General features: G+C 29.9%; 4 protein-coding genes across 4 annotated transcripts; all 4 read left to right on the plus strand.

Annotated features, from left to right (window-relative positions):
* Nucleotides 1–107,638: 107,638 nt before the first annotated feature.
* LOC123302991 (facilitated trehalose transporter Tret1-like) lies at nt 107,639–111,074 on the plus strand. Its single transcript, XM_044886086.1, has 3 exons — nt 107,639–107,702; nt 107,921–108,684; nt 111,057–111,074. The coding sequence occupies exons 1-3, from the start codon at nt 107,639–107,641 to the stop codon at nt 111,072–111,074; spliced, it is 846 nt and encodes a 281-aa protein (XP_044742021.1).
* Nucleotides 111,075–111,747: 673 nt separating this feature from the next.
* Nucleotides 111,748–117,939, plus strand: LOC123302992 (facilitated trehalose transporter Tret1-like). Its single transcript, XM_044886087.1, has 3 exons — nt 111,748–111,884; nt 113,486–114,291; nt 117,925–117,939. Exons 1-3 carry the CDS (start codon nt 111,758–111,760, stop codon nt 117,937–117,939), a joined length of 948 nt encoding a protein of 315 aa, XP_044742022.1. The 5' UTR covers nt 111,748–111,757.
* Nucleotides 117,940–118,147: 208 nt separating this feature from the next.
* On the plus strand, nt 118,148–120,430 carry LOC123302993 (facilitated trehalose transporter Tret1-like). The gene is made up of 2 exons (XM_044886088.1): nt 118,148–118,250; nt 119,103–120,430. Exons 1-2 carry the CDS (start codon nt 118,148–118,150, stop codon nt 120,428–120,430), a joined length of 1,431 nt encoding a protein of 476 aa, XP_044742023.1.
* Nucleotides 120,431–123,759: 3,329 nt separating this feature from the next.
* LOC123302995 (facilitated trehalose transporter Tret1-like) lies at nt 123,760–227,584 on the plus strand. The gene is made up of 4 exons (XM_044886089.1): nt 123,760–123,880; nt 124,437–125,336; nt 226,386–226,450; nt 227,438–227,584. The coding sequence occupies exons 1-4, from the start codon at nt 123,760–123,762 to the stop codon at nt 227,582–227,584; spliced, it is 1,233 nt and encodes a 410-aa protein (XP_044742024.1).
* Nucleotides 227,585–288,358: the final 60,774 nt, after the last annotated feature.

Genomic DNA, 288,358 nt, shown 5'->3' on the forward strand with positions numbered 1-288,358 from the left:
ACGTTATGTAAGTAATGAAAGATAAACAAATAAACACATACATAATATGCGTAACAAATAAATTTAAAATATCAATAATAGGTACCTGTATATACATTCTATATAATATTTCTAAGCTAATTTGTGCCTTTATGGGTAAATAATGTTGTTTACGAAAAAATATTTCAAACAAAAGTTGTAAATTTTTTTAAAAGGAATATTTTTTATATTTAAACTTTTGTGCTATCTCTAACGGTTCACAAGATGTTTTACGGTTTACATGACCTTGAACTATGCTGTTAATTTATGAACTCGATCTTCCTACATCTACAGACAGACAAACGGACGGATAACCAAAAATGGATTAATGAGGTGATTTTAAGAAAACCTACAGAAAAATTTTAATATGGCATTAATATTTTTAAGAGTTACAAACTTGGGATTATACTTAGCATACCTTGATATATTTCATATATACATGGTATAAAATGGAAAAAAGAGATCTGAAAAGTTTATGTTCATGCCAACAGGCATATCCTTTACAATAACTCACCTTTCAATCTTCAGGCTTATTTTAGAGAAGCTGTAGAAATGTCTAAAGTCTTTGAGTTATGGAAAAAATTTGGAAACCTTCGAAAGGACTATAGTATATGTTGTTAAGCATCGATAGCGCAGTTGGTGAAGCTGAATATGTAGGACACTAAAATTAATAGTAATCCTTATGTCCCTATTTCAATGCGACTCGAAGAAATCTCTTTTTTTTTTATTAAATAAACCTATTAACCTATATTTGAAATTTGTTAGAAAAGTATTACTTTCATACAAACAACTCATACGTTTGTGTCAACTTCATCACTCAAGCCCGTACGGTCAGTGCTGGATTTACACTAGGGGCAGTCGGGGCTAGTGCCCAGGGCGGCAAATTTTCTAGGGCGGCAAAATTTTGAAAGTGAGAAAACATTTTCTATACAATATATAATTAACTAATTCTTTTAAATAAAGATTTTATCTTTCAAGAAATATAATTTATGCATTATGTATCAAATTAAAATTTTGTATATTATAATATATTAAATTTAAGTGAAGCAGGGCGGCAGAAATTTAAATCCGGCCCTGCGTACGGTAGTTGTATCACATTCATGGCACCATTCGCCATATTTTATCTCGCGATGAGGTTGAGACCTCAATATTACCTCATATCGGTTTGTATTAAAAAGTCTATATTTTCGGGGAGATATGACTAAAAAGACCGGTCTTCTGTTGGTCAACAATACTTTACTAGTTCATATCGGTCTCTACACGATATTATAAATAATATTTAATATTGAGTATTGCAATATTGCAAAGTACGATGTACAGTTTATGTTTGGTTTAGATTATAATCCGTGTATTTAAATAGATGTTTTCACCTAGAAGAATTTGTCCGATTGGAAAAGAATTCAATGTAGTTGAAATCCCATATCCGATAAACTTCGACGATTTTAAACTTTTTATATCAATATTACTCTAATCATTTAGTCTAAAAAAAATGTTTGCCTGAAAGTTTTCCGGGAGTTTTGAAAATGAATAATTTTATAGATTTTGAGGTGCTCTTTTCGAATTTCTTCTTTGATACCTCGTATCCTTGCGCCACCATTTTGGAAAATTTATTTAACGTTAAATACTCGAATCAAAATATATAATTTTTCACTTAATCTTTTCAATTTGCGGCGTTCGTACGCCGAAATTATTGATTTTACGAAAAAATTGTCAAGATATAAACTGTCGGAAATTTTCTATTTTTCTCGTAAAATGACTAGAAAAGTAGATATTCAAAAGTAAAAAAAAAACTGCTTCTCGATGCCATTTTTCTAATATAGCAGCGCGAGAAGAAAAAATAAAAGGTAGCAAAGTAGAAATTCGAAAAACACACCTAAAAATCTATAAAACCATCCATTTTCAAAAGTCCCGGATAACTATCCCGGAAAAACTACCAGATGACTAATACTATATGATGAAAACCCTTTTTGTAGTGATTTGATTAAGATGTTTTTAAAAGAATATTACGATATGATTATTTTTGAGAACTAACATAATTATGAAAATTTAATCAAGAGCATATTTTTACAGGGGTGTATGAATATATACAATTAAATCCGAATTCTGCAACACTCAGACATATTAACGCTTCAATAAAATATTGATATGAATGTTTAAAACATAGTCTAATTAGTTTCTAATTAATTCGCCTGGCAGTCCACTCGTTATCAGGATAACTTAAAATGGAAAAGAGTGAAAAGTGACACATTATGATATTTTTCAGAAAGACTGATTTATGGGAAAAAAAAAACATTTTAATACCACTTTAAATTATAAACGTGGAAAAGTATGGAAATAGCAAAAGTTTTATATTGAAGTTCTAAGCTTAGCATAATTAAGTACGGAAATACCTTGAAAGCGATCTTGACTTTCAAGGTTTTAAAATAATTTTTTTTTCGAAACCGGTATTTTTATTTAGGAGAGAATATAGATAAAATTGTATCTTTTTTATTACAACTTTGTTGTAATTTAATGATTTTTAACACTCAATATGACTATCCTTTTTATACCATGTATATAAGAAATATATCAAGCTTTATTGAGTTTAGTCCCGAGTTTGTAACGCTTAAAAATGTTGATGCTACAAAATTTTGGTGTTCAGTTAGGTGTTCATAAAATCACCTAATTAGTCCATTTCCGGTAATCTGTACGTCTTTTAAAAATGAAAAGAAATATCGAGCTGAAATGTTTATAGCATGCTCATGACGTAAAAAGTGAGGTCGAGTTCGTTAACGAGCAACATTGGTCAATTGGGCCTTGGATCCGTAGGACCCATCTTGTAAACCGTTAGAGATAGAACAAAAGTTTACATGTTACAAAGTTAAATGTAAAAACGTTTCAAAATAAACAACTTTTTTTCGTTTGAAACATTTTTTCGTAAACATCACTGTTTATCCGTGAGGGCCCAAATTAGTTTTGATCATTATATAGCATGTATTATTTGGGAATGTCAGATAATAACATTCGTGATATTTATACACGATTGTGGCTATGTAAGAATGACTACCTTTCTATACTTACATGACGTTAAAAAAAAGGATTACGTAATCAACTGTCTATAGATGGTATTGTCTCAGTAAATTGTATGTTTTCAACAACATAACTCATTTAAGGGTTAGTAATAAAATATATTTTGATAGGTAATTTTTTATAATTTGTGTTTTATTGTATTCATTGAAAATTTAAAATTTAAAAACTAGATTTTGAATTATTAATACATAATAAGACATTTATAAATACTTTTTTTATTGAGAGCTAATTTAATTTCAAGGAAGCATTGCATAAATTTTTTAAAAGTTTTTTTCATAATTTTAAACATAATGTTCATATGTGTTATATACAGTGTGCCCCCGGATAGAGGTAACTATACTTGTAAATTCTCTTATTTTGCATTTTAAGAATGAAAGTCATTCTTTATAAATAATTTTTCTTATTCTGAAAAGTATGTAGGAATATTTAAAACTTTTAAATAATGTACAGGGTATAAGTTGAGAAAATGTTACTAAGAAAAGTTGCTCGAAATTGACAATTATGACTCAAGATTCAAATTCATGACTGAACTTCAAGAACATCTTTCCAACTTTGACAATTCCATTGTTAGTGATATTTATTCGAAAAAATAAATTTTCTTTTTAATTTTCTAACCTAGTCCACAAAAAAAATACACCCTCGAATAGTACATGTTAATTGTTATTTTCTTTGTTACGTTTTTTTGAAATTGAACTTTTGTTCAAATAAAAAATGATACTATAATTAAAGTACACGGATCTTCTTGATATTTTGTATTGAGTCATAATTGTATAAAAAGGATAGTTTACCAAAAAGAAAAATAGTGATTTCAATTTTTTTGGCTACCCCCTGCATTATTTAGAAGTTTTAAATATACTTTGCCTACATACTTTTCAGATAAAGGAAAATTTTTTTTCTTTTTCTTAAAATAAAAATAAGAAAATTTACAAGTATAGTTACCTCTATCAGAGAACACACTGTGTGTTCATTAGTTTTATGTTTTCTAAATCTGTTGTACCGCTTAGGAAAAAATACGATAAACAAAATAATTTGAACGAAAAAATATCATTCAAAAACATCATAAAATAAATTTTTTAAATAATAAGTTTATCAGGCATATAATACTCAAAACATTATTAGGCAAACATGTTAGTTTTTAATTATGATCTCCTGAAACTCTAGACATATAATTACCTACTATTTTTAATACATTTTCTATTTTTCATTTTTTTCACCACTTTTCTACGAATTTTGTTGTTTGTTATTTTTATCCACGGGTTACGGTAACTAGGGAAGCGGAATCCCGCACGGTTCGAGCTAGTCTATAAAAATAGACAAACATAAGAAAATAAAATAAATGTACAATAATTTGTAAATGAAATTTAGTAAAACATGAATAAATCGAACGGTAAATAAATTTGAAAGTAATACTGGTTAACCATTTACCACATACTTAAAGGTGTTAAGGTTATACTATACATCTGATAGATTTTATCGAAAATTTATAACCTAATATTGTTAGTGATCACCCATAATTACATACACTAATTGAATATAATTTGATTCATGAATACCGCCCCCATTAATATTATTATACGAGTATTGTGCTAGTATTATGATTATAATGTAAATAATACGGTCCTGATATATTTTAGTTATAGTTGAATATAATAGTTGTATGAATAGTGAGTGTGTGTGTTCGTCGGTATTCGGTACACGACGACTAATGGTAGCCTGAACGCGTTCTCGATTACAACTGGTGTGACTCGATCCGTAAACCGTCAGGGACATTGCCTGAAATCCTGAAAGCATAGATCCATCTCCGTACGGTATAAATGTTCATATATATATATATATATATATTCGTATGCATCTATCACGTCAGACTAGTATTGTAAGTAGTATTTGTTAGAAGTATATACGGGGATAGATGGATGTACATAACCTATACACCATACCAAAAACATGTAGTACCTACATTTCGAACTCTGCAAAATGTCTCAAAAATTTACTTACGGGAACTGTTAGCTTAGAAAAACAAATAAAATAGATAGATGTTTGTTTTTTTGTATTATCGAATGAGTTTAAAATACATCCCCAAAACTCGAATTATTTTTGAAGTTATAATACAAGTTTATAAGAACAAAAAAAAAAAAAAACATTTTTATAAGAGATGAAATCCGGTAACTATCCTGTATCCGGCCTGTTATCACTACCTGGCCGGATACCGGATAGAAGTTCAGTATCCGGCCGAGTTCCGGATACTAAAATTAAAAACATTCTCAGTAGTTTACAAAAATTTATTTTAATAATCAATTTCAATAAATTGTGGTGAATTAATACCTTTTCCCCATATTTTAGTAAGAAACGGCTTCGCAGTAACACCACTGTCAGGTGCAGAAAGATAAATTCTAACGAATCGGGACAATTGCGGAAAGTGATTCAAATTATCTGACCACCAAATGTATGGGTCGTGATTGCAATCGATTCGATATGTCTTTAAGAAAAAGTCAATCTCGTTAACAATTGGATTTTGTTTTTCTTGATCGTGACAATCACTACTATTATCCTTTGCCATTTCATTGAAATAGTCCCAAAAAGTGTCTTGAGCTTCACGTGTGAGCAGGTGATGATCTATTACTGTCAGAAGAAGATTTGTCTTTAGAGTTTTTTATATACTCTATCATCAGAGTATATAAAATATGCTCACGTTAGAAATGTAAACTTTTTATTATTAGACCACGTGCTGGTATTGGATTTTAACGCTAAGATGTTAGCGCCACCAGTAAAAAAAATATAAACCATTCTTGTTACAATCAGCTGATTATTTTAATGATTAAAGAGGCAGGAGATATCTGCTTTATTATACTTTTAATGTTCTGTGCTATATTTGCTCCCCGAGTCTTTTATAATTACGATAGTTTTTCTACTTTCTTATATAAACTTTGTAGTTGTGTTGTTATCTAAATTTTTTAATACTTTAGGACCTTATTTTATAATTTTTTATGTTTAATTAACTTTTAAATTTGTATCCTTTTCTACTTTTAATTTTATAGTTGTGTTTTCAAATGCATTTTTTTTTTAAATAAAAACAAAATTGTTACAATAACCTTTATCATATGCATATGACAGGAGTGAATAGTTTCAAGATTGTAAACAAACATTCCCGTTAAATTTATGTATCTATCGGCGTTCAGACTATAGTTCTTCTTTCTATCACTAGATAGAGTCTTTCTTAGTATTAAAATTCAATTGGTAATGAAAAAAGTGATAAATGCCAGGATGGTCGTACTAATGTATAAGAGTGTTTACACAATAAAAAACGTAAGCCGTAAATGTAAGAAATAAGACATACGCATGCGCAATCTTCATAAAAATACAGTTGTACTGCCCTCTAGTGATAAAACAAAAAATGAAGATTTACGAAGCATAAAAAGTGGAATGTGTTGTAATTTTTATTTAGAATTGGTTCAAATTTTGTTTCAAAAAAGTTTGTTGATAAAAAAAAACGATTTCACAAACACTACTATTATTCAGGTAATGTAATTATATCTAAATATATTTATTTATTTGAAAAATTCATAATCTAACCTCTGATGTTAGTGTTAAACTTAAGCCGTATGCCGGAACGTAACGAATTACGTTTTTATTGTGTGAACTGTCTAAGGCGAGTTATTTTTGAGATGGTCTGTAAAATGGATAAACCAAGCATACTATTACAGAGATCGTATAATACAACAAGGCATTTACTCCGACTATGTTCCTACTATCATCTAAACATTGCAAAGCAACCCATCTACTTCATATAATATTATATTATGCATGTATAAGTATTATACACACACACACACACATAATATATATACATATACATTTATAAATATACATGGTGTTTTATTTAAAAAGTTACATTTAATCCTAGGGGAAGAATTTTTAACATAATGTATTTGTATAGTGGAATAAATTATGTCACATATACAATACAAAAAAGTCATGTGGATTATTACGAATAGTAACTTTATGGAGGTGCAGTGCAAAAATGGAGTGAGTGTATTGGTGGAAATAGGTGGTGGGGATGTTTTTGAGAATTTAAGAATAAATTATAGTTACAAATGCAAATGAATATAGACATAGATTTAAAAATTGTAGGATGACCAAAATTTCAAGATAATACATACATCATAAATTTCGTTACATACTAGAAATAAACAATGTTTTAAATTCGAAGTAAATAACACATATATGTACATCGTGATAGGTTAAGTTAAATTGGCTAAGTGTGTCCCCGAAGGACAAACTTAGACTATAGAGCCCATTGTGATACCACAATATCACAATAATTCGGCTATTTTTTTATTTAGATGCTAGGGTTCTTTTTTACTTAATCTCCCTCAAATACTTGAGTGCTAAAATACCCCAATTCAAAGTTTGTGAATATTAACTATTTTAATTTTCGGGAAAATTAAAGAAAGATGAATTATTGCTTTAAATTATTACTCTAAAAAACTATAATAAAAATTGAGAAAGATGAATCCCACTATTGCTATAAATATTTTTCTCTAAAAAACTATAGTATGTAGGGTAAATTTTCAGTTTTTCTCCTAAAATATGGTCATTATTGGAGATTGCGATAGCAATATATTTCTGATCTTCTCAAAAATGTATAAGAAATGAATCTGAAAAATTTCCATTTGACAGAAATCAGTTTTAAATTTATTAAGTGCGTGTTTCATAAGAAAATTACGTGTTTTTGAAAACACCACAAAAATGTAATTAATTCAATCAATGAATTTTTCAACCATTAAAGATAAAAAAATCTACTGTGTTTCAAAAATTTTCGTAGGTGAAAAATGCTTATAGTACAAATGTTAAATTTAATTCTAATACTTTTTAATTCAATTTTTTGTTATGAAACTCTATCCTCAAATTTATTTGTAGATAAATATAGTTTTCTTCTTTTCCCTTATAAAATACACAAAACAGCAAAAATGGTAAAACTATATTAATATATAATATTAACATAATTCATAAATATTTATAATACACTTACTGCTTCTTAATAAATAGGCATATTATATATTTGTCTAGTAATTCCTAATTTCCATATTGTAATTTACAAATATTTTGTAAAAATTACAAGGAAAATTAACGTACTTTAGTTTTTTTTTTGGCTTGAATTTTTGGTTTCTGAATACCATAAGAATGCTCAAAAGATATAGATTGGTAAAGCCACCATTTTATAGCCTTAGCCTCCCTTACGTGCACTTATCCCCTTTCCATAACACTGGAAATAATGGTAGGGATTGTTTTACACAAGTAAAATATATGTACGATTTTATATTTTTTTAAATGTATAATAGTCGTAATTCATTGTGTATATCAGAAAAGATGGCCATGCATTGTTTTACATTTACTATTTTTACAGAAATCTGTAGTTTATGGTAGTCTCAGATTAAATTTAATTTTTTTATTTTTAATACTTATATCTTTATAAATTATAGCTAATGTGTTTTTCTGTTGTATGAGATATAATATTGTTAAGTTTCATTGAAATACATTCATTAGGTTTTACGTGAAAGCGTAACCAACAAACAAACAAACATCCTTATTTTCAAATTTATAATATATAGGGATACGGGCTTGATACTCGCCCGGTTCACTAGGCTTAAAAGTAAATGCCACCGCTTTATAGACTCCACTTCTCTTGATTTCACTTATCCCCCGCCCATACCACTCGAATTGTTTTATACAGCTAGGGATTGTTTTACACAACTCAATTATATGCACAGTTTTCAATTTTTTTTAAAGTTTAAAATAGTCCAAATTCATTGAGTATACCAGAAGATATGAGGATTAAATATGTAAGAAAAGATAGCCATGAATTTTTTGACATTTATTTAAAATTTTTACAGAAATTTTTAATTTATGGATCAAAATGATGATCACAGATGGAGCATTAAAATGTCAGATTAAATTAATTAATCAATTTTTTTTTGAAATATTTTTTTATAAACTATAGCTCATGTGTTATTCTGGTGTATGAGCTATATTGTTGTACAGTTTCATTAAAATCCATCCGGTAGTTTTTGCGTGAAAGCGTAACAAACAAACAAACAACATCCTTACTTTCAAATTTATAATTTATAGGGATATATAAGTATACATTTTTTTAAAAGGCTTTCACAATTAGAACCTACATCCAAACCATTTCAGAATTTTATTTCCAACCATCCCGCAAAAATCCTTTTGACCCGCGTATAGGAAACGCGATAGGAAATGCCACATGATGTGGTACGGTGTAATCTAAATTGTAAATATATTCTTTTAAGGTCTTTTTATAAACGTGTTTTACTGTAATCGAAATTTATTAGCAGAAGCAAAATGAGCCATATAGTTATTTATGGCTTAAGGAAGTTTTAAATGCAAACAAACTGTATACATTGTAAATAGTAAAATCAAATAAGTAACAGTAAAGCCAATGTAAGAATAAAAAAAAAAGTTTTAACAAAAAGTATCTAAAAACCGAATGTTGCATTTATTGAATATTCCACAAAATAATTCATTTATGCATTATATATAAGTGACAAGCATACTGTAAAATGTCATATTTTACGATTTGGCTAGTAATTTTGAATTTTTCATATTTTAAAAATTACTCTAGATATCAAAAAACTTTATTCTTACTTTTCATCTCATATTGTCATGTTATAACATAATTCACTATCAAAATTGAAAATATATATTTTTTTTAAAATTTATGTCCACTACTGTGGTCATACATCCTTGATTAGTCGGCCACAGCGGGGTTTTTTGCTTTCAACAATTTATTAAGGTTTCAACTTTAATTTAAAAAGTTTTTTTTGGTTTCCACCTAGCAGTTTTGAAAAAATCTATGAAAACATATCACCCGTCTACCATTTTCCCATAAGATCAATGTTAAAAATGCCTACTTTTAAGTTCATTTATTTATTTTACGCCCTCCTAAAATTTTCTGAATTGATTTAGACTAAGAACTTCATATAAGCCATTTATCCAAAATAGCCCTGGTGCTGGAACATCTTGTACTTAATCTTCATAATTTTATGAAATTTGTAAAATATTACACTTAAACTTAATTATTTGACTAAGATCAACTTTTGTTAAGCCACAGCAGACCTAGTTAACTCGTCCTAGGAACAGTGTGTTAACTTATTTTCAAACAACTGTTACTGATGTTTTTTCTTGCTAGGCAGAGTCAACTTTTACTAAAATTCGACTTTTCCTGTAACATATATGTGAATATAAATATAAATACGAGACAATTTTTAATGTCATGAACGTACGACCATCAGTACAGTAGAGTCTCGATAGTCGGAACACTCGATAATCGAAAACGTCGAACAATATGAACACTTTTCGCCCATCCGAACTTTCTGCACCACTCTCTACAATCACTCAAAAATTATATTGTTTGTTTGTATATACATCTAATATTATTCATTGTTAGTATTCTAACACAACAGCACGTGTTTAATGCTGTTTTTGTGTTTCTGCTAGGATTACTATCTGCTCGGGTCTCGCTCGGCAGCGAAGGGCTTGGAAGTTTTTGCTGAGCGACCGGGCTTTTGAAAATTTTACCGAGCCATGCCGCGTTCAGAGTCGAAAAAGCAAAAATTAGCATTATGATTGCTGAATCGCCACCACGTAATTCATTTATAATCCCTGTTCTATTTCCTACGAATTAAATAAGTAGACAGAAATACTTAAATATTTATAATATTGGTTAGGATATATGGAGGGTAAAAAATTTAGACTAGGCTTAGTATACCGTGCTTACAATTCATGTATACAGGGTATAAAAATGAATATATTCGTTGCGTGCGTAATCATGGTAGAGACAATAAAATCGATGCCAGCGCTTCCAGTGAAAAGTTTTGGCGATAGAGGATGCTGTTATGACTAATTTGCAATTCTTTACATATTAATGTTATATAGAATGTTCAATTAAAATTATTGAAAAACACTAATTAATTAAACTTAATGCATTAAAAATTGTGAAAATAAGAAATCAAATTACACAAATATTATTTTTCAAACGTAAATTATCATAATTATTTATTTAAATTTGCGAGACAATAATATTAAATTTTCAATGTAGGTCATAAATGCAAGCCAATCTACAATTAAAGTAGTGTATCGTTACCATAGAAACGCCTCCCATAAAACCCAAGCACGGTGCGAATTGAGTTAGTTGAGCTATTTCAATTTTACTAGGTTAGAGAAGTGTCTTTAGTTTTTATTAAATTAAAATGGAAAACGCATAAAATGGGAAAAAATTATAAAATATTATCAAAGACAAACGTAAAGAAATAATAATCATCAAAATAATAAATGTAAAATATTTTTAATTGGTGTGAAAAAAAAAGAGTTAGATGTTCTAAAGAACTGTATAAATGATTCAATTTAAAAGTTTTCATCCAAAGAGAGAGTTGATTTAAGATTTGGTTTACAAATAATTAATGAAGATGTCTCGCACATTTTGAATAGAATATTCTTCTCTCTTCAATTAATTATTAATGATTTGTTGATGGGTTGATATGGGTGTTTGGGTTATGCGCAATCAGGCAGAAATACAATTAAATCAAATAAAAATAGATCAAGTCAGATACTCAAATTTACTTTCATATAACTATTTCAATGTTTATATAACACACAGTTCCGTAACTGTTTGGTAAATAACACAGGGCGCAACCGTTCGGAAAAAATGTGGGTTCCTTTTTATACCTTGTATATATGAAATATATCGTAGAAGGTATATTAAGTTCAGTCCCAAGTTTGTATCGCTTAAAAATATTGATGCTACGAACAAAATTTTGGTATAGGTGTTCATAAAATCACCTAATTAGTCCATTTCCGGTTGTCCGCCTGTGTAAACGATAACTCAATAACGAAAAGAAATATCAAGCTGAATTTTTTATAGCGTGCTTAGGACGTAAAAAGTGAGGTCGAGTTCGTAATTGAGTAACATAGATCAATTGGGTCTAAGATCCGTAGGACCCATTTTGTAAACCATTAGGGATAGAACAAAAGTGTAAAAAATATTCCATATAAAAAATAACCAGCTTTTTTTGTTCGAAACATTTTTTTAAACATCACTGTTTTCCCACAAGGGCGCAAAATAGGTCCACATAGTATATATTGTATGGCAATATCAGCTATCAACGTGACGTTAAAAAACAAACGATTGCGTCATCAGCACTGTCTATACATGGTTATTCCACAATTAACTCAGTCAATTGGTTGTTTTCAATTGTTTTTACGTAAAAACGTTCGAAAGACGTCCATTCAAAACGATCGATTTAGAAAGGTAAAAATCTGGTTCAAGTTTTTTCAGCTGTCAAATGTTAATTTTTTGAACCAAGCAAAGCTATTTTTTGATTTATTTTATGTGAAATTTATTGTTTGGAAAAAACTTTCGAAAAAAGCAATTTTTAGCTAAAAAATTAAATTTTTGAGCTAATCCTATCTTTGATCATTTGTTAATAAAATCCTGAATAGTGATTGCTGCTTTTCTTACTCTAAAGTCTACATTTTAATTATTGGAAAATCAATTTTCCCTTGTAATGATACAATAAAGCATATAATATACCGGGTGTTCAAAAAGTTAGGGACCCTCTCCTCGGAAATTTAGAAAATAATGACTGATAATAAAAACAACAAAGACAAAAATTACTAATACATATCTAATGGTGACCTTCAATTTGACCTCGTCGATTTTTTCAATGGTATTTCCAAAAGATTTAATCATAAAATGAATTCTCTATAAAAGTATTAGAATAAAACTGAAGAACAACACGTTTTGCTCCAGAATACAGTTTCGATACGAACACTGACGTGAAGACGTCTCATTGTAAAATGTATTTAGTTCTTTTTGTACTTCAATTTAAAGTTGTGAAAACGGTGCACCAATTTTATTTAAATACTTTTATGGAGTATCCATTTTATCATTAAATTTTTCCATTAAAAAAATCGTCTTGACGTTGAAATAAGCATTAAATCAATTAACTCATTTGAGGACAAATCCAAGTTATTCAAACGCTTTTTTATTGCGTTTTTTGCGTAACTTGCCAATTTAACTCCAGTTAAAGAAGGTAAAACCCCGAGCATAAATACGCCATTTATTACGCATCTCATCTAACATAGATATGAAAGTTAAAAAAATGAAACTAAAAATATTTTATATTCACGACAGCAAACATTTGAAGGATATACGAACATAATTTTCTAGACTTTTCACTTAAGAATGCACATTAGATGATGTAGGAAAAACATTTTGTTAAACTGATAGATAGGAAAGATATTTACTATATGAGGTGATTCATTCGTTATTTATTTATAAATGATGCATTGTTTATATACATAAATGAATCTGATTTATAATTTCGAATATCATTTATTGAAAAGTTGAAAATGTTTTAAAATAACAACTTGGAATATCGTTTATGTCAAATTTTTTACAGAAAACTTATTCTAAAATTGTGAAAGGTTTTCCTGTGCTCTCTTATCATTCTTAAAAGGCTAAAGTTTTCAAGACTCATTTTTATACCATGTTTGTATGAAATATACATAGTATATTAAGTTTAGTCCCAAGTATGTAACGCATAAAAATGTTGATGCTACGAAAAAAATTTTGGTATATGTGTTCATAGAATCATCTAGTTAGTCCATTTTCGGTTGTCCGCCCGCCCGTCTGCTGTAAACACGAAAACGAAATCTGAAATTTTTACAGCGCACTCGGGACTTAAAAAGTGAGGTCGAGTTCGTAAATGAGCAGCATAGGTCAGTTGGGTCATGGACCCATCTTGTAAACTGTTAAAGATAGAACAAAAGATTAAATGTAAAAAATGCTCCTTATAAAAAAATAAACAACTTTTGTTTCAAACATATTTTTATAAACATCACTGTTTACTCACGAAGGCACACATTAGATGTATTTATAGTATGTATTAATATGGGATTATCAGTTTTGAATGTGTGACATGTATAGGTATATGTGTAATGTGACAGAGTAATCAACTCTGTCTATACATGGTATTTCAACAATTAATTCAGTCAATTGTTGGTTTTCACTCGTTTTCTTTGTATTTATTTGCTAATTTAGATATTTTGTAATATTTAAAAATTGTGTTTCGCAATTCTCAATGAAAAAGTTCCTTTAATATATAATTTCAGAAGTAATTCATACACTTCCGTTAACTCAAGAACAAAGAAATGCAGTTTTGATTTTTCATTCGTCCCTGTATCCTAGCAGGATCTTAAAAATAATAATCGTAGTCTAGACTTAATCTTAAATGGTTTCATAAGGTATATTTCATAAAGATTTACTTTAAAATCGTGTACCACAATATGTACATCTGGCTACACTATCTACTTGTATTTTATAATATGTCAAGTACGCTAAGTGTATTTATTATAAATCTCTAAAGAATGTCTTGAAACCCCTTTAAAAAAATAATATCCTATTTTTGTCTCTCCTTGACAATTTTATTATTCAATTCTAAGTAGATATATTTTATTTTATTTTAATTGAAATATAGTCAAAACCATTTATAATGGCATTAAAGGAAACATAGAACTATGATCGTTATATTTAACTAGCTGATTCCCGCCTGCTTCGCTGGGCACACTAACCATTTGGATATGACTCTATACTTCTTTTATTAACGAAATGTTTAATTTCGATTTGATATTTATTGTAAAATTTTCAAACTTAAATAGCAAAATATAATGCCAGTCAGTGAATACACAGATTGCCACATCACCCATGAGGTACTGTGTATTGGGATGCGTTCCCGTTATGAATTCTGGCGGGATTCCCAGTAGACCTTCTTCCATAAGCTAGTGGATATCAGACAATATTAATCGACCACTTTTAAATCCGCCTCTTTTGGATTCAGCCGAAAATTTGTCATCATTTCTACCTCAAACAGTACCCAGAAAAACTATTTATATTTCTTTATCCAAACTAAAAAATTATTTAATTTTTAAGAGTAATCTTTCTTTTTTTTTTTAAAAATAATATAAAATATATATAATTAAAAGTAATATAAATGTATACCAAACCTATAGAATAATATTAAGATGGCAAAAAGGTCAATTTTCGGGTAAAAATTTTCTTATTTAAAAATTAGCTTCAAAGCATAAGCTTGCCATAGTTTTTTTTTAGAAAATACTTCGAATTGATGGTCATTATAATCTTATATATATATAAGATTTATATATATTTGACTACCTACCTGACTACCTACCTGAAAATTTTCAGCCTTATTGTATACTTTTGAAGATAATGGAAACGGAAAAGTTTTGCCCTAAGCTACACCCTTAAAACCATCTTCAAACTTTTATCATACATTTAATATTACTTTTAAATTACAGCTCTTTCCCTTTTATGAGTAATCATGTTGAGAGTTAGAATAACGGACGAACGGACGGACAGGTAAACGAAAATGGATTAATTCGGTGATTTTATGATCACCAGTGCCAAAAATTTGTTTGTAGCATCAATATTTCTTAGCCTTACATGTTTGAAACTAAACGTAATAAGATATAATAACGCTAACTGAAATTCAACATTGTCTACATAAGGTATTTCAACAACTAACTCACCCGATTATTATACCATGTATGTTATATATGAAATATACATAGTATTATAAGTTTAGTCCCAAGTTTGCAACGCCTAAAAATATTGATGCTACAAAAAAAAAAAATTGGTATAGGTGTTCATAAAATCACCTAATTAATCCATTTCCGGTTGTCCGTCCGTCCGTCCGTCCGTCCGTCCGTCTGTGGTCACGATTACTCAAAAACGAAAAGAGATATCAAGCTGAAATTTTTACAGCGTGCTTAGGACGTAAAAAGTGAGGTCAAGTTCGTAAATGAGCAACATGGGTCAATTGGGTCATGGGTCCGTAGTACCCATCTTGTAAACCGTTAGAGATAGAATAAAAGTTTAAATGTAAAAAATGTTCCTTACAAAAAAATTAACAACTTTTGTTTGAAACATTTTTTTGTAAACATCACTGTTTACCCACGAGGGCGTTAATTAGGTACAAATTTTATAGTATGTATTAATATAGGAATATCAAAGTGAATATCTTTTGTTATTTACATGACGTCAAAAAACAAACGATTGCGCATCAACACTTGCGCATTATATGAGAATATCAGTTAAATATGTCAGATATGTATGTATGTGAAATGTTATCATGAGAAATGAGTTATGTATGTGAAATGAGTTATCAACACTGCCTATACATGGTATTTCAACAATTAACTCAGTCAATTGTTTGTTTTCTCTTGTTTATATTTGTATTTAGTCACAGCCTTGTCGGTTTGTCGTTATAACCATTTTTGACTGTAGATATATATTTTTATATAGATTTAATTTAAATTTACAAAACTATTTACATTTTTCTATACATAGACTGTAATATTTTTCTATTATATTCGAAGTTCTTCAATTAAATATTCATTCTGAATCCTTTTTAGCTCAATTTAAATACGACAATATTCCGTTGTTGATAATTATTTTATTTATTCATTCTATTTTTCTAAATACTTTCAGGAGCGGCAAAATATGCGGGTGGGCAGGACTGTAGCTAGAGTCAAATTTGAGGTAGGGCAGTTAAGGTTACAGGTAAGGCGGAAGTTAAAATTTAATCCACACCATGTACTAGAGGTCAGTGATGTATGTTCAATAGCTATTCGTAGACAAATAATTTCTATGACAGAACATGAGCATGGATCCAAGAACTATTAAATCCTCAATGATGATGAACAAGCGAACAAGATGGTTGAACTTCCAGATTTTTAGATTCCAGAACTTACTCCAAGCTTTAGTTATAAACTTAGAATTTAAGAACTGAAAGTTACTTTCGAGCGGCATAATTAGTGGAATTTATTTAAGTAATTTTCAAATAAATTTTAAAAAAAGTATATATATATATATATATATATATATATATATATATATATATATATATATATATACATATATTGCAAAATGTGCTGCACAAAACAGTACAAAATTAACAACTGCAAAAATAAAATTAAAAAAAAAAATTCCTTCAAAATTGGTTTTTGATGTCACTTTTTTTCAAACATGTTAATTTATATTTTGTTTTCAGTAAACTAATCTAATCAACTGACAATATATTCTTGGAATTTTGAAAGAACCTTATGTTAGTGCTTTCCACTTATTAAAGCGAAGTATCGATTTCAAGTTATGGATGCTTTCCAAAAGTAAAGGATGATCCAAATTATGTTGCCCTACGTAAATTTAAAACCACATTTTTCTTTTAAAATATTAAAATTAAAAATAATAACTGTATATCACGTGACCTAAAACGTGGGTAAGCAATGCTTTGATGTTATAGCGGTATGAGTCATAGACCATCAGTTCGTTCAGTGTAGACAGCTGGGTATGATATATACATAGATAATAAGTATTTATATTTATTATAATCAGACGTCTAGGAATATATCTGTCAAAATTATTTGTGTTATTTCGCATATTACGTCATCAAATTGGATGCCCGCGTTTTTGCCAGTTTCAAATTTTATATAAGTTTTTGGCAATAAATGTGTATTTTTTCGAAATAAATTTTTGGTGAATTTTTATTAGCAGAATCAACATTTTGAAGTACTTTTTCAAAAATAGTGGAATATTCTATTGTAATCCAAAACAAGTAAAATTTAGTCAGTTGTTTAAAAAAATTGAAAATTTGTTCCCTTGTGAAATCAAGCCTTTTATCTTAGATTGCCCTAGCGCTCGAACATCCTTAAACGATTCATAACGTAAATGGAATGTTTCAAACTAACCTTTGGGGCTTGGAACAAGCGAAAGTATTCACATCCTTTTAAGTTACAGATTTATAAACATAGGAAACTGAAATTGGATCACCCTTTTACAATCGTCCACTCGAACTACCCAATTATTCAAATTATTTCTAAAAACAGTAAAAAAAGTATCAAATTCTCATAAACAATAGTAGCTAAAATGTATACTTTTATAGATAGATATAATAAATATATTGAAGACACAATAAATAAAATTGAACCCAATTGTTTATAACCCAATAGGAATTGGATATGATGAACATTCGCTTGTTTTGTGGTGACTGGTGAGTGTGCAACGTCCTAATGCCTGCTGATATTATAAACAATAATTTGTGGTATGAAAACAAAGTAGGTGGTTGGTGGGATTGGGATGATATTGGATAGATGACATTTGTCTTTCATGTATATGGTATGTCGTATGTACCCTCAATAGAATGTAAAATGAAAAGTTACCACATATGGCAGGTAGGTGAGAAACATATAGTATTGATGTCAGACCCCTAAGGTAGACTACTATCTCCCTACCTACATATAATACTACTCATATACCTATGCATTATACATACATCTTCATAAGTTTATGTTAGACGTCGAATCATTCACTGAGTGTCACATAGTACATGAGCAAATGAGCATTTAACAAATTTTACTACAAACAGCGCAATAGTCTGCTTAATTTAAGTCAGGTATGGGCAAATGGGACTTACAGAAGTCCCTCGGACTTCTGTAACTAAAATACATGTAAGACAGTGACAAGCTAACTAGTGACCACCAAAAATATGTGTAAGACAGAAAGACAACATTTTTTTTCTATCGCATTACTATTAGAGAAACTGAAATAGGCAGAAGAGTCGTATACCCCTCTCGCTTCTTCATCTATGAGGAATACGGACTTGTGTAAAGGGACAAACAATAAAGTTTATGGCACACAATAAAGCTATGACAATGGTGATTTCTACTTAATCAATAAAAAATAATCAAAATAACTCACCCATGCCTGATTTAAGTCTATATTTAAAAAAAAGTTTAAAAACAAGTCTAAAAACAAATATATTTTAGGTCTGACATGGTGATGAGCACCAAGACCAATTATTGTCTTCATCTTACACACTTAGGGTTGAAGTTTTCTCTGTATCTTACACATTGGTTTTTTCACGGCATGAATGTTTTTTTCTGTGATGCAAAGCGAAGGCCAATGGACTCTCTGGAGATCAAGGATCGGAGAGCTCTGTCAAGTACAGCGATTACTTATACAATCTATAACGCAGTCTTGAAGTGCCCATAGTGCGTGAAGAAATTACGCGGTTCAGTGAAAGTTACTTGACTCGCCTTGAAAGGTACCCAAATGTTGAAGTAATCAGTCTCTTAGACAAAAGTGAAAGAGTAAATAGACTAAATAAACAAAATGTTCAATTTTTAAGATTTAGATTTACGTAAATAGTTTTAATTATAGTTTACATACTATAAACTCGATTAGGTTGCTATCAGTGGGTAGCTACCTTTCATGATATCTATTCATCAGACCTATTTATAGTTTCATTAGGAACTGATAATAGAATTTTAGGATACCAAAAAAAAAATTTTTTTTTAACGACTTAAGTGGAACAGTATTTTGTAAACACAAATGACATAAATATGAGTCACATTTGTACCTCCGGTAAGTATATTTAAAGTTAATGTTGACTGGAATCGAAAATGCATTTTAAGATGTGCATTTACTGTGGATTCTCACTGTCATTTGCCTTTTTTTTTGATGTAACACTATCATATAGAGGTTGATATATTACCACTTACATCGACTGACTTTATACCCCCATTTTAGTTGATATGTGGTACGAATGGGTTGTGAATTCAATTCCATTTTGTACGACATAGAAAATATATGTAGTCTATCTAATAACGATCACATTTAGTATGTCGTTTGATTTTCTAATTTTTACTCAATGTAAAAAAAATTTTGTGTGAAAAAGTGATTTTTTTTTTTTTTTTTTTGGGTCACTAGTAAATGGTCGACTAAAATAGCTCTTGTTATGGAAATACTTTTAACCCATTTAGTTTACTAGTTTAATACATTTATTATACCATGCATAAGTGTAATGTGTATCAGGGTATACTAAGTTTAGTCCCAAGTATGTAACTCTTAAAAATGTTGATGCTATCAACAAAATTTTGCTATAGGTGTTCATAGAATGACTTCGTTAGTCTATTTTCGGTTGTCCGTCTGTCATCACGACAAAACGAAAAGAGATATCAAGTTAAAATTGGCGTGCTCAGAACGTAAAAAGTGAGGTCGAGTTCGTAAACGAGCAACATTTGGTCTTGGGTAGTATCCATCTTGCATACCGTTAGAGATAGAACAAAAGTTTAAGCATGAAAAATGTTTCTTATAAAAAAATAAACAACTTTTTATTGCAATCTTTTTTTCGTAAACATCACTGTTTAGCCGTGAGGGCGCAAATTAATCGCAAATTGTGTAGTTTTTATTATATGCGAATATCACTATGTATCTATGACATGTATGCATGTGTAATGTGATAGAGTAGTCAACACTGTCTATACATGGTATTTCAACAATTAACTCAATCAATTGTTTGGTTTCACTTGTTTAAGCAGTAAGTTATAGATGTAAAATATCCAACAATGTCATACTTTATCATGCGTTACACCATTTTTATGTAGAAAGCAAAAAGAGGTGGAACATTCAAATTTCGTATTTAAAATCGTGGTCCATTTTGGCGATTGTAACTAATACATTCGATTTATACATTCGAGGATAACTGAGCGCACCGCGCATATCTGCGGATCTAAGTGTGGCAATGGGTTCATTTAAATGAAATGAAGATGTTTCAGTGACGAATATGTTTTGGCATAACGCCGTTTGATGTTTTGTTAACATTTACAATAAATTAATAAACTTACTAGTTTTTTTGGTAAATTTTGGCATTTTGGCATTGGTAAATCCTTTCACTTCTAGGTTTCGGACCCGATATTGAGAAATTGTGTTTTTTTTTAATTTTTATTATGGTTGTAGCTTGAACCAGTAGCAACAGAAAAATTAATTTGTATCATAGTGAACACATGCGTACAATGTTTACATATAAACAGTGGCTTAGTCAATTTGCTGGCTAAGATTCTTATACAATTCTTGCATCTGACATATATAAAGGAGCAAATATTGTATACAGTGTGTCCCATGACTCGATGGTCATAGCTGAATAGCGTACTCTTTGAACAACTTTATGTCAAAATTGCCTTTACTTTTGTCCATAAGGCACTTTCGACATAACTTTTATTCGACATTAGAAACTTTTATTCCACCGATTTATTCTTAATGGACATAAGCCTTTTGTGAAATAAATGAAGAGTCACCCAAGAATATTCTCAAGTTTATTAAAGCTGTGGGGCTTCTGGAGCACCTTTGGAGAGAAGGAGTTACAACAGAGAAAAATGTTCTCAGTGCAAAAGATCTTCTAAAGCTTATACCAAAATTAAATATATTTATATATAGGTAATACTAGAGTGTACCCACCCGCTTCGCTGGGTTTAAAAGTAAAGATTGATAAAAATTTTTTTCGCTTTTCCCCTTTCTATCACACTCGAAATATTGGTAAGCATTGTTTTACACAGGTGAAATATATATATGGTTTTCAATTTTTTTAAATGTATAATAGTAATTATTCATTAAGAATATCGGAAAGATGGCCGTGAAATATTTTATATGGACTATTTTCACAGAATCTGTAATTTATGGTAATGTCATATGACTTCTTTTGCAGAAATCTGTAATTAATGTCAAATTAAATTAATTTTTAAAATTTTTATTATTATATATGTACAAATTATATCTCATGTGTTATTCTGATGTATTAGCTATATTGCTGTACAGTTTCATTAAAAACCATTCTTACTTTAGCATTAATATTATATAGAGATACCTAATTGCTTATGTTCATTGCATGTTATGTGTTGTGCGAGGTACATAAATTACCCAAACATTAATCATTCTTTTGAGCCAGTGCCAAAAGCCCAAAATCTCTTTCAGAGACGACCTCAGCAGGTTTACTTAAAAATTTGTCTTACAATTAGCTTTTATTTATTTAAAAAAATTTGTATTAAATGTATTTTCTATATAGAAAATTGTAAATTCTAAACACACACACACAGATACTTACAAGCTGAGCCCCAATTTTTAATATTTTATAAATTTTCTTAACACTTGAGTACAGTATTTTATTACCTGAAGTTTTAGGAAGCAAAAACAAACGTAATGCAATGACTATTATGAAAGGAAATACTTTTCGTTAAAGGATAAAGATGACCACCACCCTTGTACAAGTGAAACTCAAAACAACAGATGGCGTCTATTATTGCATTTTTATGATAAAAAATTCATAGATAGTATAACTATAGTCGCATCATTTTAGCATTTCAAATAGAATTTTTTGTACCTCGACATATCGGGCCAATTTTTTTTAACGTTCAAAAGGTCCATACATCAAAATTTACATCAAACTTTCTGTCGCTAGAAAGTTTGTCCATTGCTCTGGGACAAATAGGCCAATTATAAGAAGCCATTTCTGAGGTGATTTTTCAAAATTTTAAAAGTTTGAAAATATTAAACAAAATGGGCCAGAAACGAATACTCGAGGGTTTTCGGGTTCACTTATGACCATTCCGAAGTCAGAATTTCGATATCCTCCCCCTTCCTAGGGTAATTCGCCCGGCTGGTCCCAAATAGCAATATTCTGTAAATATTTGGACAAAATGGACCAAAAAAGTATACTCGGAGGTTTTTGATGTCACTGATCACGATTCGAAGTAAGAATTCCAATTAACTTTTCTCCTTCGACCCCTGACTTAATTGATAGTTTCTGATTAAATATAATATTTAAATCTAAAATGAATAACTTGATTTTACAAATCAACTTATCTTACTATTAAGTATTTAATTATATTTTCAATCTAAGAAATGTGATCATCATCTGTATCGAATGTTAAAATCGAAAATGCTGGCAATATTTGATAAGTCAAAGTCCGTAGTGGAAACACAGTTTGTCTCAGTCACGTCATCAACAGACTCCTCAGGAATGTTTTGATTGCATATGCCACGTTCGCATCCATTACAATTTTTTCACGCCAGTGCATAATGTAAATTACACCAGGTAAGTAGAAGCAAGAACGTGGAGGGACAATTCGGATTTTAACTTTGGCTTTGGTCTAACATTTTGTCGAATATTTACAGGATGTTGCTGTTTTGAACCAGCGGGGGCGCATTATCTCAGAATGGCGTATATCGAAATTCTGACTTCAAAATCGTGATCAGCTACCTCCAAAACCTCCGAGTATACCTTTTTGACGTATTTTGTCGAATATTTACAGAATGTTGTTGTTTTGGACCATCGCACAGCGAATTACCCCCGGAAGAAGGAGAATATCAAAATTCATAATCGTGAATCGTGATCAACAACTCCTAAAGCCTTCGAGTATACTTTTCTGACCCATTTTGTTGAATATTTTCTAAATGATAAAAAATCACTTCGGAAATGGATAATTGGCCTATTTGGCCCATAACAATGGCCAAACATTCCAGCGGCACCAAGTTAGATGTAAATTTTGATCTATGTACCTTCCAAAACATTTGCAAAAATTGGCCCAATAAAAATTGTAAGCAAGTGTAAAATAAAAAATTATTTATTTTACACTTTTTTTGTCTAAAATGATTCGTCTAGTACCCAAGTATTGTATATCAAGACTTTCGAAGATAAATATATATATTTGATGGCAATAAAGAGCACACTTCCATTGACATTATTGAAGCGGTATATTTTCCTATTGGCAATTTAAGTTATTTTAGGTAGTATGGGTCGTCAACAGACCACCTTTTTTTCAAAATTTTCAATTCCGTTCAAAATTTAATACACACATTGCCATAATTTATCATAATAATTAAACTGATTTTATAACAATTAATAATACATAAAATTCTATTACAAAAAAAATAAATTGTATTTTGACCATTCATTTAATTAGTTATTGTAGTTATAATTATACTCTAGAAATCTTCTGTATCATAATGATAATAATAGCTTTGGGGCAACGTTACAACGGTTTAAAGCGCCGAGGAATGTCTAATTAAAAGTCGATTGTCTAATTTATATAAACAATTTTTTGTGATATATTAATTATATATTAATTAAACTTGCCAACCAATGTCAACGACATCTGTTAATGATTTTTATCTATCAAGTAACGTAAAAAAATGACACCCATAATCTATTTTATAACATTTTATTACGAGCAAAGCTTGCTTCTACAACTAATTTTTTATAATTTATATCACGGCAGTTTGAAAATTGCTGAAAAAGTAATTCAATGTTTTTAGCTAACTAATTTAAGAAAAAAATATATATAGGTATAATATATAAACATATTTATATACACATAAATTTTTTGTGGTACTTTTTTAATGTTCGTATAAAAAGGGATGATAGCAGAAGGTGGTTAAAAGAATAGCTTCCTCGGTTTCGTGCGTTCGAAAAACATGAAAATGTAATATATTTTATATGACAGTTTCTAATGTTAAATCAGAGCCCATACGGTGCCTGCAAGAAAGTAAACGTATTTGGGACATTATGCTTTCTTTTTTTTTTTTAAAAAAAAACCTATTCTCTTCATATGACGTCTGCAATAAATACACACATTCCAAACTTCTTTCGTCTACCCAACCCCCTCATAAAATTAAATTTCTTTATGACAATTTTTATTTGATGAGTGTGAATTTAAAATTATGTTGTATATGCGTTGTTATACGAGTACTTCCAATATAATTTAAAGAATGTTTTTTTAAAGTAGTTCGGCTGTTTGAGTAAGTTCTTTTTTTGTTGCGATAAATAGTAGTTCAAAGTCTCTTGATTACAATAAACACAGTTTTGGAGCCTTTCGCGTGGCAAAACTATGAGGGTTTTAATATTATAATTTTTAACACAGTAGCTGATGGAAAAACTCACAATAATAATAACTTTTCATAATGAAAACTTTTTCATTTATCAAAAATTTATCAAAGATTCTATTTATGCAAAAAAAAAAAACATTACCTTACGACGCTTTCCAAAAAGAAAACATTAAAAAAAACTTTGGTTTCTGACCTTTAGACGTCACAAACTAATCAAATTGACGTATAAATTTTATGTTTTACCATATTTTTAAAGCTTTATTAACATTTACGTGATACAAATATTTTATTCATAATTTTATTCAGAACATTAATTTTAATATGAGTCTAAATGGCCGAGCTGTCTAAGGCGTTAGTCCTTAACAGTTCGAGTACTTAGACTTTGGTTGCGGGTTCGAATTCAGGCAGCGGCATTGCGGAATCGATCACAGTGTCGTCGCTTGGATAAGAACGAAGTAACCGATTCCACTCACATCATAAATTTAATTGTAAATGTGAATGTAATTTAATAAATAAAGATTAATTAATAATGATGTGGGTGGCCTCTGTGATAAAGCGTATGTCAGAAAAACGGAGGTTAAACTCCAATATTATTATATATATTTTATGCATAACTTCAATGGATATAAATTACTTGCTAACTTGACTAGTAATGTAACGGCCGAACTACTTTAAAACTTTCATTTTCCTTGAATTGTTCATAAGTAATAAGTCATTATTAATTCAGTGCAAACTAGTGGTTAGTTTCTTTCCAGTTTCTCAATCATGTATTAGACGATCGTTAACCAACAGAAAATAAATTAAATTGGAAGTTTTAAAAGTGGGTTAACGAGAAAAATCTATACACATTTTTCAGTTAAAAACCCATAAGAATTTTATTCTTTCAAAACATAAATCTATTAATAACTATATGCCTCGCTACTTCCAACAGCATTTTATTGAATTTTCACTTTGTTTGTTTTTCAAAAAATTCAAACTGTACCCATATAGTGACATGTTTATGTATGTCTCCTTTTGTGTATACAATAATCAATTGAGCTATAATTTTAGCGTTCACCGCATCGTTAGCTATCCATAAAAACAAAATAAAACTCAAACGAAATAAATTTTTCATTACTTTATGTTGTGACTCCTTTGTTTTAAGCCGGAAATGTTTTCTTTCTACGACAGGAATTTTAAAAATGTACTCCTTAATATAATTCTATCTAATAAAATTACACAAAATTTATTTGAAAATCACTATCTTCATTCTGCGGCCAAGTGTCAGTTGTAACGCACGGTAATTTAAACTTTGTAAGGGATCACTCATAAATTACGAAAGCATTTGGGGAAGGGGGGAGGTATTGATTTAAAAATATATTCATGAACTTATGTGAAAAAATTGAGTGTTTAATTGTGCTTTAAAATTTATTCTCAAAGTTTAGTAACTGAACTATTCGAATCCCAAAGTCAATAATGATAGTCTAAATTGACTATGTTAATATTTATATTTTTAACCGAGTGAGTTGTATGTTTAAACTAGAGTGATACCCACCCGCTTCGCTGGGTTTATAAGTAAAGATTGAAAAAGATTGGTCTCGCGTATGCCCCTTCTATAACACTCGAAATAATGGTAAGGATTGTTTGACACAGGTAAAATATATGTATGGTTTTCTATTTTTTTAAATCTATAATAGTCGTAATTATTCATTGAGTATATCAGAAAACATGGCCGTGAAATATTTTATATTGACTATTTTTACAAAAATCTGCAATTTATGGTAATGTCAAATGACTACTTTTACAGAAATCTGTAATTTATGTTATTGTCAAATTAAATTAATTTTTAAATTAATTTTTTTTTATTAATATATCTTTATAAATTATATCTCATGTGTTATTCCGAAGTATGAGCTATATTGCTGTACAGTTTCATTAAAAACCATTCGCTAGTTTTAGCTTGAAAGCGTTTCAAACAAACAAACATGCTTACTTTCGTATTTATAACATATAGAGATTGAATAAAATATTGTTGAAGATAGAAATATAAAAACTTTATATTTTCGTATAAAAAAAAATTCGACCAAACACTTACAGAAAATGTATTTCCTTAATAAAAAAAAATATGTAATTTTATGTATTCCATCATAAACCAATTCAAGAAACAAATTTTCCCCACTTTTTCTGGGTTAGCAAATTTTTTTAACTTTTTTTTTTTAAATAATATAAATGTATACGAATTTTAAACGTTGTTCTTTTACCATGTATATGAAATATAATAAGGTATACTAAGTTTAGTCCCAAGTTTGTAACGATTGAAAATATTGATGCTATGAACCAAATTTTGGTATAGGTGTTCATAAAATTACCTAATTAGTCCATTTCCGGTTGTCTGTTTGTCTGCCGTCTGTCCGTCTGTCATCACGATTACCAAGAGATACCAAGCTGAAATTTTATAGCGTGCTTAAGACGTAAAAAGTGAGGTCGAGTTCGTAAATGAGTAACATAGGTCAATTGGGTCATGAGTACGGACCCATTTTGTAAACCGTTAGTGATAGCTCAAAAGTTTAAATGTAAAAAATGTTCCTTTCAAAAAAATAAATATTTGTTTGAAACATTTTTTCGTAAATAGCACTGTTAACCCGTGAGAGCGCAAATTATGCGCAAATTGTATAGTATGTATTGTATGGGAATATCAGTTATATATGTGTGACATGGTATGTGTAATGTGACGGAGTTATCAACACTGTCTTTACATGGTATTTCAACAATTAACTCAGTCAATTGCCTGTTTTCACTTGTTTTTTACTTTGTTTTTTGTTTATTCGTTACAAAAATCATCATTCATAAGCAACAACAATTTTTTTTTTCTGATCATCCCCCACCATCGAAATGTATTGATTGAAAAATAGTGTACTATCTCACTGAAATGTTGAGAAAAACATAAAAAATTTATAAAATTCTCATTTAACTTTCATATTTTCAAAGCTTTTTTTTTAACAAGTTATGAATGCCATTATTGATTTTTCTAGTTGACCTTGTGAAGTTCGTTCAACCCAGTAGATGAATCAGTGAACCTAAAATTTAACTTGTTATAAATTTAACTAGTTAACCTGCAGCTTCAATTTATTAACAGCTAAGGACATGTAGAGATTTAACTTGCACCCACATTGGGACCCTTACGTAATAAATAAATGGTCCCTAGTCTGTTACGGTAAATGCGACTACTTCGACTATCAGCATCGAACTTTAAATGATTATATCTCCTGAAAAAATCAAGTAAGAGATGTGTAGTAGGGGAAAGTGGTCTATAATGATCCCTCGTTGTTTTAAGTAAACCATGAAAGCCATCTATATTTATCGATAGATGGTTTTCGCGCAATCAAATTAATCGTCAAAGACTTCGTAATCAACAAAGACTTATGGTGATGTATAAGCTAATTTGTGTTTCGTAGCAAACATATTAATTTTACGTTTATGATTTCTGGTAAGAAAGATTTCAACGTAAAATTTCTTTTTTTGTATTAGTTCTTGCCGGCTGGCCGTTATACTCTTGGCTTTTTTTGACTTTTAATAATATTATAGCACATTTTCAAAGGCGTATAATAAATTTTAACGATATTATGACGAAATTCAAATATGTCCTTACGGGTAAAATGATCCCCTTTATAAAGGGTAAAATGATCCTTATTTTGTGTGTAAAATAATAAAACATAAAATGATCCTCCATAATGTAACGGGTCTTGAATGTGTACGTTGTACATATGTCGAATAGTTTGGCTATAAATTACATTTTTTCTTAGGGGGATCATTTTAGACCACCTTGCCTTTAATCACGCATTTTTTATTTAAAGGAGTTAATTTGAAGAAGCCGGTTTAATGATTAGGGTTAAAAGTTAAATTTGAAATTACTTACCGACTCGTTATATGTGAATTTGCTCAATATCTCCAAATATGGAATCTGTCATATATGAAAGTACAAAATATATATCTACTTTAGTGAACTTTCGTTGTTCAATAGATTTTTCTTTTTTTGAATTTATGAATATATAATGAGTAAAATAATTTATCGATGGAAAAACAATGTAAGAATATATATATTTTTACATTTATACATATATAAATGTTATTCTCATTAATCGAATTCGAACAAAGATCGTTGTTTGTTACTCATAACGCTTTATGAGCTCAATAATTATATCGAAAATCACGATAACAGTATCCTATCAAAATTTTAAATTAAAACATTAATACACCGTTTTCCTATCCTATCCTATTTCCTTAAGGAAGTACGAGTAGAATTGTAAATTACAGTAAAAACCATTTTTTTTCTGCTGTGTAAAATCTAATGATCGAATGATCTCGTTACGTTTTTTTGTGCACAACCTATCGGGTGCACCTTTCACTTTTTAGTAATGCTTGTGTATGCGTATAACATACAAAGTATCCATTGTTCGACACTAACAATGACCTGACGGACACATCACACAGTTTAGTAATTACCCACCGATACTGTATTTAAACTACATTTACGTATAACAGACAAAACATCTATTGCTTGAAACTGACAGTACACGATGCAACATCTAAGGCGTAAATTTCAGTCTTGGGTTGGAGCTGAACTAGACACTTTTTTTATATGTAGTTTAACTACTTTAAATTAATTCTGAAAATTTGATAGATTTTGACCAGAGGTAGATTTAGGGCTAGGTCCGTAACGCTTTGGTCTGGGGCGGCAAAATTTAAGGGGCTTCGAAATGTTAAAAGTTTAGGTTATTTGTACGAAAAACGAAAAGCATAAATTTTTATGAGGTGACATAAAATGTGACTTTTTAACATAAAAGCCGAATTTTTTATGAGGTGACATAAAAATGGCGAAATTCAAAATGTCGTCGTCACGGGTAAAATGATCCAATTTATATATAGACTGAAATGAACCCTATCTTGTGTAAAATTATAAAAGATAAAATGATTTCCCATCATGTAACGGGTCTTGAATGTGTTGATTTAGATGAATTTACCAGTGATTTTTGTTTTCATACTAATCGTTGATGTAATGTAAAAGAACAATCAATATTTTATGTGAACTATTTGGTAAAAAATGCAATGGGTTCATTTTACCCACTTACTCTTATAAGGACAGTAAAATGATCCCTATTGAGAAATATTGAATAGTTCTAAAAATTTGAACTGATCAAAAGAAATTTACATACCAATATTATAACATTTGAATAAAGAGTTCAAAAACATTTCGACATTATGTCGAATAGCTTGGCTATTAACTACATTTTTTCTTAGGGGAATCATTTTAGACCACATTCCCTAAAAAAATCGATAAAAAATGTATGAAATCGTGGGAAAAAGAATAATACAATGATTTAATTCGGTTATACTGAATAATATTCTGTATATCGATATAACTTTGTTATTGTTTATATATAAATAGAAAAATTTTGTTACCTTTTGTTGCTACACTCAACACAGCAACACACACCCACGTACACGCACATACAGACAATTCGTATGGGAATTATTATTAATAAAAAGTTTTATAATGTTTTGTAATAATGCATGTAGATTACATAGAAATTTACACAAAAACCACCATTCAAAGAACACGCATTGGTGACAGGTAGTAAAAATAAAATTTCAATAAAATTGTTGACTTCACGGCTGAAACCATTGTATTGAAAAACTGCACATCGCTAATTATCAAAATTTATCGTATAAATAAAAATTTGTCGGGAATGCAAGAAATCTAGAGTTTAGTTCCTGTATTTTTATACCATGTACATATGTAATATATATCCAGGTATACTAAGTTTAGTCCCAAGTTTGTAACGCTTAAAAATATTGATGCTACCAACAAAATTTTGGTATGAGAGTTCATAAAATTATCTAATTAGTCCATTTCCGGTTTTCCGTCTGTCTGTCCGTCTGTCATCACGATAACTCAAAAACGAAAAGAGATATCAAGTTGAAATTTTTATAGCGTGATTGGGACGTAAAAAGTTAGGTCGAGTTCGTAAATGAGCAACATAAGTCAAATGGATCTTGGGTCCGTAGGTCCCATTTTATAGACCGTTAGAGATAGAAAAAAAGTTTAACGGTAAAAAATGTTCCTTATAGAACAACTTTGGGTATATCAGTTATATATGTGTGACATGTATGTATGTGTAATGTGACAGAGTAATCAACACATTTTTAAATGAACACTGGCCAAGTATCCCTGCTAATTCTTGAGCAAAAAAATACAGATTCCAGAGATTTAAAAAAAAAAACAAAATATATGCCAAACATTATGTGGAAATTAATAAAAAATCGGTAGACCAACGACGGAAATGAAACTTTATATTGAAAAAATATTTATATAAATTATTGTAATTGATTGATTATGAAGAATGACCGTAAATTGATCTTTTGAATTTAATATTTTCTTAATATATGGAAACTGTCGACTAATACACTTTGTTTTGAAAAACGAAAACAAAAGTGTCTATTATTTAAAAAACAGATTCAGATTCTTTATGTTAAAAGAAATTTTTTTTCGTACTAAGTTACGGTAGAATCGCAAAACAAAATCGTAATTTATTGAAAATTGTTAGCATCAGCCATGAAAAATAGTATTTTAAGTTCATTTACTTGAAATTATCCTACAAATACGAATTAAATACTTGATATCACTATCAAGAAACGAAGGATTTTTTTAGCATATCCATAAAAAATTTTCTCATTCAGAATCCCATATAGTACCTTTTAGTGTACGCTCGGATGCAGGCCTTTAACCGGATTTTCTAATCATCTGAGATTTGGCACGAATTTTTTTTACAAAATTTGAAAACTTGAGCTTTCTTTTGGTGACAAGTGCAGTCAAGTTAAGCAACAACATGAAAATTGAAATTAAGAAAATGATTGCCTAATGAAGCGACTTACTATCAAGTACGGGCTCATGCCATCACTTGCTACTACACAAGTACCATCTTTTCTAAAAATGTAATCTCTTTAACCTATGCTGTGACTTTTTCAGCGATTGAAAATAAAGTCAGAAATGAATTTACTATGAAATGAATGAAAGAATAAATAAATAATAATAAATAATAAACGCATATTTAAAATTAATATTCAATAAGATGCTCGTATTATCCAAAATGAGCTTAACAATGAATATTGGTTATATGGAAAGTGTTTTTCTCAAAATTTCCCAGTATTGTTCCCAAAGTAGTGTTGCAAATCCTAAAGTAGTTCGTACATATTTTGTTGTAATTGCTTTCATGTGGAAAGTAATGAGCAGATATTCACTTGTCAACCAAGCGAGTTGTTAGATTCTCCTCAATATCGATGATCGATCCTTTACGTAAATGTCGCAGCTATAACACATATATATGAGGTGTTTTACTAGAATATAACAACATTTACCTACATAGAGGAGAGTAGTCTATTTATCGGAGAAATCTTATGATACATAAAATAAATAATAAATTGATAATAGATACACAATAAGTGAAAACAAACAATTGACTGAGTTAATTGTTCAAATACCATGTAAAGACAGTGTTGATTACACTGGCACATTACACATACATACATGTTACACATACATACATGTTACACATACATACATGTTACATATTCATAACTAATATTCCCATATAACACATACTATACATTTTACGCCTAATTTGCGCTTTCATGGGTAAACAGTGACTTTTACGAAAAAATGTTTCAAACAAAAGTTGTTTGAAACATTTGTTGTTTTATTTTTTAACAATTTATATAAGCTTGCTCAACAGCATTCCACAAAAATTGTTTGCCTAATTACATTTTCAGTGTTTGATTGTTAATTGTTAAGAGAGCGCGCGAAAAACCACCCAAAAATAACAATTTTCTGTTCTATACATGCCAAAAAGATGGGATTTTCACCAATCAACTCAGAATGAAATTAAATTAACAGAAAAGTTGGAAAAATTTCATTTTACATAACACAACCCCCCGGAAAATCGGAAAAATTAGTTTCCGTGATTTTTCCGGCAGTTGCCTTGCGGAAAATTTTCGAACGATTTTATTTCAAGTCTTTTGGTGAAAATCCCAACATTCTAGCATTTATAGAACAGAAAATCGCAGAAATGGTTGGGTGGTTTTCGCGCCCTCTTTTAACAATTAATAATCAAGCAATAAAAATGCAATTATGCCAACAATTTTTGCGGGATGCTGTTGAACAAGCTCTTCACTACAAATTCAAATTTTATTCGTGTTAAAAATCTGATTTTTTCATAAACTTTTTGAGGGATCGTTTCCCGAAAAGAATTACTTATTGTTTAAAAAAATATTAGTTTAAACAATATTCTACCAGGTTACCCATCGGCAACCTACATTCTTAGGTTCTGGAGCACGTTTTAAACGGGATCCTGCAAAAATTTTCTATGCGAAAATTAATCATGCTCAATGACCGACAATGAAATTTTGCCGGGAATAAAAGTAACTCCAAACACAAACTTCATAAGTGACATGTATTGGATCATAAGTTTGATAATAGTTACATTAAATATTCATAGATGTGGTTAAATTATACACTATACTCAAGGAGGATTATCGATTGCCTTCCTTGTGTTGATGACATGTATTGTATTATCCTCCGATAATTGTTTTACTTACTAAAGGGAGATTTATTGACTTACTTTATGCTGTTAATTAAATCATGTCGCTGCGCATCGTAAAAATTCACTCTCAAAATTGTTTTCAAACACGCCTAAAGAAATATAACAAAAATTTTTTATACCATACATATACGTTATATGCAAGGTATACTAAGTTTAGTCCCAAGTTTGTAACGCATTAAAATATTGAAAATATTGATGCTACGAACAAAATTTTGGTATAGGTGTTCATAGAATCACCTAATTAGTCCATTTCCGGTTGTCTGTCCGTCTGTCTGTCAATACGGTAACTCAAAAACGAAGAGAGATATCAAGATGGAATTTTTACAGCGTACTCAGGACGTAAAAAGTGAGGTCGAGTTCGTAAATGAGCAACAAAGGTTCATTGGTCTTGGGTCCATAGGACCCATCTTGTAAATCATTAGAGATAAAACAAAAATTTAATTGTAAAAAAAGTTTCTTATAAAAAACAAAACAACTTTTGTTTGAATCATTTTTTCGTAAATATCACTGTTTACCCGTGAGGGCGCAAATAATGCGTAAATTTTATAGTATGTATTATATGGGAATATCAGTTATATTATGTATGTATGTGTGACATGTATGTATATGTAATGTGATAGAGTATTCAACATTTTTTATGCATGGTATTTAAAAAATTAACTCAGTCAATTGATTGTTTTCACTTGTTTAAATTAAAATATATTTATGCGCAGGAACTTTGGCTACTTTCCTCTAAATGAATTTTTCAAACCAACATTTGTAGCAGAGCTGTCAATTTACAATTTCTCGTAATTGAATGATGATAAATGTTTTCATAATAACATTTCTGCATATAGTCTTTCGCATTCGTTACAGTTGGTTGCAATGATGAAGTTAGTTTATTTTATAACAAACACCTATATAGCTAATGTACTTACCATAATTTTATTTTGATATAATTTGTCTGTCACACTTGATAGTTTCGTGCCAGTGGTACATTGTTGGAAAATAAACTAATGTTTCCACGTGTAATGTAATGGAAATTCGTAAAATATTGAGAATATTTTTAATTCAAGATATATCTGCATCACAGGGAAAAAAGCTAGAACCAGATTTAAAAAAAAATACATTTTGAAGTTTTGTTACAACACAGAGTAGCAACTTTCAATGAATTTTCATGCTAAACCATTAAACTGTTTTAACCGGTAAATTTTCACGTGAAACTATAGCTTTCAATATACTTTTTCAAGAAATGGTTGATCCCGCTATCTCAGACATACCGCGTACGGAATTGGTTACGCTTTAACCAACTGAGCTGCAAAGGTGTGCCCAGGAGTGGATAAAAATCTATACAATTTTACGAATTCTCATTATTTTAAATGTTAACTCATTTACACAAATCATATGGCAATGATTTACTCATTGCTTAATGTAGAAGCTCTTTCTAGAAAAAAAAGCTTTAGGTATATGTAAGACTATATAATATGAGTGCTGTTTTTTTTTACAGAAATGACTTTAGGAAATTGCAATACTGATGAAAGTCCATGTTTTTTCAATCATATTTTTAAAAGAAAAATAAAGTAAATAAATAGAAAAAACAAGGGACTGAATATTTCGTTCGCGAAGAAGTCAATCAGGGTAGCTTAAGTGTTAAAATTTTTTTATTAAATTTTTCACCTTGATTATTAATTTTGTTATAATTAAGACGAAAAGTAATTATACAATTTTTTGATGCCTGGAAAAATTTGCGAAATACCGAATACTGAATAATTATATTGAATTTTTCAATCTTCGACATTTGAATAACTAACTTTTTTCTTACTTTCCGTTTAATTTCGACAAATTATAAAATAATTAATAATCAAAATTGCAATTTTTTTTTACATTTTACATGAAATTAGATTATTACTGATTGTAAACCCCTAATGGAGTCTGTCGACACGGTTTCTTATTTTTTAAATTTCTTTAAAGTAGGAACTTTTGTTGTTTCATTTTCTGCCATGAAATCTGGGTGAAAATAATCAAAATATTCCGTCTATCAGTCGCTGTGCCATAAGAACAATGTTAAATACGTCTATACCAACTGCTCTATATAAAAATATCAATAATAGTAATAGCTCATTCTCTTGGTATAAGATATCATGTACCTAAGGTATTTTTAACCACATAAAATAAAATATCATATTATTTCCTTGCAAATAGAATACATAAAATAATACGAAATAAATTTCTTTAAATATCACTTTGTGTAGTGATAGGATGATGTAGGCGCTGAGTGAGTTTCGTATGCATTTACAGGTCCCACCGAACAAGGAGTGTATTTCTTGCTCATCGTTCAGAATGGGGGATGTAATAAAAATTATTTGTTTTCGGATATAGCTCCTAGACTAGCTAGAGTGGGGGGAAATTTGTTACAAACAAATTAATTGTTTATACGACCATAACTACTAGACTATTGAAAATTTGAACATGAAAAAATAAATATTTATCTTTTTTATTCTCCTTGATGCAATCAATTGAACCGGAGATCTGGTTAAAATTGCAAACAAAAATGATATTGCATAAGGTCGGCGCGCAGCGCTTGATTTAAGCCGTCCGTGATTAGCCCATAAATAACATTTTTGTACTTTAAGGTACTCATTTTAAAGGTATGAGGCTGCATTTTAATGTTATGCTATTCCATAAAAATACGTTTTATCCGGCCTGCTATTAGTTTATAAATCGAAAGCGAGCCCTTAGCGAAAAAAACCCCTTATTATGTATAAGAAAATTGAAAATTTGTTCTAGTTTAAGAATCTTTTTTATTTTTTCAAATATTTCTACTAAGACTTGAGTTATTGCAACCGAACGCGAATGTATGATGAAACTATGCGTAAAATCGTGTAACTTGAAGATAGACAAACTTTACAAACTGTATCCTAGTGATATTTAATTTTCGGACAGTTTTCTCATAACTAGTGGTTTTGTGTGAAATCTGACGATCAATTTATAAAATAAATGACGAATCGGTAATAAAGACAAAAAATGCAGCTTTATGTGTCGATATCTATATTTTTAATTAATTATAAAGCTTTTTTTATTTTTTAAATTGTAAATTGTTAAGTTTCCAAAATGGTACCAATACAGAGTTGTAAAAACCCATCTTCACATTTCTATACTAAACATACCCAATCCTAGCGTGATAAGGGTAGTTTAAGGGGTGTTTTTCATTATTAAAATAAATTATAGCCTATGCCCTATTCTTATATATAAGCTATAATTCTGTGATTAACCTTTGACTAGAGAAACGATTGGTTCTCCAGGCAAAATCACACAAAAATTTAACCAATATTTCACTCTCTTTAAGTTTTTTTTCGTAAAAAAAAAGTATCCTTGGGTCTTTCCCAAGTTTTCATATATTTCCAACCGAAAATCATAAAAATTTATTATCATACTTAGTGAAAAAAATAACGTATGTTTAGAAATAGACTAAAATTTTGTAAATCAACCTTGATGAGTGTAAAACATGATGGAAAAATGAGGTTTTTTCTTTAATAAACATTGCTTTATTCTTATCATATAAATATAAATGATGTAGTAGTGATTATCAATGACATTACCAATTGACTATCGATAATTGGGATTTTGAACCAAATTTTTTTACAAAAATGGAACGATCATATATATATAAGTTTTATAACAGAACTGTTTTAATTTCTTATTTTTTTCACGATAATTTTATAGTTACAGACAGTTTTAAAAGTACTTTTCAACAGAGAAACGAAAACGCCTGACAAACAAAATGTTCGTAAAATATCGTTGTGACGTCATAATGTTAATTGAATAATATACACTCTATACAATTATTAATTAACATTTTAACGTTACACGTTTCTCTTTTAAAAAATTTTTTTAAACTAGCTCTAACTTTAAAATTATCATGAAAAAATAAAAATTAAAAAACAGTTCTGGTATAAAACTCATATACGATCTTTCCATTTTCATCCAAAAAAATTGGGTTCAAAATCCCATTTATTGATAATCAAAAATTTAATAATGTCATTGATAATTACTGATACATCATTACATTTATATGATAAGAATAAAGCACTTTGGCGATCACTGGAGCGAAAACAATGAGTCATAGTAAACAATTGCTTAGACAAGTGTTATTGCTTGTTCTGCTGTATAAAAACTATTATTGACACTTTTTTTGAAAATGCTTAAATCGTAAAAAAGAAAAATTATTTGTCTTAAATTTTGCACTAACTTTTCAGCAGATTGTTTAATATGTGACTTACGCAAAAATCGCATGGGAATGTTATTCTCTACATAAATGCTCTCAACACTTTTTTCGCTTAAATTAATACTGTAGCAATTATTGCAAAAAGCAAACTCACCCCTTCAAATCAAGATGGCATCCTTCTCCCAAGGGGTAACATCCCGCCTTTTCAAATTTAAAATTATCTTTGACCATCCTAACCTTAACCAAAAAATCGGACTTCCCTCCAAAAATGCGATTTACTAAATAGCATTTCGGCTAGGAATAAAAATTATTTTTTGTTGTTTATTGTTTTTTTTTCTATACACCTCACTGCAGTTAGAAAGGAGTTAACACACATTTAAAGTTGACGAATTTTCAAAAATACAACATCAACTAACCATTAGAAAAACATGGCAAGTGGACGACGAGACAAAAAACTTTGGAGACCTCTGATGTATATTAAAATTGAAATAAAAATTTGATGTCTGTGATAAATATTTTTCCATCTAGTATAATATTTCAAACGCGTCTTCTCGCGATAAGCGATACCAACATAAAGTATGTAACATACAAAAAAAAAAGAAGAAAATAAAGTTTTCCACTAACTCAATTGTTTTAAAATTTGTAAGTGTAATTTTTTTTTAAAGAAAAATATAAGATTATACATAATATTTTGTATATAGAAATGAAAATTCATGGTTTCATATTTGCCGGAAAAATAAACAATTCCTCGTCTGTTTTTCTTCTAACATAAATGAAAAAGAATATATTCGATTGTGGTATATATGTGTTGTCTGCCTATAAGGAAAATGTTTGCGGTTCTTTGAGCGTCTGTGGCTGTGTGTGTGCGACGTGGTACTGCTTTGGTTGATGAGGGACCCACACACATACTCTTAAACGTATATACCACAATCATTTTGGCTTTTCACTTTACAAAAAAACAAAAAAAAACAAGCTGAGGTAAAATGTTATCCCACCAAAAACATTCTGTAAAAAACTAGCTAAGTTTCGATGGAGCTGCTTGTTTCTCTCTAAAAAGTAATGAAATCTAGACAAAGTCGTGCCAACACTACGGTTCGAAAAAGCGATTTCTTTATTATTATAGTTAATGTAGTGTGACTTGGCCGTTGAAGGGTACACAAGAGTACAAAACCAGGTGCTCCATGACACCATTGCACCAATCTGAGACCACGTCAACGTCCACGGCCAAGTCACACAACATTAACTACAATAATAAATAAATCGCAATAAGGAACCTTAGACTTGGCACGACTTTGTCTAGATTTCATTACCTTTTAGAGATAAACAGGCAGTTCCATCGAGACTTGGCTAGTTTTTTCAGAATGTTTTTGGTGGGATTTCACTTGTTTTTGTAGAAACGTGGGCATATTGATTTATTTTATTAGATTTCCTTATTTGACACAGTTTTTTTTTCTTTTTAAGAGTATTTTTTTTATTATTACAAATCTTTCTTTTCTTCTTTTCCGGTTCTGATTCTTGTACAGTAGCAACAGTTTTTGGTATTGCCCATTTGCGTTCATTATTTAGACGGCTCAGACGGATTAATTTCTGAAAAATCGGTTCGGTATTTACGCCTACGTGCTTTACATCCGGGGGGTTCATTTACGCCTTTGTAAAGACGGTGTGTCGATCTCTAATAGTTTGGTTGGGCTCTTGTGTTTTCTAATCAAGGTCACCATGAACTCCAGATCTTCGATTATCCTAGTTTTTGTAGTTTTCCCTTTATGTGGCTATTAAACCCTAACTCTGTACCAAATCAGCTCTCTGAGTTTATGGGAAGTCCTAGTTCTATTCTGATGATCATGAGTGAGTGATCAAGTGAGTGTCATAAATGCGAAACTTTGCTTTCGCTTAACTTCGGAACTAAATGACCTACAGACTTTACATTTTGGATTTTAAGTATGTGATTATAGCTTACTGAATGACGAAAATTTATGCGTTCTGGTCATATCCAGAGATTCTCAAATAGGGGCCTGAAAATGTGGCAAAATGGTTCCAGTAAAGGATGGTACGGCAGTGTTTACTTTTGTACCCTACCACATTTTTGGTAAAACAATAAAGATAACCTTAAAACGGATGGTGGTAGGCAAAAACATATTAAAACACTGTACAATCAATGTAATCAAGAAATAATATGCAAACACTCAGATTAATATCAGGCTATTAATACGACGTAAATATCAAATAAGTAAAATTCAAAAATCGTACTTTTGATTTGTGAAATCACGTATTGTTCTCTCACAAAACCTGTCAGCGCGGGGCACGTGCGGCGGTTGATTACAAATTTAGAGTACGCCACCGGCTATCATTTGACGGCAGTGAAGCGGTTTTTCGACTGTTAGATATACCTACAGAGCATTTGTTACTTTCGATTTGCCGTAACTTTTGTACCCGGTCTCCCTAAAAAGGTTGTATAATGGTTTTCTTCAAATCTTCAAAAAACTTCTTTTTTTTCTATTGGATATTTCTTACTCATAAAAAAAACATATTCACATGATTTTCAATTTGTATGCATTTTTTTTTGTGTAGTTCATGTAAAAAAAAATGTTCAAAGTGACTATAGTATGTATACAAATAGCATACCCATCATTGTGGTTGATAGCACGTTTTAAGCTTGTATTTTCGATTTGTTTTTGCACGAGTGCTTAGTTACTATACCATTCGAAGAAGAAATCTTTATATGGTGTGTTTTTCTTTGTTTCGTATACACACGTATATTATAGGTACCGAAAACAATATCAAAAATATTCTCTACCACCCCGTCCCCTCCCCCATCTTCATATAAATATTTAAATTGGGATATTATAATTATCTATACCGCATGTATCTATTTTTATGGTTACAATATATGTGAGAAAATGGAATTTGTTTGAGTACCCTTGATCAAAAGAGCTTTCATATATTCACTTGCGGATCACTAAAATTGCAACCAAATTTTTTTAACACGTATTTGAGGTCAACCAGTAAAAGTTTTTAACCTCTTAAAATTATTTCATAAATTGATTTTTTGCTTAAGGCTTCATTCTAAACATGAAAATTTATTTTGAGATCAGCATATCAAATTGAAGAAGTTTAACTAGAAAAATTCCATCTTTAGGCACTTATATATTACAAGTCTTTACGAGCTCCTTTGTGAATCAAGGGTTAATTCTTCGGCCAAACTTATATTTGACTAAGCTTGTCAAAGATAGGGAACGTAACTGCGAAATTTTTATTTTCCTATACCCTCAGTTGTGTTTTATGGTAGGTATTTGACAAGGAAAAATTTTTGATCTCCTAAAATTGTAAAATGGACTGATTTTTCACCTTTATTACAATCATGGTATAACCCTTGGTCAAGGTGAATTTATTTTTTTATATCGTTTTCAGATACAGATTTATGAATTCTCAACACTTCTGGGGGGGGGGGGGTAACAGGATGCATAAGGAGCGTATATAAAGTAGTTTTTCCATTAGTACTCAAGATCGTGATGTGTTAGACAAACAATAAGACTTATTTCTGGATTTAAAAAAAATTAAAAACCATGGCTAGAAAGTCTCAGGATACTTTTATTTTGAGACATAAACAAACATTCCTTTTTTCTACACTTTTTTATACATCAGTACGGTTTCTTTAAATACACTTAAGCATTTTTTTTATACATAAATTTTTTTTAAATATTTAGTAATCGATATTGGTATTTTATTTAATATTTTGTCATCGAAGTTGGTAATATTCGGTAAAACTAAAAACTAATGATTTTCATTTTTGATTTCTATTGCTTCTGAAAATTAATTCGAAGGTTACTATGTCTTAATCGACTAGGTAAAAAAATTGTATGGAAAATTTGTCATAAAGTTTTTGAAATTCCTTAAACACTATCAGACAAGACAATTCCTTAAAAAATTCTTAAACATTTAGAAAAATAAGAAATAAAATTTGTATTACATTAAAATTGATTTTCTGTGGAATAATTAATGTATATACTTTTGCAATAATAATTAAAGCACATCAAAATATCATGTGGGGGTAGAACGTTACAATACAGATGAATAATAATTATCTCGATTTATAACAATATTGCTGCGGAGGATGATGTAAATCTACATCGAAATGTTCTCAATAAGCAAATGAACTTTTGATTTTTATAACAGGATCTAACAATACGCAAGAGATATTGTTTACAATTTTTTTTACATAGAAAACCTGGTGAAAATCCCTTCTCCTATAAAATGAATTAAAAAATTTAAAATTAAAACTTATACAGGCTGTTCTGTTATTGATAGCAGAAAATTATATCAATAAATTAAGCTTATCAAGACAAATGGAAAAGCTTTTTACCAAATTTCGATCTGAGGCCTAATTCGAGAGATGTGGTTATGGAAAAAACAGGAATATTTATGATTTCACAGACCTATCAAACTCATTAAATTAGTAAGTCTCACTTTAGAATAAAGAGGGAAACTATCATAAAACAACAATTGATTGTAAATTGATTTAATTGGATAGCGAATACTAAAAAATATATTTTGTTGTCTTTATTATTTCACCAATACAGAGACACTTACATGTATGAGGTTTCAAATTATATATGAATATAAATACGTAGGAGATTAAATTGTGTAATATATAACACATAATGTCATAGCAAAACAACAACTTTGATAGAGCAGTCTGGATTGTGTTATCCTAAGACATTATGTGGTATGTATTACACAATTTAACCCCCCCCCCCGTATCTATATTAATGTATAATTTGATACCTCTCACGTCTATGTGTCTGTATTGGTGAAATAATTTGATAAATATGCATTATTTTACAAAATATTTTTTTTTATTATTCGCTACCCAATTAAATCAATTTACAATCAATTATTGGTTTATGATACTCCCCTCTATATTCTAAAGTGACACCTACTAATTTAATGGGTTTGATAGGTCTGTGAATTCATAAGTATTTCTTTATTTCCCATAACCACATCTCTCGAATAAGGCCTCGAAATTTGGTGAAGAGTTTTTCCACTTGTCATATTAAGCTTAATTCACTGGTATAATTTTCTGCTCTCAAAAACAGAACACCCTGTATACTCTTCGTTAATTATTATGAAATTTTCTTTAAAATAATAATTTTCTAATGTTTTTAGTAAAGAAAACATAAGATTAGTAGATTCATGATTATTTAGGGTAATTCCAATAATAAATATATTACTTAAAGTAAATGATCCAAAATAGTACTTACTTCCTTCATCTGTCATTACCAATACTCGAGTACGGGGTCCGGCGCCTTGTGGATTAAAAACTTGTAGAGATACCAAATATTGTGTGTAGGGTTGTAAGCCAGTTATTGTATGAGACTGAAACAAAACAAACAAAATAAATTAATTTCTGAATAACATGAACGCAAACAATGGCATATTACAATAGAGTTTCAATAATCCGAATCGTCCAATAATCTGAACACTTTTCACGAGCTCTCTGCCGTTGTAAACGCACAAGCACATAAAAATGATGCACATACATGTACTAGGTATTCCAAAATTACCGTATATAATAACAATAATAATAATGGGGTTAAACCCTGCGTTTCTCTGACATATACGCCTATAACAGAGACTTACCTTTATATATTTAACTACATCTACATTTACAATTACATTTATGATCTGGATGGAGTCGGTTACTTCGTTATTATCCAAGGGAAGACAGTGTGATCAATTCAACCACCACCATTAATTATAATGGTTCACACTGCCGCTGCCTGGATTTGAACCCGCAACCTAAGTCTAAGTAGAGAGGCGGTCAAAGTCTATCGTCTTAGCCGCTCGGCCACTTAAGCACAACCGTATATAAATTTGAAGGTATATTCCTTGTAAATGAACGATTAGATAGACAATTAAACGCTCCAATAGCCTGGTAACAGACGGCAAGCTTGACGACTATAAAGAGACTAATGATGGTAATTACGAAAACAATAATCAGGATAAATAGTAATAATAAGAGTAAATTTAAAGATGGTGAAATTTTAAATATTGATAATATTTCTGATTTGCTAATTAACGCGAAGAAAAAAGTCTTTTGTAAGAAATACATGATCAAATTCATATATGGTAATTTTCGTACACCCTGTATATTATAAAACATTTTTATATAAAGTCCCAGAAATGCGAAAAAATCCAGTAATCCGAACAACCCTAGTTTTTGTTCCGCTTATCGTGATTGTATCAGGTTTTAAATAAAAAATCGAGCTGATTTTTGAGCTTTCCTCCTGAGACTCCCCTTAAAATGGCTGAAATAAACCACCACTTCTATAACATTGTTCTTCTTAATAAATATGACTAAAATCAAAACACTGGGTAAACAACATCTGAACTACAAAAGATATATATGTCACAGTCAAAACTTTTTTAACTGAGAAAAACAGGTAAAAGTACTTTTGGCTGTACAGGTTGGTCAATAGTAGTTTTGTCTGGAAACCCTTGGCTAATAGTGCTTTTGACTGTAAATTTGCGGTCAAAAGTGGTTTTGACTGACGCTTCTGGTCTAGTTTTAATCACTAGAGGGGAATCAATATGAATAACTTGGTATTTAATAACTTTGCTATTTTCTAAAAAAAAACTCATTACAACTCTGGTAAAAACAACTTCACACAAAAAAAACCATTGGCTAATAGTGCTTTTGACTGTAAATTTGCGGTTTTGACTGACGCTTCGGGTCTAGTTTTAATCACTAGAGGGGAATCAATATAAATAACTTGGTATTTAATAACTTTGCTATTTTCTAAAAAAAAACTCATTACAACTCTGGTAAAAACAACTTCACACAAAAATATGCCGGTGTCAAAAAAAACACCATGCAAAACAACTTGGCACACGGGTGATGATACACGGGTTGGCCATGTTTTTAACGGAGTCAAGTTAGGATTGGTTTGCGGGCTTTTTGGATTTTTTTGTAACCCTGAGATTGCGTTCCTTCACTAATCTACGTGGAAATCGTTTTTCTAATGAGTTTTTTTTTTCTAATTGTTTTGACCAGAGTTGTTTTTACATCGAGTTGTTTTTGTGCCGAGTTACTTCTACCGGCGTTCTAATAGCCGAGTTGTTTTGGTATATAGCCTCGCTAGACAGTCAGTTAAGTTTAATTTCAATAGTTGGGAATAGAAATAAAAATTGCGAAATGGTTCATTACATAGTTTTGGTATTATAACTGATACAAAGACAAAGTAACAAGTAGTGAAAAAATTGAAAGTAAAATAAGGAAAAAAGACAATTAGGTTATAGCTTTTTACTGATTATTAACTTAATTAACTATTAAGTAATTGAATTAAAAGTAAGAAAAAATCAGTTAATCAAAACCACTTTTGCAATGATTCATTAGCAAAAAGTACTTTTGACTGAAGTAACAGTCAATATTGTCGAAAGCCTGTTTTCAAAAATAGTTTTTACTGATTTTGTCAGTTAAAAGTAGTTTTGACTGATTAAGAGTTTCGACTGTAACATAGACATTTACATGCATGCAACAACATATTATAGGAACGCGATGTGGTAATACTGTTTCAGGTTTTAAATAAAAAAAAAAAATAGATTAACACTCTTTAAAACTATACACATTCTGGTTTGTTTGGCCATTACTCTGCTAATATTATTATACTGTTGCACACACGTTTTCGTTTAGTGCAATTTATTTAAAAAAAGGTTCAAAACTGTTGGTGACTTATTTATTATATACCATTAAAGATTGGATCATAGCGTTTTACGAATACAGGTAAAGACAAAATTTAAATAAATATATTTTGTGTGAAAACATTAAATTATTGTAAAACTTTACTATATAAATAGCTATTAAAACATAGATTCAAGGTTTATGGAAATACGAGCTGGATAGATTAGCAGTTGAAATTTTTTTATCTTTTCAATTTTTGTATCTTTTTATACCCTGTATATATGTAAAATATATATCAAGGTATACTAAGCTTAGTTCCAAGTTTATAACGCTTAAATATATTGATGCTACTAACAAAACTTTGCTATAGGTGTTTATAAAATCACTTCATTAGTCCATTTTTGTCTGTCTCTCTGTCTGTCGTCTGCCTGTCATCACGATTACTCAAAAACGATACCAAGTTGAAATTTTTACAGCGTGCGTAGGACATTAAAAGTGAGGCCGAGTTCGTAAATGAGCAACATAGGTCAATTGGGTCTTGTAAATGTAAAAAAATTTTAAACTTTTGTTTAAAAAATTTTTTTGTTAACGTAACTGTTTACCCACGAAGGCGCAAATAAGGTGCAAATTTTATAGCATGTATGATATGGGAATATCAGTTATTAATATGTGGCTATCTAAAAGTAACTATCTTTCTTTGCTTACATGGCGAACAAAAATAAACGGTTGCGTCATCAACACTGTCTATACATGGTATTTCAATAATTAACTCAACTCAATGAATTAAGGTGGTAGGAGCGCTAAGCCAAGTTTAGACTTGTGGTTGAAATTATTTGTACCTTATTTTCAACTTTGATGATGAATTTTGTTATAACTTACTTATTAACGAATGTATACGAAAAATAAGAATACAAATTTTCGATATCTGCTTTGGTTTTCGAAATGTCGAAAGCTAAATAACTAAACAAAGTTTTCAATTTTCGATATTTTGAAAATTACTCCAAATATCGAAAAATTGTATTTTGACTTTTCGTCTTATATTGCCAAGTTTTTACATAATTCATCATCAAAATTGAAAAACAATATACAGTAGAATCTCGATAAGTTAAAGTCCAAGGGAAACAAAAAATATTTTAAGTTATAGAGGTTTTTAGTTATCAAGGGTCTATGTTATTGAATGCATCAGAAGGATGGGATGTTCTAAATTAGGGAATTCGGCATTTTTTTGTCTTTTACATTGAAGATTTCCTCCTGATTCTTGTTTGTTCAAGATTTCAGCTTCTTTTTTAATGATGAGAGACAATGTACTCTCATGTATTCCAAATTGAGCCGCAACTTCTTTCCTTTTCAATCCATTTTTCACTGCTTCTATAGCTTTTAATTTATCAGCGTAGGTGAGGGTTGTTAGTTTTCTTTTTGTACTCATTTTAAGACAGTTTTATCACACAGTAAGTAAAGCGATGTTTCCAGAACAACAATCAAAAAACTTATGATGCAAGTAAGTCGTTGTCACAAAGCTAACCACCGCAAAGCTTTGAAGAATTTAGATAAAGCAAACAATAGGTAATGTTATTGTTTACGTTACATGCATGCAACAACATATTATAGGAACGCGATGTGGTAATACTGTTTCAGGTTTTAAATAAAAAAAAAAAATAGATTAACACTCTTTAAAACTATACACATTCTGGTTTGTTTGGCCATTACTCTGCTAATATTATTATACTGTTGCACACACGTTTTCGTTTAGTGCAATTTATTTAAAAAAAGGTTCAAAACTGTTGGTGACTTATTTATTATATACCATTAAAGATTGGATCATAGCGTTTTACGAATACAGGTAAAGACAAAATTTAAATAAATATATTTTGTGTGAAAACATTAAATTATTGTAAAACTTTACTATATAAATAGCTATTAAAACATAGATTCAAGGTTTATGGAAATACGAGCTGGATAGATTAGCAGTTGAAATTTTTTTATCTTTTCAATTTTTGTATCTTTTTATACCCTGTATATATGTAAAATATATATCAAGGTATACTAAGCTTAGTTCCAAGTTTATAACGCTTAAATATATTGATGCTACTAACAAAACTTTGCTATAGGTGTTTATAAAATCACTTCATTAGTCCATTTTTGTCTGTCTCTCTGTCTGTCGTCTGCCTGTCATCACGATTACTCAAAAACGATACCAAGTTGAAATTTTTACAGCGTGCGTAGGACATTAAAAGTGAGGCCGAGTTCGTAAATGAGCAACATAGGTCAATTGGGTCTTGTAAATGTAAAAAAATTTTAAACTTTTGTTTAAAAAATTTTTTTGTTAACGTAACTGTTTACCCACGAAGGCGCAAATAAGGTGCAAATTTTATAGCATGTATGATATGGGAATATCAGTTATTAATATGTGGCTATCTAAAAGTAACTATCTTTCTTTGCTTACATGGCGAACAAAAATAAACGGTTGCGTCATCAACACTGTCTATACATGGTATTTCAATAATTAACTCAACTCAATGAATTAAGGTGGTAGGAGCGCTAAGCCAAGTTTAGACTTGTGGTTGAAATTATTTGTACCTTATTTTCAACTTTGATGATGAATTTTGTTATAACTTACTTATTAACGAATGTATACGAAAAATAAGAATACAAATTTTCGATATCTGCTTTGGTTTTCGAAATGTCGAAAGCTAAATAACTAAACAAAGTTTTCAATTTTCGATATTTTGAAAATTACTCCAAATATCGAAAAATTGTATTTTGACTTTTCGTCTTATATTGCCAAGTTTTTACATAATTCATCATCAAAATTGAAAAACAATATACAGTAGAATCTCGATAAGTTAAAGTCCAAGGGAAACAAAAAATATTTTAAGTTATAGAGGTTTTTAGTTATCAAGGGTCTATGTTATTGAATGCATCAGAAGGATGGGATGTTCTAAATTAGGGAATTCGGCATTTTTTTGTCTTTTACATTGAAGATTTCCTCCTGATTCTTGTTTGTTCAAGATTTCAGCTTCTTTTTTAATGATGAGAGACAATGTACTCTCATGTATTCCAAATTGAGCCGCAACTTCTTTCCTTTTCAATCCATTTTTCACTGCTTCTATAGCTTTTAATTTATCAGCGTAGGTGAGGGTTGTTAGTTTTCTTTTTGTACTCATTTTAAGACAGTTTTATCACACAGTAAGTAAAGCGATGTTTCCAGAACAACAATCAAAAAACTTATGATGCAAGTAAGTCGTTGTCACAAAGCTAACCACCGCAAAGCTTTGAAGAATTTAGATAAAGCAAACAATAGGTAATGTTATTGTTTACGTTAACAAGTAAAAACGTGCAAGCAATAAATATCGAAACTATTTGTTTTGACACTCTTTCAAAATGACTCAATTTTATGTTATAGAGGTTGTGGAAACATTTCTTTTAGTTACTGAGGGCCTAACAGAAATTATTTATTTAAGTTATAGAGGTTGCGTATTTTAAGCTATAGAGGTTTTGGGCTCTGATGGGAAGGGAACGTAGTATTTTTTGAAGTAATTAAGGTTTTTATGTTACCGAGGTTTAACTTATCGAGATTCTACTGTATTTTTTAAATTTGTGTTCCCACTACCTTAATCTACGCTCACATCCTTAATTAGTCGGGCACAGCGATTTCTTTTTGTTTTCAATAATTTATTAAGGTTTTTACTTTAATTTAAATATTTTTTTTTTAAATTCGCACCGAGTAGGAGAAAGCTACGAAAACATACCATCCCTCTACTGTTTTACCATAAAAACAATGTTAAATATGTCTACTTTTGAAGTCATTTATTTATTTAAAAAAGCGGACAAGCCTTCCCGCCCTTAAGACGTAGTCCAACTTCACATAAAAAAAATCAATCCTTTCATCCAAAATAGTTCTGGCTCGTACATCATTAAGAAGAAACATAAGAATACAATCGGTATTTGACTTATTATTTTTTGTTTTTGTTCACTTTTAATTATGCATACGATATTTATTTACATCATGGTCTATTCGATTATTTTTGATGTTTTTAATATGATACATATAACGTAAAATAAATATTGACAAATATCTTGTCTAGTAATCTTAATTAAAGAGAATTGAAAAAAATACACTCGCACCAGGACTCGAACCCGGACTTCTTGGATTCATGTCAAGCGGCCTACCAATTGGGCTATTCAAATTCTAGACACGAATGCAATTTTTTCAAATCATTGAATTTTTTAATTTGTTTATCCACTTATTTATTATTATTATTTTTTGTTTTTGTTCACTTTTAATCATACATACGATATTTATTTACATCATGGTCTATGCGATTATTTTGATATTTTTAATATGATACATACAACGTAAACTAATTAATTTTCGATTTACCGAAAAAATTTAAACCGAAATTTTCAATCTATACTTCGAAAAATTAGGCAGATATCAAAAAATTGTATTATCACTTTTCGCTAATTTCCAGTTCTCTTAATGTCCAGTTATATAATAATTCATCATCAAAAATTATATCATAATTCATCATTTTCAAACTAAAGTTTTTTTGAGGCATAGAATCAGAATATGCAACAAAAATATTTAGATACATTAACAAAAACAACAAAGTTGACCATCGTTTGACCCAAAAGACTCTCCAGAAAAATAAAACTTTACAATTTTTTCATTCCTCCCAAATATTGAAAGAACCGTATTTTACAGTTTTATAATATTACAATCTTGTTCTGAAAAAATTGTCAGAAACTTTTAAAAAATCACCTATATGTATATTATGCAAGGCTGAGGCCTATTATGCACTTTTAGACTGATAAAACAAACGAAGAATCCATTACATACATACATGCTTTAGTGTACATGAAAAAAAAAGCAATACAATTTTATATCCTTTGTGCCTAAAAAGAAACAAAAGGTATTCGCCAATGTATATTAAATACGAAAAAAAAGGAACCTAAAACAAAAGAACAAAGTACGTATCGTAATGTATTTAGGTGTTAAAACATTAAAAAAAAGGAGAATAAAAATAACGACTAATTTTATTTATATTTTAACAAAGAGTTAAATAACATTTTAAATGAAATAAGACGAAGTCGTCAAAAGTTTGAAGGGTAATTAACATAATTTACATGTAGTACATTTCTACAAATAAATAATAGTTAACCTTTGTTTAATTTGAGCATGTTGGTTGTATGTAATTATGAGCCCAGTTTACTTTATACGATTCCGGAATCTGAACAACGTCTGGTAGGTATATATACCAACTATTTTGTACAGAATGATACAACAAAAGGAAACACTGATTCTGTGGTAGTCGATTTTGTATAATTCTGGTGACAAGCTTATGATACCCTCTCACATTTTAGAATGTTAAATCTGAATGTTATGTCTTTTTGTTGTAAAGAGTATATAAGGTCCAGAGGAAATAATCTAGGTCTGGCGGAGGAGAGTATCCTGGGCATCCAGGGTATTGTTAATATATATACTTTCTAGTGAACATTTTCTTCTTCACTACCGAGTTATTCAAGTCTACTAAACACTGAAAGAAGAGATCTGGTGAAATGGCTCTACCAAACCGGTTATCGTAAGTCATCCCTATACTTGCGCCTCTTTGGTGCTAATATATCCCGTATTGGCACATTACGCTAAGCATTATTCTCGCATTAAACGAGTATGCTAAAATAAAGTGTGGAATACAAATATTGAAGAAACAGATCTCAGTTTCAGTTTACGTCGTAGAGACTCGTAGAAAGTTTATGTATATTTTTGCCCCAGCATGTTTTTCTGTCCATACCTTCTCTTCCTTATCCCTTTATCGAATCCCATAATTTACCCCTCGTTTTGAAGCTTCATGTTGGCTTCTGACGAAAAATATACTCACGGACTGAACTTGTACCGCTTAGGAAAAAACAAGCTAGACAAATAAAAATAATTTTAACGAAAAAACAATTTAGAATGAGTTAAATGATAAGTGAAAAAAAATTATATATTTTTTTATTAAAAAATAAGTGTATCAGGCAATTATGATTCGAATGTAACAGTTTTTATAGATGTTTCCCTAATACTAAAGACATACGAGTACAGGGTAGCCATGGGTTACGGCAGCCACGGGAGAATAATTTTTCACGGGTCGAGCAATTTCATATAATTCTGCATTAGCGTAAAAGAGTCCTTCGTATAAGTCCATTAAAAACAAACCATATGAGTCCATGAAAAGCCAAATTCATTTTTTTTTATTTGAGGTTAGTTTGCTGTAATTGTAATTATCCAAAATTCAAATTTAACAGTGATTAAAAGGTTGTCTTAAACTATGAGTAAAGTACATATTAGTGAAGTTTGGGGCTATTTTGCAATTTATGATACAAAATGATGAAGATTTTTTGTCAAAAACTATACATTACTAATAGATACTATTAATATAATATATAGGTAGCTTTGATCTGCCGTAGCTCGAAAACTACTCGTTAAAAATTTTTGTGGCTGTGTAAGATTTTGATCAGAACGATCAGAAGAACATTTTGAAGGCGGTTTGCAAAAGCTTCACTGAAAGCCATTTTTCTATCTAATATTACGGAGTCCTTTGCGTCCTTTGCTCTAACTGTCTTAAAAAATAGCAATTTGATTGCTTTGAAAGTTCCTGTATGTAATATACCTGACGTGTAGATAAGAAGGGTCGGTCGATGATCATGGTATGTGTAGTTGTGTGGAAGATACAACATACTAAACATATCCATTCGTAGATATGCACAGGTATGAGTCACATTTACGATGGGGAAACAGCCTCAAGTTGTGCATACACAGTACCTTGTACCTTCCTATGGGGGTGACCAATATTAACCTTATAATTGTTTTGCCACTTAATTTTTATTGTTTTTGTTTCTTTTTTGCTCTCTTCTTTCTTTTTATACCATTTATATGAAATATACCAAGGTATACTAAGTTTAGTCCCAAGTTTGTAACGCTTAAAAATATTGATGCTAAGCAAAAAATTTTGGTATAGGTATTATAAAATCACCTAATTAGTCCATTTCCGGTTGTCTGCCTGTCTGTCGTATGTCGTCTGTCTGTCCGTCTATCATCACGATTACTCAAAAACGAAAAGAGATATCAAGCTGAAATTTTTATAGCGTACTGAGGATGTAAAAAGTGAGGCCAAGTTAGTAAATGAGCAACATAGGTTAATTGGGTCTTGAGTCCGTAGGACCCATCTTGTAAACCGTTAGAGATAGAACAAAGATTTAAATAAAAAATATTCCTTAGAAAAAAATAACCAACTTTTGTTTGAAACATTTACCCCTAAATATCACTGTTTACCCGTGAGGGTGCAAATTAGGCGTAAATTGTATAGTATGTAATTATGGGAATATCAGTTATGTATGTGTGACATGTATGTATGTGTAATATGATCAAGATTGTCAATGCATGGTATTTCAACAATTAACTCAGTCAATTGTTTTTTTCACTTGCTTAGAAAAAAAAATCGACGTTAAGAATGTGCAAAATTATATGTAATTCAGAATTAAATACTGAATTTATTTTCGGATTTGTTAAAACGATTTACATGCTTTGAATTCGATATTAGTATTTTGTTTTTATTTGTAAAATAGCATGATTTACACGTTTCAAATAAACTTTTAAAGATATAGTTTTCAAGTAAAGGTTGAAAAAAAACTTTTTATTTCTATTAAATGGATCCTGGTTTTGTCATTTTTTTAGACTTAAGGATGTACGAGCGCTAGGGTAATTTTTGATAAAAGTCTTGATTTCCTTTTTATATAAAGTTGGCCTTAGTCAAAATCAATTCTGAAAATTTTACGTTGGGGGGGGGGTGGTTGTCCGAACTTCAAAAGTAGGCATATTTATCATTGCTTTTAGGGTAGATGGATGATATTCTTCCATAGATTTCTCCAAAAATAGTCGGTGGAGACACACCGGTAGTGGGGACACAAATTCAAACATATATACATTTTCAATTTTGATGGAGAATTATGTTATAACTTGACAATATAAGATTAAAAGTAATAACAAGTGAAAACAAACAATTGACTAAGGTAATTGTTGAAATACCATGTATAGACAGTGTTGTTGACTCGTCACATTATACATACACACATGTCACACATACATAACTGATATTACCATATCATACATACTGTAAAATTTGTGCATAATTTGCGCTTTCACGGGCAAACATTGATGTTTACGAAAAAATGTTTTAAACAAAAGTTTTTTATTTTTTTATAAGGACATTTTTTATTTATAAATTTTTGTTCTATCTCTAACGGTTTACAAGATCCAATTGACCTATGTTGCTCATTTACGAACTCGACCTCACTTTTTACGTTCTAAACACGCTATAAAAATTTCCGCTTGATATCTCTTTTCGTTTTTGAGTTATCGTGACGACAGACGACAGACAGACACACAGACAACCGGAAATGTACTAATTAGATGAATTTATGAAAACCTTTACCAAAATTTTGTTCAAAGCATCAATATTTTTAAGCGTTACAAACTTGGGACTAAACTTAATATACTATGTATATTTCATATATACATGATATAAAAATTTTTCGATTTCTAGAGTTATTTTCAAAATATCGAAAATTGAAAATTGTGCTTAGTTATTAAGATTTCGATATTTCGAAAATTAAGGCAGATATCGAAAAATTTTATTCTTAATTTTCGTCTACATTCATGAAGTTAAAACAAAATTCATCATCAAAGGGTCCCTTTATAAGGGTCCTTACGACTCTTTTATCGCATGGGGGCTCTTCTGCTCACATCCTTTTCAAGTTTTTTCTTATAGCCATATCATTTTTTGAAGTCTTTGATGAGTAGATTAAGCGTTTTCACTGATTCTAGTTCTTAAAGCGTTTCTGAGATAGGTGGAATCAAAGCTCAAACACGTTTTCACTATTCAAATTTTGATTTTCTATTTAGACGAGAACTCAAGAAAATATTATCTAATCTTTGGGTATCAAAATTTATTTCGTTTCATTTGTAGCTGTGTCTCACCTCGACCTCTTTGAATTTCATTTCTCCCTTTTCATACACAAGTTAACACCTTGTTAATTTTTTCGATTCAACACCTTAACACGAGTACTATAACAGTGAGCATAATTCGGTTCATTTAATAACAGTCAGATGATTTAAAACGTACACAACACAAAATACACTCAAACCTGTATTAGTGAGTCCTTAATAAGCAAGAGTAATTGCAATTACCCGTCATTTTAACCATATAAACCTGTGGGAGAGAAAAATTGTGAGAGAAGCTATTTATGATCCATTATTCAATTCCTGGGAACTAACACTGTTTTTGTGTTTTTTAAGATAGTTGGGTTGTTTCAGCAAAATTTTAAGAAATCATTTATAAGCATTTTAAAGAATAATACAAACGCTGTTAAAATTTAAGGATGTGTGAGCGCGGTAGTTGGGACACAAATTAAAAAAATATATTTTTTAACTTTGGATTGTGACTTATGTTATAACTTGACGATTTAAAACTAAAAGTAAGAAAAAAGTTTTCGATATCAGGCGTTATTTTCAAAATATCGATAGTTGAAAATTTTTTTAAATTATTCATCTTTCGATATTATATAATTAATTTTTGTCTATGTTCATGAAGTTTAGGTTTTTTCTTTTCTATTTTTGTTTCAATTCGTTCCAATTGAAAATTATCAAAAACTTATCGGTTTTTTGAGGTTTATATTTTTGTATTTTATATCGATTTTCAATGATTTTTTTCTTAAAAATTTGCATGGATACCTAAGCTGAAATTTTTACCACATTTTCTTCCAGTAAAAGTTTATCGATAAAAAAATTTTGAGCCTTAAACTCAAACATTGTTGCCATGTTCATACATCCATAAAAAGAATTTACGGCGCCTTAAAGCTCGAAGAGTTATGATCAGAAGCTCGCACAGTTATGATCGGAGATTTTTAAAATTTTGTAAATGTCACTTGTAAGACAAAAAATCATTGTTGTTTTGGAGATTTTGGTTCCTAGAACTTTAGTTTATACAGGTTTCACTGTATTACGATGAGTACGTATGTTAATTAAAACAGAAATAATCAACAAACGTTTTTATATTTATAATGATATGGGTGAAGTCAGTGTGTTCGGTGTTGTTAATGAGTGTTTATAAAGCAAATTAAAACGTATTAATAAATTGAAAAAAGTGTATAATAAATTGTTGTTTACAAAAATATTTAAAAAAAAATCTATATGTAAAAAATGTTTATAAATTATATATGTGTTTATTTATATTATATACACGGTGTGCTATTCGAATTTTCGAGTTTGAAATTCTGATCTAGTTTTTCTCTTTTATTTTGACTTGTATGCATATTTGACAGCATGTATGAGCATGGTGCACGGTAGTGGCGGCACACACTTAAAATATATATATTTTTAATTTTGATGATAAATTATATTATCATTTGATGATATAAGACGAAAAGTAAGAATATAATTTTCCGATATCTGGGGTTATTCTCAAAATAACGAAAATTGAAAATTTTCTTTAAGTGTTCAGCTTTCCATATTTGGAAAACCAAGGCATTTATCGAAAAATTTTATTCTTATTTTTCATCTACATTCATGAAGTTATAACAAAATTCATTATTAAAGATGAAAATAAGATAAAAATAATTTCAACCCTTAATCTACCCTGCTCGTACATCCTTAAAGTATATGAATGGAAACACTTAATTTTTTCTTTTCAATGCCAATGCTTATATGTTTACTTTCTATAAAAAAGTTATTTTTTTAAATTTGTTTTCATTCATTCCAAGTGAAAAATTTCAAAAACTTTCAAAACATGTCGTTTTTTGAGATTTTTCCATAACAGCCAATGTCTTTTATATAGATTTTCAATGATTTTTTGCTGAAAAATTTGCATGTATATCTATGTTGAAATTTTAACCACACATTCTTTGAGTAAAAGTCTACCTTTTAAGTGAAAATTTTGAGCCTTTAAATCAAACATTGTTGTCGACGTACGAGGTGCTCAGGGCAGGCAGTATACATTAATCTCTTTTTTTTAAATCTCAGTTTTAGGAGAATATGTTACATACTCGGTGGCTATTTTCGCAATGATATGTGTGTACAGCGGCTATGAAAAACCCCAAGGAACGAGTTTTGGTGAAATATGTTACATAATTTCATAAAACTTCAAGAGGGGAATATGTTGGCAGCGGGTATCTCAGCGGCCATTTTTGTTTTGATATTTGAGTTCAGAGATCCCAAAAACCCCTGAGTTACAAAATTAGACTCATTTCCATCAATATTTCATTTCCAGTTTTTCCAACTTTTCCAAATTTTCATTTCTCGCTCCTAACTTATGTTCACAAAATTTATATACGCTCGTATAAACAAAATCGCTCGTTTTAAGTGCTTTATTTCTTTCTTTAGCCACGTTTTGTCATATTTTAATTGACGATCCCTCTTCAGCCAACCTGTTACCCCAATAGCGATAATTTAGTAATTCATTAAAATTTTGGTTTGAGTTATTCATAAATTACTAATCGCCACAACCCCTATTGTTAAAATTTGAGGAAACCTGTATTAAAATAAAATTTACTTTGAAATAACCTTGACATCAATTTTAAACCCCACTATTTAAAAATGACCTTTTTCGAATAATACGCCGTGTATATAATAAATGTAAAATTGTGAAATTGATCATGAAAATACAACAGATTGAGTTTCAAACCCTCGAGTCTCGATTGCATGAACAAAAGGGTGATATAATACACCCCAGAGAATTATTATATACAATTTATGTTGTAATTATCTCATTGTGGAGTTACACCGGGAATGCATACACTTGTATTGTGTAGTGTTGTGTATTTATGTGAAAATATTATGCGATTGATTCTTGAATTCAATTGGAAAATCATTTTTCATAATTTATATGAAAAAAAAAATTTATTTTCATCAACACTGTTTTTATTGATATTAATTAAAAGATTATCGATAGAAGGGAAAATTATGTCGTAATCTTATTTAATGAAAGTAAATTATAGTGGAAAAACATTCTAAATTCCTTGTAGTTGTTCAGGGCTATGTGCGAAAAGATTTATTCATGAAAAAGTGGACAAGCTTAGACAACAAGTGACAGAGTTAATTCCGGGACACAGGATCATTCCAGGAAATTGCGAACCGGCGAGCTTGCCAGAAATGGCACAATGCTGCCGGACACAAGCATCAATAAATATCCGGGAGCCCCATTTGCGAACTGCAAGTTGCTCCTCAAAGAGGATATCCTAAAATGGGCCAATCTTAGATGGAGGGAGGAATGTATTTTAGTAATACAACGCAGATGTGGTCTGAGTACAATCGCAGGCGTTCCAAAGATCTTATGCGGCTATTACAGGACACTGGTTGGGCGGCAGGAATGCTGAACGCCTGGCCCTGGAAAATGTCTCCTCTTCTCTGCCACTACCCAGTTCTTGTCATGAGGAGATGGACTGACTTGAGCCACCCTCTCTTTGACGACCTCTCCGACCTGGAGTCCGTCGACGTCAAAGCTCTCCTGCTGTTCTCCACAGCTCCAGCAACAGCTCCAAATGGTTCATGGAGTAGTGTCCGGGGATGGGCCAACCCTTTTTCGGAATCACAACGGACCCTGTGTTCTAAGTGTATCTCACCCCAGGACAGCCACTCTAACCTAACCTAATCTATTTAATGAAAGTAAATTTAAGCGGTAAAACATTCTGAATTCCTTTTAATTGTTCAGGGCTATAAAGTAGTCCACCCTTCACGTGACTAGTCAACAAGTCAACTAGGCAATTTGTATGATGTAAAGTAAAAAAAAAATCGTAAAAGTGTCAAAAACAAGTTTTTTATGCTTAATTTTTGGAAAGCAGCGCCGGATAAAGTTTTGTTTTGTATAAACAGAATCCGTGGTAAATTTTCTTCATGATGAAAACTTTTTTGAAGCTCAATTGCCACTTACTTTTTGTACAATTAACATTATTGCGAATTCTTACATAAGCAACTGTGTAAATTAAACAAAAAACATAATTCTTCTTTATTTGTAAGATATTTTGTACAACCATGAGTATGAGTTTAGCCGTTTAAAAAATATGAACTAGTGAACGGGAATAAAATGACATTCCACGAAAACGTTTGCATCCAAAGAATGTTGTTTACAGCACATCACGTTCTAACTTTCGGCCTTTTCGTTACGAAATATACACACAATCGACGGAATCATTTACAACTGCAAATCGTTTTTTTTTTCAACCTTTATCAACTGAACGTAAGAACCGTAAATGTAATATTTGAAAGGTATGTAGGCTATATGTCGGTACCCTTGTACATCAATGCTTTATATATCGATAGAGATATGTGTGTTGATGACAGGGTAATGATACTTGTATCGGCACACAATAACTTATTGATTGAAGTAGATTTTACATACTGCTTAAGGAAGTACGAACAGGGTAGCAACTTTCAGAAAAAGGTTTGATTTTTTTATATGTAGTTTAAATACCTTTAAAAGTAGACATACTAAATATTGGTCTTATAAGGTAAGCAGTTGATATGGAATTATATTTGGAAAAGTCAATGCTGTAAATTGAACTGCGCCAATTTACTAGAGGAACAAAATTTTTATACAAAATTTTACCTAAATTTCAAACAGGTGTATCTCCGTGAAAAATAATCAATCCTTTCTTTAAATTAATATTGAAAGAGATTATAGCCTATGTTCCATTTTCTGATTTATAAGCTATAATACTGTGAATAACCTAAGCATAACTTGATAAATGATTGGTTTCCTTACAAAATTTAATACCCTATTTCACACCCTTCAAGTTTTTTTTTCAGATCGAAAACTATCCTATGCCCATTTACAAGGTCCCATCTATCTCTAAACTGGAGGTCATTAAAATAGGTTCAGTTGTTAAGCCGTAAAAACGTAACGTTAATTAAAAATTTTTTAATATGGCTGTTATGTACAAATTTTACACATTCTGTCATTGGCTTGAAACTTTATAATTTTTTTGAGTCCTCTTAAATATTCATTAGTGGAAAAAAAAAATTTATAAAGAAAAGCGGTTTTCCAGATGAGAATTATTAAAGTTACAATTGAATTTCAAGAACTGCGATTATACCCTTTACCCTATCGATTTGAAATTTGGATAAGCCGTAGGTATTCTCATATTTTACCTGTCCTGGGTACTTTTCTTTTTCGAAAATTATGTTAATTTTCCCCATTTTCATTTTTTACAGCCAGGTACAGTGAAAAAACAAAAATTTATATATTAACAGGTTTTTGCAATTTTTATGTTCGCCATTTTAATGGAAGGGTATTTATTATATATAATTTAGAAATTTGAGGAAACAAACAAGCCATTGAAATAATATTTCATAGGTAAAGGGAACGTATTAATTTCGGGACGTGTGTAAAAAGATCATAAAAGGTCTGCTAGTTATTAAGTCCGGACATCATTAGCAAAATAAATACATATTTATCGTGATAAATGTGATTTCATTGCCCATACATCCTTAAGGGAGTGTAGGGTTTTTGTAAGATTTCCGAAATGAATTTAAACAAAACCTTACTCTAACCTTAAATTTTAAATTTATATTATAAAATAAAAATTATGTTTTCGAAACTACTCATACATGTTGTTAAAATTTATAAAGGATTTTTATGTTGTCTGAAACTCGTTATACAATGCTTGGACAAAAGTGGTATCTATTAAACGTTAAATTGTTGTAAAATTGATGAATATATGTTGGATTGAATCACAAGGGTTTGGTTTACATCATGCCTAACGAAATTTACCGATATTCACTCAGGCCATTTGATACCGGAAAGTATAAATAATCTCACTGAAAATACGTAAATAATGTAGAAAAGAAGTGAAAACAAACAACTGAATAGGTTAATTGTTGAAGTACTATGTATTGAAAGTTTTGAATGTCAGTGCTTGCATGATCCCTATATATTATAAAAGTGAAAGTAAGCATGTTTTTTGTTTGTTACGCTTTCACGCTAAAACTAGCGAATGGTTTTAAATGAAACTGTACAGCAATAATTTAATTTGACATTTACCATTTTTAAATTTTTGCAGAAATCTTTAATTGAAGCATAGATCTGATCCATCTACAATCATCATTTTGAACCATCAATTAAAGAATACTGTAAAAATTAAAAATAGTAAATTTCAAACAAATCAGGGCCAACTATTCTGATACACTCAATGAATTAAGACTATTTTACATTTAACAAAATTTAAAACTGTGTATATCAAGAGAGAGTGGCGGCTATAAAGCGGTGGTTTTTCCTATTAAGCCCAGTGAAGCGAGCGGGTATCAATCTAGTTTTTAATAAATAAGAAAAGTTGAAAAAGCCAACACACTTATGGCGGCCTTTTGGTCGACATTTGATTTGATTTGAAAAATTTTCGAAAGTATTTTCTAACATATTATTAGTTTTTCGAGAATATTTCACCAATAGTTGAAGCTTTCTGCAAATTTTCAACTCCCTATCTATTACAGTTTTAGAGAAATAAGACACCAAAGTTTTGTTCTAATTTGTCCCCTCACAGATAAACGATTTAGACGACAGCCCGATGTTGGAAATGGACTAATGTGATTTTAGGAACACCTTTACCAGAATTTTATTCGTACCATCAATATTTCTAAGCGTTACAAACTTGGGACTAAAGTTAGTATACCTTGATTTATATTAAATACATACAGGGTATAAAAAGAGAGTCACTGTGAAAATTCATTCACATACATTTTATGTTTGTATTTGTTTGAAAAACTTTTTCCATACATATGAAGAAAAATAAATATTTGCCCTATTAAATTCACATTAACTATGTCTTTAACATGGCTGGATATTGGTATATACGTTGGTTGGTATCCCAAAGTCCTGTTTTTTCCTGCTTTTTTTTCGTTTATTAGAAATTTTCCATCGATTTTTTTCCCATACATTTTTTAAGGATATATTTGCATTGTTTAAATTTTCCTATTTAAATAAATATATATATTTTTTTTGAATATTTTCACAAACTTTTTCGTATTGCAATGTGATTTATTTGCTTTACAGAAAAACGACATGAATTCGTTATGTTATTGAACACATATATGATAATGACATTCGAAAATAAATAAATTGATTATACTATTGTGCATAAACAAATAAAAATTAGTGTATTTTACGATAATCGAAAAATTATACTATTGAAAACGATATACATATTACAGAGACCAAGGGCGGTTCGATTCATATTTGTTCAGGGCTGTCATAGATACTTTGAAAATGTATCTAGATAAAGATACAGATACTGATTATTCAGATACATTTAAAGATACATTTTTAATATAGAAAATTAAAAACTGTTAAATAATTATTTTTATTCTTTACATTTATTTAATTCATTCAAGAATGTGTGTATTCTTTATAATTAAAAAAAAAAAATGTACAATTCATTCAAAGATTCAGAATGTAATTGCTATATTCAATAATTATTATTGAGATAGGAAACGTACCTGAGAATTTTCGTAATAGATCGTGACACAAGTATTTATTTTAACCTCCTGATAACTTTTGTCCCATATATGGGATAAAATATTTTACAATCGTTGAGTACAATTTACAGATGGAAAAAATTGTGTTTTTCTTAAATTTTTAGTTGAATATGATAATAACCTGATAATTTGAAGTTTAAAAATAAAGGTAATTCAACACTTTTTCAAAATTTCCCGTACATGGCACATAAAATATCATGGTTTGTGATTTCTCGCCATTAAAAATGATAAATGAATGTTCCATATTTGGGACAAAAGTTATCAAGTGATGTAAAAGTGGCTGGTTAACATGAGGCTAACCAACTTTTATGCTGTAAATATAGCAAAGTTTCCAAGATTTCATCTGATAAGGAATTTCTTCACGGGATTAATATTTGCCCTGCAGTGCTAAGTAGTCGCTCCACTAGAACTAGAAGGTAAGATTGTGTTGTATTTTAGAAAAATTGATTGTATTATTGGAAAATCGTGTAAACATTAAATTGAAGTAAAATTATCCTGCAAGAACCTGAATTATCTCGTTCTAGGACATATTTGGTAAAATCGTCAATGATTGTCAAATTGATATTCATTATTAATTTGAAAGTGAAACATAAATTATTTTAATAATAATTCTGAAATTGTATCTGTATCGGAAGTTCATTTATAGATACAAGATACATTTAAAATATATCTAGATACAGAGGCAGAAAAATAATAGTATCTAGATATGGATACAAGATACAAAAAATGTATCTAGATACTGTATCTAGATACTTGTATCTAGATACGTTACAGCACTGTTAATTTTTTGTACCCTTTTCGGTCTTCGACGTTTTCGTAGCATCTTCTGATTCCGAATTGGGAATGTAATTCTTTCAAAAATCGCAGCATCATATACAGAACCAATGTATTAAAGGAAAATTTTTTTAACACAAAATTTTACCAAAATTTCAAACATGTATCTCTGCAAAAATCATCGAATTTCGAACAACTACAACTCGTTTAAAAACTCTTCGAATCTATCGCTCAAAAGTTTCATTCGCTGCCGCTTTGGAGGGCGTGAGAAAAGGGTGAGAAATGTAATCACTAATTTTATAAGTTTGGAAGCGTACCAAAATTTTAAAAATTATTTTACAACAAATTTTTTGAACCACTCGAAAGCTTGTTTATTTTTCTTGAGCTATAAAAAGTTTCCATACGAGCTTTTTGGACCAAAATTCACTTTCCAAACAAAATTGACAGTTATGGATTTAAAATCCTGTATCGTTTGAAATAACCATGACAGTGAAATTTTGCTGATATCATTCGATAACTGAAACTGTTATCTAGTAAGCCCTTGCAATTCTCCTTTCTCTCTTACAATTTTCGTTTTTGAAACAGATTTTTGCCATACATTAGGCGTTTTTTCACCTAGCCCCATTTTATAAAAAAAGGCATTATCTAAAATCTTGTCGTGTTTATTATAAAACTTGTACCTTCTAGTTTTGAAATCTATTGCTCAAAAATTTTTATCGCCTCTTGCTCCTTTGTACGAAGGTATGAAAATGTTATTACTTAATTTTATATAAATGATTAGAAGCGTAACAAAATTTTATAAATTGTTTTACATCAAGTTTTTTAAGCCACTCGAAAGCTTTTTTATTTTTTGAAAATGAGCTGAAAAAAGCTTCTGCTAAAACATTCCAAAGCTAGAAAATACAAGTTCTCAAACGAGCTATAGTTGTTTCAATTTCAATGATATTTATGTTTTCGACTCATCAAAAAGTGTCATTTTAAAAAGTGCTGTAAATTAAATTGTTTTACAGCACTAAAATGACAAAATGAAAATTCAGAATTATCTCCTTGTGTTGCATTACTTAATATATTTACATAGTTTAAAAAGTATGATACGAAATATTATAATTAGAAAATAGGTAATTAATAATTAATAATTCTATACAGATTGAATTCAATAACTACTATCAGAAACTTCTATAAACCCAGGTGTTCAATACACAATACCATTTTAGAAGTTCTATAAATGTTGTTCGATATTTCGATATCGCGCTTAATTACAATGTCATTAAAAAGTTGTTTTTATTTAAAGAATATTTGAAAAAATTTCACATATTTGTATACTCTGTAAATATATATATATCAGAGTATACCATTTTTAATCCCAAGTCTGTAACGCTTAAAAGTTTTGCTTCTAAGAACAAAAGTTTGCTATAGAAAATTTATCACAGATAAACAAAACATAAAAAACGTTTAAACGTCAAAAACTAGTCAAATTGACGTATAAATTTTGTCTTTTACGATATTTTTAAAGCATTTAAAAGCATTTACGTGATACAAATATTATTTTTATTCATAATTTATTATGTGACGGCCGACCTACTTTGAGATGTAGTAATATACATTTGGTTTGTTCTCAGAGTTTCTCTTAAAATATAAAAAATTTGTACCTCTCCATTCTATTGCATTGTATAAACAATTTTTTCGACTTTATTTCTAGAAACAAAATCTAGTAAAACTTGTACTTTTGAGACAAAAAACAAACATTAGACATTCAGTATCCAATCCATCCACTTTATTCAAAATCCCCATATGAGTTAACCAAATGCTTCTTCATTTGAATATGTAACATTTTCTTGTAGTAGCAATACAACATACACACATTTGTTGAAAATAACTTTCTAGTATAACTTCTAGAATATTCTAGCTATTTGATATAAAGGAAATATAAGGATATGTATTCATATTGTGATGATAAATTGTGGTATATAATAATATGGATGTCACAATAAAGATGCGAGAGGATATGCGGGGAGTCGAATATACAGCGTGTTTCATTTTAGGGACCATAAACAAAAATTGTTGTTATCGACTTTCGAAGTATAGGGGAAAGTGGTGTATCATGATCCTTCAGGATAAATTTTAAGACCAGTTTTTATGACGAAATTCAAATATGTCGTAAAGGGTAAAATGATCCCCTTTATATAGGCTAAAATGATCCCTATTTTGTGTGTAAAATTATAAATGATAAAATAATCTCCCATAATGTAACGAGTCTTGAACGGGTCTCTTCATATTAATCGTTGATGCAATGTAAAAGAGCAGTTAATATTTTATGTGAACTGTTTATGGAACCATGGTTTATAATATTTTATGTCTATTTAACCTACTATCCTCACAAGGCCGGTCAAATGATACCTTTTGAAAAATATTGAATAGTTCTAGAAATTTAAATCGATTAAAAGAAATTTACATATCAATATTGTAACAGTCGAATAAATACGCGCCAAAACTAATGTTGTTAATATATTTTCCCCTTCAACTTTTGCATGGGATATTGTTTCAAAAGTGCAATCATGAAAAGATAGATTTATTTAAAATTACTACAAAATTTGTTTCGTTTTACTGTCAGTTTTTAGTCTTAAAAAATCAGGTATTAAAATCAGGTGTCGAAAATTTAGGCCTAGGAAAACATTTTTGGCCTGGCAAAAATAGGTAATTCCATTTAAAAAAGTTTAATCAGAATATCAGAACAGAATCCACATTTTACCGTTTTAATGTTCGAATCAATTTGGAATTGAATTCTACTGATTCAAAATGTTTGAATTACATTTTTTCGTTCCTATGGTCAGCCCTCTTTTTACCATTGGGCAATGTGTGAAAATTCACGGGGCTTTCGCAAATGATCAGACCAAAGCACAAGATTGCACGTAAAAGGCAAAAAAGGTCCCCTTGGATGGAAGATTGACTCGGTCCCCGCAGGTTTAAGATTGGGAGCACCAAAAACAGATGATTGTGGTTGTTCTACACACAAGCCTCATAAGCATGGTTAATAACTAGGATACGGTTGGAAAGCACAAAATATTATGATTTTAAGAATCAACTGAACGTATAGCTGAATTCGATTCTTAAAACCATTTCGAATTGAATACACGAATAACACTTATAATAAGTTTTTCCGTTCCATATTTAAACCTATTTTTTCTGATATATTACAACCCTTGCAAGTTTTTTTCTGTCCTGCACTTATCTTCCATATTCTTTTATCAAATTCCATGATTTACCCCTCATTTTCAAGCTCATTATGTCTAGGTTTGACGAAAATATATACTCACGGTCTAAGAATGTACCGCTTAGGAAAAAACACGCTAGACAAATAATTCGAACGAAAAAAATGTATTAGGAAAAAAGTTTATTAGTTAGAAACTTTTTTAAAAATCACCCTGTATAGAAAGATAGGATGAAAGAGTGTTAGGGTACATAAATTCTAAATATCATCATTGTAATTACATTAGAGTAATAGAATTGTAGAAATTGTCCTAACAATATCTTCAGGTGCCACCAATTACATCCTTATCATAACATAATACAATTGTAGTACGGCTCATTTACGTCTGAATACGTCAAATATGTGAGTATTGTACATAGTTGACATTTTATGTATAGATTATGTATTCATCTGTGTCGTAACACGTCACTATTTTACTTATAAAGGATTAATATTCGTCAGTAGTGACAATATAATATTTATAAGGAATAATTAGAAAATTATTAATTGTATTTAATTCAATAATTTTCGACGAACTGTTGTTAGTTCGTTAAATGACAATGATTTAAAACTAGCTCGAATCGTATGGAATTCCGCTCTCGTACTACCAGTACCCGTGGCCAAAAACAACAACTTAATTGTTAAAAGGAGGAGAACAGGTTTAAAAAATATTTAATATATAAAAAGCTTAAAAAACTAACATGTTTGCCGGATAAACGTGTTTATTCCTAAGAGGTACATTTTTAGACTGTGAGTATATTTTGCGTCAAACCAAGACATGATAAGCTTGAAAATGAGGGTCGAATCCTGGAATTTGATAAAGGAATAAGGAAGATAAGTGTAGGACAGAAACAAACTTGCTAGAGTAATAATATATAAGAATAAATAGGTTTAAATATTGAACGGGAAACTTATTATAAGTGTTATTCGTGTATTCAATTCGAAATGGTTTTAAGAATTAAATTTCTCTACATTCAGTTGATTCTTAAAATCATATTATTTTTTGCTTTCTTAACCGTATCGCAGTTATAACCATGCTTCTGGAGCCTCTGTGTAGAACAACCACAATCGTCTGCTTTTGGTGCTCCAAATCTTGAACCTGCGGGAACCGAGTCAATCTTCCATTTAAGGGGACCGTTTTTGCCTTTAACGTGCAATCTTGTGATTTGGTTTAATCATTCGCGAGAGCCCCATGAATTTTCACACATTGCCCAATGGTAAAAAGAAGGCTTAATACATATGTAATTAAAAAATTTTGATTATTAGTGTCCTAAGTCTACAGCTTAACCAACTGCGCTATCGCTGCTTGTTACACATATACCAAAAAATGTGGTAAATCTTATAAAAATGATCAATATCTTTATTTCAAACTCTCTGTTAACTGGTAAAAATAATTATAATTTAAATTTAAACTAAAATAATAAATTTAATAACTTTCGAATGAAATGTGGTAAATACATGTGAATTATAAGCTTATGTTGAGAGCATTACTCCCAGTACACTCTGTAACATGTTTCTAAAATACTATATACGAGAATCTTCACAATGTGACTTTTTGGGTGATTTCAACGTTTATATTACAGATAACGAAATAAAATTCTATAAATTTGATTACTGCTGTCTAAGAAAAATTGAAATTTTTATGATAAAAATCAATTTTTTACTGTTATGTATTTTCTATGAAAGATACTACAATTGTTTAACTGCATCGTTTGATGTTAAAAGAAACCATTGCAAATATTTCTTACAATTCAATGGCTTCTAATAAAAAATCCTCTTTAGAGAAAAATTATGGTATTCGTAAATGAGTGTTTTCTCTCATTTGCCGTACATAAACATAAAACAATATGAATTGTACGACGTCACAGTTAAACATTTAATTAAACAAGAGTTAATTGTTGAAATACCATGTAAAGACAATTTGATCACTCTGTCACATTGCAAATACATACATATGTCACGCATATAGAACTGCTATTCCCATATTTACGAAAAAATAAATTTTCCCATGTTTACGAAGAAATGTTTCAAACAAAAGTTGTTTATTTCTTTTATAAGGAACACTTTTTACGTTTAAACTCTCTCTAACGGTTTACAAAAAGGGTCCTACGGACCCAAGACCTAATTGACCTATATTGCTCATTTACCTAACTTTTTACGTCCTAAACACGCTATAAAAATTTCAGCTTGATATATATTTTCTTTTGTGAGTAATCATGATGACAGACGGACAGACAGACAAATAGACAGAAAGACAGACAGGCAACCGGAAATGGGCTAATTAGGTGATTTTATGAACACCTATACCAAAATTTTGTTCGTAGCATCAATATTTTTAAGCTTTACAAACTTGGGATTAAACTTAGTATAACTTGGTATATTTCATATAAATGGTATAGAAATTCATTCAATGTATTTTTTAAGGGGATTTTTCAAGTATCAACCTTTTAAACGCTACTTCAAATTTGCTAAGACTTGCAATATTCGGATCAACATATGTTACTATTTTGACCAACTCAGATATCAGAATTCATTGTTTTAAAAAGTTAACCGTCAAACTCATTTTCCAAAGGAATGTACGAGGTTCTTTTAAAATTTTCTTACTAGGAAGTGACAATAAGGAAAATTGAATATATTTACAGTGTAACGTGACGATCTGAACACAAATTGAAATCATAACAATACTGCATAAAGGTTCGCTGAAACACTTTAAAATGCCAGGATAAAGGGATAATGTAAAGTTATAGTCAATGAGGTTGACGAGTGGTGGTAATTGGTTCACAGTAATCATAGATAAATGCTTGAAACATTATATTTTGTACCAAATATATAAATACAAGGAGTATCACTAGTACGACTCCAATTTTAGGAGCATCATCATCAAATAGCATACAGCATAACAATAATAAAGTTTCAATAAATAAGCTCACTGTATGGCAAAGGCCTTCCAAAAATATCTCTACTTGTCACTGCCCGTGGCGAGTCTTTTCCTCAGTCCTGATATAAAGTTATCAAGATGGCCTCTCCATCGCTAAATATGGAGAGGCCATATAAATCCATATACAATCTAGTTGGTATTGGGGACTGTCTCGATCATAAACCATTCCTACCACATAGCCAACACATTTACATTTTAGTCTGTCAACAGTAACCGTGATATTATTTAATTTGGTCTGTTTGCGGATACTCGAAGATCTTATTTTATCTATTAATTTAATTTGTACATATTGCTTTTCATACTTCGTTGGCAGATTCTGAGCTTTGAAGGCCCAAGTTGTTGAATGTTGAATTGAAAGAATGGAACTTCCAATTACAATCAAACACTTTACACTTCAGAGATAAAATAAATTTCGTCAGTTAAAAAGTTACGTTTATCGTTTATAAAATTAAATGTTGTAGGTCAGATATCTGGTAAATTAAGCAATCTCAGAGGAAAGGATCTGTGAAAATTTTTGTATGAAGATGAGAATACTTTTGTTTAATCTCAGTCAGATGAAATAATGAAGTATTGCTACGAAATATCATTATCCCACCAAAGACAAAACATGATACTGTATTTTTGGACATATAAGGTCCCAATTAAAGAATTATTCCAAAAAGGATTAATCGAAATTACTAAAAGATTGCCCAGGGATTTTGGATTCTTATAAATTAAAATGTCCTTAGCCACATGAAAAAAAATACTACTAATGCAAATAACCAATTGTCACTGCAAATTATATTCCTTAATAAAAAATTATCCATTAAATAAAATTTATTTATTTAACCCAGAATGCACAACTATTAGACTACAAGACCATACTAAATTTTCGAAAGAAGTGACCCACCAGAAATCATGTTGGAAAAGATGCTCCTATATGTAAAAGTAAGTTTAAGCACCATGGCACATCCTTTGGTGTTTTTGTGTTTCACCCCTGTACCAGCTATATAACGACGTTGCTGGAAACTAGCTTATGCAGAGTTAGTATCTAGTCACGCTGTACATATTTGCTGGTGCAGGGGTGAGACAAGCAGTGTGACAATCAGATTCTCATATGTACTCACCTATACCGCGCAAAACTGACGCCATGGCGATTAAAATTATTTTTACATAGAGGAACTTCTTTTTCAACATGATACCTGGTGTAAATTTCACCGAAAAAAATTGGCATGGTCTTTGCAGGCTGTTATATTTTTTGAAGTATTTCACATACTCCTTCGTACATTAAATTTTGAACATGCAGTATAAAATATATATATAAAGTTGTAGAGAGTTTTATGCCTCGTTCCAAACTCTTAACTACTTGACCATGTAGTAAAACTCTTCTGGTTGCTATTTTATAAGCAAACATTATATCGCCATGGCATCGCATCGCGTTCAATCCATATTCAAAGGTAAAGAAAGTTAAGAGTTGAACAACACCATCTATCGATATACATATACCGTTACGGATGGATAGACTTTACCAATTATATTCTATAATATGAAGTTTTAGTGATGATTATTGTTCCACGTTCAATACAGTCAAAATTGGTTATAATGATATGGTTATTTTACGTAGAATGGGATACTACGACGTACGGAGTCTTGAATGATTCAGGAACCAATAAATTATATGAATATCTTTACAACAGCGCATATACAACACAACAATTATGACCAAAGTCTTACTTACGACTCCGTTTATAGGCAAAACCTTTATCCCTTATAAAGTTTAATGAACTGCCAACATTTGAGCCAGGATTGGGTGCTAGGCATACTAGCCAGGCACATTTATGGCAACCAGGACTTGTCGTTCAATGGTTTATTCCTGGAGCCTAACTTGTTTCGGTGAAATATAATGAAAAAAAAAAGTTAATTTTGCATTTACATCGAGTTACATTGAGTTATACTAACGGGTTCCAAAATAGATCCGATTAGGATAGCTATACATGGTATGTTCTCTTGATTCCATACCGGGTTCGAATATATGTGTAGGGGTAATTAATATTTGGGATCATCGGCCAAGCATTGTCAAATAGAATGACCCAGTTTAGGCAAACTATGATCGAGCAAGCATTGTCCACTAGAGTGGATCCAATTTTATCCAAAAAAAGTTACTGTTGCAATGTATACATAGGCCACTAATCTAACATTAGTGGTTCCTTAATGTAATTCCATCATAGGCCCAGCATTGCTCTTAATTGATCAACCAACTATCTTCTAAATGACTGGGCGATTGTATAGCTGATGGATTCGATATGAGATCCATAGTCCGTTCACCAAACGTTTGAGCCCAGTTATGGTATTTCAATCATTGGCCTGGTGGTTCCTGAACGGGATGATGCGTTGGAATAGTTCAAAACACCGACAAAGCTAATAAGAGCGTCAAAAATGACGATTATTGAAACCAATGGCACAATCTAGGTCGATAACTGAATTTTCAAAGATTTTAAGTTAAATAAAGGTCAAATACTTTATTTTTTTAACGTTTTTAGAAGTTGTAATTAGAATGATCAAATAAATGTCAAAGAGAGTTTATATGTTCATGCTAATGAATGCCTACCTTATGTGGACTTATGTGGAAGAAACTTGAAGAGGCAGTAAATTCCAAATGCTTGAAGGTTAACTGAACAGACTTCTAAGTATATGCTACTAAGATCAATGAACAGCTTGTCAGAATCAATTATAGTATCAAATTACGAACGATGGAACAGTTTAGAATTTTATAAGTTCGCGAAAATTTAAGGGTTTGTTGTTAACATTAGTATGAATTTCCTGCCGCTAACTATTATGTTATCAAGGGTTCATAAGGTTGCTATTTCACTAAAACCATCTTTCTTAGAGGAAAAGTGAAAGCTTGGCCCTCAAAAGACATCTGCAACATCAAACGATCCGATTGGGACTTTCATTTTTCTTTCGAGTAAGATGGCTTCAGTGATAGAGTCAGCAAATTGGCTTCTCGTAAAACGATTCTTATAATGTCGTTATAGCTGATTTTGACTATATGATATTAAGCTTTAGTGATGATTATTGCACCACGTTTGGTCGACTGCTGTTTGTTGAATGTACTACTATCTATACTCAGAGAACACAATGAGAACAATTGCTATCTATTGGTCTGGAACGTTACTGAAAGTAATTTATTATACAAATTTTTCAACTAATTTCTAAATTTAATTATATATATTATTTCCTATTCTTGTTTTTTGTATGATTTTGTATACGCTTTTGATAAAATTTTAATTAAAATATTTTGTTTTTTCATAATATTCGACAAAACCATGATTAGGTGAGGTTTTTATCCTCATTTTGTGTGACTCTTTATTTTAGGAAGATAATTTATTTTTTTTTTTGTATAAACAAAGAACATAAATAATCATAGTAACCAGAAAAAATTGAAGAAACGTTGTCAATCAAGAGTATGAAGACTGTTGGAATCCTGGAAAGAATGGAGGAACAATAGTATTTTACCTACTATTATCCATTAATCTACCTATATTTTCGAATTTTCCAACTTCTCCATACTGGGAATTTTCCGATTTTTATTCGTAAATTATTCGAGAAATTTTTAATTTTTTTCCTCAATTACTTTTTGAAAATATAGGGGCGGTCCGTTAACTAAATCGGTTCTTTAATAGGATTTTCATTTTAATGTATTTAAAAGTCAATTCTGAAAACTTCAAATCATTTTACACAAAAATTGTTTATCATTATTTATATTTCTGAGAAAAAAAATTACAGTTAAAACACGACTCTTTTCAACAATTAAATTTTGAAGCAAATACATCGCAACTTAATATTAAGTTAGCGGATCAACCTCATTTAAAAAAAAATAATTGAGCGAAAAAATTAAAATTTCACGAATAAAAAGACAAATTCCCAGTATGAAAAATGAAAATTCGAAAAGTGGTCCGCCAACTTAATATAGGTCATTAATCTCTATACAAATCGGTCCTAAAAAATTTTTTAATTCTGGTTATTCATTAAATATTAAAGGGAAGTTTAAAAAACATATAAGAAAGTGGTAACATGATATACAGAGTGGACCTGTTTAATCTATGCATCTGAATATCACGCCCAAGAACAAAAACGCTGAACAAAAATTGTAGAGTTTAATGGGGACACCATGAAACAGAATAACATCAGAGATAGAATAAAACTTAAATAAGAAAGATGATCCCTATAAAAAAGCAAATAGTTTTTGTTTTCAACATTTTTTCTAAAAATGTTAACTTTCGGAGGAAATGTGACTTAAAAATATCTTATTATTTCATTTAATCGAAAGAAAATACGCTTATAGCTTATCGATAATCGTAGATAAAAGTCGTGGGCACAGGCGAATGTCGGCCATTGCCCTTGTCAACTTTTGGATAAAACATTTTTCCGTAGTTAGCGTGTTCTTTCCAATAAATGCAACAATAACATATTTCTAAGTCACATTTCCTCCGAACTGATGATTTTCGAAAAAATGGTTTAATGGATGAAAAATGTTATTTTTTTATGAAGATCGACTTACTTATTAAAAGTGTTATTCTATCTCTTACCGCTTAGGATCTAAATTGGCTATTAAAGAAACCCGAATAACTAGATCCAATCTGATGTCAGAACATAATGCCCCCCATCAAACTTTACAATTTTCGTCCAGGTCATTTTTTAATAGGTTGCGCTTCTGGCAAGATATTCAGATGCATATATTTCAATGCCCATCCTGTTTATCAAGAAATTCCTTTCCACAGAGATTCTGAAAATATATACTTTTGTGTACATTGCATATACGGCAAGCGAAAATATGAGGAAAATGGAAATATGAGGAATATTTCCATTTTTGCTGTTTCTCTGTGAGGGGCAACCCCCTCAACTAATTTCTACAAATGAGGTACCGTTAGAAAGATGGCAATGATTAATTTAGCATATCATAATTTATTCTCCAAAATAACGATTTTTGCAGACGTGAGGTCTCTTAATGCTTATCAAGTTGTAAGGCTGTTACCCTAATATTAGTTAGATTGTAGGTCTCTGTCTATACGGCTTGTTGAACACCGAAGTAGGTAAGTTAATTAAAATTTGTGTAATAGAAGTAAAAACTACTTTTTTTTATACCATGTATAATATATGTAATATATAGCAAGGTATACTAAGTTTAGTCCAAGTTTGAAACTTTTAAAAATATTGATGCTACGAACAAAATTTTGGTATGGTTGTTCATAAAATCAACTAATGAGTCCATTTCCGATTGTTCGTCCGTTTGTGAACACGATAACTCAAAAACATAAATTTTATATAAAGCTGAAATTTTTACATCGTACTCAGGACGCTAAAAATGAGGTAGAGTTCGTTAATGAGCAACATAGGTCTCTCACGGGTAAACACTTGACAGACCCAATCAGTACAGAACCAAGTATGTTATATATGGGAAAATCAGTTATATATGTGTGACATGTATGTATGTGTAATGTCATATAGTAATCAACACTGTCTATACATGGTATTTCAACAATTAACTCAAGTAAATTGTTTTTTTTTTTCACTTGTTATGACCTAATTTCTGAAATATTTTCATTATCTTAAGTCTATTGAATGAGTAAGTAGTCTTATTTTCCACTTTCACAAGCGCTTTTAAAACATAATCATTTTTGCACTTTTGCACTTAAAATAAACGTCTTTTTTTAGTACCTGTTATTCTGCACTCTTCAGTATCTCACAAAGAAACAAAGCTATAAAATCATTATTAAAGACATATATAACATACATATTTTTCAAAGAGAATATTTTCAAATAAAAAGAAATGGAAATCATTTTTTCTTATCAGAAAATGTAAACACTGCCAAATAGTGGTTATGTATTAAATTATATATGCGGCAAAATAGTAGTGTTAGGAATGGAGGAGAGAAATGATGAGAAGGAACAAAGTGAACATAGAGTGAGTGAAAAGTGTCTTTGAAACAAAAAAGAAGAAAAAAAGAAAGATACTCCACTTTCATTTTTCAATCGTTCAATTGAAATGTTGTGAATTGGTTTTTTTTATATTCGAATCCGTTGTACAAGCTTGCGACAATTCACTTTGTGAATATGTCGAGGGCTCCATGCACCAAGGACGTATTCGCCAAGGCATTACTTTTCAGCACAGCCGATTGAAGGTTTACCAATTTATAAACTGTGCTTGTTTAAACACTAAAAAGATTTTCAATAAGTATTTATTGCTTTTGAAGTAAAAAGTATTAATATTATCTACATAATTCCTGTCTCATTATTTTATTTTTTGTTTAAGTAATATGGCTCGTACACCATTTTGGAATTAGCCAAAATCAGCGGAACACGGAGGCCACGTTTTCTTGTTTTCTCGTACAGTAAAGCGATTCACAACATGTATTAATAATTTGAACAGCTTAGGGGAGACCGGGTACCAGAGTAACGGCGGGTCGAAAGTAACAAATGCTCTGTAGATTTATCTAACAATCGAAAAACCTCCTCCCTGCCGTCAAATGATAGCCGGTACCGCTCTCTTTATTTGCAATCCGTTGCCGCGCGCGCCCGGCGCTGTCAGGTTTTGTAAAAGAACAATAATTGATTTTACAAGTTAAAAGTAGGATTGTTAAAGTTTACTTGTTTGATATTTACGTCGTATTAATAGCCTGGTATTAATCTGAGTGTCCTGTTATTTTTGTGTTACTTTCGACCCGCCAAAGTGTTACTTTCGACTTGCTAAGGTGGTCGAAAGTAACAACTTACGAATTTTTTTAAAGTCAATTTAATTAATACAAAATATACAATTATAAGGAAAATGAAGATATTAATGTAAAGAGAATACACGAAATTTATATATGGATATAATAATTTGATTAAAATACTAAAACCTAACCTGTAACCAAGGTGACAGTACAAAGTGTTACTTTCGTCCCCGGTCTCCCCTGCTAGATTGTTATTATTTCAAAAGTGAATGCAAGTCAGCTCTTCTGGATCGCTACTTTTTCTACACGTAAATGTATAATTTAGTTCCAAAAGAACGTATTTGCCATAATTTCGCTGCATATTTAATAACATACGGCTTTTTCCCACGGAAAATCTATTTCATACAGTATAATAATATATTGTTAATTTTTTAACAAATAGAATGCACCCGCAAAATATGTCAAATTCGTTAAGGTGTCGGATACGCGCTTATAGCATTAAGCCCTTGATAAGGTAGAGAGTATAAAAAATAGTTATACTTCGTTGAGGTACTCGAATATGTACTAGGGTTGTCAACTAAAAACTTCAATAAATAAGAATCCTGTATAATATTTAACGAATTTTCAAAAATATTGGATTTTATCTTATCGATGATGAGATAATACAGAAGGAAATAATTTCCAATAAATTGTGTATATTGTAGGTGAAAATGCTAAAAATCCCCACATTGCAATTTTTTTTGTCTATTTTTGAAATAACCTGATCTTTTTTGAGCACGCTTACCATTGTATATGTAATTTTCACCTCAGAAGAGAATTTTTTTAAATCCAAATACAAAAAAAAACAAGTAAAAACAAATAATTGACTGAGTTAATTGAAATACCATGTATAGACAGTGGTGATGATGTTTGTTTTTTGACGTCACCTAAGTATAAAAAGATATCCACTCTTAGATAGCCACACATTCATAACTGATATTCCCATACATACTATAAAATGTGAACCTAATTTGCGCCCTTGTGGGTAAACAGAGATGTTTACAAAAAAACGTTTCAAAAAAAGTTGTTTATTTTTTTATAAGGAAAAATTTTTACATTTGTTCTTTTGTTCTATCTCTAACGGCTTACAAGATGATATCAAGACTCAATTGATCTATGTTGCTAATTTACGAACTTGACATCACTTTTTTACGTCCTAAGCACGCTATAGGAATTTCAGCTTGATATCTCTTTTCGTTTTTGAGTTCTTGTGTACACAGGTGGAGAGACGGACGAACAGACAACCGGAAATGGGATTAGGTGATTTTATGAATACAAAAATTTTGTTCGTAGCATGAATATTTTTAAGCGTTACAAACTTGGGACTAATCTGAATATACTAAGATATATTTCATACATTCATGGTATAAAAATTGCGAATATAAACTAAGAAACGAATTAGGGTCACCTACACCCATCTGTTTACCGATTGAAAGTTATTATTTATGAAATGTTAAATATCTACAATATCCCCGCGTTACCTAAGAAAATGTGGTCAAGACTACTTTTAGTGAAAATACCAAGTGCCAAATTTTTTGGAATTTATCACTGACTTGCATCTCCAACGAGTTTTGGTCTACTCGAAAGAAAAAATCATAAGGAATATGCTGTAGCTACGAAATTTCTTTGGTTCACTATTATTAATTCATTAACTCGCATATCTAAAGACAATTTCATTGCAAATTCGATGGTATATGATTATCCACGAAATAGCAATAAAAAAACTACGTTTACAAGTTTCGAAGTTTTAATATTTTTATCATATTTTTTAAAGCAACTCATTACCAAGACATTTATTATCATTTTACATTTCATAAAAAATAACTACCATTCTATAAACAGTTGAGTGAAGGTCGGCCCTAATTCAGTTTTTGTACTAATCAAAAAAAATTTCACTAGAATTCAGCTTGATAACCTCGAAATTTCAATTTAACAACCCAAACAATATAAGAAAGCCCAAAATTATCACATGAACCTCGAATTATACATTCTACTTTCATCAGTTCTCAGGGTGTTTCTATTCGTCTACACTAGAAGACGTTTCAAAAACAGTATTGATTGGCAATTCTACTTTCAAAACACAATCAGAAGTTGCAATGATACATATCAGTTTTGTGTCATTTCGTTTGTAATATACTTACAGCTTCCATTATGCATCACAAGAACACTATTTTCTATATGAGGGGTACACAGAAAGAACATACTAAGTCACATTGAACATTGAAATTACATGTGTAATACAAGCGATTTCAATAAAACTTTATAAATACATTTTTTGATTAACAAAGTTTCAAAAATCACAAAAAATTCCTAGGTCATCGGGCTTTTTATTTAGATATATCTTTATTAAAAAATCTAGAGTGTGATAAAAAACTATCTAAAATATTTAGACAATCTTTTAGTTTATAATAATACCATAAAAATATAAGGTTGTCGATGATATAAAAACAAAATTTTATTTAATTATGATTTCATCGAAGATTCATCATTTGATGAACAGAGACGACTATAGTTAGAGTATTGATGATTGAAGAGCGATATCTATATTATCAAATTTAAAAGCAGCACTTGCACACAATATATAATATGTTTTTGTAGTTATTGTAAAGCCAAAAATAACTCATTACTTAACTACAAAGCATGTATTTGGTTTATATGTATGTACCGTGCAATAAACCAAAACTTTTTTTTACAATACTATAGGTTTACAATCACCTCAATGGTTTTAAACTTCCTAAAAATGTACTTTTGATCATAAATTAAGTAAAACAATGTCATTTCTTTCAATTAATATTGGTTTCATACAAATTACACGTAATTCCTTCAAATCATTTTGTTTTTTCAATGGATATCATTTAGTTTTCTCAAACATTTAGGTTAAGCGGGCGTTCGATTTAATCATATAGAGCGTTTGTCTATATCCAAACGCATGAAGTACTTGAATCAAACGATTTATATTTGGTATGAAGAACTTTGTTTTACAGTGTATCTAATAGTCCATGTTGAATAAAACGCTGTTCTTGAACTTTATATTAAAAAATTTTAAAGCTCGATTTCTGCGTGACTAAGCTTCTTAGCGACAAAAAGATTTTGCCATGACATTCTACTTATAATTAAAACAAGTGAAAACAAACCATTGATTAAGTTTATTGTTGAAATACCATGTATAGACAGTGTTGATTACTCTTTCACTTTACACAGACATACATGTGAGTAAACAATGATGTTTACGAAAAAATGTTTCGAACAAAAGTTGTTTATTTTTTTATAAGGAACATTTTTTACTTTTAAACTTTTGTTTTGTTCTATCTTTTAACGATTTACAAGATGAGTTCTACGGACTCAAAATCCAATTGACTTATGTTGCTCATTTACAAACTCTACCTCACTTTTTACGCCCTCGGCACGCCTTAAAAATTTCAGCTTGACATGTCTTCATTTTTGAGTAATCGTGATGACAGACGGACAGACGACAGACAACCGGAAATGGACTAATTAGGTGATTTTATGAACACCTATATCAAAATTTTGTTCATAGTATCAATATTTTTAAGCGTTACAAACTTGGGACTAAACTTAGTATACCTTGGTATATTTCATACACATGGTATAAAACTGTGTCTTAGTATGTTCTTCTCCTATGCCCTTCATCGTTTCTCATCGCGTTGTATAGGTGTAGATCTATTCTATACTATGCCAACTCTTTCAATACTGTACAAACAATCCACCTGCTCCTGATATTCAATATTATAATTTAACAATTGTGTTAAAGGATGTTTGCATAAAATGTTTCATAAGTGAAAAAAAAATTACAGAAAGCATTAAACGTGATGTCCATCTTTTGTGTGCTTCAATTGAGATGTGGGAGCACAACGTGAAATAAAATTTTCTTACATATTTGACAAAATTTATTTTTCCTAGAAAAGTCTTTTTATAGATCTTAAAAAATGTGCAGTTTTCTCGTTTCTTTCTATTTCGTATGAAAATGCGTAATGTGCGTCAATCTATCGAAGTATAGAGTCTTCTCTCATCTGTTAAATAAGGAACTGTGTTGAGATATAAAAACTATTAAGACTGTCATGTGTAACGGGATTTTATTTATATTATGTCAAACTATTCTTAGCCGGTCAAAACTACTTTTAACTGGTAAAATCAATCAAAATTACTTTTAACCAGCTTCATTGGGCAAAAGTACTGTTGACTGTTATGTCAAAAGTGGTTTTGACTCACTGATTCGGCCGAAAATAGTTTTGGCTGCTAATATCAGTCAAAACTCTGAAAAAGTTAAAGAGATCTATCAAAGGAACGCATACATAACTTATTTGATAAATTGAGTGATCAAGAAAAGAAAAGAAAGAACCTAAAGAATTTTAACGAATTCTCAAGTCATTTAAATTTGTTGACAAAAGAACAAATTTTAAAATTCGCGATGGACGTGGAAGATGCAAAATTAGGAGAAAATGAACTTTTACAGTACAGTCAACTTAAACGTCATTATTGATGCTGCTCATGTTTCGATTGCACATGATAGGAGCGATTGGCTCAAAAATGAAACGGCAAAAAAGTATGCTAATATAACAAAATAAATGATTAGGTTACATATATTAGTGCAGATAAATTTATATTCGAAGTGTGTCAAAGGAAGAAGAGCAAGAAAATGAGAGGTTTAGTATCGAAATTTCCAAGCAGTTATACAAGATTGGGACAAAGAATGGCATTTTTGATAAATTTTTGGGTTAGTTGCAGTAAAATTCTGGGTTATTTGGGTCATGGTTATTTGGGTCATGGCCGACCCTCAAAGAATTGTAAAATAGGAACACTCTTAGCCGGTCAAAACTATTTTTTCATTATTTTAGGTACTGTTAATTTTTTAAGTTCTTATTACTTTTTCTTTGTATCAGTTAATACCAAACCTTTGTAATAAACAATTTTGCAATATTAAATATGTACATAGTTTTATTTCCATTTCAAATAATTTGGAATAAGAGCTAGCAATGCCACGAAATAGTTGATTCAAAGACGGCTGGATTTTGGATATTTAATTTTTGAAATTAAAAAGGATTGAAATATTACCGTAGAAAGTTGCTACCTTAAAATCATTTTGAGTAAGACAATTTTTAAATAATTATTTTGCTAATTTAGCAATATAAATTATAATTGTCAGGCAAAATTAAGTAACGCAACTGCTCGCAGGTACAAGACGTAAATTTCATTAAGAAAGAGATATCCGTAATTCGGCCATCTTAAAATAAACTTTCGTAAATTTTGTCAGATTTCGTACAAATTAAAAATAAATTTGACTGACTCTTTATCCATTAAATCTAGTTTTTTCTAGAATCGTCAGTCAACACCACTTTTGACCGCAAATTTACAGTCAAAGGCACTTCAATCAAACTTCTATAGACTGAAAAGTAATTTTGCCTGCTATTTTCAGATAAAAGTACTTTTTACTAGGAGTATTTCGACTTTACAAATCTTTACGAGCTGGCCATAACAGGCGAAAGGTTATTTTTCGTAAGGTTAATTGACTCAAGTCATTTATTTATTTAAATAATCGGGCAATCCCTCCTAAAATTTTCAGAATTGATTTAGACGTTTAGTCCAACTTTATATTAAAAAAAATCGATCTTTTTATCCAAAATTGTCTTGGTGCTCGTACGTCCTTAATCCCTTAATAAAATTAAAAATGCGAAAGTAAGCATGTTTGTTTGTTTGTTGCGCTTTCACTCTAAAACAAGCGAATGGATTTTAATGAAACTGTACAACAATATAGTTTATTTAGTTTAATTTGACAAGTCCATAAATTACACATTTCTGTAAAAGTAGTCATTTAACACTACCACAAATTACAGATTTCTGTAAAAATAGTCAATATAAAATATTTCACAGCCATCTTTTCTGATATACCCAATGACTACTTACTACTATTATGCATTTAAAAAAAATAGAAAACCATACATATATTTTACCTGTGTAAAACAATCCTTACCATTATTTCGAGTGTTATAGAAAGGGGTTAAGCGAAAGCAATCTTTACTTTTAAACCCAGCGAAGAGGGTGGGTACTCTAGTCCTTAATATTTTTGAAGTTTGCGTTGAATTTCAAAGTTTATTATTAAGATTTACCCTGTATATAAGGTATTTTCATCAATGATAAACATCACAAAGAACAAATATTCATGAGTCATCATGTATCAAATAAAACAAAAAAGCAGTTGAACATTGATTGGATGATACGGTACGTATATCTACGAGAAGAATTTCAAGCTATAGGACAGATGTATGGAAGTTTTCTTATAAATGTTCAATTTACTTCAAGCTGTAATAGAGTAGGTAATATAAAATATATTTAATTTAATCTATTTTAAATAATTGTAAATATTTTGCGAAAAAACACTGCGAACTTGTAAAACAAATAACAATCGGGCCAATATTAGTTCATGTCCAGGAAGACATTCGAGTCATTTGTTGCCAAAATGACTACAGACCTGATTTTGAAACATAAACGCGATTAATATATTGAGCTAAATTTGTCGCGATTAATATATTGAGTTAATGCCAAATATTACTTTATTTTTTTATATTATACCCTGTAACGCCTAAAAATATTGATGTTACGAACAAATATGTTCATAAAATCTCCTAATTAGTCCATTTCCGGCTTTCCGTCCGTCTGTGGACACGGTAACTCCAGAAAGAAATGAGATATGAAGCTGAAATTTTTATAGCGTGCTTAAGGCGTAAAAAGTGAAGTTAAGTTCGTTAATGAGCAACATGGGTCATTAGGTCTTGGGTTCGTAGGACCCATCTTAAAGTAAATTGTTAGAGGGAGAACAAAAGTTTAAATGTTAAAAAAATTTACTTATAAAAAAATAAACAACTTATGTCTGAAATATTCTTTCGTAAACGTCACTGTTTACCCGTGAGGGAGCAGATTAGGAAAAAAATTTGGTGTCCATTTAGCCAAAACTAAAAGAAAAATAATTGAAAATTTGCAAGTAGCTTCAACTATTATTGTGAAACATTCTCGAAAAACGAAAAAAAGTTATAGAAAATACTTTCGAAAAGTTAAATGGCGCCCGAAAGGCCGAGATATATTGAATTGTATTGGTTTTTTAAACTCTTATAAAAAGGTAATGCAAGCACTGATAATCATTTATCAGATCCACAATTTCAGAGGCAGAGTGCAGCACCTTCATGTATAAACCATGCATTACACCAGCCCATTAATTAAATAAATTTTGCTGCGACGGCGGGAATCGAACCCGCAACCCTTAACATACCACGGGCGGAATTGGTTACGCCTTAACCAACTGAGCTAATAGGGCGATTAATAGGCGAGTTAATAGGTAGAGCGGATGAAAATAAAAAAATTTTAGCAAGACCTTATGCAGTTTTAAGTTCTTACTAATGTTTAAGCTCATTCGGAGTGGAAAGTTAAAAAAATGCCACAGATATGAGCAAATTTCTTATAAACAAATTAGTTAATTTGTTGAAACAATTGTAAAATACGTGAGAAATAGTTTTAAAAAAAATGTGTACCTATTCTATGATCAAAAAACATTTTGACAGAAATAAAATATCTATAAACCTTTTATTGAGCAGAAAACAAATTAGAAAGAAATTGTTAACTTTAGCCTTACTTTGTTTATAACAAAAGGTATTCTACTATATTTGAAAAAGTACTACAAAATGTTGATTTAGTTAATAAAAAGCCACCAAAAATTTATTTCGGAAAAATACTCACGCTTTCTTGCCAAAAACTTAAATTAAATTTTGTGACGTAATATCGGTATCATTATACGAAATAACACAGATAAGTTTGACAGATATATTTATAGACAACTGATTATAATAGATATAAATACTTATTATCTATGGATATATTATACCCAGCTGTCCACACTGAACTAATTGATGGTCTATGGTTCATACCGATATGACATCACATCAGGGCTTGCCCGCGTTTTAGGTCACGTGATGTACAGTTTAAAAATTACGATTTCTAATTTTAATATTATAAAAAAGAAATGAAACTTTTATGACTTGAAATCACAATATTTAAATATTGTGATATTTCAATTTTTATATAAATGTTAACTTTTTTAAAATATCATAATTTATTTTTCACTACCGAAAGTACTCTATTGAACAAAGATAAAAGGTCAAAGATAAAAGGTCGCAACTAGTCCCCAAACGATGTATTTTGTTAAAATCTATTTTGAACAGTTGGAGGGATACTCCGTCTGCACTAGGTATCTTCAACAATTTATAACAATAATTAAAGATCAATTATAGAAGAATATATTTTCGTTAATAAATTAGTGAAAATAAAGTTATTTTCGTCTATGAAAAGGAAACAAAAAAGAAATTCAAGTTTAACAAAAATATAAGCTTATCGTAAATCAATCAACATAAATGATGGAAAATACTGCCGTGTATCAAGAACATGCATCTATCTCTATTGTTAATCTCCGGCCAATGCACGCTAAATAATTGTTCGACAAAAAAAAAGTGGCATAGAAAAGTGTTTTAGAAAACTGTTTATTTGTGCTTTATAAAGAATGGTCCACCAAAGATTTTTTATGCAAACAAGTGTTACTTGATACTTTTCTAAAATTAACTCTATGATAAAAAGTTTTATCTACGAAAATCAAAATAAATATTTGTTAATCTTTATTACTCTAATGGACAAATGTATTTGATTTACATTTTTGCATCCAAATGTAATTTTAAACGAAAGGATGATCGAATTCGATCAAAAACTGACCGAATTTTACCGACGGTATTTTCAGCATGGTATTTGCAGTTTCTACGCTAAAGCGATGGTAGTTTTTCAGAAATTTTGACCAATTTACGTCAAAATTAATTTCTCGAAAATTCATATCTAAACTTTTTAAATTAATTTTATTCTAAAAACATTCCTTTTAACTCTCCTACTTTTTTTCTTTTTCAATTCTGTCAAGATAATTGTTTAATATCGTAAAAATTAGCTAGGATGGCAATGAGCTTTACATGCTTTGAATGGGGAAATTGCGAACTTTGCAGATGATTATTTCTTTAAACTTTTGCAATTTCTTAAAATGAATATCAACTTTCTAATTTGAAGTGTTCATCTATCGATTACCAGTTATGTTATATACCAGTTAGGTCAAGTAGAATGTCTGCGTAAGATGTGCGCCTACACACCCAATCGAGTTTCAAGCATATGCCAACTAAAAAAGACACCCGGTATTATATATTCAGTTTTGTTTAAATACAAAGATTCCAATGGTATTTTTTTCTGTGTTTTATTTTATTTATAAAATATGATGAATTTTTCCGTACAATTCAGGTTTTCGGAATAGTCCTAGTCTTAGTGAGTCCCGATTATCGAGATTACTGAAAATAATATTTTAAGGATTTGCCGCCACCACAGTTTTGAGGGCTCGAGCTGTTGCCCGACTTTCTTTTCCCTGTGTCGCGCACTAGCTACACCTTGTAAAATAGTAAAATGAAGATCATTTAATGGTATGAATTACTGATAATAGAGTATTCTACTATTTTTGAAAAAGTACTTCAAAATGTTGATTTTGCTACTAAAAAGCCATTTATTTCTGAAAAGTACACACGTTTCTTGCCAAAAAGTTACATTAAAATTTAAATCTTTTTTTTCTTAACTGTCAAAAAAACGGGTATCCAATTTGATGACGTAATATTGGTATCATTACACGAAATAAAACAAATAAGTTTGACAGATATATTCATAGACATCTGATTATAATAAATATAAATACTTATTATCTATGGATATATTATACCCAGCTGTCTACCCTGAACTAATTGATGGTCTATGGCTCATACCGATATGACATCACAGCAAGGCTTGCTCGCGTTTTGGATTACGTGATATACAGTTTAAGAATTACAATTTTTAATTTTAATATTTGAAAAGAAAAATGTGCTTTTATGACTCAAAATCAGAATATTTAAGTATATTTTTACATAATTTTTACTTTTTTCAAATTTCATTCTTCATTTTCACTAACGATAATACCCTATTTTGATTGATTTTGTTATAGGAATTGATGTAATTTCCTTGTATTTCTTAACAAAGAACCCCTGCATACATATTTATGTTTATAAGAAAAAATTAACGTGCATCGATTGTATTTGAAGTGAGCCAATAAACATAGAAGGTACTTAGAAAAATAAAAATAGTCAGTGATTTGTTGTAAATTAATATTCTTATAAGCAATACACGGAAGCAGAAAAAAGTGCTTTATCTTCTTATTGTTAACAGATAAACATTTGAAAACTTAATGATTTTCTTTAGAATTTATCGTCTAATGATATTAAAAAGGAAAGCCGTTTTTATGACACAATTGTAGCCGTGTATTGATTTTATTCAAAGAAATTTCCTAGAACTTAACCTATTAATTATTACACAAATAACTTATTTTATAAATATTTTTCTTTAGATAAGCTTTTTATATAATTAATTTTCAAACGTAGCTACACTGTTAAAAATAATTGTAATTTAACCAACTATTAGTAATAAAAGTTTAGGAAATTAGTAATTGAGAATGATTTAACTAAGTCTACATAAGTATTCGAAGCGAATTACACAAATGCCCTAGTGTTGATCGGGGCTAGTTGTGCAATAGGGCAAGTTGGACAATTGAAATACCGGCTAAGCTACGCATTGTACGACAATACCTCAAATGAACGAAAGAGAGGTACTGTTATGCTTAGTTCATCACACCACCATAGAATGACAAGGCAGTGAACCAGTAAACAACAAGAACTGTTTGTTGATTTTAACGGTCAAAAGTAAAAAAAATATTTTTTAGAATTTTTGAATTAAAACAATTTCAAATAATAGTTGAACAAGCCGGTAAATTGCGATGATCAGTAAATTTAATTGGCTATTTAGCTACGTTGCTCTAAGAATAACGATTTTTTTAAATCTTAATTTTTGCAAAAAAAATCGCAGTGGGGTTAGTTGTGCAATTAGCTACTGGGGCTAGTTCAGCAATTTATTTTGTCATTTTACTTTCTATTTGTTAAAATAATATTTGATTTTAGGATGAGAGAATATTATCGGAAAACAACAATAACTATTGAAACTCCTAAACCGCTTAAAAATACTGCCAAAGCTTTAAAATTAAAAAAATGACGGAGAACAAGAAATTTATTTAAATGATTATATCTACTATGAATGGTGGGGATATTTTATTAATATTTACCAGATGTTCGCCGTCGTTAAATAATTCAAATATACGAATACATTTATGATTGATTTATAATAGGGTACATTTTTAAAGTTAATTTATTTACTTCGAACCCTGCTCAACTTGCCTCATACACTAGTTCTACTTACCCCAATAGTGGGGTAAGTTGTGCAGCTACGACTATCGTCACTTAACGATAGTTTTCTCGAAAATAGTAAGAGATATTGAAAATTTTTCGTCGGGTGTTTTCTAAATAAAGGAATGAGCTATCTATTGATACTCTGAAAGAAAAAACCTGCTCAACTAGCCCCGGTCTACCCTACAGAAATAAATGCCGTAAGGTCTCGGAAATTCAAGGGAGATCAAAAATTTCCGATACCGAATTTGCCGAATTCTTTTCTTACAGCATTTATGTAATTGGCTTCGAATACTTATGCAGAATTCTCACCTGTAGTAACCTGTACCGCGCAAAACTGATGCCAAGATGCTTAAACTTACATTACATATAGGAATATATTTTTCAACATATCATTTCACCCGATAGATTTTAGCATGGGCTTGTCAATATTAATCTAAGAATTTTTTGGAAAATTCTTCTAAAGTGTACAAAATAATGTTCGTCGCGCTCACAATATGGTAGAAGTTTTTACTGTAAGTACTCAAGTATATAGGTACGTAATTGAATTTTACTTAATCTCCTACGTTCCTTAAAAGACAAGCCGGTTGATTTTGGGAAAAAACTGACTAACGAAGCTAACTTAATTTTATTTTGTGACCCCTTAAGTATGCTGTAAGTTTAATCAATGTTTAATCAAATGCTTTTTCGGCCAATTATAAATTTTTATTAGAAAATTAACTAATATTTAAAAATTTTTCAGTGACCCTTTCTCGTTGCAATACGTAGATTTGTTCTTACTTTGAACATTTTCTATTTTGATGAAACAAATAATTTTCGAAGAATTGCAATTCTTTTAAAGTACTTTGTACATCAACTAACTTTGAGTTTTAAAAAGTTTTGTTTTGCAGAAAATGTTGATAAAATCTAAAGCCACAATTGCATTTCTATCAGTTATGCGATATAGCTTTCAGTATTTTATAGGAAATCTACTATAAATGTCACGAGATAGGTAAAGTAAGAAAAATTACAATATTTTTATAGTTATATTTTTATAGATTTTATATCACATATTGAGTCTTGTAATTTTACCAACAAAGTTGTGTAATATTATAACTTTTTAACAATTGTACGTAACAACTCCCAGTACTTCTTGATAAAATTACCGTATATTTTGTTTACAGTGTAAATATTTCTATTTGATTTATATTTCAAGGTTTTGTATAATAGTTTGTATAAAACTAAACAATCATATGACCTCTATACACAATGTTCACAAAAGAATTGATATTTTGAATAATAAAAATACTACAAAAAATTATAGTGTAATCAATATAGTTTTTGAGTTGGAACTAGAAAAAAATTGCATATTTGTAGTTATAAAATGTAAAATAACTTGTTGCTGTCACGTAGAGCTTTCGAAAATTTGGGCAAGAGATACAAAGAATTATTTTATGGTGGTATATGTTAAAAAAGTTGTAAAACAGGTAACGATTATTATTATGTAAATATTAACAAAAATAATTAGATATTTGACCGAAGAATATCTACTTGACTAAGAGATGGAAGTAAAGTTTGTCTTTAGCGGGGGACCTAAAAGGGGCCAAGCATACTGTAGCTTTTAATGAATTTGAATGGAAAGTCACACCAAAAGACGTCCAATTGAGCAAGAGATAGAAGTAAAGTTTTTGGTTAGCAGGCAGCCTAGGGGGAACCCAGTGCAGTATAACTATTGAAGGCCCAAGCCAGGTAGAGGACGACTACTTGTCCAAGAGATAGGAGTAAAGTTATCATCTATCATCGGGCGGGCTTTGCGGGATCAACCATAGTATAGATATTAATGAACTGGAGCTGTAGATTAATTTAAATTAAAACAAAGTTCACCAAGTCGGATTGTTGAGTACAAGATAAATTATTTTATGTTGATGTTGATAAATCAAAATAAGAACATCAGTTGTTTTAGTAAGTCAATTGTCAAACCAATGAATATAGCTCATTACATGGTCATCACTAATTAAGAAATTAAGAAGTTTAATTAAACTTAATAGACCTCATCTTAGGCTAACAACATTAGCACAGAAATATTTTTGAAAATTATGGAAGGTGTTAAAGCATAGTTTGGTATCGCATAATCGAGGCAATATTTTAAAAGGTTAGGTTCATGTAGGTATTAAGTATACCTACCGAATACTAATACTCATATTTATGTGTAAATATTTGGAGCTATTACAATAAATGACCGAAATACTAAATACAGATAGTAGTGACTTTAATCAATACCCAACTCGAGCAAACATATTTACTGAGATATAGAATGTTTATCTTGGCATGTATGGCTCTTATGAAAAAATTTAATTTGAATATTCTTTAATTTACTGAGTACGCACTTGAAAGTGAATAATTTTAGGACAAAAATCAAATTATTCATATTCATATTCATTAATTATATCGTAAATATTTACTAACTTAACTCTTTATATATTAAAAATGACGATTTCATACAGAAATTAAATAAAAAACATAACGACCGAACTAGAGAGGAACTAACGAAAGTGCACGAAAAGACCCGAAAATTTCCGAAGATAATACTTTCTTTGCTTACATCTTATGTATACTTATAGGTTATGTACCTATAACGAATGCTTTCAATAAAAATTATAATAGAAACAAATCATAAAAAAAAGTTTCTTCCAACAACGTCATCTGCATTAAACTTATTAAAATTAATAATTAATTATTCATTATTATCACTTATCATTATTATTACACAATTAAATAATATGACATGCAATATTTTTGACATATAAATTTCAACGATTTATACCATAAAGAGACGAACAAACGAAAGTACACGACCAGACCCAAAAATAAAAAAGAAACTCTCACTTTTCTGAACAGAATGAAAAAAATTTGCATAATTCAACCACATATATCATTTTAAAAATAAAATTTATTTACATTTTAAATCGAGCGTGAGCAAAATGCTTACTACAAGACAGCTGAAGGACTGACATTCTGAGAAATTTTATTTTTTAATAGCTCCTAAAAGTCCAATTTCTATGCACCGCTCTTGGCCGTCTTTTCAGCACATCTTGAAGTTATCGATTGGCGCCAATCCGAGATCGACTTTCGACCTTTCATTCAGGAGAAATTGCTAATGAAAAAATGTTCTCGAACACACACCTGTGTACAAGCAGACATCAGTTTAAAAGTGTTGTTAATACATTTTTCCGATTATGAAACATTAACGTATGACTAAAATTTTGATTAATATTTTCGGACTTATTACAAGAATTTCGCTGTACTCGGAGTATCATATTAATAGCGCACATGTATTTTGGAACTGACTAATATGTTTTTATGTAGAAAAGTATTTGTACACACTCTACCGTTACAATTTGGCAGCGTACGGTTAAATGTGTTGGAATGAAAGTCTCCTATACATGAGGTAATGTTTGACCAGTGACGTAAGACATAACTAAAAGCGGTGTTGGGTTGCACTACATACTCTTTGCTTGTATGATAGATTTGTAATCTTTTAGGACAATGAATGTTTCGAGGAAAACAACGTGTTTATTCACAGCAAACAACAGTGAGAATAAGTTCAACCAATTTCGATACTATTTTATTCTTGTGAATAGATCGGGGTACAGTGGCATGAACCATTACATATTAAACGTTAGTTTAAAAGAATATTTTTGTCAATGGGCATACATTTTGGCCGTTTTCTCAAACAAGATAAAAAACGGTTTAGGTTAGGTTAGGTTAGGTTGTATTGGCTGTCCACGAAGGACACATTTAGGCTATAGAGCCCATTGTGCTACCATACTCCTTCATACATATACCATGCCCTACACCAGCCCATCACAACTATTAATTAAATTAACTTTGTCGCGACGGCGGGAATCGAACCCGCTACCCAGTGCATACCTCGGACGGAATTGATTACGCCTTAACCAACTGATCTAATCGGGCGACTTCATCACTTACACATATAAAAAAAATTCAAATAAAATTCAATAAAAATTCAAGTTTTAAGTTGGCGAAAGATAATAACAATTTTAAAAGAGTGGAGTGTTATTCCTGGATTCCCATAAAATTTTATAATCATAATTTAAATTATTTATATGATTGTATATTAAAATAAAAAGCATGTTAATCAAAATTTGGCGGAAGCGATAAAAATAAGATCGATTTATTTTTGCAAAGCTTCCATATCCCTGCCAAACTAACCAACAGAAAGAGAAGAGAAGCAATAATAGCAATACAGTTGAAAGATGAATATGCCACATGTAACAAAGTCAGCATTTTTGAATTACCTATTCCCCCCACCCTCTATAATTTTCATAATTGATTTGTATTTTAAATGCACGGTTACGGAAGATATAACCCAAAGCGATTTTCGTTAAAATAGAAGCACTTCCCATCTCTTTTTTTGTAAGGATTTTGTGTATTTACATTCAGTACGTGATACTGATAACTCCTGTAATTTTGTGCATTATGGTCAAGAGTAGCTATATTGTATTCGACTCTACATACGGTTTTTACAAAAAAAAAGTTTTGTGACGGTAAAAGTTTCTTTTTTTCAGTTTACCCCAGATTTATGCATCAGATGTGTAACGTGCGATAAGGAACTTCCTTGACAAATCTAATATATACGATTTATAATCTAATTTATACAAATTTTTCACATTAGCTCATCATCTTTTCACAGTGTTTAATAATTTCATAAGCAACTACTTGATGGCAAGGGAAATGTTTCAAATTAATATAAATGTTTCTTTAAGTATATAATGGGAATATAGGGTTGTATAGATGCCAATACGATCTACTCTAACGTTCTGAAATGTTGTTATTACCCAACTTTTGAATGTATGGGCTTAATAATAGCACAGATCTGTGTGCTATACAGCACCAGTTACAAACTAGCTAGGTAATGTATATGAATAGTTTGAGTAACGCATCCAGGATGAACCAAAAATTGTTGTTATATTCTGTAAAAATATTGAAAAAATTAATTTAAAGATAAAAAAGCTTATATAGAAGAACACCTGGAGTTAATGATGGAAATTTTTTTTCAATTTCGACCCTAAATCTAAAATGCCTTGGGGCTCGTACTACCTTGAGACCAAAATGATAATAAAATCTTTATTGTATATGATTAAGTTTCCTCACTTTCCAAAAAGCTCCAAGACTAGGACGACTTCTTGTTCCATAATGTTTATAAATGTTAATGACTGTTCGAGAAAAGATGATCTGTTTCTGAATTGTGAAATGTTTTAGGATGATCCTAAATATTTCTGAAATGTTCCATTCAAAAATATTCTACAACATCCTAGGATGACCTGAAATTTTCAGGTATAATCTACAATGTTTAATGGAACATCTATCTGCGTAAGTCTTAGTAAATAGGTATTGATTACATCACGTATAACACATTCTTGCTGGTGTAACGCCAGGCATTGCACCTCCGATAACAATTCTACTAATATTATACATGAGAGAGATATATGTTTGAATGTTTCATCAAACTTAATCAAACACGAAAAAAGGGTTGCATAGGTTCGAAAATTTGAGACACTGATTAATTAATACCTGGATTAATACATACGGTACATTTTATCCGGGAATAATTTTTGGTTAATATGAAATGATCAAAAAACCAACTAGACGCATCTACTTAAAATTTGGTATAGATGTGCCTCATGAAACATTATTCCGAGATAATAGGGAATAACTAAAGTTTCAAATCCTATTACTTACCTACATAACTTCTGATGTTAAGTTTATCGAATGTTAAACCTGTTTTGTGGTTTTGGCTCATCCTGTGAACTGTGAATTATATGTTTAGTATACGGGCGATGTTTTCGTTCGTTGTGTATGTGTGTTATGATTTAGGCGATGTATATATATATAGGGATATTTGCCTCTAACAGCAATTAACAGCAAAAGTGTCTTCAATGTGGATACCCTATGTTTAGTGTTTGCATATTAGGTATATGTTTAAATAACACAGACGTGATTCGCTATATTAATATATATCATGTCGAAAATTATTTTGCCTTTATTAAAACTCTTGAATATATTATTAAATATTACATATCATTGAATCTTAATATCTTCCATTAAATATCATTCTTCTAAATTTTGTATACTAAAAAGTGAAGTTTTTACAATAATAAAAAATAGTTTAATAGTCCCTTAAGCATGTACATGCACCAGGGTAGTTTTGGAGAAAATAATTGATTTTTAAGGTAGTATGGGTCGTCAACAGACCATCTTTTTTTCAAAATTTTAAATAGCGTACAAAATTTAATACACACATTACCATAATTTATCATAATAATTAAACGGATTTTATAACAATTAATAATACATAAAATTCTATTACAAAAAATAAAATAAATAGTACTTTTAACCATTCATTTGATCAGTTAGTGTAGTTCGTATTCCTATATATATTATATTAATTATATATTATATATATATTATATATAATTCCTATATTATCGACGTATTATACTCTAGAAATTTTCTGTATCTTAATGAAAATAATAGATTTGGCAACGTTACAACGGCTTCAAGCGCCGAGTTATGGTTCTTTAAAATTTTGGGTCAATTGTTTATTTATAAAAACAATTATTTGTGACACATTCATTAAACTTGTCAACCGATGTCAAAGACATCTGTAAATGATTTTTAAAGTTATCATACTCATGTGAACACAGTTTTTTGGGTATATGATAGTTTTGGTCTTCTATAAAGAATAACGCACGGGATCTCATTGAGTCAATGTAAAAACTACGATTTTTAATTTTCAATATTTCATTAAAAAAGTCGATAAGACATCCTCAAACTTGAATAAAACATTATTTAGATGCTTATCTTTAATATAATAAAAGGCTAACTGTTCTAAGCTTATTTTTATATTTTACCCATACTATCTTAAAAAATATGAAGTGATGGACTTAGTCTAAGGTAATTCTCAAAATGTTGTCCGATTATTGAAATAAATAAATGACTTAAAAGTAGGCATCTTTAACATTGGTCTTAAGAGAAAACTGTAAATGGATGATAAGTTTTCATATTAAAGTTAAAACATTAATAAATTATTGAAAAAAAAAAAAAAAAAAAACGTTGATTCCGTTTATCAAGGATATATGAGTAAGGTTGTGGGGACACAAAACTAACAAATGTATATTTACAATTTTGATGGTGAATTTTAATGAATGAAAATTTATAACATGACAATATAAAACGAAAAGTAAGTATAAAATTTTTCGATATCTGGAGTATTTTTCAAAATATCAAAAATTGAAAATTTTGTTTAATTATTTAGCATTCAATATTGTTATGAATTTTAATATTAATTATATTTTACATGAAAAGTTGCATAAGTTATAAGAGGCCAAAATAAATGTTTAGCTGATGTTACATGAATGAAGAGAATCTAAGACAGAATATAAAAAATCATTACGTTGCGGTTTTACCTACACGAAAATAAGTAAATTCATTTTATTTATTTTATGCTTCTTACCATCAAAGTCGTTTGGGAACTTTTTAAAAAAATACCTGTAAATAACTTGTTTCATATTTAAATAGGATAGCATGTCACAAAAACGAAATTATGTATCAAATAAAATAATCTAAAAAAAAATCAAAAATTTGAATTCACTTAGCTCTTTTAAGGGATTCCGTCACTAAAGGATTCCAATTATCATTATACTCCCTTAATAACCCCCAAAAGGATGCATTTTTTTAAACGACATAGAATGGCGTTTAAATGTTTAGAGAATATGTGATATTACAGCGAATATCCTAACGAATTAAAAGAGAACAAAAAGACAGAAAATTTAAGGAGCTCCAATAAAAGTTGCTTTTGCTCTGTCGTAAGACGGTAATAATATAGGCATTGAACTTGCTGTAATTTTAAGTATGAGGCAGTCATTCACTAAGAGAAATATATGCGCCCGAATCCAAGACCAAAATTTGTTTTGCCTTTTGTGAATATGATGTTTAGAATCTACATACTTTGAAACGATTTTTTCTGCGAATATTATTTTTGCTTTCTGTCTGTTTTTATTTCTTGAAAACTAAGTCATATTAAAATTAAAACTAAAGAGTAGGTGAGAATTGGGGTGGTTCATTTTGTAGTAAAAAAAAGCAAGATGGTTAGGTTAGGCGACTGCAGCTGTTTGGCACTTTGGTCGCAAGGCCTTAAATTGTGATACGAGAAAAGAGAATCAACTCGCAAGGAGTACCTACTTCTAGTGGGTACCCCTAGAGATGTACCTACTTAAGTAAGTACTTCTTAAACCATTTGGAAGCGATCACGAACTACAGAAAAGACTTGGCGTTAACAGATTTTTTACTCCCTGAGGTCGTCAAGCAAAGGGTAATACTTCTTCTGATTTGCTCTTTCTGTTTAAGTAATATCGACTGCCAGCCATGTTTAGAGGCCTTTTGTAAGGAAGATTATATATTTTCGAATGCCTTCGATTATTTCTTGAACATATTTGAGTTGTAGCACCAATATTACGTTTTTCATTCCACATAATTTGGCTTCATTATAGTTTCTTTCAGGTTAAGCTTGCAAATAGCACACCTAAATGGTTAGTAATGCTTATAACCAATTACTCTGTGCCCTTTCGTCATTTCCTAAAATAGCCCTAGAAATAGACACTCATAACAGGTTCACTGTTTGACAGCTCATCTTTAGAAGAATAGGTAGGGCGAGATCAGAATTTTATCTTCGCTTAGTTGTTAAAGAACATAGAACTTTGAAGTGTTTAATATTACCTATTCAGATACTTTGTTGCTGTCTTCTTCTTGATTCGCACTGAAGTGATCTGGAAATCTAATTGATTCGAATGCAGAGCCTACTTTATTTTCAAGGTTAGATTTCAAAAAAAGTAATGGTAATCTTGTGTATTATCATTGACAAGATTTTTTCTTTTCCTTCTTTTTTCAAGCTCATGACTTAAGCACTCAGGGTGAAAGCGGAGTGCCTTAGCAGAAAAACGTGGAGGCGGAAAGAATCTTATCGATGAAATTACCAAGATTGAGATCATTGTGTTATTGTACGAAACTTGCTCATTACACGAAGATTGATGGCAGTAGACGAAGAAAAAACGGTAGAGCCTCTGGCGTATCAATGTCCAGCAATGCTAAATCTTGGAATCAAGTCTTCTCTATGGTCTGGAAGAGACGGTGTAGATGAACATCAATAAAATCAGCTTCATTAAAAGCTGGAAATACTTCAACAGAGATGTTATTAGATTTTTAGTATAAGGCGACACAGTGAGCCTCAGTCGATCAAGTCCCTTAACTTTGTCTAAACCCAAATGTGTCATTCATTATCATACGGAATCCTAGAAATTGTAAAAAATAATATTTATAAGTCTATAAAATGCCATTAAACAAAACACTATTGTTCGAGCAAACATAAACCTAACAACATTAATAGATGTTATCATTACACGAACCTAATAAAATTAAGAAAGTAAAAGTCGGTGTTGTATTTTGTGTTTATATATAGATTTAGTATATACAGTATTATACACTAAAGATATTTATATGTGTTTGTAATTAAATGGTAAACTGAAACACACTGATTTCAATATATAAATAAATCAACAACTCAAGTATAATATAGTTTAGCTGTTTAGTGTTCTTATACTATGTTCTCGTACAGAGTGTTCTCATAATTCAGGAAAAAATGCTTTTCACATAAAAATTTGTAGTCAGGAGCATATTTTCTTTACCACTTACGCGAATACGATCGCCTTGCCAAGCTTAATAAACTCTACTTGTTGGATAAATAAAGAATCTATTAATATATAGCGATTTACCACTGACTGACTCATCACGAAATCTCCGAAACTATCGGTCCGATTAACTTCAAATTTCGCATACTTATCTCTTTCGTGACATAGACGGCCACTAAGAACGGATTTTACGGAATTCCTATCCCAACGGATTTTCTGTAGTTTATAAGTCTGTAGATACAGTCATAGAGGTAGAAGATACTGTTCACTATCCTGCCGAGTTTCTACACACACTCAACCCACCGGGAATACCACCTCATATTCTTCATCTAAAAATTGATGCACTAATAATGTTGTTGCGTAATTTAAATCCCCAAAAATTGTGCAATGGAACCAGACTACGAGTAAAAACTGTGCAAAGAAAGGCTATCTAAGCAACAATTTTTATAGGGTGAAAGTGTATTCATTCCGAGTATCCCTCTGATTCCATCGGACTATCATTTTTAATTAAAGCTTTTGCAGTTTAAAGTAAAATGTTGCGTTGCGATGACTATCAATAAAGCACAAGGTCAGAGTTTAAAATTAGGCGGTGTAGACTTACGAAGTGATTGCTTTTTTCAAGGTCAATTTTATGTGGCGTGTTCAAGAGTGAGTTCACCTGGGGATCTCATCGTTCTCCAAACAGATTAACGTACGAAGAATGTTGTTTACCTTATATCTATAAGTCTGAAGTAGAAAAATTTAAACGTAAACGCTTTAACTTTTTCGATAATCAGCGCGTATCCACTCAGTATCGCACTTATATACTAACTAAATGTAAATATAAATTTTTAAATAAGAGTATATTTCTTATTTTTGTGAAGAAAATTCGTTATTTTAATATTTAATTACAAAACAAAACCAACAGAGGATACACATTCTTTAATATGTAGTATGGTAGGTATCTGGTATATAGAACAAAAAAGATTTTTGTTATTTTCTTAATTTTCATCCGCGTGCCCTAATTACATATTCAAATTAAGTATTTAATATTTAGATCGAATTTATTTTTTAAGCTGAACATATAATAGTATTTGTGTGTGTTTGTTGCTTTTAATATTTTATTAATTCTCTGTGATTTTTTTTCCTTCCCCACGATTTTTATATACAGTGTCTGTTAGAAGTCCTTAACCATCCTTTAATGAGATTTTTCTTTTAAGGTAAGTCATAGCTGCATGCCCCCCCTTCCTTTCATTTTCCGTTTCCCTTTTTATGACACGTTCTGTACAATATTTGTATTGTATAAAAAAATTGAATTGAATTGAATACGCACCCTGGATTGGGTATTAACTTTTAAGGTCTGTTAAAGTCCGTTTCAAGTAAGAGATAGCAGACCACTTTTAATTAAACAGTTGTTCCTTATAAAAATACGAAAATTTTTTCAAGAAGTAAATAGATGCGACAGGAATTGAATGTAAATTGAATTGTGTCTTGAAATTTTGCAACTGTGTTTGATCATGAGATAAAGTTTTTAGCTTGTCCTTTCAATTTCAAAGTGAATGTTATCTAATATTTATCCAAAGTTGGAGCCGAAATTAAATAGTTTTATTAGATTTTAACTTTCAATTTCTGGTATTGGATTTTAATGCTAAAATGTCAGCACCACGAGTAACAAATATGTAAACCATTCTCATTACAATCAGCTGATTAATGAGTAAAAAGGCAGGGGATATCTGCTTTAGTATTTTAATGTGCTGTGCTAAATTTGCTCCCCGAGTCTTTTATAATCACGATAATTTTCCTACTTTTTTATATAAATTTTGTAGTTTGTGTTGTTATATAAATTTTTTAATACAAATTTTGGACCTAATTTAAAAATTTTTTGTTTTTGATATACATTTTGAATTTTTAAATTTGTATACTTTTTTACTTTTAATTTTATAGTTGTGTGTGTTTTCAAATGCATTTTTTTTAAATAAAAACAATTATTTTAATGTTTTATATAATTATTTTACAAAAATTGTGTTAATCAAAATTGTTGCAAAAACCTTTATTATATGTTAATGACATATGCGTATAGTTTCAAGATTTTAAGCAAACATTTCCGTTAGATTTATGTATCTATGGGCGTTCTGAATAGTTCTTTTTTCTATCGCCAGATAGAGTCTTTCTTAGCATTAAAATCCAATACTTCTTCATATTTTAAAAAATGTATCATACAAACGATTCTCTTATTTAAAGTGATATTATATCGCTTATCAGTCACGAAAAGCAGTTGACATTTAAGTACCTTGAACGTCAAGATTCAATACAAAGTACCTATAAAATGCCAATTTTCGATATAAACAATTTGTTTTTAATTACATTTTTCTGTATTTGACTGACCTTAAAGAAAGGTCTCATTGAATATCAAGGATTTTTTGACTAAAGACTTCTGAAAGATACTGTATCTTACGAAATGTTAGAGGAGAAGTCACTAAACATCTGATTATTAAGATATAACCGACTGTCAAGATAAGGACTTAACATTTTACAATATTTACTTCCATATAAATGCTGCAAAATACAAAGGAATGTTATTAATTGTTAAAAAGTTCACATCCGACATTTAAGCCAAAAGACTCTTCAGTGAAGATATTTACACTTAACTTCTATTATATTAAAATATTTTAAATTACAATTTTTATTTTTTGTCTATTTTATCAATTTTTGTACTATATAAATATATGGTTCGACTACCATGTAGTCCTCATCAGTATGAATAATTTTTTAAATAGTGTATATTACTTTTTGCTAATTTGGTGACGGTCTGCACACTGGTGTTTTGGTGTGTGCAAAATTTATAATTTTCATATATCTAATAAATTGTGACAGTGGCCAATCATCTGTGATCAGACGGTTAGTTAATGAGCGTGAATCACGTGATTATTTTAAACCAATATTATCTGAGTATTTGATCACCGTATTTTGACACATAAAATAAAAATAAATTATGAAACTCAATAATTTTACAATTTCAAAATCCATCTTTATTCTAAAAATTCAATTTTAACTTTGAAATTTTTAATAAAACCGAATTTGGAATAGCTTTTTTATCCAAGTTCATTGTTCCATTGTCTAGTTTTTTTAATTTAGATGCTTTCAGAGCCATTTATTTCGATAGGGTTGTACACTCCTTTGTTGGGTACCGAAAAGTCACCCAATTAGCAATGATTAACATACACTATTTACAAGAGTAATTACGATTACCTTATTCATACTGATGATGACTACATGAGAGTCAAAATGTGTATTTATATAATAAATGATTGTTCTTTAATTTTAAAAGTTCTCATTTAGTATCTTTGATAGAACCTACATTATTATATAACTTGACTGCGTGTTTTACCTCGACCAAATAGTTGCTAAGTTTGTAAAGAAGGCTTTCTTTATTACCAAGTTTTCAAACTTAGGAATTAAAAAAAAAAGAGTAAATGATATTAAATAAATTTCTTTGATATCCAAATAAGTATCTAGGTAAATCTCTTTTCAGTATATTATTGTTCCCCAATGGCGGAAATTTTACCACATTTGTCCATGTTTCGCAAATTTTTATTGATAACACTAAAGATCGTTAATAAGTTGACAAACAAAGGAGAAAAAGATTGAGAAGAACAAAGGAAGCATATAGCTGTGTCACCAAAACATTGAACTGAGATATTTTAATTAAAGGTTATACGAGTGAAAATGAACTTTTGATTATAAATTGGTAGAAACATTAAAGGTCAATTAATTAATTAACTTATTTATTTGTTAACATCGAAAAATTACAAAAAAAGAAGAGAATATTTATCCAGTAAGAAGAAAAATTCAAAAACCTAAACTAAGTCAGAAATTAGGAACATGCACGTAAAGGAGCATGCAATGTCCACAAAATACAGATAAAAAACTGCTCTTAAGTTCACCTTTTTGGTTTTTTCTAGACCTTTTCTTGAAGTTTACAGGAAAAGGCTTCTTGCTATTTTTTGTAAAACTGCCTGTTAACGAGATATTTATTCCTTAATATTCGCAAAACTTAATGTTTTTTTTCAAGTCGATATAAAATTTAACAAAATTATTTATTTGTTTTATTTGAGATCGCTTTTTGACAACCAGATCATTAGCGACCACAGAGATTTATATATTATTTACATATTTAGAGCTAAAAATAAAAAATAAAAAAATTATTTTATTCTAAATAATTATTTTATAATTTTATCTATAATAGTGTATCTAATATTAAAATGTTTGTCTGGCTTGGACTTTAACAGACTGATACTATAACAGAAATTTTATAGACCGATTTTTCCGTCTCTACGCTTGTTAGTTGTAAAAGGATTTCACCGTAGGGTCAATTAATATTGCAACAGCACAAATTTTTTTCTGACTTTTTCGGAATTTGATGATTTTTGATGTTTGGAGAGATTTGATACAGACAAAGAAATAATTATATAACAATACCAATTTCTTTTCAAGTATGTCAACTGATTTACAATTTGGAATTCGAAAAATTAGCAACTGTGATTCTCCTATTTGATCTACAGAGATAAGAAAAATAAAAGCTTCTATCGTTTTAAAGGTCTTTCCAAGATCATTTATTGATTTACATTACAATATAAGGTAAGACGGTAAATTTCATTCTTCAATTAAATTTGGATTTTAAAAAAAAAATTTTAAATTTTGAAAAAATCCAGCATAATAGTTCAGTTAAATTACCTCAAGCTGTTAAATAATGTAAAACTTACGATCGAGAATGCTAAGCTGATTTCTGATTGATTGCATTAGCGTAGAAGGCGGTTAAAAGAAAAGGAGTATTTGGGGAACAACAACTTATTTATTTGGACAATTGTAGTTTTTCGATTTTCCCTGTCAAACTAGTCAGTTTTCAACTCGCTGTTACAAAAAAATATGGATGCCTAAAGTATCGCCATTTAAAAAATTAATCAAAAAATCTTAAGCCACACTCTATAAAATTACAACGATTTTCTACAGGGGTCAAAAGTCTCATGTTGGTGTAATTCTTTAAAAAACTTTCTGTTAGAATCATAATCGACATGTAAATTTTAAACGTAGAAAACACACAATATTCGTCACAAGCAGACTAAATAATTTATGATAACTCAATATTAAAACCTAAAATAAAGTCAATTTAAAAAGAATATTAAGTGTTGCATGTAAAAAGTTTGTTATATCAATCAACTCATATGTCAATATATACACAAAGAAAAAATACATATTTTTTTATAAAAATATTATATCGTCTACAAAATTTTTAAATAATTAATATGGAAAGAGACAATAAGAAAAACACAAATAAGGAAAAATAAAATAAATTATCGTTTAAACAGTAACATATACATGGTGCTCCAAAAGTATGGAAACTCCTGGAGATCTCGCAGAGTCAGGGGGGATTAAAAATACCATATTCTATGTATTTTTTGACGTAAAATGTAATGGTGACCTTGAATTTGACCTTGAACATAGCCTCAAAGCTACAGCGAACCAAAAATCGATTTTTATACCATGCATATATGTAATATGCAAAGTATACTTAGTTTAGTCCCAAGTTTTTAACGCTTAAAAATATTGATGCTACGAACAAAATTTTGGCATAGGTGTTCATGAAATAACATAATTTGACTATTTCCTGTTGTCCGTTCGTCCGTCCGTCCGTCTGTGGACACGATAACTCAAAAACGAAAAAGGATATCAAGCTGAAACGTACAGCATACTCAGGGCGTAAAAAGTGAGGTCGAGTTCGTAAATGAGCAACATAAGTCAATAGGGTCTTGGGTCTGTAGGACCCATCTTGTAAATCGTTAGAGATAGAACAAACGTAAATATAAAAAATACTCATCAAAGAATAAATAACTTTTGCTTGAAACATTTTTTCGTTAACATCACTGTTTACCTGTGAGGGCGCAAATTAGGCGTAAATTTTATAGTATGAATTATATGGGATTATCAGTTATGTATGTGTGAAATGTATGTATGTGTAATGTGATAGAGTAATCAACACTGTCTATGCATGGTATTTCAACAATTAACTTAGTCAATTGTTTTGTTTTCACTTGTTCAAATAGGAATCTCATCTTTTCATTTTTTTTTCTTGAAGATCATGGTCAAGGGGACAACATCCCAAGATCAAAATTATTTTTTCAATGGTAACCTCTGCATAACCACTATATCCGATAGATTCTTAGGTGGGGAATCCAAGGTCCTTGGATTTGACCTTGAAGATAACCTTAAAGCTACAGAAAACAAAAAGTCGATTTTTCAAATGGAAACCCCTAGTTTTTATCGCAGATTTGAAAAAAGCAAAATATTTTACGTCCAAATGTGACTTTGACCATGACATGAAAGATTGTATCCTTTTTGCGTCCTGTCTTTCTTTTTTTCTTTTTTTTTTTTTTTGGTCGGAGCTAAATCTTTTGTTTAAACGTTTATAAATTTTTAATTCATTTAAAAAAAATTTTTGTTTTTCCAAACTAAAGTTGCAAACTTGAAAAAAATTTCGGTTTTCGACTAGAATAAGTATCCAAATATGCAAAAGTAATTACGCCAAATACTAATATGTCAAAATTAGTTTCAAATCATGTATATACATTTAAGAAAACAAAGATAAATTTACTTTTTTGCGGTTTTCTCCCTTAGAAAATAAATTTTAATACAAAAAATCTTTGTTTTAAAACAGAACCCTCTTTTCTGGTCGTTAAAATTTTTAGATAGAGTTGGCACGAAATAAGGATAAATATTATTCTATTTGAAAAACCCTACAAATTAGTAACTGTCTATATTTAGAGATTCAAAGGTTTTTTAAGGTATGAAAAAATATTTGGAAACGAATATTGGGATAATTACGATATTTGAAACGAAAACTACACAAAAATTATTGAATTTGCAATAAGATCATTCAAACTCAAATTTCCTTGGACAAGGATAAAGGTTAAAACCGAAACCTGAATTTTAGTCTTTGCCAACGTTTGGGCAAGAGTTGGAAATCTGACTTGATTTAATCAAGACTTGTGAGAGAGTAATTGTCAACCCAAGTTTTGATTTATTAGCCATGCCCAGAGCTCGGTAAACCGAGATTTATTAGGTAAAGACATGAGTAATAAAGTAGAATTGCTGTATTATTGCTTGCTCAGTGATTTTGAAGTCTCAGGTCAAAAAAAGTACAGGGCGCTTATAAAATAAAAATAATAAAGTACAAAAAATTTTTATTGTGGTAAGTAAAACTAAATTATTATAGTTTTTTTATGGAATGTGCATGATAAAGTTAAGTGTAGCCTTGTTCCAAATTAGCTATTTTAGTTATTATTTTTCATTTTTTCGATTTGAAACAACTTTAAATTTGCTAATTATAAATTTTGATCATCCGTTGGTATTTCAAAAATGCAAATATGTCACCAGCCTGTGTTTTATGAAGGCTGATTTATGTTATACTAATAATATTAAATTATCTGTAATTTTTATTGTAATAACTTTATTTTATTTTATTGTTTGATTATGGTAAGTAACTGATTTTGTGTATCAGTAGCGTATCTAAAGTTAAAATCGCTTTCTTTGTAAAAAATTAAAAAAATAAAATTATTTTAGAAAGTTTTTTCTTATAAAAAACCGAATCAAGAGCCGGCGGAAATTCACCTCAGCATAGAAATTTTCTAAGTAGCTGTCCAGACACATCCTTGTACCGAACTGTTTCAAACTAAATTATAAATCGCTGGATTATTGACAATTTATACTAACCGGGTCCGTACATTCGAAAAGCAGGAAAACTTGGAAATAAAGAAGAAATTTGAGAAATAAAGAAAACCAATTCTTACAAACGAAACTCTTACAGGCGATTAATTTGAAAATACTCTTTCACTTGTCAAATGGACCCGATTTTTGCATATTTAGGTCAAATTTTATATGGTCATTTTTTTCTAAATGTCAAAAAATTCAGAAAAGTTTTTAAAATTTATTTCTGTTAAACTCAGCATACTAATTTTAGCTCAAAATCAAGTAAAAACAAACAATTGACTGAGTTAATTGTTGAAATACCTTGTCTAGAAAGTGTTGAAAATCAGTGGTTGCATTTTTTTTTACAAATTAGAACAGTTTAAAAAACCAACACCATTATGGAGGCCATTCGGCCGCCATTTTTTTTCTTCGGAAATTTCAAAAATTTTTTAAAGTATTGTCTAGAATTTGGTTTTGTTTTGCGAGAATGTTTCACAAGATCACTAGTTGTAGCTACCTGGAAATTTTAAATTCTATAACTATCATTTATACAGGGCGTTCTGTTATTAACTGCAGATCGTGGGCCTACAGAATAAGCTCATAAAGACGAAGGAAAAAGTCATTTACCAATTTTGGATCTGAGCCCTAATTTGGGCGCTACAGATATGACAAAAATTGATAAATTAGTAAATTCACTGGCTATCATTCGATAAACAGTAGCCAATGATTATAAGTAGATATTAATAAATGTCATTTGATAATATTCAACTAAAGAAGGGGTATGAACTGATTTCAATTGGGTTATATTATTTTGAAAAAAACATTTAAACAAAACTATTATGTTATCTCATTGGCTTGTTCAATTCCCACTTTTTTTATTATTATATATTTTGCAAGAAAACATTAAATTCTTAGTAAAAAAACAAATAACGTCACAAAGAAGGCGTTTTTTGTTTATTTACGCTAAATTAAAAAAACTCTTTTTGTGACGTAATTTGTTTTTTTACTAAGAATTTAATGTTTTCTTGCAAAATATATAATAATAAAAAAAGTGGGAATTGAACAAGCCAATGAGATAACATAATAGTTTTGTTTAAATGTTTTTTTCAAAATAATATAACCCAATTGAAATCAGTTCATACCCCTTCTTTAGTTGAATATTATCAAATGACATTTATTAATATCTACTTATAATCATTGGCTACTGTTTATCGAATGATAGCCAGTGAATTTACTAATTTATCAATTTTTGTCATATCTGTAGCGCCCAAATTAGGGCTCAGATCCAAAATTGGTAAATGACTTTTTCCTTCGTCTTTATGAGCTTATTCTGTAGGCCCACGATCTGCAGTTAATAACAGAACGCCCTGTAGTTTAAGAGAAAATGGAAACCGAAGTTTGGTCTTAATTTGCATCCCCACGGATAAACAGTGACGTTTACAAAAAACTGTTTCAAGCAAAAGTTGTTTAATTTTTTATAAAGAATATTTTTTACATTTACATCTATCTCTAACGGTTTACAAGATAGGTCGTATGGACTCTAGACCCAATTGACCTATGTTCCTCATTTACGAACTTAGTTTCACTTTTTACGTGCACGCTATAAAAATTTCACTTTGATATCTCTCGGACAACTAAAAAAGGACAAATTAGGTGATTTCATGAACACATTTACCAAAATTTTGTTCTTAGCATCAATATTAAGCGTCAAAAACTTGGGACTAAACTTAGTACAGCTTGATATACATTACATACATTGTTGTGTACCAAAAGGTCTTTGCTGCCACCACATGGTCTTAATATTTGAAAAGGAAAGACTTTGAGAATCCTTGAGGATGAATAAGACGTCTTAAAAAATAAACTCTGATATTCTGCGTATGATTTTTATTTTATTCGGAGCCTTTAAAAGATATTATATTAAATTTTATCACTTGTATTTTTTATTACAAATTAAGTTGCACTTGAATCTCTAAGTTGTAATAATTACTGTATGATTCTGATCAATTTCCAATGTCTTTAAATAGAAAACTTTTAGGTCAAAATATTAAATATTGTGACGTAAAAATTAAAATATTAAATATTAATTTTGCTGATAAGTAAATCTAATCAGAGCCATCCATGCTGCTATCACACATTAGACCTCAATTCAATTATTATGATTGTTAACATAAGTAACTTAATAATAATAATAACCAATATAAATTCGCTGACTAGCTTAATGAACTAATAATTCAAATTAGGTTATTATAATTTTAAAATGTTATTATTTAATAATAATATGAATGATTTAGTGTGTTAGAACCACGTTTTTAAGGATAACGCCGTCCAGGGCCTAGCAATATACAATTTATAATAAGACAAGAAAAGTTTTTTCAAATATGGCAAACTTAAATACTTATTTTTTTGGGAGGTATGCAAGATGCATCTTAACTCCCCTTAAGTCCGCCCCTGATATGTATATATCTGAAAAAATTAATAAAAATGAATCAAATTTTTTCAGTTTGTATCAAACGTGCTTTTCGGAATAAATTCTATATACAATAATATATTGAATAAACAATATAATGATAAATTTTTAGTGTTATTGAAATTTATGTTAGGGTTTACGACCAGAAAAAGGAAGAAATTATTCCATCAGTAAAAGCTTTTAATTAGAGTATTGAAAATACGTAACATATGAAACATGCTTGCGCGTATATTGACTCTATTATCTACATTTGAGTTAAAATCAATTTCTTAGGAGTAAGTTATTTCGTCTTTAAAATTTTTAATAATTTTAAAATACTAGGTTTAAGAGGACGATTTGAAAGAAAGTATTTTTATCATTGCTGACACGTTCACTTTATGGGATGGAGGGTCTAACCACATTTTTACGGTATATTACGGTGAGTCTGGAGTTCTAAGAAATACTGACTTTGAGTTTGTGCTATCTCTCCCCTCGAAGTATGGCTCACTTCGGTTGAACGCTGCCATTATGTCCATGGCATGTCATAATTGACCGAACTTCTTAGCAGAATAACGAAAACATTTTATTTTCAATAAACGCCTTTTTTCCAATTATTTTTAGTAAATTTGATTGAATAAATCTTAAGATGCCGAATGCTCATCAAGAATCTCTTAGATGGAAATATTCCAATGCTGGAAACTACATAACTAAAATGGAAACAATTCCAATCAAAAGGGAAGTTGAATATATTTTTGAAGAAGAAACGAATGAAGCAAGTAAAATAAATTTTCATTTTTCGAAGGAATTTTGCACACAATTTGGTATTTCGTTTGTTGGTACGTGTTTACTAATTTTTTTCACATCACTATATCATGATCCTTTCATTCTCGCTCTGCTATTACTCCTCCCGAGACCCCACTTTACCCAGATCAATGCTAAAGAAGTTTTACTTTACAATTACTTTTTATAATTTCAATCGATCATTTAATTTCAGTCAATTTGTTAATTTTCATCACCGGGACCCATTTAGGTTGGGTTGGACCAACGATTCTCAAATTATCATCAAATAGTTCAGAAATACCGTTAACATCATCTGAAATATCATGGTTAACTGCAATGTTACCACTTGGTGGAGGAATTGGTCCAATATTTGGAGCAATATTAGCGAATAGAATTGGTCGAAAAAATGCAATCTTATTGACAACTATCCCTGAAATAATTACTTGGATTGCAATTGCCTATGCCAAAAACATCTATCATTTATGCATAGCACAATTTATAAAAGGGTTAATTGGAGGTTCTGCAATGGCTGCGGTACCAATGTATCTTGGTGAAATATCATCACCACTATTTCGTGGAATTATAGGAATGTTGTTTCCATTAAATTACATTCTTGGAGCATTATTCGAAATCGTACTTGTACCATATGTTTCTGTAGCGACTAATGCATGGATTGCATCAATCATACCGTTACTTTTACTTGTAATTTTCATTTGGATGCCAGAATCCCCGTATTACTATTTGATTAAAAATCAAACAGACAACGCAAGAAAATCTTTACGAATATTAAAGCAAAGTGATAATGTTGACCGACAATTAGAACATCTACGAAAAGTTGTTAGGGAAGAACAAAATGAAGTCAAAAAGTTTTCACAAATATTCCGAGTCAGAAATAATCGAATTAGTTTCATTCTATGCCTCGGAATTATATCAACACAACATTTAACTGGACTAAATATTATAATTGCATACACTCAAGTAATACTAGAAAAATCGCATTCACCAATAGATCCTCACATCAGTGGAATTATAATTGAAATTTTTGGTTTAATTTGTGGTATTTCCAGTTTTTTTATGATTGACTCATTAGGTCGTAGACCTTTGATGTTATTTTCAACGTTTGGAACAATGATACCATGTTTTTTAATAGGTCTCTATTTTCACTTAGATTTTAATAATTTCGAAAATATTAGCTCGATAACATTTTTACCTTTTATTGCACTAATTTTACATCAACTGACTGCGTCTCCTGGAGTTATTTCGCTCCCGTACGTGTATTTAAGTGAAATGTTATCCACAAACATTAAAGGTTTTGCTTCGCTGTTTATCTGTTGTTACGCATCAATACTTCACAGTGTTGAGAATAAGTTTTATGAAAATTTATGTGGCTATATCGGAATGCATAATGTATTTTATTTGCTTGTATTTGGATGTTTTATAAGTGGCATTGGAACTTACTTTTTTGTACCAGAAACAAAAGGCAAAAGTTTAGACGAAATTCAAAGATATTTAAAAATTTATCACCTATGAAAATAATATCTCACTGAAAAACGATGGCAACGTGAAAGGCTGTGATTCTCAAGCCACAATAATCAAAAAAATGCTTTGAAAATTTCCAGAATTTTGGCAAATTACAATGGTAGTTCACCTTCTCATACAAACTTTAAAGACTTTAAAATATGAAAGTATAAAACCTGAAAGCATCTTTGTGAGATACAATCATAGACATATAAGATTGTGTAAGTAGGATTCCAGACTCGGTAAAAAGAGAACGATGTTCTGACGTACGTTTTGTCTCTTTTTTGGGCGTGACTTACTGGCGCACTTTTCCACTTACAGTAAGCACGTGTCCAAGACTGTGCATGCGCAAACGCAACTTAAAAGAAACAAAACGTACGCCACAGCATCGTTCTCTTTTTATCGCTTTTTATCGAGTTTGGTCAGATCACGCCCACTTCTTCAGTCTATGCTTATATGTCTATGGATACAATCGTTTGGACGGATCATAACTGACTGAGTAAAGAAAAAAATGGCATTTACATCAGTGAAAATACTATTCCAAGTTTTATATAATTTAAGTCAAATATTTTTAACCTTTCTATGGCGGGAACGTAATTGGATCGGAATTGGACTGTTACGTATCGAAAACGAACTGTATTTGGCATTATGATGACAATTGGCGTATCGCTTTTAAACTATTGACAATATAACTTTTTTAGTATAAAGACATTGTTTGATATATTTTCTATTGTTTATAACATTTAATAATATTTTATAAAATTATCAAAAAAATTTTGTTTTTTTTTTATTCTGCACATAAGTAATGTTAATTTGTAATAATAATTTTTTTTTTTCTTGAATAAAATTTGAAATAGATACTGAGCATAATATGGATAATATAAGAATTTTGCTTTGCTTTATAAATGAAACAAATTTTCATTTTAGTAAAAATTATCAATTTTCATTAGATCTCTTTATCAAAACAATCTCTGATGCATTTCAATATTGTTCATTTTTATTTCAACTAAATTCAAATAATTTATGAACATTGACAATAAATACATGAATACATAGTAAGGTTATGGGACTTAGCCTGGGACTTAACATGTTTACAATAAATACATGAATACATCGTAAGGTTATGGGACTTAACCTAAACTTTACATAATACGTCATTTAAAATATCTTAAGATTATAGTGCTTAGCCTAAACTGTACCTGTAACACTTCATCCTCAAAAATAAGTACACCGATATTTACACATAATTGTATCCTTGAAATAATGCTAAAAGTAGATACAAAAAACCATTCATATCAAATTAAACCATCCCTAAAAACGAAAGTTTAAACGAAAATATATACAATTTTGATTACCTTGGATCAGTTGTAATCATCTGACATGAGAGATCTTTCCCAAGAAAGATATATACGAGTGTCAGTTTGGTATCCGATTAAAATTGTTGAAAATTATTTTTTTTAATTGTTACATGGATCACACTCGAGTAAGATGCTGTAAATAAGCGGTTATTATTCAAATTAAGATGAGCATTTCTGTGGGCTGTATTATGCATTTTGTTTAAATAACTGCCACAATTTGGGCAGTGTTTCTTTTAGTTACCTGTTTTTTTTTTGTGTGGTCTCGATAAAATTTTTGGTAATTTAGTTTTCTTTTTAAGTTTTAATTTTTTGATTTGTTGATTTCTGGTTGTTATTTTAATATTTACAATTTTGCTTATTATTTGAAATTAATCTTTTATTTTCAGGCTTAAACCCTTATTTTGTTTTTTATATTTTTATTCACAACGATAATCCTTTCTTAGGATTTAAACTTAATATTTTATTGTGCTTCAGGTGAACGCAGGCAGTTAAATTGTTTTAGGAGGTGTAACATAAATATTTATTATCATATTCTGCTAAATAATTTAATTTAAATTTTAAGGATATATTTGATTATTTGTTTCAGGGCCTTTCTGTGATTCTATGTTATTTAATTTTTCGTATTTTGGTATTTTATTATTATTTTAAGAGGTAATGAATGCTACTGAAGAGGTTTGCCAAAGCAATCGAAACCGGCTTTGCTAATTAATAATAATTTTATAATCTAGCTAAATATTTTTATTGTGCGTCCTGAAGAGGATATATTTTTACAAAATGCAAGCGGTTATTGGAAAAAAATAACGTAGCAGGTCACAATCCAACCTTTATTATTAAGCAATAGAAATAATTTCTTAAATCATTGAGCAATTTCCAAATGATAATATAAATTGAAAAATTTTAAGAATGAGAAATTTTCTAATCGTGCGAAAATATTTATAAAATATATTTTTTTATATAATAAGAGGGCAATTGTGATAGTTTGTTAAATAGAAAGCACGTAATCCCTTGAATAAAAATAAAGAGATTACTAATACTAAGTGCATATTTTCATAACGTTTCTTTCAATTTTATTGTTATAATGCCAGTACATACCAAAACAGAAAAATAATAATTGGTAAAATAAAATTGGAAAAATAATTCAATAATCGCTGGTAATTACAAAAAAAGGAAAAAAAATGAACAAAAATTCAACCAAAATGGAAGTGGAATATATTTTTGATGAAGATGGTAATGAAGCCACCAACAAGAAATATTTTCATTTTTCGAAAGAATTTCGCACACAGTTTGGTATTGCGTTTGTTGGTATGTAAACATTAAAAATTTTATGTTACATCGTCATAATCACACAGAATTGAAAGGACCTCGCACAAATTAGATGTAATCTGCATTTCGGTCAAATTTCTTTTAAATTTTGCGGAATGATATTTTAAGTTATTCTGGAGAAAATTCCCATGGTCATGGTCAAGTCATGAAAATGATAGGATTTCAAGTTATCGTTTATATAAAAAAAATATTGTAATTTAATTGTAAAAATCATGTACGTATATATGTAGATGAAAATATTGATCTTAACACTTCATATTATTGATCCACTGAACATTTAACACTGCTTCTTCTTTGAATTTCGTAAAATATTCTTCAAAAAAACAAGAATTAAAAAACAAAACCCTTACATTAAAAAACACACGTATGCATGTAGTTATACATAAATCTATATGTCATTGCCTATACAAACATAGGCATATATTATACAAAGAAGTACATTTTCCAACTTTAATTTAAATATAATATGAAATCCTATCATTTCCATGACTTGTGGCCATGGGAACTTTCTTTAAAATGACTTAAACTATCATTTGCAAAAATTTGAAAAGTTTGACCGAAATGCAGATTACATTTAATTTCTGCGAGGTCCTTTCTTTATTCGTTTGCGTTACTTGTTTTCTCGAAATTCCCTCAAAAGCTTATTTAACTAAGATCTAAAATCATTTTTAACTCATATGAGAGTGACAAAAAAAACTTCATCATAGTGGCGAGGCACCCGGGTACCTGCATATTGCTCAATTCTGATTAGTAGTGAAATGAAGGCACCCGAGCACCTAACCACTCTATTATGGGAATAAAAACTGTTTTTACTTCCTCAAAATATTGTCAATGGGTTGATGAGGGTAAAATATAGGAAACTACAAAGTCTCAGGAGTTTAAAATGCTGACTACAGTAGCTTAAAATGCGTAAAATATTTTTCTTTTTATTGAAAATGCAAAAGAGACTGAAGTACCTTGCCACTTTATTATGAGGCTAAAAAATTTTTAATCTTCTTCAAAATATAGCCGATGGATTAACGGGGCCAAACCACAAAAAAAAAATGGATGTGAACAATAAAAATTGGGAAAATTAACAGACTTTTCGAAAAATATAGGTAACCAGAGCAGGTAGAACATGAGAACCTATAGCATATACAAAATTCAAATCGATAGAGTAAAGGATATAATCGCAGTGCTTGAAATTCAAATGTAACTTTAACCATTCTTATCCGGAAAACCGCTTTTCTTTATTAAGTTTGTTTCCACTTATGAATATTTAAGAGGAGCCTTAAAAAAATTTTAAAGTTTCACGCCAATCAAATAATGACTTCACGTCATTAAAAACTGTGTGTAGAACTGTCTTAATTGGTGCCTCCAAGGCTTTCCCAGGTGCCTCGTTACTCACATAAAGGTTAAACAAAATTGGTATGAAATAAACTTTCCAATAAAGCTAATAGCATAGCGATTGACATTGTTTTTATTTAAGTCCTGGGATTCATTTCTGGTGTTTATCATTTAACGGTAAAAAATGTTTAATAATATTAAATAATTCAAAATAATAATATTAATATAATTCAAAATAAATATTTTCTTTTTAGTGAATTTGTTAATTTTCATCAATGGAACGCATGTAGGCTGGGTTGCACCAACAATTCTCAAATTAACATCAAATAATTCAGAAATATCGTTAACATCATCTGAAATATCATGGCTAGCTGCGACATTACCACTTGGTGGAGGAATTGGTCCAATATTTGGAGCAATATTTGCAAATACAGTTGGTCGTAAAAACGCTATTTTACTCGCAACTATCCCTGAAATAATTACATGGATTATTATTGCATATGCCAAAAATGTATATCATTTATGCATAGCATTATTTATAAAAGGAATTATTGGAGGTTCTGCTATGCCTGCTGTATCAATGTATCTTGGTGAAATCTCATCACCACAGTTTCGGGGAAGAATTCTAGGAATGCTTTTTCAATTAAATTGGGTATTTGGATCTCTATTCGAAACTATACTTGTGCCATATGTTTCCGTAGCGGCTAATGCATGGATTGCTTCAATCATACCGTTGCTTTTACTTGTAATTTTCATTTGGATGCCAGAATCTCCGTATTTCTATTTGATTAAAAATCAAACAGACAAGGCAAGAAAATCTCTACGAATTTTAAAGCAAAGTAACAATGTTGACGGACAATTAGAACACCTGAGAAAAGTTATTAAGGAAGAACAAAATGAAGTGAAAAAATTTTCTGAAATATTCAGGGTTAAAAATAATCGAATTAGTTTCTTTCTATGTTTTGGGATAGTATCAATACAACATTTAACTGGGATAAGTATTATATTTCCATATACTCAAATACTGTTAGAAAAATCGAATTTACCAATAGAACCTCACGTAAGTGGAATTATAATTTCAATAGTAGGTTTAATTTGGGGTATTTCTACGTCGTTGATAATTGATTCATGGGGCCGTAGACCTGTATTGCTCTTTGGCACGTTTGGAACGATGCTACCATGTTTTTTAATTGGCCTATATTTTCATTTAGATTACAATAATTACGACTATATAAGTTCGATAACATTTTTGCCTTTCATGGCACTAATCTTACATCAAATGACTGCATCCCCAGGAGTTACTTCACTCCCGTACGTATATTTAGGTGAAATGCTATCTACAAATATTAAAGGTTTTGCCACACTGTTCATTTGTTGTTACGCATCAATACTCCATAGTATTATTAGTAAATTTTATGTAAATTTGTCCGACTTTATTGGAATGCACAATGTATTCTATTTGCTTGTATTTGGGTGTTTTATAAGCGGAATTGGATCATATTTTTTTGTACCAGAAACGAAAGGAAAAACCCTAGATGAAATACAAACAGTTTTAAAATCATACCACTTACAGTGAACAAACACTTCCTCGAAATGATGTATATTGAAATTTCATTTTAAGAAATAAAGCTGCAGAGGTGCGTTAGCTAAGCGAATAAGCGTCTAGAGAACTACTTTCTCACTTATAATTGGTCAAAAATACAAAAAAAATTTTATTTTGAAAAAATTCAAAATTTTCTAGCTTGCGCACCCCCCCCCCCCCTTTCCTTCGACAATTCGCTAAAATGAGTTTTTCAAATTAACAAATAACAGAAAAAAATTCCATAGCGAATATATTGTACCTAATGTAGTTACAAACTCAGAAAGCAGATTAGCAAATTTTCGAAATGACTTCTCCTGTTTTCTATTTATAATGACAAAATTATACTTCCATATGCTTTGCGGAAAAAACTGTTGTCATAAGGGAATTATTATTGATGGCTGTAGCTGTAAGTTAAATCTAAGTCTGATGTACAGATGGCACAGATATTCAACTGATGTCTTAAGCTGGATATATTAACCCGGCTGCACTCCCGCCAGATGTTCCGCGATATTTAGTCCCGTGACTTGGACTTTAGTCTCGTGACTCATGCATTATGCGTTCTGCATGTGCGTCAAATATTTCACGCTTAAAATATTCTCTAACTTCCTCAGTACGAATTTGAATAAGTGAATGATTTATGAATAACAAGTGAAAACAAACAATTGACGTTAATTGTTGATATACCTATTTCACACATACTTAACAAATATTTTCTTATAATACATACTGTTCAATTTGAGCCCAATTTGACCTCACAGGCAAACAGTGATGTTTACGAAAAAATATTTCAAACAAACGTTGTTTATTATTCTCTAAGGAAGCATTTTTTACTGTTAAAATTTTGTTCTATCTCTAACAAGACTCAATTGCCCTGTGTTGCTCATTTACGAACTCGACCTTACTTTTTCCTCCTGAGCACGTTATATATAATTTCAGCTTGATATATTTTTTTATTTATGAGTTGTCGTGTACACAGACAGGTAGACGGACAGACAACCAATCTAAAATGGACTAATTAGGTGATTTAATAAACACCGATACCAAAATTTTGTTCGTAGCATCAATATTTTTAAGCGTTACAAACTTGGAGCTACAAACTTGGGACTAAACTGAATATACCTTGATATTTATTACATATATACATGAAATAAAAATCAAAATCCTAATTTATTCATTAATTATACTGTAAATATTTATTAAATTTTATAGTTGGCATATTAAAAATGAAGATTTTATATAGAAAATAAATATATAGGTTATGTATCAGTAAGAATGCTTTCAATAAAAATATAATATAAATCAATCATTAAAAAATTACATATCAATAATCTGTATTTATTACACATGTTATTAAAATTACTTAATAATTATTAATTATTATTACTAAGATTATTACATTATTACACAATTAAATAAAACGACATGTCTATATTTTTGACAAATACATTACATCGATTTATACTCTACAGAACCAAACAAATATCCGTATACTAACGAAAGTACACGAGCAGGCCCGAACATTTCCGAAGGTATAATTTTTTGTTACTTACATCTTAACTTTCGATATGAGAGAAATTATCACAATTTCTGAAGGCAATTGTTTTTTAATCGTAGATAGGTTGAATAAATTGGAAAAATTCATAATTCGAAAATAGATAAAATTATATGAAGATAGATAAAGTTTCTAACACATAGGTTTATTATTTGAAAAATAAAATTTCTTTTTGCTTTAAGTCGATCGTCAGCAAAATGCTCATAACGGGAATGCTGATGGGTAAAATAATCTCTTCTGGAACTGCCAAGTCCTCGCAAATTTTCTTCAGTCAAACAAAAAGTACAACATTATTTATAATACATCATCCTCAAATTGATCCGTTAGTGTTAAATATTGTAGTAACAATTAAATTGTAATAGGAATCATACTACACTCAATCAGTGCTCTTTGTAAAATACATATGTCAGCCACATGCGTTTGACGCGAAATAGGAATAGAACCTTTGAATATAATACGTGTTCTTTGGTTTGATATATTATTATAGGAACTTTTCAGGAACTGCCTAATTTTAGTAAATGCTTTGGTAAAAGAGACAACAACCAACATCATGAAAAAGTACGGTAGGCCTGTATAAAATAAGTCTGACACATGATCGACCGGGTGCATTTATTAGTGCTATTATTATTTGGCAAAAAAAAAAAAAAAAAAACTACAAAAATTGCTAATTTTAAAATATTAGGAACATTTTTTAAATTGTTTTTTACATGCTTATATTTATTTCATTTGTAACTAATTATGTAATAAAATCCTAGAAATCAAATTTAACCTACTTCTTATTGTCCTAATAACTTGCACATGTATCAAGATTCGACCGTAATACAATAAATTAATAAGTTTCATGGCAAATTTGAGAAAAAAGTGAAATAATCACATTACTAAGCCATGGTTAAGTTAGGTTGTATTGACTGTCCACGAGGGACACAATGAATTCACAGAGCTCATTGTGATACCATAGATGTGTTTTACCACCTTTCCGCTGATAATTTCCTTTACCATCTCTTCAATAATTTTCAGAGGCTGCTACCCTACTGAAGAAATTTTAGTAAATCATTGTGTAGACGTATTTCTGGGTAATTTGCATTTTAAGTGCTATATGTTGAACAAATGACGGTATTTCGCAAGAATTTTTCAAATAAGTTCCATTGAAAATCAAAGGTAGTAACACTTAGAATGTTTCATCTAAGTGTTTCTACTATAACATGAGATGTGACAAGTACACTAAGAATATCACTAATATGCAAGTATATTAACGAGAAGCATTAGTATACCCTGCGACACAAAATCTGCACAGAGCAAGTGTTAAAAAGGTGCCATACTTCTTTTTCTAAAACATATTTGGTGATATCCATGTGATATACACATGTCATAACTATTTTCAACAAACTTTAATTTTAAACTTTAGAAATCTTTAGAATTCTTACATACGTATTAAGTAGAAATAGGTACACTTCTAACCAAACATTTTTAAAAATCACATATTTGTATTTTAATTGACTTGATTAATTGAATATATTTTTTTATGTTTAATATGATTGATTTTTTTTAAATTTTTCTAGAAGAAATTCACTTAGTTGACGCAGCTCTTGCGTTATAGGAGGTTTTTGATATTATAATGCAACCTTCATATTTTTTCCATTGAAAGCACGTAATTGCTTTAATATCAAATAAAAAATAATTTCTACAGAAATTGAATTTTTAATCAGTGTTAAAATTGTAGATTGAAAATATTCAATTAGTGATGCATATATTTACATGAATAAAATGGAAAAGGCCGACAAAATGGAAGTTGAATATGTTTTTGAAGAAGATACAAATGAGGCAAGCAAAATACATTTTCATTTTTCAAGAGAATTTTGCACGCAGTTTGGCATTTTGTTCGTTGGTACGTAACCTTAAGAATAATATAATAAGAAATATTGGGCTCACTGACGATAATGAAACCTGGTGCCTAGGATTAAACCTTAGACTGCGCGTATGGAAGTTGACTATGACCATATATACTAAGTTGTATTTGTAAATTCAATCCGGTTTATATTGTATTAGCACAGTGCATTAGTTTTATTTCAGGCGTTTCTGTAGTAACGACACGCTACTTTATTAATATAATTTTATGGACGGACATGTAAGTCTATGGTTTGTTTATATAATTTACATTGAAATTAAATAAAATTTTCTAGCAAATTTTTATTATTAAAACACATTTTAAATAAAACGAATGATTTATGGCAAATTTTATAAGAGGACATCGCTGCAATCGATTCAGTTGTACTCTCCACCTACTACGAACCCAGCGAATAATTTTATTTTCTTTTTTTGAAATTGCATTATGATCATAACGAATTTATATAAGCGCAGAGGACCAATCCTTGGCACACGGATTAATCACTATGCAACCTCACTAGGGAAAACATAGCTCCGAGTTTCATTCATATAACCTCAAAGAGAAAGTGAAACTTCTTCAATTGTTTGTGTTATTTGTTTTCTCCATGATTTATCCACGATTATTTTTGCATAGCATAACTTTTTGTTTGTAAGTGTTAATTAAATATTCACTGTACTTTTCACCCTGTTTTAACATAAGATGTATTTATTATCTGAGTCTGCCTCTTCTATTCACGAGCTCTTGGATTCCTCTTAAGTGAGACACACAAGTTTTAAAGAAATATGTTGCAAAAAACTTTTCACTTTAAAAATCATTTAACATAATATTTTGAAAAGAATAATTTATTTTTAGCAAATTTATTAATTTTCATCAGTGGAACTCACATAGGATGGATTGGACCAACAATTCTCAAATTATCATCAAACAGTTCAGAAATACCGTTAACATCATCTGAAATATCATGGTTAACTGCAATGTTACCACTTGGTGGAGGAATTGGTCCAATATTTGGTGCAGTATTAGCGAATGGAGTTGGCCGTAAAAACGCAATTTTATTAACAACTATCCCCGAAATCGCCTCCTGGATTGTAATCGCTAATGCCAAAAATATATATAATTTATGCATAGCACAATTTATAAAGGGATTAATTGGAGGTTTTGCAATGGCAGCTGTACCAATGTATCTTGGTGAAGTATCTTCTCCTCAATTTCGTGGAATTAATGGAATGCTTTTTCAATTACACTATACATTTGGGGCAATATTCGAAGTTGTACTTGTTCCATTTGTTTCTATAGCCGTCAATGCATGGATTGCTTCAATAATACCCTTTCTTTTACTAATAATATTCATTTGGATGCCAGAGTCCCCGTATTACTTTTTGATTAAAAATCAAACAGAAAATGCAAGAAAATCTTTACAAATATTAAGACAAACTGATCATGTTGATCAAGAATTAGAACACCTAAAACAAGTTGTTGGGGAAGAACAAAATGAAGTACAAAAATTTTCGGAAATATTTCGAGTCAGAAATAATCGGATTAGTTTCTTTCTATGCTTCGGAATAATATCAACCCAACTTTTAACGGGTATGAATGTTATATTCCTCTACTCTCAAGTTATATTAGATAAATCAAGCTCACCAATTGAGCCTCACATTTGTGGAATTATAATTTCAGTTGTGGGTTTTATTTGTGTTATTTCCAGTTTTCTTACAATTGATTCATTGGGTCGAAGACCTTTATTGTTATTTGGCACATTTGGAACAATGATTCCATGTTTCTTAATAGGCTTGTATTTTCATTTAGATTCTATTAATTACGAACATATTAGTTCGATAAAATTTGTACCATTCCTTGCATTAATCGTACATCATATAACTGTTGTTCCAGGAATTACTACAGTTCCATATTTATATTTAAGTGAAATGCTATCCACAAGCATTAAAGGATTTGCTTCGTTGATCATTTGCTGCTACGCATCTATTGGTCATAGCATTTTCAGTAAATTTTATGTAAATTTATGTGACTTTATTGGAATGCATAATGTATTTTATTTGCTGGTATTTGGATGTTTTATAAGCGGAATTGGAACATACTTTTTTGTGCCAGAAACAAAAGGAAAAAGTTTAGACGAAATTCAAAAATATTTAAAATCTTATAACCTTAAACAGCATTGCTAAAACATTCTGTGTAGTAGTGACTCCTACTATTTTGTAAACTCACTATACTCCCTGAAAGCATCAATTATGGCTTTTTCCCATTTCTCTCGATGATAATATTTTTAATATTTCTGTTTAACAAATGTAATAAATACAGATACATTGTTAAAACAAGATATTTTTAACTATTAAAAATTAAGATTTTATAATGAAATAATGTAATAACTCTTTTACTCTTGGGGCTTTTGTAAGGAGATATTCAACTATTTCTTCGAGCTTCTGTCAGGAGATATTCAACTATTTGAAACTATTTTAAAACATAAAACAGTTTATAACTAGCAAACCGTGACTTCTACGAAAGAATTACACGTGAATTTTGTGTTAAATGAAAAAGTCTACAAAAAAATTTAGACACCCAAAATTTGCTTTTTAAAAGTTATTTATAACAATTTTTGGTATAACTTTAGAGGCAAGTTTCTTCAAAAATGGAATTCAGGGCATAAAAATAGATTAAACAAATAAAAACAAACAATTTGCTGAGTTAATTGTTGAAATACCATGTATAGCCAGTGTTGATTGTATGTATAGACACTGTCCCATTACACACGTCACACACATATAACTGATATACCCATATAATACCATACAATTTGCGCATAATTTGCGATCTCACGGGTAAACAGTTTGTTTACGAAAAAATGTTTCAAACAAAAGTTGTTTAATTTTTTAAAAGGAACATTTTCGCCATATCATAGTTTACATTTTAAACATTCATGAAGAGGTCGATAAAACTGATTCTCGTGGGATTTTTCAAACAGTTTTACGAGAAACACTTGACCAAAACAGTGCCAAAAGAAAAAAAAAATTTAGTAAGTGGTTATTGAGGTAAGTTACCAATCTTACAATATCTATGGCACGCCATTTAACTATTGAATAGGCTAATTTTTATCGAGAAAAAAATTAATTAATTTTTTTTTTTCAATCAGAAATTTTATATTTTATATTTTATAATTTGTAAAATAAATCTTAGTAAAAGAGAGATTGATATAAGATAAGATGAGAAAAGAGAGATGAGAATTAAAATTATGATGATAACATAATAAAAATGTATTTTTATTATGTTATCATCATAATAAAAATGTATTATTATTATGATGATACATAATAATAAATCAGTTAATTTTATTTGAATTAGATTTTTAAAAAAATGATTGAATTAAAATTATGTACATAATGGAAATATATGGCATGCCGTTTTACTATTTAATATGAATTAAAATTATGTACATATTAAAAGTGATTGAATTAAAATTATGTACATAATAAAAATGATTGAATTAAAATTATGTACATAATGAAAATGATTATTATTATGATGATAACATAATAATAATGTATTATTATTACGATCATTTTTTTTCGGACATTAAATAGTAAAATGGCGTGCCATAAATATCTTTAACCTAAAACTTTTATGTTGTTTAGATTTTAAAACAAGGCAAGCATTTAATTACAAAATTTCATTCGAAAGAGTAATCTTTATTACTATAACTATTTTCTGATTTTGTACGTATACAAAATATAATAAAGTGCATTTACTTATATTCGTTGTGTGCGTAGTCATGGTAGGGACAATAAAATCGATGCCAGCGCTTCCAGTGAAAGCGTTTTTGGCGTTAAAGGAAGCTGTTATGACTAATATGGAATTCTTTACATATAAACGTTATAGTGAATGTCAAATTAAAATTAATGAAAAACACTAATTAATTAAACTTAATGCATTAAAAATTGTGAAAATTAGAAATCAAATTGCACAAATATTATTTTTCAAATGTAAATTATCATAATTATTTATTTAAATTTGTGAGGCAATAATATTAAATTTTCAATATAAGTCATAAATGCAATCCATACAATTATATATACATCCATACAATTCAATAATTAAAGTAGTGTATCGTTACCATGGAAACGCCTCCAATAAAACTCACACACGGTGCGAATACCTTAAATTACAGTCCTCAGGCAAGAATGTTTTATATCAACTGCAAAAAGTGTAATTCATTATAAGGGATAGTAGCTGTAATTCTACCCTCTAACTTATGAGAGTCTGTGCATCAATGCGATTATTTTAATAAAGTTTGATTGTATCAAATGATCTGTTATTGATTAGTCTCTCCGTTCTGGAACAATTAATTTATTTTTAATCAATTATTATTAATATTTTCAGTATTTATTAAAATACATCAAAGAGTAAGTTACATCTCCTAAATCATGACATGGTATAGTAGCAGTCTATGGTAACCATCAAACTCCAAAATCGCACACGGTCTTATAAGTACAGTAAAATTAGTAGTAAACACAATAATTTATTTATTATTAATGACACATACCGATTGTAAGCTATTTCGTAAGCCATATAAAATATATGAAGTAAGTTTTTATAGTCGATCTTATGTATAAAACGAGGAGGAAATGTGTACTATATGTTATCGTGTATTGTATGTGTACAACTTCAAGTAATGAGTCCGACCGGCTTGGTTCATGCATACACATATACAATCCCTCTTTGTTTTATACATAAGAACTGCCATTAGAACTCTTCTTACTTCATAGAATATAAATAGCTAACGATTTGGTTTATAAATTATATATTGTTTGATGTTATTTAAATGTTAACATAAATTGTAAGTAAATAAATAATAATTCTATATTATTGTACCTTGAATCGATTTTTAGGTAGTGGTACGATTTAAGAAACAATGCATTAAAAAAAAATTAAAATATAATAATTTACAAAAAATGTATATTTCGTTTCACTTATTGTCAGCAACTTTAGTCAGAATTAAATTAAATTTATTTTTCATTTATAATAAATATTTGATTGTCATTATAGAATAATGACTTATTATAAACTATAAATAAATACAATTTAATTCTTAACAAAGTTGTTGGCAATAATTGAAACGAAACCTGAGTTTAACAGGCAGGTGAAGTGATGAAATATAAATATGATATATTCTACAAAAGCTTTCAATTCACATTTTCAAACGATTATCCATCAAATATATGTCCCCACAGTACTTGGTTATATATTTTGTACTTTAGTTAAGTAAATAAAAAATATTTACAACAAATTTTCAAATCGTGTGGCAATATTTAAAAAAAATGTTACTATATCTTAGATAAAAGAGCCACCTTCATACTTTTTAAATTAAAAGCACGTAATTGCTTAAAATGTTATATTTTTAAAGAGGTAGATATTCCTATTTTACAAATTGAAATAAATTTTAGTAAGAATTGTTGGCTGGGAATATTAAATCAGTGATAAACATGTTTATTTAACAAGAATGGAAAAAGCAGACAAAATAGAAGTTGAATATGTTTTTGAAGAAGGTACAAATGAAGCAAGCAAAATACATTTTCACTTTTCAAGAGAATTTTGCGTACAGTTTGGCATTTCATTTGTTGGTAAGTAATTAAACATGTTATAAAAATCACAATATCAACTGTATTGTCTCCTACATACTTTCGCAGTGTAACACAAAGTCCAGGGAGAAACGAGAATGTGGAGCTGATACTTGTGGTGCCTCGCTTGTCCTCACCTCGCCTTGCCGGACTTGTCTAAAAAGTATATAAAAGGCAGTTTAATCGTTTAATGTACCACACTCAAAGGCTACACGAGGTACCCAAGCAAGTACAGATGAGTTTCATCTCCACATTATTTTGATCTGAGAGATTCTTTACTTTTGCTCCCTAGGTGTGTAATATACTTTTCCAGCCCCGAAATCGCTGGGTATTAATTGAATTTTCATGCTGCATTATGAAAAGGAGCTATAACCAAAATTTTGCGAGCGGAATAATTTTTAAATGCTTTTAACTTTGAGAAAATTTTCAGTCTTTACGTTTTATTCTCATGGCCATGGTTTGAAGGCATACCCAAATTAAAGATATACGTTGCTAATTAAGTTACACTTAAAAAAAACAATTCTTAACCTAATATTTGGAATCGATAATTCATTTTTAGCGAATTTGTTAATTTTCATTACGGGAACACATATGGGATGGATTGGACCAACAGTTCTTAAACTATCATCAAACAGTTCAGAAATACCGTTAACATCATCTGAAATATCATGGTTAACTGCAATGTTACCACTTGGTGGAGGAATTGGTCCAATATTTGGAGCAATATTAGCAAATAGAATTGGTCGTAGAAATGCAATCTTATTAACAACTATTCCCGAAATAATTACTTGGATTGAAATCGCCTATGCCAAAAATATATATCATTTATGTACAGCACAATTTGTAAAAGGATTGATTGGAGGTTCTGCATTTGCTGCTGTACCAATGTATTTTGGTGAAATATCATCACCACAATTTCGTGGAATCATGGGAATGCTCTTTCAATTACATTGTACTGCCGGAGCCATATTCGAAACTATTCTTGTGCCATATGTTTCTGTAGCGGCTAATGCATGGATTGCATCAATAATACCGTTTCTTCTACTTATAATTTTCATTTGGATGCCAGAATCTCCGTATTACTTCTTGATTAAAAATCAAACAGAGAAGGCAAGAACATCTCTACAAATATTAAAGCAAAGTGATAATGTTGAGCGACAATTAAAACATCTACGGCAAGTAATTAGGGAAGAACAAAATGAAGTCAAAAAATTTTCAGAAATATTTCGAGTCAGAAATAACCGAATTAGTTTTATTCTATGCCTCGGAATAATTTCCACCCAATTTTTATGTGGTTTAAATGTTGTAGTTTCATACTCGCAGCTTATATTAGAAAAATCGCATTCACCGTTAGAGCCTCACGTATGTGGAATTATAATCGTAGGTGTCGGTTTAATTTGTGTTATTATAAGTTTTTTTACAATTGACTCATGGGGCCGTAAACCGTTATTGCTATTTGGTACGTTTGGATCAATGATTCCATGTTTCTTAATAGGCTTATACTTTCATTTGGACTACAATAATTACCAGAATATTAGTTCGATAACATTTTTGCCTTTCATGTCACTAGTCTTATATCATATAATTGTTTGTCCAGGAGTTTCTACCGTTCCTTACTTGTATATAAGTGAAATGTTTTCCACAAATATTAAAGGTTTTGCTTCTTTATTCATTTGCTGTTATGGATCAATTTGTCACAGTATTGGAAACAAGTTGTTTGCAAACTTATGTGACTTTATTGGAATGCATAATGTATTCTATTTGATTGTATTTGGGTGTTTCATAAGTGGGATTGGAACATACTTTTTTGTGCCAGAAACAAAAGGCAAAAGTTTAGACGAAATTCAAAAATATTTAAAATCTTATCACCTGTAAATAGTATGTCTAAGGTCACACTTGGCATTACTAGACGCATGACTGGTTCAATGCAAGTCATTTTATCTCTTTTATTCAAGGCAATTGGACTTTTTTAATCGCTGCGCTGTTATATATTTTTTGCTTTAACGACTACATTTTTAAATATTACAGGTGAATAAGGCTTGAGTGTTTATTTAAATCGAAAGTGCACACTTTTAAGTTTTATTTGATTGAGTTAGCAAAAAATACTCTATTTCAAAATTGGCATATCTCGGTCAAAATGCAACAAAAATAAAGCAAAATTTAATCAGCTAGACATTTTATTTGAATTAGTTTTTTATTTGACGCATCATATTTTATAATTTGTAAAAAACTTTAAAACAAATCAACTATCCCCCTCTCCCTGCCACCAAAAACAAGGGGATTAAGCAATTCACTGAGTGGCCGATTTTTTGACACAAAGTTTTTACATCTTTATAAACAACTGTGGATAATTTTAAAGATGCAACTCTTTTTTCTTTATAACCATGATTATGATTTAATTTTGTAGTGCTAAATTGCGCAAGAGATTAAACATCAAACAACACGACTTGTTTATAAAACTGTGTTTCACTAATCACGTATTCTAAATGTGAAAAATAAAAAACTCACGTATTCTAAATGTGAAAAATAAAAAACCGAATGTTTTCGATAGAAAAATACGACGCTTTTTCATTTCTCCCACTATCGAAGAAGGAGTAAGCACAATCCACAGTTTTGGAGAAATACCCTTACTTTAAAATACAAGATTAAAACAATAGGGGTCGTTTCAATAACAAAAAAACTTTTTTTGCATTTTTCTTTTCTTCAATAAACTCTAAATAATAAAGAAAAATTTATATTATTTTTTAATTTGTAAATAATATAAGTTTATTAGTAAAAAAAATACCAATTTTTGCTTGTTATTTAACGCGCGTAGTAACAATTACTTCTAAAAAAATTAAAGGTAAGAAACTGCAACTTGCGGAAAAGTAAGAAATTTAAAAAGGAATTATTTTGGTTATTATATGGTCCAGGAATTACAAACTAATGATAGGTAAGTATATTAACTGATAATTTAAAAATATTTAACCACAAAGCATAAAAAAAAGTTGCGTTTTCCTCGAAATATACTCTTTTACAAAACGGTTCCGAAAAAACTATTTAACACCGACTTAAATATTCATGCAACTTGTAATAGCCAAAACTTCCAAATATCCAAAATCATAAATAATTATAGTTTTTATTGAACTCAGTTTTTGACTTTTTTCGCAAGAGAGAGAATTGTGAGAATTTTTTTCGTTTATTGATTAGGACTAATTTTGACATTTAGGGACTAGAAGGTATACTAATTTGAGTCCTCAGTTTGTAACGCTTACAACATTCGAACAAAAATTTGGTATGGGTGTTTTGAAATTACCTAATTAATCCATTTCCGTCTGATATCTCAAAAACGAAAAGAGATATCATGCTGAAAATTTACAGCGAGCTTAGAATGTAAATGTGAATGTCAGTTTGTAAATGAGCAACATGGGTCAAGTGTGTCTTGCATCCGTAGGACTCATCTTGTAAACCGTTATATGCAGAACAAAGTTTAAATATAAAAAAAATAAATAAAAAGCTTTTGTTTGAAACATTTTTCGAAAATACAATTGTTTCCCGTGAAGGAGAAATTAGGGCTTAATTTTTGTGTCTATTTTCGCCATAAAACTACAAACAAAGGAAACTTGAAACTTTGTCGAAAAAAAAATATTTTCGAAAATTAAAAAAAGCGTATTCCAGATGGTACTTTTTAAAGCTGGAACAAACAAATTTAGGCCAGAATAAATATTTTTTTTAATCTCTAATTTATTAAAAATAATGCAAGATTTGAAATTCAACATACAGGAAAAAAAGTATTTCAACAATTTATTCCGTCCATTGCTTATTTTCACTGGTTTTTATTACGATTAAGTGGGGTTTGCAGTTTCAATTGAAAAATGGAAATTGCAGAAAGTATATGTGGTAAATTAAAATAAAAGCGAACCAAAATAAGTATTTGAATACCGTATGTGTACCATTATCTAATGACAGGTGGACAAACGAAGAAAGGAATTATTAACAGAAATAGTCTGCCATTTTAATATTTTATTCAATGTTTCTCTTTTTACTAGGAATTTTTCTGTTGGGAACTTACAATAATAAATTTACAATTCTTGTGAATCGTTTGTAAAAGTATCCATATATTATTTTTAGCAGCTGTGGAGATTAAAATAAAACACCCGGCAGATTTCATAGTTACAAAGTGTGAAAGGTCTCATAAATAATGAAAATGTGCCGTTTTGATTAATTTCAATCAAATGTAAAAAACCAATGTTACATATAAAATAAAACAATCCAACTCGATAGGTATACAATGTTACTGAACCCTAAATAGACATAAATATATAAAAGCACACATATAAAATGTAAACGAGCGATGATACGTTTGAACATAACCAGTCACACCACAGCACTTTTAAATAACTATTATTTTAAATTATTTTGAACAAAGGAATTGTTCAAAATAGTAAATATTTCATGAGTGAAAATACTATGAGTACTGGCAAATATATCATTGTTGCATTATAATCATAATACCCATTACAATGTATTTCAAAAGTATACAATAGATAATATTCTTGTAAACTGTTTCAAAAATATATATGACAACTGACTTGGATCATGAAGTCTGGTGGCTAAAATTCTAACTATAATAAAGTTAGTCGTGTCATTTTAGAATTTCATAGAGAATTTTTTTGTACCTCAACCTATCGAGCCAGTTTTCATTTTTTTTAAATGATCAGAAAGGTCCATGTATCGGAATCTACATCTAACTTTTTGTCGCTAGAAAGTTTTGGTTTTTGCTGTTGGCTCAATAGACCAATCATTAGAATCCATTTATGAGGTGATTTTTGAAAATTTTAAAACCTCTAAATTATGGGCCAGAAACGTATACTCGGGGGTTTTCGGGGTCTCTGATCACTATTCCGAAATCAGAATTTCGATATAATCTCCCCCTCTTACTTACTTAAATTACTCCCCCTCTTGGAGTAATTTACCTTGCTGGTCCAAAATTGCAATATTCTGTAAATATTCAACAAAATGGATCATAAAAGTATACTCAGGGGTTTTTGGGGTCACTGATCACGACTCCCCTCTTTTGGGGTTATTCGCCCTCGCTGGTCCATAACAGCAGGATTCTGTAAATATTCGACAAAATGTTCCAAAAAAGTATACTCGGGAGTTTTTGGGGTCACTGATCACGATACCGAAGTTATAATGGGGATATACTCCCCAATTCTTAGGGTTTTTCGCCCTTCCCAATTACCCCAGAAGGGGGTAGTATATCGAAATTCTGATTTGAGAATAGTGATCAGCTATCCCGAAAACCCCCAAATGTACGTTTCTGACCCATTTTGTTGCATATTTGCAAGGTTTTGAAATTTTCAAAAATCATCTATTATAATAATGGCCTTTTGGGCCCATAGCAATGGCGAAACTTTCTAGCGGCAAGAAGTTAGATGTAGATTTTGATAAATGGACCTTCCTGAACATGTAAAAAAAAAACTGGCCCGATAGGTTGAGGTACAAAAAATTCTTCATTTTAGCCTTTTTTTATCTAAAATGATTCGTCTAAGTTGCATTTCTGTCAATACATAAAATTCATTCTACAATTATCTACGAGGCAACAGGGGTTTGACAACCAGAAAAGTAAACATATATTTTTGTTGCAATACCCTTACCTTTTACACATCAAGTCATGAAAGTGTTGGGACAGTTCTAATATCAGTTTTATTTAAAGTTTCATAATTTCGCTAGAATTGGCCAACTGTACACAAGTCCTCACAATTGATTATTCAAAATATTACGAATCAACAAGTTTTTTGATGTTATTATATCAAGTTAAATTATACAGATGTTTCATGCATAAAAATATGACAAGTGATCAAAGAAAATGTTGTAAAAATCCACCAAATAAATTTTGTTGAGTGTGGATGTTATTATGTGGTGACAAATGTAATAAAAAATACGAAAGTGATAAAAACAGCTTACTGATTCTATATTTAATTTAGGATTGGAGATCTTGAAAAGTCATGGACACCTCAAATGTGTTGTATTTCTTGTTACATGGGACTTTTGAAATTCACGAAGTGGATAAAAAGTAAACAAAAGGAAATGCCTTTTACAGTTCCTATGTTGTGGCGAGAGCCTTAATTGGGCTCATTTACATGAGCCCAGATCATGTAAATGATTGATATTTTTGAAGTGTCTCCGTATACTCGAGGGGAATAAGAATAAAATAAAACATCCAAATTTACCACCAATATCGCGACCCATATAATGTCGCTCAAAATCGATTTTCTACACTCTCATTCAGACTTTTAATACCATGTATATAAAATATATCAAGGTTTATTAAGTTTAGTCTCAAGTTTAAAACGCTTGAAAATATTGATGCTACCAACAAAATTTTGGTAGAGGGTTAAAATCGATATGATCGGAGTAGTGTCAAAGAAGTGCCCCTTTTGAGATGCCAACATCTTTTAATTAGCTGCTCACAATTGGTTCCTCTTATAATAGTTCGGCTGTTTGAGCCAGTACGGTGAATGTTCATTTCTTTTTACGGTAAATGATAGTTAAAAGTCCTTTGATCACAATAAACACAGTTTCGGGGGTTTCTTTGCAGGCAAAATTGTGAATTCATTCATTTTAAAACTTTTAAACAGACCTACCTTATAGAATAACTGAAAAATGTTAACTGTACAAAAATTAACCGGTGATTGAGCTTCAAATTTTTCATCATCACCAATTCGGATGTAAAAAAAAAAAAAAAAAAAAAAAAAAAAACATTATCTTACGCGCTTTCCAAAAAGAAAACCTAAAAAAACTTTGGTTTTGGACGTTTGAACGTCAAAAACTAGTCAAATTGACGTATAAATTTTATGTTTTACGATATTTTTAAAGCAATAAAAAACATTTACGCGATACAAATATTATTTTTGTTCATAATTTTATTCATAGCTTAGATTTAAATTCAATGAATATAAATTAGTTGCTAACTTGACTATTCACGCAACAGCCATGACTAGTTTAAGAAAATAAATGAGCATATAATGTAGATTGAATAATGATCCAAGTATTCCAATTGTTATGAATTCTTTGTACTGCTTGCATGGATTAAACAACAATGCTTACTTGTTAATTGCTTTGGTAATATATTTGGTAATTGCTTTGTTGTTTGGTAAACAAAAAATTTTCAGGAAGTTAGTGCTATAAATAAGTACGAATGCGATTTAGAAGTAAGTAACTTTTTCCTAGAAACAAAAAAACAATTACTGATTGCATGTTGAAATTTCTACCTCTACCACAAAAATATCTAGGTACTAAAGTCCGTGAATACAAATGTACAACAATTCATTCTGTATGGAATTTGTATTATTTCATTCATTATATGTATAAAGACGTATTGTGCTGAAGCAATTCGTAATTTAAAACTAGAATTTGATTTACACGTCAGAAATATCTATATCAAAAGGAATGTTTTCTAAGGTTCGTAACTTTGTTTCCCAATAAATACCCATTTGATCAGAAACGAATATACCTTCTATTTCTGGAATCAATTTCTTGACAGCAATAAATTTTAAATGAATAAACGTTTACAAAAATAACTTATTAACAAGTGAAAACAAACAAATGACTGAGTTGATTGTTGAAATACCGTGCATAGACAGTGTTGATTACACTGTCACATTACACATACATACATGTCACACATATACATATAACTCATATTGCCATATAATACATACTATACAATTTGGGCATAATTTGCGCTCGCACGGATAATCAGTGATGTTGACGAAAAAATATTTCAAAGAAAAGTTGTTAATTTTTTTATAAAGAACATTTTTTACGTTTAAACTTTTGTTCTATCTCAAACGAGATGGGTCTTACGAACCTAAGACCCAATTGACCTATGTTGCTCATTTACGAACTCTACCTCACTTTTTACGTCCTAAGCACGCTATAAAAATTTCAGCTTGAAATCTCGTTTCGTTTTTGAGTAATCATAATGGCAGACGGATAGACAGACGACAGACAGACAAACAGGCAGACAACCGGAAAGTATTGGCGTAAACGCAATTCTGTATAGTTTCGATGATTTTCATTTGCTATAAAATTTTACATACATAATTTTACCATTAAATGTATCAGAACATAAGGACTAGTTATGGTTAATAAGTCTATCTCAGTATGGGTATCAAGCCCAACTTTTACAGATAAAAATGCTTCAAGTGAAATATTCGGTGTGTAGGCGCACATCTTACGCAGACATTTAACTTGACTCTCTCTACTCCGTAACTGGTAATCAAAAGATGAACACTTTAATTTAGAATTGATATTGATTAAAAAAGCAATATTTTTTGTTCGAAATATTTTTTCGCAAACCGCAAGATTTAGGCAAAAACGTGTTGAAAACTTTTACCCAAAATTGGTATTTCATATCAAAAGTTATTCCGTATAAATGTTTCTGCAAAATCTAGTCACTTTTCGAAAAAAATTTTCCAATAAATCAAATAAAAGTGGTTTGTTTTCCTTCAAAGGCCTTTTTTGTTCAAACTGAATAAATAACGCACAAAAGGCTAGATTTTTTGCTATCAATTACTGTCTAAACTATTCGCTTAAAAAAAAATGTTTTAAACAAAAAATGTTAGCTTATTTATGAAGATATGCTAATTATAAGCGTTTGTCTGTTATGAATCCGAGTTTGGTTATAATAGAAATTGAAAACTTAGATCGAATTCGATGGCAGTTAAGATATGTGCCTTTGAAATTAACATATTTCGTTTGAAACATTTTCCTCGATAAAAATTTTTATCGAGTTTCAAGTACATGTCAAGTTAAAAAAAACTGCCTGTACATACATATTAGTGTTGGGACGAATATTCGCTATTCGCATGAATATTCGCGTATTTTTTGACAATAAATTATCATCATTTTGTATCATATTGCAAAATAATCCTAAACTTCACTAATATGTACTTTACTCATGTTTTTAGATCACTTTTTAAAAAACACCGTTAAATTTGAATGTTGGACAAAGGCAATTCAAGTAAACTACCTCAAATAAAAAAAAACGGAATTTTGCTTTTCATGGACTTATATAGTTTGTTTTTAATAATTTTATTTTTTACGCCAATGCAGAAGTATATGTATTAGGTCGACTCGTGCAAAATTCTGCTACCGTGGCTACCGTAACCGATGGCTACCCTGTGACACGTGACTAAAAAACAACAACAAATTTCGTTGAAAAGTGGTAAAAATATCGCAAGTTATTATATTAATATTAGGAGAACATGTTTGAAAAATAGTTACATTGAAATATCTTTACAGTTGCTGATGTACTTCTTTTACAGTTGCTGATATACTTCTTAATGATATCTTCAGTATTAGGAAAACATCTCTAAAAACTGTTACATTCGAATCATATTTGCCTGATACACTTATCATTTAACTCTAAAAGTAAAGATACTCGTTAAAATTATTTATTCTAGTCTGTTTTTTCCTAAGAGGTACAATTTTAGTCCGTGAGTATATTTTTCGTCAGAAACCAACATGATAAGCTTGAAAATGAAGGGTGGTTCATGGAATTTGATAAAGGAATAAGAAAAAGAAGGTATAGGTAAAAAAAACATAATGGAGAAATAATATATAAGGACTAGAGTGGTACCCACCCACTTCGCTGGGTTTAAAAGTAAAGATAAGTAAAGATTGCTCTCACTTATCCCCTTTCTATAACACTCAAAATAATGGTAAGGATTGTTTTACTCAGGTAAAGTATATGTATCAGAAAATATGGCCGTGAAATATTTTATATTGACTATTTTTATAGAAATTTATAATTTATGGTAATGTCAAATGACTACTTTTACAGAAATCTGTAATTTATGATAATGTCAAAATAAATTAATTTTTTTTTTATTATTAATATATCTTTATTAATTATATCTCATGTGTTATTCTGAAGTATGAGCTATATTGCTGTACAATTTCATTAAAAACCATTAGCTAGTTTTAGTGTGAAAGCGTAACAAACAAACAAATAAACAAACAAACAAACTTAACTTTCGCATTTATTATATATAGAGATTAATTAAGTTAATACATTAGAATTTGTGAGCGCTTCATTTGAAAGTTGACATTCACATTCCCATTCGCATTCGTTTTCGCGAATGTATAAAATTCAACATTCGTCCCATCACTAATATATTACATATTAAATATTTCAATCGCTTTAAATAAATATGTTACAATGTCCATCATTGGTTTTGAATGAAGTTGTTAAAACATGAAATTTTTTCTATAAACAAAATAGTTAAATTGTCAACTTATGTTCCATTTGATTAAATAATTTTTCAGGTAGAAATATATTTGATCTATGATCGAATACATATTTTAAAAAGGAAAATATTAATAAACAAATGCCACATCATTAATAATAATATTAGTTTTAAATAAATATTTATATGAAATAATTAAATAGCGCGTATTAAAATTATAACCACAAACACAGTTTGTTTTGTTTAAATATTGTTATGATTGAATATCGGTACAATGTTTTAATTAAAATTAAATGAAATTAGCCAAACGATATTTTTGAAAACCACTTATAGTGTTGTCAAAAAAATATTTTTATGTTGACTTTGTACAAGTCCACGAATTGAGTGTGTTAGAGAATGGTTATTATTATTATTATGATTATGATTATTATTATTATATGCAAATAATATCGCGAGAGAAAAAATGAAAAACAAATACAAATTAAACCTTAAATTACCAATGCACAGAAATGATATCCAAACCAAAAAATCAAAACCACAATATCAAAACTTCAATAGTATCCAATAATGTAATAAACAATAAATTCATTGTTTGAAAAATAAATGTATGTTGATTATTTTAGAATTTCTCAGAAATTTATTTCTATATTTGTTTGTTATTTGAAACTATATTTTTATTATATATAAAATATGATTTGTTTTTGTAATGTCATTCGAATTATTTGCATATTGTTATTAAAGCAAAAACCTCTGTACCTTCGTTCGTTCCGTTCAATCATATATCTTTCATTAGTTCAAAGAATAGGTTTCTATACGTGGGATGTATATTGCAATTTATCGGATAAAAATATTAAATCAAATACAGGTAACAATATGGATTCGTTTTATAGTAGTAGGGGAGAAATGCTTTGCCTATCCTCACCAAATAAACTCACCTATGTTAGCAAAAGTGAAAAATTCACCACAACGCCACTAATGAGCTATACAAGTTATCATGATAAAGTAGAGATGAAGCTCGCCGCTCGGGGTCAAAATAAACAAAAAACGTTCTTAGTCTTTTTTTCTATAAACCCTACAATTTTCGAGTAAAATTTTCATAAAACTTGAAAAAACCGTTTTCATCCACCAAAAAGTTTGAAAAAATAAGGTTTTTAATATGTATAAAATTTTTATTTGTAGTGGAAAGCTTACTCAACAACATCCCGCAAAAATTTTTGGTTTCATTTTGAGTGCTTAATTGTTAATTGTTAAGAGAGCTTGTGAAAAACCACCCAGCAATAACGTTCTCTATATTCTAGAAAAATGAAATTTTCATCAATCGACTCGAAATAAAGTCAAATTAGCAAGAAAATTCGAAAAATTTCATTTTCCACGACGCAATCCTCCAGAAAATAGGGATTTTCTATTTTCCGGGAGGTTTCCAAGTTTTTTACGATCTTCCGAAGAGGTTGCATTGTGGCAAGTGAAATGATTTTACGAAGTTTTAACTCGAAAACTGGGTAGTTTAGAGAAGAATGTCTAAGAACATTTTTTGTTTATTTTTATTCTAATTATATGATAGAATCCGAAGCGATTCGATCAATATTACTTATTTGTTAAAAAAAAATTAGTTTAAACAATATCCTACCGGGCTACTCCCCGGCAAGTACACTTTTAAGTTCTGGAGCATGTATCCTACGGTATCCTACAAAAATTTTCCACGCAAAAATTAATCATGTTCAAATTAAAACAACAAATGTTATATTTGTACTACTTTTATTTATTTTTGCATAAAATAAAAGTAATACAAATATATCATTTGTTGTTTTGATTTGAATATGGAATTCCACAAAGTAAATCTCAACACAATGGTTAATCATGTTTAATGACGGATTTTGTCGAGACCAGTAGAAAAACCACCATTTTAGCGAAGTCGGATAGGCGAGATATAACAAATATCGCGTTGACATTTTGTTCCTCACCCGACTGCTTGGTGGTACTTTGAGTCTTAACTCTTTTTAGGAATATATTTTAAAAACAAAGCCATCTAAAAAAAAATTAACTTTTCTTATACTCACTTTCAAATCTCTCATGGCATGAATTTATTTTTTTTTTTACAATAAAACTTTTTTATTTAACTTTTGATCAATTTTATCCAATTATCAAGTCAGTTTTTAGTGTTGACATGTTAAATACTTGGTTTATATTAGAAAATATATTGTTTTTGCATGCATTGTTATCATATGTTCGTGTTTAGAATTTTGCGTGAGAGTCGGTTTGGTTAGTTGAACTGTAAAAAAAAAAGTATTAAATAATTTTACAAACTACATTCAAATCCATTTAAAAAGTTTTTTTACATTTTACGCAGTCCGAAGCGTATGATTTAAAGAATACCGTCATACCGTTGTACCGTTATTATAGTATATCGAACTTTTATAACCTCTTTGAAACTAATGTGAAAAATCTATATTTAATTTTTTCAAAAATGTCTTTGTGCTTTGAGGCTTCTTATACCAAAAATTACATTAACTATTATTGTATTAATTTGGCTTTTGATAGTAACGCATTTTAGCTCCTCAAAACGTATTTAAAGTACCTCGACCATCACATGATTAGTCAAGTTAGCATCTAATTTACATTTATTGAATTAAAATCTAAGTTATGAAAATAAACAATTGACTGAGTTAATTGTAGAAATACCGTGTATAGACATTGTTGTTTATTTTTTTATAAGAAACCTTTTTTACTTTTAAACTTTAGTTCTCTATCTAACGGTTTACAAAATGGGTCCCAAGACCCAACTGACCCATGTTGCTCATTTACGAACTCGACCTCATTTTCGACAGACGGACAGGCGACAGACAGACAGACAACCGGAAATGGACTAATTAGGTGATTTTATGAACACCTTTACCAAAATTTTGTTCATAGCATCAATATTTTTAAGCGTTACAAACTTGGCACTAAACTTAGTATACTTTGGTATATGTCATATACATGGTATAATAAAATTAATGTTATGAATAAATGTAATAAAATGCTTTAAAAATATCGTAAAAGGTAAAATTTAAACGTCAATTTTACAATTTATTTATACGTCAAAAACCAAAGCTTGTTTATGTTTTCTTTTTGCAAAAGTGCCGAAAGATAATTTTTTTTTTTTTTTTTTTTTTTTTTTTGCATAAACAGAACTGGTGATAATGATTTTCTTCATCAAATATATATTCATAAAAAAATTAAAAAATTAATTTAATTTGATATTACCATAAATTACAGATTTCTGTCAAATAGTCAATATTAAATATTTCACGGCCATCTTTCTGATACTCAATGAATAATTACTATTATACATTTAAACAAATAGAAAACCATACATATATTTTAGCTGTGTAAAGCAATCGTTACCATTATTTCGAGTGTTATAGAAAGGAGTTAAGCGAGAGCAATCTTTATCAATCTTTACTTTTAAACCCAGCGAAGCGGGTGGGTATCACGTTAGTTAACTCATATTTTTTATTTAATTTGACAGGAGGAATATCATTTTAATGATTCTGAAACCCTCTTTTAAATTTTAAATAGTGCTATAAAAGAACAATTTGTTTAACCGATTATTCAAACACAAAAATGGATGTTCAATATTCGTTTTCATTATTCAATTATTGAGTAGTTTTTATATTACATATTACTTTAATAATCTAACCTTTATTATAGCTGTTGTAATGTATAATATAACAATAATTTTGTAACTATGCAAATTTTGAGGTAACAATTTTTACCAAACTAGAAACTATTTAAATGTAGCATATATGAATAAATAATTTTTAAAATTTGAAAATAGGAAATTCGAAAAAAGAGAACACATTTAAAAAGTATTAAAACGAACTTAAACTTTTTATTGTTACAGTCAAAACCCGTTGCCATGAAATCGTTTGTAACTACGAATCTCTGTTCGCGAAATTGTTGCGGCTATTACAGGACACTGGTTGGGCGGCAGGCATGCTGAACGTCTGGGTCTGGCAGAGTATCACGACTACTGCAGGAGCTGTCTCAGTGGTGAGGAGGAGGAGACGATGTCTCATCTTCTCTGTCACTGCCCAGCTCTTGTCATGAGGAGATGGACTTACTTGAGCCAGCCTCTCTTTGACGACCTATCTGACCTCGAGTCCTTCGACGTCAAAGCTCTCCTGCTGTTCTTAAATAGCTATAAATGCTTCATGGAGTAGTGGCCGGGGATGGGCCAACCCTTTTTCGGTGTCACAACGGTTCCTATGGTCTAAGTGTGTCCCACCCCAGGACAGCCACTCTAACCTAACCTAACTACTGTTAATGTGACTAATTGACAATGGCCAAACAGAATTTTCTTTTTTTGTATATATAAAAGTAAATGATGACTGATTAGTTGGCTGACTGACTCATTTATCAACACAAAGCTCGAAACGCTGAACGGAATTATAAACACTCATTGGAATAAACACTTAATAATACTTTTAAAGGTTGGAAATTAGAAATGTACAGATGCAAAAGAAAAACATCAACAATTAAAGCATTATATTTTTCAAATAATACTAAAGTTTTAATAAATTATCATATTATTATTAAATCCGGGCATACAATTAGTAATAATTCCAGACAGTTTCGGTAGTGTCTTATTAAGGATAGTCATCACCGACTGACATCTTCAAAATGTTCGTCTCCATAATGCCACAAGTCATCTTGTTGAAAGTGAACTAGTGACTTTTTAAAAGTTGGTTTTATACTTTTGGGTAGAACACAATTAAAAAATAAGCTAGAGTAGCGCCACTTTCTCATAAATTGACAATGAGACATTCAAGCTTCCGTAAATAACTGCTTGTTTCGTATTAAATCATGAATTCAGTTTAATCATCCTTAGTTAGTAGTGTATCGTTTTATCATAAAATCATTCTCATTTCAAAAATTTCTTTTGAATAAAGTAAGTATCGTTTATCGAAGCGGACGAGTAACGGATAATTTCTTAATAAACGATGAACACATTTAAAAAAAATTTAGGTGTGTTAATACAATGAAAGACAAAAGCAATAATAATAAAACGAGATATGAACTTTAAATGATTTCACAAATAATTTGCAAAATTATGTGTTTTAGTGAAAACATATTTACATAACATTTAATATAAGGTTGTAACATATAATTTTGGCCGGTTATAATGGGTTGTTCAACATATTAGCGAATAGGTGAATACTGTGTTTCAAATAACAAAATTGCTTTTAACATTGTATATGTTACAGGCAAAGTTTAAAATTTAGTACAAAATAAATAAAATATATAAGAAAAACTACAGGCTTTACTTTTGCTCCCTTTTTGTGTAATATGCTATAAATTTTCCTTTGTGCACCCTTGATTGCATCGTTCGTTTGTAGAGTGATGGTTCACACTTCAAAATAGCCATAATTAAGAGAATTTTAAAGTTTCGATACTTCCTAATCGGTCTTCCGGATTTGAGGTTTATATGTATCACATCAAACTAGAAACGGAAAGCATTTCCAATTGGATAATGTGTACTAAAAAAATATTATCTACCGTGAATACGCCAAACTTGTGGGAATAATAAAATTCATATATTATCAGGATCTCTAACACAAGATTGTTGAAGAACAGTACGTGATGTAAGCAAACTAACCTCTTCGTTACTTAGTTGATCTTATCGACATACCTATTATATAGAGAATCAGATTCCGTACATATTTCTCAGGACTAATTTTAAAAAGATAAGACTCATTTCACAGTTTGGATTTTCAGCGAGAACTAATTTTTGTATAATTTATAATCGCAACTTGATTACTTTTGTTGATAGATGATATACACCACTTTCTCGTGACTTGCCCGGCTTATAAAGAAGATAGAGCAAAATATCTTAGTAAGCACATGGTCCATGATCTATGGGAACATGAATTACTCAAAATCCATGACCTGCAGCATCTAAACGACATATTTTTGTACAATGTCAGCTCACTGAGCATCCGGATGTTATCAGAGCCCGTAATCTTCTAATAAATTACTTGTTTAAATTCAAATTTTGTTAACTTATGGTTATTCTTATTATTACCCCGACGATGGGTTAATGTGTTTGACCGGTATGTATGTATATGCATCTGTTCCATAATAACCTCTAAACTACTTACCATAATTTGACAAATCAGGTATCGTTGAAAGCGTCTTGACCGTCCACTGGTTTTAGGCTATATGACTTCATATTAAATTGAAAATGGTGCCCTTTGGAGAACATAAAATCATGAACTAAAAACAAATTTTAGGTAAAGATACCGTGTTAGGTGTCAAATGAAAGGAGATAATTAGCACTTTTCAAATATGTATACATTGTTAATCCAAAAATAATTTAAATAAAATAAATTAAATTAAAAATAAAATATTACAAAATCACCCTCTCAAAAGTATGAAAACAAGAAAAACAAATAATTCTTTTTTTTTACAATTACTACCTGTTTGGTCAAACAGCAACTTAAATTATACTAATTTATGCTATCAATAAATTACAAATAGATAAGTAACTTTTGTAAAAAAGAGCTTTTGTAATTATGAGTTAGCATTGTCAATCAAATTGTATGAAATAAAACATTTGCATCATAAGTATTTATATTTCTTTATAAAAAAAAAACTGTGCCTTAAAATTGAATTTACTGCCGCCATTACCGGAAATTTTATCAAAGTAAATGAAACTTTCCATTAATTCAGAAATAGGATATTGAATATAAAATTATATTTGTGTCACGAGCAGTGGCGGATCCTTTTTTAGTACCATAAAATATTTGTATAATCTCAGTTAAAAATGGAAACATGACAGTTTTTTAATAACTTAATATACTTATAACAGTGAAAACTTTAAACTTCAGAATCATTTGTCATTCATTAAGTTTAGTCCCAAGTTTGTAACGCTGAAAAATATTGATGATACGAAAAAAATTTTGATATAGGTTCAAGGTGTTCATAGATTCATCTAATTATTTTCGGTTGTCTGTCCGTCTGTCCGTCTGTGAACACGATAACCCACAAACGAAAAAAGATATCAAGTTGAAATTTTTACAGCGCACTCAGGACGTAGAAAGTGAGGTCGAGTTCCTAAATGAGCGACAGAGCCCAATTGGGTCTTGGGTCCGTAAGACCTATCTTGTAAACCGTTAGAGATAGAACAAAAGTTTTAATGTAAAAAATGTTCCTTATCAAAAAATAGTCAACTTTTGTTTGAAACATTTTTTTTTTTCTAAACATCACTGTTTACTCACAAGGGCACACATTAGATGCAAATTTTATAGTATGCATTAATATGGGATTATCAGTTATGTATGTGTGACATGTATAGATATATGTGTAATGTGAAAGTAAGCAACACTGACTATACATGGTATTTTAGCAATTAACTCAGTCAATTTTTTGTTTTCACTTGTTTTTAGTTTATTTTCTGTGAATCTACTTGACAAAAATACTTAGTACTTATAAGGAATTTAGTGATCCAATCATGAATGAATTGTATAAACAATCGAATTTCCAAGGGTTAATTTCGGGCGTTAGTTAAAAAGTTCAAAAACAAACATGACATTTTATATTATAGGCTCGCTATGACGACAACAAATATTTCATTAATTTATCCAAAATATAGAGTATGAAAAATTTTGAAGAGGATATACGAAAAAATGAGCTTCCCTTTTTATCTCGGGAAGTAAAGTCGTACTGTTATCCTGTCAATCAGTTAGAAATTTCCCTCGATAAGCTCTTAACCTTGGGTTTCAATTAAATTATAATGACCGTCATAGGTAAGCGCATTTAAACATGCTGCTATAATCGTACACTATTTGTGAGAGCAGGCGTGTACTTAAATATCGTATCAAATTGTGCACACTGCATATTTATAAATTGTTGTTTGTTTTTCTTTTTAACAAGACGAGTAAGAACCGTTTTCTTGGTATCAAAAAATTCGTAATAAATTGGGGTATTAATAAGTTGTTTTTGAGAAAATCTGTACAAAAGTTGTTAAATATGATTTGAAATGTGTCCGTTTTAGCCAATTGGTATGCCTAGGGTAGCAGGTTTGATTCTCGCCGAAACAATGAAAATTATTTTAATTAATATTTTTGATGGGCTGGTGTAATGCAAGGTACATGCATAAAGAAGATGCACTCACTCTCTTAAAATAATGGAGGAGCTGATAAACGAAATTATGAGCTGAGAAAGTGGTAAAACACATACATAGTATAAAACAAAGTCGCTTTGTCTGTCCCTATGTCCCTATGTCCCTTTGTATGCTTAAATCTTTGAAACTACGTAACGGATTTTGATGCTGTTTTTTTAATGGATAGAGTGATTCAAGAGGAAGGTTTATATGTATAATAACATCCATTAAATAGTGGAGAAGTACTGCTATTTTTGAGGTTAATAGTTAAAAATGTAAAAAGTAAACAAGTAAAAATGTAGTGTATGAATTTAGATATTCCAAAGATAGCAGGAAATATTCATGGTATAGGGAGAGGGGGATTGTTTTACTCCAAATTTAACGCGTGCGGGCCACGGGCAGTAATGAATAAATCAAAACTACTGCATCGATTTTAATCACATAGGCTATATATTTTATACCCGTGCGAAGCCAGAGCGGGCCGCTATGTTTTTATATACAATGTTCACAGTTTTTCTGTAGTGTATTTAGTATCAGCATTGCACCCGTGCGAAGCAGGGGCGGGTCGCTAGTATAGTATAAGTGTGTCTTTCGTGGACAGTCGGTATAACCTAACCTAACCTAAATCATTTGGAATTTCGCAATTATCAACGAGGGCGATTATTATTAACATCTACTAAAAATTTTATTTCATTCTGTAAAAAAGTTGGTTTACTACCTTAAGGTAGTACCAACATGAAATCACTTTTCGACAGATTTGGCCGAATTTTTTTTCTCGGGTTTATAATAGCTTTATTTATGAATTCCTAAAATTTCATAATTTTTGACCGTTTAGATCGCGAGATATTTAAAGACAAAGTTCGCGATTTTGAGGTTCATGTCCCATTTAAAGCATGTAAAATGTCCGATCTCTCCAACTATTTTTTATGATATTATTATATATTGAAGAAAAAGTAAAAAAAAAATGTTTATACAATACAATTCTAAAAAAAAAATTTAGAAATTAATTTTCACTTTCGAGATATTAATTTTGACGTAAATTGATCGAAATTGGGACGTTGGCATAATTATTTCCCATTTTAAACGGTCAAAATTTCTGAAACTTTGGGAATTAATAGTAAGCATTATTAAATTCTTAAATTTAATTTTTCGTTAAATTCTGTCGAAAAAAAAATTGTACCATTGCTTTAACATAGAAACTGCAAATACCATGCTGGAAATACCTTAAGCATTTATATATATGTTTTAATATACTATATTTTTTTTATACAAAAACTATTAGTATCCTCCTAAGCCTACAATGTACTTAGAGATTAGAAAGCCGCCACTAGATTTAGCTCGAAATACCATAAAAAGCACCATGTTTAACAAAAAAAGACAACAATATATAATATATAATAACAAGCCCAGCACACACTATATACAAATTTTATAACATATAAAATAATACTTGATACATACCGTCCACAATGATAGCTAACTGGCAGGGCGTTGTTGTATTGAATTTGTAGTAATAGTAGGGGCATGAGTGGGGATGCTGTAATATACATACCTCCACATACAGTACGCTTATTTGTGAATAGCCTATAAGGTGTTTAAATATTAAGAAAATGCAAAATAATTAAACAAAATTTTCGATATTTTGTAAATTACTCCAGATATCGAAAATTTATTTCAATAATCGAGCAATCTCCTATAAAATTTTCAGAATTAATTTAGACTTAGTCCAACTCTATATAAAAACAAGTGAAAACAAACAATTGACTGAGTTAATTGTTGAAATACCATGCATAGTCAGTGTTGATTTTTTTATCACATTTCACATACAAACATGTGACACATACATAACTGATAATCAAGTATAGTACATATTATAAAATTTCCGCCTAATTGGCGCCCTCACGGGTAAACAGTGATGTTTACGAAAAAATGCTTCAAACAAAAGTTGTTTAATTTTTGATAAGGAACATTTTTTACATTTAACCTTTTGTTCTATCTCTAACGGACCCAAGACCCAATTGACTTATGATGCTCATTTACGAACTTGACCTCACTTTTTACGTCCTGAGTACGCTGTAAAAATTTCAGCTCGATATCTTTTTTCGTTTTTGAGTTATCGTGTCCACAGACGGACGGACGGACGGACAACCGGAAATGGACTAAGTAGGTGATTTTATGAACACCTATGACAAAATTTTTTTCCTAGCATCATTATTTTTAAGCGTTACAAACTTGGGACTAAACTTAATATACTATGTATATTTCATATATACATGGTATAATATGTATATTTCATATATACATGGTATAAAAATTTAAGCCTTTTATCCAAAATTGTATGCAGAAACAGGGTATGCAGAAATTTTTAAAAGCTACTACATAATCGAAAATACTACATGTTGGTTTTGGTTCATCGTAACTACAAATATCCACAAATTGACTGCATATACGCATTTTTTCCAAAGGTGTGATACTTAAGGGAACCTTCTAAGTGTTTTTCAGAATAATTGTGTTTTTTTGCGGTCGTAGAAAAATTATGAACATTGTTGTAACCGGTATCATTCCAGATAGTTTTATTGTTGACAAATACTTAGTTGACAAGGGAAACAAAACAACCGATTGCTGTGTTTGCAACCTAAGTTTGTATTAATTGAAAATCCGGTGTACAACGACTATTCACGATCACTGGTTTTTTGTGATCGAAAGATGGTTTTGACAACGTATAATTTTTTTTCTTTACACACACCATCTGAACAAGTTTTGCAGTGAATATTATCCATTTTTCTCTATTATCAACGTAAAAAAGTTAAACACCTGATAATATAACCACAAACAAATCAAAACAATCAATATTCGACTCGGTTCAGCATAAAACCAATAAGACAAAAAAGTAATCACGTAGATCACTAATCGTTATAAATTATGGAGATCAACTCACAACTGATCATTCAAATACTTGTAGTGTAGGTGTATTAAAATGAACAAGGAACGAAGCTACTCCGGTTTGTGTCGTAGTTTGTCGTGTTGTAAAAGACACTGTCTTAAAGTCTGTCCTTCTATGCATTCGTATGTATGACATTTTACATATGAAGATTTAGACAAGAATAGTTCGTATCTTTGTCTGGAGGCACTCAGCAGCGCTAGCGCATGCGACGTTACTTAAAATTTAATGTATGCCGTATAGATAAATAGACGATACCCGTTAAGATTTTGTGTTTATTGATAGTACTCGTAGATAAATAATATTACATATCAGAACAAGATTATATATTTTTGTCTGAATTATGTAGGGTAGCCAGTGTCTTTCTGTCTATATGTATTGCACGCAACTGCTCGTACATCCGTTACTAATTCAACTCCATTAGTTTAGTTTAGGTTAGATTACATTGGCTGTCCATGAAGGACACACTTAGGCTATAGAGCCCATTGTGATATCATATATGTGTTTTACCACCTTTCTGCTGATTCCTCAATTTCAGAGGCTGATTGCACCACCTTCATGCATATACCATGCACTACACCAGCCCATCACAACTATTAATTAAATCAATTTTGTTGCGACGGCGGGAATCGAACCCGCTACCTACAGCATACCGCGGACAATTCAACTTCATTAAAACGAAGTCAATAGAAAGTTCGGAAAGCCTCTAACTTCATTCAGGAGTGAATCTGGACGTAAACGTACTGTATTATATATATATATATATATATATATATATATAAGCTGGTATCGTGTTTAATGTTGGCTTATCAGTGGCTAATGTTTAACACTTCCACTATCAATGAAACGTGACCAAACCGAAGCATTGGATATTCGGCTGCATTACAACTAATTTAGTTTACCAACTATTTTATTAAAATTGGACCAATTTTCAAATGCATATTATTTCATATATGTTAATAATTTATTTATATTATGCAATCTAATATTATGTACATGTATGTTTACCATACCATCTGATATCACACATACTTTCTCATTAAAAATTTATGGAAAATATTCATGTAACTTTCATATATACTAATTACATGAAATATTTTAAATAATAGGCATGTTTTATTTATGATGTATCTACTCAAATACCTACATGTAGCGATGTTTGAGTAATTATCGTCAAGCCTCACTACGTTAGTACAAACAATGGAGATTTTGTCCTCAAAAAACTACGTTTAAAAGTAGCAATAGGGTATTATCGTTAGTCAAAAATAAATCATAAAATTTGAAAAAAGTTAAAATTTATGTAAAAATATACTTAAATATTCTGATTTCGAGTCATAAAAACACTTTTTTCTTTTAAAATATTAAAATTAAAAATCGTAATTTTTAAACTGTATATCACGTGACCTAAAACGCGGGTAAGCCCTGCTGTGATGTCATAGCGGTATGAGTCATAGACCATCAGTTAGTTCAGTGTAGACAGTTGGGTATAATATATACATAGATAAGTATTTATATTTATTATAATCAGATCTCTATGAATATATCTGTCAAAATTATTTGTGTTATTTCGTAAAGTGATACCCATATTATGTCATCAAATTTGATGCCCGCGTTTTTGACAGTTTAAAAAGATTTAAAATTTAATTTAAGTTTTTGGCAAGAAAGCGTGTGTATTTTTCCGAAATAAATTTTTGGTGGCTTTTTATTAGCAAAATCAACATTTTGAAATACTTTGTCAAAAATAGTGGAATACCCTATTTTGACCATATGTAGAGGAAGGTGGTCTGAGGTAATCCTCCTATGAAAAAATATAATTTATAGACAAACTATTCGACATATGTATAACGTCGAAATATTTCGTCGAATTCTTTATTTAAATGTTACAATATTGAAATGTAAATTTCTTCTGATCTCTTCAAATTTTAAGAACTATTCAATATTTTTCAAAAGGGATCGTTTCGACCGACCTTGTAAGGTAGTGGGTAAAATGATGCTAGTGCATTTTTATCAAGCAGTTCACATTAAATATTAACTGTTCTAAATCATCCAAATCAACACATTCAAAACCCGTTCCATTTTATATTTGAAATTTTGTTCTGTCTCTAACGGTGTACAACTGGGTACCCAAGACCCAATGGACCTATGTTGCTCATTTACGACTTCACATTTGACGTCCAGAGTACGCTGTAAAAATTTCAGCTTGATATTTTTTTTTTCATTTTTGAGTTATTGTTTTCACAGACAGGCGGACAACCGGAAATGGAATAATTAGGCGATTTTATGAATATACCAAAATTTTGTTGGTAGCATCAATATTTTTAAGCGTTACAAACTTGAGACTAAACTTTGTATACTTTGATATATTCCATATACATGGTATAAAACAGTTGTTAGAAAATAAATTTCTTTAAAATTAGGAATATATGTTACTTATTCTCTAATTTATGAGTCCTCGAATGAAAACAATAAATTCAAATAAAATTTGGCCTAAAAAAATATTATGAAAAGGTGAAATCATTCAAATTAAAATGATGTTAGCTCAAAACTAAAATGATATTATTTTTTGTTTGAAAACAATCAACAATTCTAATTTCTATTCCTGTAAATATTAATAATTATATCATAATATGATTAAATCAATTATTTAATAATTTAATATTTTATTATAAAATTATAAAAACAAAAAAAATAATTAATATGATATTTATAAACTTTTATATCATTTACAATTTATTTGGTATTTCTTATATAATTTTTAATAAATAAATATTTTTTATAAATATAAAATGAAATTGTGGAGGGGGGCTCGGTCGCCCTGACCGAGGTATGGTTTTTGGGACAATTCGCCGCGTTTTGTTACGAATATGAAATTTTTATATTATTTTTTTATATTCTTATATAATCTGTTAGTAGAAAATTCCAAAGAGTTTTTTGTGGATAACTGAAAAACCGTACATTCAATCGAAAATGGTATGTTAAATTATCAATATAAATTGTATCACATTCGTGGTACCATTCGCTGTTTATGATCTCGCGATGAGGTTGAGATAACCTCATAAAGGTTGGTATTAAGAATTTTTTTTTCAGTGTAGACTTGGACGAATAACCTGTTTAAGAATTTATACATACATTTCCTGAAAGGAAAATAGTAATATTGATCACTATGGTTTGAAATTATTTATTGCCGGTTACATTAACAGCTAATTAATAGGTTATCGAAAGTTGACAAATAAATGAATTGTTAATAAAGATCTTCTCAATAAGTTTAAAATGAGAGTTTGAAAACGTATCTGTAAGCGGTCTATCTAGGAAAAAAATTTTAATTTTTAAAAAATTTTAATTAACTTATTTCTTATCACCATGTATTATATTTTCCATCAAATTCAGATTCTCGATAGTTTTTCTCATAATATTGTTTCCAAGTGTAACCATAAATAAAAGCTTATAAAAAAGCTGAGTTTTACACGAAATAAGTTTTTTCTAATAATAAGTTGTAACTTACATACATTTTGGAAGAGCTGGTAAATACAAAATTCTTAAAACTTACCTGGAACAAAAAAAAAGTATTAGTTTTAAAGATTAGGACTCGTTAATATGCCTTAAAGTAAGGTAGAAAATGGTAACTAACGGTTTAGCGGCGACGTTGCCAGTCCCAAAAATTATACTGGTGTTGAGTTTTCTCTTTTCAGCTGATATGAAAAAGAAAGCCTTCATTCATCCGTATTTTCTGAGTAGAGATATTGAATTTTTTTGTGGATAATTTTTTTAACAAATAAATATAGCTCGAGATACGATATTTTGAACAAAAAATTCCATTCCCAAGAGAGGATTATTTTTTAAATTTATAAAATCATAATTTTAAAAGTACAAAGTAAACAAGTGAAAACAAACAATTGACTGAGTTAATTGTTGAAATACCGTACATAGACAGTGTTGATTACTCTATCACCTTAATACACATACATACATGTTTCACATACGTAAATGATATCACCATATAATACATACTATACAATTTATGTCTAATTTGCGCCCTCACGGGTAAACAGTGATGTAAAAAGTTGGTTATTTTTTTATAAGGAATATTTTTTACATTTAAACTTTTGTTCTATCTCTAACGGTTTATAAGATGGATCCTACGGACCCAAGACCCAATTGACCTATGTTGCTCATTTACGAACTCAACTTCTCTTCTTACGTCCTGAGTACGCTGTTAAAATTTCAGCTTGATATCTTTTTTCGTTTTTGAGGTATCATGTTGACAGACAGACGGACAGACAACCGAATCAAAATTTTCTTCACAGCATCAATATTCTTAAGCGTTACAAACTTGGGACTAAACTTAGTATACCTTGCATATTACATATATGTATAGTATAAACATTTAAATTAAAGTATGCCATACAAATTATAAAATAAATACTTCAATAATCAGTTAATAATTTGGTTGAAAATAATATCTGGTTTCAAATATTATATAAACAGAATAAATATAAACGTTATTTACTTCTTTTTAATACTGTTTAATACACAATCTAATTTTTTTATAAATAAACCAATGAGCAGGTATAAACCATAAATTTTTTTACCTACTCATGTAGTTGTAACAATCACATCACTATTTTGTTATAATATTTATAAGTAGTAGAAGCAAACAAAAAAAGATTGTTTAAAACTATGTTGCATTTCAAAACAACAAAATTTGAAATTTTTTAGGCAGTATATTACTTTCATACAAACAACGCATGCGTTTGTGTCAACTTGTATCACATTGGTGGCACGATTCGCCATATTTTATCTCACGATGAGATTGAGACAATCTCATATCGGTTGGTATTTAGAATTTTTGTTTTCAGTGTACAGAATTACAGATGTTTATTATTATTATTTATCATACAGAATACATACAGTATACTACAGTATTGTTAAAAGCATGTTAAAACTAATACTACATTTGAATATGTATGTGGGCAAAAGATGTCGTCAGATACATATTATTGCTGTGAAGTTGTATACAACATTTTTACTATATTGTACCGAGACAACAACCTTAATTCAACATGTTGCGTCTCCACTTGCGCTGTACCTATAACTAGAATAGCAACAAAACAGCAGGATTAAAGTGGCAACAACTAAAAAGGGATGACAACAAACTAAAAGGTTACAATAAAATGTTGTAAAAGTCTTTTGAAAAACCATTACTAAAATACTGATCAGTAAATAGTTAAATACTATAGAGTAGTGAATTCATAAACCATGCATAAAAAATTCAATTGTCTTACCACATGAATTTCAACTGTTCAGGGCATATTCATCAAAGATATCTCTATGTTCAGTTTTCGTAATTGTTTTCAATGGTATAGAATCCCAACGGTGAAAATGATAAAATATAGGAAAATACACAAAACAAAAATGCTTAAACTTTATGTGACATAAATATATCTTAACGTCAAAAGTTTTCACTTTCCCTTCATGTATAAATAATTCAGTGTTTACAGTTTTTCACAAACACTTTTCATCGTGAAATTTAAGTCAAAATACATTGAAATGAAAAGTTTATTGTGTAGTCTATAAGAATTTCCTTTGAAAAAATAAATAAAACAAGTGCAAACAAACAATTAACTGAGTAAACTGTTGAAATACCATGTAAAGACAGTGTTGATTACTCTGTCACATAACACATACATGCACGTCACACACATATAAATGATATACCCATATAATACTACAATTTGCGCATAATATGCACTCTCACGGGTAAACAGTGATGTTTATGAAAAAATGTTTCAAACAAAAGTTGTTTATTTTTTTATAAGAAACGTTTTTTACATTTAAACTTTTGTTCTATCTCTAACGGTGGACAAGATTTGTTTTACAGACCCAAGACCCAATTGACCTATGTAGCTCATTTACGAACTTGACTTCACTTTTTACGTCCTCAGCACGCTATAAAAATTTCAGCTTGATATCTCTTATCGTTTTTGAGCAATCGTGATAACAGACGATAGACGGACAGATAGACGACCGGAAATGGACTAATTAGGTGATTTTATGAACACCTATACCAAAATTTTGTTGTTATCATCAATATTTATAAGCGTTACAAACTTGGGACTAAACTTAGTATACCTTGGTATATTTCATATACATGGTATAAAAAAAAATATATCCAAATAATTTTCATTTTGTTGCATTTTCAACTTTTTTTTTTATAAGAAAACATTTAATTCAATTCTTAATATTTCCCAAGTGTTTTTTTATTGTTTAGAATGAAAAACATTGGCACACTTTCAAATAATTGATGCTTCAAAACACTCTCTCTCTTTTTAAGAGTCATCAAGATCATAGCATGAGAATTAACTAATTTAATATTATACTCTGTAAACTATTTATTTTTTCCACTGCATGCCATCTGGTGTTACCTAATATGGGGATATTAGGTAACGGAATAACGAAAAGACTTAAATTTTACCCATAAATACGTAAGGTAGTAATATCGTTAATAGACTTTGCATTCAGAATTTAATGAAACTTGGCATAGTTGTACATTATTATATCATAATTAACCGGTTAAATTTTTAGGGGCCAGTTAAATTTTTTAATAACTGGTTAATTATGATGTAATAATGGAAAACTATGCCAAGTTTCATTAAATTGCTGAATGCAAAGTCTATTACCGATAGTACTACCTTAAATAAATAATTGACTTGCAAGGGGGATGACATGTTTTTATGGATTTCTCCAAACGGATTTCTTTTTGTTTCCTCAGTCGATGGAAATAAAAAGAAAAAAACATTGTGCCCTACCAATTAAGGATGTATAAGCAAGGAAGTGGGGACACAAATTTAAAAAAATTTATTTTTTAAATTTTGATGGTGAATTTATCTTATAACTTGACAATAGTAAGAATAAAATGAATATAAAATAAATAAGATTTTTTGATATCTGGTGTAATTTTCAAAATATCGAAAACTGAAAATTTAATTATTTAGGTTTCGATATTTCGAAAACCAAGGTAGATATGGAATAACTTTATTCTTATTTTTCGTCTACATTCATGAAATTATAAAAAAAATGCTTGGTATAGAGAATGGCATAGATAAAGGCAAAATAAATAAAGGTAGACAACACGGTAGTATATATTTTTAGTTGTAGTCCAAAATTTCAATATAATTTCAAGTTTTTTGTGGACGCAATTTTAATGCCTTGTGTTTCGACCGACAGCCTGAATTGATTGACAAAATACGCTAGGGTAAAAGCTAAGTCAAAAAAATTATTCTTTTAAAACAGTAATTTGTCGCCCTATTAGCTCAGTTGGTTAAGTCGTTACCAATTCCGGTGTGCTTAGTATATGGTCATGGTATATGCATGAAGGAGGTGCACTCAGCCTCTGAAATTGAGGAGCTGATAAATTAAATTATCAGCGGAAAGGTGGTAAATCACATATATGGTATCACATTGGGGTCCATAAACTAAGTGTTTCCTTTGCGGATAGCCAATATAACGTAGCCTAACCTAAAACATTAATTTCATAAAAATTTGGATATTTGGAATAAATATTGTTTGAATTTATCAATGTATTAAACTTTTTTTCTATGTTTTAAGACGCGTTTCTTAAATTTTTTCGGATGGAGCTAAACGTAATAATTTTGTACACACTCAAATATTCAAACTATATATAAAAGCTTTTGTGAAATCATTTGTAGTGTTTATGAAAAATAGTATGCTGACTATATTAGTTATCTTTATAGATTGACTCTATAAATTCATAAACTTTGTATAACAGACCAGTAAAAGTCATGAACCAATAATTAAATTGAACAATCATAACAATAAAACAATGAAAATATATCGGAAATAGTTAAAACATGCCTTTTACATTATCATATCCTATAATAGTTGAACTCCTTTATAAGGGATCATTTAAATAGTTCAGGCAGCCATGAATTGGTTATAGCAGAGAGGATAAGCTATTGTACCTTGATGACAATGTACATTGAATCATTTTCCCAGTTTCTTGTAAGATATCATCTTTGAGACACTAACTATACAAAGACAAAATTTACTCTTTAGAAGGCAAGCAACTAAGAGAATTGTTATCCATGTGTGTTTTTGTTTTCAAGTAAAACAGAGATAACATTTTTTTAGTGAAAAAAGGAAACAATTTTGATTTTCTGTTAAAAATTTATTTTGTATACAAGTTTACGATTGTGTTTTAAGATTTTAATCACATTCTACCTAAATCACTGCTTATTCGTGGGCATGCCATTTTTTGTTTTAAACATAAGTATAATTTTGGCGTAGAAAATTATAAAAGATTTACCTTGGAGCATAACTACGTCTTATATCATTGATCACTGAAAATTTTGTATATTTAAATGATAAATTCTTATATATATTTACGATCTCGGAAATGGCTCCAATGATTTTCATGAAATTGAAAAACTGAAACATCAACTGCAAAATATGACTCTTCCTGACATCTATTGGCACGTTCATGCATTGTACATGGTTCGCTTTGTATGTATTGTATAGTCTGAATTCCGCGTGGCTTTGCCAGTTTTGATTAAACAGCTGGCGTGATATAAGTATATCGTAGATAACGAAATAAAGTGCATTAGCGGGATTTTCAAATTGGTATTTTTGCGGAGATATTTTAAACGGTTCTTATATTAGTGATGAAATTCAGGCGCTAATAACTTATAAGAGAATGCTTGGGAGAAAGCGTCTATACCTTATTATGATTGGTTTATTCAAACTAAGCTCCAAATTGACAGCGTATATACAAGTTGTCTATAACAGAAAATTGAAAAGATTTTAATCTTTCAGTCACATGTCGCAGGTATGATGCTGTTACCTAGAGCGAACTGTAAACATGATATGTAGAAAGGAGTGCCCCAGGTACAATTAGTGGCAGTTGATTAAATTAGAGTGTAAGTCACGGTATACTACATATTGTATCATGGATTACATTTTAATAAAATATAAATGTAATTTTAAATTAATTTAATAATATTTCAATTCTTAAAACAAGCATAGTGTGAAGAAATAATGGTGCTGTAAAGAGATACTATGTCAATTGTTTAATTATTTGAAATGCTCTAGTGTTTTTGTTTTTTTTAGTGAAATTTTGATAATATTTAACTTTAAACTGTTTGTTTTTTTTTTATACCATGTATATATACATAGTATATTTAGGTTTAGTCCCAAGTTTGTAACGCTTAAAAATAATGATGCTACGAAAAAAATTTTGTCATAGGTGTTCATAAAATCACCTAATTAGTCCATTTCCGGTTGTCCGCCCGTCCGTCCGTTCGTCTGTAGACACGATAACTCAAAAACGAAAAAAGATATCGAGCTGAAATTTTTACAGCGTACTCAGGACGTAAAAAGTGAGGTCAAGTTCGTAAATGAGCAGCATAGGTCAATTGGGTCTTGGGTCCGTAGGACCCATGTTGTAAACCGTTAGAGATAGAACAAAAAAGTAAATGTAAAAAATGTTCCTTATAGAAAAATAAACAACTTTTGTTTGAAACATTTTTTCGTAAACATCACTGTTTACCCGTGAGGGCGCCAATTAGGCGGAAATTTTATAATATGTACTATACTTGATTATCAGTTATGTATGTGTGACATGTTTGTATGTGTAATGTGATAAATAAAAACTGACTATGCATGGTATTTCAACAATTAACTCAGTCAATTGTTTGTTTTCACTTGTTTTTTGTTAAATTTAATCAGTGAAATAATTTTCTCTATGCACAAAATTGGGGCTCATTCGTGCTCATATTGTTTATTTGGTCAATGCGGAAGACTAGAAATAATCATAATATACAAATCGGTAGGAAATTTTATGCTTTACAACTTCTATGCAAAGTATTTTTTCCTTAAAAAGCATAATTTAAAGAAAAATAAAACACTAATAACTCGGAAATTTGTGTCTTGATATAGATTTTTCAGGAAATATAAAAGATAAGACAAAAATAATGTGTAAAATCTGTCGACTTATCTGTTTTTTCTTTAAAATGCATAGTTTTCGGATCAATTGCAACAATTGTGGAAAAACCGCTGAAGTTTCCCAAATCACACTTTTTCTGCACAAGTTCAAATTTGTATTCTTAAGAAAATAGAATAAATATTTGGATTTGCTGCACCCAAAAGGGCCCCACAAGATGAGATGCTAAATGGCTTCTAAAAGCCATTTTCAATTCATTTTCATTCACTTAACGAATGGGAAAGATCTAAATGGCCGAGCGGTCTAAGGCGTTGGTCTCTGGCCGTCTGACTATTTAGACTTAGGTTGAGGGTTCGAGCCCAGGCAGCGCCAGTGTGAACAATTATAATTATTGGGGTCTTTGGAACTAATCACATTGTCGTCGCTTGGATAAGAACGAAGAAACCGATTCCACCCACATCATAAATGTAATTGTAAAAATTAATGTAATATAATAAATAAAGATTAACAAATAATGATGTGGGTGGCCCCTGTGATAAGGCGTATGTTACAAAAACGAAGGTTAAATCCCATATTATTATTATAACTGAATGGGACTATGAAGTAAATTATATAAATAGTAATTTAATCACAACTGGTAAAATTTTGTTGAAATTTTGAAAAAAGCTACTATAAGTGCCTTCCCCTTATCAGATAGAGCTCACGATTTCTAGATGTGGATACAGTCCACAGGTATAGTCGTCCATAGGTACACGACTTACCCGTACTGAATACTCGTGTCTATTATATAGTTTTGACAAATGTTGTATATTCCATAGGTAATCAATTGATCAAGTACATACCGTATTTTACAACAATATGTTGCTCATTCTGAATTTCTCTGTTGTAAAACTTAGTCCTACACATTTATTGAACAACTCTCATCCACCTAAAAACATAACCACACACCTACATACCCATAGATCCAATACCCATAATCTAACCCTTTAAAATTGTGTCATCCATCCCCACCCCCTCGCTTACTATACCTAAAATTAACTATTTGAAACATTTGCCTATTGCCTATAGTGTTAGTAGAAACAACTAAACTATATTCAATATAGAATAATTTAACCCTAATATGAAAATTGTGTTTGTTAGCACATTATTGACGAATTATTTACCCTTTAGGTTACAAATCTTACAATGTTATAACAGGATTGCTGCGATTCTTTGGTGGTTATAACTACCACATATATTAATTATATTATTTATGATTATTTTATAATTTAAATACAGGTTGTTCCTAAATACAGTTTGTTTCAATATTAAACTCATTGGATCTTCAGTATCAGGTGCCTATGGTTTTTTATGGCTTTCCATTAGGTTTGCAAAAAGGTTAATATGGGGATAGTTCCAAAGGAAGTCCGCCATAATTGCTTACCTCTTCCTTCCTTGTATTTTCCCTATCCCTTTTTTATGACAAAATAATAATCCGCTTCTAAGCCTAATATAGTGCTCTAGGATATCTCATTCAAGACTATGTACGCCATCGAGCTCTCTGCGCCCGTAGAATCGAACATAGTTTCGAAGGAAGAGCAAAAACGGACTCCATATATTGATATTTTACAAGAACTACGACAACTAAATCCTGGCTACTCAGTCAAAATGGTTGTTCTGGTTACCGGTTGCCTTGGAGAAATTCGTCCCACCCTAGACACGAATCTTCCTCAAATTCCGGTCTGTAGAAGGCTGTCATCATAGACACCCTTCGTACGTTGAGATCGCGCCAGACTGTCTTCAAGTAACAGCCCTTGAAGTGTCTTTTATTTTTCTTTTAGTAGGTTCCACATCGCTAAGGTGCAGGGACGGAGCCTGCTCGACCAGGACATCAGACAGACTAACGTACCCCTGACTCGGAAAACAGACGGACCTAAGGACATCGCGTGGACTGACGGACGTACAGACTACATGACCTCAAGTCAGTGAACTTTCTTCAAAAGACGTAGTTGCCATGTGAATATTTATGTCTCTCAAGGAGATGGGTGGGTCTGGGGTGTAAATCCTGTATCCTCTCTCCCTCCTTGGCAGACATGAGTTCGTTATTTTCAAATTTAATAATATTAATAATAATAATAAGGGGGCTTAACCTCTGTTTCTCAGACCAAACACATCATTATTTTTATATTTTTTAAAGAAAGAATGAATAATTTGAATTGAATAGAATATTTAATCGGTACTCTACGAAAACTCTCCAAATCCGCGCAAGAATCTTAATAGTCTTGTGATTAAAGAGTTTTTGTTTTGTTTTTAACCAAAAATCGATGTTTTTGGAATCTTTTTTTAAGGGACTTTATTATTTATGGCACAAAAATTATATTAGTTTTGTGATACTTATATTTTATATATAAATTATATTTGTATTATATATATAAATTATATAACATATTATATATAACAAAAGCAGACGTTTTTCGAAAAAAGGTTTAAAACAAAAATTGTTAGTTTTTTTATGAGAATCAACTTTCTAACTTAAAGTGTTTTTCTAGCTCTTACTGCTTAGGATCTAAATTGGCTATTAGGGAAACTCGGAGAACTAGGTTCAATCTCATGTCAGAACATGATGGCCCCCATCAAACTTTCGTTTAAGTTATTTTTTTATTTATTAACTACAAAAAGAAATATTTAAGTGTATAGATTAAAATGGCCCACCCTGTATATTAAATATGTGCCGGCTGTGCTTATTTAGGATTAAACTCAATAACGGTTAGAAATTTTGGAGGCTGAAATAAAATTTTGGTTTTCACTTTCATAAAATGTTTTAATTAATGCGTTCATCGCAGTATATTAGATTGTCTGCATGACTTTAAGTCCACCATGAGATAAGGTATAAGAAAAAAGGTATATTTTTTAATATTTTTTCCTTTAAACTTTTCAATGTACATTCCATAGTGTGCTTCCCATATATTTTGTCGCGTGCAATTTTCACGCAAATAATTGATCGTGATACAAGCTGTAATGAATTGCAAATTAAATTTATATTTACTTTTAAACATATTTCATTTTATAAAAAAGTTCAACAAATTTTATTTTATGAATAAAATGATTAAGGATTATTAGTTAAGGGCGAAAAGAAAAAAAAAAGAATTTCTCAACTCAAGAAAAATTCCTAAAACCAAGAATATTTTTCTTGAAATAAGAAAATTGTCCGTCTGTCAACACAATTACTCAAAAAGTAAATTAGTAACAGGGTCAAGGTTTTGTTTTTATTATTTTTCCATGACCATCATTGTTTACCCGTGAGAGCTCAAACTAAGAACAAACTTTTGTGTCCATTTTCTCCAAAACTATAGAAATTAGTTAGTTGAAAAATTTGCAAGTAGCTTCAACTAGTGGTCTTGTGAAATATTCTAGAAAAAACGGAAAACAATTCTAGAAAGTACTTTTAAAAACGATATAATTGGCGGCCGAATGGTCGCCATACTTCTGCTGATCTTTTAAGCACTGGCATTCAACACTTTCTGTACAGGGTATTTCAAAAATTAGCTCAGTCAATTTTTTCTTCACTTGTTTTTAATTCATTATTCTTCTACCTTCACAAAATACTAATGAGGATTTAATGCTAGCAGTTTTGATCTGCATCTTTAACAATCATGCTTATACCACCTTATGTGCATAATCAAAATTAGAGTAAATTTTTCTTTTTAATAATTTGTAATTATGCGAATTCATTGTTCAAGCAGCCTATTTCATTCCTACGCTTCTCTTTATACTTTGTCTATCGGTCATCCCCAATTAACTCATTTCATCACACTTGGAAGGTGATTTATTTGAAGATTCGATTTTTTTTTACATGTTTTATAGCATTTACTTAAAAAAACTACCAAAATTTCGCTTTAATCAACCTAGCAAACACCAATAAAACTGCGCGTCTTGAATCCGCTCTATCTTTTGAGTTAGGTTAGGTTATATTGGCTGTCCAGGAAGGACACACTTAGGCTCTAGAGCCCATTGTGATACCATGTATGAGTTTTACCACCTTTTCTTTGATAATTTCTTTTATCAGCTCCTCAATTTCAGAGGCTGAGTGCACCTCCTTCATGCATATACCATAGACTACACCAGCCCATCACAACTATTAATTAAATTAATTTTGTTGGGAATTGAACCCGCTACCTTATGCATACCGCAGACGGAATTGGTTACGCCTTAACCAACTGAGCTAATGAGGCGACATCTTTTGAGTTGAAGATCTATTGAGTGTTCTTTCAATATAACTTACTCTAAAACCGACACTGTTTACTTTAATATCATGTATTAAGAACTATCATGTATATAAATTATGTAATATTTTATTTGATGCATTCTGTACAATTAAATATCGTGTGATAAAAATGATTTACTGTGGTTTGGTAATACTGTTTGGGAATACACCTGTTATTTTCCCATTAAATATGTTTTTTTATATTATTAACGGTAAAAATACATAAACAGTTATGTATTTAGTTACAAAGAATAGGGTTATATACAGTCAAAGTCGATTCTACTGACATAAAAGGGACTGTAAAATATATGGTATTATATTCCAAAAGTATATTTATATAGCTACTAGGCCCCGCTTCACTGGGCTTAAAATTAAAAACCACCGTTTTATAGCCTTCACCCTCTCTTGAATGCTCAGTTTTCAATTTTGTTAAATGTAAAATAGTCATAATTCCTTGAGTATTTCAGAATAGTTGGCCATGATTTGTTTGACGTTTCCCATTTTAAATTTTTACAGAATTCTTTAATTTATGGTTCAAAATGATGATCATACATCTTCTCCATCTATAATCATCATGTTGAACCATAAATTAAAGATTCCTGTAAAAATTTAAAATAGTTAATGCCAGATTAAATTTAATTTTTTAATTTTTTTAATTTTTTAAAAATATATCTTTATAAATAATAGCTCATGTGTTATTCTGATGTATGAGCTATACTAATGTGCAGTTAATAAAAACCCTTCGCTAGTTTTAGTGTGAAAGCTTAACAAACAAACAAACAAACATGCTTACTTTCACATTTATAATTTTTTTAAAACTTCATGAATGTAGATGATAAATAAGAATAAAATTTGTCGATATCTGCCTTGGTTTTCGAAATATCCAAAACTAAATAATTAAACAAAATTTTCAACTATCTTTATTTTGAAAATTACCAGCAAAATTGAAAGAGAGTATATTTTTAAATTTGTGTCCTCACTACCCTGCTCATACATACTTAATTAGCCAGACACAACGGGTTTATTTTGTTTTCAATAATTTATTAAGGTTTTAACTTTAATTTAAATAGTTTTTTTTTTAAAGCTCAAGGGCGTCGCCAGTCAATGTTAAAAAGAGGGACAAGTTGCTTTATGGAGAATGGGAAAAGTAAAAATATATGAAATAAAATGCGATAGTTTATTTTTATTTAAAAATTATACATATTTTACCTTTAATTTACCTGAAAACAGTCGTGGATTTAGAGTTGAATTTTGGAGGGTCACAAACAGTCGAATCCGGATTAATATTGGTGAGAACCGTAAACTTTTTTTTGTGTTTTTGTTTGGGGACCTTACCAAAAATTTCTTTTTCTACTAGTTTTTCCCCTTTCATCGTATAGGCTCCCTTTTCTTAAAAACTTGTTGTTAAAAATGATTTTATTTGGTTTTTGTACCCTAAAGATATAATATATTATAGTAGTAGGAGTATATTAAGTTGAATCCCAAGTTTGTAACGCTTAGAAATATTGATGCTACAAACAAAATTTTGATAAAGGTATTCATAAAATTAACCATTATTAGTTCATTTACGCTTCCTGTCCGTTAACGCGATAACTCAAAAACGAAAAGAGTTATCAAGCTGAATTTTTTCTATATCGTGCTGCGAACCAAAAAAGTGACTTTGAATTCGAAAATTGGTAACATGGGTCCATTGGGTCATATAAGCCGCATAAGGAAAGATAAAAGTTTAAATGTAAAACTATTTCATATTAAAAAGTAAACAATTTTTATTGAAACATTTTTTCGTAAAGAATTTTTGTTTTCCCGTGAGAGTCTTTTCTCAAAAATTATAAAAGATGGTTAGTTGAAGATTTGAAGGTAACTTGATTGATTCTAATTTCACACGAAACTCATACGATAACTGCAAATTTTGAATTTAGTAGAATTTTACTTTTTTAAAGCAAGTGGATGCTTTGAACCATTTTTGTGAATTTTTAGAGAGGGGTAGCTGCCCCTACCTGCATCCACCCTCTGCGATGCCCATGTACCCACTGATTCATCGTTAAGAGTAACGTCCCTTGAACTTGTTTTGACTGTAAACACTTTGTAACTGAGTACTCAGTTACAAAGAATAGGACAATATATTTTATTCAATATTTATTATTACATAATACACTCAGGTAAAAATTGTTTGAAGGAAGAAAAAACGTTTTTTCTTTCTTTATACGAATATTAAGGGACAATTTTTTTTTATGAAAACTTCTGACATTTTTCAATTCATTTATTTAAACAATGATACTGTCAAATAGTCAAATGTCTTCTTTAACTTGACATTTTCTTTTTTTGTTGTTGTATTATAAAAACAATTTTAATAGAAAAGTTACTTCTTTTTTTTTTTTTATATAAATACATATTGAGGAATTTTGAACTTTGCTATAAATTTAATTGATGAAGTTTCAGTTGGACAATAATTCTAGGTATTACTTTTGGGAATAAAACAGTATTCTTTAGAAGGTTGTATTTTAGGTAGACGGATTTTGTTGATATTCATAGCATATGTAATTCTTTAAGGCTGCTGTCTCGCTATGGGCATATCGAGAGAAAGGTCTGAATTTGTCTATACTAAGAATATATTTATTAAGAAATTTAAAGAAAATAGATTTCTTCAAGTCGGATTTGAAACAGCGACATATGGATTACTATTGATTTTAGTGTCCTTAAGTCAACAGCATAACCAACTGCTCTATCGATACTTGTTACATATGTAACAATAAATATAGCAAATCTTATAAAAATGACAATATGTTTATTTCAAACTTTCTGTTAACTGGGAACAACAATCTTCATAAAGTTTTCTCAATCACATATGGACTAGACATGATAGATATGTTTTCGTACTAACCTAATTTTAAAATTTAAAGCAAACGTAAAATTGTGTCATTTTAATTTGTATATTCGCTTTATTTACATGATTAATTGTATATTCCACCTAAGTACAATTTTATTTTCCATCAATAATACATGACTTTAAACTTTAAAGTAAAATCAATCTCTTTCATAGAAGTTATGATTTAGTTTATTTAACTTCAGTGATTTTGTATCAATCAATTCACATTTTAAATTCAATCTCATTCTAATTGTAAATAAAAATATTTAAATTTACTTGTTCCAATCGTTAGGAAATTGTTTGCAAGTATTTTTGCTTTATTTCAATATAAAACGGTCAACTTTGGGATGAGGTAGACCTGCTTTGTTGGATAGCGTCATAGTTTTCACATCTATTGACCTTCCTTACTCCTCTCCTTATCTTCCTTAAAGGTCTTTAGACAGTAACACGCTCCTTAGCCTGTTTTCGACCTAGGGTCTCTGAATTTGGCTGAAATGTGTAAGTATAATGGTTCAATAATATCTACTTATCGTACAGAAATGTGGTTTTATCGCTTTTCTCTGACCACTGTAATCTTTGCGAGGTAAAATATACATCGTATTAAATGAGACTGAAAATCATCCAAGCATACAAACTTTGGCATTTTAAAATTAAATAAGAAGATTTTGACCCTTCCAAATTCCATTTGAAAGGTTTTATTTCCATTTGGAAGATCATAAGTCAAAAAATTTACAAATATGAACGAAGGCCTCCGATTACCACTAATTTAAATCCAAAATCATCTCGAACAGAGTCACGATTTTGATCTTCCTTTATATTAATGCCATGCGTATTTATATTTCGGTATTTAACTGATTTTATTAACAGTTTATTCAAGGGGAATGTTGAAATAAATCCCAAAGCACAATATAGGTTGAAATTCGTAAGTATTTTAGTGGAAATCCGTACACAAACACGTACATGTTGTTAAACTTATAACCCCCTTTTTGTACCGGGTGCAATCGAATAAAAAAACAGTTTATAATGTAATTTAAATAAATAAACTTCCATGTCAAATCTGAGTGAATAACAATAATAGGCTAGAAACTTGGTATAGTAAAGAAAATACACTTGAGAAAAAAAAACGCGACACTTTATGTTTCGTTAAAATATACACTATTTGCAGAAATATAACTCAGGCATGTTTTCCTTGACCTTTTTGAACTCTACCTGGAATCATTTTAAGAGTAAAGAATTGAGTTTTAAAGTACGCTGATTCGATATTTAGATACAATATTCCAAATAATGTCATGACCATGGCAAATTCAAGATTCTTTGAAAAAGGAAAGAAAGTTCAGTTTTTGTCCTGATAGACTGTGCGTTCCGTTATCGTATCAGACCCTTTCATGAAACAGTTTAAAGGAAGACCTATATATGAGCGTATAAATATATTTGTAAGCAAATATCGTATAATTTTAGTTAAACCTTCAAAAATAAACATATACGCCAGTAAAATCTTACAAAAAGTAGCAGTCTCCCTAGGGGAGTGCAAAACTACGTTTTGCAAGCTAAAAAAAGTTGTTTTACCTAAATGCGCAATAGGTGAAAAACTTCAACTTTTCGAACTTTTTCAGTTTTTCACCTCATACGCGGGTTTAGCACAAATTTTTAGTTTCACACTCTTCTAGGGTGCCCAAATAACATACCAGAAAACTGCTTCACATCGCCTTTCTTGACCTAGTTTTCGAAAATTTTCTATAATCTTTTTTTCGTTTTTTTTTTTTGTCAAAATTTTATCATAAGGCTTACTAATTGAAGCTACTAACAAATTTTCATCTCTCTATCTTTAATAGTTTTGGAGAAAGTGGACACCAAAGAAAAACTTTGTCCTAATTTGCTCCTTCACGAGAAAACAAAGACTTTTAGAAAAAATTGTTCCAAACAAAAGTTGTGTATTTTTTTATAAAGAACATTTTTTACCTTTAAACTTTTGTTTCTCAATGGTTTAACACAAGCAAAACTCAAAATTTTAACATTTCTAGAACTATATAAATTTTTTGCGCAATATTACTCAAAAACTATTAGACATGTGGAGCTGTGGGTTAGCTGAACTTGTTCTAAATTTAATATACTTTCAAAATTATAGTAGCAACTAATGTAAAAAGCTAATAGTTTTTTAATTGAATTGCAAGAACTGAAAAAAGTTAGAATATTTTGCAGATTTTCAAAGGTTACGCTGGTAGCACAACCATTTTCTTATTCAACTAACGGGTCCAAATAACAATTAATTCCATTTAACTCGAATTCAGTCAAAAAGTATTTTTTTCATTTTGCATTTTTCATTTGCATTTTTTGGGAGATATTTCGAGATACTTCAACTTTAAGGTATAATTCATCACCGCTTACAAAACCGTCTATATCCTGACAGCCTAAAAATCGTCTGGGATTTTCGATTATGACAATTTCCGGCCTGTAAGTATACACGTACCACCAAGCTCACTCTTTAACCCTAAAAAATTAGGTACAGTCCAAAACTCTCATGAATAGCAAAGGTCCTGTAAATATTTTAAATTTTTAATGAAACAAATGTGCCGCGTTTTTTCTTTTGTTTAGTGTATATAGACTTAGTTAAGTTAATTCATGCGCTGCAGTGTGTGTTATTTATACTGCATGGACATTAGAACCTATTCAACTTAATATTATAAATGATTATTGAAACATTGTAAAAACACAAACATTGTCAAACAAACATAAATTGTTCAATATTAAATACACGTTAATGCGACATGATATTATATTTTACAGTTGTGTACAGTTTACTTTATAAAAACTGAAATTCCTCGAGTTGATCTCGAGATTGAGGTTGATCACAATAAACACCGTTTTAGAGCCTCTTGCGGGGCAAAATTATGAGTTATTTCATTTTAAAATTGTGATTTTTAAAGCAGTACCTTATGGAAGAACTCATAATTATGTTAATTATACAAAAATTAATCGGTGATTGAGCTTCAAAAAGTTTTCATCATGAAGCAAATTTATCACAGATACTGTTTTTCCAAAAAGAAAACATAAAAAACTAGTCAAATTTTGTCATTTACGATATTTTTAAAGCATTCAAAAATATTTACGTGATACAAATATTATTTTTATTCATTACTTAAATTTATATTCAATGAATATAAATTAGTTGCTAACTTGACTAGTCATGTGACGGCCGAACTACTTTAATCTCGAGGTAGTTTTACTATTATATTAATCGATTAATCATTTCTCATGTCAAAATAAGGGATACTCTTCTAACTATCTGTTTTTTTAGACGCCTCGTCATTGTTATAATCTTATTTTGATCAAAATTTAACTCAAGTGAGGTGATTTTTCTGATAATGGCACATATAAGCGAACTGAATTTCCAACAAGCTTAGCACATCCTTAATTAAAAAAAACGAATATTCTCTTGTCTTAATCGAATAATATAAGATCTACACTTTTAATTAACTACAACCTTTATTATCAATGCATGAATACAAGAGGCTCGGGTTTGATTCTTAGTATGTATATATATATATATATATATATAATATATATATATATATATATATATATATATATATATATATATATATATATATATATATATATATATATATATATATATATATATATATATATATATATATATTTTCCAATTTTATTTCATTCATATGTTCGTTTTAAGTCTCCCAAATCTACTTTTTTACTCAGCAGATGGCAGGGAGTAGTAACTGGACCATATCCGTGAAACCATATGTGGATATTCTTGAAACTATATCGGATAGATGGTTAATATTAGAAAAAAAGAGGAATCCATACAGATATCAATTAACTACTGTATGCTATTGAAATTGAAATAAATATTTTACAAATATGTCAACGAAAGTAAACCTGTGTAGCCCGTCAGGAATAGCGTCCCAGTTACTTTTTTTGGCATAACTCTCAATAACGATGTTGGCTTAATTTTTTCATCACTTTAAGTGAAGAATTCTCACTCGGCGGTCTGAAAAATGAAGTTGTTTTGAAAATTTTTAGTAATATACAACACTGTAACGCCTAAAACTCTTAATTAAATAAAGAGGAAGGAAGATATAGTTTTGTGACGTCTTTGCACGCATCATCATAGATATTACGTACAAAACTTTATTTTGCTAGAAGGAGATAGGCAATAATCTTTGAATGCTTCTAACTTTTGTAAATCAATTTTTTTTTCACTTACAAATTTTGTTATATTACAAGTCTTGGTTTATATTTATATGAACCAACTACCATATTTCCACAAGGCATTTTCTAATATACTTCCCATTTTAACAACTTACAAAATAACTGCAGTAACTCAACTGTATGGAACTCAACTATATTTATTTGTACATTCGACAATTACCCAATTACTGATACTGTATGAATAGATATTTTTTACACAATAATTGTATCGATTAAGGGTTACTATACCATTCTGCCTATATACGTATTGTATATACATATACGTTAGCATAAACGACTTTATAATGGCTCCATTTTGTAATTATATATGTATATATTCTATAATATGATAAGCTGTAAAAAATACTATTATTGAAACATTACAAAAAAGAAATTTTTTTAAAATTATTATTTTAAAATTAAATCCATAAAGATAGCAAGCATATGTCAATCAAAATATAGGTTAATCAAGTGTTACTGTCATTTATTGAGCAAAAACTAAAATTTTGTGTATCAGCTCCGACGCACAACTGGAGTTTACTCCTTAAGTGTTGTGAAGTGTGCTGTGCCCGTTGGGTTAGTGTCAGTTTCAAACAATAGATGTATTGTCTGTTATACGTACAATGTAGTATAGTTTATATGTGGTAACCCGAAAAACCCCGAAAACGTAAGATGAAAGTTGGATGGGTAGCCAACTAGTCATTCTGTATCGGTGGGTAACCTACTCTGTGTACTTTGTCCGTCATTTTACTGTCAGTTTCAAACAATATATGTTTTGTCAGCACACAAGTATACAAGTTATACACACGCATTACTCAAAAGTGAACGAGATCATTAGATCAGTAGCGAGATCATTAGATCACTAGATTTTAGTTTAGATATTTTTTTTTCATACCGAGTGCCTTGTAGTAAAATCGATTTCTAAGAAGTAAGCTCCAAAACAACAGATATGGAAGACTTAAAGCAAATTATTATTATCAATTTCAGTTAGACGCTTTAAAGACAAAAAAAAGTCCCAGATTATGTATTAAGTCGTTTCGATACCAAAACGACAGTGTCAACAAAAAACTGAATTTTTGTTGGTCGATCAATAAATATTTAATACGCCTTCTGTATAAATTTTAAATCGATTCTCTATTATACGGCTTACGATAAATTAATTATTAAAAACAGCCCTTTTAACTTGGTGATAATTGAAGAAGTTCTAACAAATGTTGGTTCTTTAGTCAATGGTTGCCTTAAAATTGTTTTACCATTTGCATAAAAAACGTTTATCAATATTCTTCAAGTTTTAAGTTTTGAAATCCTACCAAAATTAAGAATTGTGCATAAAAATGAGAAACTTTTTTGGGTTAAAACACTGACTGTGGTAGTTAATTTCTCATAAACCGTACAGAGAATCGACATGAATTTTTCACAAAAGACGTATAAAAGGATAATTAATTGATACTTAAAATTTCAAATATTTGGTATCATTTTCAATTTGAGGTATCGTAATACCTTAAAAAATTTAAATGAAAATGATCCAAAAAAATTTTATTTATCAATTAACCATGAGAAATGTGCCTTTTTTGGTAAAAAATATGACTCTGATAGTCAACATCTTCTAAACCCTAGAGAATCGATGTGAATTTTCACAAAAAGCGTATAAAAGAATGATTAATTGATAAATATAATTTCAAATGTTTTGGATCATTTTCATTTTTTTCAATAGCGAAATATACTAATAATTTACAGGACGGTGTTAAAATTTTCAATGAATAAAACAAAACACTAATTATATAAAACTTATAAAAAACCTGTCAAAATATATTATATATATCAAGGAATACTAAGTTTAGTCTCAAGTTTGTAACGCTTAAGAATATTGATGCCACCAACAAAATTTTAGTATAGGTGTTCATAAAATCACCTACTTAGTTCATTTCCGGTTGTCCGTCCGCCAGTCTGTCAACCCGATAACTCAAAATCGAAAAAAAGATATGAAGCTGAAATACAGTGCACTCAGGACGTAAAAAGTGAGGTCGAGTTATTAAATGAGCAACATAGGTCAATTGAGTCATAGGTCCGTAGGATCCATCTTGTAAACCGTTAGAGACAAAACAAAAGTTTAAATGTAAAAAATTTTCCTTATCAAAAAATAAACAACTTTCGTTTGAAACATTTTTTTGTAAACATTACTCACGTTTACTCACGAGGGCAAACTGAAGATGCAAATTTTATAGTATGTATTAATATGGGATTATCAGTTATGATGTGTAACATGTATGTATGTGTAATGTGATAGAGTAATGAACACTGTCTATTCATAATATTTCAACAATTAAGTCAGTCAATTGTTTGTTTTCACTTGTTAATAATATATTTCCATTGGAATGTGTAAAAAACAAATCATGTTAATACTAGCTTATTATTTTTTTCCTTTTCAGGTATTAAATTCTAATTTAAAAATTTAAAAAAAATATGGTGTATTCTGAATACTTCAGAGAAGTTAGTACCGATAGGAATTAATATAAAAATTAATTTTTACATTCATTAAACAATTGTTAAATAACAAAATTTTTTTGATTTTTCATTATCATTGTTAACAGAAAAAAATGTGTAAAAAAAATTCGTAAAATTTTTTGGCTTCGTTGAGTCTTTCTTATATACAGTGTATCGCAGTTAAGAGAACACACCCACACACTTTCGTCTTTTAAATGAATATCGATTTGAAAATTTTCACTGTAATATAGGGAGGTGGGTTACATTTTTTAAGAAAGTTAACAGAAACCTGAACCTTAAATTAAGGTTCACAGCCTACTACAAACTCAGCCTACTACAAATAGGGCAACTTCTTTGTAGTCATGTAATGAATTATTTTTGGTTTTACAATACCAAGCAACTACAAAAGTATATAATATATTGTGTGCAAGTGCTGCTTATAAATTTGATAATATAGATATCGCTCTTCAATCATCAATACTCTAACTATAGTCGTCTCTGTTCAACAAATGATGGATCTTTGATGAACTCATACTTAAAATTTTAATATCATCGACAACCTTATATTTTTATGGTATTATTATAAACTACAAGATTGTCTAAATATTTTAGATAGTTTTTTTTATCACACTCTCTAGATTTTTTGATATAGAATTATCCAATTGAAAAGTATAACCTATATGATTCCTCATTTCTTTAGCCAACTTTGAACGATAAAATAATAATAAAAAGCCCAATGACCAAGGAATTTTTTATGATTTTTGGAAACTTTGTTAATCGAGAAAATGTATTTATTAAGTTTTATAGAAATCCCCAGGTAAGGTTAGGTTAGGTTATACTGGCTGTCCACGAAGGACACACTCAGGCTATAGAGCCCATTGTGTTACCATATATGTGTGTTGCCAACTTTCCGCTGATAATTTCATTTATCAGCTCCTCAATTAGTTTCAGAAGCTGAGTGCTCCTTCTTCATGCATATACCATGTACTTCACTAGATCATCACAACTATTAATTTGTGTTGTGACGGCGGAAATCGAACCCGCTACCCTAGGCATACCGCGGACGGAATAAGTTACGCCTTTCCTAACTGAGCTACAAGGGTTGAAATTCCTAGTATTAATAAATCCTTGCATATCTCCTTTACACAATTGTTATTTATACATTTAAAAAAATGAATGAACAAACTTTAAAGATATAAATTTATACATAATATATATAGATATAGTAGGTTGGTTTGTACAAAATTATTTAATTAAATATACATAAATAATATTTAATTAAGTATTATTTTGACAATTAAATAGTTATATTTATCGAGTATTTGAAATAACATACATTTACACTATTATACCTTTATACGACGCATACGTATTCGTTGTGTGCGTAGTCATGGTAGGGACAATAAAATCGATGCCAGCGCTTCCAGTGAAAAATTTTGGCGATAAAAGAGGCTGTTATGACTAATTTGCAATTCATTACATGTTAATGTTACAGAAAAAGTCAAATTTAAATTATTGAAAAACACTAATTAATTAAACTTAATGCATTAAAAATTGTGAAAATAAGAAATCAAATTGCACAAATATTATTTTTAAAATGTAAATCATCATGATTATTTATTTAAATTTGTGAGACAATAATATTAAATTTTCAATGTAAGTCATAAATGCAATCCATACAATTCTATAATTAAAGTAGTGTATCGTTACCATGTAAACGCCTCCAACAAGACGCACGCACGGTGCGAATAGCATTGTTTTACATATCGGTATCTGCTTAATTTATCATACAGTTAAACCCAAGCCTTCTGTTGTGTCTTATCAATATCAGTTTCCAAATAAATTAATTCCTGGAACCAATCAACATGTTGAAGTTGAATAAATATTGGGACGTTGAAAGGCATAGGTAAAGAACGTGCTTAGTCAAAACTTTTGTTTTCTTTATACCATGTATATATGAAATAGGTATATCATAGTGTATTAGGCTTAGGCCCAAGCTTTTAACGCTTAAAAATATTGATACTCGAAAAAAAAAATTTGGTACAAATGTTCATAAAATCAACTAATTAGTCCATTTCCGGTTGTATTTCCGTCTGTTCGTCTGCCCGCCTGTCTGTCCGTAGGCACCATAACTCAAAAACGAAAAGAGATATCAAGCTGAAATGTTTACAGCGTGCTTAGGACGTAAAAAATGAGGTCGAGCTCGTAAATGAGCAACATAGGTCAATTGGATCATGGGTCCGTAAGACCCATTTTCTAAACCGTTAGACATATAACAAAATTTTAATTGTAAAAAATGTTCTTCACAAAAAAATAAAAAACTTTTGTAAACATTCTTTAGTAAACATCACTGCTTACCCACGAGGGCGCAAATTAGGTGCAAATTTTATAGTACGTATTATATGGGAATATCAGTTATGAATGTGTGGCTATCTAAGAGTGGCTATCTTTAGTTACTAACTCGACGTCAAAAAACAAAAGATTGCGTCTTTACATGATATTTTAACAATTAACTCAGTCAATTGTTTGTTTTTACTTGTTTTTTTATACTGAAAATGGCATTTTATTGTGCAAATGTAGCTCTTTGTGCTAGCAAGTGTAGTTAGGGATAAATCGGTCTTTAAAACTTCCTATAGGTTCACAGGATCTTTTTAACAACTTAAAATTCAGGTCTCCCATTAAAATTATCGTATTTACTCTCCAGGATTTTTCTAAAAGATATTTCTAGCATTTTATTCAGCATTTTATTTTATTGAAAATGGCCATTTTTGAGTTTTTATTTAGTAGTTTTCGAGTTATGGACTTTCAAGGCTACGAATATAATAAAGATTTAGTATAAGATTAGGAAAATGACTTTCTTTGAATTTTGTTCTTCAGACCGTTCTGATTAAAAACTATCATGACCACAAAATTTTTTACGAGTAGTTTTCAAGATCAAAAATTTGCATGGATACCTAAATTTTAACCACACATTCTTTGAGTAAAAGTTCTCGAATAAATAACTTTGAGCTTTAAAATCAAACATTGTTGTCATGATCATGCTTAACAGTTTCACTGTCATTTTTGTTGTAATGTAAACTGTTATTACATGTAATTTTATTTGTGCATGAATGATGTGTCTGGTCATAAAATACCTGTAAAATTAATTATTTTGTTTCACTAATTGAATTTTTTTTTTAATGCTAATTTTTACAACATTATTATATTGAAAAGTTTAGTTATTCTATTTAAAAATTACGTGGAATTTTAATGCTTACTACCCACAAAATTAATTTAGGCCAATTTTTTATATTTTGTGTATACTAACAAAGTATTCCTGCCATCTATTGAGAAAATAAATATATTAAGGAAGCTTAAAACAAAGAAGTGAAAACAAACAATTGACTTAATCAATTGATTGAGTTAATTTTTGAAATACCATGTATAGACAGTGTTAATTACGCATTCGTTTGTTTTTTTCTTCGTCATGTAAGGAAAAACAGACTCTCTTAGATATCCACGCATACATACATGTCACACACATTCCCATATAACACGTACTATATAATTTGCGCCCTCACGGCAAAACAGTGATGTAGACGAAAAAATATTTCAAACAAAAGTTGTTTATTTTTTGTTAAGGAACATTTTACATTTAAACTTTTGTTTTATCTCTAACGGCTTACACGATGGGTCCTTCGGACCCAAGACCCAATTGACCTATGTTGTTCATTTACGAACTCGATCTCTCTTTTTACGATCTTAAATTCTTTGTTGTTTTAATTTAAATAAATACTTTTATTGGAAGAGATTGATTTTAGTTTAGTCATGCATTTTATTGATGGAAAATAAAGTTGTACTTAGTTGGAATATATAATCGTGTAAATAAAGCGAATAGGCGAATTAAAAGAAAATTTCTTTATGTTTGCTTTAAATATAGGATTTGGTTACTATGAACACACATCTGTCATGTCTAGCTCATGTGCGGTTGTGTCAACTGCATTGCTGTTTCTAATTTACAGAGAGCTCGAAATAAATTTATTGATAACTTTTATAATATATAACATATTTTTATACATAATAAAAATCATCGGTAGCCCAGTGGGTACGGCGGTGAACTTAAGACACTAAAATCAATAGTAATCAATATGTCGTTGGTTCTAGTCAGACTCGAAGACCTCTAATTTAAAAAAAATACACTTAATAACCCTGCTCATGCAGTTGAGTCAATCACATCACTATTTGTATATTATTCGTCGGTCCTATTTTTTGCAAAAACTTTTTATTGATGTCTTTATGTTACATTTAACCATCATATAAAACTTCAATTTGTCTAGATTACGAATTCATCATTTATTTTATAAATTCATCATCGAATAAAACCCATCAAATATGATCCGATATGAACTTTGTTGTGGTTCGCAATAGGATACTCTTTCCTACAGCTCAGAAAATCATATTTTCTCATTATATTTATTTTTTCAAGAATAGTAGTTTGTCATTTTAAGGTAGTATGGGTAAAATAATTAAATAGTATTTTGACCATTCATTTGATTAGTTATTGTAGTTATAATTCCTACATTATCGACATATTCTACTCTAGAAATCTTGTGTATCATAATGAAAATAATAGATTTGGTAACGTTACAACGATTTAAAGCGCCGAGTTATGGTTCTTTAAAATTTTCGAAGTCAATTGTCTATTTTATAAAAACAATTTTTTGTGACATATTAATTAAACTTGTCAACCGATGTCAACGATATCTGGTAATGATTTTTAAAGTTTTCATACTCATAATGAAACATACGGAAATTACAATGTGAATTATGGTTAATCGTTAATATTTGTTGATAATGATCGATAACATGTATTTTTTTAATATATATAGATTCTTTAAACTTTAAGCTTTCTTTTGGTGCAACATTAAGTGAACACAGTTTTGTGGAAATATGAGAATTTTGGTATTGTATAAAGAATAACGCAAGGGATCCCATTGAGTCAATGTAAAAACTACGAGTTTTAATTTTCAATATTACATTAAAAAAGTCAATAAGGCATCCTCAAACTTGAATAAAACATTATTAAGGTAGTACCAGCATGAAATCACTTTTCGACAGATTTGGCCGAATTTTTTTTCTCGGGTTTATAATAGCTTTATTTATGAATTCCTAAAATTTCATAATTTTTGACCGTTTAGATCGCGAGATATTTAAAGACAAAGTTCGCGATTTTGAGGGTCATGTCCCATTTAAAGCATGTAAAATGTCCGGTCTCTCCAACTATTTTTTATGATATTATTATATATTGAAGAAAAAGTAGAAAAAAATGTTTATACAATAAAATTCTAAAAAAAAAATTTAGAAATTAATTTTCACTTTCGAGATATTAATTTTGACGTAAATTGATCGAAATTGGGACGTTGGCATAATTATTTCCCATTTTAAACGGTCAAAATTTCTGAAACTTTGGGAATTAATAGTAAGCATTATTAAATTCTTAAATTTAATTTTTCGTTAAATTCTGTCGAAAAAAAAATTGTACCATTGCTTTAACATAGAAACTGCAAATACCATGCTGGAACATCCTTCAGATGCTTATCTTTAATATATTAAAAGGCTAACTGTACTAAGTTTATTTTTATATTTTACCCATACTGTCTTAAATTAAATGGACGAAAATATAAAGTTTTGTACTGAATCTCTGATGTATTTGTATATTCACATTTAATCAATGTTTTGTTTTTTAAATCACATAGAAAAAATTCCCTATTATAACAACATTACAATGGATTTAATTTTTGATATACTTTGAAAACAATAAATGTTAAAATTTTATTTTTAGTCATATTTTTTAATAATATAATGTTATTATGTTTCTTTTTTTTTATATAAATTCAAAATGTTAATTAATTTTTTTGTTTTGATATAAATTTTGCTTTAACAAGGCTTTAATAATTAGACGGAAAGTATGTCTTCCTTCGTTAAATTTAATTAACACGGCACATGTATTCGTTGAATTTGTCAGACCCAGATATATGTGAAAACGTACACTTGATAAAGTTTGATTTTGAAAACTACTGATTTGCTTATTTATCGTTTAGGAAACTGGTTGCTAGAACGAATTTTATGCTGCATCTTAATAACAGCAAAAATGTGAATAATTATTCATCGAAACTTTTGATCGAAAATGTAAGGACAAATTCTACATCATTTGATAAAAGATAAATAAGAATAATAGAATGAATGTTTATATACAGGAATGTGATTGTTACTACCTGACGAGCCTCCCCGCCTTAGATCTAGGCATTCAATAATGTAAAAACTCGACAAAATTTTCTACAACCGTCGGTCAATTTTCGAATTATTAAAATCTGTAAATGAAATTCGGAGTACATAATGTACCTTAATTCATTTATAAAATTAAGCAATTTTTATCTTCAATAACTGGTAAAATAAGTATGCAAATTATAAAATAAGGGAACAAAATCTATGTTATTGATATTTAAAAATATTCAACAAACGGGCAGCGAAATGCAATTTTTGAAAACGCTGTAAAATTAAATCTCATCAATTTTTCTCAATTATCCTTTTACCATTTTAATCTGCATAAATATACGTTTTTAAGTTAATTCAGTTAATGTGCGTCTTCTTGTCGGATCTACTCTTTTAGTGCTTCAATATTGTTTTGACAAAACGTTTTCACAGCATAAGCGCGATGCTAAAGAACCCATCAATCCATTGTGACTGAATGAATAACAGGATCACGTAAAAGAAAAAAGGAAAAACATTACTACTGATTTTCAGTACAATAGTACACTACTGATTTTCAGAACACTTCCAAAAAAATTTTTACCCGGTTTTTTTATCTTAAAAGTTAGTTAAAGTCCAAAAAATGTCATCTAAGCTATCGATACCGTTGTTTAATCGTTGCATGAATTAAAAATTTAATGTAAAAAGTTTAAATTTTTGCAAGGTTATTATTTTGCAAGTTTTCAAAATCACACACTTCTCTGCCTAACCCTGTATTAACTGTATAGAAGAATACGAATAATAATTAACAAGCATAAACGCCAATTATTTCATGACCTCAATTACCCTCATGATTTTCTAACACGTTTCGTGTGAAGTATGCTATAATCTAAAGGAAACTACTTCAATCATTTCATTGGAATTTTTATAAATGTAAAACAGATGTAGCACAGATTTGTTCTTATTTGTTGAAAATCGACCATTAACCATACATTTTTCTACTACTCTTAAATTAATTTTCGTCACTTGTTTCTAATTTATGTTTTGGCATGCAATTTCTTATCCTACGTTACACATTTGCCGGATAAATTCTGGACTGAAAAAAGTTTAACATATTATATCGTCAAAAATTTTTTTTTTAAATCAAATATTTTAAGGCGGCTCTAAATGTATAAAAACTCTGGTACTGTGTCCAGAGCCAGAAACGGTTACTAAAGTATGCGAAATACGGTTTCATATAGTTAAAAAAACTATTAATCACAATTTAAATTTAAATTTTTATTACATAGTGCGTGTTATGTAATTTAATACATCATATAAATCGAAAAGGACTTCGTTCTCACGGGGTACTTGTTTTATAATTGTAAATTTTCGGAAAAATTTCTATCCCCTCTTAAAAATCAAGAATCATCTAAAAAATAGTAGACATAATCGCTGAAAATTTGTTGTATTTGAATTAAAACTATCGGAAGCGACCGATATTATGTATCGATAGCAGAGCATCTACATTAAACAGATGTACACAATTTTTTTGGTGGAAACAAATTTCAGTACGCAAAAACGACTATGCAAATAAAAAGTGTACCAATTCTAGACACATAGAATAAAAATAGAGAAATGCGGGTAAAAATCCTGAATAGAGTATGACCTTAACGTTTAACGCGATGCTCGCGAAGGTTGGTTATAATTTTATCCAATTCTAATTTTTATTTGATGACATTATAACAATTTTTTGTTTCATAATAATTATAATTCTATATTTTTTGTCTATGTAATATGTAATTAATATAATATGAAAAAAAAAATCGAACAATATGAATCAAATCACAGTAGAAACCGTTTACAGCGACATAAACAAAATGTACTTAATGCATGCAATAACATAATTTTGACAATGTTCTCTTAGCGAACTATCGAGGCTCTCAAGTCCTGTATTTTATTTGGCTCTTAAAAATAAAATAAAATTTTGAAATGCATGTATATCTTCTACAGAGTTTAAACTATCAGATAATACTACCGGTTAAAATAAAGTGATGTTCCAGAATTAACAAACGAATCAGAACATTATCCACATACATTCCAACAATCCTAAAATGTATAATATTTTGTGGCGGTACTCTTTTATCTATTAGTTGACATTAAAAACAAACTTTCGAATTCTTCTCTTTTTACCCGAATGTGTCACACGAAGGAAAGCGCAAACGCATTGGTCCATTTTGATGAACCGAACGTCAAACGATTTGTCTTAACCTTGTGAGTGCTACTGAATATATTAAACTAATCAAAATCCAATATGGCGACCATATTGACAGACGCCATATTGTGAAAATGTGTGTTCCTATGTGGAACACTACAGACCAAACGCACGGTTCGATTTTGACGATTCTGGTGTCAATCGATTTGTCTTAACCATGCGGGTGCTACTTAAGATATGGACACGTATAATATGGAAGACCCATGACACGTATAATAGTATTTTCCAAATAACAAATCGAGCTCCGTATTTCGTGCATGCTATGTCATGCTGGAATTACTAGTAAACAACCCGCTCTGCTGGGAAACTTCAATTTTAAATACAAAGATTGTATTATTCCCTTCACTTCGTATGCCTTTACCTATCCTCCTCTTGTTTACAATTTCATCGATTTTATTATTTTGACGCGGAACCCTAATTTTCGGGCAAAAGCCCTAACTGTACCCTGCCATGCTTTGATTTAGGACATTATGGTTGCCTAGAAATAGATGAGAAGTATCTAGTAAATTTAATGAAATATGATAAAATCCCGATAAAAGAGTTTCATGTAACTTACAGTTTTTTAATGTACACATCACGCCCTTTTATTTGATACCAGACTTGGGTATACTTTAAAATACTCGACCCCACTTCCACCCCTCCTCTCATATTCATTTGTGTCGGGGTTACAGTTTTCTATTGTACACGTCTTGATCTTTTACTTAATACCTCACTTGGATATATTTGAAAATATTCGATTGTTTAACCCCACTTTCTCGCTCCACCTTTTCACCCTCCCCGGAGTTTAAACATAGAAAAAACAATCCTTGAAGCTGGTTGTTTGAGCTTAGTCAATGGACAATTTGAGCTTAATGAATGCACAACATTTAAATTTTTTTAAGCTCACCCTTTTCATTCCATATTTTAATCTCTTCCAGCCCTGCGATTCTTACACACCTATAGAATTAAGGGATGACCTATATGTTAATCCCGGTTATAAACTATCTGTGTTCCTAATTTCGTTCAAATCCATTCATTCGTTCAGTCGTTCTGGCGTGATTGAGTAACAAACATTCATACACCCACCCATTCGTCCATCCATCCAAACTTTCACGATTATAAAATATATCAGATAATACAGTGAAAAGTATTGGAATGGTCTTAAAGATAGATTTTTGAGGCATCAACAGTCCCTTTTTACAATTTCTCTAGTTAATTGTATCAGGTATTACCGTTAATTAGATTCAATATAGACATGAAAGGTTTTTACTGTATCGGCTACATCTGTCGTTTGAATTTTAAATAATACAACCTATCACATATATAACACTGAATGGCTTAATTAAAAAATATATTTCTATAATGAAAATGAATAACAAAATTACAAAATGCAAAAATACGAATATTCTAATAAAAATATGGATGAAAAATATTGTGTGTTGCATATAGACGGAAAAGTATAGATTGATTTTTTTTTCTTTTTTTTATGATTTAATACATGTATGAAAATTTTGTTGTAAATTTAAAGATATCAGGATTCCCAGATAAGTTTCTTAAGTCTGCAAAGAATTTTTTTCCGTCGTATAGGATATTTTTAGTAACTCATTTGTTTATTAGGCAGGCCCGTACGCAAGGGAGGGGTTTTGGGCCTCAAAGCCCCTCTAATTGAGAATTATTTCACATAAAATTTCAACTAACAATATAGTCCTGTAAATGCACCTATTTCTGAGACGCATTTCCACTGACGAATCAGATATCCATGCATTTTGTGAGATATCGGTTCATTATTTGACTTTTCCTTTGAGTCGAGTACTCTAAACAGAAAACCCTGTATCTTGGCAAGGTTATCGAACTACATGAAGCATATTTTGATTGAGAGAAGTAGAAGCAATGGAGAATAATTCAGGAAAATTTTCAAACCCATGAGCGATATCTGCGATGAATGTGCGGAAGCCGAGGCTCGACTATGCAGACTGAACCAGTTGAAGATTATATATCGAATTTTGACCCATCGCAATACTTTATCAAACTTAGCTTGTCTCTCTCTATAAAATGACAAATTTTAATGATGACTCTTGCTCGACTTATTGAACAAGAATATTCAATTTTACATGATAATTCCCGTGACATACGAATGTCTACTAATTATTTTTAGCAATAGTGTCAATATCATCAAAATTTATACCGCGGAAAATTTCACTTTAAAAATTGAGCAGCATGAGATTCGGTAAGCGTTCTTCAGTCATCCACGTTCGCAATCATTATAATCTTTTCTTTTTTATTTTCTATAGAATTTGGGATCAATTAAAAATATACCAATAATTTTTCTATTTTATCCAAGTTGGTGTTGGCCTTGAAGCTATGGCCTCTCAGGTTCCATCCTAAATTCGGCTCTGTTATCTCCATTGTTAGTTTGGGTATGTTTTAGGAAATTTTATATGGTCTCACCGATAACATAGTGACTCAGTTGGTTAAAACAAAACAAATTCCGTACTCAGTAAGCCTAGGGTAGCGGGTGGGATTTCCGCCTTCACAACAAAAATTAATTTAATAAATAGTTATGATGGGCTGGTGCAGTGCATATGATATGCATGCAGGAGATGTAATTAGCATGTCAGAAGAATTGAAGAGCTGAAAATTTCTGGGGAAATGTGATAAAACACATGTACGGTATTTCAATGGGCACACTGTCCTTAATCCTTCATGGACAGCTATATAACTAATATAACATAACCGATTGATGATGCGCCTTTTAATAAAATAAAAATTTATACCGTATTTAGGTACTAAAATTATTGCTTAGCCCTGCTGTAAATCTAATAATTTTGGATGGATGTTGACGATTTTGATGCTTTATTTAATTAACTGAACTGTGTCAATAAAATGATAGTTATTATATAATAAGCAATGACTTGTAGAAAATAATATTTTCTATAATTTATCGTTTTACCATGCGGTATGCTTAGCGTGGCGGGTTCGATTCCCGCCGTCGCAACAAAATAAATTTAAGTAATAGTTGTGATGGGCTGGTGTAGTGCATGGTATATGCATGAAGGAGGTGCACTCAACCTCTGAAATTGAGGAGTTGATAAATAAAATTATCAACGGAAAGGTGGCAAAACACATATATTGTATCACAATGAGCTCCATAGGCTAAGTGTGTCCTTCATGGACAGCCATTATAACCTAACCTAACCTATCGTTTTATTTGGATAATTTTAAGCCAGCGTCTTTTATGAAATAAAAACTCCGTGTAAATTTATTACCGTACCTGTTTTTAATACTCCATTCGATATCAAAATGTATATTTTTCGTTTACCTATGGAAACCCTAAAAGATATGATATTATGTGTGCATGTATGCATGTATGTATGTGTGTGGTTATGGAAATTTTATTGAAGAAAATATATGCATAGAAAATAGATTATATATTGCATTTTTTTATTACATCGAAAGATTATACTTTTCGATATCATGTGTGGTGCTTGCTTGTTTGGAAAAACAATTTTTATACTATATGAAGTTATTGGAGCTTTTAAATTAAAATATTATCGATTTCTATCAAATTTTTATATTTTTAAGCTTAATTTTCAAATTTAATAAACATATATAATATATACGATTATCAATTTATTTGGAGTAAATAAATTCATTGAATCGATGAAAAATCTATTATTAAAAATTATTTCATCAGGTATTTATCTATTTTTAAGAAAATTCAATTAGCCCTATTAACACTTTAATCTGGGGATTTAGATTAAGTAAAAATTGTAAGCATTTAGTCAAATCTGCCAGTTTTGAAAATTAGGGGGTACGAAAGTAACACTTTGTACTTTCACCTTGGTTACGGGTTTGGTGTTAGTATTTTAATGAAATTATTATATTCATTTATAAATTCCGTGCATGCTCTTTGCATTAGTATCTTCATTATCCTTCTAATTGTATATTTTGTATGAATCACATAGGATTACAAAAAATTTGTAAATTGTTCACTTTGGCGGGTCGCAAGTAACACGAAAGTAACAGGACAAAGGGGTTTGAAATAAACATGCTGTGATATAATAAATCTACAAATGACTTATTAGAAAAGTTTATATGAACAAGAAAAGAAGATAACCTTAAAACGGATGGTGATAGGCAAAAACGAATTAAAACACTGTACAATCAATGTAATCAAGAAATAATATGCAAAAACTCAGATTAATATTAGGCTTTTAATACGACGCGACGTAAATATCAAATAAGTAAACTTTAAAAAAATCTACTTTTGACTTGTAAAATCACGTATTGTCTCTCACAAAATCTGACAACGCCAGGCGCGTGCGGCGACGGATTGCAAATGAAAGAGGGTAGCATTGGCTATCGGCGGTGTTTCGACTGTCAGATAAACCTACAGAGCATTTGTTACATTCGACCCGCCGTTACTTTTTTACCCGCTCTCTCCTACTTAAGAAACATTCATTATGCTCCTAAACATATAGGCACCAATTTTGTTACGACGGCCGTGAATTTAATACATGTGAAACGTGTTTTATAAGCGTCAAACTTTGGTGATATGATGCATATCTATCACATTCATTTTCATCCACCATAGGATCAATGTCTAATTAACAAAAATTACTATACGTTACTTTAAAGTGATTGGTAAATTATGAAATTGAATAAAGGAAAAAGGAGGTTATCGTGTGGACAAGAAAAACAGATTAGATAAATAATGTATAAGGTTGAAAGAATGTGAATAAATGATAAAGAATTGTTGGTAAGTAAACTGCCGAGTCTATTATATTCGTGACGATGGCTTACCTTTAAGTTGCAGATAATTTGAAACTATGTGTGAAAATCTCTGAGATGAAAGATTCCGTGAATTTTTTATTTTCCAAATCACACTTTTAGGGTTTCACGAGGAACAACGCGAGACGACGTGGTACCGAAACCTCACTTTACTTATAATGAACCTCACCTTTGTCTGGGCCGAGGTAGAATATTCTCTATCCCCGCCTAGCCTCAACCTCGGCCGAGGTAGAATGTTTACATCTTTCATTAAATTTTCATGAGTGTACATAATATGGCATAATATAGTAAAAGAAAAATTTGATAGAAAATAAATGTCTTAAAAACACGGAATATAAGTTGTTTACTCTCCAAATTTTTATGACTCCTAGAATGAAAAAGTAAATTCAAAAAAAATTTTGTATCAAAGTAAAAGTATCTTTCTGTTTCATTGTTTCTCTGTCTCTTTTTATTATCAAATCTATTCCAAAGTCTTAAATCTCAATACTAAAATGACATTATCTTTTGAATGAGATTTTGAGATTATGAGAATAAACAACAGTTCTTATTTCCATTTCTGTAGATATTATTAATAATATTATGATATTATAATATAATAATATTGTAATAATTAAATTATATTATATTTAATTATAAAATTATTAAAAAAATAATAATTTTTTTGCAGTATTTATTAATTTTTATATCATTTATAATTTATTTAGTATCTTATATATAATTTTAAATAAATAAAGATTTTTCTTAAAATATTAAATAAAATTTAGGGGGAATGAAATCACCTAGTTCGAGTTTAGGTTTTTGGGACAGTTCGCCTCGCCTCACCTCGATTTTTGGAACCATGTACCTCGCGTTAGCAACGAGGCTTAAAATTTTGAACCTACTGTCTCGTAGCCTCCGTGACACACTAATTATAAGTAACATTGCCTACATGCTATGTTTTTTAAAGAGCTAAATGGCGTTTACTTAAACATTTAAGAACTGTAAATATCCCGACACATTGTTATAATATAAGATATTATGGCTCCGAGATGGAATTGAAAGTACAGAAAGCTAGAAGTTATGAATTTGCTGAGCTCGAAGGTGTTTACTGTACTTCATTCCGAAGATGTGCATAATTCTCCATGAGAGTCATATTTAGTTATGAAAAATAACTTTGTAAGCCATCTTACCAACAATGAATGGACGTAACTTTTCGAAAACAATTCGATATGAAAGAATCACTAAATATCCTGAGGCGTGGTAACCATCGACATAAACAAAGACATAACAATCTGCATTGTTATGTCTTTGTTTATGTTATGTCTTCATGAGAGTCAGATTTAAGCATGTTGAAAGAAAATTGTGATGATAAGCTTATGATTTTGTTTAAGAATATGATAATGTCTTTTTCATTTTGGTAAATATTATTTATTTACTTATTTGTTCTAATGCAATTCCAATACAATATATGAAATCCTTAAAGAAAGAAATTTAATACATTTTCAATGTAGATATATTGTTTTACCATCAAAGTCGAAAATTGAAAAAGTAGTTCACATAATGGACAATTGTTGACAGTTTATAGCATTCACCTTTTCGGGTATGTGCTGGGCATTTTCTGGTTATTAGAAATGTATAGCAGTCAACAGTTTCTTTTACAGATATCGGAGCCAACAGTATCTTTTACAAGTACCAGATACATCTAGTTTACCTGGAAAGTAAATAACCCTTAAATGATAACCTGATTGATGAAATTACTTGCCGCTACGACTATCCAGAAGGATAAATGGTCGTTCTTCAGTGACTTATCTATACTGATACTATTTATATCCGTCCATCCGTCCGTCAGCACGATAACTTTGGACGCAAAAGTGAGTCCGAGTTTTTAAATGAGCAACAAAGTCCCTTAAGGTCTTGGGTCCGTAGAACCCACCTTCAAAATCGTAACAGATAAAACAAAAGTATAACTATAAAAACTGTTTCTTATGGAGAAGTAAACAGTTTTGATTTGAAAATTTTTTTCGTGAACATCTTTGTTTTCACTTGAGGATCCAAATTAGGGTAATTTGAAATTTGCCATTTTCTCAAAAACTAAAGATAGAGAGTTAGAAAATTGAAGGGAGATTCAAAAAAGTTAAAATTCAAAAGTCTATGTATACTAATTTCAGACTAAGCCCGCTAAATAACCTTAAAGTAGTCAAAAGAGTCCTTGGGGAAAATTTGTTTATTTAAATGAATCTGTTTCATTTTTGAAACTTATTTATAAAAAAAAATACAACCACTGATATTTCAAGTGTCTTTATAGGATATTTCAACAATTCATTCAGTCATTTGTTTATTTTCACTTGATTTTAGCATACTTTTGATTCAAAGACCAGAGTTAAGACAATTTAACCTTAATTATTGGAGTTGACCTAGAATTCAAGTGCCTTGCCCAAATAATAGATGAAATTAAGTTTTGAATAAATCAATACGGTCTTTTTTGTTGCTATGCCGCTCGCATCACTCAAAACCTATTGAAGATATGGAGATGCTGTGTATTCACTTTTTTCATAATAAATCGACGATAATTTTTAAGCTGTATTTGATGAAATCACTTTAATGTGAAAAATAAATTTTCAACAATACATATATTTATATAAACATTTGAATCAATAGTATTGTGCCTTTACACATAAGTAATGTTTGCGCATGCATGGGGTGGAAAGGGGACACTTACTTTTGGTTCCATGTTAAACAGCAAGAGGGCTAGCCATACATCATATGAATGATTACTTACATAAATGATACATGCATTACTTTGTAATGTTTTGTTCAAAATTGTCCATGAAAAAAAAGGATCAAGCATCAGCTGGTTTAATACCAGATTTTTCATGAATTAAAATATTGCAGAAATATTGCGAATGTATTTTGAAATCATTTCAAAATAATTTCACTCTATTTTCAGTGAAATTTTCAATGTCTGATAGTTGGTGGGAGGCGGATCTTGTTGACTTTCTAATTTACGGCATAATTAAATCAAATCATTTCATTTATGTTGTCGGTAAAAAATTAACAATAAAATATTCAATAAATCTGTTAAAAGATTTTTATAAATATATTTAAAATTTTGACAGCTCAAAATGGCTGAAACGTAACCAGCTATTTAACCCTAGATCAAATATTTTAAAAGATAAGCCCAACGTATACCAAGTGTGTATATTTTGGCTTCACAGAGTAGATTAACAAAGACAAAAATAAAATATTCAAACAGTTGACAGAGAAACACAATACGAAAGCATGGTATTCAATGCGCATAATCGTATTGACGGAAGTCAGCTGCTTCAATAGTTACTGTTTGTATAATTAATTCTGTATAAAAATTCTAAAAAATGGTTAGTAGTTGTTTTATTTGCAAGCAATATTTGTATCACACGTTAGTAAAGTTTAACTATTAAATGGCAATTATTATGTTGTAAATACGTGCCAGGATATTATGTTGTATATTAAGACATGTGCATTAATAACCATGCTTTCGCATTTATTACCCTTGTCAATCTACTTTGAGACGTGGTTCTTACTCTGTTGCCGATACCAGTAGTGTATTTTCAAAGTATTTAACACTGTATTTGAATAAAAAGGTTATGTAAGAGTCGTTTGTAGAAGACTGTAAGTAAAAGTAGCTAAGGGGGCCGTTCATAAAATACGTCACGCTAAAATTAGGATTTTGAGACCCCTCCCCTCGGTTGTCACACTGTGTCGCACTTTCAGTGGCCCCCTATAAATATTACGTCACAAAAACTAGACCCCCTCTCCCCCTAAAAATAGCAAATTTTGATTAATAGTACACAAATTTTTATATTAAAATATTAATTTTTTTTTCGAATAAAATTTAAATAAATTAACAAAACTCTTTTCTTTCCACTTCATCGTCATCTAACCATTCTGCATCCTGCGTACCAGCGTTTTCATCTCCTAATATACATAACAGCTCGGAGTTCGGTTTTAAATTTAGCTATCTGTATATTTACTTATTCGAAATGAATTCTTTTTATCATGACAAAAATTGAAAAAAAAAATAGCTGAAAGAAATTCTAAAATAAAATTTTTTGATTAGCCGCGAACGTCACATTGTCTTAGCCCCCCTGTCCCACCTTGTAACATCTTGTCACACTCAGCGTAACCTCTCCCTCCCCCTTGAGTGCGAACGTATTTTATAAACGGCCCCTAATATTATATTCATAGTAGTTATAAATGAGTCGCATTTCGAACTTTGAACGCCATTTACCTATCTATGTACCTACACAGTTTAAGTGAAGTTCTGAAACATGAACAAACATATGAGTTTTTTTTTATTAAAAATCTGCGTATATATTTTTCCTTTTTTAAAAATATAAAAATGATATCTTTATTCAAATAAATTCAATCATTTTGAATAAAATTCAATAAGATGAACTTTAATAAAATTCAATAATTTGAATAAAATTCAATAAGTTCAATGAAAATCAAATTTATTTTGTTCATAATTGTATCTGGCTTATTATAAAAAAGTTATTAATCCTAATTTCTTTTAAAATTAATGATAACTTATCCAAAACAGTTTTTTTCTATGTGTTTAATCTAAAATTATGAGCTCATTATTAAAAAAAACACATCCAAATATTCTGATTGTCAGAAGATGTACAATTTTATTAATACATTGAAGACATTAGCCATTTAGAACTTGGGTAGGGGCCGTTACCAAATGATAGTCACCATGAAATTGCAAAAATTGAACATATGGTCAAAAGCATATAGTAGTTAAAACACTGGCCGAGACCGCGAAATATTCATCGTTTGACAATGGACTGTGGATTTTCTTCAATTTTCTATTAAATAAAAAATAAAGTTTTAATAAATACCAATCGCTTTTTTACTTTATTATATTATAAATATAATAAAGTATTGCGATTGGAAAAAAAAATCGATATTGGGGTTTCAACGGAAATACACAATTTGAGGGAGTCCCTGATTCCAAAAAAGTGGTTTTTAAAAAATGTTGAGCCGTCGGTATGTCGGTATGTCTGTTACCAAGCTGGAGCCTTCAATTTTCAATTGATTTTTCTCAAACTCGGTACATGGGTTCAGTTTGTTCATAATTCCAGACGATTTTTTCCCTAGGCCTTCCCTCTAGGCCAAATCAGGATTTTTGGGGTTTTCTCAAAAACGACTCTATCGATTTCGATTAAACTTGGCACAAGGCTAGACCTTAGGATGTTCCTAGGATTGGTATAAGCCACATATACGGGAAAATTCGAGAAGGCACACATCCTAGGGAAAACCTTTCTAAATACAGGAAAATGGGATTTTCTAGGGAGAGACTGAGGGGACAGCAGTGAAACTTATCAGGATGAAATCGTCAAAAGTAGTCAACCCTACTCAAAATTGATCAAATACTATTTAAAATGTCTTTTTAAGCTTTTCCTTGTTTTTAAATAATTCTTACAATTGGTTGCTTTCAATAAATATATTACAAGAATAATATATCAATTTTATAATATAATAAAGTCTTGTCCGATGTATCGGACCGTTTATTTACTTTCCTTGCGTTATGTGAATGAAAGACAAATATGAAAACATGAAAATATATCAACATAAAAATATGAAATATTAAAAGCATAGAATATTAAACTTAAAAAAGATAAAAATATTTAAAAAATTAAAACATAAAAATACGAAAATTTGAAAGCGTGAAAACACGAAAACATGAAAATAAATGTATAAACATATGGAGATATATATAAAAAAAACATAAAAAAATTAAAATACGATAGATATAGGTTAGAGTGGCTGTCCTGGGGTGGGACGCACTTAGACCATAGGGTCCGTTGTGATACCGAAAAAGGGCTGGCTACCCCCGACCGCTACTCCATGAACCATTTGGAGCTGTTTAAGCACAGCAGGAGAGCTTTGACGTCGACGGAATTTAGGTCGGAGAGGTCGTCAAAGAGAAGCTGGCTCAAGTAAGCCCTTCTCCTCATGGCAAGAGTTGGGCAGTGACAGAGAAGATGAGACATTGTCTCCTCCTCTTCACCACTGATGATAGATATAAGAGCATAAAAATAGAAAAATAGAAAGCATGTAAATATAAAATTATAAAAATTTGAAAAATATAAATATATCCTCAGAAACTACTGGTTCGAATTGAAAATTCTTTTAGCGTCGGATAGTCCATTTTTCGAGAAAGGCTACAGGCAGCACTGAGGACCCAGGTTGCAAGGGGCGTCAAAATGCTAAATGTGAAAAACAATATTGCTTAAGTTTTGATTATTGAAGTTTGCTTTTGGAAAAAAAAGGCGCCGAAGGCCTATCTCGCTACTCCTTGATTTGGGAGTAGAGCCGACGCTTACTATAGGCTATATAACATTAGCGCTAGCAGTTATCCGCTCGCTTCGCTGGACAATTTCGAAAACTAGCAGATAGATTTTAATAAATTTTTACAATAATATGGCCCATAAATCTGAATAACACATAGGCTATAATTTAGCTACCCACATCGCTGGGCGATATCGAATACTACTATTGAATGGATTTTAATAAAAATTTAAAGTAAATTTTTTTAAATTGTGTGTTTATGCAAAACTGTTTAAATCTATTTGGGATAAAATATTTCAAAATTTCGTATTAATATAAATATAAGCATTTAAGCGTTTAACGTAGTATCAAAGTGTCTGAGATCCTTAAAAATTTTGCCGTAGGTGTCTATGCCCCACTCTCTCTAACTATCTCTTTTTCTCTGTTATGAGACGCAGGCGAAGTTGTGCGAGTTAGCTAATATAAAACATAAAATTATAAATAATATAATTTACTATTTAATTATTAAAATAAAATAAACATAAAAAAAAGCAAACAAAAAAAAAAAAAAAACAAAAACAAAAAAAAAACAAAAAGACAAAATTATAAAAAATTTTTAATCATAAAAATATGAAAACATATGAATATAAAAACAGTTGAACATAAAAATATTAAGTTATAACAAATAAACAAACATTCACATTTATTATATTAGAATAGATTTTACGTACTGTAATTACGTTAGGATCCTAGAAACAGTAGAATTAATTATTAGTGTATGGTAAATAAAATTCAAAAACATTATACAAGTAAAAATAACAACAAATATAATTATTATTGCTTTAATATCCTGCATATATGTAAAAATAGATCAATGTTCGAACAATTTATAATTCATCCGTCAGCACTCGCGTTATGAGCATTTCGCTCGATTTAAAACTTTTCAAATAATACATGTTTTTCAACCAATCTACAGGTTTTAAATTATCGCGCCTGGTCTACAGGTTTTAAATTATCGGTTCATATTATCGCGCCTGTTCGTGTACTTTCGTAGGTCAAATCCCACTTTTGATATTTGTATTAATTTTTTACAAGAAAACATTAGATTATTAGTAAAAAAACAAATTACGCCACATTAGGCGTGGTTTTAATTTAACATAAACAAACAAACCACACCTTTTGTGGCGTAGTTGGTTTTTTTACTAATAATCTAATGCTTTCTTGCAAAAATATAATAAACATATAAAAAGTGGGATTTTACCAAACCAATTAAATAATTTTATAGTTTTTTAAAAATCCCTTCTTTAGTTGAATAAAATTAAATGAAAATTACTAATATCTACTGATTTTCAATGGCTGCTGGTTATCCAATGATAGTCAGTGAATGAAAAAATCATCAATTTTCGTCATACCTGTAGCACCCAAATTTGGGCTCAGATCAAAAATTGGTAAATAACTTTTTCCTTCGTCTTTATGAGCTTATCCTGTAAACCAACGATCTGCAGTCAATAACAGAACCCCGTGTATATTACATGATTTATGCAGGTTATAAAAACAATTGTCAAAATAACTTTCATTCTTAATTACAAATCATGAAAATTATGAACATTTAAAATCGTTTGAGGTACCTAATCTGTTTATGGTAACAATTCGAAAAATTTGTGCACTGAATCGAAATGTACTATAAGTTTTTATATATCTTTTATAAACTTTCTATGGACAAAATGTAAATTTTACTAATCGATCTACTTTTTTCATTCGTCTTTTTTTCTGCAGATGTAAGCTGTTTAACGATAAAACTGTATTGATGATGTTTCAAACTGTTTACTATTACATAAAGTTCACGTTAATACTATATTATATAATCATACTATTGTATAATCGAAATATATTATATAACGTTAAATTTGTTGATGATTAATGATGTAAAGAAAAGTGAAAAAATATAAGCCTTCAAAATTATTGAAAGTTTTTATTTATACATTTTTTTTTTAAATTCAGGGACATAATATTTATTAATTAATAATAAAGAGATGTTGGTTAGAATCTAGCCAAAGAAATAGACCTTTTTCACATTTTTTTTTCTTTTTTTTAAATGAAAGTAAATGTCTTGAAAAATAGGCTAATTTTTTCCCCGTTTTTTTTGGAGCCATATGACCGAGAAAACAGACAATGAAAACCATTAAAGTTCAAATTGACGAAAACGATTCGGAAACACACGAAGTTACACGAAGGTTGATATGACGTAATTTAAGGTTTATAATAATGATATATCAATACGACTGTTGACACTGTTTTATTGTCATTGCTTGTCGAAATTGATATCACAAATCACGTGTGCGGTGGAGCTAAAAAAATCGTTTAAAATTATTTCAAATATTGTGACTTTTTTACAATTTTTTTGATAGTGTTTTTATTGTTGAAAAATGCGTAATTTTCGAGTTACAGGCTCTACTCGACCTATATTTTCATGAAAAAGGCCTATTGGACATATAAATTGCTTCGTGTCTGTCCCCGCATTAAGCAAAAGTTGTAGATACAGCAGCGATCTATTTTGCTTTCTTTACAGGCCCGTGCGCATTGGAGGGGTTTTGGAGGTCAAAATAATGTATTTAATTAGCCGATGTATCATTTTCGCTCTCTTTTTGTTTTTGTTTTTTTTGTATAAGCTACCATTCCGAGTTTACGCAGGAGAGCTCAATAATGTTTGTTTTTACACATTTCTCAAGGCGCTTTCTTTTTATGCAATCAAGCAACCAGTATCGTTGATACCCATTGCTTTATGATAAGTTCGTTACGTAAGAACCTATGATCTATAATTAAAGCACTCTATAATATTGTACATAATGTCGTAGACTTACCTAACAAATTTAGACAAAAGACTATTTACTAGCCATTAGCTAAATGCCAATAAAGATGATATGTTTGTAATTTCGTAAACTTACCTAACAAATTTGGACAAAAGGCTGCCTGGCTAGCCTTAAGTTAAATGCCAATTAAGATGATGCCGCTAAATGCTGCTAAAGATAAGCTAAATATTAAAAGTTAACTGGAGTTTGGATTAACAGTTTTATGTTTTCTGATTATTCTTAATCCTTATAAAATTCTGGCGTTCAAATAAGCTTGGTGATTGTTGATAAATGAGATGTCATGGGATTCATTTCAATTGTGGAGGAGGTACAGGATAAATTGATTAAGGAAACAAGCATCTTCAATTTCCGAATTACGAAAAAAACAACAACAACAACAACACATGTTTAAAAAAATTTATTTCAATAATACAAAATTTATTGATTAAAATGAATAAATAAATCGTTTTAAAGCTTTTCTATTAATTCCCGTAGTTATGTTCTTAAATCAGTGATTGTGAGCCATATTATGGGAGTCTACCGTAAGTAGGGAAAAAAAGAAGTAATTATTTATCTTTAACTTTCATTTTAAATTGGTGTTATAACTATTAAAATATTTTACACCATTAGCAGCAATGGATACCGTAGATTTTTGTGAGGTAATTATGGGATTTTTTTTAAAATTTGTCTAATCAATTCTAAAATACTTGCTTTTTATGATAAGTATCTAATGTGTTTTTAAGTCCCGGAATGCGCAAAGTTTTAACTAATGTGTGTAATTCCGGAAGTAACACATTTTAAAGGAGAAAATTGAAAGATGACTTATGTTTTGTTATTTGAATTAGTTTTCGATGATTATTTACGTTAAAATAACTTTTCCTATTATTAAAAGAATCAGAATAACAGTTTCTAATAACTTAATTAATTTAATAACGATAATATTTATAATAAATGTGATTTATTACCAAAGTATTCAGCAATATAATTTTTAATGATTTTTTTTTTTTTTTTTTAAATTTATTAAAAATTTTTATAATTTTAGTTTTTAATCAAATTTTAAATGAAAATACTCAATTAACTTAATTACATTAAATTAATAAACAATTTTTTTTAATGCACCTATGTTAATTGTATATCCCCGAATTATGTATTTCTATTCCCGGAATCAGGTTCAAAGCCAAATTTGATCACGAAATTAGAGATAAAGTCTAAGTCCAGAAAATTAACGTTTAATTCTACAAATTAAAGTCTTAGGCGTGAAAAAGTGATCAAAACTAATTCTCAATAAATCATTTTGTACGACAAACCAATTTTTATCGTAGAAATATTTATATTTATTTCAATAATCAGCTTCAAAGTACGTTGTGCCTAAACTTCCCGTAATATGGTACATTTACCTTATTCCGGGCAAAAAATAAGATTATGTTCAGAATCAGTCAGTGACTTTGCTTTTATTCATGACATACACGTAACATGTGTTGTTCAGTCAAATTACTATTGACTTAAATTTGATATATACCTATGGCATGCATATGCCAATTATATAACAGATAGTTTCATTATAATAATATCCCATTTATAATCAAATTGAATCAATGCATCAACAATAATAATGAAGTAAATTGGAAGTACATAAAAATTGCATTATATTTTATCTTTAAGAAGTGTCAGACATCGTATTCACCAGTCTAATAACGACAATATTTTATTTGTAAAAACATTTGCAGTTGTAAGGACATATATACATGTATGCTATTCTCTTCTTGTGGTTTGATATATGTTACATCGGCAACACGGGTAGACTAAAGTTGGTTGCACATTGATTTGAGATTTTAAAGACGATATATTTGGTATCGTAGCTATTTGAAAGTGATTGAACTTGCCAAACGTACGAGAAAATGTTCAGCGAATGCATTGTATTCAGATCAGTTACAGCATTTGAAGGGATACAAAGCGTTGCCTTCATTTTTAAAGGTTTTGTTCTGGATGGCAAATTAATGAAGTTGGTGCACGAAAACTGTTGTTGTAGTCAATAGTTATTAGGTTTCTAACAGACGTGGACAAAAATAAGATCTTGTACAGTTTATCAATTTTACACTGCTGTAAATTCAGCAATGGAAGGGGAAAGACGTTTCTAGTACTTTTTAGAAGATTTTTCGAGAATTCGCTCCGAGATGGCGACTAAAAACGAATCGTTATATTACCCTCAATTTCACTCACTCTCACACTTAATAATTTACTCTGCTTCCCCTTCTCTCTAAAATTAAAATAGTAAAAATCTCACTATTTGAGATAGTGACTACTTAATTCACTATCAAATTAATGAGTCTACCACTATTTAGGCTCATGACTCCTGCATTCACTATCGAAATAGTGAAATAAAGTAAGCTTCACTACATATAATAATATAACCTAGCGGATAAAATGTAAACTACAAATTTGACTTCATTGTCAAAACCTGTGCAACGTACTTGTGATTTTCTACCAAGTTTTTTTGATATCGCAGCGATAATTAAATAATCGTCCATCTCCGGTAAGTTAATTTTATTATTTTATGTCCAGTTTGATTCGCTTAAAGTAAGTGAATGTATGCACGCTACTTTTTTTTTCAATTTTGTTTTATGACATTAATGGACTTATGTTATGTTAAAACATTAGGTTATGTATTTGCTGAAATCAATTTTTCAAAAATTTTTTGCATTAAATTTAACATGTCACATTTCCAACAAGTATCATCGTGAGACACTTTTGCAGTAAATATCTTATTGATCACAAATTCATTAAATTTTTAATTGGAAAATAAATGTTTACGCTTATTATATTTACAGAGACATGATACGGTTGAAAAGACAAAGACCATCAACAAGGAGGAGAAATCAAGGATATCATCAAAAAATATGTTGTTTTTTTAAATCTAGTTTTTTGTTACATTACAATAATAAATGTCCTAATTATTAAAAATGTCATTTTGATTTATCTATTTATAAAAATTCCACCATTTGAATGAGTGATTAACAACTATTTCAATTAGTGATTTGTTCACTATTTCGATTGGTGAATATTCACTTTCTAGGAGTGGTATACTTTTAACAATTTTAAATAGTGAATATTCACTAACAAAGTCATATTTTTAATTTTTGAGAGTTAATCTTGACTTCCATTTGAACAAAAGATCAGAAAGATTATTCTTCGAGGCTGCAGCATTCTTTTTAAATGTTGACTAACAATATGTTTTCTTTGAAAATAAATTATCTCAATGTGTGTCCCACTTAAGGAAAACTATTTACGATAGTGTGGATACGGCGTATCGGATACCACTATCGGGTGGTTTCACATTATTGAAGGTATAAAAGGAATAATACGAAGAGGGAAGAGGGGGGGCTAATATCAATAGATGCATATTGCAAGTGAAATATTATGAAAGCAAATATGACAGTGTATAGACTATGTACGAGTAACAAACCCGGCGTCATCTTAATAACAATATCGGTAATGTTTGTGTTAACCTAACAATGCATTGCCATGTTAATATGATTTCAATATCATATTATTTTGATATAACATTAACTAATTAAAATAATTTATATATTAATCAAATTGGATGTTGGATTATATTCAAATATTTGACTTAAAATGATCTATCCGACATTTCTAGGTTATATTTACGATATTTATAGCTGTTAGACCCGAGGTGTTGGTTACATGGACAAGCCCGTGCGCCAGGGAGGTATTTCGGGGTCAAAACCCCTCCTTTTGAGAATCTGTCCACAAAAATTTTGAACTAACAATATAGTCCCGTAACTACACCCATTTATGAGATGGATTTCCACTGACGAATCAGATATCCATGCATTTTTGAGTTCGCGTTACATTATTTGACTTTGTATTTGAATAAATTATTTCAAACAGAAAACCTGGATCTTGGCGAAGCTCTCGAACTAGCTGAAACATATTTTGATTGAAAGACGAGGAAACGTTGAAGAAGAGTTCGGGAAAATTTTCAAAACCATGTGCGATGAATACTACATAGAAGTACCAAAGCCAAGGTTCGCGTTATAACGAATTCAGCGCTCGAATATACAGACTGATTCAGTTGAAGATCAAAGATCGAATTTTGAATCATCGCCATATTTTATCAAATTAAGCTTGTCGCTCTGTCAATAAAATGAACAATTCTGATGAAAACTCTTGCTCGACTTTTTGAACTAGAGTACTCAATTTTGCACAATGATTCCTGTGTCATCAGAGTCGACAAAGTTTAACTTTGGCGAAAATGTATTTCCGGGTGAAGTGCCAAAAATTCACTCGAAGAGCTCGATATTTGCAATAAAGATGCATATCCGAATGTCTTCTAAATTCTTCCGGTTCTGGCAGTTTTTCTGTGGCAACAGCGACGAATAGAATGTATGAAATATAAGCACAAAATATGAAATGTAAGTCTATATCTATTAATTCCTTTACTCGAATTTTCACAGAATATGTACACCTCAAGTAAACGAAATAAAATCCGTAAGTGTGGAAAGTTTTGAATTTTAATCGTCTTTTTATTCTCCTGTTTGTGTTCCAGATGTTTAGTATTTTCGTAATTATCAGAAATTTTATAAAAATTTCACATAGCTTTTGATTGAGTGGAATATAATTCGACCCAGATACAAATTAGTCATCGAAATGGAATAGTTTTATACTAATTTGAGTAGTGTACACAATCATTTCTTGAGTATCAGTAATAGTTTATTTAACGACCGTGTATACGCGGATGAATAAATACAATCTTATGTGATATCTTTATGTAATAAAAAAAGTTGATTATTTTAAAATCTTTATTACTTATGATTATGTCAGTTTTATTTCTTTCAAGATGAATTGTTTCTTATATTAATCTAACAGGACAGTCGAACAAAATTACATCGACGGACAATGATCAGTAGTAAATATGTCACACATGTTAAAATAAATATAATCTGGACTTGTTCTATGTGTGTAGATAAAAATAACAAAAGGAAATTACTAAGACTTGCATTGTTACGTTTATAAATTTCAGCCTTACTGCACTTCAGACGGTAATTAAAGGCGAATTTATGAATTAAAGTTTAGCGATCGACAAGAAGTAGGAGGTTTAGTCTTTTTCTTTTAAATTGAGTTTAAATCGAGAACCGGAACAAGAGTCGTTTTCAGATTTTTTCAATTCAATTATTCCGAATATTTAGACGCGGCGCCTGGTTTGAATAAAAAAAAATCTAGAAGTATTTTTTTTTGATATTTTATCGTATATGTTGTTTTCTAAGAGATCCATCTTGTTTTTCAGCATAGACTGGATATGACAACGGCCTCAATTTGGAATTTCTACCCTTCTGAGTAGCACAATTTTCTAGAGACAAAAATATTTTTCTTGAGAAAATTTTTAGGAAGCTTAGGAAGAAAATTGACTATTCTGCAACGTTTTAATTGAATCTGCAAAATTTTATTAAAATTTTGCAAAAAACATTGAATATAAACTCTCAAAGTTTACATGAAAATCCAAACGAAAATCGTTATTAAATTCCTTATAATGTCTAAATTTTTTTGAAATTTTCTAGTTTATTAGTTCAAAAAAATAGTGTTCTAAATGAATATTCGTAAAATAAATTAAAGGACCCCGCAATATTAGATAGGAAAATGGCAAAATTTCTCACGGCCACAAAACTTTTTATCGAAGAGTTTTCGAGCTACGGGTGATCAAAGCTACGAATATATAATAGTTTAAGTAAATGTCTTGGAAAATTTATGTGATTTTTGTGAAATTTTTTCAAATCGGTCCCAAAACGTTTTCAGATCGTTCTGATCAAAAAATCTCGTGGGCACAAAACTTTTTAACGGGTAGTTTTCGAGCTACGGTTTCTCAAAGCTACACATATATTATATTTATCGCACCTTTATGACTACGAAAATGGCTTTCTGTGAAACATTTTTTAACCACGGCCAAAATGTTCTTCAGATCGTTCTGATCAAAATCTCTCAAAACTTTCACAGAAAGCCATATACTAAAACTGTAATAGAGTCATAGTTTTGATCGCCCGTAGCTCGAAAAACAAAATGTTCTTCGATCAGAATGGCCAAGAACATAGAAAAAGTTTCATAGAAAGCCATTTTCCTATCTAAAATTGCGGGGTATTTTTATAAAACCTTTTACATAATTTTTAACGAGATGATTCATGGCGAAAGCCTCTTCAAACTCACACCCCGAATCATTTTTATCTCGCAAATCGAATCTATAAAAAATATTGAAATCCGAACATTAAAAATTATTAGATCGATAATAGCGACCGAAAAAGTGCCGCTAATTGAAACCATGACTAAAATTTACATGGATATGTTGATTCGGAGACGCAACTACACATTAGTATTTTTGAAAAACAAAATCAAGTAGTCAAAATATAATTAAATAAAGTTATGACAGTAAACATATAATCAATCAAAATGTTTTCATCTACACAATTTACGACACAACGATAATTACTATTTTATTGACAGGATAAAATGAAATACACAAAAAAAAGACAATTATTATGCTTACCAAGATTTCATCACCACGTTTCAGTAAATGCTGCAACAACAAAAAAATACACAGATATTATTTATTAATTAAAAATGTATTATGTTATCAGAATTTAATTAGAATAAAACGATTTATGAACTTATAAAAATATATTTATGAATGCAAGCGCGGATCCCGAAATTTCCAAGTTTGCAGCGCTCAAAAATATTGATGCTATGAACAAAATGTTGGTATAGGTGTTCATGAAATCATCGAATTAGCCCATTTCCGGTTGTCTGTCTGTCTGTCAGTCGTCTGTCCGTCTGTCATCACGATTACTCAAAAACGAGAAGAGATATCAAGCTGAAATTTTTATAGTGTGCTGAGGACATAAAAAGGGAGGTCGAGTTCGTAAATGAGAAATATAGGTCAATTGGGTCTTGGATCCGTAGGACCTATTTTGTAAACCGTTAGAGAACAAAAATTTAAATGTAAAAAAATGCTCCTTATAAAAAAATAAACAACCTGTTTACTGTTTACCCGTGAGAGCGTAAATTGTATAGTATGTATTATATGGAAATATCAGTTATATATGTATGACATGTATGTATGTGCAATGTGACAGAATAATCAACGCTGTACATCTATACATGGTATTTCAACAATTAATTCAGTCAATTGTTTGTTCTCACTTGTTTTATTTTTGTTTCGCTTCTTACTGCTTTTACCGAGATATTGACTAAAATGTACTAGGGTGTAGGGCTTTATAAAAGTGCGAGCTTAGATGACATCTCAGAAAGTTCTCGTTCAATTATTAAATGAGGTTTTTGCGATATTTGGACTAAAACACTCACAAATTAGTTTTTCCCAAATTGAAAACAAGAAATATTTCAATTGTTTGTAATTAGTTTATATATCCTTATTGGCTGATTTTGGTATGTAACGAAAAATTTCTGATGTATCGACTGAAGAAATTGCTCTGGGATAGCAACACTCGTATAGGGAAGCGAGAGGATAACAGGGCTAAGTAGTAACAGGGTTTGTTCACTAGGAATTTATACTTTATTAACGTATATCTTTGACTCAATTTTATCGATATATCGCGCCGCATCATGTCATAACAGCCAGTGTCCTGCTAGACGACCCAGTGAGTCGATGTGTGCTAGCACTTCATTTTTGCCTGGTAACGCATAGTTTTATTTACGTAAACTTTTGGTTGACTGTTGTATTATCGACTTACTAGACGAATTTTGGCTTACTAGATTTTATGGTTACCCATGAGGGTCCAAATTAGGAAAATTTCTACATTTTCTGTCTATTTTCTTAAAACTATTAAAGATATTTTCGATAATTTTCTAAAAAAAAATTACTGCGACCGAAAGGCCATCGTAATTATGGTGGGTTTTTAAACTTTTCTAATTTATAAAAAAAAATGTCAAGCACAACACTTTCTACTCAGGGTATTTCAACATTTAAATCAATTGATTGTTTGTTTTAATTTGTTTTTCTTTTGAATTTTTTCCTTCAAAACATAAGCATATCAAACTTTATAATATAAAGTTGAAAGTTATTATCAAAGACCTCTGCGACCTCTTCTAAATACCTTTTCAAAATTAGAGAGACATTAAGAATGTATGAGTACGGAAGGGGGGACAAAAATTAAAAAAAATATATATTTTCAATTTTGATGATAAATTTTTCGAAATATTTGGCGTAATTTTCAAAATATTGAAAATTGAAAATTTTATTTAATTATTCAGCTTTCGATATTTCGAAAACCATAGCACATATCGAAAAATTTTATTCTTATTCTCGTCTACATACATGAAGTTATAACAAAATTCATCGTCAAAGTTGAAAATAAGATAAACATAATTTCAACCCTAAATATACCCTAAATCTGCTCTCACATCATATATATGGAGGGAGACACTTGTTTTTTTTTTTTTCTGTGCCATTGTTTAACTTTATATTTAAAAGTTTCTTTTAAATTTGTTTTCATTCATTCCAAGTGAAAATTATCAAAAACTTTCAAAATATGTCGTTTTTAAAATTTCTCCATAAGACCCAATGTACTTTATATCGACTTTCAATACTTTTTTCTTAAAAATTTGCATAGATACCTATGTTGAAAGTTTAGACACATATTCTTTGAGTAAAAGTCTATCGATAAAAAAATTTTGAGCCTTTAAATCAAACATTGTTGCCATGCTCATACATCCCTAAACTATTTGAAGCTGCGATAGTCGCACCACCTTAAACTGTTAATTACTATATGTGAAAATACAAATGAAATACCCTCTCTCATTCATACAAGTTAGGAACATATTTTGTTGTTTGCTGTTTTTAAACCCCAGGAGCACACATGATATCAGTTTACAATGTAACTCTGCTTACTGTACATATTACATGCTTAGTCGTGTCATTTTAGCATTTCATAGAGAATTTTTTTGTACCTCAACCTATCGAGCCAGTTTTTTTTTAAACGATCAGGAAGGTCCATATATCGAAATCTACATCTAACTTTTAGCCTCTAAAAAATTTTGGTTTTTGCTATGGGCCATATAGGAAAATCATTAGAATTCATTCATGAGGTGATTTTTGAAAATTTTAAAACCTTGAAAATATGGGTCAGACACGTATACACGGGGATTTTCGGGGTCTCTAATCACTATTCCGAATTCAGAATTTCGATATAATCTCCCCCTCAAGGGGTAATTTACCTCGCTTTCCCAAATTGCAATATTTTGTAAATATTCAAGAAAATGGATCAAAAAAGTATACTCAGGGGTTCTTGGGGTCACTGATCATGATTCCAAAGTTAGAATGAAGATGTACTCCTCTCTTCAAAAACAGCAGAATTCTGTGTATATTCGACAAAATGGGCCAAAAAAAAATACTCGGGGGTTTTTGGGGTCACTCATCACGATTCCGAAGTAAGAATGGGGATATACTAACCCCCTTCATGGAGTTTTTCACCCTTCGTTGACCTAACACTGCAATTTTCTGTAAATATTCAATTTGGAACAGCGGGGTGAATTACCCCATGAGGGGGCGTATATCGAAATTCTGACTTCAAAATAGTGATTAGCGATCCCGAAAAACCCCCATTTGTACGTTTCTGGACCATTTTGTTGCATATTTTCAAGATTTGAAATTTTCAAAAATCACCTATTATAATAATGGGCTTTTTTAGCTCAAAGTAATGGCCAAACTTTCTAGCGGAAAGAAGTTAGATGTAGATTTTGATACATAGACCTTTCTGAACATTTAAAAAAAAACTGGCCCGATAGGTTGAGGTACACAAAAATTCTTCATTTTAGCCTTTTTTGATCTAAAATGATTCGTCTAGTATGTTTATATAGATATGTGATACATTATTATAGTAATATCAAAGAATTGGTTGTTTTTTTTTTTTGCAAATTTAAAAATACAGACTCCATATTGTTTTTAATTCAAATTAAATATAAATAAATATTGGATATTTTAATTGAAAAAAAAAATCGTTTTCGAACTTTTCAATTAAGAAACATGTTTAATTAATGACGTTTTATATACACCTATATATATTGGAAATTTATCGTTTACGCTATGTATAATTTCCATTATAATTACTTATGCAAATATTGTACACCGTGTTCTAAGATTGAAATACTGTGTGTCGCAATTAAAGTTAAGGTATCCTCACTTTATCGTTGTTTATAAGTACCTTGATGACCGAGTTTTGTTTGGTATTTTTTTAGTTAAAAAGACACAAATTTTATCAGTAATAGAAGAACCTTTTAAAACTCCACGCAAATACCACTTTTGAACGTCCCGGTAATGTACTTTATTTCGTTAACTATAATATACATCAACAGATGTCAGGTTATGTTTCAGTTTTTCATGAAGAGACGGATAAACATAGCTAGTTCGACTTTTCGGCCAAAAAAAATTCCTGCATACTCATTTTCATTAAAATCGTTGGAGCCATTACCAAGATCGTTGATATATTGCTCGTTTAAATATATAAGATATCGATTTAAAATATTGCACAGTCATACCCGGCTATGGGTGACATTTGTTAAAATACTTAACCGAAATCAGAATTTTAAACTCGTTTAATAGGGCCGATTTTTAATGTTTTGTCTAGCGTCAGAGGTCGTTAGAAAAAGGGAAAAAATCTATTAGAAAAAAATTCTAAGCAAATTTTTCTAATGTTTTTTTTTCGATACTCTGACCATCTCTGTCGCTAGGCAAATATTACGTATCGGCCATACTTTCCAATTGGTAGAATTCTGATTTCAAAGTTCTCATTTCGGTTGAGAAAAATTCTATTTAAGTTTATACTTAGTTTAAATTTGAAATTATATTTAATTTAATAAAATTTTATCCATAAAATTATAAAAAGAGATTTTTAATCGCACTTTTTTAGCAATTAATAATAGAATATTAGAATTAGATTACCAAAAAGAATAATAATCACTCCCTCACAAAGAAAAAATATGGGCATGTCAAACCGTGCCAGGGCGGTATCACGCCCAAATCCGCCACTGTTCGAGCATAGCAATTCCTACAAAGGTTTTACCAAGCCAAACAGGGTAGAAACGACTTTATAAAATATTTACCGTAAAGATGCATACAAGTAATTAAGAATTTTAAATAGAATATGGATTTAATCCATCAATGATAACATTCAGTTGATGTGGTTATATTTTATTTCCAATTTATGCATACAAGAAAACCTTCCTTTAAATATAATTATTTAAGGATTTGCCATTTGATATTCGTAAGTACTTTTATTCATCTATTCAGTTCATATTTTATGAAGTTGGAGTTTTTGAGCCTTGTTCTTTGCTTTATACACTCGACGGCAAAACTATCGCAACTAAATTTTGCATACACAAAATTTTACGTAAATTTCAGATTTGTCTCGGAATAGCTAATTTGAAAACTTCTTTTTTCTAGTTATAGAATCCTTGACTTAAAATTTTTGATCAACCCTTGACGCTTTGAGGGAGGGTAAAAAAAGTGCGAAATGCTATCCCAAAATTTTAAAAATTATTTTACAACCAATTTGTTAAGATTTGTTAAAATTAACATTCGAAAGCTTGTTTATTTCTCTGAGCTATAAAAAATTACGTTTTTGTACCAAGATAAGATCGCTTACCAAGTAAAATTAACACTTCTGGATTTAATTATCTATAATAAAGGCCATTACCATTTTTGGTCTACGTCTAAGTGCACGGCTACGGAGATATACCCTAAAACGGTTTCCTTTAAGGAGGAACTTCCCCCGCCTATTTTTGTAAGGATTTTGTGCATTTAAAATCAGTACGTGATACGGAACCTATTTAAATAATAAAATAACTCCTGTAATTTAGTGCATTATGGAAAAGAGTAACTAACTTCTATATAATCTGTGTTATATACAGGGTATCAAATTTGGAATACGATAAGTTTTCGCAAAGTTATGTTTATTTGAAGTTGAGTGAACTTTTTATAAATATTTTCGTCATGTTAATTTTGGCGTTAAGTGTAATATGAACATTCAGTTTATATTATATTTATAAATATGTCATTTTATTACACATTCGTTCCTTAGCACATACATCGATTTAATGCTATCATTCGTTCGATAAAAGTATAAGAATTCCATCAAGGTTGCCCAACAGTTCCAAAATATACTTGGAAATAAATACTTCCGATAATTGAGTGAAAAAAGGTCAAAGTTATTGAAAAAATGAAATGGCATCTTAATCGGCCCCTGCTAATATGAATGATATAATCTGAAAAAATTAATAAATGGATACAAAATCCAAAAGTTTTGAGTTTTTTGTTTTACTATGGGGAATAAATAAAGTGAATTCGTGACAGATTCTTTGACTGAACGACTCTCACTAACCCTTTCTTATGCTTCGAATACTCATACCTACCGAAATTAATATTATTTCCAACGTTTATCAGAATTTGATAAATATTTTGCATCAAACAAAACTCGTGATCCAATCTTGAAGTCAGGAGTCTTAAAAGATTTTAAGGTTCAACGCCAATCAAATAATAATTTCACGCTATATAAATGTGTACAGAACCGTCTTAAACAAGCAAAAGTTAAAAAATTTTAATCGGCACCCTGAAAAAGTTAACTCTTGGCAGTTCTAAAGGGACGAATCCGATGAGATAATATTCTGTACATTATTTTCCATGGGGTATTATGTTATTTAATTTTTTTATTAGCTTTGTTCACAATCGATGAATGTTGAATTAAGACACAATTGAAGGCAAAATAAATCAATTTGTATTAATGCACGACCTCACAATATTGATAAAACAAACATTGAATTTTTTCTAATTTAACAATCCCCGTCTACATAAATAATTAATTTACTTTTGAATACTCAAGCCCTCACCATATCTGTCCAAACATCTCTAATGAATAGAAGTTAGTTAGTTAATTCAATTTTAAAATAAATATGTTTACATATAAATTTATAGATATATCGTTCGCGTAATTCAATTAAGTCAAATAGTAAGTTGACTGGACATAATCTTCGCTGATTTGTAGAAGTCACAAAATACCAATACGACATTTGCAAAGTTGTATCATTTCATTTAGAGACAAAAAAACTTCGTATGCTCCGAAAAATTATAGATTAATTTCGGAAAATTCGACGTATTTTACTTTTCCGCAGTTGTTTGCAATTTACTTAAATACTATGAAATATCAGAAGTTCTCAGCTTAAGGGCTTTGAAAAAATTTGCAAAAAAAATAAAAGATTTTTTAATTCGTATTTTCTCCACCAGAGCGCCCAAAACATATTTATAAATATCTCGTGTACATTCAAACATGTTTTTTAACTTTAAACTTACGCCTAGAAAATTCTTCATTTTTGTTATAACGGTTCCTTGCTAGCAAGCATCGATAAGGTAGATTTTGGAACCATGAAAAAAATACCCTGAAAGTTCAAATCATTACTAGAATGATTACCATATGGCTGCAATTATCTAAAAATTTTTGTCATTTTGCTTATGTTTTTAAGAAGGGAGTTGTACTTTATGATTCCCGAATGACATTTTCTTCGTTTCCTGCAGGTTCTGCAGATCAGAGAGAATTTATCAAATGTCTGGTCATACGACTATTGTCTAAATTGATATGGATAAAGATAGGACTTGAGACTACATGATAGTTTACCGTCATGCTTATAAAATATGTAGTGCATTTAATAATAGGGTAAGATATGGTACCTAGAGTGAAATGAATGTTAACATATTTAAAATCAATAAGATAGCTTTAATAATACTGACCGTACTTATTAGTGAAAATCCGACAGGAGATTCGGTGGTCACGTACGTTACCCAATACTCCGCTCTTTTTTCTAAGCAGTTGCTTTTTCTGCTAAAATCGTGAATTTATTTTACCAAAAATCGTGATTTTATTATTGGATGGTGTTAGGGCACTCGAGTTTTATTGTATATATTGATTCAATAATATTGACCGCATCAGGCTAGTGCAAAACCCATCCCTAATAGGATCAATATTAATAAGTTTATATCGATATCGAGCCAGTATATAGTTCGCCTGTAGATTATATGTTAGTAATATTCTTGGAAAAAGTACTGAAGACCTATGTATATTGATAGTCCGACGAGTTTATTAAAAAAATTATATTGACGGAAAAACAATAAAAGAGAATTAAAACGATTTAATTTTTATGACATATATATATATATATATATATATTGTAGGTACAGGATCAAAACTGTCGTCAACAGATCATAAAAATTCTATTTTGAGTAAATTTGCAGCGTCCGCATAAAAAAATACTGTCTTGAGTATTAGTTGACCATGTGGCTATTCAAGTTCTTAACGGATCTTCAATAAAAATCTATTACTTAAGACCCCACAATTTTGGTGACTCTGACGTCCCCGTTTGACGGTTTTCAATGGAAACTGTGAAATAAATTGTAAACTATATTAAAAATAAAGGACGAAATTAGAGAAATAATAAGTTCGAAATTTATAGTGGAGTCTTTAATAAAAAAGAAATAGTAAATTAAAAATTTTAATTTAAAATGATTGACTATTATATTAAAGTAGATACACCGTCAGTTACAGAATGAGTGGTCGTTCAAAAAGCCAATATGGAACAAATGCTGCCAATCAAGAAAATGTTGTAAATCTAGTCTATTTAAAAAAATTTAATCAGGAAGAATAAATTGAACCTCAAGAAGAAGCTAGAAAACGAAAAGAATGTTTTTACAGAAATAAGGAAATTCCATTAAATAGAGAAGATTTCATGCTGTTTTAAATGGTTACGTAGGAAATTTTAAAATGTGACATGATGAAGTGTCAATTGTCTAAAAAACTATTGTAAAAATATAAAACTATTAAAACAAGTGAACGAAAAAGTCCATTTAATAAATATTTAACGAACGAATTTATTAAATAATCGCTATATCAAACGAATATTGGTAAAGTTAGAAAGTTAGTGATGGTGGTTTTAAACAAATAGAAACAGATGAGATTTGAAGTAGTTTACCTCGAGGAATATCATTCCGTTCATGTTATAGTCCTCAAGGAAAATATTGTTTCTATCACTTTAAATATGGTGAAAAATAATGGTGTTTACCCGTGAAATTTCATGGAAAGGGCGTGATCTTTGAACGAAAAGAAAAAGTTATGAAAATTTAAATGACTAGAATAATTCCATATACAAAAAATACTAAAATTAACGATACAAATAACCAATTTAAATTATACGCGACAGTTACTGAGGGAGGAATAGTGTAGGCGACAGTTTGGATTCTGTACCTACAATAGTTACTAGATTTAGGAATTATATAAAAAAAGAATTATATATGAATACAACTATAGTAACCAAATAAACATTTATTATTATATTATAAATTCAAAATCAAATATACATGAAAAAAAATTTTTGTTCAGATAAATAAATGTTTTAATTAAAATCTATTATTTAAGGACCCACGGATCATTATTATTTACTCATCTGATGAAATCCAATTTTAGAATAATATTTTTTCAATAGTTTTTATCGTGTACGGATAGTTTTTATAAAACATCTTTCAGTAAATTAATGGTCAACAATCTCGATTCAATAATATTGTCTATTTGAGGCTAGCCTAAATAATTAAATTAAAGAGAATCGAATCCTGTAATATATAGATTTTAATATGGTTTATACACAATTATTAATAGATAGGTTGTTATATATTCTATATAGACTCGGAGATGATGACAAAAAACGTTTTCTCAATTTATACAGCATGCCTTTTAAAGAATTAATAATTAACGTCATAAGGCCTTTATTCAAAGAATTTTAGCGGTTTTCCGTGATATTATATTGCCTGTCTTTGTAACATAAGGAATTACAAACAAAGTCAAGCTATAGTAGAATTTTTCACCTTTGGTCCTACGAGGGGCGCATGCCAATTTTTGCATTTTTGTGATGGAAACTTTAATTTTTGACATCGCCATGTATTTTGAAAAAGCGGAAATGTCCTATTTTTTTCTCATTTTCCTATTTTTCTCTACGTAGCCATTTGAGCCCAATTGGCCCTTGTGAATTACATGCCATCAATTATTATAGCTTGACTTTGTTTCCACTAACTTAGGTTGCAAGGGCAGACAGTATAATATCTCGGATAACTATTAAAATACTTTACAAAAAGAAAAGCCATTTTCCTTATGACGTTCAAGCGTGCAGCTGCCAATAAGGCCTCTACCTTTCCTATTAAAGGATTAATTATTAATTCTTAAAAAGACATGCAGTTAAAAATGGGAGATCGTTTTCTGTCATCATCTCCCGGTCTAATAACACCGTTTCACCTATAAATATCTAATGAATAACAAACAAAATTTCATTCATTATTTCATCAAAATTAGTAATTGTTGATTATCAATTATTTGACATTGGTCTGTTTCCATTATTAAATACTAATTAATGTAATTATTTATATTACCAAAGATTGATTATCAACAAAATTATAAAAGAAAATTGACCATAATATATGTATTATAATTTATTTAATGATTAGGTACAGGATGTGATTTTAATGGCAACGAGTAGTGAATTAATTGATAAAAATATTAAAATAAAGCCCGTGTGGTTAGAAGACCTTTTAATTTGAAGTTTTGAACAATTGGTTCTTCAACTAACGAAGTCGAGAAGCTAAAGTTTTCATAAGAAATGCATGATTTTTGAAAAAGAAAAACATATTTTAATTGACAAAACAAAGAACAATGAAACAACTTGGTCAATTAAGGTGTTTGTAAGCCTACAGTATTGTAAACAAGTGAAAACAAACAATTGACTGAGTTAATTGTTGAAACACCATGCATAGTCAGGGTTGATTTATTTATCACATTACTCATACAAACATGTGACGCATACATAACTGATAATCAAGTATAGTACATATTATAAAATGTCCGCCTAATTAGCGCCCTCGCGGGTAAACAGTGATGTTAACGAAAAAATATTTCAAACAAAAGTTGTTTAATTTTTGATAAGGAACATTTTTTACATTTAAACTTTTGCTCTATCTCTAACGGTTTACAAGATGAGTCCTACGGACGCTAGACTCAATTGACCTATGATGCTCATTTACGAACTTGACCTCACTTTGAGCAATAATTATTGTATTGCAAAAAATTAAAAATTTCACGAATAATTTACGAATAAAAGACGGCAAATTCTCAGTACAAAAAAATTGGGAAATTCGAGAAGTAGCTAACTTAATATTAGGTCCAGTCCGATTTTTTAAAAAATAAATGAGCGAAAAAATTAAAATTTTTACGAATAATTTACGAATTAAAACGGCAAATTCCCAGTATGGAAAAGTTGGAAAATTTGAAAAGCGGCCGTATCCGCTAACTTAATATAGGTTATTATTTAATCTTAAAACCCGTCGACACACCGTCGAAAATAGCTCGTTCAAAAAATAGTAAACAACGAGTTTTACCTGGGATGAAATTTTATTTTTGAACCACAAATTACGGAAATCGGACTTATTTTAGCGTTCTTTTGATCTATTTCAAGATATGACAGTGCAATGGATATGACGTTACCAATTCATTGGATTATAAATTTGGTTGCTATGAAGCTGATATTTCTAGTAGCGTGTACCGGAAGGAGGTTAAAACAATTCAAAACATTTCATCTGAAGGTTTGACAGACATGGGCCTCTCTTTCAAACCATTATTTTAATTTTAGATTCAGATTTATATTCTCGTAACCGCTATTTTTACCAATTCAGGGCCACCTAGTAAACCTCTTCTCATAGCTAATTATGTTAAATCTATCCTGCTACTTTCCAGCGTTATACATACACATAGTTCTGAATAGCCCCAAGTAATCAAACTACTCGATATCGTTCACTTAGATAACCCACAACAATTCATATAAAACAAATATCATAAACGGCTTGTAAAATTTTTACTACGCATTGTTAAAAAAAGTATAAAAAGCTTAAAAAATCAATATTCATAATAGGGTGGTGATGATCCCTTCTATACCCACACATGATGATGTAAAAATATGTTTAGAATTTAAATTAATAATATTATTTATGATTGAATATAATCTGAATAAGTAGGATCGAAATCTCGTATGAAAAATACAAGAGGACCAAGAATAAACATATATAGGAGCCGAACAATAGGTATTTTAACTATACCTACTATCAGAAATAATATATCAGAAATGTCTACGAGACCGGCACCAATACATATTTTCAGTATAAAAGCCGATGCCGTCGGTATGTTGGTATGTCGATATGTCTGTTACCAAGCTGGAGCCTTCAATTTTGAATCAATTTTTCTCAAACTCGGTACATAGGTTCAGTTTGGTCATAATTGCAGACGATTTTTTTTTCATTTTTTCCTTAGGCCTGTTTTCAAGGGTACTTTCCACAAGGCCAAAACAGCATTTTTGGGGTTTCCTCAAAAACGGCTCTAACGATTACGATTAAACTTAGCACAAGGATAGACCTTAAGGTGTTCCTAGAATTGGTATAAGCCACATATCCGGGAAAATTCGAGAAGGCCCACACCCTAGGGAAAACCTTTCCAAATGGGATTTTCTAGGGAGAGGCTGAGGGGACAGCAGTGAAACTTCGTATCAGAGTTTATATCAACAAGGTCCTAAGTTTGATAGAACTCCTCTATGGGACCCCTCCCCATGGAGCCGTGTAGCTGGAGGGGATGAAATCGTCAAAAGTGGTCAAATCAACCCAACCCAGCAAATCAACCAGTGTTCAATTTTTATTCATATTAACATCCTCAGGTGCACAATCCGACCGAAAGTTTCTAGATAGGGCTTTTTCATCAAGAAATTCTACAGGGACCCTGTAAGATATGAAAACAGTTCGCAGTAACGTCGTGTACCCTAATTTTTCTCTTTACTTTCGGCCGAAATGGGGCCTTCGCCCAAGCACAACATTATTGTAGATACAAAGAAAAAAGTCATAAACAGGTGAAATTGCTTCGAGTAACGGAAATCATACAAAACCAAAAGGAATTTACGCCTGAAGGTTAGTTAAACACGTAAAAGCTTTTGAGAACATCAATATTGCAACAAAAAATTTGTAGAAATAGAAATATAAAGTTTTTTTTAATTTATTTTTATAACAAAATTCAAGTTGGTAATTGAAACAGTTATAGCACGCTGTTGAATGCTGATTTTTAACCTATCGGTGGTCACTGAAAAAAGTATTAGCTATTGAATAAAAAAAATTCAGGTGCTCCTATCTGCTTCTTGAATTTGATATTTTACCCCACGGGGTAGCCCATAAGGGACGAAGGAGAAAAATTTGTAATTAGCGACCCCAAAAACCTTCTGCTGCTATTTCTATTGTATAGAAATAGCAGCGTAAGTTTCTATTTATAAATGTTCTATTTATAAATGTATACGTTTCAGGCCTATTTCGCATGGATCTATGTATATTGCTAGGGTTCAGGTCTGTTTTTATCTAGTTTTTCCTAATTTTTCTACAAGCTTTTATTATGTTTCATCTGACCCGTTGTCTGTCTATAATCAAATCTTGCAAGTCAAATTTGATCTACTTCCCGGTTTCCGATTGAGCTGAAATTTTGCATGCACATTTAGTTTGAATGACGATTCATGGTAAGGTTGTGGTGTCCTGATTTTCCAATCGCTTCCACCACATTTGATATATATATATATATATATATATATATATATATATATATACATATATATATATACATTTTTATTAGTCTTAAATTAAAAATTTTAATATAAATTCTTTTTTAAGGGGCAAGCTTTTTTTGTACTAAAAAGTAGAAAATAATTTTTTATGATTCACTCATTCCATAAATAGTCGTATATAAGTGACTATATAAGATAAAATGATTTTTTACTTTTAAGTACAATAAAAGCTTGTTCCTTAAAAAGTATTTTTTATAAAAAATTTTTTACTTTTGTTCTATCAAATTCAATTACGCGAATTTAAATTTAAGTCATTCAAACCAACTTAAATTAATCGGTATTAGAAGTTCGTTTTAAGTACCAATACCTACTTCATGTCTGTGGCGGCAATGAATGAAAATTTTTGTTATCGTCGCCGGTTACTTAGATATTTTCTATACGTTTATACATACATATTTGTACGTATGTTATTTATGTTTGAGTGACAAGATTTGAACCACAGAATTTACCTCTAAATCTACTTAATATAATCTCTTCAAATAGGATAATGCATTTTATTTGTACCCTTTAGACACATTTCAAATAATTTTTTACAGAAAGAAAAAAAAATCGTAAATTTAATGGTAAAATACTCCAATGACTTGCATATTAAATAGGACGATTTTTTATTAAACCCACCAATATAATATTTGGAGGAAAACCGTCGAAACAAAGAAAGTTAATTTTTTAAGCGACACTTAGGAATAAATGAATATTACTAGAGTGATACCTACCCGCTTCGCTGGGTTTAAAAGTAAAGATTGATAAAATATATGTATGGTTTTCTATTTTTTTAAATGTATAATAGTCATAATTATTCATTTTTACAGAAATATGTAATTTATGGTAATATCAAATGACTACTTTTACAGAACTCTGTAAATTAGGGTAATGTCAAATTAAATTAATTAAATTTATTTATTTATTTTTTATAATCCTTATAAATTATATATCATGTGTTATTCTGAAGTATGAGCTTTATTGCTGTACAGTTTCATTAAAAATATTTCGCTGGTTTTAGCGTGAAAGCGTAACAAACAAACAAACAAACATGCTTACTTTCTCATTTAGAATATATAGAGATTTATTATGAAAAAGGTTTCTAATATTAATTTCGATTTACAAAATATTACGTCAGACTAGGTTAAACTCCCCCCGCCTGTCATGGTAAAAGCCATTTTGAAAAATTCTTTCGAGGGGTTAATTTTAGAGAATAAAATTACCCGTTTTCACACTAAGAAAAAAAAGCATTGCTTGGCATGATTGGTAGAGTTACAAACAATGAAATTGCTTATAAAAAATTACTACATCATATTTCGAAACAATACGCCGAAAACCATAGGTCCAAGAGACCCAAGTGACTATTAAGAGATTTGAAGAATCCAGTCTGCATATCGACAGGAGTAATTATAGAAAATTGTTCTGTGAATGGAGAGTGGGGAACATCATAAAATATAGGAATCCGATTAAAGGAAAGCAACGATTGAACAGTTTCTATGACAATTTTGGCACAAGTTTGTCTGTACAAGTTTGAATGAGGGAAAATGGATTTTAAGAAAATAAAAGGCTATATTAAATACTGGAAAAGAGAATATGTCAAATTTCCGGGCATGTGTCGCAAATACTGATACAGTTCTTCAACCTAGCTTAACCTAAGAATACAGACTTGACTGAAGCTTTCGTAACTATTAATTTGTCAAACCCATCAAACTATACTTGTTTGATCTATTCATACGCCTACGGAAAATATTTTGTTTTGAAATAGATGCGGTATTGAAAATAAAACTGACGAACCGATTTAATGATCATATTATATACAATGTATTAATAATTGATAAAACTCATTGTATTAAATATTCATTTCAATTTTTTAATAAAATTGGACAATAACTTAACCAAAATTTTTTATATAGGTATTATATTTTTTTACTGAATTTCTTCTTTAATGAAATTAAGCTATTGGTTGGGTAACGATCATGTAATTTCGCAAAAACTTATTTGAATTTCCTTCGATCAGAATATTAAAATTTCGTAAATAAAAGATACAAAGGAGCTTAGGAATCCAAACTCAAAGTTGTGAAAGAAAAAATTATCTTATATTATCCTTATTTATCAATTTCAAACAAAAATTAAGGATGTACGAGCGCCAAGGTAATTTTGGATAAAAGGCTTGATTCTTTTTATATGAAGTTGGGCTAAGTCTAAATCAATTCTGAAAGTTTTAGGGTGAGGGAGGGGTAGTTGCCCGATTATTTAAATAAATAAATGACTTCAAAAGTAGACACATTTAACATTGGTCTTATGGGAAAGCGATTGGTAGATGATATGTTTCTTACAGATTTCTCCAAAACTAGTCCGTAGAAATTAGAAAAACTATTTAAATTAAAGTTAAAACCTTAAATATATATGAAATTTTATTAATATACTTAAATAAGCTAATTTGTTAAAATTTATAAGCTAATATTTTTAATCAAAAAAGGGAATTCGCTTAGTTCACGCAGATTTTGAGTGGATATTTTTTTTTTAATATTTCCATTCAATTATTGTTTCTATCCTAAAAATTCTGGGAAAAAATTTAATAAACTAAAAACGTTTTAATCAATTCGAGTAGTGATCGCTATCGAATTTTTTTATTAAAAAAAAGTTGTTTTTCCAGGAATATCTTACGTTTTTTAATTTGTTTATATTGTAAAATACTGTAATATTTATTTTATTTGTTTATTTTAAAAGGCACAATAACAAAACCCCGAAGCGTTTTACAGAAAGCTTAACAGTTTTCAACACGTTATTACTGATGTAAACTTGATTAATAATAGTATGGTTTTTACTGAAGGAATAAAAAAAATCGACAAAAATCGTAGGTTATTCTATTTATTTACAGAATAATTTAAATAAATTAATTAGTCGTTACCCATCCAAAACACATGAACTATAATATATAATGATATGATATTAATTAATTAATATCATATCATATTAATTAATATAATTTTTTTTAATGATATTAAAAAAAAAAAATAAAGAAATAAAATTAAATTTGACATTTACCATTTTTCAAATTTTTACAGAAATCTTTAACTTATGGTTCAAAATGATGATTATAGATGGAACAGATCTATGATCATCATTTTGAACCATAAATTAAAAAAATTTTGTAAAAATTTAAAATAGCAAATGTCAAACAAATCATGGCCATCTTTTCTGATATACTCAATGAATTATGACTATTTTACATTTAACAAAATTTAAAACTGTATGTATCAAAAATTGATTAATATGATAATGAAATTTGAAAAATTTTTCTGAAGTATTTATTAACTTTTATATCATTTACAATTTATTTAGTATTTGCAATAAAATTTTTAGTAAATAAATATTTTTCCTAAAATGAAAATAGGGGGAGGGGTCATCTCGGTCGTGACGAGGTTTTTTGGACAAGTCGCCTCGCCTCAGATCGGTTTTTGGAACATTATATTTCACCTCGCCTCGCTTAGTAACAAAGATTAAAATTTTAAACCTCGTCTCGTCTACGATCCCGCCTCGGCAACGAGGCACGAGGTGAGGCGAAGCTTATTCGTACCCGCGGTGAAACACTAGTAATCAACAAAGAACAATACGAGATATTAGAAAAGTACCGGAACAGCAGAATAATTTTTGTAAACGTCAGAACAAAAATTTTCTAATATGGGAATTTCAAGGCAAAAACTTATTCTCATACAAGAATTTTATGTCTGATTTCTACTGAATCTATTGGACTCTCGAACAAATGTTTAGAACAAAAGTAGTTGGTATTTTATGAGGAACAACTTTCTAATTTAAAGTTCGTCTCTATCTCTCATCACTATTATTTGACTTTTCAGGGCCTTTGAAAGACAAAGACTCAAGGTTAGAACTTATACAGCTCCTTTAGTTCCACAAATTTTGTATGATTTTATTTTTCTAAAATGTTATCTTCCGGTTGCTGAGTTTGACTGCTGTTCTAGAACATTTCTAAGACCCAGAGATATAAGTATGTATAATCAGAGTGACTATTAAGTTGTTGTTTTTTTTTCATATTCAGTATTATTTTCATTAAATTTTTAATTTTGATGTGCAATTATGTTCAAATGAGATGAAAAGTAAGAATAAATAAAATATCAAAGATTGAAAATTTTATATCCATTTTCAGGTTTCGATATTCCGAAAATTAAGCCAGATAATTGGATCACATCCAATTATATATTTACTTTTTATTCTGATTTTTTGCGTATTTCCGAAGGAAATGGAGATATATTGCTTTGGTACAGAAGATGGAATTTTGAAAAAATTTTGTCAAATGTTCATCGATCCTACCTAATAGATGCCAAAAATTACCATAGTTAAAATTTATATATATTATATATATATATATATATATATATGTCAACCAATAAACAAAGGGTAGGGGGTAGCATAAAATACAAAATTTTGAATTTTTCCAAAATAAAATTTTTTTTGTATTTTTTAATCAGTTTAAGCAAAAAAGTAATTTGTAATTTTTTCTCCAGGCGTTTTGTTTTCGAAATAAAAATGCTTGAATAATTAAATATATTCTATTTTACGAAAAATGTATTGTTTTTTTTCCAATTCTTTTAGCTAACGCAGCTCCTGCGCTACTAATTTTATTTTTAATTATCAAAGTATGCAAAGGTTCTTCATAGAAGCAATATTATAAAACCAAAAATCTAACATTAAATAATTATTTGAATATAATTGTGACCCTCTCGACTCAAAATTTCGAAATTCACTTAAAAGTACAACAAATCAAGACCTAATCGTTATGTGGAAGTCACAGTGATCATACATGCTTTAAGAACATCTTTTAAGTTAAAAAATACACATATATTCACCTTATTATCAGAAAGTTTGGCGTAATACTAGAACAAAAGAAAATAAAAATTAAAAAAATTGTTTTTACAATTATTAACACATCAAATATATGTGAATGAATTTTTTTGACTTCGAGTTGAGACATAGTTATTGAAATAAATACCACGACACTCGAATTAAGCCCACTTTATAAATGTTTTGTTTAGAACTGTTATAAAAAATTGTGGTGGTCTTGAAAAAATAATTTTCCGGTTTGGTGATAATTTTCGTATTTTAATTTTGGGAGTGTTGCTGTAATTGTTGGTAATGTCTGACTTTTAACTTCTTAAAGAATGTTTATGTCTTATGTGAATAAATTTAGCTACTGGCGATGGTTTCAAACATAATATCAATATTAAGCGAAACGTAAGTCTGTTGTATGTTTTTAAATTGTATTTTTTAAATAAAGTTTCTTAATATACAATTTTATTTCGAGTATTGTGGTATTTATGTCAACATCAAATATAATAAACAACATTATTAATTGTTTAAATATCAAAGCTTTATTAACCGAATTGGAAATGAATTAGTGAAAAATTTGATTTTCGTTTACACATTATCATTAGAAACACTGTAGTGTTATATTATTATTCTACGTAAAAGTTTTAATTTTTTATTTTGGGGTTTTCCGCTGTTGCCATGTGGCAACATTAGGCTCATAGGAATATAATATCCCTGAAACGTAATTTCGGGTATGCGTCTCTATGTAGCTATCCACGGATATCAATAGCTCGAACAAATACTCAGAATCTTTTTAAATATTTTAAAGCTGTTAACTAAATTAGATTATTTTATTATGAACCGATGTTCATGATTTTCTAAATCAGACAATTTCATTTTGTCAGCAAAATTAAAACAAAATTTATCTGACAGTTTACGGATCTTTTCTGGGCCCGCAGACATATTTAATATTGTTATTATTTATTTTCAACGTACATAGATATATAGTCAACATAAAATATTAAAAGTTAAATCAATTAAAGTAAACTATATCGGCAATTCATTACAATATGCTTTTTCAGCTCACGTTTAAATTTTGGCATGCTCTCTAAGTTTTTTAACTCTCCGGGAAGATTATTTAGTCTAAGCGTGGTTCAATTAGTGGGTAATAATAACAAATTGTTAAATCCTCAGTTCCCTGAGGTGTTTTTTGTGATAAAGTGAAAATGTAATAGATCAATGTCGTTTTGGGATAAGTTTTGACACTGTACGCTGATAATTATAGGAAATAAGTAAATGGTATTTGATGTAGTATTTCATAAAGATTAAAGTAAGACCAACCCTTTTTTTGTCAAATAATCAAAACCTACTTTATTCGCAGATTTATCATTTATTACCATGTTAATCCTTCGTTTTTGGCCCTTTTTAAACCTCAAATTCAACGACATTAATTCGATTATAGTGTATTTTCACTTTCTCACTATCATTTAAAGTGTATTTTCACTATCATTTAAACTTTTAATAAGTCCCATGAATGTAAGTCCTTAAATATGAAAGAAATTCGTTGTATTTTTGTGATTTTAATATTCCTTTTTATGATTTAATTGGAACCCCCGTTCTTGATCAATAGTTTGGTTTTATTAAACATAATAAAACTATCCATTGCATTGCAGCTAATGGTTTCAGCTAGGTATGATTTAAAATCCTAATTCCAGTTCAATCGATAAATTTATTTCCTATATACACATCGTCAGGGCCAAAAATTTAATAGAGCAACCACAGAATGTGATTCGAGGGCTCCCAGCAGTGGATGGAATAAACATTCTTCTTAGTTGCATTCTGTCAGATCGACATTTTCACAAGAGATCAGTTCAACGAAAGATGTCAAAGAGTAAGTCCGTTTTTCGATCATTCAGAATTCGTCATTCTGTTGTTCCCAACTATCCCTGTGACTACTGTGAAAGCTGAGGAAATTTTCTTTAAATTAAAGTCGACCAAAAACTTTTTGTGTAGTTCTTTCGGACAAAACAGACTCAGTACGTAGACAGAGTACAAATCATGACTGTTTCTACAAGTTAGTATAAGATGTGCATAAAAATTCAGGGCCCTTCCTGCTCTAATTTTGGACATGTGTATCGTAGACCGTTCGTATTTTTAAGGAATCGTTGTATAAAATCGAATTCGTGTATTTTCATTATTTCCAAATTCTAAAAAGTACGTTATATTTGGCAGTTGTACGTCAAAGCGTACATTTAACAGATGAATTTAAAGTAGGGTTGCCATCTGTTCGAGTCTCGCCTGGCAATGACGGGTCCAGAAGGTTTTGCGGGGGCCGAAAGGATCGAAAAAGCAAAAATTAGCTGGTTGCTGAATCGCTACCACGATGGATTTAACCTTGGCAACTAGAGTAATGAGAATTGATATTGCTAATGACTTTATTGTTTATATGACTTTACTGCTTATTTTGTTGGTATCACGATAAGAAATCAGTTGTAAAACTTTTATGTTCGTTCTAAGTCATGTTCATGAAGTGGATTTTCATGTTTGATAGATACTTACTACAAACTGACTGATAGTTTTCGTACAAAATGGGACAAAATGTGGAAATTTCTAATATATTTATATTACTTCATACTCATATTTTTGATGTAGTTTAAATAAATTAAATATAACGAAATTGAACTTTTTTGAATTTCCCGCTCCTGATTGCCATCCCTCCCTCTGCCACACAACAACACCTTCATATTTAAGGATGGATACCATGTCAAATTCGGCAGTACATCTAATTAATTTTTTAATTAATTTTTATAGAGAATCATACATATTAATATTTTTTTTAGTAATTATAAGTAATTATAAGTATGAAATAATTAATATTGTATCTTTAATTAATTATTTATCATAAAACAAGTATGTAATTTGACTTGAAATTTTCATAAAATAATGTCATAATGACATTTAAATGACATAAAAGTATGACTTTCCCAAAATTGAAGTCAAATATTTCTACAAAAATCACAGTAACGACCAATTTTTTTTGCATAAAATAATTCTAAAAAGTGCATAGTTTTCAAAAATTAGTTTTTTTTTTACTTGAGTTTAATTTTACGTATCATATTTTTTAATTTTTTTCTAACTTAAACTACTTCCGGCAAAATAATCCGGAGTTAAATGACGCTTTCAATTTCGATTGTTTCTCTTAAACCCACGGAAAAGTACTATTTTTTTCCATGTTGTCGAAAGAGTGGAGTTTATTCTTCAACATACTTTAAATTGAATAAAATAACTTCAAATTTAATATTGGGTATCCATCCTTAAACAACCTTAATTTAAAGATACGAATTCGTGTTGTTATGCATCCCGTAAAATAAATTACATGGTTCTACAATGAATATGTTTTATCCTTGAGAAATTTATATTTGAAATAACACACTAGATATATGAAGAAAGAGAAACAGTTTATTTAATTTTCAAACAGCAAAACAAAATATCTTCATTAAATAAATAAAATCCATTCAATTATATTTTCTGAACTAAATATGCCAATCTCTCCTGCACTTACCAAATAATAAATATCTATACATTACAATTGAACATAGATGTGAAACAATTTCCACATATGTGTAGGTTAAATTGAATGACGTATACACATGTATAAGTGTACGAGTAGATTATATTCTGTGTTTAGTAAAGACGATTGTTTATGGTTTGAGATGATCTCCAATGACGTTTAAGTGTTTGAACAGTAGTACAGTTGTTGGAAAATACAACACAATATATAGTTAACTATCGGATATCAAATTAATGATGTCATCCCGAAAGTCGAAAGCGGAGCAGAGGTATCATGGAGATCATAGAACGGACGCTGGATGGGGTTGAGTGTGCAAAATATGAGTACCGCATTTTGTCAATTGAATCTTGCTCAGAAAAGCTTATAGATTAATATTATGGATCTTGCCAGAAATCCCATTGATACAATTTTTGCATACCCCCCCCCCTCCACAGAAACAGTTAAATAACATTTTTTTGAATTAAGTAAAAGTTACTCTAGGTTCTATGGGTCATTTAACGTCAAAAAGGCTCTTTGTGATTTTTTCAATTCTTAAAAAGATGTTTAGTTCCCATTCTAAACAATAAGTAAGACAGAGGTACTAAATATTTCAGTCTTACACACTGTTATTAATAAGAATTATAACATCTTTAAAGAATTAAAAATTGAGGCTTTAGAATTAAAGAATCTGAATTTCTCTTCAGAACTTCATAAAGCATGTTCAAACATTATTTTAGAATTTTGATAAACTCAAAAATCTAATCTTATGCCCTGTTTTTTAAGCTTTTAAAATGGCCTTTTTGGAGTTTTTCCAAACATTAAACTGTTAATATCTCGAAAATGAAGAAGTTTACGAAAAAATCACAAAGACCCATTTTGACGTTAAATGACCCATAGAACCTAGAGTAACTTTTACTCGATTCAACAAAATGTCATTTAACTGTTTCTGTGAAGGGGTATGCAAAATTGGACCAATGGGGTTTCTGGCAAGATCCAGAATATTAATGTATAAGCTCTTCTGAGCATGAAGCAATTGACAAAATGCGGTACTCATATTTTGCACACTCAACCCCATCCAGAGCCTGCACTATCAAGGATATTTCTTACAATGGAAAATATTAACTTGTTAAAGTAGTTCGGCTATTTAAGCAAGTTCTTTGATAGTTTATTTTTTTTTTTGTTACGGTAAATGATTGTTCAATTTCCCTTTATCACACTAAACACAGTTTTGGGGCCTCTAATATACTTGGCCTTATAGCCGCCAGTAGGGTTAAATCAAGTAGTTTTCGCGTTTTCGCGTCTTGAATTATGTAGTACCAGATGACACGGGTTCGAAAAAATAGGTAGTGTACAAGAGAACATAAATTGAAAAAATTCAGTTATTGGTATGGTCGTTAAAGATTAAATCTACCACAGTTTGTATTAAATTGAATGGGATGAGATATCACAAGATTTCAGAAATATCAGACGAGTGAAAATTCATTTGTTTTAAAATAGAAGTGATGTGAAGTGAAGAATATAGAGTGGTTTGTTAAAAAATGGTTTGTGTTTACATATTTATTAATACTTAACAGCTCTTTATCAAGTAGTTATTAGTTTTATACCATGTATATATGAAATATACCAAGGTACATTAAGTTTAGTTCCAAGTTTGTAACGCTTAAAAATATTGATGCTACCAACAAAATTTTGTGTGTTCATAAAATCACCTAATAAGTCCATTTCTGGTTATTTGTCTGTATGTCTGTCGTACAGACGAACGAAAAGAGATATCAAGCTGAAATTTATAGCGTACTGAGGACGTAAAAAGTGAGGTAAAGTTCGCAAATGAGAAACATAAGTCAATTAAGTCCTCGGTCCGTTTGCGCATTCGCGGATAAACAGTGATGTTTACGAAAAAATATTTCAAACAAAAGTTGTTTATTTTTTACATTTAAAGGAATATTTTTCACATTTAAACTTTTGTTCTATCTCTAACGGTTTACAAGACCCAATTTACCTATGTTTCTCATTTACGAATTCAATTACTTTTCACGTCCTATCCACACTATAGAAATTTCAACATGATATCTCTTTTTGTTTTTGAATTATCGTGTTGACAAACATACAGATGGACAAACGAAAACGGGCTAATTAGGTGATTTTATGAACACCTTTACCAAAATTTTGTTTATAGCATCAATATTTTCAAGCGTTACAAACTTGGGACTAAACTTACTATATCATGATATATTTCATATACATTATATAATAAGAGAATACAAGAACCGTACATCAAAGTTTGTGATTACCCTAGTTTGTGATTACCCTTGCGGGAAACAGAAGAGGAGAAGCAAAAACGTCCTCGGAAGAGCATCAAGAATAAAATGAAAAATGTTTCAACAGATAAAATGGTAAACAGACAAATTCTCATATCTCGAGTTGTGGTAGAAGGGATCAGTATCATGAAATTTGTGTTTTATGAATTTGCAAAAAATCATGATGTGATGGAAGAAAATAAATATCATTTATGGATTCAATATCCTAATTAGAATTTAGAAAAAATAGACCCAGAATAAAAAATTTAAAAACCGAAACAATTCCTCTACAGTTGACATACTCATTCCAACCAACTCGTAACAGGGTACTTTCGGTAGTGAAAAATAAATTATGAAATTTGAAAAAAGTTAAAATTTATGTAAAAATATACTTAAATATTCTGATTTCGAGTCATAAAAGCACATTTTTCTTTTATAATATTAAAATTAAAAATCGTAACGGTATACCACGGGACCTAAACCGCGGGCAAGCCCTGATGTGATGTCAAATCGGTATGACCCATAGACCATCTGTTAGTTCAATCTAGACAGCTTGGCATAATATATCCATAGATAATAAATATTTATATTTATTATAATTAGTTGTCTATGAAAACATCTGTCAAACTTATCTGTGTTATTTCGTATAATAATACCGATATTACGTCACCAAATTGGATGCCCGAGTTTTTGACAGTTTACAAAAGTTTTAAAATTTAATTTAAGTTTTTGGCAAGAAAGCGTGTGTATTATTCCGAAATTAATTTTTGGCAGCTTTTTATTAAAAAAATCAACATTTTGAAGCATTTTTTCAAATATAGTAGAATACCCTATTACAACAATACTCCGGGTCCTATAAAATTTTCGGTCTATTTTCCCCTAATAAACATATAAGAATATAAATAGAAAGATCCTACAAGTTTAATGTGCTTGTTGGTTCATTCAATAATAGAAAAAATGGACGATACGAATAACAACAAGAACGGAGGGAGGGGAGTAAAATGAAGTGGTGGTGAAGAGCAGCACCTCTCACCTAGTAAGTTTATTTATACCTATAAAAAACAAATTGTTAAACATAAAATTATTGTCTTTGTATGTATAGTGTAGTTAGTTAGTCCCGGCAAAATCCGTCATTGAGCATGATTAATATTTGCATGGAAACTTTTTGCGTGATCCCCTTTAAAGCATGCTCCTGAACGTAAAAGTGCAGCTTACCGGTGTATAACCCGGACGGAACTTACTTAAACTAAGTAATTTTAAACAAATAATATTAATCGAAGCTTCGGAAAATCATAGAATTGGGATCAACAAAAAATGTCCTTAGACATTTTTTGTCTACAACCCTCCAGTTTTCGAGTAAAAAATACGGCAAATTTGAAAAATCGCGACAAAAATTTTTGGTATAATTGCATTTTAAGTGCGTGATTGATTGTTAATTGTTGAGACAGCACCCAAAAATAACGATTTTTTGTTCTATCTTAACCATTCGACTCAAAATAAAGTAAAACTAACGGAAAGTAAGTTTTTCCATTTTCCAGAGAGGGGATGGGGGTTGGTTTGTGGGAAATTTTAATTTTTGAACTGTTAATATTTCTCTCTTCTGTTCATTTAACTTTATTTCTAGTCGATTGGTGAAAATCCGAACTCTATAGCATCTATAAAACAGAAAATCGTTATTTTTTGCGCTTTCTCTTAACAATTAACAATCAAGCACTTAAAATGCAAGTAAGCCAAAAATTTTGCGTGACGTGGTTAAGTTAGCTTTACACTACAAATAATAATTTTATACATGTTAAAAATCTGATTTTTTCATACACTTTTTGAGGATGAAAATAGTAAGAATTGCGTTTTTTCAAACTTTACGCATTTTTTCGAAATGTTGATGAACATTTTTGTTAATTTTGATCCCAATTATATAATAATATTTTTACCGAAGCGATTCGATCAATATTACATATTTGTTTAGAAAAAATTAGTTTAAACAATACCCCATCGACTTATCTATGGACAACCTGTACTTTTACGTGCAGGAGCATGTTCCAAACGGGATCATGCAACAATTTTCCATGCGAGAGATAATCATGCTCAATGAGGGATTTTACCGGGACTATATAGCTAGTAGCTGCAACGGTGGTAATGTTTTTATTATTTTTTAATAACAAATGAAAATAGATTAGTTTATTATTGAAACCAACGTTATTTATTATATTCTGTACGTGTAGGTACGTGTACGCTACCGTATCAAAATCAAACTATACTCGTGTGTTTTATTACAAACAGATATACTCGAGCAAGGTTAAATATCTACATTAAATATACATCCTGGAGCTCATTTCTCTATGAGTAACAAGAAGTCATTCAAGTATCACTTAAATCGGTTAAAGAGGGGAGGGGTAGTTCAATTCTTTCTAAATTCAATTGTTCAATTCTTTCTGATAAACAATAACCCGTCAGCACTCGCGTTTTAAGTATTTGACTCACGCTTTATTTAAAATATAAATATATTTTATTTTTCAAATGGCACATATTGTTGAAACTTTTTTATCTTCATATAATTTTATCTTTTTTCGAAATAGTAATTTTTCAGATTTTTGAGACTTAAAAAGTGAATGAGAAACATAGGTTGATTGAGTCTTGGGTCCATTGGACCTATCTTGCAGACCGTTTGAAATAGAACAAAAGTTTAAATATAAAAAATGTAACTGATTAAAAAATGAATAGCTTTTGTTTGAAACATTTTTTTGTATGCATCACATACTGAATCAATTTTTCTGAGTTTCTTTTCACTTATTATTAAAATTTTTGTTTTAATAACTAATACATAATTATTTATTAATTTTAATACTAAGTTTAATAAATGTCGATAAGTTAAAATAGTATACCAAAAGTGTAAGAACCCTTTTTTTTAAATTCACTTATAATATGTATAATTTTTACAGCATTTTTATATTGAACAAAACCTATCAAACCTAAAACCTTCAATAAATCATTCCATAAATCAATAAATATTAATAACATAATTAATGAATATGTAATTATTTTCTATAATTTAACTTAAACTTATCATTTTTTCATGTTTAACCTCCGCTTCTCTTTAACAACTTATAACAGAGGCCACCCACATCATTATCTGTTATTCGACGACAATTTGATGACGAACATATGTAATTTTTTTATGTACTTCTCGTCAATTTGGAAAAATAATGTCTGATCAAGATTTTTTAAAGTTACTTGAACTCATGGACGAAGAAGAATCTGATGCAGATGATGATAATAATAAGTGACCACACGCAGATAGTTGTGCCTGAAGAAGATGCCACATCAGATCAAACGGGTAAGCGTGAAGTTTGTTCGTTTTGCCCACGTCAAAAAATCCATAAAAAAGTTCGAGCAATGTTTATTAACTATTTTCAATGAACAAGTGATATTTTTGTGTATGAACTATTTTTCTGTGAAACTAAGCTGACTGATAATTTGGAACGAATGTAAATAAATTTTACTTTATGAGCTGTGATTGATAATCATTACAATTTAAGTAAGTTATGTAATTGATGGTTGATATTGAGAATAATTTATAATACTCACTATCGAACTGAAACTGTTTCATTAAAAATTAATTTAACTTAATTATCAAATGTATTAATTTTCGTGTTTAATAAAATTACTCCCGTTTTGAAATATGGTTTCTCTTTTAGATTATTTCTCTACCCTAACATTTTCACTCTCAAACATCATTCAACACTTAAATCATATTCTTAAACTATTTTTAACTAAACTTGGCTTTTGTGTGTAACTAAACTTAGTTAGTTTAGTTACAAAGTTGGTACTAAACTTAGTATACCTAGATATTCGTTGTGTGCGTAGTCATGATAGGGACAATAAAAACGATACCAGCGCATCCAGTGGAAAATTTTGGCGAAAAAGGAGGCTGTTATGACTAATTTGCAATTCTCTACATGTTAATGTTATAGTAAATGTCAAATTAAAATCATTGAAAAACACTAATTAATTAAACTTAATGCATTAAAAATTGTGAAAATAAAAATCAAATTGCATATTAAATTTTCATTGACATTAATATTAAATTTTCAATGTAAGTCATAATTGCAATCTATAAAATTATATATGCATCCATACAATTCTATCATTAAAGTAGTGTATCGTCACCATGACAAAGGGCATTAAAAAAAAAATACAGTACCTAAAAAAATTCGGTGCGACTTTTTTACACGGGTTTACGAAGATATTTGACATAACTTCAGTTATGTCAAATATCTTCCATCTCTTCTTCATCATTCACAACATTATTTAATATTTTATTCATGATTGGTAATTTTTTAATATGAATAATTTACAAACATATATTTAAATTAGGTTAGGTCCCCCGGTTTAAGCTAACTTAGCGTCCTAGAGGAATATAGCTATTTACTATTTGACAGTTTGACAGCGCTTACCGCTTAACAATCGCCATTTTGCTTACAAGCACTTCCTAGCGCTTTTTTCTGCTAAACGCACCCAATGACTTATTGTTTTCCAAGATAACATATTATTATACGTCAAAATTATGAAATTGACTCTCGTTTCAGATTGACTCGGATCTATATTATTTGTCAAATATGAAAATGATTGAAATAGCAGAGAAAAAGTGTGGATGGAATGGTACGGTGGTTCTAAAGCAAGATATAACAGATCAATTGCGTGTAAGTTTGCAACATTACATTATACTTTGTCTTCGTAATATCTGGTGAAATGTTTGACTTGGACATCAGAAAACTATTATCTTACTATGCGTTTTTACAAAGGTACAAAGGCTGTTCTTAAAAAGTCTTACAACAACCATGTAGGTAGGTGACATAGTAAATCCATAAAAATTTTAATTAAGAAGTCCAAATTTGAAAGTCATGTTCATAAAAACGTATTTATCTTATGTCTACATATTAATGATGTAAGGTTAGGTTAGGTTATATTGGCTGCCCACGAAGGACATACTTAGGCTATAGAGCCCATTGTGATACCATATATGTGTTTTACCACCTTTCCGCTGATAATTTCATTTATCAGCACCATGCACTACACCAGCCCATTACAACAATTAATTAAATTATTTTTGTTGCGATGGAATAGAACCCGCTACCCTTAGCACAGCGCGGATAGAATTGGTTAATCAGCCCGAATATAGGTTGATTCTAAAATTTAAATACTAAAACGTATTAAATAAGCGTGTTTTCGGATTAATTATTTTTGTATTTGAATTTGACTCAATGCGTTTTTAGAGTAATAGTGTTATCTGCAAAAAAAAAAACGGAGATCATAACGAAGATTTTTAAAGTGGAAAACTGTTTTTTTGAAGTTTTACGATGAAAATCTAATTCTTACTGAAGAATGCAAGAAAAGCATTAATTTGCCAATGAAATGTCCTATAAAAATGGTAAGATATAACTTAAGAAAATCAATCTCTGTTTTTTTTTTTAGGCAGGTATATTTTTGTCTGTTATGGTTTTTACGCATACCCATAAAATATGAAATGCTTTTGCTATTGAATACTTAACTGTGGCTTATGATAGGAACCAGATCATCATTGGTAAAGCGATCTTTATTACAACGTGGTATTATAACCTTGGGGTCATCTTATATTTTATCGCAATTTCACAGCATAAGTGTTTTTAACATTTTTGTTCTGTTTGAAGAGAACTTACCATATAATCAATTACGCACCAGACGTAAAACGTTTGATACCTGGTATTACAAAAGACGTATGGTCTCCCGGACTTTCTGTTTCAAATGATGGTCAATACGTCTTAGGACGAACTTCATTTTTAATTCGTGTTGAATAATTCGATGATTAATAAAAGGCAGATTTTTAACCAATTAACACCAAATAAAGTTTTTGAAAAAATAATTGTACCGATTTTGTTAGAGTTCTATCAAAACTAAGTGGCACCGAGCAAGAGAGAGTGTATGATGTATATATATGTGCACTCGTATCTATACTCTCTCTTGTTCAGTGCCACTTAGTTTTGATAGAACTCTACTCTCTTGTTAATATTGTTGTAAGCCTCGCTCGTGGAAAACAAGCACATCAGTTTCGTGAACCTAGTTTCATATTCTTATCAAATTTTTTAGGATTAAGCAGAAAGAACAGCTTCTATTATAAAGTACCTTAAATAATATTACAATTTTTGCAAGGATTGATTTTCTGTAATGTGCTTGTCAGCTGCATCAAGCGAGATACGATCAACGTCCACAGCAGAGAAGGTGAGATTGGGGCTAAACTAACGTTCATAGCAGAGAAGGTGAGATTCGGACTAAGCTTAATGTACTATGTATGTTTCATATATACATGGTATTATTACAAACTTGGGACTAAATTTAATATACTATGTATATTTCATATATACAGAGTATAAAAATACAGTTTTTTTAAAAATAAATTATAATAATAATAATAATAATAAAAAATCTGCCCATCTTAATTTAAATCAATTCTCCTAACATTCGTAGGAAATTTTTCGACCAACATATCGAGTTCTACATCTGACATCAGCTCAGCTGTCATTTGTCTTTCAATGGTCATCAAAACCAATCCTGCTACCATATCCTCTATTGTTTAACTTCTTAGATAGATTTTCAGACGTCAGAGTGACGAAAATGACGTTTCAGCCGTTGCTGTAGTAATTGACCAGCAAAGACTAATCTCAAAAAAATTTAGCGTGCATAGAAGAGTTTTACTTAAATCATATTTTAAAAACAGACCAGCATGCTTGGGTTTCCGATGGTATCTTGAGAGTTCCTAAAGCTAGTTATTGCAAAGGCTCTATATGTTTTGTATCCATTTAATTTGTAGATAAAATAGTATCCATTTGAATGGGTATGCTATTTGTTTTTGTGGGGTTAGATATTTTAAGTTTTTTGTTAACTAATATTTTCAGTTCCGTTTTTTTTATTATGTGATTTAAAGAAGTTTAGAATAGTAAAGAAGCAAATAAATTATCTCCATTTTTATTATGTTTTATTGTTGGCTCTGTTGGAATAAGTGTTAACCATGACTTAGAGGCTTAGGCTCTTTTCCGAGTCGCTGTGTAATAATTTCACTTCTTATACTGTTTGTTAACAAATTCTTTTTTGGTTGGTAGTGTAAAATTGATAACACAGGTAAGTAAATTGAAAAATTTTCTCATATTAATTAAAGTTCGTTATATTTAAAGTATCGTTATATTTAATTTTTTATTTTACCTAGAGTTGATTCAATAATGATTACAAGTCATCATAAAAATATAATTCAAAGAACTTAATAAAAACATTATATATTTATTTGCACAAGATACACTTGGTTGATTTTATTCCTATTGTTAGTTTTTGTTAAGATTTCCTATTGTTTTTTTTTCTTTAATACAAGATTATCATCGTTATATAAAAAAACGCAAAATCAAAGTGTATTATACATATATTATGTAAATTGTAATAAATGTAAAAGTTTGTAGATTTGGATGTTTGTTACTCAATCACGCAAAAACGGCTTAACGGATTTCAATGAAATTTGGTACACAGATGGTTTAACACCTGCATTAACATATAGAATACTTATCCCGAAAAAAAGTTACGAACTTGTTGGATTATCAAAACACGAATTACAGGACGTACCTACTTAAAATTTGAAGTAGATGGGCCCTATAGAGCATTATTCCGGGATATCAACGAATAAATTAATATATTTTTATTTTTGAAAAACAACTACGGATTTACACCAAAAAACACAAGATAAATAAGTGTGGGCAACGGGCGGTTAAATATACAACGCGGTAGTCATTGCTTTTAATGTTGAAATTGTCTAGCGTGGATTGGTAACTAGTAGTTAAAATATAAAATATTTATTGAACTATTTTATCCGTCATGTAGATATAATGCCGATCACAAGTTGCCACAAATACAGAACTATTATTTGTCTTAAATTTGAATAACTTTTAAATATATTTTTATTTTTGCTTTTTATTAAGTGAATACATGAAGTGTCTTCAATGATATAGAGCTTCCATTTGTATTATTTCTTATTTTTTGTATTAGCATTCACCCTATGAGGATGTATCTTCAGCCTCAGGATATATCTTTAGTTTACGGATTGATACCAGAAAATGGCACCTGTGGAAATTGGCTAGGATCATAACAGAATAAATTCTTTTTATGATTTATAGAGAAAAAATTTCTGCTTGTTTTCACAATGGCTATGATATTTTAGTAATAGCCCAAGAGCCAACAGTCTCTCAATTCAAAGGTCACCTCTAGCATTTTCCTTGAGCTCTGTCGCGAGCCACTCTCCTCCAGTAAGGGCCCACTGTAAGCTTTAGCTCGTCTTCCCATCTCCTTACTTGTTTTCCCCTGCTCCTTTTACTATTTCTTGGGTACCAGTTTGTCACTATTTTATTCAATTTTTCTACTTTAGACCTCAACATATAGCTGGTCCATTTCCACTTTTCTTGGTCGATATTGATCAAGATTTTTGTGACGTTGGTTATTGCTCTAATTTGCTCATTCCTCATATGCCTTGCTTTACTTATTTCCATCATGCTTCTCTCCATTACTCTTTAACAATATTGTAGAACGTTTCTGTGATGTTTGGTGAGTGCCCATGTTTCACAACCATATGTAAGGCAGGCCAATATGCAGGGTGTTGAAAACTTTCCTTTTAATAGTTATTCTGAGGTCTCTAGAATTCATGATCTCTTTAAGCAACCAATATTTTCGCCAACCACAGGCTATTCTTGTGTTGATTTCTCGAATTGTTTGGTCGTTTGGTCTTTAGGTGATATTCTTTGCCCTAGACACGTGTACTCATCTACATTTTCTAATGCTTTTGCATCTACATTAGTTGCTACTTTTTTTATGTTGGTTAGCAGATTTTTCTCTATTCATGAACCTACAGCGGCAATTTCTTCCTTGGAGCTTAAATCAGATTAATTGGGTCTTCAAATCTAAGGTGGCTTATATGTTTACTTTAAACCTTAAGTCCTAGATGTGATAAGTCTAGTTTGCGGAAAACATTCTCCAGCACAGCAGAGAATAGCTTGAGTGACTTAATAAATAACTTATCTCATCCTGAATTGGTTTGTTAGGCTATAGAGCCCTTTATGATACCATATATGTGTTTTACCACCTCTCCGGTAATAACTTCATTTATCAGTTCCTCAATTTCAGAGGCTGAGTGCACTTCCTTCATGCATATACCATGCACTACACCAGCCGATCATTAATTTTGTTGCGACGGCGGGAATCGAACCCGCTTTAACCAACTGAGCTAATAGGGCGACTCGACCATATCAAGTAATACCGTAATAATTATCGGTATAGAATTTATAAATAAATAATAAAAAAATTTGCTAATGTATATTCGATAAACCATCATATAAAGAAACATACACACATGAGCAATATTTAATAAAAACAATTATAATAATCTAACCTGTATTATATTTATTTTTGTTATGAAAATTTAATAAATATTATAAACATTAGCTGTATGTATATGTTTGATGATCCAGTGATATACAACAAACCTAGTGGAGTTATACGGAGTATATGTGGAATGGGTAATGTTTTTTTAAAATTTCTAATAGGAAGTTGTGGTTTTAATCTCGAAATTTGAAATAAAATGTTTTATGAAATCTTTATAGTTGGAATTATGATGAGACAATGTAAGAAATTTTATAATTATTTGTTTAACAATATTTAAGTTGAATCTTCGATTTTTCTTATAAAATAATCTTTTTTGAATAGTAGATTAGTAGTACGAATAGCTGGAATTATTTGAATTGCTACAATGGTCACAAAATTCTCATTTAATAAATTTCAGGTTGATCAGATCTTGCTTGTATCGGATCTAACTTGATATGTATTTGAATACGCATACATTTGCAATAATGTTACTCAGCATTTTATAGATTAAAAATTAAAAAATTCGTGGCGTAGAAGCTACGTTAGCTAAGCGAATTCCATCAGAGAATGACAAAATAACACACTTTTCTTAAAATCAAATATTACATTTTTAATTTTTCAGTTTTATTTCGAAAACTAAGCGCCTAGAGAAAAAATATATGCTAATTAACAATATCTTGAAACTAAATGATTTTATAAAAAAAAATTTCAAACAAAAGTTGTTGGAAAATTTTTCCCTAAAAGAATTCAGAGTGAACAATTTCGATATCTTTAGCCGTTTTCTAAACCATCAATTTTATATATATCTTTCGTTAAATATCCAATCATTATCCCCTGTGTGAAAAGTTCTGAATTTTGTTACTCAAAATCAATAAACTTGATGAATCAGAACATATGGGTACTATTGCTTCACGACATTCGATGATGTAGATAACTAGATGAAGGAGCCTAAATTTTGCACCTGCCAAATATCGGGTAGTAATTCCTGTAGACGACTTCGATACCAGCGCGCACCCACCTCCAGGCGTGCTCTGGATCTTTTTTATCGTAATATTCGCAATCAGGGACCTAAAAAGCCCCCAATAACAAAATCCAAGACTTTTTACACATTATTCGGCGATAATGATTGCATAATTAACGAGCAATATATATCAAATTGATCGTTTTGAAAACGGCTAAAGATGGGGAAAAATATTTTCGACAATTTATTTTGAAACTATTTTTCATAGAGTACATGGTTTCCGAGATATTGGTCAAGAATCGTTTTTTTATGTATAGAAAGAGTTAGTTTACGCAACCCAAGCACTTCTAAGATTGCTCGTTGGTCCTAAACTAGATGCCAAACCTTCCTTTTTTTATTTTTTTGCCTTTGAATAAATTCATAAAATCGCTCATTTTCAGTCTTTTCGAACGGCCTATAACGACTGAAAACTTCTCGTTTAATATTAATCACATCGAAATAATTATATATAGTGACTTTTATAAAATCAACTAGCTTGATACCCGCCCGCTTCACTGGGCTTAAAAATAAAAACCACTGCTTCATAGCCTCCACCTCTCTTGATCTCACTTATTCCCGTTCCATAACACTTGGAAGGAATTGTTTTACGCAGCTAGAATATATGCACAGTTTTCAATTTTTCCAATTGTAAAATAGTCATAATTCATTGATCAGAAAAGGTGGCCATGAAATTGTTTGACATTTGCTATTTTAATTTTTACAGAAATCTTTAATTTATGGTTCAAAATGATCATAGATCTAACCCATCTGTGATCATCATTTTGAACCATAAATTAAAGATTTCTGTAAAAATTTAAAATAGTTAATGTCTGATTAAATTTAATTTTTTTTTTAAATTTATTTTTATAATTAATAGCTCATGCGTTATTCTGATGTATGAGCTATATTGCTGTACAGTTTCATTAAAAACCATTCGCTAGTTTTAGCGTGAAAACGTAACAAACAAACAAAAATGCATAATTTCACATAATATTTAGGGATGATTTTTATAAAATAAATTTTATCATAAACTGATCAATGAATACAACAATTTGCGTAATTGAAAGAGCTGATGGTCTAACTGCCAAACACCATATCCACTATGGTTTATTTTAGTATGAGATATAACTACTGCCATTTAAAAAGACATTACTGACGCCCCGTAAAACATGGCATTTTACATGTTAAGCAATAATTTATCGTATTGTTAAAAGTATATTGTATTGGGCCATTGTAGATGTACATAGAATGAGTTGGAATTGTAAACGATTACATGGTATGAGGTTTGTACGTGTATTGAGGGGTCTATACACAGGGCGTTCTATTATTGACTGCAGATCGTTATCCTGCAGAATAAGCTCATAAAGACGAAGAAAAAGTTTTTTCCACTTTTGGATTTGAGGCCTACTTTGCGAGATAATTAACAAAGAAAATTAATATATCTTTAGCGAATCACAATTCAATAACATTTTGAATGAAACCAATAAAACACTACTTAAAGAAAGGATGTGTTTTATCATAGTGGAAGGCGTCTCTAAATGCCATAGTCCTAAACGGGCCATAGTCCGTTTTGCTAAATATATGCTGAGGTACACATACACCGAGACAAACCAAAGTATGTATGTTGTGTGTTGAAGTTGTAAAGTGATAAAATGTTTAAGATTTTGTTTTCTGTATTAAACAATTTATTCCCCCCTGTCCCGTACCTATATTAATATATAATTTGATATCTCCCACATCTAACTGTCTACTGGTGAATTTTTTTGTTTTCTTTATAAATAATAACAACAAAATATTTTTGTTTAAGTATTCACTCCCAATTAAATCAATTTACAATCAATTATTGTCTTATGATAGTCTCTATATTGTAAAGTGACACCTACTAATTTAATGAATTTGATAGGTCTGTGAATTCATAAATCTTTCTGTTTTTCCTATAGCCACATCTCCCGAATCAGGCCTCAGATCAAAATTTGGTAAAGAGCTTTTTTGTTTGTCTTTATGAGCCTATTCTGTAGGCCAACGATCTGCAGTTAATAACAGAACGCCCTGTATATTCCATTCTATGTACCATTATAGGTACACAGTATCATTTTATACACCTAGTGGCTTATTTTGAAATGGTTGTGTTGTATATAGAACACACAGTTTTGTATTTATTTAATATAATAAATATTGTTTTAAAAAAAATTGTAAATAAAAAACAAATAATATTGCTTTGCAAAAATAGACAGTCTGAAATTTTTGTTCGATTAATAATCCTCTAGAGCCGTACTCTACTTTAGTAAACACCCATCTCCATGTATTATTTATGCTAATAATTACTTTTCAATATTAATTAACTCAAAAATTTTTCATGAGAGGTAAATCATGAAAGTTGATAAAGGGGTAAGTATCGCTTACCCAGGAAAACAGGGAAAAAAATAACATACAAAATTAGAATGAAGAAGACAAATTGTCTTAATTGAGAAAATATATCTCTTACTAGATTTGATGTGATTAGAAAAAAAATATTGTCTATGTGTTTTATCTCTGTGATAAGTAAATATTTCTTTTAATTTTTTGTTTGTGTGCGTATAGGTATATTTGATAATAACATCAAAATAATTAATTAAGCTGTTGTCTCAATATTATAAAAATGTTGTATACTACTTCAACAGCAATAATGTCTATGTATCACAGATTACATATTCAAATATATAGTATTACTTTTAACATGCTTTTATCTCTACTGTACATATATCACGTATTCTGTATGGTAAATAATGCTAAAAGACATCTGTGATTCTGTATATAATTGACATCTCTCTTACACTATTTATACTCTAAATATAATTATTTATGCTATACGATAAATTTAAATACCTTTGAGTAATCATATCTCAAGAACAAAGCCATAATTAATAATAATTTTTGCTTTTTTTTAAACTCAGACCAAATACATGAATGTTCTAGTTAGCTTTTTGAATATATCTAAAATCTAGTTTTTTTTCTAGAATTAAAAAACTTGTTTAAAACACAAACTTTCTAATGCTAATTATGCGAACTTTCGATCGAATAGACTTCAAATTTTTATGGTAAAGGTATTATTATATTCTTCATAACCCATACAAAGTTGCCGTTAACGAAACGCCGTACATCGGCCGCTATTTTTCTACTGACACTTGGCTAAGCATTGGTAGTTTTGAATGGTCCATATCTGGGTAACCTCCAGCAGCAGTTCAATCGTTTCTCAGCCGATAGTTATAGCTCGTCTTAGTTTTGGGAGTGCAACTGCAGATATGATAATAATGAAAACTCAATATATCGACAACCAGACACAATTTGTGAACAAGAAAAAATTAATTTCAGCAAACTATGTCAAGGGATCATTGAATAGCTATTAAAGAGAGAAATCGATTAAAGTAATAATCATTAAAATCGGTTCACGCATTTGGTCTCCAGGGCGCCTCAAAGGACCAAGCATACATACCTACATAGGCTGAAAATGAAAGTCGACCAATAGTCGACCAACTATGGTAAGTAGAGTGTCGTTGAGGTATTGGAAAATCCTTACGAAAAAGGGTGAAAAAAAAATTATTTAAAAAACTAAAAAAAACCGGACGAGTTAAATATAAACTGAAAAGAAAAAAATAAGTTCAGCAATTGACATAGCGATTGTGAAATTTCGAGCCGGTGTAGATTTTAATGGGTCGCGACTGTTCGCTATATAAACAGCTGTACTTGTTTTTTTTCTTTTCAGAGTACATGTTCCTATAAAAATATTTGAAAAACAGTATAGAAGATTTAAATTTGTGAATTTGTATGTCCATCTTATAGTTAAAACTAGTATTTCCTTTTTCAAAACAATTTTCCATATTATATTTGACGGTTGATTTCATAAGATAATAAAATAAAATAGCGAACCTATTTCGCTTCACTACTCGAAACATTTAAGAGCTCCGTCTCCTATTTACAAAATAGAGCAAGTCTAACATATTGTATGGGTTACTGATACACACATACACACACATCCAATGTTATATCTCCCACGATACTCAACCACTCTCAACTATATAGTTGGGGTCACTAAACACTTTTTTGTTTTTCCTTTCGGTGTTAAATCTAAACATATTGATTTTAACTAAAACTGAGTTTTAAAATGTAATTACTTTTTGTCGTCAATAGTAAAAAAATCGTGTGGATATTTTGAAAAACCACGAAATTATGACAAATCAAGAAGAAATACAACAGGATTGAGATAATTGTACCATTCCTTGACACTTTTGGTCAAAGGTTGTGATTCAATCAAATTATATATGAAAAGGGGGTAAACCTTGCATTAGATCAGGTAATCCAACTTTACCAATCAATGCTTAATCCAAATTTTCTAAATCGGCAAACGACCGAATCATACCGAAAAATATGAAAAACCTCGGAAATTTTTAACCTTATTTTAGTTTTTGTCGACTTTGATCTGGAACGTCAAGTTTTTCATCAAAAACTGTACTATTAAATTTTACAGAAGGTTAAATTTTCAAGAATTTGAGATCGAGCCGGTTTTTATAGGACCAATAGTTTTGGACATACAGCTTTTCAATTAATTCGACTTTTCGCAAAATTTCATATTGTAATCCTAGAACAAAAGAATCATCTTGTAAGAGATAAAAAATTTTAAATTTTAGGTTAAACAACTTTTGTTTGAAACATTTTTCGCAAACATTACTGTTTACCCATGAAGGCAAAATTATTATTAGGACAAAATTTCGGTGTTCATTTTCTCCAAAACTATATAAAATAGAGAGTTAAAAATTTGTAGGTTGCTTCAACTGGTGGTCTTGTGAAACATTCGGGAAAAACGAAAAAATAGACAAACTTTTAAAACTGTCTCCGAAACTATCGGTCCTATAAAAATATTTCGATCTAACATTTATTTGCCAATTTAACCTGCTTCAAAAATGAATACACATAACTTTTGATGAAAAACCAGCCCTTTTGGGTCAAAATCAGCAAGAACTGAAATAAGGTCAAAATTTTCTGAATTTCTTTTCTCACTTCTCGGCATGATCTGGTCGTTTTCCGAAGTCGAAAACTTGGATTTAACATTGCTTTACATTGCAAACAACATATCAAAACAACAAAAATACCTAATTTGATGCATGGTTAAATGTTTAATTTGATTGGCGTATAGATAAGTATCAAAATGAGACTCATCGTAATAAGAATCTAGTGTGAATATATTCTGAGGTTGGAACCTGTACTGTCTATCAATGCAATGGCAGCTTCTATGGTGAATGTAAGAATGATAAAACGTCTGGTGTGTCGATTCTCTCTCGGTTCTGGAAAATCAACAACCTACAATTGATCTGGAACAGGTCGCGGAAATGAATACACAAATGAAAATAATGAAAAAGAAACTGAAATCGGGTAGCAAAATGGGTGTCAAGTGTCCTACAGAGTGTCGACAGTGATGATCAAATCCTTAAATCTATAATCGTAACTATAAAGTACATTAAATCATTGAGGCATTTTTCCTCTCTTGTGTTATGCTTAAATCTAAACATATTTATTTGAACTAAAACTGTTATTAAATTTAATTAGTTTTTCCACTTCAATAGCAAACTTTGGTGAAATGGCGAGTACTCAATATGTAATAAATTCATATTTTGTGAATTTTCATATAATATATATAAAAGTAATTTATTCTATAAATAATCGATTAGTATTTAATTAATTTTTATAAATTCAAGAATAGTTGAACATTATGGGATGTTGAGATTATTCGTTTGCTACACGATCAATTAAAACTTTATATAAAACGTTATATTGAAATATTTTCAACTATCCCCGACGTAATGTTGTAAGATGAAATAACTCTTAATATGAAAATGAACTCCTGTTTCTTCTGGCCATTGAATCACGTGTAAACGGATGGAACAATTTCGCTAATTTTTTTTTGCCGTGTTAATTATTGCCAGGAGAAGGTTCTTATGAAAGGAAAATTAATAAAGATTAAGAAAATTTAAGAAAAAATATTAAATGCAGTAAATGATAGAAACGCAAATAAATAATGATTTTCATTACATCTTCCTATGTATTTATTTGCGCTCCCACTATATTTTTCTAGAATTGTAAAAAGGTATTTGAATAGTATTGAGGTATTATCTAGGTATTATGAATAGGTATTTATTAGAGTTTTATGCGAGCGCAATGCAATTTGCGTTTCGCGAGCGGGCTGAACATAGCATAGCTATTAATTGGAGCTGCAAGTTAGTTAAGATTAATAATTGATGACCAATAGTTACAAATGTTTAAATTGTAAGGGAAACGAAGTTCACCGGTTCATCTAGTATTTTATACGAATAAATACTTGGTAGATAGTATAAAATGCCGTAATATTAGGAGGAATTATAAAAAAATAATGGAAAAAAACAAAAATATTCTTTTGAACCGAGCTTGGTAGAATGTTTCTTATTATCTCTATAACCTTTCTGGAGGTAATAAGAACCTCTCTTTGATTAAGGATATTCTAATAATAATAATAATAATAATAATAATAATGGGGTTTAACCTCCGTTTCTCTGACATATACGCCTATAACAGAGGCCATCCACATCATTATTTGTGAATCTTTATTTATTTAATTACAAATTATATTTACAATTACATTTTTGATGTGGGTGGAGTCGGTTACTACGTTCTTATCCAAGCGACGACAATGTGATCAATTCTGCACTTCCATTAATTATAATTGTTCACACTGCCGCTGCCTGGATTCGAACCCGCAACCTAAGTCTAAGTAAACTAACGGTCTATAACTAATGCCTTAGACCGCTCGGCCACTTAGGCTCTGATTAAGGATATTCTACAGCGCTTACAAGCTTTCTTTTTAACAAAATTTTGATTTGATTAAGCTCAAAGAGGTTCCAATGAAAGCATACATCATAAGTTTTTATTTCAATGTTAAAATGTATTTACCATATTTGAGCCATTAATTATTTTTACATGAACTAGTAATATTTTCAATAGTAATAAGGCAAAAGTTCATTTATCTAGTTCGTTTCTTTATCCTTCAGCGGTGCGGTGGCGTAATTACTCTTGACATAAGCATGTTTTCTGATTTCTTACAGAAGTTTACTAACGAATATAAATTTTTAGTTTTAATAATAATGACTGATATGTTTTATTTTTATGATAAAATGTCATGGAAATGGGCATTTTACATGTCAGATTATTTAAGATTAAGTAATGACATCACTTCTCTATATCTTCGTTAAATATTATAAACATTTATGCTTAATATTTCACCGTATTCTTTTTTGGAATGAGAAACCATTAAACTCGAAGGAAAACACTTTGATCTCAGAGGAAAAGAGAAAGTAATCTATCTCAAAACTTGTTTCCGGCAGACGCCTTATGTCGTTCGCGAGTATGAACTTTAGTTTCTATACCTGTTTGCAGATTTTGGAGTTTCAAATTTGGATCAGTTATTCCTATAAGTATTCTGTTGTATTTTAAGCATATTGAAATAAATTTTGGTTAGTTTACTATTTCAATTGAGGTTAATTTACTGGTTTGGATTGGTAGTTCCCATCCAAAACCTTTACAATTCAAACAAAAATCTCAACAAGTATAAATCTGTCTACTACAATTCTTCCCATTTTCATTTTCTTCGTTTAGAATACATATAATACCTTTTTAAGGTATTAATTATATTTATATAACCGAAATATTAAATCTAATAATTAATAATATGTTTAGAAATATGATAATCACCCCCATAAAATGAATTGAATACCGCTTTATACGTTCAATATGTAATAAAACCACAAACTGGGATATATATTGGGGTCCCATTAAATTTCCTAATTCTGCTATATTATTACCCTATTCATCTCCGTATATATACTTACAGAATGAACAAGAAATCGCGTAGTACAAAAAAGGGTAGTGTTTTCGAATTTTTAATTTCTAAAAAGCAGCAATGTATTTCAAGGCTTTTAACAATACGGATTTAGGTTCTGCCAAATTTCTGCTATTATGCTATGATATTAATAACGATGCATGTGATGAAAAATGATAATTTTTTCCTATGTTAACTCATTTGGATTGCCTTTTTGAGTCCCGCATTTTGATTTTTCAATTAACAAAAACAAATTATTCAATTTTTTTGTGTTTGCAATAATTTGTTACTATTTCGCATTATTTAAAACATTTTAAACTTGTGTTGAGAAACATTACGAAATTTTCTAGGTTTTAAAATACTTCTCTTTCTCTGCGTTTTCCGGAATTTGTTTCTTTACAAGTACGAAAATATACGAAATGAACTCGCTCGAGTGAGAAAGAAGGCGATATCTTAGAAAGAGAAAAACATTTTTCTTAAAAGTTGTATATATGGCTCATCACTACACACAGTACAGCAATCAGCACATGGTCACAACACAGAAGTCAATTGTACAGCGTTGCTGCTTGTACAATTCACTTTTAAATTAGACTTTATATTAGACAAAATTAATCTTTGTTTCTTATTTTTTCGTTACATCCTATTTAGACTCAAAGCACCTCTAATTTATTTATTTATATATATCTAGTTTTGTTGGAAAGTTACTTTCGAAAACGAGAACTAAAAATGTCTTCTAAATATTATGGATTCCTATCCTTTGCGACTTAAGTATTGAAAACTTTAAAATTTATAGCAGGTGATAGAGGCTTTTACAAATTTTTGTACAACTTAATGTCTTTGAAACTTCCCTTTTAGATATTTCTTGCAAAACTACTTTTAGTCTCATATCGTTAGAAATTCCTTCAATACGAAGGATATAAAAACAGTCTTCGACCTCATTTAAACTTGTAGTTACCATGTATAATCGGATACTTAACTGTGTCAGAAGAAAATTTTAAGCCCTTTTTTAAAATCGTTGGCCTAAACAATTACTTTACTCAAATTGACTACAAGCCCTTGTATCATCTGGTACATATATTCGATACACATTTTATAATGTGATATTTGACAGACAGAATGACGATACTTCGGTCCAGTGTTGTCGACTGTCGTAAGTAGTCAGTCCAATCCGATTCATTCGATACCACACACTAGACTAACATATACTCCTGTCTATCTGGATGATAATACACATACAATCTCTCTCACGTTTTACACTCTCTCCACCTCCATCGAATAATACGGGAGCTTAGCCCGTTTTTGTTTGAAGTTTTACTTCAAATCAAAAGTATGTAATTCTATATACATCTCAATATGAATAAGAGTAGCTAATCCAAAAAAATCCCTTTTTGTTATGTACTTTATTTCGTTAGCTACGATATACACCAATAGATGTCAGGAAGAGTCATATTTTGCAGTGTATGTTTCAGATTTGCCTAAAAACAAGGATAAAAAGACGTTTATTTTTTTAAAATGAAACCTAGCAAGATCGTCTTTTCGCCCCAAAAAAAACTCCTGCACACTCATTTTCATGAAAATCGTTGGAGCCATTTCCGAGATCGTTGATATATATATATATATATATATATATATATATATATATATATATATATATATATATATACAGTGTATCCCCGGATAGAGGTAACTATACTCGCCATTCTTTATAAAAAATATTGCTTATTCTGAAAAGTATGTAGGAATATTTAAAACTTCTAAATAATGTATAGGGTAGCCATAAATTTGTTATCACTATTTTTGTTTTTTGGTAAACTACTCATCCTTTTTATAAGTTACTAAGAAAAGTTGCTCGAAATTAACATTTATGACTCAAGATTCAACTTCATGACTGAATTTCAAGACCTTTACAACTTTGACAATTCCATTCTAAGTGAATGTTTATCACTTGCAGAAAATAAATTTTCTTTTTAATTTTCTGACCTTGTCCACAGGAAAATACACTCTCACAGTTATCATTAACTCGAATATGTTAATTGATTTATTATTATTTTCTTTGTTACGATTTTTTGTAATTACAACTTTTGTTCAAATAAAACATGATGCTATAATAAAAGTACACGATCTTCCTGATATTTTCTGAATAGGGAAGGGTTTACCAAAAAGAAAAATTGTGATTTCAATTTTTTGGCTAAATACTTTTCAGAACAAGCAAAATTTTTTATAAAGAATGACTTTTTTTCTTAAAATGAAAAATAAGAAAATTTGCGATAAATATATAAGATTAATTTAAGGGCATTTTTTTTAGTTATGGTAGTTACTACAGTCTGCTTTGACACTTGATTTCTGGATAGCAAATTAAGTGACAAAAAGCGTATTAATTTTTAGTAAAGTTAGTTTCGATAAAACAAGAGTAACTTTCTTGCTCCGGTATTATTTATCCCGAAGTGAATATATATTTGTGATCGTTAGATATTATGAATAGTTTTATCTCTTTTTACTTCATCGATGTTCATATATGGATGTGAATGTGGGTGAACTCTCATAGAAAATAATCTGTTGTAATCGATTTGTTTTTTTGTTTTTCATAATTTTGCCGAAAACATAAACCTATGTTCTGAATCGAAGGCTAACGGAGAGGAGTGGAGGTGTCTTCTCCATCGACCCCTTTAGTTCAAATACGAATTATGTTATCAAATCGGGGTATTATTTCAGCAATTTGGAGGAGATTCCTTGGTGATTAAGCGCTTTTTTCGACATTTTTATGGCTATGCATATTTGTACAGCTTCTCCAAATTGAGCTAAAGGGTTAAAAAATCGATTGACTTAGTGATAAGAATGTGCCTTTTGAGAAATTATTTTTCCAGTATTATGGTATAGAAATTTGAAAAATCGATTTTTTTGTGTGAATCGATATTTTTGAAGGTTAAACCAGGATACCCTTAAACAGATTTTTCAAAATTCGCATTATTTTCGACGATACAGCGGATTTTCTCGTAACGAAATTCGAATTGATTGCTCTGAATTGCGAGCTTCTAAAGAAAGCAGAATAACTCGTTGAGCAAAATTAACTTTGCAAGACATTGCATTTGAAGTAGAATAAAAGATCCAATGTGTGGATCTTAGATTACCGATTAATCCAAAGTGAGTAATATTATTATCCGAGTTACTCTGCCGGAATCGTCTCTCAAACCTAAAACTTTGTGGGAATCTTCTTTATAGCTCTCCCTATCGTCGTGCCTTGAATTTTAAAAAATGTTCATTTTAACGATTTTTAAAAAATTCGAAAAGGTCACAAATGGAATCAATCAAAATTTTTTCCATTTCGACACCATTTTGTGAATTTTCATTTTGGGCTAAGGTCCAAAGATAGCGACATCTTTATTGCTTAAGATTTTTTTTTAATTTCTTGTTTCAGGCCAATACAAAAGCAGGAATCGTGTTTACCAGGGGGCTTCATTTTCACTTCACCGGCCTGTTAGTCGAAGAATTATTGCTTTTTTTATTTTTGTATTTTTAAAATGTCTATAAATTACATTTGAAAAACTGGCTACAAAACTGATTTTAGAGACCAGAATACCAGCTGAAGGTTTTGTACACCTCTCAATGCCCCTCCAATTTGAGCTAAAAGGATGGAAATTGAAATGTAAGTTGATTAAGTACAAAGGGTGTGTTGTTTATGGTGCTAGTAACTTCTCAGCCCCTCAACCCCCTTTTTGTATCCCAAAATCATGTTTTAAAAAATTTTGTTTTTGACAAAAGACAAAAATCCCATATTAATAAATCGCATTTAACCGTAAAAAATGTTAAATGAAGGGGAAATATGATCGTTACCATAGAGATTTACTGCCCACGAGTTTTTTTTTTTTTTTTGTGAGTGTTCTGTATATTTTGTCAATAAATATTTAACATTTATTTTTATTTTATAATATTTTTTAATTAAGACGAGACAGCATTATCGTTACGTATCGATTTTTGTATATCATAAAAACAACTCAGTTTTTTAAATAGTTTTTGTTTTTTAAGTATAATTCAATCGACCTAGAAAGAATTTTTCTTTTAATGAATACGTTATTTCGAATACAACATCCTTCTAACTTGAAACACAGTTCATAATCATTAACCCCCGAACTAAAGAAAGCGGTGTTATAAGTTTGACCGCTATGTGTGTGTGTCTGTGTGTTTGTCTGTCTGTGGTATCGTAGCGTCTCAACAAATAAACTGATTTTAATTTTTTTGGTTTCATTTGAAAAGAAATTTAACGGGAAGTATTCTTAGCTATGTTTCAAGTTCGAGCTTAAGTTTCCGGACTCGAAAAAACTAAAAAAGTGGCGATGATCTTCGCCAAATCGATTCAGTTTGGAAAATATGTACTATGGAAATGAATGGTCAAATAAATCTGGTTCAATTCATTTCGAAAAGTGAAATGGTAAAATAATTAGGTAATTTAAAACAATAATTCAAAAGAACAAAGTCAACTCAAATATTTCAATTTCAATTAAAATATTTCCAAAAATTTGCGCTTAAAAAATGATAGCTCTCTAAGTATCCTTTTCGTCTCATCTGATGTTCTTGATCATCACTTTGATATTGATTTAAGGAGTGTTATAAGTTTAAAGTGTTTATCTGTGCGTCTGTGTGTTTCTCATTGGCATCGTAGCACCTAAACAGTCGAACCGACTCGATTGAGAAAATTTTATAGCAATGTTTTATAAGAAATAAATCGCATTTGTCGGGAATTTTTTTAAATTTTGAAAATTTTACTTGTAAAAAAACAAAATCGATCATATAATTTTTTAGATTATCTACTTTTTTGATGCCATTCCATTCCATTATCTAATTAAAGGGGCAAAAACAATTTAGTTTAGACATGCTGATGGCTATGGGAGGAACAAAATTATGATTTAGTCAAAAACCAATACACTGATATTTTAAACAAATACAAACAAAAACTCAAGCTAATAGATAAGGAATAATTAATTCGAATTTTAGCGCAGTTTATCACCATACTCTACGAAAATCCGCCTAATATTCAATAGTTTTTTTAAATGTTCAATAAAGAGAATATTTCGACCGGGAATATGGAATTTCTCTCACAACCACTCGTGTATTATGACATTTTTGAGTACTCTCGGACAAACATTTTCCACCGGCTCCCATAAAAATCTACTAACGAGGAGTCAATTCCGGGGTCAAATGCTTCATTCCCTACAGTTAAAGCTTTATTGCAGAATACAGAAATTTATTTATTTATAATATCGATAAATATTTCTATTATTTTATTCAACTGAAAAAAATACCCAAAATTGCTTCTTGTTTAGAATACCGCCTTAAAAATTATGATTATTGAAAGACGCTTCACTATATTACAATGAATTTCAGATTTTTAACAGATCGAAACGAAAATTTTGTATACTTGAATAACATAAATAATTCATCACTCTAGTTATCTCATTTCCACTTACTTGCATATTTACATTAATTTCGAATCACTAAATAGATTGATAGACGTGTGATTTTCACGACTGTTTAAATTACTCCTTTAAGAAACCTCCTACTTTTTTCTAAAAATATTTTACCTGAAATTACTTTAACTTTTTTATTTTTCTTTAAGCACTTAACTTTAAATTATATCGTTTTTTCTCTGAATTTCTAAATAATTATTAAATAAGTCCATTTTTTAATTCAATTATTTATTTAATTAATCGGAATTAAATACATTTAAAGATATTTGAACCACATATAAAAAAATCAAGTCTTTTACTGAAAGTTGCTACCCTGCTCGTATTTCTTTAATGAAAATGCTATTATAAAACTATGGGAAATAAAAAAATAATTCAATTCGAAAAAAATGACTTTATTTAGTAGCACCTTAGTGGATTCATAGGTATGTGAGAGGTATTAAATATTATTACCTAATATTTAATACTAGCTGCAAACATCCGCTTCGCTGGGTTTTGTTTTCTAATTAGATAATTATTGATTTGTATTAAGGACAATTACATTCTCAATTATTTTCGTTTGACTAAAAAACAGTTTTTTCTTTTAATATTTTATCTGGCATTTTTAATTTGTAAACATTTGTTCCTTAAAATTTTTAATAGTTTAGGAGCTATGGCCGTATAAACAATTAATTTGATTAGCAAGTTGAAAATTCGGATTCATTCGAAATACACTCCTGGTTCGGTAGGACCTGTAAATGCATACGAAGCCCACTCAACGTCTACACTATATCTTGATCCTTTCAATTTGAATTTTCGGACCTATTAAAAAACTCTCCCTATACTAGGAAGTTCATTAGCCTTACCAGGGGCAGATAAGAAGGTACATATATTATAGCATTCATTACACCAAGGAAAAAAGTTTATAACTAACAACATATTGCAAATTATGTCAGGCATGTAATAATCCTTCTGTCTGGTAGATACAATCACTTTATTTTTAATTACAAAATAAGAACATATTTCTTATAATTTTTTTTTAAACACTTCACTATATAACTCAAAGATAGACTGAGATAACAATATAGCCATTAAAATGAGACACAATGAATTAGAAATGTTGGTAATAACATAATGCATTTTCATTGTGGGAAGTGCACATGATTAGATTGTAATTGTTCAATTATTTGTTACACTATTACAGTTTACAGCTCAATACACTCACATTGGTGTGTTAGGTTACCTTCCACATCGCATCGCCTCGACCCGTACCCAACCAACATTCGATATTGTAACTAACGGAGCAGTCATCATTGATGTTAACAGTTTCTCATTAAGTTTGTTCGGACAACAATCATATTCGTTTGTAATATGTACCATTCTCTCACACATACGGAAGCCTGAAAGTCTCACTGTCAATTTATGATAAAGTGGCGCTACACAAGCATATTTTTTAAATGTGTACTATCCACAAGTATAAAACCAACTTTTAAAAAGCCACTAGTTTACTTTCAACAAGTGCACTTGTGACTTGTGGTATTATGGAAACGAACCTTTTTGAAGGTGTCAGTCGGTGATGATTATTCTTTAATTACACACTACCGAAACTGCCTGGAATTATTGATAATTGTACGCCCGGGTTTAATAATAATATGATAATGTTTATAATTTGTCTTATGTAGTATGTTCAAAATTCTCTTTAGTATTATTTAAAAAATATAATGCTTTAATTGTTGATGTTTTTCTTTTGCATCTGCACATTTCAAATTTCTAACCTAAAAGTATTATTAATTGTTTATTATGACGTTATAATTAGAAATCTGCACAGGATACAATACCGACACCTTCGAAAAGGTTCGTTCCCATAGTACCACAAGTCACAAGTGCACTTGTTGAAAGTGAATTAGTGACTATTTTAAAAGTTGGTTTAATACTTGTGGGTAGTACACATTTAAAAAATGAGCTAGTGTAGCGCCACTTTTTCATAAATTGATTGTGAGCCATTCAGGCTTCCGTACACAAAACATCTCACATTTTAATTTGATGTGATCACTTATATAAACGAGAAACTTACGTTTATTACAGTAAGAAGTCTTCTAATAGACGAAAGTGTAGGTAACTACACACTCCGTTTAATATAACTGGGCTATTATCTCAAGGTAATTCTCAAACCATTGTTGCATTGACTGGTCATACACAGTGATGGATTTAGGTTCGATACCGCCCTAGACCACGGAAACCTGAATGTATGACTGTAAAAATATGAGAAAGTGGCCCTACACTAGCTTATTTTTTAAATGTTTACTACCCATAAGTATAAAAACAACTTTTAAAAATGTCACTAATTCACTTTCAACAAGTGCACTTGTGACTTGTGGCATTATGGAAACGAACATTTTTGAAGGTGTCGGTATTTTGACATGTGCAGATTTCTAATTAAACGTCATAATAAACACTTAATAATACTTCTAAAGGTTTGAAATAAAAAATGTGAAGATACAAAATCAAAAAATCTACAATTAAAAAATAATATTTTTTAAATAACACTAAAGAAAATTTACTAAACTACCTAACTAAATAAGACAAATTATAAACATTATGATATTATTATTCAAATTCAATTCACATTCAACTTATTTATTCTTTTTTTAAACAATACAATATTGTACGGAACATGTCATTAAAAAGGGTTAGGGAAAAAGAAAGGAAGGGGAAGGTATGCAGCTTAAATCCGGACACATTATTAATAATTCCAGACAGTGTCGATATTGTGTAATAAAATGATAGTCATCGCCGATTGACATCTTCAAAGAGGTTCGTTTCTATGATGCCACAATCACAAGTGCACTCGTTGAAAGTGAACTTTTAACTTTTTTAAAAGTTGGTTTTATACTTGAGGGTAGAACGCATTTAAAAAATAAGGTGGTGTAGCGCCTCTTTCTCATAAATTGGCAGCGAGCCATTCAGGCTTCCGCACTAGACCCCGTACGATATGGCGCCCTTTTTACATGACTGAGCAACGAAAAAGAGTGGTCATGTGTTTATCAGTTTATGTCTGTTCCTATGTGGCAAACTAGAGGCCAAATGCGTCGTCCGATTTTGATGATTCTTACCTTAATCGATTTGTCCTAACCTTGCAAGTGCTACTGAAGTTATGGCAGTAATGAACATTCAAAATGGCGACCGCTAGACACGCTATTGTGAAAAATAATGTATGTGTGCTCCTATGTGGCACACTAAAGACCAAACGCATCGTCTGATTTTGCTGATTCTGATGTCAGGTGATTTGTATTAATAAAATAATATTAAATATGGCGACCACCAGACTACCAAAACAATTTAAGTCGCAAACTATGCCAAGTTGGGTATCATTAAATAGTTATTGAATAGACACATCTATTAACGTAATAATCATTTTAGAATAGAAAAAATTCTTTGTTCCGAACATTTGATGCTTAGTGCTTTAGGCTAAACAATTGCATATATTTTGTACATCAGAGTACCTATACATTTTCAGTATTTACTAATCTTTGAGTATAAATATTATCGAAGATAATAAATGAGAACTCGAAGGATATTTCGATTTTTGACCCAAATTTATATTTCGACTACCAAGTAGTCACCATAAGTATGAATTAGCTAATCGAAATTACTCTTATTATGAATGTTACTCGTTGCTAATTTGGTGGCGGACTACATGGTTCACAGTGCAGGAAATTGGGGCAAAAATAGAAATTTATAATCTTTGAGTGTATAAAATATCATATGTGAATATATTTATTTCTTAATGTCTCTTCTAAATCGTTAGGGTAGAAGCTTATTAAATTGGCAATTTTTCAGAAAAAAAATCACTCACTCACAAAGACTTTTAAGCGAACAACTTTATATTTTGCAAAATTAATGTGTGTTTTAAGAAGCAATAATAAAAAAATTCTTAAAAAATATATATTTCCTGGAATTATTTGATTTTTTGTCTTCTTTTTTACATAAATAATGAACTTTTTGTTAGGATATATTTATTAAATTATAGGTTGGTAAACATAATTGTTTTATTTTTAAATACGAAAAAATTTTCGAACGTCTCTAGCTTCGTGATAACTCAGTAATGACAGAGCTGTATTTTTAACATACCTACTATTGATAAAAAAATATAAAAAAAAAAAAACAACCAGATCAAAGGTTTTTTTATTTCCAAACGATAAAGCACGACTGATATAAATTTTTTGTTTCGCTTAAATCATCAAATTCTTGGTTCAAACAACAATTAAACAAATATAAATATATAAAAAATCAAACAGATTATATATTTAATCTTAACTGAAGCATAAACAATTGTTGTCCAACACTGTGTTTATGGGACAATAGTACTAACAACAATGTGTGGCAATGAACGATTTCCAAATCGACTTTTTATAATGGATTTCATTTCACATCAAATGTATTTACATATTTTTGTCAAACAATTGATTTTAGACGGGCAAAGAGCAGTTTTTTTTATAACAAACAACAAATAATTAGAGCAGAAGGCAATTGCTTATTTAATGAATCCTGGTTACGCGAGTAAAAATCCGTAAATCGAATTACTAAGAAAACAAGTGATAATAGTTGCTCACTTTTTTCGCAGTTTTCTTCCCAAAGATCTAACCCCATATTATATGCCTGCATCCCAATGTGTCAACTTATTAACACTGATATGCTGGTCTTCAATAATAATACAGTGATCTTCAATAATCTTACCAAGCAAAGATTCTTGGCCGGTAAATTGATCACACTATCGTCGCTTGGAGAAAAACGAAGTAACTGACTACAATCACACCATAAATTTAATTGTATATTCGGATGTAGTTAAACAAGTAAATAAAGATTAAAAATAATAATGTGGGTTGCCTCTGTCAGAGACGTGGTCGGAGAAACGGAGGTTAAACCTCATTATTATTATGCAACGTGTTCTGATATTGACTGCAGAAACCTAGCTTCCGAAAATAAGCTCATCAAGAGCAACAAAAAAACTCCTTTCCAAATTTGGATCTTAGGTCTAATTTGGTAGATAAGAGTATGGCAAAAACTGATACATTTATTCATTCACTGACCATCATTCGATAACCAGTAGCCAATGATAATCAGTAGATATTAGTAAGTTTCACTTCATAATGACAGGGATTTTAAAAAAAGTATAAAATTATTTAATTGAATTTGGTCAAACTATCCCACTTTTTATATTTTTATTCTATTATTTGAGAAAATAATAATAATTATAAGTAAGCAATTTATCATTGGACGTAAAAAAACAAACCATTCCCATTATCACATGATTTGCTTGTTTACGTACAATAATCTAATGGTTTTTTTCAAAATAATATAATCAAATTAAATCATTTTATACTTTTTTAAAATCCTTTTCTTAGTTGAATATTATTAAATGAAATTTACTAATATCTATTGATTACCAAAATGTATCAATTTGGAAAACAGTATTTTTGTTACTCTTGACGAGCTTATTTTCAGAAGCTAGGTTTCCGCAGTCAATAACAGAACACGTTGAATGAATAAATTTGGCACGCTAACCTCCAGCGTTATATGCACAACACACAAATTTTTTGTTGATTTGATCTTTTGTGTTAAAAACAGTGTACCAGAGTAAATGTGAATGACATTGGCATCTGATCATTATTATTGTTCTGTGTGTAAAGTAAATAATCGTTTGTTTCACAGGATAGAGGATAGATACTATTTATAGTTTAAATATTGATGTGTGTATTGTATAAGTTTTATTGATGTGTGTATTGTACAAACAATTGGTTGGTGTCGCTATTGGTTAACATCATTTTAAGAAATTTTTTATCACACTGTACTGTACCTTTGTACATTTTGTTTGTGTAGTGACTATTTTAGTCAGTGACGGGTTTTTAATGTTAACTAGCAAAAATATATCACAATCACAAAGGACCCCGCAATGTAAAAAAGGAAAATGGCTTTCTGTGAAACTTTTTCTTATCCACTATAAAATGTTCTTTGGATCCTTCTGGTCAAAAGCTCTCACGGCCACAAAAATTTTTAACGAATAGTTTTCGAGCTACTAATACTATATATATTAAAGTTTTAGTATATGAAAATGGCTTTCTGTGAAACTTTTTCTAAACGCCCCCAAAATATTATTTTGATCGCACTGATCAGAAACTCTAACGGCCAAAATATTTTTTAACGAATAGTTTTCGAAGTACGAGCTATCAAAGCTACATATACATTATAGTTACATAACCAGTAGCTTGAAAACTACCCGTTAAAAAATTTTTTTGCCGTGATAGCTTTTGACCAGTGACCAGAAGAACATTTTGGGGGTCGTTTGAAAAAGTTTCACAAAAAGCCATTTTCCTAGGCATAATCATCGGTGATTTCTGATCGAAGAATTCCTGATAAACAAGTGTTCTTGAATGTGCATCGTCATTTGGCAGAAAAAAGGTAATTTTCTCAAAACTAACGCAGAACTCCCATGCAGTAAAAAATTTTCAACGAAGGAGCTAAACATGGTCGAAAATAGGCCCTCTAGCAGTGTACGAAGAAAAATTTGTATTAATAAAACATTAAAATTTAACTCAACGGTGTCTGATTGGCTAAATCAAATAGTTTAGTATTTTCTTGGCTAAATCAAATAATTCCCATAACTCCTAAACTATTGAATTTTGGACAAAAATTTAAAAGGCACTTTCAACTTAAAATTGCTAAAATAATACGCTCTTAAGCTATGTCCATCGAGTCACGGGACACCCCATATATATATAATGTTGGGAAGCACCTTTGCGTCATGATTTTTAATAAAAATAATAGCAGTCAACTTTAAGTATTGCTTTTTCGAATGACAACACTCCCATGCTTGTCTGAACCCTCTTTCCGCTTCGGTTCAAATTTAAATAAGTGCATTGTGCCACACCCTATATAACCACTTGTATTGTTTAAGCCTGTAGAATTGCATTTTTCGATGTACTTATAACGTGCTATGATCATCTACACTAGATGCGTCTCGTGATACGGAATACTAAAAATGAACTTAAAACATTCAACGAAAATTTTCCCTGTACTATAAGCTCGATGTTATTAAACATAGATAAATTTTGTGAGTTTATTATGAACTTTGCTAATTACAGATTACTTGCATGTAACGAAACTATTACGTTTGTAACAGGCAAAAGCTTCAAACATAGCGAATAAATTCACCAAGCATCTTGGGTGTGTGGTATAAGCACCGCTAAACATATAAGATGGTGTATGATTGTAAACGGAAGAACATTGGTTGCTTTCCTTTTACAACGAAACTTATAAATACAATTCCGTATTACGTACAAATCCCAATATACCAAACACTCTCTCGCAAGTCTCACATACACAAAAGCTTTTAAATAATTGTGTCATAACATACTCAACTCTTTCAAACAAGTTGTGAGATGTTATTGTTATCTGCAAGTTATTTGCGTTCAGAATAAGGAATTAGAAATTCTAAGTTAATTTCTTACCTTAATCTAATGATTCAGTCTAATTATACATTAAAAGGAGATGAACCTTGCATCAAATCAGGTATTTTTGTGTTTTTGATATGTTGTTTGAAATGTAAAGGCAATGCTTAATACAAGTTGTAGACCTCGGCAAACGACCGGATTATGCCGAGTAATTAGAAAAACCTCGAAACTGTTGACGTTATTTCAGTTTTTGATTATTTTAACTCGGTTTTTCATCATCGTTTTTAAGGCAGGTTAAACTTGTAACAATTTGACCGGCTTTTATAGGGCCGATAGTTTCGGAGATACAGCTTTTCAAAGTTTGTCTATTTTGTCAAGTTACACGATTTTATGCAAAATTTCATTTTGCAAACCGAGATAGAACAGTTTAAATACAACAAATTTTTCTTATAAAAAAATAAACACCTTTCGGAACATTTTTTCGTAAACATCACTGGTTTTCGAAAATTTTCGAAAAATTATTTTAGAGAATATTTTTTCGTTTTCCAGAATGTTTCAAGACCACAAGCTAAATGCAAATTTTCAACTCCAAAAAATGGACAATAAAATTTGGCCTTATTTGCGCCTTAACGAGTAAACAGTGATGTTTACGAAAAAATGTTTCAAGCTAAAGTTGTTCAGTTTTTATGAGGAACATGTTTTACGCTTAAGCTTTTGTTCTATCTCGGTTTACAAGATGAAATTTTGCGAAAAATCGTATAACCTGAAAAAATAGACAAACTTTGAAAAGTTGCATCTCCGAAACTTTCGATCCTATAAAAACCAGATCTAAAACTGTTTCAAATTGATCCTTCTTTAAAAATAAACCCTACAGTTTTTGAAAAAAAATCAGTCCTTCCAGGTCAAAATTGGTATACTAAAATCCAGGTCAAAATTTCGAGGTTTTCCTTCTTTTTTGACATTGAATCGGTGGAAAATTTCGATTTAACATTCCACACATTATTTTTACGTTCAGAGTACGCTATAAAAATTTCAGCTTGATTTCTCTTTTCGTTTTTGGGTTATTGTGTTGTCAGACGGACAGACAGACAGACAGAAACCGAAAATGAGCTCTTTAAGTAGTTTTATGAACACCTTCACTAAAATTTTGTTGGAAGCAACAATAGTTTCAATCGTTACAAACTTGGGATTAAACTTAGTATACCTTAATATATTTCATATATATTAATGTATATTTGATAACAAGGAGGGATTGTATATGTGTATACATGCAGCCGACCAAACTCATTACTTGAAGTTGTACACATACAATACCTATCACCCACAGTACACATTTCCTCTTTGTCTTATAAAGTGTCTTTGTCTTAAAAAGAACGTCTATAAGAGCTCTTACTTCATATATTTTATATGGCTTATGATATAGCTTACAATCGGTATATACTTTATTGATAAATAAATACTAAGTAAGAAGCCGCATAGTCGGCGCTTTTTGTCGACGATTCGCCGAAGTATAATAATAATAATAATTTGAAACCCGTATACACCGGGGTTCTTTCAAAGAAACTAGTTTTGTGAGCAAAATTATAGTTCCGTGTCAATTTTGTGTCATAAACCTTATCTGTATTATTTTTGAAGTATTTATTTTGTTTCATATAGACTAACAATTCATATATATTAATACCCCAATAAGTTAAAATTTTGGGGTTTGTAAACAGTTTCTTGCAAGTACTTGTACTGCTAATCCGAACGATATTCCTTATAATCCGCTTTTGGGCTACAAAGATTCTATTCGATTCATTACTTCGTCCCCACATTAGCATACCGTATTTAATGTGTGAAAACCTTGTTTGATCAGCATGTATTAGATCTGTAAGATTCAGAGAAATTAACGTATGATCAGGTTTTAATTTAAAGTTTATGACACAGACACAGGTCTTTTCCAGGTTAACTATAAGCTGATTTTTAAGTAGTATAGTCATGGCGGTCCTGGCGCAGTTGGATGGTACACTTTTCCAAAAAGGGCAAACCTAGGTGAATGTTGGAAACCTCGGTTGAATGCGAAGTTTGAGGGGATAGATGACGTCATTGACCAATAGTAGCGCTGTAAAAATCAAGATGGCGTCGGGAGGTGTGGTGGGGGGAAGAATGGCTGCCTAAGCATAAACGGGGAATTACCAGGTGACGTCATTGTCTTTGACCAATAGTGGCGCTTGACGGAGAGTGAACGGGGGGCGGGACGTTGACATTAGTCAGAAATTCTCAAGAATATGTTGAAATAGATAACATTTGACCTTGAAAAATATGATATCATCATCCTGTTACAAGTATGAACATGTCTGAATCGACTTTGATCTTAATATAATTTTACACGTGTTAGATAATAATTTGCAAGTATGAACATGTCTGAATTCTAAAAAAAAATAATTAGTTTGATAATTATTATGAGAATCTGATTACTCAGCAATTCTCAAGAATATGTTGAAATAGATAACATCTAACCTTGAAAAATATGATATCATCATCCTGTTGAATTCCAAGAAAAAATAATTAGTTTGAATATTATTATGAGAATCTAATTACACTAATTCTTAAAAATTTGGATTATCTGTTCTGCTTCCAGCTTTACATCGTCGATATTTTTTCCGCTCACTAGAATAGTGACATCATTTGCATACATAATTAATTTTCCAAGTGCTATTCCATTACACATTTTTACTTTCTATTTAAAGATATAAGTAAAGACAAAAATAATTTGTATTAAATATATATTTTAAAATACGGTTTCTGCGGTGATCCATAGTGTATGAAACTATTTTCACGTTACCAGAAAATATGAAAAACACATCATTAAATACATTGTTTTTAAGTTTTAACACCGCTTAATTATTATATTTTCTATATAAAATTTATTGCTATATGCGGTTTATCATGAACTATTATACTGTCAATTTTATGTGATTTAATTATTTATTATAAATATTAGTTGTAAATATGTTTGTTTTTACTTTAGAATTTGTTTTAAATCTGAAAGCATAGCAAAACTTTTTAAAATAAAGTGTATGTAAATGAATGCAGCACAAACAAAAGGATCAATTAAGTGCAACGTAAAACACAGTCAGACAGTGGTTTGTTATAAAACTATCAATATTTTTATAATGAATAAAGTTATTTTTAATTCATTAAACCTTACTCATCACTCTATTACTACAATCATTTTGGGTTTCTTTGTTTGCATATAAGGTATACTTTTGGTGGCAAATAGAGTTTGATTCGATTGAGCTCACCAACATTAAACTTTGAGCTTTTTCTGTTGAGAAAAATTTTACTGCAAATATCTTGAAAACTATTTAAAACAGAGAATTATGCCAGAAAACGAATTATCTAAAAAAAATTTTGTAATGAAAATTTTCGTTTTTTTTTGTTCAGGAAATACGGAAATCGCAACCTAAAACTTGTGTGTCTTTCGATAAGTTTAGGCTTGTCATATTTCAAAGTTATAAGTTATAAGTTTAAGCTTGTCATCTTGATGAGTTTCATTAAAAATTTGTTATATAGAATAAAAAAAAACGCCCATATCTTGAAAACAAATAAATCGTACCGGGATAAAATAAAGTGAAAACAAACAATTGACTGACTTAATTGTTGAAATACCATGTATAGACAGTGTTGATGACCCAATCGTTTGTTTTTAACGTCATGCAAATAAAGAAAGATATCCACACACATGTAACTGATATTCCCGTATAATACATACTAAAAAATTTGTGTCCTCGCGGGTAAACATTGATGTTTAAGAAAAAATGTTTCAAATAACAGTTCTTTGGTTTTTTATAAGGATCATTATTAATATGTAAGCTTTTGTTCTATCTCTAACGATTTACAATATGGCTCCTAGGGATCCAAGACCTAATTGACCTATTTTGCTCATTTACGAACTCAACCTTATTTTTTACGTCCTAAACACGCTAAAAACTTGATATTCTTCATATTCTGATCATGTTGACAGACAGACGGACAGACAACCGAAAACGGATTAGTTAGGTGATTTAATGAACACCGGTACAAAAATTTTGATGGTAGCATCATTATTTTTAAGCGTTACAAACTTGGGTCTAAACTTAATATACCTTGATATATATCATATACATGGTATAAAACCAAGGATTTCCTATACATTTAATGTTGTTAAAAAATTTAAAGTCGTTTCTGTTCAACAATAAAATTGATTAACATTGCGTTATTATATCTCAACAATGAAACGGTCAATAACTTTTGCTTTTATTCAAGTCATCAATGTTCAGTTAGTTTTTTTTCTATTCAGTTAAATTTCGGACCATTACATTTTTTCCTTCTGTATGTAAATCAACCGAAATTCAATTAAATTTTTTACGAGTTAGAGACGAGCACTCAACTTCAAATTTTTATGGTAATTGTATTATAATATACTTAATAAGTATTTAAAAATTTGAGATTTTTTTGGATTAAAAAAATTGAAAAATTATATCATTTTTTGTCTTCCGCATTTAAAACCGTTGTAATTGTCTAATAGTCAAAGTATAAAATGTTAAAACAAGGAAAAATAAGATAATTTCACAAAGTAAAGCTATCTACAACTGATTAGTGTTGCTTATTATATCTAATATTATTTGTAAACATTTGTTTCTGAACTGTAAAAGTCTAATCGATGACATTAAAAGTTTTTTATAGTAAAAAATAAGAAAACATTCTTAAAACTATGTTAGACAGGAAGCGTCCTTTTTTTATTTTTAATGTGGTTTACATCTAATTCCTGTATGATCCGGTTCTTCTCATCTTTTACTAAAAATTTGCTTAGTATGAAAAAAGTGAGAGGTTGGTGTGAAATCTGTTCTAAATGACTGCAGTATATTATAACAGAAAGTTGATAAATTATTTTCATAGAAAATATAAAAGACTAATTTGATACCTGCCCGCTTCACACTGGGTTTAAAAATAAAACCACCGCTTTAAAGCCTCCACCTCTCTTCATATCACTTATTCCCCTTCCACCACACTCATAACACTTAGGGATTGTTTTACGCAAGCTAAAGGATATGCACAGTTTTTAATTTTTTTAATTGTAAAATAGTTATAGCTCATTGATAGATCAGAAAAAATAGCCATGAATTGTTTGACATTTACTATTTTAAATTTTTACAGAAATCTTTAACTTTTGGTTCAAAATGATGATCATAGATCTGTTCCATCTATTATCATCATTTTGAACCATAAATTAAAGAATTCTGTAAAAATTTAGAATAGAAAATGTCAGATTAAATTTAATTTTTTTATTTTTTTTTATTTATCTTTATAAATTATAGTTCATGTGTTATTCTGATGTATGGGCTATATTTTTAGCCCCTTAAAAGGCTGTTGGTAGAAGGTAAAATAAAAAAATTTATACTAACGTGGTAACGGGTTTATTGAGCAGAAATAAAAGTCTTGCATTATCAACAACTATTAACTCACCAATCACAGACTATTAGAATTTTCACATGAAAATGCATGTTAGCTTCCATAATAAGATAGATAAGGTTATACCCTACATAATTCAGATAAATAACTATAATATTGCTTTGATATCTTATATTATTCATCTACGAGTACTATCAATAAACAAAAAGTCTTAACGGGTATCATCTATAATTCTATACGGCATGCATACAGATTATGCCAGCTCATTCATTCAATTTGAAGTAACTTCCACATGCCACACATACGAACTCATAAATAGTCACTGTCTCCTTACAACACGACAAACTACGACACTTGCCGAAGTAAGTTCGTTTTTTATTCATTTAAGTAACTACACCGACAAATTGGATTGATTAGTTGATCTCTATAATTTATAAAACGATCAGTGATCTACACTATTACTTTTGCGTCTTGTTTTTTATACAGAGTCGAGTCGAATATTGATCGTTTTGGTTTGTTTCTGGTTATATTATAACATGTTTAAGATTTTAACGATGATAATAGAGAAAAATGATTAATATTCACTATGAAACTTGTTCAGGTTCAGATGGCGTGGGTATAAAAAAAAATAAAATATTATTCATTTTCAAAACTTTCGATGACAAAAGACAAGTGATCGTTAAAGGTCGTTATACACCGGAATTGGAATTAATACAAACAAAAGGTAAAGTCAATCGTAAATTCAACACAAAGAAATTTGATTAATATTATTGACTGGCAGGTTGCAAGCACAATTGGTTGTTTTGTTTCCCTTGTCTACTAAATAAGTATTCTACGGCCGCAAAAAACACGAGCAATCTAAAAACACTTAGAAAGCTTCTCTTAATTATCACACCTTTGGTAAGAATCCATATACTCACACCACTATCTTTTCACAATTATTTTTGATTATATAATAGCTTTTATAAATTTCTGCCTATCCTGTCTTAAAATTAGTCCACTGCATGTAGCCAAAAAGGTAAATTTTGCTAAAAAAAAATCAATGTTTTACACAAATGTCCCTACAGTTGCAATTATATTTTTATATTAACTTCGTTAGATAATCAAGTTTTGTTTCTACTAAAAAAATTAATAAATTCAATTAAATGAAAAGATTTTTTCTTTCAGTTAGTTGTAAAACATAAAAGAGAAATAGGTTGAGTTGGATAAAGTAGAGGATGTTAATAATTATTGTAATTGCCTAGATGAATTTATTATTGAACAAAATATATAAAAGCGTTTTCAACAATAATAATATGATGCGAAAAGTTCTACACATAGACTTTTATTATGTAGATATAGAATTATAATATAAAATTAATAATGCATAGAAAATAGAGTTGACTCTAGTGACTCAGTTGGTAATAGCGTAACCAAATCCGTATCTGGTAGGATAGCGGGTTCGATTCCCGCCGTCACAATAAAAATTAATTTTATTAAAGGTTTTGATGGGCCCTATGGCCTTGTGGACAGCCAATGCAACCTAATACAACCTAACCTATATACACCGTGGCGTGGGACAGCCACTCTAACCTAACCTAACCTACTTTCCGGATCCTGAGCTTTCACCATAAATAATTAATAATTTGGCATTATAGAAAGACAAACAAAAAAACTGATATTGGATAAATTTCGAAAATCAAGTTAATGGTGGTCAAAGCGCGGCCATAATTGTATTGCTTTTTTTAACTTTTCTAATTTACCAAAAAAAAAAATATGTAAGGTATTTCTATACACGGTATTTCAGCAATTAACTCAACTAATTGTTTGTTTTCACTTGTTTTTAGAAGATAGAGAAGGATTGAATAATATTAGGGATTTCAATTAAACCTTTTTAAATACATTTTTTGCTTAACAAAGTTTCCAAAAATCACAAAAAATTCCTAGCTCATCGGACTTTTTATTATTATTTTATCGTTCAAAGTTGGCCGAAAAAATGATGAATCATATATTTTATCCTTTTCAATTGGATATTTCGTTATCAAAAAATCTAGAGAGTGTGATAAAAAACTATCTAAAATATTTAGACAATTTTCTAGTTAATAATTCCATAAAAATATAAGGTTGTCGATGATAGAAAAACAAAATTTTAATTTAATTATGAGTTCATCGAAGATCCATCATTTAATGAACAGAGATGACTATAGTTAGAGTATTGATGATTGAGGTGCGATATCTATATTATCAAATTTATTAACATCACTTTCACACAATATATTGTATATTTTTGTAGTTGTGTGGTATTGTAAAGCCAAAAAAAATCTCATTCATTGACTAAAAAGCATGTATTTCGTTTATATATATACCGTGCAATAAACCAAAACTTTTTTAAAATATGGTAGGTTGCACCACCTTAAACTATGATTAATGTTAAAATAATTAGATAAATAGATTTACCGAAAATACAATTTTATGAGATAGTTAACAAGGAACAAATATAACAAATTATTCCGAGATTTTTATCTCAGCAGATTTAAAGAGTATATTCTAGATATAGTAAATATATGATCTAAGGTTGCATACATTTTCCAATAACAATTTCCATTATAAAGTTGATAACAACATTTTATATATATTATCATATAGTGTTATAGTGTATACATTTTGACAAATACAATTTAAAGTTATATTTAAAAACAATTTCAAATATTATTAGGTATTGTATAGTTTTGGTGGGAATTTGTATGATATTAAAGAACTTTAAGTTTGTTGTAGTTATTATTCCATCACTAACATACAGTTACTCATAGGGTATTCTATAGAAACCAATTGTTCATATTTCTAAATGTCGATTTTATAGTCAAAATGATATCAATGTTTGATACCATTTTATTAACCCCCGAACTAAAAAAGGGGTGTTATAAGTTTGACCGCCACGTGTGTGTGTGTCTGTGTGTTTGTCTGTCTCTGGCATCGTAGCGCCTGAACGAATGAACCGATTTTAATTTTTTTGGTTTCATTTGAAAAGTAATTTAAGGGAGAGAGTTCTTAGCTATGTTTAAAGTGCTATGTTAGAAAAGCGAGCACCCGAAAAGACTATAAAATTGGCGATTATCTTCAAAATCGATTCAGTTTGGAAAAGGCATGACACATAAATAATTACTATGGAAATGAATGGCCAAATAAACATGGTTCAATTCATTTCGAAAAGTGAAATGGTAAAATAATTAGGTAATTCAAAACAACAATTCAAAAGAACAGAGTCAACTCAAATATTTCAATTTCAATTAAAATATTTCCAAAAATTTGTCCCAAAAAATGATAGCTCTCTAAGTATCCTTTTTATCTCATCTGATGTGATGTATTTGACCATCAATTTGATAATGATTAAAGAAGGAGTGTTATAAGTTTAAAGTGTTTATCTGTGCGTCTGTGTGTTTCTCAGTGACATCGTAGCCCTTAATCGGTCGAACCGACTTGATTGAGAAAATTTTATAGGTGAGTTTCCAAAAATCGGTTTACAAAAAATAAATCGCATTTGTCGGGGGTTTTTGAAATTTTGTAAATTTGACTTGTATATATAGACGTGGTCTGACAAACGGAGTTTAAGCTCCATTATCATTATTATTTATTAATTTCAAATTGCCATGAACACATCGAGCCATAGTATATCTTGGCTGATCTTTAAGCTGCATATTTTGGCTTAGTTCAATTTTTCAAATTTTAGAAATGTCCATATTCTGTGACTTATGGTCTACTGCTATTCAATATAACTTGAGAGCCCCAAGCCTTTAAAAATGGACATGTCTGAGTGACTCAAAATTATTTTCTAAATAAAATCGAATGTACGTCATTCATGGTGAGAGCGATAGAAATATCGTGTCCTTTTTGCATTCTTTAATTATTAAATTCTAAGGCTTGCTTTGTTAAAATTTTCCCTTTTTGCAGCAATTATACGAATTAGACTGTCATTTACTACAGGTAGTATAGAAGCTAATTACTCTTGTCCATAATGCACTAAATTACAGGAGTTATTTTATTATTTAAATAGGTTCAGTATCACGTACTGAAGGTAAATAAACCAAATCCTTACAAAAATAGGCGGGGCTTCCCACTCCAAATTGGCAAGAATTTTGTGTATCTACATTCAGTACATTATAATAAACCTATTAAAAAAAAAATAACTCCTGGGAATTAGTGCAAGAAAAATTTCTCAATTATATTTAGCTGTGATGCAACATTAAACGCGTTATAATTTCATAAATTTTTGAAAAAAATGTTTAAAGTAAATGTTTTAGGAAATTTGTAGATTTAAAAGTTAAGTTATTATCATTGTCTAATTTAAACAAATATTAGAAGACATATAGGTTAAATAGTGAAGAAATAAATCGTAATAGTCGTATAAGTCATAAACAGTTAGTAATACAAAAAAATATTAGTTCACACAATAGGAAGGTAATTTAATTATCTACAATAAAGGTAATTTCCATTTTTGGTCTTAAGTGCACGGCTATGGAGATATAGCCTAAAACGGTTTTCCTTAAAATGGAGGCACTTCCCCCGCCTATTTTTGTAAATATTTTGTGCATTTACATTCAGTGCGTGATACTGAACCTATTTAAATAATAAAATAACTCCTGTAATTTAATGCAGAAAAAATTTCTCTGTAGTCTGAGGTAATTTGCATAACTGTATAAATATCAATTTCAAATTTTGTAACCTCTTGCCTGTAGGCTCGTGTCTGGTTTGCGTCATGCATAATCTGCCTCTGTCTGCCTTGTATTTTTGACCTATACTAAACGGGTTATTTTTTTATCATATGCATTATTTTCAAATAATAAACGAAAATGTGTATAAAAAATTTATTTTACAAGTGAAAACAAACAATTGACTGAGTTAATTGTTGAAATACCATGCATAGACAGTGTTGATTACTCTGTTACATTACATATACATTCATGTCACATTCGTAACTGATATCCCTAATAATACAAATTATAGAATTTACGCCTAATTTGCGCTCTCACGGGTAAACAGTGATGTTTATGAAAAAATGTTTCAGACAAAAGTTGTTTTTGATAAGGAAAAATATTTTTTGATAAGGATGATTTTTTATATTTAAACTTTTGTTCTATCTCTAACGGTTTACAAGATGGGTCCTACGGACCCATAGGTCATGACCCAATTGACCTATGTTACTCATTTACGAACTTGACCGCACTTTTTACATCCTGAGTACGCTGTAAAAATTTCCGCTTGATATCTTTTTTCGTTCCTGAGTTATCGTGTTGGCAGACAGACGGACAGAAGGACAGACAACCGAAAATGGACTAATTAGGTGATTTTATAGACCTATACCAAAATTTTGTTCATAGCATTAATATTTTTAAGCGTTAGAAACTTGGGACTAAACTTAGTATACCTTGCATATTACATATATGCATGGTATAAAAAGTTTTAAATATATAATTAACAATTAGACCACATAATAGGTACAACGTATGGTCTAAGCGAAACACGAAACGCCCGCTAGCGTTTATGATAGGTGATTGGTTTTATAAAATGATACTAAAAGCTTTAAAAACGACACACATTACTGATAGTAATGTTAGCAGTGCAACCATTAAAAATATCCTATATTTTAGTACAACCATAGAAAATTCAGTGAGAGAATTCACATAAAAAAAACCTTCCATTCAACTTTTAAAACATTTTTTTTTTTTTTATATACATTTTTTCTATTGCTTTGTTGTACAGAGGTTTTGTCAATTGTTGAATATCACTCAAACTCAGAATTTTTCCAATTTATATTTTAATGACTGTTTTATGATAAATTTAAATACAGATCATAATGGTAAACAGTTTCTTTTCGCTTAAAGCAACTCTTAATTTGGGTAATCTGTGTACACGGTAAGAAATGCATGGCGTTAACTACAATACTGGTATGGCATAGAGACAAATACTATAGTATTTATGTAAGTATAATTATCTGGTCAAAATAAATAAAAAAGAGGTGCGATTTAAATGTACGTCGAAAAAGGTGAAAGATTTGAGATCAGATAGTTAAATATAAAATGCCTCAATACTTTTTCTCCTTAGAGCCATCGTTTCTGAGGTATAAGGATTCAAACAGTTGAATGAGTTGCAATCGCCATAAAATGTATAAACTTACGCCACGTACATCACTGAAGCTGTAATACAAGTAAAAATATTTTTCTATCGGTCATTGTAACTTACATATATATAATTTTACTTACATATATCCGTTGGATGCGTAGTCATAGTTGGCGTAAAGGTGGATGCTATGACTAATTTTCAATTCTTTACATGTAAATGGTATAGTAAATGCCCAGTTAAAATTATTGAAAAATCGGTATTAATTAAACTTGTTGCATTAGAAATTTTGAAAATAAGATACGAAATTGCATAAATAATTTATTTTTTATATATAAATACACGTAATTACTGATTTAAATTTGTTAGAAAATATATTTAAATTTTCAATGTAAGCCATAGAATTCTATGTCCATCCATAAAATTATATGACCATTACAACTCTTCCAACTTTTTGAATCGTTATATCTCAAAACCGGTGGCTCTTAACAAAAATTTTCTATGATCGAACTCAGGTCACTTTTTACTCTTAAATACACTAGAAAAATCTTATATCTTTTCGTTTTTGAGTTATCATGAGAACGGGTATGCGGACAAACGGAAATGGACTTAGTAGGTGATGATTTTATGAGCACCTCACCCAAATTTTGTTGGTAGCATCAATATTGATACGTGTTGCAAACTTGGGACTAAACTTAGTATACCTTGATATATTTCATGCATACAGGGTATAAAAAATTTTTATCTTTGCTATGAAATTGCGTCCTTTTCATCATTACGAAAAGTTTCAAAATAGTATGCCGCCATAGAAGTATTCAGTTAAAAAACAATCTGCTTTCTCGGAATGAGAGTCACCGATTATCAATTCTATCACGGCCGTCCTATTTTTCTGTGTGTAAATAAAAACCACTCGATACGAATATAAATTCTGGATAAAATATTTTCACTTTTATGAAAAGCAAAAGTTTTAAGGAAAATATTTGTCACCTTTAATTAGTAATACACAATGTTTAATTTATCATACAACAGTTATACATGAAATAAATGTTTTGTTTCTAATAAATGTCTCGTTTGTCTGTTTTCTGTTATTTACCGGGTGTCTATGATATCATAAACTATAACCTAATGACAACATTAAAAAAAATAGTATTTTGTAAAACTGTGATAAAAAGAAGACTTTAGGGTAGTTAGGTCTTGCTATGAACATAGTTTCGGAAAATTCTCAATTTTTACTTATTAAGGATTTTATACTATAGTTATCAAAAGTTGATTGATTGTCTCTAACTCGAGAAAAACTTAATTAAAGTTCGGCTCATTAACACGGTAACAATTGGAAAGGTTTTGTTTTTAGCAAATATTTTAATTCTAAAAAAAAATTAACTGTGAGAAAAGACCTCGCACAAATTAGATGTAATTTGCATTTCGGTAAAACTTTTTCAAATTTTGGGAAATGATAGTTCAAGTCATTCGAAAGAAAAGCTCCCATAGTCACAAGTCATGAAAATAACAGGATTTCATGTTATAGCTAAATTAAAGGAAAATGTACTTAATGTATAATATAAGTGTATAGGCAAATACATATACAGATATGTAAAACTACATGCATACGTATGTTTTCTAATGTAAGGGTGTTGTTTTTTAATTCTTGTTTTTTTGAAGAATATGTTACGAAATTCAAAGAAGAAACAGTGTTAAATGTTCAGTGGATCAATAATATGAATTGTTAAGATCAATATTTTCAGCTGCATATATACGTACATGATTTTTACAATTAAATTACAATAATTTTTTTACATAAATGATTACATTTTCCAATTTTAATTTAGAAATAACTTGAAATTTTGTCATTTTCATGACTTGCAACCATGGAACCTTTTATTCAGGATGACATAAAAATCATTTCCTAAAATTTGAAAAAGTTTAACCAAAATGCAGATTACATCTAATTTGTGCGAGGTCATTTGTAAAACTGACCACTGATGTTTTTGAGTTAAAAGAAGAAACAAAACAAAAAGTTGGTCGTTTCGTTGATGGGATATAATAATTCACACTTAAAGAAATTTATTGTTGAATAGCGTCAACTATAGTTAGAGTAGGCATTGTGATTGTAACAGAAACAACTATGTTGTATGTATTATATGATCCATAGTATCCCGACCAGAAATTTCCGTTAAGCATTTATTAGGTTCGAATGAGGTTAGGTACGAGTTAGACATGCGCTATGCGGAATGAATGGTAAACGTAACGCAGGTTCAAGTTCTCGCCTAAATAAGAACGCCTAAAGATCAATATTTTTATAATTTTACTAGAATTAGTACGACAAGTCGAGTGTGACGTTCTAACTGCGACACATATACACATTTTTGTATTATATAACAACATTGGTTGGTAAACTTCATTTCATTGTTTGTTGTTTAGTCATTTTATGTCACATAGCAAATAATTTAAAAATTTATGAAATAACTTCACGCACTCACACATAAGCAAAAAAAAAAAAAACGTGTCAGTTTGTTGAATTCAGTTAAACAAGTAGTTTTTATAACGTAAAAAATTGTGTAAGCACAATGGTCAAGTATTTATTTATTTTGCTGGTGTACAAACGCTAAAGGTTACGTTGGTATTTAAAGAGTACCTGGATGACCGAGCTTTACTTGGTATTCTTTGAGTAAAAAAAGCACAAATTTTATCACTAATATTAGCACCATTTAAAATGCCTCCACACAAGTATCAATTTGAATGTCCTGGTTATGTACCTGTTTTGTCGCCAATAGATTTCAGGAAGAGTCATATTTTGGGTTAATATTTCAGTTTTTCTTGAAAACACCGATGAAACGACGTTTTCTCAAAATGATATCTAGCTAGATCGATTTTTCGCTCCAAAAAATCCCTGTAGAGTGATTTTCATGAAAATCGTTGGAGCCATGTATGTACAAGAACCCCTCGTTTAAATGTATAAGAAATGCGAACTATCGTGGACATCAAGAAAACGAGAGATAATACTCTCTGTCATCTCAAAACAAGTGTCGGGCAAAGATTTTCAGCAAACTTTTCGATTTCAGGGTGGAGTTTTTTTAATCTCGGGAGGAGGGTGTGTATTACTCAAATAATGGACCTGCCAAGTTTACTCTCTCGGATCCTGGGGATTGGAGTTATTAAATAAATTCGGCTGGAAATTGGGACGTTCTTACGTTCTTGGGAAAATGCATACTTCTCCTTAAAAATCAAACTTTCATTTATATTTGTCTTGCAAAATAATATACATAGTCAAACCTGGATAAGCGAGATTTCAAGGGAGCACAATCTCATTCTCGCTTAAAGAGGTTTCTCACTAACCCGAGTTTCTCGCTAATGCAGGTACATGGGTAGCGTTTCGCTCTTATAGTGGAACGCAGCAATAGCAAGTCACAGCAAGTACGAATGTAGTAAATATGTAATATGATTAAATTATGTGCATAATATGCACAACATATAATATGTACATATACATGCTTAAAGAGGTATAGATAAGTAGCAGCCTCACTTACGGAGGTCCATGAGGGAAAAACTGTTTCTCGCTAATAGAAGTTTTGGGAGCTTAAAATGACGGGTCCTGGCTATTACTCTCACTTATAGAGTTTTCTCACTTACAAAGATTTAACTGTATAATATATAAAATATGTATTTGTTTTGCAAACTTTTCTATAAGACAATTATGCCAGAAATTGTGAAATATTGCATATTGCAAAAAAGCGTAAAACTTGGATGTTTTAGAGGCTATGGAAATTTATGACCCTAAAACACTAAAAATGACCCCAACCTTTCCTGAACGAGCAAACAGAAACCACAATCTACTCAAAACTATTTTCTCTACTGTATTAATTTAATACTTATGACGCTATGGGAGTAAAATTATTTTAACTCCTTTTTACTAAAAAAGTTTTTTTTACAATTTTGACTTTTTAACTTTTTAATTATAAAGATTTCAAGGTTGCAATCGCGAATTTGTTCATAGCTTTGTCCCAAATCATGTTAGAGAGGTCTATTTTATTTTTCAGTGCTTCGGTTTTCTAAGCATTTTGAGAATTTTAAAACCGCATCTCGTAAAGTTAAAATTTGTTAAGAAATTTAATTATGCAACGAAGGAATTTTCGCCGTTTTTTTCTTTTTCTTAAACCGCTGTAATTGTTGTTTATATTGAAAAAGGGTATTAAACTCAGACCTTGCGGCTTGCGCTAACGCAACAATATTGTTTTCAGAGGGGTCAATTTTATAATTAACAATTGAATTGTGTTTTTTTAAGTTATAGAAAAGCATCTGAGGAACAAAAAGTTCCATAGCACCAATATCCTCCCATTAAAATGGTGAAAGAAAACTTACAAAATTTGCTTTCGTTTCATAGTACTACGCTCAAAGAAAAAGAAATTTTTACCGGTCCTGGGACTATAGAAATTTTTCTTATTCCACTGTATCTGGGTGTTAAAAATGAAAATTGGGAAAATTAACTGGATTGTCGAAAAATAAACCCATAATCAATTTTTAAAAATAAATAAACATGAATATCTAGAACATATCCAAATTTCAAATCGATAAAGTAAAAGAAGAGAGAAGAGGAATATTTAAAAAAATTATAAAGTTTAACGCCAATCAAAGAATTGTTAAAATTTGTACATAACAGCCTTAACCAAATTATATTTTTTAGTTAAAACGCGTACTTTTTTCGTCCGGTCCTCCACTTTAAAAATTCCTAAACTATCAGTTTAAACTATCTTTGCTTTTTCATTGTCAACGCTTTACCACGCAAATGGGCAAAATTTCAACTCTTGCGTTAATTTTGAGGCACACTTTATTTATAGAACTATTAATCTAGAGATAATTCCAGAATTTTCCTAGTATTTCTATGCTGGGCCTTTCTAAATCGAGAGTAGCAACGATCATCCAGTCTTAGTTTTCCTATTTTTTTTTTTAGTTGTCTTTATTCTTATCGCTGCCAGACTTCATGGCTCTTTCTAAGGTGTGAAAACAACTTATAGTTCAGAATACTTATTTCAACAAGGTTACAGTAAGTTTTGCAACGGACCCTTTAAAACAGTTTCTGCATAATGCAATATGTATTTCTGTTGTACATTACTTAATTCGACAGTATGTAATGCCCTCATGAAAGGCATGACCGGGTTATTGAATGTAAAATTAAACTACCTTTTTCGTCAGAAAAACTTACATGAACATATAAATTTGATTAAATTAGATTTGCAATGGCATGAGTTTGTAGAATTTTAGAAATGTTTTCTTTCTTTTAAATTTTGAATGTACACTTCTCTTGTCGTTATTTCTGCTAAAAGAGTGAATGTTACGTGGTAATACGTTTTTCTGAATAGTTGTTTCAAATTGCGCATGTGTATGTAGACGAATCATTTTAGACGAAAAAAGTGTAAAATGAAGAATTTTCATGTACTTTAACCGAAGGGAACATTTTTTTTTTAATGTCCAGGGAGGTCCATTTACCAAATCTACATCTAACTTATTGCCCATTTAACTTGTTGTCCACATGTTGCCCCTAAGTATACGTTTTTTGGCCCATTTTTGTCACCTCAGAAATGGATTCTAATGCTTTGGCCTATCTGGTCCATAAAAATGACCAAACTTTCTAGCGGCAAAAAAATGGGCTCGATAGGTTGAGGTAAAAAAAATTCTCCTTGAAATGCTAAAATGATGCGACTAATATAAATATGTTCTATTTACTAAATAGTGTACATACTATTTACTGTTTGTGAGAATGACTATTATCATCCTTTTCTATATTACTCTCAGTGTTCTACATCGAGTCAAAAAGAACAAACTGTTATGACACGTTAATTTTCATGTTACTGAAATGAATATATGGTCACATGGGTTTTCCTCTATTCGTCATATTTTTGTTTCATTTATTTTTGTGTTATTTTAACTAATATTATAAATATGAAAGTGTGTCTGTCTGTCTGTTACGTTCTCAGGCCTCACGTTCTCATGGTCAAGGTCATGGTTAAGATAATATTTTATCGTTAAATTTTCCGCTCTTTTCAAATTTGAAATGAAAAATCGAGGTGTCTATTCCAAAAATCGATTTTGGTTCTCTGAACTTTTGAGGTTATGTTCAAGGTTAAATCCAAAGTTTTGGTTTCAGCCTGTTAGTTCTTACATTTTAATTTTATGGTCAAAGAATATAGTTATATTGGTAAGGAGTGGAACTTTTTAATCAAAAGTTTAAATGTGAAAAATGTTCCTTATGCAAAAATAAACTTTATTCTTTGAAAAATGTTTTCGTAAACATCATTATCCAACCATGAGGGCACAAATTATTACAAAATTTCCCAAAGTATACCAGGAAGGGCATGGAAAAATTTGTAGGTAGCTTCAACTTGTGAGTCTTGTGGTAGTTTTTTAAAAAGCAAAAAAAAATTCAAGAAAATAATTCAACATTATCAAAAACTAGAACAATGGCCGCTATAAATGTGTTAGTTTCTTAAAACATTATCTTTACAGGGTATTTCAACATTTAACTCAGTCAATTGTTTATGTTCACTTGTTTTTAACCCCCGAATTAAAAAAGGGGTGTTATTAGTTTTACCGCTATGTGTGTGTGGCTATGTGTTTGTCTGTCTGTGACACCGCAGCGCCTGAACGGATGAACCGATTTTAATCTTTTTGTTTTCATTTGAAAGATAATTTAACGCAGAGTGCACTTAGCTCTTTAAGTACGAAAAATGAAATGGTAAAATAATTAGGTAATTCAAAAGAACAAAGTCAACTCAAATATTTCAATTTCAGTTAAAATATTTCCAAAAATTTGTCCCAAAAAATGATAGCTCTCTAAGTATCCTTTTCATCTCGTTTGATGTTTTGACCATCACTTTGATATTGATTTAAGAAGTAGTGTTATAAGTTTAAAGTATTTATCTGTGCGTCTGTGTGTTTCTCAGTGACATCGTAGCCCCTAAATGGTCGAACCGACTCGATTCAGAACATTTAATAGCAAATTTTCGAAAAATCGGTTTACAAGGAATAAATCGCATTTGTCGTGGGTTTTTTAAAAATAGTAAATTTCACTTGTTATGTATAATTACAATTTTTTTTTAAATTTATAGTGAATTTTACTCAACTCAAAGAGTTGGTTAGTTTATTTATTATGGGGATGAATAAAATATTTTGTATTTTATATTCAATAACCTTAATGGAAAAAGTTTTAGCATTTGATTTAAGAAAATATGTAATAATATTTCTAACATAAAATAACTATTAAATGATTTCAAGCGAAAACATATTTATCGTAATATATGCGAGAATGTCGTGCCTTGACTCACAAAGTACATTTATTTGTTATACCATGTTTTGTCCCAAGTTTATAGCACTTAAAAATATTGAAGCTGAAAATACGAACTCAAGTTTGGTATAGGTGTTCATAGAATCATCTAATCTGTGAATACGATAACTCAAAAAACGAAAAAAGATATCAAGCTGAATTCTTACAGAGCCCACAGGACGTAAGAAGTGAGGTTGTAAATGAGCAACATAGGTCAATTGGGTCTTGTAAGTCTTTAGAGATAGAACAAAAGTGTAAATATAAAAAATGTTCCTTATAAAAAAATAAACAACTTTTGTTTGAAACATTAGATGCAAGTTATGTATGTGTGACATGTATAGGTATATGTGTAATGTTATAGAGTAATCAACACTGTCTATACATGGTATTTCAACAATTAACTCAGTCAATTGTTTGTTTTCATTTGTTTTTAAATTCTAGTTTTATACGGCGTGGATAAAGATACGTACATTTATATCTTCAAATTAATTAACAGCATTGAAGTATTAATTAAAGTACAAATAGACAAAATTTTGTTGAAATAATAGTCGGGCAATATGTAGTGCAAAATAATATAACTTTAAAAATTTAATAAAATTGGAGCCCAAATTGTATGCATAGACGAAAATTTCAATTCAAAAGTATTTTAAGGAATTAGTTCATCAATTTAAAATACAGGTTTTCTTAATTTAAAGCAAATTAATAGATGTTTTAATCGTAATTTTTAATTCCGTTTCTACTAAAAAATTGCAAATTAGAAATAATATCGTTCGTGTATTTGAAGATGAAATCATTCAATTTCATATAAATGGACATATAAGTAAATGTAGGCCCTTTAAACTAAACTAAATAAACATAAAAAACAGAAAAAGCAAAAGTTTTTACTTTTTAGACAAAATTCGTTTTTTTTTTTTTGGATTTATAAATAATTTCGAAACAAAATAACGATCCTTTCTAAGAAACTAAAAAGTTAAAAAAAATAACAATTTGCGGAAATGAAAGAAGCATGAGGAATTATTGGCTTACTATTGGGTCCAGTAATTTGATTTTTTTTCTTAAATCTGGCAAAAAAATCAATTGTTTTAATTGCAAATTTTTGACCTAACAACCCGTTTTTTTTTTCTGACTAATGACTAATTTTTATGGAAAAAAAGGTTTTATTAACAAAGGGATCACCAGCCGATAGGAGGGGAAAAGTTGCTTTGCGGAGAATGGGAAAAGTATAAATTGTAGTTACTCTCAAAAATATAAGATATAAAGCGTGAAAAATTTATTTTAATTTTAAAATGAGACCTAATTTATCATTAATTTACATGAAAACAGGCGTTGATCTATTTTGGGGGTCGCATGCACTGGAATCGGGATTTATGGTGGTAAGAACCGTGGACTTTGTATATATGAAATTAAGTTTAATCTCAAGTTTGTTTCGTTAAGAAATATTGATGCTACAAATAAAATTTTTATATAGGTATTCAGAAAATAAACCCATTTCCGTTTGTCTGTTCGTTAAATGTGAAAATTGTCATACAAAAAAAGTAAATAACTTTTGTTTGGAATTTTTTTTCGTAAATAACATTTTTTTTTCCGTGAGGGTCCAAATTAGAGCAAAAATTTTTCTCAAAAACCATAAAAAAGATGGTGTGTTGATGATTTGTAGCTAGCTTAATTATTTCTAATTGTATACTAAACTCATTCGATAACTGAAATTTTTAATTCAGTAAAATTTTACTTTTTTAAGCACGGTGCTTTGAACCATTTTTGTGAATCTCTAGGTAGGAGCAGCAACTCCTACTTTCGCACTTTTGGCAGCGCCCATGGTTATTAACAAAATTTTGTTTGATTTCTTTTGTTTCGGGCCTTTGAAAGCGAATCCAAAGTTGGAACTGATTTCTAAAACTACCACCGTTAACTTGTTGTTAACATGTGCTTTTGACAAAAAAAATAAATTGTTTTATTCTTGAATAGGTTCTTGTATATTATTCGATATATGTATTGTGATCGAAAAAAAATCGAAATCGGCGTTTCAACGGAAATACACGTTTTGAGGGTACCTGATTCCAAAATAGTGGTTTTTCAAAAATGTTGCGTCCCTTAATATGTCGGTATGTCGGCATGTCTGGAGCTTTCAATTTTCAACCGATTTTTCTCAAACTCGGTACATAGGTTAGTCAGAATTCCAGAATATTTTTTCATTCTTTCCCTAGGCGTTTTTTCAAGGGTACTTCCCTCTAGGCCAAAACAGGATTTTTGGGATTTTCTCAAAAACGGCTCTAACGATTTAACTTGATACAAGTCTAGACCTTAAGGTGTTCTTAGGAGTGTCATAAGCAACATATCCGGGAAAATTCGAGAAAGCCTACACCCTAGGGAAAACCTTTCCAAATACAAGAAATGGGAGTTTCTAGGGAGAGGCTGAGGGGATAGCTGTGAAACTTCGTATCAGGGTTTATATCAACGAGGTCAATTGTTTGATATAGCTCCCCTCTGGAGCCGTGGAGCTTGAGGGGATGAAATCGTCAAAAGTGGTCAAATCAACCCTAACCAAAATTGATCAAACAATTATTTAAAATGTCTTTTTAAGTAACTTTTGTAACTTGGTAAACTTTGCTTAACCTCACTCTTACCAAACTACATCCTTCTAAATATTACATTAAATCCAATAAAGACCTAAGCCTGTTCCTCATTACTTGTTGTTTTTAAATAATTCTTACAATTGACTGCTTTCAATAAAAATATTACAAGAATAATATATTAATTTTAAAATATAATAAAGTCTTGTCCGATGTTTCGGACTGTTTATTTTTCTTACCATAAATGATAAAGTTTCTCAAAAAGCTTCGCAGAAACAAGGAACTCCCCTTAACTGACGAATGATTGAAGATTAGTGGTGACCAAGGTACAACACTATAGATAAAAAATGTTTATCTATAGATATATAGAATATACATTATATTTTTCTATAAAAAGAAAAGAAAGAGTAGTAACATATTTAAATTGAATTTAAAATAAAAATATATTAGAAAAATCCAATAAGACTTCGATTAACTTCTCACCGTACCTATAATCAAAATAATTATTCTATAGGTAAAATAAATGTAAAAACTTTACAAATTTATATGAAATCAGAAAAAATAAAAAATGTGTTTGCACACTTTCTTTCTCTGTACACGGAAATCATCATCATTTTGTTCGCTTTGCTTGTGCAGGGCCGGATAAATGTAAATTCGTTTTGTGAGTATATGTTAATATAAACTTCTTCCACAACGTGTAAATTGAATTTATCAGCTTCGTTCAATAACGTTATAAGCAAAACTAACATCCGTTTTATAAAACGGAATTATTTTATAAATTAATATAAATTGATTATAAAATGACAGTTTACTATAAAAGTTTTTATACAAGCACGCCTTTCAACAAGTGAAGTTTACAAAATTTAAAAAATCAACGACAAATGCGATTTATTCCTTGTAAACCGATTTTTGGAAATTTAGCTATAAAATGTTCTCAATCAAGTCGGTTCGATCATTTAAGGGCTACGATGTCACTGAGAAACACACAGACGCACAGATAAACACTTTAAACTTATAACACTCCTTCTTAAATCAATTTCAAAGTGATGGTCAAGGATAATCAGATGAGATGAAAAAGATACTTAGAGTGCTATCATTTTTTGAGACAAATTTTTGGAAATATTTTAATTGAAATTGAAATATTTTAGTTGACTTTGTTATTTTGAATTGGTGTTTTAAATTACCTAATTATTTTACCTTTTCACTTTTCAAAATGAAATTGAGACAGGTTTATTTGACCATTCATTTCCATAGTAGTTATTTATATGTTAAAATTATATGTCTTGCTTTTTCCAATCTAAATCGATTTTGAAGATCATCACCAATTTTTTCAGAACTCTCTCCGTTAAATTACCTTTCAAATGATACCAAAAAAATTAAAATCGATTCATCCGTTTAGGCGCTTCGGTGCTGCAGACAGACACGCCCCATTTTTTTGTTCGGGGTTTAAAAAATACAAACAAGCTAAAATTTTTAGAAACATGTAATGTTTGATGAGTGGAATCAAATAAAAAGTGGAATACGAAAATTGGGTATATTTTTCACAAAAACAATGACCAAAATTTGATTTAAGCCTTACTTATAAGTGTTTTAACTGAAATTGTGCAATCATTATTAACATAAATCACACGGTAATAAGGTTGTTTTTATTAAGGCGGTTGTCTCGTTATGGGCATAGTGTCTTCTTCTTCTTTTCTTCTTTTTTTTATACATATTAAGGATATTATCATATAATTACCATAAATATTCGAAGTCAATTGACCGTCTCTAATTTGCCATAAATTTAATTAAAGGTCGTATAATTAACATGGAGGGCATAGGAAAAGTTGTTTTTAACAAGTTTTAAATTCTAGAAAAAACTAAATTTAAGATTTAGTTTTTATAAAACTAGATTTAAGATATTTTCAAAAAACAAACTGAACATTATTGTATTTGCTCTGATGCAAGCTTAGACTTGTGCACAAGTCTAAACTAAATAATTTAAAAACTAAACAACAATTGTGGTCGAAATTATTTGTACCTTATTTTCAACTTTGATGATGAATTTTGTGGAAAAATAAGAACAAAATTTTTCGCTATGTGCCTTGGTTTTCGAAATATCGAGAGCTAAATAATTAAAATTTTCAATTTCCAATATTTTCAAAATTACTCCAAATATCGAACATTTTTTAGTTTTCGTCTTATATTGTTATGACATAAACAATCATCAAAATTGAAATATATGTATATAATTGTAAATTTGTGTCCTCACTAGCTTGCTCATCCACCTTTCATTAGTCGGGAACAAATGGTTTTTTGTTTTCAATAATAATTTATTAAGGTTTTAGCTTTAATTTAAAGAGTATATTTTTTCCATCGACTAGTGTTGGAGAAATCTATGAAAACATATTATACCGTTTTCCTATAAAACCAATGTTAAATATTCTTTTGAAGTCATTTATTTATTGAAATAATCGGGTAACTCCCCTAAAACTTTCAGAATTGATTAAGACTTAACCCAACTTTACATAAAAAAAACAAGCCTTTTAACCAAAATTGCCTTGGCGCTCGTACATCCTTAAAAAAAATACTATTTTCAGTTACTTATTTGGGATTTTGAAAAAAAAAGAAATTTTGGCCAAAAATGGAAAGATCATATATAAGTTTTATAACAAAACTAATTTAATTTTTTATTTTTTCATGATAATTTTAAAGTGACAGACAGTTTTAAAAGAACTTTTCAAAAGAGAAACGAAAACGCCCGACAGTAAAAATGTTCTAAAAAGATCGTTTCATGTCATAATGTTTAATTTAATACAGTATATACTATTAAATTAACATTATTACGTCAAAACGTTTGTTTTACGAACATTTTTTTATCAGACGTTTTCGTTTGCCCTTTTAAAAGTTCTCTTTTACTGTCTGTAGCTTAGGTTTGGTTAGGTTATATTGGCTGTCCACGAAGGAGACACTTAGGCTATAGAGCCGATTGTAATACCATATATGTGTTTTACCACCTTTCTGCTGATAATTTCATTTATCAGCTCCTCAATTTTAAAGGCTGAGTGCACCTCCTTCATGCATATACCATGCCTACACCAGCCAATCACAACTATTAATTAAATTAATTTTGTTGCTTCACTGGGAATCGAACCCGCTAAGCATACCGCGGACGGAATTTGTTACGCCTTAACCGACTGAGGGCGACAAAACTGTCTGTAACTTTAAAATTATTATGAAAAAATAAAAAATAAAAACATTTTTGAGATAGGAGTACGTGCGCATACCTACTTTTAAGAGTGTACTTTACTCGATTTCTGTGAAAAATACAAAACATTTCACAATGACTTATTGGAATGTATTTTTAATTATTTTCTTCAACTATATTAAGTAGCTGGATGAACGAGCTCTAGTATTTTTTGAGTTAAAAAGGCACAAATTTTATCACTAATATAAGCACCATTAAAATATCTCCCCACAAATACCAAATTGCATGTCCCGGTGATTTACTTTCTTTTGTCCCCGATAGATGTCAGGAAGAGTCATATTTTGAGTCAATGTTTCAGTTTATCCTGAAAACACCGATGAAACGACGTTTTCTTAAAATGAAACCTAGATCGATTTTTCGCTCCAAAAAACCGCTGCATATTAATTTTCATGAAAATCGTTGGAGCCATTTACGAAATTTCTGATGTGTATATATATATACAAGAATTGCTCGTTTAACTATATAAGATTTAAAATTCTAAAATTATACAAGAATCATAAATGAAGTTAACATTCAGTTTCCTATAAAAATATTCTCAGTTAACTTTCTCTAAATTTATTTATACATCCTAAGCCGTACCTGGCCGTGTGTAGGAAAACCTTACCTGAGGAATGAAAACTTTTTTTTTATTCTATGTCAATTACGGAAATAGAATTATAAGAATTTCAAACCATTATCACAGCTATATGATTGCTTTTTGACATAAATAATAAGTTCGAAAAAAGTTATTCGTATATATTTGAATTTTAAAATTATATTCTTTTTATAGAATTCCTAAAGTTATTTTTTTAGTCATATTTTCTCTGAAAATATAGACTCATGTGTCGAAAATCGCTCTATTAGCTCAGTTGGTTAAGCAAAAAAATTAATTTAATTAATAGTTGTGATGGGCTGGTGTAGTGCATGATATATGCATGAAGGAGGTGCACTCGGCCTCTAACATTGAGGAGCTGATAAATGCAATTATCAGCGGAAAGGTGGTAAAACACATATACGGTATCACAATGGGCACTATTGCCTAAGTGTGTCCTTCGTGAACAGCCAATATAACCTAACCTAACCTAACCTAACCTAACCTATGTGTCGAAAAGTGGAAGTGGAAGTATCATATAAATCCGTTTCATGATCCTCAGAACACAATTCATAATGTAGTTCAAATTGATTGTAGGGTTGATTACTAAGTGGATCGATGTTACAAAAGCTGGAGCTCATTTCAGCAATTTAGAGGAGATTCTCAGAAGAAAACGCCTTTTTCGACACCATTTGGACTATGCGTATCTGTATAACTTTTCCGAATTAAGGTAGTGGATTATAATAGAATTATGTGTCCATCCACAAAGTCATATGACGATAAGAACTCTTCCAAGTTTTTGAATCGTTATATCTCAGAAACGATGGCTCTTAAGAAAAAGTATTGAGGCATTTTTATATTTATTTATCTGATCTACAAATTTCGTCTGAACTTATTTTATGATAAAACTTCGCTGAAAATAACAAAAAACCCGTTTTTGTGACCTTTGACCTCGTGTAAATATTTTTTCACATCTCGGATCGATGAGAACTTTTTAGATTTCATTTATGATGTTATTTTGATCAATCAAATTTCAGTCGAGTGCGAATTATATCTTCTGATGTTTAAATTGACCTGATAGTAGACAAAAGTCTTATTTCAATAAAAATAGGGGAAAAATGACTTTCGTGATGAAGTTCTGCGGCTCACAATTTTTTTTTAGTTTGATTTTAATACTATTTTTTTTTTTTTTTATGAAGTGCTAACAAAAGTTAAACAAGAGAAAAAAGTCTTCAAATGACATGACTGTTGAGAGATTGATATTACTTTTGAGTATATTTTAACATTACTTACTGATTTTTACTTTTATCAACTCCTATTATTTGGGCCATAAAATAAAGAGTTCTGAGAAAGGGAACTTTATACGAAATCGGTTTTAGAATTTTGTGCTTTCCTTTTTAAAACAATGAAGTATTGTGCATTAGTTAAAATCAGCTTTTCTCGGTTTCTGTGAAAAAAACGAAAATTTTGATTACATAAATAATATATTTTTATGTAAAATCTTACGTGCTTTAAATCGGTATAGTTAATTTTATTTGAAAGTGTTTTAGAGATATTTGCAAATTATTTCTGTGAATAATAATTTTCATACCCTGTATATATGAAATTTATATCAAGGTATAGTAATTTTAGTCCCAAGCTTGTAACACTAAGAAATATTGATGGATCGAAAAAAATTGGGTATGGTGTTAAAAAAATCATCTTATTAATTCATTTCCGTATGTCTGCCCGTCAATTATTCAACATGATAATTCAAAAACGAAAAGTGATATCAGTTGGAGCTTGGTTCCGTAGGACCCATCTTGTAAACCATTAGAGGTAGAACAATATTTTAAATGTAAAAAATGTTTCTAATAAAAACAAAACCGTTATCTGTGAGGGCGCAAATTAGGACAAAACTTTGGTGTCCATTTTTTCCAAAACTACTACTAGATAGGGAGCTGAAAATTGACAGGTAGCTTCAACTAGTGGTATTGCGCAAGATTCACGAAAAACGAAGATAAGGTCTAGAAAATACTTTAGGAAATTCAACAAACAACTTACTCAATTGTTTATTGCACTTGTTTTTATTGTTACATAAACTCTAATATGTAACGGGAAGAGTACTTTGCATGCAAAAATTGAGAGATGAAAGCCCAAAATGATTGTACTATTGGTGTATTACAATTTTTATGAATTAGCAATAGTCAGTGATTTAAGTGACGTGTTTATTGCATATATTATTGACAAACAAACCTTCATAGACACGTATGCAGGTACATATACCTAATTAAACTTGTATTGTATACAGGGTGTTGCAAAGACACCGGAACAGAAAAATAACTCGAAAAATTATGACTTACGGGGTCTTTTCCGCTTAAGATAATTGTATTCATAGGAAATGTCAATTTAAAAGTAAAGGAATTAGTAATAAAACATAAGTATTCGTAATTTAAAGAAAATTAATAGATTAGTTGTAATTTTTAATTGCGTTTCTACCGATCGAAAAGAATTAGAATTAATAACGAACGTATAGGAAAATGTTATGACCTTCAATTTCACAGTTCCAAGAGATATACCAAATTCAGACCTTTAAATTTCGTATTATGGTAAAAATTTTTAAAAAAAAGTTTTAAGATTTTTAAACTTTCTTGGCTTGAGTTGTATACAACGTGTTCTGTTATTGACCCGAGAAACCTAGCTTCCGAAAATAAACTCATCAAGAGCAAAAAAAAAACTCTCTTCCAAATTTGAATCCCTAATTTGAGCCCTAATTTAGGAGATACAGGTATGGCAAAAATTGATTCATTTGTTCATTCACTGACTATCATTCGATTACCAGCAGCCAATGTTATTTTATGTATTCATTTCTAAAAGTTAAATCGCAATTGAAGCATGAAACATGGAATCTGGACAAATTTAATTGAATTTTGTGCTACGTTGCCACACTCCTATAATAAGCAACACTTGAAAATAAATATCGAGTCATATGTGGCCCAAGGTTGCTTCAGTAGAATTGCGCCTTAAAAGGTTAATAAAAATTTTTTTATTTCAATGTTAATGAGTTTTTCAATGAAACTCCCTTTATTAGAAGATTTAAGACCAAAAAAACTTCAAAAGATCTTAAATATTTCGCGCGATCATTACTTTTTTTAAAATAGAGACGATTACTTGAAGGTTAAAATAAAAACACACTGTATAAACCATTTGATGAGAAACATCTTTTACGATATAAACTTTGTTTATATAGTAAACATGATATGTTTCACATTTAATGGACTGCGGAAATGGCACTTTAAAAGTTCAAGAAAATGGACATATTGTTTAAGAATAGAAAAATAAATACACATATATGAAAACTTACTAACTGTATCATGATGTTCATATAAAAAGAAAAGAAAAAGAAAACTTACCGTTGTGTCTCGGATGTAAATATCTTTTTCACTAGTCATTGGCTTATCACGAACTCGATATGTAATTCGAAAGCCGAGGAATTCACCATGCAATGATTCTTCTTTTGGTGCTCGCCAACTGACACGAATTGCTGTTGATGATACATTGTGTGCATTGGTGATAACTGGTTTGCCAGTTGGCGCTAAAACAGAAAAAACACCTCAGTTATTTGTGTTATGCTTAAACCATTAAGCTACATAGCTCAGCCAAACGATTTTAAGCGTATAAAAATTATAGAAGATAATCAATGAGAACTCTAGGATATTTCGAAATAAATTTCGATTTTTGCTCCAATTTCCGAGTGCAGTCCGCCACCAAATTAGCAACGAGTAACCAACATAGATAATAAGAGTAATTACGCTTAGCTAATTTATACTGATGATGACTCGAATGAGTCGAAATACGTATTTATAAAATACAAAAACTGATATAGGAAATTGGAGCAAAAATCGAAATTAATTTCGATTTTAAGCGTGCCAACAACTGAGGTAATTGCTTAGGTCAAACCTATCATGGTGGCGGTGTAGAAATGTCAAAACACAATATTGTTGTCATGCTTGCCACTGTAGTTTTCGTAAGAAAAAATGTAAAGTGATACATGATAAGTATTTTTTTTAAGTCAAAAAGCGAAAAAGCTTAGTGAAATCACGATGTTTTATGTAAAACATTTTGTGATATGAATATTTGATTCAATGTATGCTTTTTGGATAAATATCCCTACATTCAACGTATATTTTTTGATAAATGTCACTATAATGTTTCGATAAATGTCCCTAGCTGACTCGGGGATAATTACCTCAGATGTTGAAACGCCTTTCACTGTACGGAAAGATAGGCGATGATCAGTCTATGTACTATAATGTCAATTGTGTGCTATTGAAATATGTCGATTTAAAGGAAATCTTCATTTAAATATCGGATTAACATTTGATCATTCTCAGATAGTTTCAGTGGCTAATTTATAAATTTATGGTATAGGAGTTACTATTTGTAAATCATTTATATTTGAAATATATCAAGAAATACTAAGGTTAGTCCCAAGTTTGTAACGTTTAAAACTAATTAGTTCATTTCCGATTGTGCGCCTGTAATCATGATAACTCTAAAACGGAAAGAGACATGCAGCTGAAATTTTTATGGGTCAGGACGTAAAAAGTAAGGTTGAGTTCGTAAATGAGCAACATAGACCAATTGAGTCTTGTGTCCGTAAAACCCATCTTGTAAACCGTTAGAGATAGAACAAAAGTTTGAATGTAAAAAATATCCCTTATAAAAAAAATAAATACCTTTTGCTTTAAACATTTTTTCGTAAACTTTACTGTTTACCCGGAGTGTCAGTTTTTTGCGGATAATACGACTTTGGCCATCTAAGAGTGACTATCTTTTTTTACTTTCATTCATGATGTAAAAAAAACGATTGCGTAATCAATAGTATTTGAAAATTAATACTTATCAACAAAATTTGATTTTTCATTACACCATTGATGCGATGGATTATTTTGTATAGTTTTTGGGGTGCTGAATTCGAATTCTGCTTCAGAATTTTCTAATACATAAGGTTTTCGAAATATTTTTACCAAAAAAGGGAAAGGTTCGTTTTTCGGTTAGATTAAATATTCCGTGTACCACTATGTAAATCTTTTATCATGTGGAAATTGGAACCCATCCTTTTTCTTCCCTCTTAGTGAAAATACTTTTTGAATCTTTCCGATATCCCTTTTGCTCTTCGAGAAATCATATGATATTTATTATAGTCGAAATGCATACAGCATTACTGTTATTATAAATATTTAGGTATAATTAATTAATTCCACTTAGATTACACCTATTTATTCTATTTCCTTAAAAAAAAAACCGTTGGAAAATTTCTAAATGGTTTTTGAAGGCAAATGAATGATATTTTCTGACGGCTTAAATTATTTTGTGAGACAAAATAATACACCGGTGAAACATAGCTTCGAATTTAGAGGAACACAAGTTTTCCCATATTGAGGGACGAATTTCTTGAAAACGTGACGTCCTGAAGCAATTTTGGGTTCAGATTCGTATTCAACACGTCAAAAACCTTTCTAAAGTGGACTCTTGTGTCCGGTTTAAAATATGTGTCGACCAGAGAATTTGTTAATCCGAGCAATGTTTGATTGATTTGAAGAGAAAATAAATAAATTAGCGTTCCGTTTTTAAAAAAAGTCAAAAATAATTAAGAAAAGTAGCTAAAAACATACCTTCACGTAAAGTAATTATGAAATATGAATCCTTGCTTGGTTTGCTGTTTCCAAAATCATTAACACCAACAATTCGAAAACTATATACGGTATACGGTGTTAAATTGGACAATTTATATACTGTACAGTTATCGTTTGTAAAAATTGATGACTTTTTGGTCCAAGTTCCTTTTTCACCAACTCTGTAACAAATAAAAAAACTTATTAGAATTTGGAATTTTTAAGCACTTCTAATCACACGATTAATGTCGTAATCTAAGATTTACCTACCCATTTTTCAGATTGTTTACAGTTTGGCGTCTTTTTTATGTCACAAATCCTCAAGATCAATTACGTCATTAAAGTTACTAAGAGCCTAAATGGCCGAGCGGTCTAAGGCGTTAGACCGTTCGTCTGTCTAGACTTAGGTTGCGGGTTCGAATCCAGGCAGCAGCAGTGTGAACAATTATAATTAATGGGAGTGCAGAATTGATCACATTGTCGTCGCTTGGATAAGAACGTAGTAACCGAATCCACCCACATCAAAATGTAATTGTAAATATGTATGAAATTAAAATAAATAAAGGTTAATAAATAATGATGTGGGTGGCCTCTGTTATAGGCGTATATGTCAGAGAAACGGAGGTTAAACCCCATTATTATTATTATTAAAGTTACTATCAAATTACATTCCATCTCGAGCAAGCAATCCTATGGGTTATCAAAATCGGTTGAAAAATGTTCAAGTTACAACTTTTTTAAACTTTGATGATAAATTTTGTTATAACTTTATGAATGCAGACGAAAAATAAGGATACAATTTTTCGTTATCTGCCTTGGTTTTCGAGAAATAAATAACCCTAAACAATATTTTCAATTCGATATTTTGAAAATTGCTCTAGATATCGAAAAATTTTATTCTTACTTTTCGTCTTAATTCACAACCAAAATTGGAAATATATATTTTTTTAAATTTGTGGCTCCACTACCGTGCTCATACATTCCTAATTAGTCGTGCAGTGCAATTAGGTTTTTTTTTTGTCAATAATTAAGGTTTTTAATTTAAATAGTTCTTTTTTTATAATTTTCACGGACTAGTTTTGGAGAAATCTATGAAAACATATCATCTAACTATCGTTTTCCCCTAAGACCAATGTTAAATATGCTTACTTTTGAAGTCATTTATTCATTTCAATAATCTTAATCCAACTTCATTTAAAAAATCAAGCCGTTTATCCTTTTATCCAAAATTGTATTTCCTGTATTTCCTTTTAAATGAAAAATTCCATACAAAAATGCCTCTATGAAAATATAAAATAACTTTGACTTTTTTGTGAATTACAAGTATCTATCGTACCGTAACGTCCTGTTCATGCAGGAAATTTCAATACAATAAGGAAATTGTCGTTTTTAAATATCAAACATGAAAGCTATTTCATAAATGATTAGTTTAAAATTTTTATAAAATGTGACGAAACTGCTACAAACGTTTATAAAGCATTGAATTCGATTAAAATGTGCAATAAACAAAGTATGACCTTAACATCCTCTGTATTTCCGCTAAAATTACATGAAAATACCATTTATATTAGTAACGGATGTATATTGTTATGTGAGGTTATGATTGTCGTCATCTGTAACTAACTTAGATTAGTTTTTCCGCTCATTCCAAGGCAGAACTATTCATGTAGAATAAGGTCAGCTATTTAATTATCAAAGCATACAGTTTGTACGTTTATAAACCTTAGATAATACAAAGCGAGTTGTTTTTATAGAACCTCAGTTTTTGGCCTAAATTGAAATATATCAAATCATGCTGCCAGGAGTGTAGAGTAGAATTTGAGGTAGGGCAGCATTGGTTACAGGTAGGGCGGAAGTAAAAAATTTAACATAATTGACCTATCCTCGGAGCACGGGCTCCTATTTATTTACTCGTATAAGCCCCACCCAACAATGAATTAATACTTCACTCTCATTACATTACTGACCTAGAGGTCAGCTATTCGTAGACAAATAATTTCTGTGGCAGAACATGAACATGGATCTTAGAACTATTAAATCCTCAATGATGAAGAACAAGCAAACAAGATGGTTGAACTTATAGATTTGAATGTTTAGATCCACGTCTGAGTAAGACTGAAGTAATAATTGCAGATAGGTTACCAAAACTCGGAAATTCGATTAATTTCATGGGTTAGTAAGAATGATACTAGCCCTTGAATTAAATTGGGTGAAACTAGGGACAATACTAACCCCTGAAATGCCAGTTTACCTTCTTTGTCTCTGAAAACGTTTTCTTCTTCTCGTTGATGCTCCTCGGAGCATGTTTTCATGGGTTTTCATGGGACATGTGCTCATAATGTTTCATCAAAAACTATTCAGGTATCGTTAATTTATTGAACGACCGACAATTTTCAAGACTGTGAAGTTTCTTCTTGTGTGAGCCAAATAGGAATTATCCTTCTAAATCCCTCGTAAATTCGATTTTTTTAATGAGTTTGACAAGAAAACTTGATGAAACAGAAGTTTTTTAAATCTGTTGCCTAGTTTTAGTGGGTAAAAATCTATAAGAAGTAGTTTAAAAATTCTGATGCAATCCAATGAGAGCCAGGCTAGTTATAAATGCATCACTTTTTGTCTCTATCATCATCGGGAGAAGTCACTAAAAACGTTACCCGATACCAATATTATTAATTACAATAATACAATTTAAACTTTAAAACAATTATAAGCTTAATTGGCATTGTTATCAATTTCCAATCAAACAATATTTCAATTAACCACTAATAGTCTGCCTAGGTATATAATAAATAAATATAAATGCACTTATTAATAAAATTATTATAAATTTTAAAACTATTGCCTTTGTATACCTAACAAAAAACTTTTTGTTTTTGCTAGTTTTCAACATTACAAACAATCATTGGTAATAATAATTAAATTTTAAAATTAATAATTATGATGGCCAGTAAAAGCACTCTCATTTGAAGCATTTATAATTTTATTATAATGAGTAGGTACTATTAATGGCGAAGTGTTCTAAACGTTTTAATGTTTATGTAGGGGAGAGTGTAGTATCTGGGATCAAAATTTATATTTGAGTGTTTTTTTCAAAATTTATTAATTTTGAGACATTATTCAAAATATAACAAGTGAAAACCATCAATTGGCTGAGTTAATTGTTGAAATACCACGTATAAACAGTGTTGATTACGCAATCGTTTGTTTTTTTTTACGTTATGTAAGTAGTTAAAGGAAGATAATCACTACTTCCATTACATACAAAAAATAATAAAATTATAATATCAGACACAAAATCACTATACATCATATGATTATGACATATGTTTATGACAAGGGTACAGGGGAACTCACTGATAGTCCTCTCTCTCGTACATCATATCGCACCCACTTACAGTGAAAACACTCATAGCTCATATTCTCATATAAAATATACTATAATGATCTAAACTATTTTGCCCCCTAACGGGTAAACAGTGATGTTTACGAAAAATTGTTACTAACAAAAGTTGTTTATTATTTTTTTATAACAAACATTGTTTACTTTAATCGTTTCAACACTGAGTTCTGGCGATGTAAAAGCTATTTTGTGTTTCGTAGCCAAAATATTAATTTTATTGTTTATGATCTATGGTAAAGCAAATTTCAACGTAAAATTTCTTTTTTTGTGTTAATTTTCACCGGTTGGTTGCTTTAATGTTGGCTTCTGACAGCTAGTATCATTATAACACATTTTAATAAGTGTATAATAAATTTTAAGGTCAGTTTTTATGACGATATTCAAATATGTCGTTACAGGTAAAATGATTCCCTTTAAATACGTTTAAATGATCCCTATTTTGTGTGTAAAATTATAACAGGCAAAATGATCCCCATCATGTGGCGAATCTTGAATGTGTTTATTTAGATTATTTTACTAATGAATTTTATTTTCACACTTATCTTGATCCAATGTAAAAGAGCAATTAATATGTTATGTTAACTGTTTGGTAAAAAAATTAATGCGATCATTTTACCTACTTATTCTTATAAAGTCAATGAAACAATCCCTTTTGAGAAATATTTAAAAGTTCTAAAAATTTGAACAAATCAAAAGAAAGTGGCATAAAAATATTGCAACATTTAAATAAAGAAATTAAAATATTTCGACGTTAAGCATATATCGAATAGTTTGGCTATAAATTACATGGTTTTTTAGGGGAATAGGATACATTTCGCTACCCACCAAGAAGTAGTGACTTTAGTGGAATGTGATTCAAACAATAATAGTCAAACTAAAATATTTTATTTGCACTTGAAAATAAACCCACATGAATAATAATTTTCTCGGATACTTATCTTCTAGTTAGTACACTTGTCTATGCAGTTGTTATTTCTTAAATAACAATGTTAGTTGAGGAACTAGAGAACGAATCAAAGTACATTGTATCGGGAGCAAACATTTTACCCTATATATGTTATTATTGTTTGACGAATAATTATTTAAACAGTTTAAACTAATTGAAATTTATTTACTTTTCCTGGA

This window comes from Chrysoperla carnea, chromosome X (assembly GCF_905475395.1).
Source record: "Chrysoperla carnea chromosome X, inChrCarn1.1, whole genome shotgun sequence".
NCBI lineage: Eukaryota > Metazoa > Arthropoda > Insecta > Neuroptera > Chrysopidae > Chrysoperla > Chrysoperla carnea.

What these genes read in the sequence shown, in the direction of transcription:
- LOC123302993 (XM_044886088.1), top strand. Translation starts at nt 118,148, where the DNA reads ATGGAAGTTGAATATGTTTTTGAAGAAGATACAAATGAGGCAAGCAAA. An exon ending in GTTTGGCATTTTGTTCGTTG is followed by an intron (nt 118,251 to 119,102) that starts GTACGTAACCTT and finishes ATTTATTTTTAG; the next exon opens with CAAATTTATTAATTTTCATC.
- LOC123302995 (XM_044886089.1), top strand. Translation starts at nt 123,760, where the DNA reads ATGGAAAAAGCAGACAAAATAGAAGTTGAATATGTTTTTGAAGAAGGT. An exon ending in GTTTGGCATTTCATTTGTTG is followed by an intron (nt 123,881 to 124,436) that starts GTAAGTAATTAA and finishes ATTCATTTTTAG; the next exon opens with CGAATTTGTTAATTTTCATT. An exon ending in ATATAACAGATCAATTGCGT is followed by an intron (nt 226,451 to 227,437) that starts GTAAGTTTGCAA and finishes TTCTGTTTGAAG; the next exon opens with AGAACTTACCATATAATCAA.
- LOC123302991 (XM_044886086.1), top strand. Translation starts at nt 107,639, where the DNA reads ATGGAAACAATTCCAATCAAAAGGGAAGTTGAATATATTTTTGAAGAA. An exon ending in AGAAGAAACGAATGAAGCAA is followed by an intron (nt 107,703 to 107,920) that starts GTAAAATAAATT and finishes ATTTAATTTCAG; the next exon opens with TCAATTTGTTAATTTTCATC.
- LOC123302992 (XM_044886087.1), top strand. Translation starts at nt 111,758, where the DNA reads ATGAACAAAAATTCAACCAAAATGGAAGTGGAATATATTTTTGATGAA. An exon ending in GTTTGGTATTGCGTTTGTTG is followed by an intron (nt 111,885 to 113,485) that starts GTATGTAAACAT and finishes TTTTCTTTTTAG; the next exon opens with TGAATTTGTTAATTTTCATC.